The sequence below is a fragment of the Odocoileus virginianus genome, chromosome 14 (genome assembly GCF_023699985.2).
Source record: "Odocoileus virginianus isolate 20LAN1187 ecotype Illinois chromosome 14, Ovbor_1.2, whole genome shotgun sequence".
Lineage (NCBI taxonomy): Eukaryota > Metazoa > Chordata > Mammalia > Artiodactyla > Cervidae > Odocoileus > Odocoileus virginianus.
Window position 1 is genome coordinate 30,957,078 of NC_069687.1, and position 285,846 is coordinate 31,242,923.

Below are 285,846 nucleotides of genomic sequence, written 5' to 3' on the forward strand. Positions count from 1 at the left end.
CTTTCAGTTCAGTTCAGTTCAGTGCAGTCGCTCAGTCGTGTCTGACTCTTTGTGACCCCATAGACTACAGCATGCCAGGCTTCCCTGTCCATCACCAACTCTCAGAGTTTACTCAAACTCATGTCCATTGAGTCAGTGATGCCATCCAACCATCTCATCCTCTGTCGTCCCCTTCTCCTCCCGCCTTCAATCTTTCCCAGCATCAGGGTCTTTTCAGTCAGTTCCTCACATCAAGTGGCCCAAGTATTGGCGTTTCAGCTTCAGCATCAGTCCTTTCAATGAACATTCAGGACTGATTTCCTTTAGGATGGACTGGTTTGATCTCCTTGCTGCCCAAAGGACTCTCAAGAGTCTTCTCCAACACCACAGTTCAAAAGCATCAATTTTTCAGCGCTCAGCTTTCTTTATGGTCCAACTCTCACATCCATACAAGATGACTGGAAAAACCATAGCCTTTACTAGATGGAAGTTTGTCAGCAAAATAATGTCTCTGCTTTTTAATTTGTTGTCTAGGCTCGTCATAGTTTTTCTTCCAAGGAGCAAGGGGCTTTTAATTTCATGGCTGCAGTCACCATCTGCAGTGATTTTGGAGCCCAAGAAAATAAAGTTTATCACTGTTTCCATTGTTTCCTCATCTATTTGCCATGAAGTGATGGGACCAGATGCCCTGATCTTTGTTTTTTTGAATGTTGGGTTTTAAGCCAGTTTTTTCACTCTCCTTTTTCACCTTCACCAAGAGGTTCCTTAGTTTAGTTCCTCTTCACTTACTGCCATAAGGGTGGTGTCATCTGCATATCTGAGGATATTGATATTTCTCCCAGCACCCAATCAGCAATCTAAAACCCAGCTTCTAGGATGCTCACAAGAATCCCTCTCAGAGACTCAGATGTATAGAACAGACTTGTGGACTCTGTGGGAGAAGGTGAGGGTGGGATGTTTCAAGAGAACAGCATTGAAACATGTATATTATCTAGGGTGAAACAGATCACCAGCCCAGGTTGGATGCATGAGACAAGTGCTCGGGCCTGGTGCACTGGGAAGACCCAGAGGGATCGGGTGGAGAGGGAGGTGGGAGGGGGGACCGGAACGGGGAATACATGTAAATCCATGGCTAATTCATTTCAATGTATGACAAAAACCACTGCAATGTTGTAAAGTAATTAGCCTCCAACTAATAAAAATAAATGGAAAATAAATAAATAAATTTAAAAAAAAGACAAAAACAAAAAAAGAATCCCTCTCAGAAAAGATACAACTATCGTGGAAGAATTTGTTTCAGAGAATTTTTAGCAATGTACTCCTCATAGGTTGAGTAGAGTAATTATTTCCACTGTGTTCATTGGAAGAAAATAATCATTTTCCTCCCTGTTGCTCTGTTTACAGGTATACAGGGTAGCAAAATTCTTGGAAAGATTGAAAATATTGCCTTATTAACATTGATTTCCAGGAAAATTTTTTCCATGTGGTCTTTTAAAACAGGGATATTATTTTCCACCAGATGTGTTTAGTATAAGTGGTCAAATAGTGGCATGTTATTTTTCTGTTTTAGTTTCATTTCTAGTTGAAATATTTAGTTGAAATAATCATATCTTTTAAAAGCATAGTTTCGACAGAACCCATTTTCTCCAGAAAGAAGTCTTAGAAGCAGAAAATGTCATCCAAAAATTGTGATGCAGTCATTGCTTATGTACAGGAGTCTATGTTTTGTTCTGATAAAGACAGAAGAAATCTTATGACTTGAAAAAATATATCTAGTTTTGACAGGCATACTTAAGCAATTCAATTGTCTGTGATTTTTTTTCCCACCTTTTTATTTTCCAGGAAAACTTCAGCTTGGTCTTGATTTGTTTGGTTTGAAATTATGTAGCCACACTTTACCCCAGTCAGTCAAAAAAAAAAAAAAAAGATTGTTTCAAGCTGGGCAGAAAAGTACTATAATAGTTGTTTTTACTACCAAGGTTAGGTTTAAATAGCATTCAACAAATCAAAACCAACAAAAAAAAGTGGAAGAAGATTGAAAGAGTTTATTCTCCATCACTTCCGGCCCAGTGCTTCTCAAATATTAACATACATTCAGATTATTTGGGAAACTTACCAATAGAGTCTCAATCAGTGGGTCTTAAATGGGGCTGAAGATTTTGCATTTTCAGAAGCTTTCTGGAGATGACCGTGTCACTGGTTAACTGACCACATTTGGAGCATCAGAGGGGGTAGATTGACACAGCAAGAATTTGATTTGATTGGGATGGAAATATTGGGAAATAGAGTTGGCAGAGACTTGTTCCCTAATTAGATGGACTGCCAGGAGCAACACAGTTTAATGTATTTAAATACCTTAAAGTTTTTTTATTTTAAAAATTTAATTAATGTCTATTAATGGTAAAATATATGGAAATACTCACATATGGAAATATTGTGTGGTTTTATGAGTTTTCATGAAACTAGTTAGGTGAAATATAAAGTATTACATTCCCTCATACTTGCAGTTAAAGGCATGATACAAAATAATTCAACACATTAGTAGAATTAAGAAAGAAAAGCCATTTTCCTGAGAATAAAAACAAAGCTGATAACAATGGCTTTGATTGATATTGAAAATAAGGGCATTTAAATGTTAACATTAATTATAATAAAGTTTGGCAAGTTTTTGAACCAACGACCATAATTTTATAGACTTAGAAATAAGGGTTTTATCTTTATATGTCCTTTCTTTAAAATATATATTCTACAAAGATGCTGTTGTTGTTGTTCAGTTGCTAAGTCGTGTCCAACTCTTTGTGAACCCGAAGACTGCAATACACTAGGCTCATCTGTCCTCCACTATCTCTGGGAATTTATTCAAATTCATGTTCATTGAGTTGATGATGTTATCTAACCATTTCATCCTCTGTCTCCCCCTTCTCCTTTTACCTTCAGTCCTTCCCAGCATCAGGGAAAGCATCATTCTAGAAAGATATAAAAAAAGAGCATAATGAGAGAAACAAAACCAACAAAAAACACCTCAAACACATTATTAACATTTTGATATCTCTTTCCATACTTTAAAATCAACATATGGTTTTTAAAAATTCAAAAATTTTATTTTACTGATAGTTGATTATTTTGCTTAGTACCTCATCACCATTAATGTTTTTCTACATCTTTAGTAGTTTTATAGGTAGTTTTATCTTTAGCAGCTATTTCACAGTTTCTTCAGTAATTCCTATGTAAGTTGCTTTTTACCCCACTATTTTGCAACACCACAATTAGCATTTTAAATGCTCATGTTACACATACTATCCATTTTTTCTTAGGAAAAACTGTTGTGATTGGTGTAAGTAATTGAATTTTTCTAGGGTCCTTGCATGCATCATCTCAGAAAGACAATGACAAATTGTTCTCCTGAAACATACAAAATTTTACTCCCTCCAGTTCACTCCCCTGGAGAAGGAAATGGCAATACACTCCAGTATTCTTGCCTGGAGAATTCCATGGACAGAGAAGCCTGACAGGCTACAGTCCATGGGGTCACAAGAGTCGGACATGACTTAGTGTCTAAACCACCAGTTCACTCACTATGTTGACCTCTGCCAGTTTGCCATTTGATTAATGAGACTTCATGCTGGCAAAGTTACTGTGAAAAAGCCATTCTCATACACAATTAATGGAAGAGTAAATCAGAACAATATTCTTGGAAAACAATTTTTAGCTGAGTGTTAAGGGCCTTGAGAATGCCCATACCCTTTGACCTATTTCTGAGAATTTATCCTAAAGCAACAACTCAAGTATGAAGAAATAATTGTACATGAGAATGTTTACCCATTTATGTTTTTAATAGCAATATCTTGTAAACATAATACTTCTCTTAAAAATAAAGAAATTATGTAAATTATAGCATTGTAGTTGTCGTTCAGTCATTAAGTCATGTCTGACTCTTTGCAAACCCCATGGACTGAAGCATGTGAGACTCCTCTGTCCTCCAACATCCCCTGGAATTCGTTCAGTTCATGTCCATTTGGTCCGTGATGCTTTCTAAACATCTTACTCTCTACCGTCCCCCTTCTTTGCCTTCAATATTTTCCAGCATCAGTGACTTTTCCAATGAGTCAGCAATTTGTATCAGGTGGCCAAAATACTGGAGCTTCAGGTTCAGCATCAGTCCTTCCAATGAATATTCAGGACTGATTCCTTTAGGACTGACTGGCTTGATCTTATTTCAGTCCAGAGGTTGCTGAAAATTTTACACATACAAAGCACTTCACAAATTCTTAGCAGAGATGTCACTTTAAAAGTACAAGTATTCAATTCAAGTGAATCTCCCAACAAAAGCAAATATACATATTTAACTTTTCCCACTGTTCTTTATATTCTACTTTCAAAATTTAATTGTTGAACAATATTTAATTGTTGGACAAAGAGAGTTTGGGGTTTTTGCAGAGTAGGTCAAGCGCAGAATTCCTGAACAGGAACACAGTTATTTCATTTATTTCTTTTAATTTTCATTGCAGTATAGTTGCTTTACAATATTGTGTTCGTTTCCACTGTACAGCAAAGTGAATTAGCTCTATGTATACACCTCCTTTCTCCTGAATTTCCTTCCCATTTAGCTCACCACAAAGCACTGAGTAGAGGTCCCTACCCAAACAGTAGTTACTTATTAGTTATCTTTTATACATGATATTAATAGTGCATATTTGTCAGACCTCATCTCCCAATTCATCCCACCCCACCCTTCTGCCTTTGGCATCCATACGTTTGTTCTCTACATTTGTGTATCTATTTCCCTTTGTAAATAAGATCACCTATACTAAGCATTTTCAGATTCCACATATATGTGTTAATATAGGATATTTATTTCACATTGTTCTTAAAGAGGAACAGAAGACAAGCCACTTCCTAGTATTGCATAAAAAGCCTCAGCATTTCTTTATATACCACTGAGAAGAACTTGTCTTGAAACTTCTGAAAGACTGTGCTCCTCCACTTTGCTCCTAGAAGAAGGGTGCCCATTATAATCATTACCTGGACATTTACTGGATCCTTACTACTGGAAGTGTGCATACTAGAAAGTTAATCTTGCTCTAAAAGTTTACCTGCTATTCTGGAGTTACATGATAAGCTTAAAGATGGTTGAAGGAGGAAACAGACAGAATAGGCTCCATCTTGAAAGCAGGACTCCATCTTGGGCGGGACTGTGGACTTTGAGCTCTATGCCCAGTATCTATGGAAATGTCATACCAACTGGAAAACCAGACCCCCCGGATGGAAGAGCCCCAGGGGTCATACCTAGACTCTCCTGTCACCTAAAAGAATACCCTAATTATCTGTGTAACCGAATAGATTCATAAACTCTATTATGCTTATTGGGGTATGACCACAGGCCTATTGATAATTGTCCACTGTTAACTATCTAGGCTTAAGGCATACAAATCACGGGTTTAAGGCATACAAATCATGGTTTAACTTTGATTCTATCTTTCTTTTCCTTTGTTCAGACTAGTTTCAGAGAATTTGTGTAGGTGGGTTTGGGCACGTACGCTTAGCCTGTATAAGGTTTTCACAAAAAACTGATCCAGGTCCTTGGCTAAGAGGAGACTCTGCTTTGGGCCCACCGGTATAATAAACTGCATTCCACTATCTGCATTGTCCTTTTGGGTCAGTTTCCCAGAATGCGAGCCTACGACATGGTGACTTGATCTTGTATTTGAGTGGAAAAGCAATAGGCACTTTGTGCTTGGAGAATAACTCCTCCTACCTCAACTATATAAAGCTTTGCAGAAATAGAAGAATTTCCATTGCAATCTGGAGTATAGCTATTGTGACATTTTAATTACAGGAAATTAAATTGTGTCTGATGTTAAAATATGAAGTCCATTATTTACTTCTGAATACACAGTGGTTACAAGTATTTGTTTGAAACAATATGTAAATAATTATATGCGCCAAGCTGCTAATTATACATTTAATATACGTTGGCAAGACTCTATTTTTGAACAACATTAATTAAATAAATAGCACATTTAATTAACATTTAACTATTGTATAAAACAATAAGGGTGTTTTCAAAAGCGTTTGGAATACTTAATGAAATTAGAACAGATTTATATAAATGCCAGAGTAAATCAAAGTTTCTTTTTTTCAAACTTAATTAAAATTCCCCTGGAAAAGAAATGTGGCATGACTTTTTTAAAAGTCTCTTCTTTGGACTTCAGAATATTTCAAATATATTTTTTCAGCACATTGGGACAGAATTTGGGAATGATATAGTAAAAGGAAATGGTGTGATGTGCATGGTTTGAATATATGGCATCAAGCAGTGGTGGCAATTTTTTATAACTGGAAGAGTAGATTTGGGGGTTCAGAGGGTTGCGTCTCTTCCCCTGCAGGCCTTCACACCAAGCTCAATCTCTGTGAAACATTTCTCATGAGAGTCTATTGGGAGCAACACTTTTTCCCCCAGCCCCTCCCCTCTCAGTTGGGTTTCCCCACTGGCTCAGTGGCGAAGAATCCATCTGCAAGGCTGGTGACACAGGAGACTGGGGTTGGATCCCTGGGTCAGGAAGATCCCTCGGAGGAGCGCATGGCAACCCGCCCCAGTATTCTTGCCTGGAGAACCCCACGGACAGAGGAGTCTGACAGGCTACAGTCTGTAGGGTCACAGAGAGGCAGACACGACAGAAACAACGAGCACATCTCTGTCATGTAGCCTCTTTGGTTCCTTGGGCTTTGACGACTCGCTGTTGGGACTGTGCACACCCAGTCATTCTAACCCCAGAGGCTGCCATCTGCTTTCCCTACTTAGCTGCCCCTGACCCCCAACCCCGCCATGTTATGTTTGCTTCACAGACTATGCCCTTGTTTTTACCTGGTGTTTAACCTGGCCAGCTCTGGTTTCACTTATTTGCTAACCCAACAAGTGTAGGGAACCCACTGTGGTCCAGGCGCTGTGCTAAACATTTATCAAGTAGCCACAAGGATTATCATCACGATGACAACCCCATGGCAGAGCTGCTATTGTTATTAACCCCATAGTATAGACAAAGAAATTAAATAACTTGAAAGACTAGGATTCAACCTCCCAAGCCTGACTCCAGATGTCTGCTCTGAACCTATACTACAATTCCATCCAGGACTGAAGGACAGGGCAACATGTTCTGATCAGTAATCTTTAAACCATATACACAGATGCCACATATACGACAACCCAAACATTTAAAATACACAAATGCATGGGGCTTTAAGCAAATATTGTCTTTCAAGATAAGCAGTAAGAATACATTATATGGCATTGAAAATCTAGACTCTAGCTTGAGCACTTTCCCATTTATCCTTACTTAATTCTCCATTCATTTTATTTACCCCAGGCTAATGTTATTGTTGTTATTCAGTCGCTCAGTCATGTCTGACTCTTCGTGACCCCATGGACTGCAGCACACCAGGTTTCCATGTCCTTTACCATCTCCCAGAGCTTGCTCAAACTCATGTCCATTGAGTTGGTGATGCCATCCAACCATCTCGTCCTCTGTTATCCACTTCTCTTCCTGCCCTCTATCTTTCGCAGCTACAGGGTCTTTTCAAATAAGTTGACTCTTCGCCTCAGGTGGCCAAAGTATTGGAGCTTCAGCATTAGTCATTCTAATGAAGATTCAGGGTTGTTTCACCCACCTGGCATGTGGGATCCTAGTTCCCCAAACCCGTGTCCCCTGCAGTGGAAGTGTTGAGTCTTAACCACTGGACCACCGGGGAAGTCCCTCATACATGATTTTGAATTAGAGAGTTTATTTGCTGCTTACATTGAGTCTAAACCATTATGGAGGTTGGGAGAGATTTTCCAAGTACTTTAGCTTCTTCTTTGGGGTTAGTTCAGCATCTAAGTGACTTTTCCCTTTTCTCTGGATTTTGGATTCATCTGTTTTCTATTTTTCCTCTTTGCTACCAAAGGAAATACTTACTGTGGTAGTTGTCAAATTTTTGATCTCAGGAACTCTTAAACTTTATAAAGAATTTTTGCTAATGTGGATTCTTATCTATCAATATTTACTACCTTTGAAATTAAAATGCAAATTTAAAGTATTCATATAATATAGATTGGTTATGAACTTGCATGAAAATATATTAAATACATTATATATAATAAAAATATATAAAAATTATATTAGTTTAATTGAAGCATAATTATTTACATAAGTATATAAATATATACTACATTAAAATGATGTATAATATGTTAGTATATAGATAACAAACCCTTGACATATTAACAAAAATAATGTGTTTATGAAACATATATGATCAAAGAAATATTTTGTGGGAAGAGTGGCATTATTTTGTATTTATGCAAATGTTTTCAACCTCTGGTTTGATAGAAGACAGCAAGATTCTCCCGTCTGCTTCCATATTCAAACTGTTGTGACATGACTTGTCATGTGCTCAGTCGCTGAGATGTGTCTGACTCTTTGTGGCCCCACAGATTGTAGCTTGCCAGGCTCCTCTGACTATGGAATTTCCCAGGCAAGAATAGTGGAGCCATTTTGTCATTTCCTAATCCAGGGGATCTTCCAGACCCAGGGATTGAGCCCACCTCTCCTGAACTGGCAGGCAGATTCTTCACCACCGCACCACCTGGGACACCACATTACGTGTCACACAGCTGTGGAAAACCCCACTGTACACTCACGGGAGGACGAGCAAGAAAGAGGAAGCAACATCTTACGTAGAATTACTAGGAAGATCGCTGTGATGCCCCTGAAAGCGTCTCTGACAACACTAGGAGAACCATTGGTTTACAGAGAACAGACATTGGTTTACAAGAGAACAGAGGGGAGAAAAAGTAGGTTCCCTGGTGTGCTCTTCCCAACTGTCAATTTATCCTTTTTACAGCAAGGCCAAAGGGAAGGAGCAAGAAATAGTGAAGGAAGATTTCTCTCCATTGTGAGCGAAAATGCACTGTGAAATCTTCTCTAGCTTTGAAAAAAAATTTTATTCTATTCTTGTAAGAGAAATGAAACAGCCTGCCTTACTATTTTTTCAGACCAGAATCTCCTTAAGTAAGTGAACATGACACTGATTTAACAAAACAATTGTCAGTTGCTTTGCCCTAGGAACACTTAGGAGCAACTTGAAACTTCTATTAATATAGCCTGCCTTGGAAGAGAGTTATACATTTTACTGAAAATGTTGCAAAGAGGGGAAAGTTTGGATTTTAGTGCTGAGAATTTAGTTATGAACTAATTGTGACCACACAAAGGAAATAATAGTACCAAGTGAATTATATTCACTATAAATTTTACACCGCCCATTACCCCACCACCACTGCTGCTACTGGCCATAATAATAATAGGTACTGTGTAACATAACTCACTGTTTCAGTTTCCAGGCTCCCGAGCAGACACTAGTGGTTCACGCGATAACTACACTATGTATGCTGAATATTATATTAGGCAAAGTGTTGCCTCCACAAAGGCCCTGGAAAAGCAGAATCCCAGAAGAGATGTGACTAGGTGTGACTTTTTCTCCAAATTCTTCATTTCACATTAATTAAATAATTAAGGTCCAGAAGAGCAAAGTGAACCACAAGTGACACAATACCTAGTCTTTTCTATGAAAAGAACTACAAAACAGATCTCTAGACCCTAAATAGATAAAATATGTTTCCATTACCTCCTTACACTTAAATAACTCTAATAATTCACAGTCACAGAGACCTTTTTATAGATATGCATGCTTCTAATTTGATCAGATCTATTTTTACAAATACTTTATATCTTAGCACATTAGTTTGTTCTTTAAAAAAAAACTTATTTTTAATTTCCAATTTCTTCAGAAAGTCCTAGACTCATTGATTTCCAAACTTTTTATTTTCTAAGATATTTATTTTAGGCAATAAACTTTCTGGTAAATATTATTTTAGTTACATCTCACAGTTTTTTATATGTAGTTCTTTAAGTGCTGCTCAGTTTCAAATATTTTGTAATTTGTGTTGTGATTTTGTTTCTGATGCATTGATTGGCTCAGATGGTAAAGATTCCATCTGCAATAGAGGAGACCTGGATTCAATCCCTTGATTGGGAAGATCCCCTGGAGGAAGGCATGGCAACCCACTCCAGTATTCTTGCCTGGAGAATCCCCATGGACAGAGGAGCCTGGCGGGCTACAGTCCATGGGATCGTGAAGAGTCAGCAACGACTGAGCAACAAAGCACATGGACGTGGACTGGTTCCTTTCCAAGTACATATTTTGTGGGAAAAGAGTTAATTTTGTTAGTGGTTTTGCTTGTTTTTAATCACCCAAAGTTCATAGTTTACATTAGGGTTCACTTTGTGTGTTGCATTGTCTCTGTTCTCATATTTGCTCAGTCTCGCAGCCCTGTCTGACTCTTTGCGGCTGCATGGGCTGTAACCCACCAAGCTCCTTTGCCCATGGAATTTTCCATGCAAGAACACTGGAGTGGAGTGCCATTTCCTCCTCCAGGGGCTCTTCCCCAACTAGGAATAGAAACCCTATAGTCTCCTGCATGGGCACGAGGAGGGTGCCCACGGATCCACCTTTACCCTAGCGCCACCTGGGAAGGAGTTTTGATAAATACGTAATGTTGTGTAGCCACCATTATATTATCAGTATTTTCACTGCCTCCAAAATCCTCTTATTCTGATGAATAAGTGCTCCATATATTCATCTTTCCCTCTCCTCAAACCCTGGCAACCACTGATCTTTATACTGTCTCCATAGTTCTGCCTGTTCCAAAATGTCCTATAGTTAGACCATATCACGTTTTAGCGCCTTTCATTTGTTTTTATGTTATTTTTTTTATTTCAGTTCTAGCACCACACAGGTTGTATAAATGAAAGTCTGATACATACAACTGTCCTAAAGCTTGGCAGTTTTTTGGTTGTTGGTTTGTTTTTGGATGACTTTGCCCATACCACCAAGTCTCTGAAAGATGAAAAATATGCAAAAATCAAGTTAGTTTTCTCAGCATTTCTCTGAGGTTGTAGGTGAAATCTTTTAGCCGAAAGGGAGTACTTTGAGGCAACTGAATTTACATCAAGGATTCAGATTCTGTTCTTCAATTTTGCAGAAACTTTAGAATGATAAATTTGGTTAAACTAACTTATCTCTGGGTTCTATGTTGCCAATAAGTTTGTAGGTTTGGAGAGGAATGCATAGTCAGTTGGTAAATTCACAAAGAAATAGTGAGGACTTGCAATGATTCATATTACATATAGAAATTCAATTACTTGGCATTTTTTGTTGATAATAATTACATGATTGATGTTTTTAGCAAAAGAAAATTGCCATATCAGATTTTCCATCTTTGGCCTTCTTCCTCATTAGCTATTTCCATAACATGTGTAAGGCATCTGAGAAAAATACCAAGTCAACATCAAGTTGTAATTGGGTTAATTAAAAAAAAAAAAACACAGCTTTTTCTCCATTCAGTTCTTGAATTTTCCCTCTCTTGCCACATGTTGCACGCTTGTCTATAATGGAGAAAGACATATATTACATCATTCATCTTTGAGTTTTTCTGCCCATTCCCTGACAGAAGGTTCTTTTGGCTCGTTACCTTCCCCACACATCATGCAGTAATTCATGATTGTTCAAAGTGAATACCAATTCTGGGAGTCCTAATATTATATTTTGGGCTTACCAGATTGTGCTAGTAGTAAAGAATCTGCCTGCCAATGCAGGAGATGCAAGAGATGTAGGTTTTTGCATCTCTTGGGTTGGGATGATCCCCTGGAGGAGGAAATGGCAACCAGCTCCAGTATTCTTGGCTGGAAAATCCCATAGACAGAGGAACCTGGTGGGCTACAGTCCATGGGGCCACAGGGAGTTGGACACAACTGAGCAGCTAAGCACAATATTATATTTTATTCAGAATTTGTTTGATTTTTCCCTTATATCACATCTCTTGACCCCAGTCTTAATCTTATGTAAATTTTGTAAGGGATAAAAGTTTGTCTGTACTTTTCCTTCTTTCTTTCATCAGTCCCGCCTTCCATTTCCAGGATTACTACCCCTTTCATTATATTCAGCTCATCAACAACTTCCTGGCATCCTGTTTTCTGCTTATCTCTTTCAAGACATTCACATAAAAATACAGTGTAAGTGGAATAAGATATAAAATGTGATCCCTCAAGTTTCCAATGGCCTTTGGGTTAATAGAGGGCTCCTGATTTCTAAAAACTTCAAATACTCAAAGAAAAGCAGTTTTTAGAGTTATGTGATGGAACATTGGACTTGGACTTATATTTTAACAAGCTTTTTACTTAATCTCAGTCTATTCTTCGCTTCCAGATACTCATGCATTTTCAACCTGTACTAGAAATAAGCACGGTGTTTTCTTCTCTTTTCACTTTTTATGCAAGGTTTTATACACACACATATGTAAGTACATATGTGTGTGTAAAAACATATCCAAGAATATAATATGGAAATTGTTAGGAGCTAGCATGAAGAAGCAAAGATAGAATCCATTCTTTGGATGTGACTTCCTGATACAGAATATCTCCATTTTTGACTGCCAAATTATTTAAATTCATATGCACTAGACTTGTCCTCATGAACCTTGTGTCAGAATAAACATTCATTCTTGACTAATGAAATAATGCTATTTTCAAAGCAGTGGAACTTAATATAATTGTTGGTCATCACTTCATCAAAATTCTAGCATACATTACAATCATTAATTTCCTGATGCTATTAAAATCCTGCTTTGTCTTTGACACACCCTAAGTATCTTTAATAGCTATTATTTGGTAAACCAGTAGGAATTTAATATAAAAGAGATCCATCTGGTAAATATATCAAATTAACAGTACTTGAACACAGAGTTCCACTTTTCAAAAACTAATTAGGCATAAAAAATCAATTTCTTAACAAATATGGGTGCATTTTCATTATCATTTCATCACTGTTGACTTCCTCATATTTGAGTGGTTTGGAATAAATAACGTTTTTGAAGACCTGCTATTAACTTGGTGAAATACCGTATATAATAACTAAGTAAGAAAATTGAAGTTAATTTCATGCTTCATTTAAATGTCTGGATCTCTTTGGTCTGACTCTGGCCAGTGTTCTCAGACTTTTGGAGGATTTGACAGTTTAATCACATGCTTAGAACGCATATATAAAATATGGCATGGAAATTGCTAGTAGCCAGAGCAAGTACAGGTCTTACTTAGGATTGGACTTCCAGATGCAATTCAAAATAACATGATTTAAAGCCTCCAGTTTAGTACTGTAAGAATTCAGTTGTCTCCCAAGGGGTGCATAATCTGAAAACCATTTTTTTCTCCTTGGGGATTTGACTTGCTACAGGCAATTGTCTCCTACAATGTGGAATTCTCCAGTAGAATTTGTGACTGAGGTGTCAATAGATTCTATAGAAGACCTTCAAATTCTATGAAAGCTTGTAGTCTTCAAGTAACCTTAAAAATATCCCCCACCCAACATTTAACCCTGTATTCATTCTTTTGGAAGACATAGAAAGATACTTAATACTCCAAAAAGAAAAACAAAAAGAAACTGGCTAAGGCTGAAAAAAGTATCCACAGATAATTTTCCATTAATGTGTACACTCACATACAGTATCTTGTAGCTCTTGAACATTCCAATGTGGAAAGGTTGCAAACACCATGGAGATTAGGGATCCACGTTCAAGAGATACCAAAGTGTCAGGTCCTGGAACAGAGTTTTGACAACTGTAGGTCCAATCTGTAAAGACATTCACAAGTCTCTGATGACATACTGTGGGCTTTTCATAAAGTCTATTCAATATAAAGTATGGTTCTTCATTCTCAAATTTTCTGATTCATATTTCTTTCCTTGGAAAATATTCTTTCTCATGTGAAATAATGGCCAGAAAAGATATGATATTTGTTTTTAGGTTCTTACTTGAAAAAAAAAATGGCAACATTACATTGTTTTTCAAATTTGCTTTTGGAATATTACCAGTTGGTAAAATCCAAGAGTCTGGCAATTGCAATCACACTTGGAGCATAGAGCACACATCCTTCCTTCATTCTAGCTAAATGAAAGGGAATTGTCATTCTGGTTTTATAAACCATTACGAAGAAATTCAGTTTTATGTTATTTCTCTGTCAATTCATATAAGTTCCCTCCATAAAAAAAAGCATACAAAGAAAAAACAAGATAAAAATAAACAAATAATCAAGAGGGCAGTAACTATAATATAGTTATATCTTATTTAATGAAGTGCACATATGACTGAAATTCTGCTATCATATTTCTTTCCTTCTATAGGAAATCCCATATTTCCTATAGAATTAGTACTGTTATTTCCTTTGAATAAAAATATTACATAATTCAATAAACGTTTCTCTAGTAATCTAGGAAAATGATTATGAAATTTTTGATAACATATTTGAAAAGGTACAAATAAAAAATGTGATAAGATGAAGTTTGAAAAAACAATGAGAGCTCAACTGTGTAGAACCTAATGCATCATGATGACAATATAGATTCACAGTGGGAAGAAAAACTAAAAGTAATTTTCTCGATGTGGTTTTTGAAGTCATCAGAGTGAACCTAATCTATAGCACCCCCATTTCTAGTTGTATTACTGTGTAATCAGCCTTTGATGAATGCTTCCTTTCATATCATTTTATAAATATGTCATATTAATTTGATTGATATAGTGTTTTTCAAGTTTTCTACACCTTAAAGAATATTTTTTCTACTTCATCAATTGTTAAAAGTAAAGTTTTAAAGTCTCAACTATAATTGTATATACTCTTTATTTTAATTTTATATAATTTTGATTTTCCTTTAGTTCTGCCAGATTTTGCTTTTATTATTAGGGGTATGACAAATAAGATTGCATATATTTATATGTATATAATTTTATTGGAGTATAGTTGGTTTACAATGTAGTGTTACTTTCAGGCACACAGCAAAGTGAATCAGTTATACGTATAGCTACATTTTTTTGATTCATGTCCCATATAGCTCATTACAGAATATAGGGTCAAGCCCCCTGTGCTATACAGTAGGTCCTTCGTGGTGTTGTTGTTTTACTTACTAAGTCATGTCTGACTCTTCACGGGTCCACCGACTGTAGCCCACCAGACTCCTCTGTCCATGGCCTCTCTCAGGTAAGAATACTGGAGTGGGTTGCCATTTCCTTCTCCAGGGATGTTCCCGACCCAGGGATGGAATCTGTGTCTCCTGCATTGGCAGGCAGATTCTTTACCTCTGAGCCACCAGGGAAACCCACAGTAGGTCCTTATTAGTTATCTATTTTATATATAGTAGTGTATATATATATCAATCCCAATCTTCAAATTATTCTTCCCCTCTTTTCCCCACTGTTAGCTATAAGCTTGTTTTCTACGTCTTTGACTCTGTCTCTGTTTTATAAATTAGTTCATTTGTACCATTTTTTTAAGATCCTACATATTAGCGATATCATGTGACATTTGGCTTTGTCCAACTTACTTCTCTCAATGTGACAATCCCTAAATCCATACATGTTGCTGCAAATGGCATTATTTCATTCTTTTTATGGCTGAGTAATATTCCATTGTATACATGTATCACATCAATACCCACTCCTCTGTTGATGGATATTTAGGTTGCTTCCATGTGTTGGCTATTATAAATAATACTGCAATGAACAACAGGATGCCTATATTTTCAAATTATGGTTTTCTCTGGATATATGCCTGGAATAGGATAGCTGAATTATATCCTAGATCTATATCTAGTTTTTCAAGGAATCTCCCTACTGTTCTCCATAATCATTGTATCAATTTACATCCCTACTAACAGTGTAGGAGAGTTGCCTTTTCTCCACACCCTCTCCAGCATTTATTATTTGTAGATGTTTTGATGATGGCCATTCTGACTGGTGTGGGGTAATACCTCATTGTAGTTTTGACTTACATTTCTCTAATATTTAGTGATGTTGAGCATGTTTTCATGTCCTTTTTGGCCATCTGTATGTCTTCCTTGGAGAAATGTCCATTTAATTTGATCACATTCAGCAAAACTAAAAAGGTTTACTAGTAAAATATAACTTTTTTCTGAGTAAGGAAAAAGTAAAACAGGAATTCACAACCTTAAATTTAAGATACTAAAGGGTGGTTTGGCTTCTCTGAAAACTTCAATATGTAAGAAATTAAAGCATGAATTCTGATAAATGAACTTCGGTTTATCTCAGTCTTAGAACATATGACTCACTTTTTCTCGTAAGGTACCTAGTATTTTGTCTCATTTTGTTTCTTTGTAATTTGATTTTGTTTCAAATCTGATTGCTCTCTAAGATTGAAAATTTAAATGTTTGCTTAAGAAAGCCAATCGATATATAAGACAAATCATGTGGGCCTGGAAAATATGACACATTGAAGGAAAGGTCACATCTGCTTCAATAGAAAAGACTTTAAGAATTTTGAAACAGAATTAAACTTTAACAGCATAACTGCTATTTGCCACAAATAATATGAACCTAAATCAATACCTGTTTGAAAATGTGTTGAGAAAGACTTGTAGAAGATTGCCAAACTGAGTTGTTGGCCAAGTTGTGGGTAGTTGGTAAGAGGTAGGTGTCTTGGAAGGAAGTCGAAAGGAGAGTACTTATTCTGAGCTTTCAGAAGAGAGAAGGAATTAGGGACATGGAGAGAATAGGAGGTTTTGTGAAGGTGGTAACTGATGAGCTGGATCCTCAATTAAGGATGGGCTGAGACAGAAAGTCCCTCTTTTTTTGTTTTTTTTTTTGGCCAAAAGAAGATGCAGAGATGAGAAAAGTGGGATCTAGTGAAGAAATGTGTGCAAGCTGTGCAAAGGGAATTTGTGGCTCCCAATTAAGTCTGCATTCAGGCTACATCGTAAACAGCCTCCAGTGGGGCCTTTATCCTCCAGGACACTGACTCCAAAAATGTCTCCACCCTCATTTCACATTAACACTCCTTCATGAAGTGCCCTCTGATATTTTCTATTCTGTTTTATTCTTCACTCTTTCATTTATAAAGAATTCCAGCATGATCCTTCACAGAAATTACATATTCTTTTAAGAAGTCAAAACGCACAGTCTGTAAATGCTGCTCTAGTTAAATCAATGGAAGTGCCTGAGTTGAAAAATAGAGAAGGAATATGAACGGGACTGGTTGCAGAGAGTGACTAGAGGGGAAGGGACAGGGAAATCTAGCTTGGCTGCTTATTGTGGACACCGGGAAAATATTTGTTGAATTAACTAATATAAAGTGAGCATGGACATTGCAAAACAGGCTGAGGAGAAGGAATGAGAGAATGATCTGAAGGTGATGAGAGAGAAATGAAGAAATGCATGCAACACACACATAAAAGACCACATAAGATTTTCTAAAAATCCTTCAGTATGTATGTACTTATGTATATATAAACACTTAATTAGTCATTAATAAAATCAAAGCAGATTTAGGAAACAAAGGCCTCAAAAACTTCTTGAAATGCTATAAACAAGTCCAAACTATTCAAAACTAAGCCAACTAGCCATGTAATGGAAAATTTTATATAGCTTTAGGAGAAAAGGAAAGAAATGCTTAGCATCTACTGTAAGCCAGACATTAATATGTGCAATTTCTCATTTAATTCTCACAAGTCTGTCAAACAAATATTGATGTCCTTGTTCTACAGATAAGGAACTGAGCCTCAGGGGTTAAGAAGTTTTTCCAAAGTCAAAGAGCCTGTCAGATCATGAGCAGTTATCTGGGGCCAGGTGGTGGTGGTGTTCAGTTGCTCAGTTGTGTCTCTTTGCAACCCCATGGACTGCAGCACAACACCAGGCTTCCCTGTCCTTCACCATCTCCTGGAGTTTGCTCAAACTCATGTCCATCGAGTCGGTGATGCCATCCAACCATCTCATCCTTTGTTGTTCCCTTCTCCTCCTGCTTTCAATCTTTCCCAGCATCAGGATCTTTTTCAATGAGTCAGCTCTTCACTGGGGCCAGGTGTATCTGGTTTCAAATCTTGGGCTTTATTGATAGTGTAAAATTCTATTCTGAAAAAATGCTACACTTCTTTTTTTAAAAAATATACGGTGTATTTCATTTCAGTACACCATAGCACTTTTCAACCCAAAGTGGTGTGGTGTCAAAATAATTCTTTATCATCCATGCTTCACTATTTGCAAAGGAGAAATAAGGATTTATAAAGAATATTTTAAAAAATAAATTTTCAATTAAGTTTTAAACTGGCTGTAATGGTTGCAATTAAATGCAAGCTCCAGATACCCTAAAATTTTCAATTAAAAAACAATCAGGGTGCCATCTCAAGAACAGATGGGAAACTGTCCATTTTTTATAATCATCTCCTCTCCCAACTGATTCCACATGCAGAAACCAAGTCATAAATCATGTTGATGAAAAATAACAGCATGAGCAGTGCTACAAACCTTATCCAGAGCTGAGATTTCAATGGAAATTCAATTGATTGAACAGTAAAATTGGAATACTAAGTAAGCTAGCCATTTCAAGAAAAAACACACAATATAATGCATGTGTTTCAATAATAGCTCTAACTTTTTCATTAATATTTTAATGTCAGATCATTTTCAAGTTGAATAGTTTAGGAACTGAAATGTGCTTTTTTTGGTGGAAAAAAAAATAACTGTGCCTTAATTTTGCAGCATCTCTTCCTCGTTTATCTAAATTCTGTATATAAACTTCTTTTCCAAAATATTGCATTGGCAGATTACGTTGTTTGGAGCTGGGTTCCAGAGACAAACACTACAAATAACTGAAACAAAACAATAAGCAACAACCAAACAGCTCCTCTAGATGGCACAGAAATATTTTGCTCTGATGTGGGAATAATAGCATATATCTATGGACGCCTTATGAGCTCAGACATTTTATTCTGGAGCAGTTGTGGAACTTGATGTGCCTTCATCTACATCGTCCCCCAAAAGCAATTTTCTCAGCAATCTAGAAAACAATAGTTTCTATCTCCTGGGCTCTACAGGCTGAATTTAAAGCTTGGAACTTCTTGATAAATGAGTAACATTAGTCTTCAATTTAAATGTACAGCTGGGATGACTAGCCACAGGAGTGTCTTGGAGGTCATTTCTAGGTAGGTATTCATCTTTTAGAAGCATTTTCAGAGATGACATATTTCTAATGTTTAAAGGTTTACTAGATGCATCCCCCAAGCTAAACAGGCTATTTAGAATATAACCTTTCAAATTTGGATAACTCTAATATGATGCATATCAAGTGTATCAGGCTCCAATTCTGTTGGCAAAAAATCTTCCTCAAAATTCCCATGGTAGTTATACCTACTCTGTTGGGTGTAATAAACTCATCAGATGAGAGATTTCAATGTTAAGTAAAGCCAGCAGTGAAATGGTACTAAGCTTTTTTTTTTCCATTTATTTTTATTAGTTGGAGGCTAATTACTTTACAATATTGTAGTGGTTTTTGCCAAACATTGACATGAATCAGCCATGGATTTACATGTATTCCCCATCCCGATCCCCCCTCCCACGTCCCTCCCCACCCCATCCCTCTGGGTCTTCCCCAGTGCACCAGCCCCGAGCACTTGTCTCATGCATCCAACCTGGGCTGGTGATCTGTTTCACCCTTGATAATATACATGTTTCGATGCTGTTCTCTCACAACATCCCACCCTCACCTTCTCCCACAGAGTCCAAAAGTCTGTTCTGTACATCTGTGTCTCTTTTTCTGTTTTGCATATAGGGTTATCATTACCATCTTTCTAAATTCCATATATATGTGTTAGTATACTGTATTGGTCTTTATCTTTCTGGCTTACTTCACTCTGTATAATGGGCTCCAGTTTCATCCATCTCATTAGAACTGATTCAAATGAATTCTTTTTAATGGCTGAGTAATATTCCACAGTGTATAGGTACTAAACATTTATCCAATCAGGACACACAGATCAATTTCAGATTAATTTTAAGAGAAATTTCACCTATTAGGACATTACTGTCATCATTCTTACAGTTTAAAAGAATTTGATGAATTCAAGCTTTGGAGGAGAAATTACTTATATTTCTGACACACACATATGTACACACACACATATATGTATACTATTATATATGTTGGCTTCCCTGGTGACTCAGATAGTAAAGAATCGCCTGCAATGCAAGAGACCTGGGTTCAATCCCTGGGTTGGCAAGATCCCCTGGAGGAGGGCATGGGAACCCACTCCAGTATCCTTGCCTAGAGTAATCCCCATGGACAGAGGAGCTTGGAGGGCTACAGTCCATGGGGTCGCAAAGAGTCAGACTCAACTGAGTGATTAAGCACATTATATATGTAAATAATTTTTCCATTATTCCATCTAAACTTTTAGAAATTATTAAAGGAGAATTTTTCTTGCTGTTGTTAAAGACCATAAGACTTTATTGAAGGGACTACTGCAATGGGGTTTTGCAATAGTGGATAGAGATAGGGCTCAGTTCTGAATATAATAAGGAAAAGTGGGGATTTACAGCCAAGGAGTGCATTTGAGGTCTTTGGATGGAAAACTTCTAAGAGGAAACATCAGAGTTAAAGACTAAACTGACTAGACAGGATATTTGCAGAAAACAGGCCAGAATGATCAGCTATCAAGGGTCAGGGACAGGGAACTAGATCAGATATGGAGGGTGGTGGATTTTCACTAAACTCACCCAGCAGAATTTTTGCCAAAACTCGACAAAGGAGCCAAGGACAGAGTTCAAGGTAGGACCTCAGGGAGAAGAGGACTCAGAGGAGTCTGACTCAGGTTTGGTCAAGGTGAGAATCTTTCCCAAAATACGATTTAAAATAATACCTGGAAGGAAAAAAAATGATCAGAAAAGAAATTCATTACTCATCTCTCAAAACAATATAAAGATATGAATTACCCTGAATGTTACTTCTGTCACCACCACCAACAAAAATTATTGAAAGTTTGCTACAGGTCAGGACCTCTACCAGTTCTGGGACCAGAAGTTTTATAAGACCTATTCAGTCCCTGCTTGGGTAGTCCATATAATACAGCAATTAAAACCGGCAATTTGTAAGTTAAAGACAAAACTGAGGTCATTGGAGCAGGGGCTCCCATAAGTTTCTTTAGGAGGTAAACAGGAAGGAAAAAAAATCCCCTTCAATCAAGATTCTCTCTTTCGAAGGGTTTCCTTGCCTCTCCTCCTCCACACACCGACCCTGCAAACGTCTCCGGGCTGTTGTGTTAATAGCGCTCCAACGCCTTCCCCCAGCGCGCACCACCGCGCCTGCGCACATCCCGGTCTTACCTACCAGCAGGGGGCAGGCCACGATTTTCTGTCCTCCTGGGCTGAGCCCTGGCACCCCTCTTCTCCCAGCTCCGGCCTGAATACGCTTCCTTAGCAACGGGTCGCCCTTGGCAACAGGAGGACGCAGGCAGGCAGGCGGGCTAGGTTTCCCGCGTGTTCCTGGCACCTGCGTGCGGTGGGAGGCACAGGCCGAACCATGTCGGAGATCCTGTGCCAGTGGCTCAACCAGGAACTGAAGGTGTCCCAGACCGTGAGTGAGTGACACAGCCTGGGCGAGCGGACCGGGGGCGAAGGGGAACGGAGCCTGGGGCGCGGGGAGCTGATGGAGTCTGGCGGGGCAGGCTAGCTGCCGGCTCTGGCTCACCTCAGCCACCGCGGAGCCTCGCGTCTCCACTCTGCCGCTCGGCTCTGAGTATGCCCATCATCACGGTGGTCCCAGCCCCGTGGGTTCTGTCCTACCATGGTTCTGAGGCTTTAGGGAGGGCGCCCTTGCTCCGATGGAGAGAAGAACTTTCTGGACTCTAGTCTAGCCCTGACTTTGCTCCTTTCACACTCTCAGAAGCGTGGTGTCCTGGCAAACCAGCGAAATGTGAATCCTGAAAGCCAGCTACCTCACTACTAGTTGTGTGCCCCTGGACAAGTTACAATACCTTCTCCTCGCAGTGTGTTCCCTCCAATATAAAGGGCTGTGTGTGAAATGAGTTAATGCAGAATATATTAACATTTACAAATTTCAGCAGTTTTAACTCGATATGTACACATTTGCTACTTCTGACCACTTTTCACTCTTCCCAAAGCTGACTTCTTCACTAACCTGACTATCCCAGCCATAAAGTTGTCATCCAAATTTCCTAAATCCCACAACCCCAGACGCAGTTTTTACATGCTGACAACTTTTGTAACAACCAAGTAATTCCAGAATAGCACTATACCCCATTCAACTTCTTTTTGTTGTTTCTTAAACAAGAGTTCATTTTCTAACTGGTATGGTTTTGCTCAAAGCAGGAGGTTTTCAGGCCAAATCATTTCAGTCTGTTTTTCCCAGAAGCATTCTTGCATAATGTCAACTTGCTTCCAGAGGGGCAATAATGCCAACTCAATCTTAAGTCATCCACAGTATTTGCTCAACCAGTAGTATCTCTGCAGCTGTGAAGTGTTTGTTACCAACGTTAGGATCTTTAAATTTGGAGCATTTGCAGTAGCCTTTGGAGAAGGAAATGGCAACCCACTCCAGTTTTCTTGCTTGGAGAATTCCATGAACAGAGGAGCCTGGTGGGCTACAGTCCAGGGGGTCTCAGTCGGACACGAACTGAGCGACCATCACTCACTCACTCCAGTTGCCTTTCTTGAGGCGTAAACCCAGACTTTTTCTTTGCCAAACTGCCACCCACACAGTAAGTTTTTTCCCAGGACTCCATGATCATCCCATGTGTCTCTCTGACTGTTCCTTATCTAAAATATGATGCTTATCTCAGGATGGTATTAGCATTTTTCTTTTCTTATTTCTTTCTCACCATAGGAGCCAAAATGTAGTATCATGGCCTTAAGGTCTACTCTTCTGAAGAAAAGCAGTTACAGATTGCTGAGTTTACTTTGGTTCATTTACTTGATTAATAAAAGTCATGTTCTTTGCTCAAATCCACAAGACTCTGTTGCATATTCAAACAATTTTGAGAAATGTAAATAAAATTTACAAGAAATCTAAAAACAGTAACATGCCATTCTAATTGTAATCAGTTTGGGGAGTTTTGGTTTTGAAAGGAGGAGGAAGAATTACTTCATTCCCTGAAGGTTAAAAGACTGGAGATTTTATTTATTTTTTGGTCCCACCTAGAGGCATGCAGGAACTGAGTCTTTTGACCAGGGATTGAACCCCTTCCCCCTGCGGTAGAGGTGCTGAGTTTTTACCACTGGACCACCAGGGAAGTCCCAAGACTAAAGATTTTTAAAGAATTTAAATAACATAAACTATAAATGGAAATTTTCTGATGTCTGCTTTCCCCAAGTGTAAAGCTGGAAGCTGTTAGCAGAGACAGCTAATATATTCTGCATCCCATTCACTAGCAATACAAATTCATTTCTTGATCCTAACTGCTAAGAGGAGTCAAAAGAGAGAGAGACAATTCCTGAGATTACCTAAATCCATGTTGTAAAAGCCTTTTCAGATTATAGGGAACACACTCAACGGTGTTTACAAACAGACAAGATAGGATCTGTGTGCCTAAGAAGCATGCTGCCAGTTGATTTCTGTCATTAGATAAGCCATTCTGTGGTACCGATACAATGGAAGACTTAAAACAGTTTATAGGAACTCTCTTGGAAGGACCGTAAGTGGATGCAACTTCTGGGGAAAATAACTGGGCAATTTCTGGATAAGCATCCTGTTAAGTGCAAGGATTTGGAGGCCAGACTGTTTAGGTTAAAATCACTTATCACACTTACTAGCTAGTGCTTGTGAGCAATCTATTTACCTAAATTTTATAATACTCAAAATAGGGGTAATAATAATACTTCATCAAGTAGTGTTATGATTAAATGACATAATAAATGCAAAGCATTTAAAACAGTCCCTGACTCACAGTAAATGCTAAATCTTACTTTTTAGAAACTATCATACAAAAATAAAATCACCAATGTGTAAGGACATTTGAACAAAGATATTTATTGCCACATTGATTATAGGGGCAAAAAGAACAAAAATGGAGACAGTATGAATTTGCTTCAATAATAGACTACTTGGGTAAATGATGCTGTATTTATGCTATGGATTATCATGCAGTTGTTAGAACAAATGAGTTAGTTACTCTAACTTTTGACCTAAAATGTGCTCATGTAATTTTGTCAGGTGAAAAACAAAATTAGAACTTACTGGAACCAATATAATATCATTTTGCATGAGGATGTGTGAGAGAAGTGTGGAGAGGCATATACTGGGCTGTTGACATATACATGACTCTTAATCTTATGGTTTGTGTGAGAGAGAGAGGTGTGGAAGCATATATGCCAGTGTATTGGTATTGCTTACCCTGGGAAAGGAGATGATTGCTAGCTTTTCTTTATACATCTGTGTTACTTGATGTTTTGCTTGGATTGCCTTCATAATTTGAAAGTAAAATTCAGTATAGCTTTACAAATGCAAAATCAAAAAAAGAAGATCAAATGTCACATGACAATGTAGGAGAAAAAGAGGCTTAACACCTTAGTTGAAATATAGTAAGCATCTTGAAGTATTGCTGGGACAGGGGAGTACATAAGAGTTATTTTCTCAAATGAAGTTTATACTTGGAATAATAATAATAATAAAAGTTAATCTTTGTTGAGCACTTAAATTCTTATGCCAGACCCTGTGCTAAGCCTTTTACATAGGTTTTCATATTTGAGATTTTAAAAAGTCCTCAGAGGCATTGTCTCCATTGAACACATGTATAAAAGAGGCTGAGAAAGCTTGGTAATTTGTTCTAAGTCACCCATCTAATAAGTCCTAGAACTAGAATTTGGATCTAGATCTTTGACTAGTGCTCTTAGGATGTATTATACATTCGATTTTATGCTTAGGGAATTTACTGTTTAAAAACTTAACCCTCCCAAAGATATTCATTTGAGTTCCTTTTAAGGAGGATTATTGTTCAGTTGAAGTCACAAGAAGTACAGAAATTCAACCAGATGGTTAAATGGTTAAATGGCAATGGTGGAGTTATTAGTATTTGTTTAGAAATAGTTCAGTCCACGTGTTGCTTCCTGAGACAAAGCAAACAGAATGAGAATGCCAAGTGAATGCATTGCTGCCTCGGTGAGACTCAATAATGGTTTAGTCATTAGAGAGGCAGGTAAAGCTGATTGATTTCTGGATTATTCTGAAAGGTAGAAATCAATTTGGATAAAGCATCTCATATTGAATTTTGTGTTGCCTGAACTATCCTGAATATCAGCAGTAAAGAAAATGAATTCCAATGATCCTCCATTAAGAACAGTCTCCCTCCACTTAATGAGGTTTCTGGGAGTCACCAGAGGTTTGAATAGTCTCAACATATGAAGATTCAGATCTATGTTACTAAAGCTAAGGATCTCCAGTGAGTTAAGTTTAACTAGACCATTTGTCCTGGAAAATAATGCTTAGATGTATGTTAATGAAATGTCTTAAAATACTAAAAGTTATTCAATAGAAAATAATTCAAGCAATTATTTTTGTAATAAAAATAAGCAATATAGAATAGTGTTACTAAGAGATTTGCTGTAAAAGTCTTTACAGACTCTCAGTTATTTTCAAACCTAACCATTGTCTCTGTTTTGCAAAATGCTTATGAATTCACTGTAAGAGGAAGTTGGCATCAGAGTGTCATAATTAAACATTCTCCACAAATGCAGAGCATTCAAATTCCATGTATTGTATACATCAGATTCTTTGTACAAATTGATATACAAGCAGTCCATATTCTTTTGGATTCTGGGTGGGGTCATAGTGAGAATTGTATATACGGGTATTACGGGTATTTTTGTTTGAATAGTCTCAGACATTGTTATCACAAGTAACAAAGAATCAATAAATAGAAAACTGAGTTGAAAAATTTAGTATCTCTAAAGTCCTGATTTTCTAGTATCTGAACTAGAAACAGTAATCTTTAGTCACAATTTTATACCCTGAGAGGTAATAATAATAATTACTGTATATTTGGGAAGTGTCAAATGATATTGCAAATGGAAAATATCTACCACAGTGCCTATCATGTATCTAGGTCTAGATAATATTATTTCAATAACTTTTGTGTCTCTCACTTTAGAAGAATACCTGTTATGATGCCTGTCGCATAATAGGCACCTAGTAAATATTTATTATATGAGGATGCATGAGTGAGGCAAAAGTAGGGTAAAGTATTGTTTTTAGTTGAACCTGATGGATTTGTTCATCTCGGGAAGGTCATCCTAGGTACTTTGATCCTCACTTTTGTGATTTCAGAAGCTCTGCTTTATTACTTTAAGCAATTTCTTAGGGATTGTCACATGCTAACAGACATTACATTCTGATGATTTTATAAGCCACAGTACCAATTCATCATGCAGAAAAGGACACCAGCATAACCTATTCTGGTAATGAAAGTGGGGATAACAAAGCAAGGAGGGAAAAACCGTAGCAACCACTCACATCAGTCAGAATAGGGGGGTGACATTTGGTCATTTTTTGTGTTTTGGGCAATACTATTTCACTCTGAGTTCAGACATGTTTATAGAGGGATTTTGTTTTTGTCTTAGTCCATCAGGGTCACTGAGTAACCTTGTCTGGTCTTGGTGTGCTGCGAAATTGATTAAGGTCAGCAGGAGAAGGCCAAAGTCTAGCCGTGAGTGCTGGGCCAGCCTCTAGAAACACCAGGGCCTAATGGGGTCAGGCCAGTGCCCAGCCACCAGCAGCAGCTTTTCTGTCTCTCAGATGAAAGTAAATTTACTTGGTTTTTTAAATGTTGTTGATAACCTGAGCTAGGTCTTCGCTCTTCTAGTAAAGGAGGAACAAAGGCCAGTTAGCATAGAATGTATAGGTCTATAGGCCTTTATCTATGATCCCCACATCCCCAAAAGTCTTTAGTTATTTGGTAGCAAAACTTGACCACAAATGCTCTGAGGCTGTGTTCAGTCATTATTTCTTTTCCTCAAGTGGTTTGCTGTAAAATCAACTACATTTGATTATATGTGCTTCCCCAGACCAGGGAGAGTGTTATAGCTTATTGGACCCAAGAGTAGGTCTGTATCTGACTTTAAGGACAGGGTCAATATTTGCTATCTAAGTTTTAAGTTATCTTTAAATAAAGGTCTTTGTACTATAGTCATTGCATGTGTTCGTGCATGCGTGCGTGCTAAGTCACTTCAGTCGTGTCCAACTGTTTGTGACCCTGTGGACCACAGGCCACCAGTCTTCTCTGTCTGTGGGATTCTCCAGGCAAGAATACTGGAGTGGGTCGCCATGCCCTCCTCCAGGGGATCTTTCTGACCCAGGCTTTAAACCCTTGGCCGTGGCATCTCCTTTATTGGCAGGCGGGTTCTTTAACACTGGCACCACCTGGGAAGTCCCGTACTATAGTCACTGAGGATCTATTACTGAGTTATGAATTGTGTAATTGGTGTAACATCTTGTCTTAAATTAAGAAGCAGTACCTGGTGGCTCAGATGGTAAAGAATCTACCTCCACTACAAGAGACCCAGGTTTGATCCCTGGGTTGGGAAGATCCCTTAGAGAAGGGAATGGCTACTTACTCAAGTGTTCTTGCCTGGAGAATTCCATGAACAGAGGAGCCTAGTGGGCTACAGTCCATTGGGTCACAAAGAATTGGATGTGACTGAGCAACTAAAACTTTCAGTGACTAAGCAACTAAAACTTTCAGTAAAACTTTCAGTAAAAGTGATCACCGAGCACTTACTATAGCCGGGAATTATGCTAAGCACTTTACATTATCTCATTTAATCAATTATCTCATTTAATGAAACCAACTGTCAGGAGGTAGAACCCATCACTGTCCCTCTTTTAAAGAGAAGAAACTGGGGCTGTGTAACTATCCAAAGTCCAGGGTCTTATAAATGGTCCAAGAGTCAAACCAGAGAATATTTCTCTCTTCAGAGCCTGTGCTGACCACATTACCATCTGGAATGTAGAAGGATTATCTTCTTTTGTTTTTTCTCCAGCTGGCTCAGGTGAAAAGCACATAGACCCTTTGTCCTCCGTCCCAGATAATTCACAAAAGCTCACATTAAAGATTTCTGCAATTGAAAGCGTTAGTGAATGGGATCAGACCTGTGGCTTGGAAGACGGGAGGTGTGACTGAGTTGTTACGGAACAACATTTTTCCACATGTAGATCATTTCCAATCTCAGGGAGAAGATTGTTACTGAGCTCCTATGGTTCATTTCTTTCTCACATTCTTCATTGTTCTTTATCCTGGAGTCAATCCACCTTTTCTTTCCCCTAGGTAATTCCAGTCATGAGTGCAAATTAACTTACAGAGGTGGCCATCATTAACTGTAGTATCCTGGAACATTTACTGGGAAGGAAAATTCGATAAACCAAAAATAAAAAAATCTTTTCTTTGTGTTTTCTTTTTTTCCTTACTGTTTTTCTCCCCTCACCTCTCTCCATTTCTCTTCCTCTCTCTTCCTTCTCATACTTTTTAATCTACATATTCCTGGATTATCTGCTTTTTCTTCATCTAATTGCTTGCACATATTCTTTTTTCTCTCCATTTTTTTCTATGTGTTTTCCCTTTGTGGTTTTTTTCTGCTTCCTATAGCTTTGCTCTGATTGTTTTCTTCTGTGTTCCTATAGCACAGGAAAAAAAAAAAAAAAAAAAGAAAAACTGTAAGTGTCTAATGCACACAGATCTGCAGACATGTTTTCAAACTTATTTATAGTAACCTACTTAACAGTGAAATATTGTGTTTGCTCTTCTTTTTTGACCTTTGTAGCCAAAATGCCTCTATTTTATCCATATCAGAATTGTCTTATTAAGAAGTCCTGCCATTTCAAAGGAAGTAGATTATGATTTGATTTTTCTCCTGACCTCTTTGTAGCTATGAGTTTGCTACAGACCATTTGCCTGATAAGTTGGGTGTGATGGACTAGGTTACAGTTATTCCCCAGTTATTCATAGGTTAGCTTTCAGGTCTTCAGTCAACAGGAGCAACAGGCAAAAATGCAAAATCCAGAGAGAGTGGGAGAACGATATCACCAGATATAGTAGCAACTCCTGAATGCAAAGTAATAGTCTTTAGATTTTTAGTAGGACTCTATAGTCTGACAGTGACTATATGTCCAATGGCACTTCAGAAAACCAAGAATAGGGACAGGCTAGAGGGAGAAAAAAGGGAAAGAAGCCGAACAGAGAAAGCAACAGACAGAAGAGGTGCAAGGCACAGCCAGAGCAGCCCAGATGGCACAGCAAGGACAACTGAAAAGCAGGTGGCACAGCTTTGGAGGTCAGCAGTGGTGGGTCCTGAGGGAAGGAGAAGGCAACAGTGATTCAGCAGGAGGACAAGGCACACCTCTGCCTTTAGGGGCAGAAGGGGCTCTTTGGATTTCAGTTGCTGCAAAGACTACTGGTGTATGATGCTGGAAAAGGAAAGGAATATTAGTCGCACAGTCGTGTCTGACTCTCTGCGATCCCATGGACAGTAACCAGCCAGGTCCTCTGTCCATGGTATTCTCCAGGCAAGAGTACTGGAGTGGGTTGCCATTCCCTTCTCCAGGGGATCTTCCTGACCCAGGGATCGAACCCAAGTCTCCTGCATTGCAGGCAGATTCTTTACCAACTGAGCTACTAGGAAAGCCCCATGATGCTGGAAGGCAGAGTCGATAGATTCTAGTGCTAGATAGTTTAGGAGCTCACCCTGAATAAACAGAATCAATGAGGATTGTTGACATCTTTTTAAGCTACTTTATATTGATTTAACCTAAGAACTGGGATATTATTAAAGTATAAAATACTCTGAGAGCAGATACTAGGGAAGCTTTGGGCAAAATTGTGGGCTGGTGTCAGATATGCAGGAGCCTTATGATGATGTAAAGTCTTCTGAGTAAGGTCTCCCCTCACCTCCCTGCAATTGCACACTAAGCACCAGCTCTACGAATTGTGAAATCATTCCAATGTCATTTGCAATTAGCCACCTTGTTAATAATCAAATAGATTAAAAAAGGGTAATTCTGTATGAACAAGTTTGTGATGCTGTGATCAGTTCAGTTCAGTCGCTCAGTCGTGTCCGACTGTTTGCGACCCCATGAATCGCAACATGCCAGGCTTCCCTGTCCATCACCAACTCGGAATTTACCCAAACTCATGTCCATCAAGTCAGTGGTGCCATACAGCCATCTCATCCTCCATCATCCCCTTCTCCTCCTGCCCTGTCTTTCCCAGCATCAGGGTCTTTTCCAGTGAGTCAACGCTTCGCATGAGGTGGCCAAAGTATTGGAGTGTCAGCTTCAGCATCAGTCCTTCCAATGAACACCCAGGACTGATCTCCATTAGGATGGACTGGTTGGATCTCCTTGCAGGGACTCTCAAGAGTCTTCTCCAACACCACAGTTCAAAAGCATCAATTCTTCAGCACTCAGCTTTCTTCACAGTCCAACTCTCACATCCATACATGACCACTGGAAAAACCATAGCCTTGACTAGATGGACCTTTGTTGGCAAAGTAATGTCCTGCTTTTTAATATGCTATCTAGGTTGGCCATAACTTTCCTTCCAAGGTGATACTGTGATAATATATAACATTTTATAGATATTTAGTATTGCAGTTTCCTAAAGGACTATGATAGAAACACACTGAAGATTTTTGGAGGATTTTGAAATCCTTTGAGAGATGATGACTTTGTTGTATGATAATGTATTATGTATCAACTTCGAACATCATTCTTGAATACCATGTAACCCTACATCCTTCATAAGAAAAATATAAGTGACCCCAAACTAAGGACATCTTTAAAGAAAGCAAATTCTATTTTACACTTAATTTTTTTTCCTGCACTCATCAGTATGTGCATACTTTGTGGCAGGCATAGTACCAAGAAATTCTCATACATTGCCTCTAATCTTTAAAATAACTCACCAAGATAGATATAGATAGGATGGGACAGAAATTCAGGAAGGTTAAGCAGCTTGTCAGAGGTTGCACAGCTAGTAAAAGGCAGAGACAAGATTTTAGCATATGTATCTCTAGCTCCAAAACATGTCTTCCTCTGGGCCATCTCCATCATTGCACAGGACACCAACTACACTGGAGTAAACCACAGAACCACCAAGGTAAATCTTCCTTATAATATAGTTTTCAAAAATTTTTTTCTTTATTTAATTTGGGCTATACTGGATCTTCATTGCTTCACAGGCTTTTCTCTGGCTGTGGTGAGCGGGGGCTACTCTAGTTGTGCTATGCAGGCATCTCATTGCAGTGGCTTCTCCTATTGCAGAATACAGGCTGTAGGACATACAGGCTTCAGTAGTTGAGGCCCACGGGCTCAGTAGTTGCATCTCCCAGGCTCTGGAGCACGAGCTCAGTACTTGTGGCTTATGGGCTTAGTTGCTCCGAGAGATGTGGGCTTCCTGGATTAGGGATTGAATCCATGTCTCCTGCATTGGCTAGTGGATTCTTTACCACTGAGGCACCAGGGAAGCCCAAGGAAAATCTTGATTATGTTCAGTAGGCTTTATTTAAGAAGGTGCAGATGATTTTTGTAAAATTTCCATTGCATAAAGGTTAAAATTAAGTTTTGAGGTTTAAAGAAGTTGGATTGTACCTCACTTGGTCAAGAATATGAAAACATCCACAGGTTGTATTGATAATGGAAGTATTAGAGTATAATTTTATGAAATATACTGAAGATTTGTTTTTAGATCTAAGGTTATATATTTTGTTGGTTGTGTTTTGTTTGGTTTGATCAAAAGTTGTCTTTTCTTTCCAAATATCATATGTTATCAAGTACTGATCCACATTTATTCAGGGATCCTTATAAGATACCTACTGTTAAAATTCAGTATTTTCATCTGATTATTAAAAGATACATTTAGAACTGTTTTGATGGCATTCTGAGTTCAGGTTAAATTATGGGATTTTATTCTGTATGTACATACTGAAAATATACAATCTCTGTGTAAAGCATTATATTTACTTTTTTATCTCTGTGTTTTAAAATTCAGGTCCCAAGTCATTTGCAAAGGCATTTTCCAGTGGCTATCTAATTGGAGAAGTTTTGCACAAGTTTGCACTTCAGGATGATTTTGCAGACTTTTCAGAAAGCAGGTTAGTGAGATTAAAAAAGTCAATTCCTTTGGTCTTTGGATGGATTTAGCTTCCAAAGTTAACATTAAAGAATCATTTATCACAAGATTCCTTCCAAACCTAAACCAGGCAAACGCACCATCGACATGAAAATTGCTGCTTCCTCACATATACATATGTCATTTTCCCAGGAGTACGAAGGAGAGAAAGTGACAGGCTGTCACAAGACCTCATCTCTAGATGGGCCCCATTTTAATGTCTTCCGTAATCCTGCACTCCTGTGTTTAATCAGATTTAGGAAACTTTTGCTCCTCATTTCTCCAAAAGTTCTTTCTCCCCATTTCTTTTCATCTCTCTCCTCTTCTTGGGATTCCTATTTTGTGTGTGTTGGTGTACTTGACAGTATCGCACAGATCTCAGGAGCTTTGTTGATTTTTAAAACTAAACTTTTAATTTTAGAACAAATTTAGGTTTACAGAAAAGTTGCAGAGATAGTACAGAGTTCCCATGCTGTTCACATCCAGTTTTCCCTACTGTTGTCATCTTATATTGGTATGGTACATTTTGTACCAAAGATTTGTTATAATTCTTATCTAATGTCTTTTTTGTTCCAATATCTTATCAGGATATCATTTTCTCATATCCTTGTTTTTGATAATCTTTACAGTTTTGAAAAATTAAAAACTGGTCAAGTATTTTGATATTGTTCCTCAGTTGGAATTAGTCTGATGATTAGAATGAGTTTATGTGTTTTGGAATTCTGTTCATTTTTCTTCATTCTTTTTCCTTTTTTGTTACCCCTGTGAATAGTTTCAATTGATCTATCTTTGAATTTACTGCTTCTTTCTTCTGCCAACTCAAATGTCCTGTTGAGCTATTCTAGTGACTTTTTACATCTCAGTTATTATATATATATATTTATATTTTTTTGCTATCAAATTTATTTATTTATTTTTCATTTATTTTTATTAGTTGGAGGCTAATTACTTTACAATATTGTAGTGGTTTTTGTCATATACTTCTTAATTTTAGAATTCCACTTGGTTATTTTTATAATTCCTATCTCCTTATTGATATTCTATTTTTGTTGAGATGTTGTTCTCATACTTTCTTTTATAATTTTTTAAAAAATGAATTATTTTAGTTTTTAACACTTACAATAGCCAACTTAAGGTCTTTGTCTAGTCAATTAAACATCTGGGCTTCCTCAGAGAGTTTCTGCTGACCTTTTCCCCCTAGGTAGGGACAGTATTTCCTGTTTCTCTGTGTGTCTCATAACTGGTGAAAACAGACATCTAGAATAATACCATGAGGTAACTCAGATTGCTCCGCCTTCCCGGGCTTTGTTGTTGTTGCTCTGCTGCTACTTTTTGTCTGTTTAATGACTCTCTTGGACTGATTTTGGAAAATCTGTATTCCCTGTTGTGTATAGCACCTGAAGACTCTGCTTGGTTAGCTTAGTGAACAGAGCCCAGCAAATAAATGGAGATATTTTAAAATATCTTGAACTGATAAATCTTCCTTGGCTGAGATGCTGAGTTTGTTGAGGTATATCTTCAGTGCTTTCACAGTTTACAACTCTGCCTTAGCCTTTACGTCCTGCTTGTACAGAGCTTAAGGTCAGCCAACAGTGAGAGATTTGGGCCTCCTCCTGTCTTTCCTGGGTATCCAAACATTCCTACACATGCATATGGTCCTCTCGATCCCCAGGAATGCATCAGAGCTTCCCAAAGTTCCCAGTGGATATTTCGTTGTTGTCTTCCTCTTAAGTTTTTGGGCAGCTCTTGTTTGCACCAGTGGTATTACTGCCTTAGATGATGGTGGTGGTTCAGTCACTAGGTTGTATCTGACTCTTTTTGAGCCCGTGAACTGTCTGCCAGGTTCCTCTGTCCATGGGATTCTCCAGGCAAGAATACTGGAGCAGGTTGCCATTTTGAAAACCCCATTCCCAGGGTATTAGTAAAAGTCATCAGTGGCAACTGTTTAAGATCACAGCTACCTAAAGCAGTGATTGAGCTCTAAATTATGTTAAATAATGACAGTGTTCTGAGGATAGGACTTCTTGAGGAGTTCCAAACCTGTCTGTCCTCTCAGATGGCTGTTAGGTTGCTGGTTTTTACTGCAAGGCTCCTGATTTTCAAGAGCTGTAAAGAAGGAAATGGGAATAGGGCAAGTTAAAATGACTAAAAGCTCTCTGTTCTTACTGAGATTAAGGATTTTTTCTTGAATAAATTTTCTTTATATTGTTACAAGCCTTTGGCTAATCACTAGAGTTACAAAGAAGTTAATTTTTATGAATTTTGTCAGTTTTATTATTGTATTTTTGGAGGAATAGATTTTTGGAGGTCCTTGCTGTGCCATTCATGACATCCTGGTCAATATTCAGAGTGTTTTAACCTGATATTTCCCACTCAAGTATTTCTTAGTTTTTGGTTCCTTTGGATGTTATATCTCCATTGAGCATTACCTACATTGCAAGAGTTCAAGGAAAAGAAGTCTAGTACCTCCATTCTAGAGGTGAGTCATTCTTTCACAATCCAGATTATGCTAGTTGTGCAGGTAATAATAGTATAATTCAAGAGAAGCCATGGATTGTAAATATATTTTTATACCAAGTTATCCTCTTTTGCTAATCCCTGACAATTTCTTAAGCTTCTAGGGTACTAGGTAACATTCTAATGCATATCCTACTCCCCATGTCTCACATCTCTTCCTCAAGAACAAGGTATACACTGTCCTTCTCTGCTTAGCCCAAGCTGCCTCCTCTGCTTGATCTTCTAGCCCTGTGCCCACTCTGCTTCTACCTAAATTTCCTCCCTTCCAATACAAGCAAGGATCAGCCTCTAAGGTATAAGATTTCCAGGGTAGGTAAGTCAGTGTACATGCCCTTCTTTTCTGTTTTTTGCTTTCTCACGAGTTCTCATGTTCACAGATTGATTTGTGATGATCTCCATGTAACCAGGTTTCCAATCCATTTTTGGTGTCATTGCCTATTATCCCTTCATGAAAGTTTTAAACTTGTCTTGTACAGTTACTTGTTATAACATTGGTCACTTTGTTGTCAGTTTCTTTGTTTGTATCTCTTTCAGTTGCACATTGTACCTTCAAAGGATTTTGTAGTTGTACTATGAGTTATTTCTCTTTGCATCCTCAGGGCTATCATGGGCCTAGCACATGTTTAGCTTTCAGTAAATGTTTTCTGAATTAATGAATGGCTGCATATTCTGATAAGTCCTGCATTAAGCCCCTTGTTTGAACTTCTCCGTAGGCAGATAGAACTCTACACCCACATCTTTAGGTGTGGTTTCCCCCATCAGCTTAAAAAGCTTTGGATATTCCAGTTTCTCTTTCTCAAGGCTTCTATTACAAAATGCTTCCCTTGTGACCTTCATCCACCCTTTCCAGTCATATTTTCTACCAGTCTGTAGCTCTAACATAAGCTACTTTGGTCCACAAATACGTCATGTGTTTTTATTATGCCTTGAACCTTTGTATATTATTCTTTGTTCACTTTCACCCTGAGAAACTCTTCTTCATCCTTAAGATCCAGCTAAAAATCCACCCTTTTCTAAACTCTTTGTTTTCTCCCCAGCAGACTTAATTTCCTTTTACTCTTTGCTTTTTTCTGTTTGTTTCAACAACACTTCAGACATCCCTTTTTTTATTACTTTAGGTTATATTTTTTAATTTACATGTCAGTTCTTATCAGAGTTACTACCACCTGAAGGAGCCCAAACCATATATGATGAGTGAATATAAGAATGTTTGTGCCTTAACTACTTTGCAAAGATGTTCAAAGTTGCAGAGTATGTTTATTCTTTGTGCTCCAGGCATTGTCCCTGACCCACTGCAGGCACACCATCATGTTTCTCTATATGAATAAAAATGACTGACTTCAGAAAGTGTATCTGGTTCTGAATTAGGTATGGAAAACTTAAAAGAACCATACTAATCAGATCATGCATGCAGTATTTCACGTGTACTGAGTTGGCTCTTGTTAGCAAGACCATGGAAGGCCTTTGCATGAAATAGAAACAGGGGCCCACATGGATGGAAGTGAATAGGAAAGCCCTTGTGCAAACAGGTCTTAGTGAATAGGAAAGCCTTTGTGCAGAGAACAGAGAAAAGCCCCATTTTGGATGAAGCTGCCTCATGCGAAGGTCCTGTGCTTGGCAAGCTGAGCCCAGGGTAGATTTCACACCTTTGTCCTGCCTCTGCATAGCTATGTGCCCTGAGTATCATCCTGTGTTGCAGCCCTGCCCTTCATTCACTGCAAAGGATGAACTTTCTGTTTCACTGAGCATCATCACATTTTTAACATAGGGAGATGGACCTATCTTAACAACCAAATACTATCAACCTTTAGTTCCTAGGACAACCCACTGTTTTTCTAGGGCACATGATATTCTAAAGAAGACAAGAATCAGTAAACCATGCATCTGAGCTTTGTATTAGTTTATTCAGTGGGGAAAAGGACCCTTCTTTGTAAAGCCTAGTTTTTAAATAACTGTCTAGTGCCAGAGCTCATGATTTGGAGATTTTTGTGTAATATTTTTAGTTTCTTTAGTCTAAAATGTAAACAGTAAACTAAATCTGCATTGCACATAACTTGAAGTTAACTTGCTTTGGGAATTACTTCATCCTAAGAAGAACTCATCTAACGCTGAAAGAATTCTGTTTTAGGATATCTGTAGTCCAACTCAGAGGGTGAGAAATGAGCAGATTAGTTAAAAAGATAAAAAATAAAGGAGCATGGATACCCCTATTCTAATGACCTTTTGAATTGTATTCCCTTACAAGACAGCATGGAGGTAATCCCTTGGCAGATAAGGACTGCAGGTAGAAAGGGAGAAGGCTTTTCCCAGAACACATTCCTTATCCCCTCGAGGGTCATCATTTACATCATATGCTCTGTCTCCAGAGCAAAAATGTCCCAGTGGTTTCTCTAGGTTTAAAAACAACTGTTGATTATCATGGTATACTGATTGAGCATATATTATAACAAGAGTGGGCTTCCATCCATTTACATGCCAGTTATATTCCCAAAATTTTGGTTGGATATTTAGAATATATATTATTAAAAGCTTCCAGAAAGAAGTACTGTTATACCTGGACACTTCAGCCAGACCATAAAAGCCATTTGGAAGCCTACCGTGTCACTGAACCCTAGTGTTAGCAGGCTACACTGCATTCTGGAGGTTGTGTAAAACAAGGAAGAGAAAGGGTAGTGTGCTTTACTTTCACTGGGCACAGGGCTAAATTTTGATAAAATTTGCAAATGAATAGTGTTTGTTTTTGGATTTTCCCTCCCAAATTATGGTGCCTCTGACCTCTGAAGCCTAGGGTTATGTCGCAGGCAAAACCTCGGAAAGTTGTCCTTCGGGCCATATCTTTGCAAATAAATGTAGTAGAGAAAACATACAAACTCCAAAGATGAGAAGGACATGAAAAGATGAACTATGTTGAAAGATCAAAGTGGGTGTCAGGTGCCCATCCAAGGAATGTGGACACAAGTCATTGACCTGACCATCCTCTTTCACAATCAGACTCTTCAAAACATGGTCTATGTAGCACCCTAATCATTTTAGGCCAATGCTTGTTATCTCAAACTGTAGGTCATTTGTGGGGAACAAATTGCAACACTGGACACGACATGAGAAGACCTAAAAAAATGTTTTACTTTTGTGGTTGATAAGATTGCCTTGTAGCATTCCTTATCTCTTCTCATTCCCTCTAAGATCTGTTTATCTTTTATCTATTTAAAATACTTTATTCATAGTTTGGCCAATGTGGCATGCCACGCTAAGTATGCTTGACCAAATAGAGGAAATAGGACACTGAGTTACGCCGCATGACTGGAAAAGGAACTCAATGTCTTCTGTCAATACGTTTGTTGCTTTGACCTTCATGTGACACTGACTTCTTTATTTATATTTATAAATCATTCCTTTATTTTCCCAACCCCACCTCCCTTGCAGTTAGTAGGCACTTTTAGGCTAGATTTTTAGAAGATTGACAAATACCCCAAAAGTGCATACACATTTTGTGTATATTCATGGATGTGTGTTTTCTTCTCTGGGGAGAAGGTTTCATAGCTCTCATCAGATTTCCCAAGGATAGTATATGTGATTAAAAAAAAAGTTTAGAATCACTGCTTGAGAGCTATCTCTTGAGAAATAATATACTAGAAACAGTATGACAGTATATAAAGTTTGTGTTAAGTGCTATTTACAATAGCTAGGACAGGCAAGCAACGTATATGTCTGTTGACAGATGAATGGATAAATAAGTTGTGATACATACATAAATGGAATATCACTCAGCTATAGAAAGGAATGCATTTGAGTCGATTCTAATGAGGTGGATGAACCTAGAGCCTGTTATACAAAATGGTGGTTTAGTTGCTAAGTTGTGTCCGACTCTTGAGATCCCTTGGACTGTAGCCCGCCAGGCTCCTCTGTCCGTGGTATTCTTCAAGCAAGAATACTGGAGTGGGTTGCTAGTTCCTTCACCAGGGATACAAAGTGAAGTAAGGCAGAAATAGAAAGGCAAATATCATATATTAATGCATATATGTGGAATCTAGACCTAGAGAAGGGAATGGAAGCCTACTCCAGTATTCTTGCCTGGAGAGTTCCATGGACAGAGAAGCCCTGTGGCCTACAGTCCATGAGGTTGCAAAGAGTTGGACATAACTGAGCAACTAACACACACACACACACACACACACACACACCTGTGCACGCACAGAATCTAGAAAGATACTGATGAACCTATCTACAGAGCAGCAATGGAGATGCAGACATAGAGAACACTTTTGGACATAGTAGGGGAGAGAGAAGGTGGGATAATCTGAAACAGCAGCATTGAAGTATATACATTACCATATGTAAAGTGGATAGCCAGTAAGAATTTGCTATATGACACAGGGAACCCAAAGTCGGTGCTCTGTGACAGCCTAGAGGGCTGGGATACAGAGGGAGGTGGGAGGGAGGTTTTAGAGGGAAAGGACATATGTATACCTATGGCTGATTCTTGTTGATGTATGGCAGATACCATCATAATATTGTAAAGTTATTATCCTCCAATTAAAAATAAAATAAAATTTAAAAACTTTAAGTGCTAAGTGATCTCTTTCAGCTTCTGAAACTTCAACAGAGGTCATTGTATCTCCCCCAAATAGTTTTATAGTCTAAAATGAAGTTATGGAGTGAGTAACCCTATAATACTAGAAATTCTGCCAACTCCCTCTGTAAGGTATCCTCTTTTTTTAGGGAGAAGATGGGACTTTGACTTATATTCAAGTATATTCAGTATTTTTTTTTTTACATCAAAGAATGTCACTGATGTTTGAAAGTTAAAGTAAAGAGAAAATGGGCCAGTGGATAAAATTGACATTTGCATCCAGTTTGAACATAAGAGACACACAAAAGTTGAAAATGCATCTAACATCTTTTTGCTTTTATTCTGCTGCTGTATTCATAGGCTTTTTGATGGCCCTTGGTCATTTGAGACCTTTATTGCAACAGTTGCATCAGTTTATCACTACTTATTACACCTGTTTTCCTGCTATGAACTGCTAAAGGGCAGGGTGTCTTATTCATCTTTGTAAGACCTTAATAATTTTATAAACATTTATTAAATAAATAAGTTACTGGTATAGTTGAGAGAGTAAATTAATAATGAATTAATGAGTTCTTCTAAAATGTGAGCCTCATTTGATAATAGATGATTCAACAATACATATATTTTAGAAAGTCTTTAGTGATTTTTGAAGAAGTGATATAAACTGTACAGTAATGATCTCATGACTCATCTAGTTGTATGGCTAATATTGTTTAGCTATTTCTGACAGTGCCTGAGAAGACAATGGTGAGAGTCATCACTTTCAGTCATCACTGAAAGTAAGGTTATTTTCACGTTATACCAATTAAAGAAATGGGTATTTAAAGTGCAGTTTTGTCTTCAGAGTAAAATATTTTTCAAAACTATAGTTAAGTTTTTCCATTTTGAAGAAGGCATTTAGATATGTTTTTGTACTGACTTCCTGTAGAAATTCTAGTATTTAAGTAGAAGAGTGTATGAAATTAATGAGTTTTAGTTTAGCCCATTCAAGAGAAATAAATGCATGGAGCTAGGGCAATAGACAAAATCTCAACTTGTCTGGAGGATTAAGTGGTTTTTGCGAGGACTGATACATTTAAAAGAACATGGTATTTGGTTATGAAAATCCTCTGATATTTGTTATTTGCCTTTAATTCAATGTCTTATTATGTGAAATATTTTAATGCCTAGGATTTCAAGTGCCAAACTTAACAATTTTTCTCGCTTGGAGCCCACCCTTCACCTTTTGGGTGTGCAATTTGATCAGAATGTGGCCCACAATATCATCACAGAGAAGCCTGGGGCTGCCACGAAACTCTTATATCAGCTGTACATTGCTCTCCAGAGGAAAAAGAAAGGTGTTCAGACTGGAGTGGAAATGCCAACCGTACAGCCCCTGATGAGCACAAAAGTTCAAAACATGAAAAGCGAGGCTTTTAGAGATGTAAGTACATAAAGAAAAATTATAAACACATCAGAACACAAAAGCTTGCTGAAGAAACACGGCAATGATGTTGCATTTTCAAAAAAGCCCCTTAGAGCATGTATGTCCCTGATTATGTTATTGGCCCTATTCAGGTTTTATCTTTTCTTTCCATTTATTCATTTTTGATGCCTCCCTCCATCCTCTCCACTAAGCTCCAGTAACTTATCAAATTCTGTTTGTTCCTAATTCCTTGTGCTTCTTAGGCCTGCTCTTTTTCTTCTATACCCCTGTCGAATCCACTCAGATCTCCTGCTGCAACCTATGAATGAATCTAGGCTCCTAAAGTTTAATCAACTGCTAGGAGAATCTGCCCTCAATTCCACTTTTGTTGGCTGCTTCTTCTCAGAAACCTGCTATTCTACAAATACGTTGTGTTGTGTTAGTTGCTCAGTTGTGTCCAACTCTTTGCAACCCCATGGACTGTAGCCTGCCAAGCTCTTCTGTCCGTAGAATTCTCCAGGCAAGAATACTGGAGTGGGTTGCCATTTCCTTCTCCAGAGGAGCTTCTCGACCCAGGGATTGAACCTAGATCTCCTGCATTGCAGGCAGATTCTTTACCATCTGAGCCACCCAGGAAGCTACTCTACAAATATCTTGTCCCTTGATTTAACTAGCATTTAAATTTTTTCACTAAACACGGTCAACCTTTCGGTATCTTTTCATAACCCTCAGCATTGTCTTTCTTCTGTTATTACACTGGCGGCCTGTCATTGAATAGGACTCATTTATTTCTGCTCTTCCCTCTGTCCTACCCAAGCTCACCATTCTCCTCTCTCCTCTTCCCCTAAACTTCCCTCCATCTACTCTGCAACCTTCCCAGTACACATAGACTCTTTCTGGGGAACTCCTAGGGCACAAATAATTCTCACTCTTTGGTGCTAACCACCTCTTGCTGATATTATTTACCTGTCATATGACCTCACAAGAGTTTTAGTTCCTCCAATTCGAAAAATTTGCTTAGTACAATGCTTTGAACATTGAAAATACTCATTAAATGTCCTTTGATTATTATTTTTAATTGAAATATAGTTGCTTTACACTGCTGTGTCAGTCTCTGCTGTCCAGCCAGTGAATCAGCCACATGTATAAATATCTCCCCTCTTATTTGGATTTCTTTCCCATTTAGATCACCACAAAGCACCAAGTAGAATTCTGTGTGCTATACACTAGGTTCATAGTAGTGTATATATGTCAACTGCAATCTCTCAATTCATTCATATGTTGGTTCTCAACGTCCATGTGTCTATTTCTGCTTTGCAAATAAGATCATATTACCATTTTTTGAGATTCCACATATATGCATTAATACATAACATTTTTTTTCCTTTTGATTTACTTCACTCTGTATGACAGTCTCCGGGTCCATTTAAGTCTCTGCAGATGACCCAATTTTGTTCTTTTTTATGACTGAGTAATATTCCATTGTATAAATTGATACATAACACATCTTCTTTATCCATTCCTTTGTTGATGGACATTTTGGTTGCTTCCATGTACTGGCTATTGTAAATAGTGCTGCAGTGAACATTGGAGTTCATGGTTTTCTCTGGGTACATGCCCAGTAGTAGGATTGCTGCATCATATGGTAGTCCTATTTTAATATTTTAAGGAACCTCCATTTTGTTCTCCATAGTGGGTGTACCAATTTACATTCCCACCAACAGTGTAAGAAGGTTTCCTTTTCTCCACGCCCTTTCCAGCATTTATTGTTTTAAGACTTTTTGGTTATGGCACTTCTGACTGTTGTGAGGTGATACTTTTTTATAGTTTTGATTTGCATTTCTCTAATAATTAGTGATGTTGGGAGCCCTCCTAGATACCGTGTCCTGGATTTAATTTTTTCTTCCCATGATTAGGCAGGTCATGAAGGTGGAACTGGGAAAGAATTACATTCATTTTTCATATTGGGGATGCCTTTATTAGCCTTTTAGTATCACCATCCATAATGAAAATAGACACATTCAATCTGCATAATTTAGGGACTCCCAAATTGTGTTTCAATATTATACTTTTCAAAATTAGTTATATTGATACTTCCTTCCTAATATTACCTAGTCCATCAGTTAATGCTGAGTTTAGAAAATTTGAATGGAAAATTCACATATCTGTGTACGTGTGAGTGTATTACATTGTGTATTATTCTGATAAACTGAATAACTAAACTTACATATATATGGAATATTTAGCAACGCTTGAGCAGAAGACGACAAAATGAAATCATGGCCAAAATCCAAGCAGCTATCATACAGATTCCTAAACCCACATCAGATCATACTCTGAAAACACTTGACACCCAAAAATTAATGAAAAAGAAAAAAGAGGCAGAGGTAAGTGATAGTCCTTTAACATTGTGTTGTGTTTATCTTAATGAAAGGATGATCTTTCCCTAAGAGAGAAACTTCCCTGAACTTCCTAATTCCTTTTCAAATTACCTCTGGCATTGTCCCTTCTCATTTAAAAGACATGCACTGCATGCATGTCCAATCTATTTTATTCCATTATTTGAGAATATAGCTTTAGGATATGGATGACAAACTGCTGTTAAATGAGAATACCCGTGTGGACTCTTGTGTGGTGGATTCTGTGATCACGAGCAAACTGTGCCAGGGTGGGTGCTGTTGTGATGGGTCATGACGCCCATGCATACAACAGGGGCCAGTCTAGGTACCCCAGATACCATCTATGTGCCATTCCTACTATTTGCTTTTCCCCAGTACTTCCTCCCCATGTTGCACTGTCTTTCTATGAATCCTAGCAATGTTAAGCAATTTGCTTGCTCTCATTATATTTACATTTAAGACATACTATTGATAAATATATCATATTACTTAACACTTATCAGTCGTTCCTATAGGATACAATCTCATTATATTTCACAGGGGAGCAGTACTGTCTGTGCATTTTGATACTAATTCCTGGAATCTACACTTGATGCTGCTATAATGATTGTTAGTGATATTCTCCCCTTTAACTTAAGAAAACAGCTACCATTTATTCATCATCTGCTATATGTCAGGCTGTGGGTTGGGCATTTCACATTGTCTTTAATTTGTAAACAACTCGCTAAGTAGGGTATTGCTTTCCCCATTTTTTGGATAAGGAAACAGGCTCAGAAAACTGACATGTTTTACCCAAGTTCACAATGCTAATAAAGCATTGGCAGGTCACTCTGATATCCAAATCCATTGCATTTTGTTTTAATTCACACTTAATTTTTAATATTAAAATCCTATAATTAGTGTCTAAAAGTATTATCCACAGAGGCTTTTTTCTGACCCCATTTTAGTAAAAATATTCAGGATGGGGAACACATGTACACCCATGATGGATTCATGTCAATGTATGGCAAAACCACTACAATATTGTAAAGTAATTAGCCTCCAGTCAAAATAAATAAATTTATATTAAAAAAATTTAATTCTTCTGTTTCCTTGAGTTGATTAAAGTTTATGAAAAAGGATTTGCAGTAGGCAGATCAGCTAAAATTAATTTTCCAACAGCAAATTAATAGTATATATAAGAGTGCACAAAAAATGTTTAAAACACCCAAGATAATTTTTGAAGAAATATTTATATCTAAAAAATGCTTCAGTTCAGTTCAGTTCAGTTCAGTTGCTCAGTCGTGTCCGACTCTGCAACCCCATGAACCGCAGCACGCCAGGCCTCCCTGTCCATCACCAACTCCCGGAGTTATTCTCATTTAAAATAACTGTAATTAAAAATGCATGTCCTAACTTTTTTATAATATTTTTTCTTATTAAATGCCTTTTGATGTACTTTCAGAGCTAGCATTGTGAACTGAATTATTCAGATTAGGCAATTTTCACCTTCTTTTAGGTACCTTTAGTCTACACTGAAAGTAACAAATTGGAATGGAAGAATATTCTAGAATATTTAGAAATCCTAACTAGCTTGAATTATTAGTACATATCACTTTTACAAATTTAAATGAAAGTGATAAAAGAAAAAGTTTCAGTATATTTAGAGGTAAAAAATTGATGATGAATTTTCTTTAAAGGATGTGGCCAATGAAATTAAGAAGTTTGAAGCATTAATAAAAAAGGATCTCCAGGCAAAAGAAAGGTGAGATAAAATTAATTTAATAATCAAAAATTTGATTTTTCTTTTAAAAAGTTCATTTTACTTTAACTTTTGAATATTTAGAAACAGTTTGCCTGAAACAGCTATTCCGAGGATGTTTTCACTTTGTAGAGTCTTCATTGAGAGAGTATATTAAGGAAGATAAATGAGATAAAATTCAGATTAGTTGTTCATTAACAATTTTGTAAATATCAAGAAGGTAAGTGGCTATTATGATTTGTGAGGTTAATTTTTTTTTCTATGCTATACTTATCACACATACTATTTAAACATTCACTAACATTTTTTCAAGTTACTATTCATTTACATTTGTCACTGTACTGCCTTTATTAGACTCTAATTGCTCTCCCCTTGCATCCTCAGCATTTAGCACAGGGACCAGCTATAAAGGACTGCCGAATGAGTGTTGACTAACTGTCACTAAGAGAGTTCAGTGATTTCTTTACAGAAAGCCCCTGGTTAATTGGCTTCTTTTGCCTAAAGATAAAGATCATCTCCCCTTTTGTTTCCTATCAGGGGTCACTGACTCATAGAAAACAATTAATGAGGGACTGCACATATAGAAGCAGCTTGAATTCTTCTGCATTTTTTAATGGAAACTATCCAAAGTCTACTCATTTACATTTTATAGAATAGGAAATAAATCTCTGTTAAGGAAGAAAAATAGACACAAATTATATACTTCATATTAATCTTCCATATTAATATTTCTGAGGAAAGGGAATAGAATCAAATGAAGTGGAATAAGATTAAGCTGGAAGAAGAAATGGTGAGGAAGTCAGGTGTGAATGGAAATGAAGCAGAATGAAGAATGTATGTGTTAACTGCCTTTCCTCCTTCCTTCTGTGGAAACTCCTGATGCCCTACTCTAAGCCTGGCTCATGTTTGTCTGTGCTTCCCTGATGCCTAAAATAACCTCAGCCCAAGCCTTCTCTCCCCTGCAGCGGTCACCTGAACCCCACCACGCCCTCCCTGACCTTGGCCCGCGAAACTGCTCCATTTCTTTGAACTCTTTCACTCATCTCACTAGGCTCATGCTCTGGAGTGACAAATGGATGGTGTCTACCAAAATGACCATCTTAAAATATTGAAATACTTTTAGTGAATAGCATTCTCTGCCTTTCTTGGGACCCCTTGATTTCCACAGTTAACAACCAGGATTAACACCAAGCATGCTAGCATCTTCCACTCCCTACATCAGCATCTATTTGGATTAATTAGTGTCATCACCATGTCAGTGATTAAATATTTGAAAGATCACACCCGCACAAACATTCACTGTGATCTTCACTGCCTTCCCAGCCTGTTCTGAATTTAGACCTCTCAGGTAGCTTTGAAACCTGGAAACCAGAGGGGTTGAATTAGATGGGTGTATTCTCTTCCTTGTAACAGAAATCAGAATGTAAGCAGCCAAGGGTATGTGTTGTTGCCCCAAGGTTATCATGGACTGAATCTTCCCTTTCATTCCACTGTCCTGAAATGTAGCTTTTGTCTTTAGAGTTACATTCACAATGTAAATTAGCTTCTAGGCCCCTGAACATTTGGCCCATGTTCCAATATCAGAAAGGAGGATAGGCAAAAAGTGCATGCTAAGTCGCTTCAATCATGTCTGACTCTTTGCAACCCCATGGACTGCACCCCACCAGGCTCCTCTGTCCATGGGATTCTCCAGGCAAGAATACTGGATCGGGTGGCCATGTCCTCCTCCAAGGGATCTTTCTGACCCAGGGATTGAACCCACATCTCATTATGTTTCTTGCATTGGCAGGTGGGTTCTTTACCACTAGCATCACCTGGGAAGCCCCAGGCATAAAGTGGGTATCTCCAATCTAAAATAGTTCTTTATACCAGCCTTCCCAGAATGCCCACATAAAATTTCTGCATACACCTTGTTGGCCAGGATTCAGTTACATGGCCATAATCTAGCAGAATGGGAGACTGGGAATTGTAGTCTTCATCTGAGTTTGTTGTTACCCTGAATAAAACTGGGGCTCTGTTTTGAAGGAAAAGGGAGGGAAATAACTGTGTCTATCTCGAGGCCTTTCTCTGCAGAATCCCCCACTTGGTCTTGCCAGAGACTTACCCCCAGGGCCCATGAGATATGGACACCCTCACTTCTCAGATCAGAAGGATAGGGCCTGGGCCCCTGGAGTCCCTGGACCAGTCACCTCTGATTGTGAGCAACCCCAGTGGTGACTCCAAATCCCTTCCAGTACACATCACAAAGGGCATTTCCTCTGATGGACCCCCAGATAAAAAATGCTGGGAGACACTGGCCTAGAGCAAACTTTAAAAGAAACAAAAAAGTTATGGTACAATATTGCTTTTCTTAATCCCTGTTATTGACCACTACTTCTTTAGTTCATTCTGAATCCTTAGCTTAGAATCAAACATGGTCTGGACTCATCCAGAAATTTCACACTACTTGATGGCAGAAGGCACTAAAATCATCTTTTAAGGTGACCTAAGGAGCAATTTCTGCAGCTGCCCCTTTCAAAGCCTGCTCCCAAAACACTTTCTCATGGATGTCATTTCAAAGTCTGCCGTTTCTTTTGTGAAAGGATGAAATGAATGCTCAGTGAGAGCAATGCAAGAACAACCATTGCTGCTTTTCCCACATGTATACTATTTCTTTATTTTTTAAGACAAATAGTAAATGCCACCCGCTCTTTTGTTCTTTGTTTCTTTTCTGAGGCTGTTGACTGCTGTAGTTTGACATTTGGATTCACAGATTTACTTTAGTTTCCTTCTAACAACTGCTTTTTAAAATATATACACACACACATGAATTTGGCCAAGGTTCCTATCACTAATAATCACACTCATACAATTATTAACTCTATGGAGGCTTAACAGATATAAAGTAAACATAATTATTGCCCTCAAGAAACCCGTATCTCATAAAATGAATATTTATTCAAGAAAATATCATGTAACTTTCTTCAGGCCTTGATTGGCATAACACAGAAGATGGGTGTATGTATGGATGGTTGGATAGACTGATTGACGAACAAAGGAGAATCAATATCTTAAGTATATTGATAGCAGCCAAACAGTGTTGAGAGAGACCTATTAACCCATGCTCAATGTAAGGCAAACTCTTTTAAACGTCACATTTAAGTGAAAATATAATAAGAATTTTGAGGAAGGATCTAAAAAAATTATGCTACATTTCCATAAATTAATATTAATTTCATAAATTAATAGTCATGAATATTGATTATACTGAACTTAGTAAATCGAGTTAAAATTTGTCTTTGATCTTCCTGAGGCTTTGCTAGCTACGTAATTTCTGCTGAATGACTCCCAGCTGACAGAATACAGTCAAAGGTTGAGCACCTGCTGGTAAAATAACCAGAATTTCAGTGTGTAGCTTTTTAAAATCATATTATACTTGTGTAGTGCTTCTTAGCATATGATTTGAAATTTAGCAAACATCATCTACATGTCATTACTGTGAGGCAGAGGTACAGAGAAAAGTAAAATAGTATACTCAGAGTTCAGCTGGAAGCAGCAAATATAGAAATAATGAACTATAATAAAATATGATCTGTGCCATAAATATGTGATTATTAAGTAGAACTAATTATAATTTAAGAATTTTGATTAAACTATGTAAATGAGTTTGATCTTTGATTTAATAAAACTGTGTATACTCAGATTAGGAAAGAACATGTGTGATTATTTGTTAAACATGAAATTAACTGCTTTCATAAAAACACTTTGGTCTATATGAGAATTGATGACTGTTTAATCCCTGAATACCATAATAATGTTTCCCTGTCTTTTGAATAACATTATAAGTCATATTTAAAGCTGAACACTGAAGTTCTAATGTTTGCTTTAATGCTTGTATTAATAAATGAACAGAGCACCTAAGGGTGCTGAGGTCTTCCCCTGTAGTCACAAGTAGCAGTGGATGATTGAGTTGTATTTTAAAATCTAAATAAAAACTGTTGTCCTTAGTGCATCCAAGACGTCTCTAGATACAGCAGGCCAGACAACCACCGATTTGTTAAACACTTATTCAGATGATGACTACATTAAAAAAATCCAAAAGCGCCTTGAAGAAGATGCTTTTGCACGAGAGCAAAGGGAGAAAAGACGGCGGCGACTCTTAATGGATCAGTTAATAGCTCATGAAGCCCAAGAGGTACGATGTTTAGTTGTTGATTGAATAAAAGTGCTTGAAATTTTTACAAAATACAGTCTTTTATACACTCTTATGTATATCTTCTGTATGTATTATGCACTACTCTGAATCAGCGTTTCATCTTCACACCATGATAGCAAATGCATTCAGGAAAAAAAAACTACATAAAACACTTACCAAAGAATCTAAAATCTGGTGATGCTTATACAACATTGTGAATTTACTTAATTGTACACTGAATTGTACACTTGAAAATGGCTGAAATGGTAAATTTTATATTGCATATATTTTACCACAATAAAAAAATACTGAAAAAATAGGAATCTAAAAATTATGGCAACCATGTATATCTATTGTTACTTTTAGAGGAAAAAGGGAACTTTTTATCCCAGGTTTCAGTTCAGTTCAGTTCAGTCGCTCAGTCGTGTCTGACTCTTTGTGACCCCATGAACCGCAGCACACCAGGCCTCCCTGTCCATCACCAACTCCCGGAGTTGACCCAGCCCACGTCCATTGAGTCAGTGGTGCCATCCAACCATCTCATCCTCTGTCATCCCCTTCTCCTCCTGCCCTCAATCTTTCCCAGCATCAGGGTCTTTTCCAATGAGTCAGCTCTTCACATCAGGTGGACAAAGTATTGGAGTTTCAGCTTCAACATCAGTCCTTCCCATGACCACCCAGGACTGATCTCCTTTAGGATGGACTAGTTGGATCTCCTTGCAGTCCAAGGGACTCTCAAGAGTCTTTTCCAACACCACACTTCAAAAAGCATCAATTTTTCCATGCTCAGCTTTCTTTATAGTCCAACTCTCACATCCATACATGACCAGTGGAAAAACCATAACCTTGACTACACGGACCTTTGTTGGCAAAGTAATGTCTCTGCTTTTTAATATGCTGTCTAGGTTGGTCATAACTTTCCTTCCAAGGAGTAAGCGTTTTTTAATTTCATGGCTACAATCACCATCTGCAGTGATTTTGGAGCCCAGAAAAATAAAGTCAGCCACTGTTTCCACTGTTTCCCCATCTATTTGCCATGAAGTGATGGTACCGGATGCCATGATCTTAATTTTCTGAATGTTGACCTTTAAACCAACTTTTTCACTCTCCTCTTTCACTTTCATCAAGAGGCTCTTTAGTTCTTCTTCACTTTCTGCCATAAGGGTGGTGTCATCTGCATATCTGAGGTTACTGAGGTATAATTGACAAATAAAAATTGTATATATTTAAAGTATATAATTGATGTTTTGATATATATATGCATTGTGAAATGATTGCCATAATCAAACTAGTTAGCACACCCATCACCTTAACAAAAAAAAAAAGTTACCATTTTTGTGTGTGTGTTTGGTGAAAATACTTAAGATCTACTTTTTTAAGTTCAACTTTTTTAGATTCCACATTTAGTAAGATTATGTAATATTTGTCTCTCTATGTCTGGCTTATTTTTCTTGGCATAATGTTCTCCAGGTTCAAACATACTATCACATATGATAAGATTTTCTTTTTTTTTAAGAGTGATCACATTCTGTATATGCATGCATGTGCACTAAGTCGCTTCATTCGTATCTGACTCTTTGTGACCCTCTGGACCATAGCCCACAGTGGGTTGTCATGTCCTCCTCCAGGGGATCTTCCCAACCTAGGGATTGAATACAGATGTCTTATGCCTCCTGCATTGGCAGGCAGGTTTTTTACCACTAGCGCCACCTGAAAAGCTCATTCTAGATATAAATATATACATATATACATATATTTATGTGTGTATATATATAATATTTATATATATAAAGAAAATGTGAGATGCATATATATATATTTTCAGTGTATAGATCTTTTGCCTCCTTGGTTGAATCTATTCCTACATATTTTTTTTAATTTTTATGCTATTGTAAATGAGATTTTTTTTTTCATTTCAGATAATTCATTGTTAGTGTGTAGGAATAAAAATTATTTTTATATGTTTATTTTGTGTACCCTGCAATTTTACTGAATTTGTTTTTTGGTTCTAACATTTTTTTTCCATGAAAGTCTTGAGTTTTCTGTATGTAAAAAGCATGTCATCTGCAAACAGAGACATTTTAGTTCCTCCTTTCTGATTTAGATACCTGTTTTTTTCTTTTTCTTTCCAATTTCCTTGGCTAGGATTTCCAGTACCAATAGAAGTGGAGAGAGTGGACATCTTGTCTTATTTTTGATGTTTGAGGAATGGTGAAAATCTAAAAGCTTTTAGCATCATATTTAAGGTGTGATGTTAACTGTGAGCTTATCATATATGAGCTTTATTTTGTTGAGTTACATTGCTTACCTAATTTGTTGAGAATTTTTATCATGAAAGGATACTGAATTTTTTCAAATTTTTTTTCTGTATCAATTGATATTATCAAAAAGGGAGTGTTTACATGAAAACATGGAAAATTCTTTAGTCCTGTCAGTTTGATCTACTCCAGTGGTTCTCAAAGTGTGGCCCTTGGACCAGCATCAACATCGCCAGGAAACTCTTAGGAATGTGAATAATTAGGTCCCACCTCAGACCTTCTGAGTCAGAAACTCAAATCACAGCTCTCTGGCTTGGGGCCCATCATCTGTGTTAACAGTCCCTCCAGGTGATTTGATTCAGCTATGAATTGAGAATCACTGATCAAATCTCACATTGAACACATATTTACTGGATCTCTTCTATGCTCTGGGAACTTGTGCTAGGCCTGGGATACAACAGTGAACAAGAATAACAGGAAACCGTCTCTCGCAGAGCTTGCTGTTTGGGGAGGATCTGTAAGCAACCAACTACGCTGGAGTGTGGAGGTGCAGAGAAAGTGAGGAGAAGGGAGTCCAGCTCTGGCCTGCCTCAGAGCTGGTTTCTAGGAGAGCACAGCAGCATGAGGGAGGGTTGAAGTTAGCCAATTGAAGATGGGGCTGGTTCTGGGTGTAGGGTGAGGAGTTAGTTTCCAGCAGAGGTAGAGAGAGTGGAAGGTCAGGTGTGTCTTCAGAGAGAATGTTGCATGGATGGCTCAGGGCTTTTAGCAAATTAAATGTCATCCGGCAGGAGTCCCCAGAGGCCAAGCCATCATAAGCCTTATCAGCTGTAAAGAGGGAAAAAGGATACTTTATCCTGAGTGCAAAGGGGAACAAGAGTGACAGGGCCCGATTGACATTTAGGAAGGTCAGTCTGGCTTCACTTTTAAAAATAGATGGCAGGAGGGATGACCAAGTTAGAGCTGTTTCTGTAATCCATATAAGGAATTATTCCAGTTTACATTTAGGGTCGTGGCAGTAGTGATGGAAAGAAGTGGCTTCAGGAGCTATTTGAGAAGTAAAATCAATGAGAATAACCGACTCATTAGACATGGAGGAGTGAACAGTGGGATGAGAAGCCAGGTGTCTGGCATGGGCAGCTGAGTTCATGGAGGAGTCATTAGCTATGATACAGAAGGTGGTAAGAAGAACAGACGGGGAGGAAGGTGATTCAGGCTGTGAATGTAAGCAGGACAAATCTCTGTGTCTGAAATATGAAGGACCATTTGAAGGCATTTCTTTTATTCATCTAATTACATCTGGTCTACTCAGTGGTGTTCTGTTAACTGAAGAGAAATCCAGGCTTCATATACATTATGAAGAAGTAATACTGTTTATCCATGGAGCCACTCCTTTCTTAGTGAAAAATTCAAAGAATAACTCTGCCATCTCTTTGTGCTGAAAGGTAATTTCTTACTTTGAATTCACATTTATTAATATTTTTACTCAGCTTGTTAGTCACTCTTTTCATTATATGAATTATAGGTTATGAAAATTAGATGATTAAAACGTAGATTTTAAAATAACTACCTATTTCACGTTTCATTAATGAGCAGTGAGATTTTGAGCACATTTCATTTATATTATAAAACAGCTGTGTGTTGGCTGCTACGTTTTTTCTTTCTACTTTTTTGCTTGTAATTCAGGACTGACATTTACTTAGAAAATGTTACTGAGAAATGTTACTTAGAAAACTGGGTGAATAAATGCTTTCTGGATTCTGTCACTTTCTACCAGAATGTTCACAGCTTCAATTTTTTCAGTCTCTGGCTAGAGATCTGTTCAGGGATCTAGCAACCTAAGGGACACTGAAGAAAGTTGGTTCTCTGACTAATGATATTTCCACTAAAGGAACTCCATCTCTGTGCTGCTTCTTCTCTGTGTTTGGTGAAGCCGCTATCCTCCAAGAGAGCTACTTGGGCATATTTAGAGAATTAAAGCAATGATATGCAACAGAGTTAGCTACTAGCTCCAACTCATGGGAAAGGCAGAGGTCTTGACAGTCAAACTGAGCATGTTTTGGATTGTGTATCTGTATAAATCCTCCCCAAATATAATTATATACAGTTAAAAGAGAAATGTGACTTTTATTATTTTCTGTTTTATTCATTGCAGATGTAGACTAGTTCATGTACATTATGGGTTAAACAGACATCTGTAGGCTTCCCTGAACACCTAAACATAACATATTTTCTTTCTGTGAGAAAATGTGTCCCACATTCTAATGAAATTTTGAGGAAAAGTCTATTTCTAAAAGATGAACTACTTGTACAATGTAACAAAAAAAAATCTTTTCCACTCAACTTTTTAGTACAAGTCCTAATACAGTTGGTGGTTCTTCATACTGAAGTTTTATATATGTAACGTTGACTCAGCCATTCAACAGTAATTTTCCTTTCCTTTTTAATCACAATATATCGTCATTTAAGCAATAGCCAAGACCTGTTTGACCAGTCCAGTTCTTATAAGCATCAGAATGACCAGCTCTCATCTCAACAACCAAATTGCCTTGCCGTATAAACACAGCCAAACATATTCCACATTAATATTCCACATTAAGTATAGAATTCACTTGGAATAATAAATCAAGCTATACTTTTAATAAATATGACTGTGACTGTGCTATCACAGACCACCCCCAAATGTGGTAGGTAACTTGGGCAGGGATCAGCTATGGGTCTGTTGCTGGTATTACCTGTCCTGTCTCAGAGGCTGGCTGAGGCTGGCTGACTTGAGAGAGTTTCATCAGTTCCAACCGAGAAGGCTAGTATCTCTCCATCTATGGTTTCTCATTTTCTAACAGCAGAAAATGTGGTAACAGTGGCAGAGGCCACAGGAGAATTAAGTCAGGTCCTAACTGTTTTGTTTCATTTTATTTTGTGTTCACTAATGTCCCATTGGCCAGTTCAGAGGCCACCCCCTACCCAATTAAGAAGTGGAGAAATAGATTCTGCTTTTTGATGGGAATATCTGCAGGATAGCACTGCAAGGCTATGGATGAAGAAAGCTGAAGAACCTGTGGTCATTTTTACATTCTGCCTCACCTCCACTGGCAACACAGGCAACAAATGATTAATGTTAAAACATCTAGAATGTTAAAACTAGATGAAACAGTTTTCAAAGTTATCCATGATTTTATTTTTTATTTGATATGTTACTAATAGAAAATTATGTTTATTTTCAATTGAACTTTTATTTAATCTACATTTTTATATGGTTCCCAAGTTCAAGTTTTGCTACTTTCCATAGAGTGTTGTTGTTTGTATCTTGATTCTGAAAATATATATAGTATTTCTCCCTTGATCTGAAACAGTGTCGTTAGTGATGCCAGATTTTATTCCTAAACAACTGGATTGAAAGCGAACGAGTTAGTTGCTCAGTTGTGCCTGACTCTTTGTGATCCCATAGATTGCACCCACCAGGTTCCTCTGTCCATGAAATTCTCCAGACGAGAATACTGGAGTGGGTTGCCATTCCCTTCTCCAGGGGATCTTCCCAGCCCAGGGATTGAACCCAGGTCTCCTGCTTTACAGGCAGATGCTTTACCATCTAGTGTTAAATAGACAACTCTAACATGTAGATGTTCTTCCAAGTCATCCCCCTGGAGAAATTTAATTACCTCCTCCTTCCACATGGTGTCTCTGTTTAGACAGACTGATAGAACTTAAAGATGCCTTGGAGACCATCTTCTACCCAAACCCCTCATTTCACCTGTCAAGAAATAATCCCTGAAAATCCAAGTTGCTTGCCCAAGGCCACACAGCCAATCAGTGGTAGAGGTGGAGCTGCAATGGCCAGGGCCTCCAATTGCCAGTTTAATGCTTCTTCCACTGTTAATGCTTATTCCCCTTCTTTCTCTTAAAATAGCCAAGGGACGCGTGCATCTAGTTTCTCTCTCAGGTTACAACCACTCTCGGATTTTCTAAGGTAAACCGAAGGTCATTTCCTCTTAGCCTCTTCTCCAGTCTCCCCATGCTATCATGTAGAAATTGAGACAGCCCTGCTGGGAGCTTATCAGATCTGCCATTCTCAGCCAGACAATATCTGCATTTGTCTTTACCACTAGTATTTATATTGAGTGCATAGAGCAGAATTCCAAGTTTCTGAAAACATGCTTATAATTTGAGAGTTACCCTTTGTTTATAAAACCTTGAAACAATTACCTAAATTATTTTTTATCAGATTTTAAAGGAAGTAATCATTCATTTAAGATGACTGAGTTGCAAGACTATATGCTTCTGGATACCAAAATTATACAGCCCTTGGTGGAAATTTTCATTTTTATAGCTTGAATTTTTTTGCCACATTTGACGTGAAATCAAATGGCAAAACTGATGCAGGTTCATACTATGCCTTACACATGATGTGTAGGCTTCTCAGCTCAGTGGGCTGAGCAAAAGTGGACGTGGCCTTGACAAATGACTGGCTTTTGCAATGGTGTTTCCAGGAGGCTTATCGGGAGGAGCAGTTGATCAACCGGCTGATGCGACAGTCCCAGCAGGAGCGCAGGATCGCTGTGCAGCTCATGCACGTTCGGCACGAAAAGGAAGTTTTATGGCAAAACAGAATTTTCAGAGAAAAGCAATATGAGGAAAGACGGCTTAAAGACCTCCAGGATGCTCTTGATCGAGAAGCGGTAAACGATACCTCCCTTAGAAGGATTGTTTGGTTCTAAGGTTTCTTTTGATCCTTTCTACCATGTCAAGGTAACAGGGCTGCATTTAGGTGCCAGTCATTTCATGAGTCAGTTTTTTATATGATCTCTCTATTATCTCCCTGTTTTTACTTTTGTACAGCTGCGCCAATGGCGCACATAGCATCTGCATACTATACTGTTGTCCTTCAGTCTTGATTCTTCAGATATTTCACACTCACCACCAGGTCTTGTGCCCACGTCTCTCTGGTCTTTTTGGTTGTCTGAAGGTCTCCAGTAGATTCCTCAACAACTGCTCATGGGAACACTGTTCCCTGAGTGCTTGTGTATTGATAACAATATGTGCCTTTTATACAAGTCAGTTTTGCCCTGTGTAAAAATCCTTAGTTCACATTTTCTTCCCTTGACTATCTTAAACACTTTATTCCATTTTCTTCAGGTATAAAGTGTTGCTGTCCAAAAAAAAAAAAAAAAAAAGATAATCTAAGTTTCATCTCCTTGAGTCATTTACTGTTGTTTTTTAGATGTATAGAGGACTTTCTTTTTCTTTAAACTCCACTAAGTTTACTGGGATGTTATTAGTGTTCATTATTTTAGGTGAATACTGTTCTCAGGAAATGGGAGTATTTTCAAGCTGTCTCCTTTTTATAAGACACCATGAGTCTTTAATAAGCAATACCTTGCTTTCTAGTAAAACAAGATTTCCCAGGCCCATATTGTAGTCTTTTTTCCTCAGAACTAGAATAAGCCATTTTTACAGGGGACCCTGGTTCATTGTAGTTGAGAACGGTTACAGAAGCCACAGTGTGGGTGCCATGTATGCTCTTGGCCAACATGATATCATTGTGTTAAGGTCCTCTATAGCTCTGAAAGTCAAAGTATCAATCTTTTAGTTATTTGATATATTAGCATCTTTCTTATTTTTATATGTACAGTTTCAATAACCAAAATAGATTTATATTATCGATGGATTTATATGGATCACTTCTCATCTTTTTCCTATTGGGGTTGTTTCAAATTTATACAATCCATTAATTTGGATTTGATTGAAGAAGTATAAAACTCACATGGGAAGCATTTTAGATAGCTTGTCTTTACTGTCATAAAATATTCATAAAACCAGGCTGTGCAGAAGAGAAAACCTTACAGAAAATACGAAGGGAATGCTTTATGTATAAATCAATATAAATATGCTTTATAAACCATGCTGATCATGGTTTTCACTGTGATATTTCATGAAAATGAATTGCAATTTTGAGAAATACCATTTGGAAAGTACTATATTCCCAAGAGTCAGGAAACTGACCAGTGCTTTTGCCTTTGTAGAACAGATATAGCCAAAACATTTGAAGGAGGGCGGGGAGCCACACCCCCTGTGTTAGACCTGCGTAATCTCAAGTGTCTTCAAGGGGTGAATTATTTGGAGGATTGTTTCATTTCTCTTCTTTGACGAGAGTAAACTTGAATGGATTCAGTGGCATTTGCTTACATGAGAAATAAGTGCCTATTTACTAAATATGTTTTTTCACAAGCCTAGTTAATTCCGTGAAGAATAGCAAAGTCCTAGTCTCTTGGAACAGGACTGCTCTCACTGTGATGAGCAGCATGACCTGTTCTCTCTTTACCTAGCTTGAACTCATTTCAGAGGATTGAGACACTCGGTCTGCCAGAGCCTCAGAGGTCAGAACTGTGAGGCCCTGAATCCCCTGAAAAAAAAAAAAAATCATATCCCTTTCTCTTCCATGATTCTTTTTTCCCAAAGCTGAGGCATCTGCCTCCCCAGCACCCTTCCCTCTGAGATAACTTGTTTTCACAGTTTGAATGTATTACCTCCTGCAGTAGGGGTGGCTGGTGCCTAAGTAGGGAGTGAGGAGGAAAGGGAGAAAGAGAGAGAATGTCATGTTTCTCACCATCAGGAGGTGGTTTTGCTTTTAAGTTAAGTATGCTGATCTCTTTTTTGAAGGCAATTGGGCATCAATTCTATTTTAATTAAAACAGTTCCTAAAAAAGCAAACAAAAAACCAGTTCCTGATTTCAAATTTCAGTGCCACCTGCTATTATTAGCAATAATTCATTGCAATAATGTTTACCACTTGTGAGTATTCACTTTGAGTCCAGCATTGAGTTGTGTTCATCTCATGCATTGTCATTCTCACAGCGTCATTGGCAGTGGACCCTGCTTGTATCTACATATCACACGTCAGGAAAATGAAACTTAGAAAGCTCGAAGTTGCCCAGCTTGGTGGAGAAGCCAGAGCACAGTGGCTCTCAGAGTCTAGGCTCATCACCACTGAGATTTACTGCCTCCCACAGATTTCCTTTCTCCTTTTCCTTCTTTCTTTATTTAGGGCTGCAACCCGCTTTGCTGTGATGGGACCGGAAATTGTGGTGGGTTTAGCATGGGGGAGGAGAAAGGGGTAGAAATAGCAGACTCTGAGGCTTAAAAAGAAGGAAGGAAGGCCTGGAAGGAAAGAGAGAGTGAAGAGGGAGGGAGGGAGGAGAACTGAAAGGAATCTGCTTTGTTCCTGCAGAAGGAATTCCTGGGCTCCCAAGGTTTGCGTTCCATGGCATCCTAAATATTCCACATGCCTTCCAGGCTCTTCATAGTATCAGTAAAGCCACCTCACAACCTGTTTCACTGGCTCTCTCCATAAAGTCTCACCTGACTGCTCCTAGACTCTCAGATTTCTCTTCCCTTCACACTTTGAGAAGCATGCCTTAAGCATACTTACACGCTTAAACCAGGTGCTTTCTCCATGACAACAGGGGCTACGAAGCAATACAGCAACAATAATAAGTACTAGTGTAATTCCTAAACCTGCCAAATGTTCAGGATCTACGTTACAGGTCACCTAAGCTAACTCCTTTCCCAGCAAAAATAAAGCAAACTCACAAAATAAAGCAGCAATAACAAAACAAATGAAGCTTCCCTTGAAGTCAGTGGACAGGTGCAGCCCATTGTCGTGTATTTTGCCCCTTGTGACTAAGGTGTTTGCTCTCACAGTTAATTTCTGTTCATGCCGAGTCTTTGTACCATCCCAGCCTCATAGTGAAGAGATGGAGATGTAGGAGGTTTCAGTTTGGCCCAGGTCCTGTAGCTAGTGGGACTTTCCGGGTGGTGCAGTGATAAAGATCTGCCTGCCAAAGCAGGAGATTCCGAAGGCGTGGCTTCAATTCCTGGGTTGAGAAGATCACTTGGAGTAGGAAATGACAACCCACTCCAATATTCTGGCCTGGAAAATCCCATGGACAGAGAAGCCTGGCGGGCTACAGTCCAGCAACTGAGCACATATGCCATGCCTGCAGCTAGGACTTGATTCCTGTACAAACTGAGGCTTGAATTCAACCACAGCTTCTCTAGGCCCACATTAACCACCATTGTACATTCATTGGGTTACCTTGCAGGAGGCAGGTCTTGTTTCTGGAGCATGTCAGCACATGATTGAATTTCTCAAGGAGTTGGTATAACTATTTGAAAACATTTGGTTGTGCCAAGTTTGGCCTTTTACTTGGTGTAAGGCAAGGGTTCCCTAAACAAAATAAGAGTGCAAACCAAGCAGAGGGTGATGCCAAACCGTTTAAATATTTTCTTACGTTCTATATAAATACATGTCTTTATGAATTTATCAATTTATTAAGGCTATAACAGCAGAAGGCTTCATTGTCTAAACACATTTAACATTTGTTGGCAAATGTGTGATATTCTCAAGCCAGTATAATCAGGGGATTTCCAAAATATTTTCTAAGTATAAATCAGTATTCCAGAAGTCTCCTGCTAAAAGACATAGGGCATTAGCCAGAGTAGATACGTCAGATTCATTAGTCTTTTGAGATGGGCACGAAGCAGCCAGCCATGCTTGGTGCCCTGCACAACCTACCTGTTTCTCTGTGACCCCCAAATCTCTTTGCAGCCCATGAACTCAACTTCTTAAATACTTCAGATCCAATTTATCGTTAATCCATGCAGCACACTTTTCTCTGCACTAAGTTTTGCTGATAACATAAGCTGAGGGTGAACTATTTCTAATATTGTCTTTACCATCCTATTTAGTTCTTAATGTATTAAGGAGAAAGTGCTCTCTTATGATTTATCTTTTTTCTGATATAAAAGAAGGCTTCATTCTATTTAGAGATTTTTTTTTTTTTAGCTATTGAAATGATGACATTATTTTTACCTGAATTACTGTCTAGTTATGGTGATTTATGGGAGAGGAGTTTTGGGGAGAATGGATACATGTATATGTATGACTGAGTCCCTTTGCTGTTCATCTGAAACTGTCACAACATTGTTAATTGGCTACACCCCAATACAAAATCAAATCTTTAAAATATATGTCTTTTTCTTCTCAGGCTTTAGCCAGACAAGCCAAGATTGATTTTGAAGAACAAGCCCTCAGAGATAAGGAAATTCATGAGCAGATTGCCGTAGAAAGAGCTCAAGCTCGTTACAAAAAGCATTACTCAATATGTGCAGAAATTTTGGATCAAATACTTGATTTGTCCACTAAGGTGGCAGACTATCGATTGTTGACAAATAAGTAAGTGTTGTTTTTTTATAGTTAATACAATAGAGACACCACAGAAAATGAAAAAAGGTTAAGATTGTGGCACTAAATTGGTGAGTAAATAGAGACAGTGATTATTCTTGGAAGACTAAGAAGTGGGGTCCAGAATACCTTGATTACAGACTTATTTCACCCAGTGACTAGCCTGATTTAATTTGTAGTTATGTCTTTTAACATTTAAAACTTGTGTCTAAGTTCTCTATGATTTACAAGATAACTATAATAATTTATTTAAAATATTAGGAACTTCCTAGAAGACTGGAATTACTTAAAGTTTTTTGTTTTACTAATCAAAATCACTTTTCATTGCACATTCTTTCTAAAAGGAGTCAACCTATTTGGAAGGAAACATTTAACAGTACATGAAATATTAAGAATACACTGTATGCCAAAATCAGAACAAAGGATAGGACTTCCCGGTTTTCTAGTGGTTAGGATTCTGGGCTTTCACTGGCGTGACCTGGATTAAATCCCTGATTGGCGAACTGAGATCCTGCAAGCCATTTAGCACTGCCAGATAAAGTAGAAAGTTAAATACAAGGAATACATTGAAACATAGTTATACAGGTGTCAGTAGATATGCCAATTCCTGCAACTGAGCTGCAAATTTTATCTGCGCTTCCAGGTAGAAAAAGTAAAAAGGGCAACACAGGTTGTCATATGATGTCTAATTCCCATTTCTAGCTCTTTACAGAATACATCACTCTTCTTGGTTCTCAGTTTAGATGCAATGAGTAGTGTAGTGGATCTGTAGAGAATGATCTCAGCAACAACTTTTAAGCAAATATGACATCTGGCTTCAGAGACCTATTTCTTGAGACGTCCTTTGCTGGAAGCTGAAGGGGAGTGATATCACTGCAGATCTCAGCGAAAGCAAAAGGATAAGGCACTCCACTCAAGTCTGTACACTTTTAATGTTATCCAGACTGAGATCTTCTTGAAAACCCACAGTGAAAAGAATGAAGGCCCCATGATATTCAGGGTCAACAGAAGATGGGGAGACAATCCCATCACCTCTGGCCTTGACAGGAACTTTTTCCACTGCTCTCACCCTGACAGCCATGTTTCTGACTTCAGTTCAGTTCAGTCTCTCTTCATCTGACTCTTTGCGACCCCATGGACTGCAGCACGCCAGGCCTCCCTGTCCATCACAAACTCTGGGAGCTTGCTCAAACTCATGTCCATTGAGTCAGTGATGCCATCCAACCATCTCATCCTTTGTCGTCCCCTTCTCCTCCTGCCTTTGAGCTTTCCCAGCATCAGGGTCTTTTCCAGTGAGTCAGTTCTTCCCATCAGGTGGCCAAAGTATTCAAGCATCAGCATTGGTCCTTCCAATGAATATTCAGGACCGATTTCCTTTAGGATTGACTGATTTAATCTCCTCGCAGTCAAAGGGACTCTCAAGAGTTTTCTCCAACCCCACAGTTCAAAAGTATGTTTCTGACATAATACTGTATAAAAACTACTAAATGAAATAACATGATGATGAGGACATTTTGAAGATAAAACTATAAGGGTACAAGATTGAGAAAAGAAAAATAAGACTAAAAATGGAAATGAATTAAGGAGTAAATGTTTTAAAATACTTTTTCCTATTAATATAAATTGAAAATTTTGAAATTAGAATAAAATTGTGAAGAAGTAATCTACAAAAGGGTTAAAAAGGAAAGGTGATACAATGCATTATAATGATAAAAAATAGAGTAATAAGATAAAAAATAGAGTAATATAATAAAAAATAGAATATAGTAGATTTAAATATAAAAACATAAAAAGATAATTCAGAGTGGGGGAAGTTCAGCTTGATTTCTGTAAGTTAAAAGCTCATAATTCAAAATTAAAACATAAACAGAAATCTCGTTCTACTGTGGGAAAATGGAGCGGATGCCCCTTTCCTTATTCCCCCTACTAAGTACAGTGAAAAACCCTGGACATTGTGAATGTAACATGCATAAGAAGGCTCTGAAGATGGAAGGAAGGAGTGGGACTGGCTGATGACCTCAGGACTCTGTGATGAGCTTCCTCAGTTCTTTCTCTTTTTGCCTCACACATCCCAGATCAGAACTGAATATTCTGGAAACAGAGATACTAATGGTGTAGACAAAAAATAACCCCAACAAGAACCTGCTGTCTCTAGTCGGTTAAGGATCAGCCTAGCAAGATGGAAAACTTTCAGACGATAACCAGTCTTTTCCAACTATCACATGCAAGAAAAATGTAGCCCCACTTCCACCTTGGCCAGCAAAGGCAAGGAAGGAGCCTGTCTTCCACCCTCACAAGACTGTAACAAAGGACCCCATCACCCCCACCAGGGTACCAGCCCAGAGGCCAGGTAGGAAGCATGGACTTGCGCCCCCACCAGGCAGGACCGACCACTGCTCCCTCCCCACGAGGGTCATGTTAGAGGAGCCAAGGGAGGTAGGTCAGGACCTTCACCATCGCCAGGTGGTCACAAGGCCACCCGCACTGTGGTAGAGACCTTGTAGGGGGGCAGAACTGCCACCTCCTTCATCAGCAACAAGGATGTGCTTCCCTCTGGTAATGAGGAGGTCCACATGGGGACTTCTGCCCACACCTGTCAGTAGCATGATGGCCCCTTCTCCTTCCCTTGCTCAAGCAATATCAGGAAAAAACAGCTAGGACAGAAGGTTTATACATGATCCAGAGTGTCACAGCATAATCTAAAAATATGCAGACTTCAATTAAAAAAGAAGCCATGCATCATTCCAAAAACCAGGGAGAACTCAAACTTAATGTAAAAATGAAATATATAAAATGAAATTTCCAGAGATATTAATAGCATAAGTTTTTAAAGGTCCTTTACTTTGAAATTTTGTGTCTAAAAAAGGCAACATAGAAATGCTTATATACAGGTTGAATTGTTCCCCTGCCCCAGAAAGCTATATTAAAAGTTCTACCAGTCCCATACCTCAGAATGTAACATTGTTTGGAAATAGTCATCACTGATTATTTAAGATCGGGTGATACCCATAGAAGGTGGGGCCTTCGTTAAAGATGCCTGGTATCCTTATAAGAAATAGAAAAGATGCACATAAAGAGAACACCTTGTGATCACATTAGGAGAGAGTCACACAGTAGCCAGTCGGAGAATGCCAGAGGTCCCCTGACACCTGCCTGGTAGAGCCTGGAAAGGAGACTCTGAGAAAAGTCTCAGACTTTTCTCACACGCCTGTTCCATGAACACCTCTGTTGGGGGAGGCTGTGGAGATAGTCTCAGCCATGCTGGCTGGGGGCCAACATGAAAGGGGCTAGACGGTAAGCACCTGTCCTAGGGGCAGCATTGAGTTTTCTTTTCACCCATAGAAGGATTATTTCTGTGTCAAATAGGTGACCTAAAAATCCCCTTACAGAGCACAAACTTAACTAGTAAGGTGAGGACTTCCTGTGTGTATTGTTTTTGACTATTATTTTACAGAGTCATATACTAGTCTGACTTCTGTTACTCTCTAAATCTTGCTTTGTGAAAATTAATATTGAGAGAACATTGATTATATGAAGTCATTTTTATTTTAATGAAATATACACAAGATTTTAAAATTCCAGAAGTATTAATATCAAACTTTGAAGGGATCATTTGCTTTGAAATTTTAAGTGTCTTTTACTTGCAAGTGAATACAGTGTTTACGCGTATATGTTAAGATCTTTTTAATCTCTACTACTGACCATCAAGATAACATTATTCTCTCTGTACTTTCCTAAAAAGATGTTATCAACATTTTTTTTTCCAAGAGCACAGGGATATTCTTGGTATTAGCCTTCTTACATGAACTGACTTTTGTTAAGACTTCTTAACAAAATTATCAATATTCAGATAAGAGACTATTAATTCAGTAATTGCCACATTAAGTCTTTGACAATATATAAGTTGTTAATCATTTACTTCAACACAGGAGCCCATGCCATTTTAATAATTTTTATGCTAGAATTTTTCTATGCCTGAGTATATTAATTTATAAACTTCATATCTCTGTAATCTCTAATAAATATAAATATTTTATTAATGGAAAACAAAAATATATATTTGAAATTTGCATTTACTGAAAACTACTGTTGGGGAGAAACATAACATACATAATATAAAATTTATCATTTTAACCTTTTTAAAGTGACTTTCAACCCTTTTAAAGTTCACTAGCATAGTGTACAGTCACACTATTGTGCAACCATTCCCACCATCCATCTCCAGAAATTTTTCATCATCCCAAACTGAAGTGTTGTACCCATTACACAATAACTCCCCATTCCCCTCCCCTCCAGCCCCTTGTAGCCTCTGTTCTGTTCTCTGTTTCTATGAATCTATTTCAGGTACCTCATATAAGTAAAATCATATTTGTCCTTTTGTATCTGGCTTATTTCATTTAGCATGATGTCTTCAAGGTTTATGCATGTTGTAGCATGTCTCAGGATGAAATAACAGCTTCTTCGGTTGTAATTTCAAGCTCCAGTCCCACTATTTTTAGAGAAATGCATCTGAGTTATGTTAGACTCTTTCCTTCCTTTGCACATTTTGTTCCTCTTGGAACTATTTTTTGATTACTCTGTCCTGACTACCTCCAAGTCATTTATCTGACTTAAATAGAAAAAGTACTGAGAAAGAATTGCAAAGGTTACAAGATGTTCAGTGACAATAAAAGCCACCATACATTAGATTTTTTCATTACAAATTACTTGCAAATATGCAAATTAGCTGTCACATTAAAGGGACCTTGGAAAATATTCAATCTATTTTGCATAAGAGGACGCTGATATTGGAACAGTTAAATGATATTCAAAGTTTGCACAGCCATTTAGTATCACAGCTGGAAATCAAAGAACCTAAGTTTTATGATTAGCGGTCATTATTTTTAGATAGAGTGTGCTTTTAGTTCATAGTCAAAGCAAGTTTGGAGAACCAATGGCTTTAGGCAACATTCATTCATTCATACTACTAAGTTTCAGCTATTTTACTGGCTGTTAAGAATGTCATAATAAGTGGAACCTCTGGCCTCAAATAGCAGAGCCTGGGGAATGAACATGGTAATAGAAAGACTAAGATTTAAGATTTATCTTAACCTTTTTTTCCAACCTTTTTTTTTCCCTTTGTTGCTGTAGCCTGATCCCATATAAGTTGATGCATGATTGGAAGGAGCTGTTTTTTCATGGAAAACCCATATATGAGCAAGCCTCTCTTAGACATTTACCAACTAAGCTCTCTGCAGAACACCTTGTAGAACTGGAGAAAAGAAATTTGCTAGATAACAATGATTATGAAGAATATAAGGTACCTATCAATGTGGAATAATTAAAAAGAATGCAACATAATAAATGCCATTGCTTTAGCATTAATTTTGTGGTATTATTTCTTTTCATCTCTATTAAATAAAATGGGGTGTTTTGTGTTCCATTTTGCCTTAGTTTAATTTGTATTTATAGTAATAACTTAAATGCCTAGCCTATTCATAATCCATTATCTGTTACTTCCAGTAACATTGGAGAGCGGTCGGAAATAAAATTAAGCATAATGCAATAGGTGGATTTCAGAATTTTGAAGTTTTTAATTTATTCATTAGCAGTTTTCTTTGTGTGGCCTTTGCTTCAAAACCCCTGGTTAAATGTGTTTTCCTAGTAACTTATCTACATAGCCTGTTGCTTTTAGAGGAAAATAAAAGGGGAGAAGATCTGAGTTTTGGAGTGACATAGATGCATTTTTATTCAATAATTTGATTCAGTTTTTTTTTTTTTTTAAAGTATGGGTGCCAGCTGTGCGCCCTATATGCAAAAAAAAAAAAGAGACTCAGATGTATAGAACAGACTTGTGGACTCTGTGGGAGAAGGCGAGGGTGGGATGTTTCAAGAGAACAGCATCGAAACATGTATATCTAGGGTGAAACAGATCACCAGCCCAGGTTGGATGCATGAGACAAGTGCTCAGGCCTGGTGCACTGGGAAGACCCAGGGGGATGGGGTGGAGAGGGAGGTGGGAGGGGGGACCGGGATGGGGAATACATGTAAATCCATGGCTAATTCATTTCAATGTATGACAAAAACCACTGCAATGTTGTAAAGTAATTAGCCTCCAACTAATAAAAATAAATGGAAAAAAAAAATAGAGTATGGGTGCCAGCTGTGCTGAAAGACCATTGGGATAAACCAGGCTGAGGTCTCATTATTGGCACTACCAACTGCTAACTATGAGGCCTTAAGTGCTAAGAGTCTTGATTTCATATCTGACATATGAAATGGGGATAACAATATGACTACCTTATTGTGTTGTTGTGAAACTTATTTAAGATAATATGTGTTAAACACTTAGCCAAGTGCAATACATGTTGATGCAAATAATATGTACTAATTTCTTTCCTGACCACCTTGCCTTCCGTGTCCCACTTCATCTCACCTTTAGCAGGAAAGATGTGAAATGAATAGCTATGGGATAGAAGTTCTGGGTAGATCATCAGCAATGGAATGGTAAATGAGGCTTTTTATTCTTAGAAATATGATTGAATGAGTTTAAAAGGGTAGTAAGTGCAATATGAAAAAAAGATAATTTGACCCAATCATTTTCTGATATTTAGCAAATACTCAGTTTATTGAAAGAAGGCACAAACAAAATGAATGAGTGACAATAAACAGGGAAAAATGTAAAATAGCACTAATGTGAAAATATTAAAAGATAAGCTTTTTATAAAAAGATAAGTAAAGAAAGTGAGATTTTGTTGTTGTTACAAGAAACTAAATGTATATCATATTTTAATTGGATGACTCTATATATACATCTCACTAAAATAATTGTTTATTAAGGATTGACCGAAATCTTATAGGATATATGTTCATGTTTATTTGAATGGTCATAGAATATTCTAGATCTAGTATGTCAACCTAACGTACAATGCTGTCCAGTAAAATTCTTTGACATTGTCAACCTATGTGAAGATATTTCTTTCCATTGTAGATTCAAAGTCATTTTATTTGACAGATTTTGCTGACTCATGAAATATTTGTTTCTGAATTATTTCTTAACCAGATCTATCTTGTTGCTTTCATAAATCAGGAGACCTGGTAGTCTAAAGCTTAGCAAAGACATGTCTTTTTAACTTTTTTTCTTGTTTGGGAAATTGTTACCACAGGAACATGCTTGTCTTAGCCACATCCTGAAGCAGCTGGTACGTTTCTTTTGCAGCAAATTATAAACATTTTTTAGGAGTATGTGAACGTCTGGTAATGCAATGTATTTTGTTTCTGGATTTTGCTGTTGTCCTGGAAGTGAATATTAGCTTAGGATATCTGATATCTGTTTATATGCTGTGTTCCTTTTGACTTTGTGATAGAAACTATACCATATACAGGTGTTAATGGGTATACTATAAACAGTCCTTTATTATTCCCTATTATTAGAACTTTCATTTCTTCAGATACTTGTTAAATGTTTTGCATTTAAGTAAAAAATAAATGTTTCAAGTTTGAAAATACATTATCTGGCTTAAATCAGTTCAGTTCAGCCACTCAGTTGTGTCTGACTCTTTGTGACCCCATGGACTGCAGCACTCCAGGCTTCCCTGTCCATCACCAACTCCCAGAGCTTGCTCAAACTCATGTGAATCAAGTCAGTGATGCCATCCAATCATCTTATCCTCTGGCTAAAATAGTCTTTCACAAGAGACAGGGGATCCCCACATGTGGCTTAATAAACATGGAGCAGTTTTAGCAAAGTGCTGACTTTGCTCAGAATTTTTAATCCTTCAGGCAAACACACAGCTTAAAAATTGATCTTCAAAAAGTTTACATTCTTAGCATATTTTATTAATGCCTATATGCACCATCCATCCATCCAATACTTTGGCCACCTGATGCGAGGAGCCAACTTATTGGAAAAGACCCTGAGGCTGGGAAAGATGGAGTGCAGGAGGAGAAGGGGTGACAGAGGATGAGATGGTTGGATGGCATCACCACCTCAATGGATATGAGTTTGAGCAAACTCTGGGAGATTGTGAAGGGCAGGGAAGTCTGCTGTGCTACAGTCCATGAGGTTTCAAAGAATCAGACACGACTAACAACTGAACAGCAATATCTACCATCTGTATAGAACTGATGCTTCCTGGTTTTGAGATCACACTTTTAAAACTTGGTTAGAGGAAGCTACATGTTTAAAAATTTTTAAATATTTCACCTAGAAACTGACATAAAAACAATTTTTTGCTTATGTCCATGTCATATATAGCCACCAAAAATTTGACTCCTTTTTCCTCACATTATTTCCCAATCATCATACTCTCTTTGTAGAATGGCTACATGTGAGAGAACTCTGGACCAGGAATGGTGTGGCCAAAAATATTTATCTCTCCTAAGAGGGAGGCAGAAACCTCCTCATGGATCCATACCCTACTGGGATTTCCAAGCAACCACTACAGGATAAGAAAGAGTTGTTTAGTGGAGAGTGGGGAGGAGTTCAAAATCCTATGGACCATGAACCACAGGCTAAGCCAAGAGCCCAACTGCTCCAGTTCAACTGACAGCATGGCCCCCACACAGTAGCCACTGGGTCTCAGTTATTCAGGGGACTCCTGTTGGTAAACCCCAGACTCCCCCAAATGCAAATCCCTTCTATGCTTCTTACTGGCAAATGACCCACAGGTCCATAGTATTTCATTTTAACGTAAGCTGCTTATTAGCAATTAGCTACTGAATGAGTTTGAGTTGCTATAACTGGGTATTCAAACTAAATTTAGCTCATGGCCATGGTTTCCTGCTGATGCAGATATTTCTAAGAAGTCCCTACCACAAAGCACTTGGCAATTTGAGGGCTCTATTGTGCATGCCCACGAGTAAGGTGTCATTGGAATTCCTACAATTTGGAGGGAGGATGTTTTGTGTCCAGCACATCATCCGTGTTGTCTGATGCTGGTCATAGTTTTTCATTGCTGTTATTTTTGTTTTCAATGAAAATCGCTATTTAATGATCTCTTGAGTTTGCTGTAGTTGTTAGGTTAACCCTACAATGTGTGTTGTAATGAATGTTTTTATCAGCAACACTTTGACTCATGATTTTACATTAACTAGACTTTAAGATGTAGCTGTATATATTAGGGTTTAACATTCATACTCTTGTCACTACTGCAGATGTATCCCCAGATTTATTTATACAATAGCACTTATTATCACTGGATTTTTTTTTCCACTAGAAAATATGGTTGTGGAACTAAATGAGCCATGGCGGGGTGGGGGGGGGGGGGTCCTATCTTCCTATATAAGTCCAATCTGACTTATTTAACCCAAAGGCACTATCCAAATACTAACTACTTCTTACTCTCTAACTCCGGCCTTTGTTGTTGATCCAGTGGCTCTTTCGATTTGACATTTGACAGTAGACTCTCCAGCCTAGCTCTTGCGTGGCTCTCTGACTTCCCAGTGAACAACCCAAATTTTTATGGTTCAGTATTTAATCAGGCTTCCCTGATACTCGGTAAAGAATCCGCCTGCAATGCAGGAGAGCCCAGTTCAGTTCCTGGGTTGGGAAGATCCGCTGGAAAAGGGACAGGCTGCCCACTCCAGCACTCTTAGGCCTCCCTTGTGTCTCAGCTAGTAAAGAATCCACCTGCAATGATGGAGACCTGGGTTCAGTCCCTCGGTTGGGAAGATCCCCTAGAGAAGGGAAAGGCTACCCACTCCAGTATTCTGGCCTGCAGAATTCCATGAACTGTATAGTCTATGGGGTCACAAAGAGTCGAACCCAACTGAGCAAATTTGTTCCCTTTGGGCTGAATGTGTTTGAAGCCTGTGTTACTCAGGAGGTGTTGTTGGATAACCAACTGAAGCAAAGTGATAGATTTTAGTACATGAGTCTTAAGGTCATGTGAAAAGATCTTTTTTTTTTTTTAATTGTATTTGCTGTGTTGTTTGAGTGTGTGTTTAAAGATATCCATTGTATTAGCTCAGGCTACCAAAAGAAAATATGGTAGACATGGTGGCTTCAACAATAGGAATTTATTTCTCATAGTTCTGGAAAATCCAAGACCAAAGTCCCAACTGATTTGATTTACCAGTGAGAACTCTCTTTCTGAATTTCTCATGGCCACTTTCTTGTCATGTCCTCACATAGAGGAGACAGGTAGAGAACTTTGATCTCTCTTCTTCTTCTTCTTCTTGTAAAAAGTGAAAGTGAAAAGTCATTCAGCCATGTCTGACTCTTTGCTACCCCATGGACTGTAGCCCACCAGGCTCCTCCATCCATGGAATTGAAGAGTACTGGAGTGGGTTGCCATTTCCTTCTCCAGGGGATCTTCCCGACCCAGGGATTGAACCCAAGTCTCCCACATTGCAGGCAGATGCTTTACCAGGACCTGAGCCACCAGGGAATCCTTAAAAGGTCCTTCTTCTTAAAAGGACCCTAATCCTGTCATGGAGCCTCCACCTTTATAACCTCATCTAACCCTAACTGCCACCCAAAGGCCCCACCTCCAAATACCATCACAGTGGAGAGACACAACATATGAATTTTGAGGAGACAAGATTTAGTCCATTACATATGTGTTTATTCAAGACACTTATAAAATGTCTCAAAGTGCAAACCTACTAGTCAAGTAAGGAATCCCTAGTTTCAAATGAAATTGTTTCATGTCCTCTTTTGTGCCCTTCTGGGAAAGAAGTCTTAACTTAATGACTTACCTTCTGACTATGAATTTATGATGGTTTATCTTTTAGTTTCAGACATGTAAGAATATATGTGACTGTTAAGTAGGTAGAGTAAGCAGTTGCTTATATGATGGGAGTGGAGATTTTCTGCTGGGGTATTCTGCCAGCCATTGTACCTGATGCCCCATATTATCATGTGCGCTGAAGACAAGGATGGGTGCATCAGAGGAACCTGCTAAAATACAAACATTTCCCAAAATAGATAACCAGAATCATGATCCGCTTCTAAAATAGGAGCCAAGAATGTTTGCTCTATGCATTTCATAGCTGTAATGTTCTTCTGTCTTTGCTTAGATTTTTGCCTCCAGCTCCCTAAGTGAAGTGTAAGTTGCTCAGTCCTGTCTGACTCCTTGCAACCCATGAGTCTGTACAGTCCATGGAATTCTCTAAGCCAGAATACTGGAGTGGGTAGCCTTTCCCTTCTCCAGTGGATCTTCCCGACCCAGGAATCAAACCTGGGTCTCCTGCATTGCAAGCAGATTCTTTACCAACTGAGCTATCAGGGAAGCCCAACTCCCTAAATTTCTCCTCAAATGGTAAGGCTTTCTAGGCTAGGCCTCATCGTGTAGCTGTGTCCTGGTAAAATCACCTTTACGCCCTAGAATACTCATCAATGGCCATCAAGTTTACTGATACTAACTCACAAAGCACAAAATCATTGTATTAGTTTTCAAAGGTATACCTATATAAGGCTTAGGCCCAGGAATGCCTTCTGACTATTGTGGCCCAAGAATTTCGGATGACTGGAGTAGGCTTTGCAGAAGTCTGGCTCTGTGCCTGTGGGGTATGTGTCTTATGTAATGGAAGGGTAGCCTGGGTCACTGGTAGAGTATTTAGCTTCAAATTACTAGAATTGAAGACAATAAGTTCCTAACCATGTTAGGAACAGTTAAATTAAGGTATCAAGATCAAGGCATTAGACCAGAATGGAGAAATGATTTGCAAAATTAAAGAATTAGTACCTAAATAGAAAGTGGAATAGAAAGAGGAGTAAGAAGGACATAGCCAGAAGGAAGAGCCTTGGGTGACTGCTATGAATGAGACTAATAGTGAAGTTCACCATTCATTGTTATTTGCTCTAGATCGTATAGAATAGGGAGAATCTAATTCTGCCCCAGGCTCCTTCTCATCTAGAACCAGCCAAGATAAGGTGTTAAAAATCTTCCCTGGGCTTCCTGATTTTCTCGTTCATCCTTTGCCTATTTTGACAACTATAGGATCCAGCTTCCATACCACAAGTCTAACTTCTCTTCAATCAACTGCTCAGACTTCCCGTCTAGTATTTTAGAGATAGCTCTATGGATCTGGTAGATAAATATGGCAAGAAGACAGTGGTGTTAGTAACCTCAAAAAACTTTAATGGATCCAGGAAAGTCTTTGACTTTTGGTGTTGGGCTGAGAACTAGAGAAACCTCCATCCAAATGATGCCTTACTTTACCACTCCCATCCAGTACCAGGGTCTGTCAGCCATATCCTTGAGTACACTGACCCCACAGTAGTCTTTCATACATTGGTCAATGCCATTCCTAAGACATTTTGGAGTGTTGTATACCTCTTTAATGGCTCAGATGATAAAGAATCTGCTTGCAGTGCAGAGAACTGGAGTTTGGTCTGGGTTAGGAAGATTCCCTGGAGAAGGGAATGGCAACCCACTCTAGTATTCATGCCTGGGAAATTCCATGGACAGAAGAGCCTGGCAGGCTACAGTCCATGGAGTCGCAAACAGTCAGACACACCTAAGCGACTAGCACTTTCACTTTCATACCTCTTTGAGATATCAACATTTAGTAGTGAAACAAGAAAATAGAGTGACAGTGGTCATTATTATGAGAGAAGGTATGCTATTTGGAAAAATCGTGTGAATTTTGCAGTGACAAGATTAGAACAAGTCATAGTGTCTTCTGACCAAGCCTGTCTGACTGTCCCTGGCTGGGCAATGGCAACAGATGGGTGAATTCCAATGAAGGGGCCTCTGGAAAAGTTCTTTCTATGGTCTGCAAGATGATAGATACTAGAAAAAAAAAAAAGTGATCTGGAGGGAGACTGCCACCTCCCTGATGATGAACAGAGCATAGTGTGAACATCTAAGGAATAAAGATTACTATTTTCATGAGGATAGTCACCACCACCAGAATTGGAAAGGTGGCACAAGGAAAGATCTGATATAAAGTCCATTGTGATGCTGTCCCAAGGGCACTTGGACATCAGGAGAAATGCGGTAACCTTATTCTTATTTTGTTTTAGACTCAGGCAACTGAGCTTTGAAAAGTGCTGGGCTACCTACACAGCTTCTGCAACTCCCAGGGTGCCACATTCAATGCCTTGGAGGGCCATGTGGCTTGCTGGGACATAGAATGAACCAGTAATGGGAGCCTGTCATTTCGGGGCAAATAAGGTGTTCTTTCTCATGATCTCAGTGGGTCACTTTGCGTATGTGGAGTCAGACTGCTGAGCAGAATCTCCTGCCCGCTGTTCACATCTGATTTGTCCTTGGGTTTCAGTAGCACTGAAATGTGTTTGAAACAGGGGATTTCTTAGAGTGGCTTCATCTCAGTTACCCCCGGTAATCAAACCTGAAGACAAAGTATCAGCCCAGTGATTCCAGCTGCATGGCTTACACGTAATTGGTAGCTCAGAGTTTTAGAAAAAGAAGCCTGCTGTGGCTCACAACTGCTGAGCTTGCTGAATTTCTAAACTTGTCAGAAGCTAGTTATTGGGTTGCATAGGGAGGTGTCATGTGGGCTTGTAGGCTTTGACAGTGGTCTTTGTCACTTTGTTAGTGACTGACCATAGCCAATTTGAATTTTCCTCCTTCCCTCCCATCTACAGCCATGTCACCCTAAACACACTTGATCTCATCTGAATTTTCCTCCAAAAATAACCACAAGGTACATGGATGTTGTTGTCCTGGGTCTTTTGTGACAGGCTAGAAGTAAACATGTCTGTTTCCATAGTATAATATCAGGAAAGATTGGGGAAGACTGCCTCTGGGACAGAAGTGAGCAGGCTTCTGAGTGAAAGCCATTATAGGATCAGAACCAGTTCTTCATATTTCCTGATGAGCTAGAATTAACCATGGGATCAATTGATAGAAAGGCGCTGGCTATTCACAGTGCTACTTCTAGCCAGAACAGTCTTCAGCTGAGCAGAGCAGGTGAAGCTGTGATAACATCTGCTTTTCCTTCGTTACCATGGGCAACACTTGCACTTCCTGGCCACAGATAAGATGTGGTCCAGACTGAGCAATCTAGCTTAGAGGGATGTGGTGGCATGCCTTCTCCCCGGAGTTGCACCTACAATGCCAACATCAGTGAGAGCTGCCCAGCACCATGCCCCTGCCTCATCTGGAAGTCAACGGCCAGTCTATCTGGCAGAAAGGCGTAGCCAGACATCTGACCATACTCTAACCTGACTGGAAGTCAGGTGACCTTAGAAAGGCTGCCAGTCTCACTTAGCAGAGCCAGCTCATCTTTTCATGTTGTTCTGAGTTCTTCTTGGAACTGGGTCTTGGTACAGAGCCCATTCCATGACAGCTCTTGGAAGAGGGGTCAGGATTGAGCTGCCCATCACCTAACTGGACCTCTTTCCTTCCTCCTTGTTAGAGGCAGAAGAGCACAGCCTCCATTTTTCCATCAATCTTCCCAATCTTTGATAGGAACCTGCCTCTCAAACATGTCCCACACAGTAGTCAAGCCCTGTAGAGTTGCCAGTTTACATGAGCTGAATTTCCTATCTGGCAGAATATCCAACCAACCCTTTCTTCTTCTGAGAACCGTGGGTGGTTCTAAGGAACTTTATAAAGCCTGAATTACAAACATAAGCAGTTCCTCCAGATTCCCTCAGGGTTTGGGGGTGGTTGGAGGAGAAAGTCTGGGAAAGCAAGGCAAAGGACAGAGGCTCCAAAACCACCAGGTTGTATGTTAGTCCTTCCCTGTGGAATTTGGTGTCTTCCTGAGTGCCAAATCCTCCAAGCACAGTAACTGGAATGCAGCTACTAGACGTTCCATGTTGCAATAATAATAGATGTGTTTCTATGATATCTGATTCCCTCTGGTAGGAGACGGACAGACCTGAACAGAGAAGGTCAGCTATGAGAACTAGCTCCAGGGCTCATTGAGTTCTCAGAGCTGGAACAAAGGTGGTCAAGATAATTTACCTGATGTAGCCAGAAACAGGAAGAGAAAAGGTGGGATCAAGCCAAGGCCTTTGAGCAGGCCAGTGATCAAAGCTGAGATTGGGTAAGAACCAGACTAGAGAATAGAAACGAAGCCAGCAGATTGGAAGCTAGGCAGAACTGGAACAGGCCAGGACTCAGACAAAAGGCTTGGAAGTTAATTGCCACAAACAGAGCTAGAATTTCTGCAGCTTATTTTTATTATCTGCCAGTCATGTGGTATACCCTGGGTCAATGTAATCTGTGAGACCTAAGACAAATATCCAGTTAGGAAAATGAAACTAACCAGATCATAATAACTTGCCATAGAGCAGACCTTACCTATTCATTCATTCAGTCAGGCTGCTCCTTACCCCCTCAGCACCCTGTAAAAATCTCTGGCAGAACTTCTTACAAAGTCCCATTTTATAAATTCTTTATAATTTAGTACACTTTAACTGAGATGCTTCCTGCTGCCATGAAAAAGGATGCCTTGGTTTAATGGAGAAGCTCTTTGAAAATCATACTACAAGCTGTTCTAGACTGCTTCCAGGCTTAGCTAGTTTCATACATTGTGGATTCTTCTTAACTTCCATCTGTGAGGGTGACTCTTGCTGATCGTATCCTAGATTTTAGGTTGGCTTGTGTCTGTCTTATTTGGAGAACTAAGTCATCCTTGTACAACCTTGTACTTAATCAAAATTAATAAGATGCAATATCCATGTATTCACTCATTTATTTTGTTCACTTATATTGAGCCTATACTACCAATTGATTGATTCATTCTTTCATTCAATAAATATTGAATGCCTATTAGGTTCCAGCAGGGTTCTGAAAATTGGGAATAAAAAAAAAGAACCTTCAAAAACAAAGTCTCTTTTGCTCATTGCCATTGCCTTAAACTAGTCATCTTTATTCTGGCCTAATTTCCCTCTTTTTTCATTTTCCTTTTCCCTCATCATGTTCTTATTCCAACCTGACACATCTCCCTTTACTTACCCTTTATCTTTAGTCTTACTAGGAATTTCACAACTGTATTTTTAAGGTGATGCTGTAAAATATGTTCTACCAAATCCTCAATCTGTCCATCTCCACTGGTCAGGCTTCAGTCCTATGCCTGACCTAAGCCTTCAGTTCTCTTCATAGTCAACATTCTATCCCATTGTGTCTGACCACATTCTGCAACTAACCAGTGAGGGAAGACGGTTTTATTCTGACCCCTTTGTGAGGAAGCATGCCTTTCTGATCACAGTGCACTTCTTGTTGGGCAAAAATGTAGCTACTGTCTCCCTTAAGGGTATTACCATGTGTGCTTCCAGCAGCAACAAGAGAACTTCTGTTAATAGTTAAGCATTCAGAATCAGGGGTCACACAAGCCTTTCACTCAACCTTTACAACAACCCTGTGAAATAGATATTATTATCATACAAAGATGAAGGAATTGACAAGAGTATAAAGCACTGAGTGCTCAGTCATTCAGTGATTTTTGACTCTTTATAACGACATGGACTGTAGCCCATGAGGCTCCTCTGTCCATGGGGTTGCCCAGGCAAGAATATTGGAGTGGGTTGCCATGCCTCCTCCAGGGGATCTTCCAGAACCAGGGATTGAATTACATCTCTTTCATCTCTTGCATTAGCAAGTGGATTCTTTACCACTGCGCCACCTAGGAAGTCCTCATAAGTTATTAATAAGTGCTTTAATATCTTTGGTTAGGCAACAAACCCATATTTCTTTCCTTTTTAAGTACATATTTTTATCTGTACAGTTCTTTTTAAGCTTCAACTTTAGAACCATTTGTGATATCCTGAAGGAAAAATAAATAAATAGCACTAACAGTTTTGTTTCATTACATTAAATCAGATTAATTTGGAGAAGAATTCAGTGGCTTATAATTTTGGACTTTTTTGAATTTCCCTTTATTCAAGTCATTTTTCTTACACTCGTCAGTAGAAATGCGAGACAATGCTTAGGTTATATATTTCTCATCAATTCTGGTGATTTTTGTCAAAGTTTCTAATTGCAGTAAAAAAAGTTGACCTATGCTAAGTAAGCAGAAAAAATATCCAAAATATGTTCGGTAGTTCAGTGACTCTGCAGGTTAAATTCAAGAACCATGCTCAAGGTTAAACTTCCAAGGAAAATTATCAGAACCATCACAGCAAGATCTGATGAGAAGACTGTCACCAGCACAGAGCACTGGAAATTCAGGTTGCAGCAGCTACCTCTGCACCAGGAGCTCAACTGCTAATTCTAGCAGCGCTACTACTTTTTCTTTTCTTTTTTTTAAAGTTTGTTGATTTGCAATATTGATTTACAATTGTTGGTTTACAGGGGTGTGTTAACTTCTGCTGTCCAGCAAAATGATTTAGTTATATGTGCATTCCTTTTCATATTCTTTTCCATTATGCTTTATCACAGCTATTGATTATAGTTTCCTGTGCTATACAATAGGACCTTATTAGTTATCCATCCTGTATATACTAGTTTGCATCTGCTAAGTCTGCTAACCCTAAACTGCCAGTCCTTCCCTCCCTCCCTTGCCTCCCCCTGCAACCACAAGTCTGTTCTCTGTGTCTGTGAATCTGTTTTGTAGATATGTTAATTTTCTACTTCTTTCTTTATCTTATTTGCGTTGGCTAGAGCTTCCAGAATAATGTGACTATTACTGTAAATGATGAACATCTTTTCCTTATTCCGACTTTTAATAGAAAAATGTGTTGTTCACTTTGGCTCACCATTATATATTGGTAAGATATGTAAAAAGTGTTAGGCCAATCATCTTCAATTTGTAACATACTAAGAAATTTGTTTAATTTTTTTTCTCATCAGAAATGAATTTTGAATTTATCAGATGCTTCTTGGTCAAAATGATCATATGCTTGTATTTTAACCTATTAATGTGATATATGATAGGTTTTATCATTTTTAACCTTCCTTATATTCATGAAGTAACACTTATTCAGTCATGTAGTATAAAGGTTTTGAGCGTATGTTCTGCAGTCTGTCTGCCTGAGTCCTTACTAAGCTCTGCCATTACTGTTGTGACTATGAACTTCCCAGGAGGCACTATAGGTAAAGAACCTGCCTGCTAATGCAGGAGACATAAGAGATTCAGGTTTCATCCCTGAGTCAAGAAAATCCCCTGAAGAAGGGAATGGCAACCCACTGCAGTACTCTTGCCTAGAAAAATCCCATGGACAAGGATCCTGGTGGGCCACAGTCCATGGGGCACAGAGTCAGACATGACTGAGCATATTGCAGGCAGACGCTTTATCCTCTGAGCTACCAGGGAAGCCCCATGAGCACACACACACATAGACAAATATAACTTAGTTTCTATAATTCTCAGGGTTTTCTTCTGCAAAGCTGGCAAGATAATTATACTTATGTAAGAGTTGTGTGAGAATCATTAGAAATAATTCATGAAAACAGCAGTATATGGGATATACTGAATGTGTAGTAAATGTCAACTAATATAATTGTTTTGTCTTAATATAGGCTGATTTTTGTCAGTATTTTATGAATGATTCTTGCAGTATATTTCCAAATGAGATTTGTTTGTTATTTTCTTTTTTGAATGCTGTTTTTGTCAATGGTCTTTGACACCTTTTTTAGTACCAGTGTTACATTAGTCTCACCAAGCAAACTGGAAAGCTATCTTCTGCCATACTTCAGAAGACTTTAAATAGCATTTAAATATCTGTTTGAGAAAAATTTTCTTTTTTTTTTTTTGTTAGCAGTGTTATCAAGTTTCCTAGATACAGTTCTTCAATAATGTTTTTCTTTCTTTCATGCCTTTAATATTTATAAATATTTCTTTTAAATTAATTTTAATCATTTGTACTTTCTTAAAATATCATTTTATCACACATTAATAAATTAAAATTTATCATAGTAGAGTTGTATATAATATTTTCTTAAGGATTTTTAAGTCTCCTAAAAATCTGTTGTTACTGCCTTTCCTATGTTACAAAATTGATACTTGCTATACTTCACCTTTGTGCATAACTGGTAGCAATTTCATTATGATTAAACTGAATAAGTTCTAGAATTATATCAATAAAAATATCTTAATAGTATTACTCTCTAATTTATCATCTCCATTATCATGAGTTTCTTCCTCCATGTTCTTTTCTGGTTATTTTGAAACTTTTTTTTTCCTATTTTCAACCTTAGTTCATTTATTTTCCTTCTTTTTATTTTAGATCAAAGCATTTTAAGCTAAGGGACTATGAGTTTTCCTCTAACTACAGCTTGATTTTGTCTCATATTTTAAAATAAATCTATTATTTTAATATTTTTCTCAATCTATTATTTACAGATATTTACAGTTTTAATTTTTCATTAAGAATAATTCAAAAAGGCAATGTTTAATTATTAAAAATAAAATTTATTTCTAGTTTTTAGTGCACAGAAGTCAGAGAATGTGAACTATATAGTTGTTTTGTCTTTGTTTTGCTTTTCCTCTAATTGTTTGATCATTTAAGCCAGAAGCTTAAAGAGACTGGAACACAAATATAGGAAACAACATATTGGTCATGAAAATTTTCTTTTATCTATCTTTAAAATATTTAAAAATAAGTTTAGTATTTGCATACAGTAGCCACATAACTCTTACTGTCTTTTATCTATCTACTGATAGCATCAATTTAAGTGTCTAATACTCAACTTACATTACAATTTTTCTCAGCTCAATATGTCTACTTTCATAAAGTGTTAAGTATTTTAGAATTTATTTTTTATTTCTATATGGGAAGCTTATTTTTCACTAATATGAAAGTATTATGTTATTATTCATTTATGTAATATAACTATTTAAAATATCAATTCACTTTTGTTTGTTATAATTTGTATTTACTTTCAATTTCCTATATGCTTAAATTCCACTTTTAAGAATATTTCTGTTTTGTTTTCTTATTATTTTTATAGAACATGGTTGGAGAATGGGCCTTACCTGAAGAAATGGTAGAAAACGTACCACCCTCCAACAATTGCATATTGGGCCATGTGATTCACAGACTAATTGAAAGTTCTCTTCCTCCTCAAGTTGAACCTACAGAACCTGAGTTACCTTCATTTGCTATAAAAGGATGCTTGTTGGGGAAAACCTTTAGTGGAAAAACTACTGCTCTAAAGGCTCTAGAAAAAAGTAAAATTTATTTTCTTTTTTTTTTCCTTTATTGATTTCTATTTACAGTGAATATAGCTGCAAATGGCTCTGTCTGTAGAAAACATACATGAAAATCTGCTAATATATTGGGAAGTTCTAGCATTAAGAATATTGTAATAAAGTGATCACATAACTTATTGTCCGAGGCAGACACTTTTAAGAGTATAGAGTCATGAATCAGAACTGTCCTAAGGAAACCTAGATCTATGAGCTTGCTATATAATGATGATGTATAGTATAAAGGGAAATAATATCTTAAACCTTTCATCGTAGAGTTTACTTACTTTAACAATAGATGAAATAGGAAAATAACAACTTGTCACAAATAGAAAAGATATAGACTTAAAATTGTAAATGTTTTAATCCTTCACATCAATTGAGTTCTTTCTCTTTCATGAACTTTTGGCTTTTTTTCTAGAAGTTCTTCCAATTAGAAGTGAAATCACAGATTTCCATCTATTTAATAGTTTTTCTTTGATAATACTTACCTATTACTGTTGTTAATAAGTGAGTATTATCAAAGAAAAGCTAATTAAATAGAATATGCCAACAAATTTGGAACTCAGCAATGGGCATGGGACTGGAAAAGGTCAGTTTTCATTCCAATCCCAAAGAAAGGCAGTGCCAAAGAATGTTCAAACTACCTCACAATTGCACTTATTTCACATGCTAGCAAAGTAATGCTCAAAATTTTACAAGCTAGGCTTCAACAGTACGTGAACCAAGAACTTCCAGATGTTCAACCTGGATTTAGAAAAGGCAGATGAACCAGAGATCAAATTGGCAATATCCATTGGATCATAGAAAAAGCAAGAGAATTCCAGAAAAACATTTACTTCTGCTTCATTGACTGTACTAAAGCCTTTGACTGTGTGGATCACAACAAACTGTGGAAAAATCTTCAAGAGACGTGAATACCAGACCACCTTACCTGCCTCCTGAGAAATCTGTATGCAGGTCAAGAAGCAACAGTTAGAACCAGACATGGAACAATGAACTGGTTCCAAATTGGGAAAGGAGTATGTCAAGGCTGTATATTGTCACCCTGCTTATTTAACTTATATGCAGAGTACATCATGTGAAATGCTGGGCTGGATGAAGTACAAGCTGGAATCGAGATTGCTGGGAGAAATATCAATAACCTCAGATATGCAGATGACACCACCCCTATGGTAGAAAGTAAAGAGGAGCTAAAGAGCCTCTTGATGAAAGTAAAAGAGGAGAGTTAAAAACGTAGCTTAAAGCTCAACATTCAAAAAACTAAGATTATGACATCTGGTCCCATCACCTCATGGCAAATAAATGGGGAAACAATGGAAACAGTGACAGACTTTATTTTCTTGGGCTCCAAAATCACTGCAGATGGTGACTGCAGCCTTAAAATTTAAAGACACTTGCTTTTAAAAGAAAAGCCATGACAAACCTAGACAGCATATTAAAAAAGCAGATATCACTTTACCGACAGAGGTCTGTATAGTCAATGCTATGATTTTTCCAGTAGTCATGTATGGATATGAGAGGTGGACCATAAAGAAAACTGAGCGTGGAAGAATTGATGCTTTTGAACTGTGGTGTTGGAAAAGACTCTTGAGAGTCCCTTGGACTGCAGGGAGATCAAACCAGTCAATCCTAATAGAAATCAGTCCTGGATATTCATTGGAAGGACTGATGCTGAAGCTGAAGCTCCAATATTTTGGCCACCTGATGCAAAGAGCTGACTCATTGGAAAAGACCCTGATGCTGGGAAGGATTGAAGGTGGGAGGAGAAGAGAAAGACAGAGGATGAGCTGGTTGGATGGCATCATCAACTCAATGGGTATGAGTTTGAGCAAGCTCCAGTCGACAGTGAAGGACAGGGAAGCCTGGCATGCTGCAGTCCATGGGGTCGCAAAGAGTCGGACATGTCTGAACAGCTGAACAACAATTACTGTTTTTACTGGAAAATTCAAAATTTTTACTAAGATCAGTCTGTATTAAGACTGTAGGTCATTATTGAGATGTTAAATAGACCTGTTTAAAGCCTGACAAAAGTTCGATGAGATACTGCTCCACACCCAATAAGATGAGTATAATTTTTTAGGAAATGGAAAATATGTGTTGGTCAGGATATATAGAAGTTGGAACTCTCATACATTGCTTTTGAGAATGTTAAAATGTTGTAACCACCATGGAAAATAGTTGGTGATTCCTCAGTAAGTTAACTAATTACTATATGACCACAGCAATTCCGCCACTGGTATATATACTCTAAAGAGCTGAAAACAGGTGGTCCAAAAAAAAAAAAAAAAAAATTCCATGTACAGAATATTCATAGCAGCATTATTAATGATAGAGAAAAGATGGAAACAACCCAAATGTTCATCACCAATGAATCATGAACAAAATGTGTTATATCCATACTCTGGAATACTACTCAGTCATAAAAGGAGTGAAGTACTCTTATGTGCTACAACATGGATGGACTTTGAAAACATCATACTAAGTGAAAGAAGTCAGATACAAAAGACCACATATTGTTTGATTCCTTGGATATAAAACGTCTAGAATAGGCAAATCTCCAGACAGAAAGCAATTTGTTCTTGGGGGCAAGGGTAGGGAGATAGGAAGTGACTGCTTCATTCATGCAGGCTTTCCTTTGGGGTGATCAAAATCTTCTGGAAAAAAGATATCAGTAATGATTAAACAACATGGTAAATGACTGTAATATTGAATTGTATCTTTTAGAATGGTTAAAATGGGTCATTTTACGTCATGTGAATTTTTGTTGTTGTTTAGTTGCCGAGTTGTGTCCAACTCTTTTGCAATCCCATGGACTGTAGCCTGCCAGTTTTCTCTGTCCATAGGATTTTTCAGGCAAGATTACTGGAGTGGGTTGCCATTTCTTCTCCAGGGGATCTTCCCAACTCAGAAATCGAACCGAGATCTCCTGAGTCTCCTGCATTGGCAGACAGACTCTTTACCACTGAGCCACCAGAGAAGCCCCATGTGAATTTTACCACAGTATTAAAAAAAAATCTCGACCCAAAAAACATTTCTGCTGCCGCTGCTGCTAAGTCACTTCAGTCGTGTCCGACTCTGTGCAACCCCATAGATGGCACATTTCTAGGAGACCCTAAAGAGAATGTTTTAAGTTTGAAGTCAGCACTGAAGAACAATGATTCAATTTCCTAAGTGAAAAGCTATTCATAAAATAATCTTTTATATTTTAGGCTTTCCTATTCAGGTTCTTTCTATCGACACTCTTGTTCAAGAAGCTATCCAAGCATTTCATGACAATGAAAGTGTCAGTGGGGCCCAAGGACTTCAGAAAGCACCTGAAGAAAAGGCTTTACCAGTTACGCAAAAGAGTGGTAAAGAAACCCAGGCAAGTGTGGCTTTAGTTTTCATCTCTGCACCTTATACATTAGAGATTTCCAGCTGGATAGCATCTAAGAGATCTTCTAGACCAGAGATGGCAGAGTTTTCTGTAAAGGTCCAGATGGTAAATATTTTAAGTTTTATGGGCCCAGAGGCAACATCAAGGATATATTACATGGGTACTTACATAACAAGAGAGAAAATTTCAACCCCCATCTCTACTCGTCTAATACACACATACAAACACACACATATCATTACCTAGGTGGACCATCCAGTATGGTGGGCTAGACTTGAGCTCAGTTACCATCAACTCAGGGATTCTTCTGAAGAAAGAGCCACTGGTTGGTAAGGGGATTCATTCAGTCGCTAAGTCATGTCCAACTCTTTGCAACCCCGTGAACTACAACATGCCAGGTTCCTCTGTACTCTACTGTTTCCTGGAGTTTTCCCAAATTCATGTTCATTTGTAATGTAAAGGGGTGGAAGGCTCAATTGCAAGGGCTTGGGGAGGGGTGAGACATCAGTGTTTGGGGAAAGTTCACAAAGTCATCAGCTCTCAGAGTAGAATTGCACTACTGAAAGCTTGGCAGTGGCCAGCAGCAAGTCACCATCTTGTAGATGCAGCCAGTGCCAGTCCTGGCAGCAGGCAGCAGCAGCCAAGGAAGGTGTTGGAGAGGAACAGACAGACGGCAAGGGGGACGCCTTGCAGTGCTATCCCCTGGAGTGATGCTCATGGACCATGTATAAACAACCAGCCTATTCTGGCCCAGGGATCATAGTTTGCAGACCTCTGATCTAGACTAGTAGATCTCAGTTTTGAGGGGTGGCTGGTAGGGGAAGATCTCCTATGGTTTACTTGCATTACTGTTTCCATCAGTGTTGCATTTTGCTTATTATGTAAAGATTCCAGGGCAGGAACTTGGAGAGTATGGCCCCATGTTGAGAATTATAATGTGGTCTTATTGTTATTTTCCATTCGCTAAGTCATGTCTGACTTTTTGTGACCACATGGACTGCAACATGCCAGGCTTCCCAGTCCTTCACCATCTCCCAGAGTTTGCTCAAACTCATGTCCATTGAGTTGATGATGCCATCCAACCATCTCATCCTCTGTTATCCCCTTCTCCTCCAGCCTTCAATCTTTCCCAGCATTGGTCTTTTCCAATGAGTTGGCTCTTTGCCATCAGGTGGCCAAACTATTGGAGCTTCAGTTTCAGCATCAGGCCTTTCAGTGAATATTCAGACTTGATTTCCTTTAGGATTAACTGGTTTGAACTCCTTGCTGTCCACGGGAGTCTCAAGAGTCTTCTCCAGCACCAGATATAGTCTAATCTGCTCTTTTAAAGGGAAACAGTAGCAGTTCTAAGCATGAATTGATTCATTTCCCATCAGAGGCTTGTTGATGGTTAGGCTTTGACTGGAATCCCAGATTCTAAATCCAGTATTCTTAAAAAAAAAAAATAAATAAATCCAATATTCTTTTCCCTACCTTATGCTGTCTCTGAAATTGAATAAATTAACAGAGACTCTAATCCAGGTCATTTGCATGAGCTGCAAGGAAAATACCATTTAACCATGATTCTGAAAATAACTGGGAGGGTTTTTCTTCATTGCAGGCTGCCTCTTCTTCTGTGTTGTGGTACTCAGTATTCTAATTGATGAGGTAATAGATAATGTACATATTTTTTCTTTATTTCCATATGGCTATGACTGACCCCTCTAGGTCTGATCTTTCTAAGGTGGTTTTCCACAAACTCTATCTCTTTAACTCAGCTCCCATTATCCTTTCCAAATGGCAGTTGTGTATTTTACATAGAAGCTGAAGGCCAGCTGAAAGACAGATTATACCATGGGTTACTATGTGTTTCTCTAAGTACAATTATCATCAAATTCTGTTCATTTCCAGAACTCATTCAGTTCTTCCTAATATCATTAATGTTTTAGATTAATGAGTTTATGGTTGTAAACTTTACTTATAGAAGTAAAAGCAAGAATGTTACTAAAATGTGACAATGTTAAAATCTCTCCCGTGTGTGCAGGCATGTACTTCCTCCCCAGAGGATGTGGAAGATGTATCTTTAGCTGAAGCACTACCAGAAAGAGAAGATAAAACCAGATTTGGTAAGTAAGATATCAAAACAAATCATCCATCATTTACATAAGTGAGACTAATAGTAGGAGTACATGGATGTGAGCACAAACCAACTTTCAGGACAAGAGAGGAGAGATGGGGAGGGTTACACGATTGTCTAAGTGTTCACAGGACAGACAGAACAAGATCAACACAGCTGTCCCTAACCACTGTCTGCCGCTGGCGATAAAGAGATGACAATTTCAAAGGAATCTTCTCACATCCCTTCAAGTAGTTGCTCAGTTTTGTTGTGGTTTTGAAAACAGCCAGGCTAAATCATCGTCACTCTTCCTGGCTTTGCAGGGAGACAGTAGTTAACTGTTTCTTCTCACCTATGCAGGCGGGCGTGTACCACTGTGCTGTCTGCACGCAGCTGCTTTTGTTCACTGTGGTGAGGGAGGCTGTGGCTCTGTCTCATCCACCCACCTCAGCAGTGGTTCCTCAGATACTTTAAAAGTTAACGTTTATTCTCAGCCTTGTGCAAAGCAAATAGAACCAAGCTTCTCAAACCCAGCAAAACATTATCTTCTTGGAATCTGGGCTTCAGTCCTTCAGATCCTTGGTAAAATCGTTGAAGGAAAACAGTTTTAAATCTTGAATATGTTTTCTATTTGTGCTAGTTAAGGCTTTGCCATATTTAATCGTTGCATAAAATTTGGTTCTTCCTGTACCATCACCATTGGAGAAGGAAATGGCAACCCACTCCAGTATTCTTGCCTGGAGAATCCCATGGACAGAGGAACCTGGTTGTCTATCGTACATGGGGTCGCAAAGAGTTGGACACGACTGAGCGACTAAGCACAGTACCATCACCATAATAGCCATCAACCTTGGACAACATGCATGTTTATTATGAGCAGGCAATCCTGCCAGAGAGGCCAAGGTTCCTGTCTTTTAAAAGAATATAAGCTGTCCCTTGTTTCATTTATTTGTTTCTTACAGGATAAGTCTAATTGATTTTTAAACTATCATAAAGTATTTTATGACATTCTATTGTGAAACTCCAGTAAATTATAAAAAGACTCTGAAAACTAATTTTTTACATAGAATTGAAATAAAAAACTCTCTGACTTCTAGAATTTTCCGCCTTCAGACATGTTTATTACCTATAATTTGATAACCCAGGAAAGTAATGTGAACGTGAAAACCACTTAGTTGTGTCCAACTCCTTATGACCTTGTGGACTGTGGCCTGCCAGGCTCCTCTGTCTGTGGGATTCTCCAGGGAAGAATACAGGAAAGTAAAATTAACTAATTATATTTTTGGCTTGTTTTCCAAGAAGAGAAATGGTACTAAAGTATTTCTAATGATTTTGTTATGAGTGAGCCACACTGGAAGAAAACAAGTAGAAAACATGGAGCCACACAGTGGCCGGGATTTAATGTTGTGAAATGAAGGTAAATGCCATGCTGGGCTGCCACTTTCACTTCCTTCCTCTGCGTATCTCAGACACAGCTGAATCCAATAACCCACAGGTCCAAAACCACAGATGGTCAAATACTAACATGGCTGTTAGTTGTCAGTACCGGAGTATGTTCTTATCACTTTTCCCATTGCTAGATACCGATGCCAGAAAAACAGCAAAAGCTGAAGAAGTCGTAGCAAGTGATAGTTTCTCTGAAGTAAGTACTATAATCTAATTTTGGCTACTAGTATATTGAAATGTGTTGTGAGTCATAGCCTTTTCATAGCGTTTTCATCTTCATGTGAAATAGCAATGTGCTCCTCTTTGACTTAAACCTGATGATGAAATACTAAACCTGGGTTTATTTGATATTTTTTATATCTTTAATATAGTTTGTATCTAAAGCAGTGGAAATTGCTTTCAGTTTTTCCAGGTAAGAAAACACATTTTAGACTTATAATAAATTTATATTGATGTGTTTTTCTTTACCACTTAATTTGTTATTTTTATTTCCTTTCACAATATCTTTATCTTTAAATTTTTTCCAGGATTTATCCTTAGACTTATTGGTGACTCTGCAGAATTTTTCATTAATCCCTGAAAAAATGTTTACAATTTGCAACTATTGCTTTTAATGAAAACTAATATTTCCATATATAGGATTGCTTTACTGTATATGGAAATATAATGGTCAAATAGAATGGTCAGGTTAATCAAGTGGGATTTTATTAAATATAATTAGAGTAAATAAAATTATATTTTTAAATTTATTGTTTTGTTCCCCAAGGAAATCAATTTTATAATATTTTAGATTTCAAAACTGCTTTAAGATAGAAAAAGTTTTGGAAGAATATATACCAAGCTATAAACATGATGCCATATAGGGAGAAAAATGAGTTTAGAGAAAATGATCAAAAGGGACTAATAATTTTTTCTCTGTATTTTTGAAATATAAATTAGCATAAAGGCTAAATATGTTTTTATATTACATTTATTGAGTTATGAATCTCCTGCATTCCATATTCAATTCAGTTCTAAGGGCATACTTTGTTCCATGCATTGTTGTAATCTGAGGGGGGAGTGACAAAAAAATCAGTGAACAAAAGTGACAGGGCTCCCAAGCTTTAAGGAGTTTACAGTCTAAAAGAGAGGGACCATAAACTCATATGTAAATGAATTTATATGAACCAGCAGATGGTGATGATGTCATCTGAAAAGAAAAAGTAGAGTAAGGGAGATGGCTTTGAGAGCGCGCGGTTTAAACAGATTGAAAGAAGATTGACAGAATCAACCACTGGCCCTGGGGAACCATTTCAGGCCGCCAGAAGAGCTGGATGATGGCCTTGAGGCAGAAAGGTGCCTGTGCAGCAAGGGAGGGGAAGAGAAGGGAGGCGGTTAGAGAGATGAGCGGGAACAGAGAGGAATCAGGTCAGCCAGGGTCATGGAGGCCACGATGAGGACATTGAGAGTAAGGGGAGCCTTTGCAGGGTTTAAATAGAGACTTCCCCCATGGCTCAGCAGGTAAAGAATCTGCCTGCAATGCAGGAGACACAAGAGACACGAATTCAGTCCCTAGGTTGGGAAGATTTCCTGGAATAGGAAATGGCAGCCCATTCCAGTATTCTTGCCTGGGAAATCCCATGGACAGAGGAGCCTGGTGGGCCAGAGTCCATGCGGTTGCAAAGAATTGAGCACATAGTATCATTTGACTCATAAAATGCTCACTCTAGTGGCTGAGTTCAGAATAAACGCTGGGGATGTTCTGTTCATATAACAATATAAATGCTGGAAGAAATAGAAAAGCTAATTATCTGAGGGCCAAAATCAGGCATCAGAAAAGTAAACAGTATTATTCAGCCATAGAAAAGAATGAAATAATGCCATTTGCAACAACATGGAAAGACCTAGAGATTGTCATAATAGGTGAGGTAAGTCAGAGAAAGACAAATATTATATTCTATCAAATGAATTTATTTATAAAACAGAAACAACTTGCAGACTTAGAAAACATGCTTATGACTACCAGAGAGGAAGATAGGGGAAGGATAATGTGGGAGTATGGGATTAACAGATGTATGCTACTATATATAAAGTAAACAACAAAATTTACTGTGTAAAATAGAGAACTATATTTAATACCTTATAATAAACTATAACAGAAAAGGCAGAAATATATCAGATTTCACCATTGATAGGAGAGAACTTCAGTGGGCAAAAGTCAGGCTTACACAGGTTACCCCAGAAGGCATGCTCCCTCTTCATGGCATGAGTGACTAGAACTCAAGCCGAAAGCCCCAATCTCTTTGATTTAACATATTAGAGGATGAAATCCGGGGACACCAGAGCAGCTAAGAATTAAAGAGGAAGATCTTGAAAAGGGGGGAGCTAGAGGAGGAGCTCCCAAATCTGTAAATACATTTTCCTTAACTGCTTGCTGGATTCCAGAATTGTACTAAAGGATCAGTGTCTTCACCAGAGGACACGACCATTTAATTTTTTTTCCCCTCCAGATATTTAGAATCTGACTTTTAAATGAACTCTTCCTTACCATTCCTTGTTTATTTTCACAGCTCACTGTGCGTGCTCAGCTTGGTGCAAAATCAGAAAGGCTACTAAAGAAAGGAAAGAGCATATCTGATATATTGCTAGTCAGCATCATGGTAAATGCCATTAAGTATGTATCTATGTACCACACTTTCTTTCTTATGTCTATTTAATATATTAGTAGGTAGAACTTTATCAAGAATAATTTGAAGTCATTTTAATTTTTAATATCTAATTATTCATACAGAAAGGAAAAGATGTATTTTGTGATTTTCATGCCTGTATTTCACTTTCCTCCCTTTTTTAAACTTGACTTCACTCACCCAGATGGGAATTCAAGTTAGGTTCTATTCTCTTTTTTTTGGCTGTGCTGGGTCTTCCTTGTGATTCTTGGTCTTAGTTACCCCAGGGTACGTGAGATCTTAGTTCCCTGACCAGGGATGGAACCCATATGTCCTGCATTGGAAGGCAGATTCTCAACCACTGGACCACCAGGGAAGTCCCAAGTTCTGTTCTGTATGGGGAATTCAAGGAGAAATTAGACAGTTGGAAAAGCCATGGGACAGGTTTGGGAGAGGAGAAACCTTCACTATATGGCCTTGGGCCAAAATGCTTCCTCATTTTGTGTTTCTGGAGGAGAGAGTGACCCCAGGGGTCCAAAGACCGGGCAGCACAGGGTAGGAAGGCAGGGAGAAATTAGAGGTTGCACAGGCAAGGAATAGCATATGCATAGCACAGAGGTGATGTGTGATAGGGTAAAGAAAAAATTTTAATAGACTATAATTTTGTGATTCCTCCTTTCTAAGAAAAAAAGATTCTCATCAGCCCTCCTTTACAATTGGGAAAAGAGGGAAATTTTAAAAAGCCATAGGGGCTCGATTAATTAATTCATGCAGTAAAGAAATGAGGCAGAGCAGGATGGAAAAAGAAATAAAAAAGGCTCTTGTGAAAGACCTTTGCAGAGCATCGAGTGGGTGAGGGGTTGGGGGCTCTGCTGCTTGAGAAACATTATGACCAAGAGAATGAGGACAGGAGGCTTTGGAGAATTTTTCTTGGGCGTCTGCAATGGACTCTCCCTTTCAAGTTTCCTTAAGAGGCTTCATTCAAGGTTTAAGTTGCCTCTCAGTGGTGATATATCTTGGGCTGACTGCTTTTTTGAAGAAACTCGGCCACAGGGATGCTATTCTCAAAGCTGGAAGGGATCTCATCCTAACAGTTGCAGCCTTTTTCAAAAACGGAATAAAACATGTTTTAGCCATGGCATTCATCATTCAAAGAAAATTGCGCATGCAGAGCATCAGCTCTAAAATGGATCTTAGCTTTGGTTTCCATGGAGTTGGAGTGTCTACACCCCACCCTCAGAACTCTGCTACCTTCCCACTATCACCATCCCCTCTGCCCCTGAGACATGTTCAGAGAACTGCCATCAGCCTGAGAGCCTTCCAATTAGTCCAAGTGCATCCTTCTTCGATGAGGAAAGGCAGGCACGTGGCAGTTCAGCTGGGCAGTTCAGTCACATGTCTGGTTAGTGGCATAGCCAAAGCGGAAGTCTCTTCATTCCCTGTCATCTGGTGTCTTCATACTACAGCCTGACAAGCATGGCCTTGGCCTCCTCCTCCCCTTGAAGTAGCTCCTGAGTCAGGATGTGGGAGAAGGTTCCTCAGATCTGGTAAAGTGCTCAAGAAGTTTCTTCTCCTCAGACTGAGGCCAGTGAATTAAAAATCCCATTCTCTGCAGAATGCTTACCATGCTCTGGAAAAGCTATAAAAGCAAAATGCAGGCTTTCCTTGCCCTTCATAGCCTAATAGGAGTAATAGAAGCAGTGACCTGAAGGCAGCTTAATACTGTGGAAAGATCACTAGATTTGGGGTCACTTGCAGTTTTGTGACTTTGAACAAGTAATTAATTAAACCTCTTTGAACTTGAGTTTTGCCATTCCTTCCTTGCCACAGTCAGAAGGATCATACACAGATACCAAAGCATACTTCCAAACCTTTAGAAAGGGAATTCTAAGTGTTTAAATGAGTTTTAATGGAGAAAGAAATGAAATTATAATTTTTCATCCAAAAGTCAAAGTCTATTTTTTAAATTAATTTATTTATTATTTTACTTTACAATATTGTATTGGTTTTGCCATTAATTTTACATAATTTAAGGATTTTGCAAGAGCAAAGTTGAAGTTGTTTTCCAATTTAAAGAACTAAAATAATAGTTTTTGGAGCACCTATTCTCTTTAGAGGATATGACACTGAATGCAAAAACTGAAGAAATGATCCTTACATTTCAGCAACTTAGAATTTAATTGAGATAAAGAAGACTCACTTAAATTTTTCTAAGTCAAAGAATGTAAGAGCTAACCAATTGTGTGATGAAGTGAATGAGAGTCCAAAGGAGTTCAGATCAGGCTGTTATGACTCCACGCTGGATTGGGTGGGGTAGGAAGAACCTTCCAGATTGGCGATGTGAGTTTCCACCATATGCTAAATTCTGTGCTGAGTTCTTAAAATGTGTCATTTCAGTTCATCCTCACCAGCATCCTGTAAGGTATGTTATGTTATCCTGCTGTATAAATGAGGAAATTGAGGTTCTAAAGAGGAACAGCCTATGAACGCAACTAGAAAGTACTATTTATATTCATGTAACAGCAAGGAGATTGGTGTGTTCAAAGTGAATGGTTCAAAGTTGTGAGAGAGAAGTTATAGGGGAGCAGGTTGTGGCTAGCTCATTTTAAACACCACATTGTGGCTTCTGGAATAGATTTGGAGGGCAGCAGGGACCCACAGAAGGATTTTGAGTAAGGCAGCGTTTGTGGTACAATAGGAAGCCTAATTTTGACTGGGTGTGCGTGCTAAGTCGCTTCAGTCATGTCTGACTCTTTGCGACCAGGCAAGATTACTGGAGTAGATTGCCATGCCCTCCTCCAGGTGACCTTCCCAACCCAGGAATGGAACCCAAGTCTCCTGTGGCTCCTGCATTGGCAGGCAGATTCTTTACCATCAGCGCCACCAGGAAGCCCAATTTTGGCTGTAAAGAAGTAAAATTTATGCAGAAAGAGGTTACTGTGGAGTTGAAAGAAAGATAAAGGCAAGATTCATTGTGTTATTATTTCTAAAGGGATTTGTGTCTATCAAACTATTAATTATTTGTCCTTTGTTTAATTTAGCCAAATACCTATACATAAAGGCTGGATCCTGGATGGCTTTCCAATGACATTAAACCAAGCAGAGCTTCTGGAGGAAGCACTCACAGGCTACAACAGAAACCTCATAGAACTGCAGGGAAAGAAATCACAAACATCCACATTAGCTGTTGACCCTACAGCTTCCAAAGAAGTGCCTCGTCTCCCTTCTGCATTTGATTTTGTCATGTTATTAGACATTTCAGATAATTCCTCACTGAATCGCATGAATGACATGATGGGTAAGCTGGACACCTTTCTAAAAATGTCGTTTTATGTATTCAGAGTTCTTTATTTTTCTTTGAAATGGTGAATATTCCCATCTACAACTGTAAGTGGATAATAAAGAATCCATTTCAGACTTCCAAAGAATTACCTAACACAGCTTAGTTGCCTCCTGCTCTGTCTGTATTCAGCACTCTAGCCCAAATCTGAAGCTAGTAGAGAATTCCATGGTGACTGCAAGCATCTCATTCAACCCTTCCATCAGCTTGGCAGCTCACCTGACCCTGAGGTGCCCTCTTTGAGACTTGCATGAATCAAGGAGCTTCTCATGGCTACTTAGTATATCTTGGTGTGTTACTCTAGTGAAGTTCATGAACCACACTAGGGCTACAAACAAGGATTGCTAACATCCTTCCCTTGGATTGTGTATTAACTGAGGAGCAGTTATCAGTTGACTGGAGTCCTTACATCATGAGGTCAAATAGTCTTGCCAAGATTCATGGTTTAACTACTTTTCATTGTTGAGATGAAAATATCACTTTATTCCATAAATTAAGTAGTTATGAGTAAAAGCACCAATTCTTAGCTTTGTAAGTTATTAGGCATTTGACCTTTGGAAAGCTAATTCTTTCTTTCTTCTTAACCTCCATCTCACAATATATATAATAGAATGGCTCATTGCATTATTACTGTATAATTAAAGGAAAACTGTTTCATTACTCACAACACTTCTGACACCAAAGGTGTATGGGTTTTCCATACCACCCAGTTCTTCAGTTCTTAATAAACACCAAGTGGGTGTCCTAGAATTTAATTCAATCCTGTCAGTAACTTCCCAGAGTTATCACTGATTTTCAGTTGGCTCAGTCCCACACGACTTCTTCCCACTTCAGATGTCTGCCTCAATGCAGTGGATCCCCAGGTTATCCATGCTTCTGTCTGACTTGACTATAAATTAGAGGTTTCCATGACCACGCCTCAGGTCTGATAGATTATCTATAATTATCTGTGATGACTCACAGAATACAGGGAAGCACTCTGCTTACTATTACTGTTTTATTGCAAAGACTGACATAGAAGATACAAATGAACAGCCAGTTGAAGAGGCACACAGGGCAGAGTCTGAAGGAATTCCAAGCTCAGGCCCCTCCCCCGTGGAGTCTGGTGTGTAGCACACTCCTGGCACATGGATGCATTCACAAACCCACGAGCTCTCTGAACACCTTCTTTAGAGTTTTTATGGGAGTTCCATTATGTAGGTATGATTGACTATATAATTGAGCATTGGTGATCAGTCTCTAGCCTCTTCCCAACCCTAGAGACCTGGGGGTAGGACTGAAAGTTCTAGCTCTGTGGTCAGTTGGTTGCTCAGGCAGAAGGGCTCCACCCTCCCAAGAGTCACCTCTTTGGCATAAACTCAGATAAGGTTGAAAGAGGCTTATTATGAAAAATAATGATAATATAAAAACCCTCCTCTTACCACTATAGGAAATTACAAGGGTTTTCAAAGCTCTGTGTCAGGAGACAAAGACCAAATATATATTTCTTATTGTCTCATATATATTAAATGAGATAAATGTTAAACACTTAGTATAGAATCTGGTACATGCATCAGGAACAATAGTGGCAGGACATCAGGAAACACATCAGGAAAAATAGTGGAAGACTTTGAAATGAACAAAATATTATTGGATATTCTTTCAATAGAAGACTGAGTATTGTCTATGGGACCCCTTGGAGTATTTGGTTTCTTAGGATTCTGTACCTTTCATTGGCTTAACTCATCTCTTCTATAACCATAAATTGTAGAAAATTGATAGTAATTCAAATGATTCTTATCTATGGACATACAAATGAATTTTATTCAATTAAGATAATTTCTGTATGCTAAAAAAGATAATTTCAAGTATGACATTGTTCTATATACATAGTAACCAGTTTTTTCATAGTTGAAATAGATGAAATAGTTTTTTCATCTATTATCATCTATTTTATCATTCCTGTCTGTGAATATGTCTCTTATTCAGATTTTCATTTGAACTAGTTGTAATGTCTTGCTGATTCCCTCATTAATTAAAGAATTAGATGATGTTATTATACATTATATATGTACAATATGTTTGCTGTTACAACTAATATAATGACATTTGTGGCTTAAGAGAGACTTAGGGAATCATTTCCTCCTATATTTATAGGTGGACATTTAAAGCATGAGCACTTGACTCTTCCTTATTTTGAATTTGTATAATTTTGAGATCTTCCTTTCACTGTATTTAAATAAAAGGACAAAACCATTAGATACTACTTCAGCTCTTGAGCACAGTACTTTACACTGAATGCTATCCATCAAATTTCAAAAGGGAAAATTTACTTCTCTCCATACAAGCAAGTAGGGACTATACTGACAGTAGTGATGATTGTTCAGCTAACTTCCTATTCTTGTTGAAGGATATCTGAGGATTGGTGAAGAATATTTCCAATCCATGACTGTTTATTGGCAGAACAGGGCCCACAGCTCAAAGCAATCCAACTTGCTTTCAAGATATGATAAGGGTTGATGATGTTTATGTCTTGATATCAGTGCTATTTATGCTATTTTCAGTTTGGGAAGCCACTGAGCTGTATATTCATGTATGCATTCTTTTTGGAAGGTGTGGTTCAATAAGCAGTTTGAAAATTTAAAAAGAAATTCAGAACTTGGAGTGAGATAACTGGAATCAAATGCTTTTTCTTTCATTTATAAACTATGCCATTTGGGGCCAATTTCAGAATCACAATCCTACTTTACAAGTTTTGTTGTGGATATAAAATAATGTAATATAGTCTTCCCTTAGTATTCACAGGGGATTAATTCCAGACCCCTTTTGGATACGAAGAGGAGGGCATGGCAACCCACTCCAGTATTCCTGCCTGGAGAATTCCCATGGACAGAGGAGTATGGCAGGCTACAGTCCATGGGGTCACAAACAGATACAACTGAGCAACCAAAATCCAAGGATGCACAAGTTCCTTATATAAAATGATATGATATTTGTATATAACCTGTGCACATCCTCCTGTATACATTAAATCATCTCTAGATTACTTATAATACCTAATATAATGTGACTGCTATATAAATACTTGCCAGCACCTGGAAGAATCAAGTTTTGCTTTGGGGCCCTTTCTGGGCTTATTTCCCCAAATATTTTCAATCTGTGGTTGGTTGACTCCACTGATACGGAGGGCTGACTGTATGTGTAAAAACGTTTAAGAACTGTGTGCTAAACTTTACGTATAAATCAAGTAAGACAAAGACTGAAACATTTCCATTGAATTGATGTCTTTGATAACCAGAAGGGGAGCTGTTTCAATGGAGTGGGAGACGGGGAAGGATGGATTGCTACGGAACGGAATGTGAATGGGGGTGAGGAGGTGGACAGTGTGAGTTAAGATACCTCTCAAGAAACTTGTCTCTGAACAAAAGGAAAGAACTATGGAAACAGAATATTTTTAGCATTATTGTTTTAGTATTCCTTTTCTCTCTCCCTCTCTGTCTCTCTTTCTTATCTCTGTCTCCCTCTCCCTCCCACCCTGTTTTAGGAAAGGGTACACTTATATGAAAGAGCTCAGCTGATTTTTGAGCCAGAGAGTCAGTGAGGTTACAAGTCAAAAAGAGAGATGGATATCATCTAAGGCTGATGCAGCAGAAGGATATAAACTGAAGTTGTCAGATGAGGGAGAGAAGTTGAAATGTTCAACTGTGCAATTCAGGTTTGCTAAAATAATAGTCAAGTCAGGATAATGCTTGTCAATTTGGGGAAAACGTACAAATTTAGGGGGATGGGTCATAGAGATTCATCAACCAAAGTGGAGTGCTGGCAGGACAAATGATAAGGGTATAGATCATTACTGTTGTAGAGATGGGGCCATTCCAGAGGTGGAGCCCTTCAAGATGATCAAAAAATCCAAGATGTGGCCATGTTAGTGAAGTGGAGAGAAGAGGAGGGGGCCAAAGCCTGGGTGCAGTTTGGGAAGAGAAGAATGCTGATACATGTTCTGAAGTCCTTGACAAAAATGAGCTAGTGACCATAGGATGGTTGATGATAGTTCCCACAGTCTTCTTCCATCACTCATTGTCATCAGCGTCTTTGAGTTTTCTGAATAACCTAAAAGCATATTCTGTTTTCTGAACTAATTTCCTCTTTTTCTATCATGAATATAGATGGAGAACAATTGACTGCTGTATCCTATGAGGGGCCTTCATCTTTTTGAGCACTATTAATTTCCTCTTCAGTGTTCTCTTGCATTAACTGAGTAATCTAATTCCTTTTAATCTAGTTCAAGGCTTTCTTTCCCTCTTCATGATTTTCCATTCATTCTAAATTCATAAGTATTCTGGACATTGTTCCTTAATCCTAGCTAGGACTCAATCAGAGGAGCTGGAATTGGTTTTGACTTCAGTCTCCTGTGGTATGTTCCTTTCTGTCTCTTCTACAGGGAAAAGCCATAAAGTCTAGAAAGATAAATTACTGTCTTCTAATATAATATTGACAAATAACTTACATATTTGACTTTATGGTTACCCTGTTATTTCATTCTTAATTTTTACATCATGGTGTTGATTTTCTAATTGTTTCCTTGTTTATTATTTATGACAAACATCATTTTTCAGTACCTTCTCTTCATGGTCAATCCCAAGATGCTCTACCTTGAAACTAGAGCTCCTCTTTAATGTTGTATTTTACCTCCTTCTCCTAGTTTCTAAGGGAAATTTGAATTCTGACCCCCAAACTATACTTTACTTTTTCAGTATTTTGTTAAACATTTTAATTAATATTGAACCAAAGAGGAGGACCATATTCATTTGGCTTTTTTGTATCAGTATATTTTGGCAGCGCTACTGCAACTTTGATTGGTGTAGCAGATTGTCTAATTAAGTAATTTCAATATCATAGCTGAAGCATTTTCAAGTGACGCTCCTCATGAAGATATCAATCAGCGTGTAGCGGCTAAAAACAAAGGTACGGATGAGGACCAGAATTTAAGAGATCAAATACAGCACAGGTTAGTTTAAAACTCATTGTCTTCTTGCTTCTTGCCCTGTGAACAAACTGGCAACTAATCACTTTAGAATCATTAGATCTAGGGGGAAAATGTATTTCCTAGCGTTCACTGTTTTATAGGTAAAACAAAACTAAGTAGCTTTGATATTGAGTGAAATATTTCTGTGCTAGCTTTTATATTCAGAGTATAAGTCATCATAGTCACAGAAAAAAAGAATTAAATCAAGCAACATTTCCCTTTATGGCTACATGAACTTACAAGTTCATTAGAGAGAATCCTAATTCAGCTCTCTTTCAACAAATGCCAATAAAGATCTTGGAATTTGAAAGATCTAGGCATCAGATTATAGAGTGTAGTTCTAAAACTAAACTGAAGTTATGCTTAATAAGCATTCTTTTGGATGTATGCAGTTTGCTCATTGGAAAAGAAAAATTAAACAAAATTAAACAATGTTTTGAAAACTTGAGAACTCTGAAAACATGAGTTGAGGCAACAAAGAGGAATTTGACTCATGAGGCCTATCTACTCTCAGAGGACAAAACTCATTCCAAGAGTATGTTTGAGTAAAGCAAATTCCCGTGGACAGAGGAGTCTGGCAGGCTACAGTCCACTGGGTCACAAGAGTCATACATGACCTAGTGACTGACGAAACCACCACCACCACCAACACTTCCTCAAGGGTCTCTTGAACTTCTCTGTCTGTGAAAGAGTAGATAACCTATGTGGCTCAGGCTAGAGCTGCCAGCAGAAGGGTACTCAGTCTACTATGAGTACAGGTGATGGTTCCTTAGAACTTCATTTAGAAAACTAAACCCACATCAGAGTTTTCCTGAAATGGTAGAATTTCCAAATCTTCTCTGACTGTCTCCTATACCTCAAAACATACGGCTAGTTGGCATTAACTGATGTCTTCTTTAAAGTGGATGTATTTCATTGCCTGTAGACTTCTTAAAGTTGCCTTTTTCAGATATGATGGCAGCTGGTTTTTTCATCATGTACATCAGATAAATCATGCTTAATGTTACTCCAACATTTCAATCAGTATATGATATTCATATGTGATATATATGATATATTCAATATGTGATATTCACATATTCAGTATGTGATATTCATGTAATTCATGATATTATATTCATATAATATTTGGGTTTTGCAGAATTGTAGGCTTCCTTGACAACTGGCCTTCATTGGAGCAGTGGTTTACAGAGCCAGAAAACATTTTGATAAAAATCAATGCTGAAGTAGATAAACAGTCATTGTGCCAAAAAGTAAAGGAAATGTTTATGACTGAAATAATGAAAAAAGAAAATAAAGGTAATTACAATTCTTTTATAATTTTGAGTTTATGTAGCAAAAATGTAATGTGTGGTTTTGATGAGCTTAGGAAGAAATGAAATGTTACCCTTTTGTTTATCAGTCATCCCTGACTACACTGACAACTGTAATTTCTTGGTATAATAAAAAGTGGTCAAAATTAACAATATCACAAAGGTTCTAAAACTGCCTTGGTAGAATGCTTTCTCCTATCCCCAGATTTGTGACCTAACTTCTATGATTTATCAGTGAACTGACACCAAAATAGTGCATAAGTGTAAGCCACAGTCACCTTGGAAACCCAGGAGTTCACACTTAGAAAGACAAGCTTCCACATCTAAATTCCCACTCCCCCAAAACATCCATGTGAAACTTTCATACAAAGCAAATATATTATAAATAGGCTTAACATGTTATTTTGACTGTCAGAAATTAGGCTGAGAGGAGGAAGGTAACCTCTAGAGTTCAGACTGAAAAGCAAAAACAAATTGAATCTAGGTTGTAGCTTCAACGAGACTGACCCAGATTTTCCTGGGAGTGTCCAGGAGTCTCCAGCAGAGGCGTGGGTCAGTGGTGGCCTGATGCTGGGTTGGGGGCAATGAGTGTAGCAGTACATGCATGGAATCTTTTAAAGGAGGTCACCATTATCTTCATTACCTCCACCATAGTTTGGCCCCAGGTAAATAGCAGGAAGGGAACACATCTCCACCCATCAACAGAAAATTGGATTAATGATTTACTGAGCATGGCCCCGCCCATCAACAAGACCCCATTTCACCCTCAGTCTCTCCCATGAGGAAGCTTCCATAAGCCTCATATCCTTCTCCATCAAAAGGCAGACAGACTGAAAACCACAATGACAGAAAACTAACCAACTGATCACATGGACCACAGTCTTGTCTAACTCAATGAAACTATGAGCCATGCCATGTAGGGCCACCCAAGACAAATGGGTCATGGTGGAGAGTTCTGACAAAAAGTGGTCCACAGAGAAGGGAATGGCAAACCACTTCAGTATCCTTGCCTTGAGAACCCCATGAACAGTATGAAAAAGCAAAAAGATAGGACACTGAAAGACGAACTCCCCAGGTCAGTACATGCCCAATATGCTACTGGAGATCAGTGGAGAAATAACTCCAGAGAGAATGAAGAGACGGAGCCAAAGCAAAAACAACACCCAGTTGTGAATGTGACTGGTGATGGAAACAAGGTCTGATGCTATAAAGAGCAATATTGCATGGGAACCGGGAATGTTATGTCCATGAATCAAGGGAAATTGGAAGTGGTCAAACAGGAGATGGCAAGAGTGAATGTTGACATTTTAGGAATCAATGAACTAAAATGGACTGGAATGGGTGAATTTAAATCAGATGATCATTATATCTACTACTGTGGGCAAGAATCCCTTAGAAGAAATGGAGTAGCCATCATAGTCAAAAAAGATTCAGAAATGCAGTACTTGGATGCCATCTCAAAAATGACAGAATGATCTCTGTTTGTTTCCAAAGCAAACCATTTAATATCACAGTAATCCAAGTCTCTGCCCCAACCAGTAATGCTGAAGAAGCTGAAGTTCATCAGTTCTATGAAGACCTACAAGACCTTCTAGAACTAATACCCCAAAAAATGTCCTTTTCATTATACGGGACTGGAATGCTAAAGTAGGAACTCAAGAAACATCTGGAATAACAGGCAACTTTGGCCTTGGTGTACAGAATGAAGCAGGGCAAAGGCTAACAGAGTTTTGCCAAGAGAACACAGTGGTCATAGCAAACACCGTCTTCCAACAAAACAAGAGAAAACTCTACACGTGGACATCACCAGATGGTCAATGCCAAAATCAGATTGATTATAGTCTTTGCAGCCAAAGATGGAGAAGCTCTATACAGTCAGCAAAAACAAGACCGGGACCTGACTGTGGCTCCGATCATGAACTCCTTATTGCAAAATTCAGACTTAAATTGTAGAAAGTAGGGAAAACCACTAGACCATTCAGGTATGACCTAAATCAAATCCCTTACAATTATACAGTGGAAGTGAGAAATAGATTCAAGGGATTAGATCTGATAGACAGAGTGCCTGATGAACTATGGACAGAGGTTCATGACATTGTACAGGAGACAGGGATCAAGACCATCCCCAAGAAAAAGAAATGCAAAGAAGCAAAATGGCTGTCTGAGGAGGCCTTACAAATAGCTGTGAAAAGAAGAGAAGTGAAAAGCAAAGGATAAAAGGAAAGATATACCCATTTGAATGCAAAGTTCCAAAGAATAGTAAGGAGAGATAAGAAAGCCTTCCTCAGTGATCAGTGCAAAGAAATAGAGGAGAACAACAGAATGGGAAAGACTAAAGATCTCTTCAAGAAAATTACAGATACCAAAGGGACATTTCATGCAAAGATGGGCTCAATAAAGGACAGAAATGGTATAGACCTAACAGAAGCAGAAGATATTAAGAAGAGGTGACAAGAATACACAGAAGAACTATATAAAAAAGATCTTCACGAACCAGATAATCACCATGGTGTGATCACTCACCTAGAGCCAGACATCCTGGAATGCAAAGTCACATGGGCCTTGGGAAGCATCACTATGAACAAAGCTAGTGGAGGTGATGCAATTCCAGATGAACTATTTCAAATTTTAAAAGATGATGCTGTGAAAGTGCTGCTCTCAATATGCCAGCAAATTTGGAAAACTCAGCAGTGACCACAGGACTGGAAAAGGTCAGTTTTTGTTCCAATCCCAAAGAAAGGCAATGCCAAAGAATTTTCAAACTACCACACAACTGCACTCATCTCACACGCTAGTAAAGTAATGCTCAAAATTCTCCAAGCCAGGCTTCAACAGTACGTAAACCGTGAACTTCCAGATGTTCAAACTGGTTTTAGAAAAGGTAGAGGAACCAGAAGTCAAATTGCCAACATCCAATGGATTATTGAAAAAGCAAGAGAGTTCCAGAAAAACATCTATTTCTGCTTTATTGACTATGCCAAAACCTTTGACTGTGTGGATCATAACAAACTGTGGAAAATTCTGAAAGAGATGGGATTGTCAGACCACCTGAACTGCCTCTTGAGAAATCTGTATGCAGGTCAGGAAGCAACAGTTAGAACTGGACCTGGAACAACACACTGGTTCCAAATCAGGAAAGGGTGTATATTGTCACCGTGCTTATTTAACTTATATGCACAGTACATCATGCTAAACACTGGGCTGGATGAAGCACAAAGTGAAATCAAGATTGCCAGAAGAAATATCAATAACCTCAGATGTGCAGATGACACCACCCTTATGGCAGAAAGCAAAGAAAAACTAAAGGGACTTTTGATGAAAGTGAAAGAGGAGAGTGAAAAATTTGGCTTTAAGCTCAACATTCAGAAAACTAAGATCATGGCATCTGGTCCTATCACTTCATGGCAAATAGATGGGGAAACAGTGGAAACAGTTTTTATTTGGAGGGGGGACATACTTTATTTTTTTGGGCTCCAAAATCACTGCAGATGGTGACTGCAGCCATGAAATTAAAAGACGCTTACTCCTTGGAAGAAAAGTTATGACCAACCTAGACAGCATATTAAGAAGCAGAGGCATTACTTTGCCAACACAGTTTCATCTAGTCAAGGCTATGGTTTTTCCAGTAGTCATGTATGGATGTGACAGTTGAACTATAAAGAAAGCTGAGCACTGAAGAATTGATGCTTTTGACCTGTGGTTTTGGAGAAGACTCTTGAGAGTCCCTTGGACTGCAAGGAGATAGAACCAGTCTGTCTTAAAGGAAATCAGTCCTGAATATTCATTGGAAGGACTGATGCTGAAGCTGAAACTCCAATACTTTGGCCACCTGATGTGAAGAGCTGACTCATTTGAAAAGACCCTGATCCTGGGAAAGATTGAAAACGAGAGGAGAAGGGGACAACAGAGGGTGAGATGGTTGGATGGCATCAAACTCATCATGAGTTTGAGTAGGCTCCAGGAGTTTGTGATGGACAGTGAGGCCTGGCGTGCTGCAGTCCATGGGGTTGCAAAGAGTCAGACATGACTGAGCAACTGAACTGTAGCTTCAAACATCTACAGATTTGAATCAGTGTTTGTGCCGGCTATCAGACTCACTCCAGCATTCTCCTAAAGATTTTCTATCTCGGTCACTTATCATGTGAACAGTCTCCACTGCCACTTATCTAAGATTTACGTTCCAATCCATTAATTATTTTTAACAAATATTTGTCATCAGAGTAATAAACATTCACCTAGTCCAGTGCTCTGTACTAAACATCCCAATTAAGTTAAAAACAAAAAATAAAAGGAGATGGTACTTCTATGAATAATGTGCTGTTTTAAAATAATCATATACTATTAAGTGGGAAAAATCAGGTTATATTTAAATTGTCCCTTTTTTGTTTTTAAAAGTATATCTATTATTAAATTTGAGCTTGCCAGGCGGCTCAGTGGTATAGAATCTCTCTATGCAGGAGACATGGGTTCTGTCCCTGGGTTGGGAAGATTCCCTGGCAGCAACCCCCTCCAGTATTCCTGCTTGGCAAATCCCATGGACAGAGGAGCCTGGTGGGCTACAGTCCATGGGGTCGTGACAGAATCAGACATGACTAAGGGATTAAAACAACAGCAACAATTATTAAATGTATGTGCACAGAAAATAGTGACAGTATATGCTAATAAAAAAACAAAATTCAACCCAGTAAATCTGAAGCTCTAACTGGCTTTATTCAACTATTCCTGACCAAACAGTATCCCATCTAACAACTAGAAGACACTCTGAAGGGAAGTAAAAAGTAGAAGTTTTCATAGACACGAGGGTGGAACAGGGAAGTCTTTAGCAAAAGAAGAAAAAAATAGTTATTTTGGGCCAGGACATCTTTTGGGGGAAGGGAACTGCAGGGGTCTTTGCCATGCAGATTGACTCCTCTTCTTTGATAAAGAAGGGAGGTGATATAGAGAGGGCCCACATGACAGATCATCTCATTGGTGCCAACCAGAAAATTCCAAACTGATTGATTAAAATTATACTTCTGAGGAAGGTAGAAACTGCAGCTGAGGCAGGTAGCAGAGGTTTGGTATCATGGACTTTATTTATTTAGCACAAGTGATGCCATTTTGGGCTTATGGTTTTCTCTTTAACAATAATACAGTCTTTGATGGGGGGGAAGAAGGAGGACGAAGAGAATTAACAAAAAATTTCTCTTTCAGCTTATTTATCTACACTGTTGAAATTTTAAAGGCAATAATTGTATATTACTTTCATAATTCAGAAAAGATATTAATTTCCAGTTTGAAAAAAAAATCCAATAAAACAAATCCTCCTCATCTTGCCAGGTTGAAAAGAATGATCTGAGGGCAATGGGAGAAATAGCCATACAAGGGTGCAGGTATTCACTGCCATCGGCACAGGGGTGAAGTTGTGGCCATTCCAGGGTGGAGCACCGGGAAGTCAGGGAGGGTGGGAAGGGCACGCTGGGTAAGGTAACCCTGAATCCAGAAGGGCAAAGGGCCGTAACAGTTATAGGACCCTAGACAATCTAGAAATGCCCCCTCAGGACCCCAGCGCGGTCTCCTCTGCCTGGAACGCACACTCCCTCAATCTCTTCAAGTCTTTGCTCAATTGCCACCTTCTCAGTGGGTCTATCCTGCAAAGCATGCCATTTAAACAAACTGTAAAAGCTGCCCCACAGCACTCATGATGTCCTTCCCTCTGCTCTACATATTTTCTCTAGAGCACTTACCACCTTCCAGCTTCTTACGTGACTTACTTTATTCATCATGTTTATGGTTTGCAAGCTTCACAAGGCAGTGATTTTTCCCTTTTGTTTTACTTTCATATCTCTGGCAGCCACAACTGTGCCTAGCATTGTTTGTATTACTATTATTATTATTTACAGTATTGCTGTAATTTTACCTATTAACGGTATTGGCACGCGTGCATGCTCAGTCCCTTCAGTCGTGTCCAACTCTTTGAAAAACCTATGGACCATAGCTTACCAGGCTCCTCTGTCCGTGGGATTCTCCTGGCAAGAATACTGACTGGGTTGCCATGCCCTCCTCCAGGTGAGCTTCCCTACCCAGGGACTGAACCTGTGTCTGTTATGTCTCCTACATTGGCAGATGGGTTCTTTACCACCAGTGCCACCTGGGAAGCCCACAGTATCGGCATAGTTTTATCTTACTGTTGTAAGGCTTCCTTTCCTTCAGGGCACAACTGAGATTGAATAACTAGCTAGTGCATGAATGGATGAATTCTGTTAAGCCTTATTTGAGTACTGAGCACCATTCTAAATGCTTTATATGTATTTACCCCTAGAAGTTGGTGCTGCATGCATTTCTTTTCACTTCTATGTCCTCCCGACCCCCACCTCTTCTGTTATATTGCTCTTCATCTTCTCTTTAGGCTTTTTTCACCTCGTTTAGCCACTAGAAAATTTGATGTAATTCTTTACTTTCCTCTCCCAGTATATTAGCTAATTCTAGATTGTTAGTTTTATAGTCGGCATCCTCTCAGCAAATCTTCTACCTACTATAGATACACACACACACACACACACACACACACACACACGTCATCACCACCTCCATCAGAGGCAGGGGTAATGGTATTTCTAACCAGACAGAGATGACTTCAAATGTCAGCTTTAAGGACTGGATAATTTAAAACATGAATTTAGCCTTAATTCAGAGGGTAATGAAAGCAATTTTATATTAAGTTAGGTTCACGTGAAATAGTTCACGTGAAATAGTAGGTGTCTGGAGTTGCTAATAAAGATCCATTCTTATCATCCTGCTTGAAGTGAAAAAGAAATTAGAAGAAAAGGAAGCTGAGAGAAAAGAAGAAGTTTCCCTGACTGAGAAGACGTCCCCGCCGCCTCCTCCCCCTCCCGCTCCAGAACCGGAAAAAGAGAAGGAAGTCCACCTTCCCCAGGAGCGGTCCAAAACTCCTGCTGCAAAAGGAAAGCAAGCATCAGGTGACTGACAGAGTGATTGCTACCCCTGTCTACCAGTTTCTCATTTTCACTTAGAAAGGAATTGTAAATGATAGTACCAGTCCATTTATCTATCAGTAGATTCAGGCTTTCAACACTGCCAGTCACGTGAAAGGAAGCTCTCTGCTCAGATGAAGTGGGGAGGCAGCAGTAGCCGAGAGCCCAGCTGTCCCAAAGCGCAAGTACCTGACAATGTGGGATCCCTCCGTGCGGGCGCCCTCATGCCCAGATCTACTGGTTAGAATCAGACCACGGAGGAGAGAAGGGGAGGCACAGAGAGGATAACCATAGGGAGCGTGGAGCAGGTCAAGGGGACAGACTTCTGTTTGCTGGAGCGGTAGAGTTTATGAAGAGGGAGACCTCCGTACCAAAATGAGAACATAACCAGTTGCCCACAAGAACAAGGAAACAAATCAACAGCATCCATTAGAGACTAGAATATATATGTAACTGTTATTCTTTTGTGCTATGCAATTATAAAAGGCCAGAAACAAGCTCCCGACATCTCAGTAAACTTGTATCTTTATAACATAGAGCCTACATGGATAGTTTATATAGAGAATGTTTTTTAGCTTAAGTTCTTTCTGTATCCTTAACCACTATGGACCATGAAGTGGTAGAATATATAATGACAAAAGTGAAATGCTCAACTGTTGAAATGTATGATACTGGGAGCATGACAGGATCGACTTAGTGCTGTGTATATGAAGCAAATGTGACTTTAGTTTCTGGTTTCGGCTTTGTAAGTGGTCAGCTGTGCAGTGACACAAGTCTACCTAGGTTTGCTTGTTATTGTGTCATGATTGCATTTTTAAAGGCTATAATCTTTCTTCATGGAAATCAGAGATGGGTCTGATTTTTCAAAATTAAGTTTACTTATATTAAACAAATAAATTTGAAACCTTTAATAACATTTATTATGGTCTGCTAAAGATCATTATATTCCACAAAATGGGACTTAACTAAAGACAAAATACACAAAAATGTTTTTATCATATGAACAATAAAGCACAAAGCATTTAATTAAACATACATACTTTTTCCCTTTAAAAAACAAAACAGAGGTCTGGAGGACTAATGGAAACCTTAAAAATGCTATTTAACTGGGAAAGACAATTTCCACAGAGGCTCAAGGGAGCCTGGCATTGTCCACCCAGGCCTCAAACCCAAGACCATGGCCCTCCCTCCCTTTCTTCACCTCAGCCTCATGGCCAGGAGTATCTATGTACTGGAGCCAGTCCCTGAAACCAATCTCTAGCAGTCTTCTAAGTTTCTGAAGTTTGCTTGTGAATTTAAAATTGTATAGTTGAATACTGTGCATTTGGAGGAATAATAAAGCTGTTGTTGCTTCAAAGAGTGCTTGTATCTGTCTCCTTCTTCCAGCAAGGGCAGGGCTACTGCCTGAGCTTTTAAAATGCACAGAAGGGTTCACCATCAGAGGCCTAATTACTGCCTTCCAACCGCAAGGCATCACTGTGAGATCTCAGTGCTAGTAGACACTGATGGGGCCACAGTGCAGGGCACACTGCCCTTACAGCTCGAGGGAGGTGGGATAAGTGGTTTTATGGAGGGAAGTTCCCAGTGGGTTTATTTATATTTATATTAAAAAATTTAGTGTTTTTCAAAAGAACACATTTTCAGAACTGAAAGCCAGAGGCTTCTGAACAAGCCCAAAGCAAACATCCAATTTCAGTTTTCTTTAAAAGTTGAGAGGAAAAGAGAAATGATTTACTAAAAAATAAAAAGCCAATGTGGAAATGGGGTAAAGAAGGAAGCATTGTACACTGAATACTAAAGGTCATTTTGCTCAAATACAGTTCTACAATGGAAACAGAGACTATTTTGGGGGGGCTCCAAAATCACTGCAGATGGTGACTGCAGCCAAGAAATTAAAAGACACTTGCTCCTTGGAAGAAAAGCTGTGACCAACCTAGATAGCATATTAAAAAGCAGAGACATTACTTTGTCAACAAAGGTCTGTCTAGTCAAAGCTATGGTTTTTCCAGTAGACATGTATGGATGTGAGAGTTGGACTATAAAGAAAACTGAGTGCCTAAAAATTGATGCTTTTGAACTGTGGTGGTGGAGAAGACTCTTGAGAGTCCCTTGGACTGCAAAGAGATAGAACCAGTCCATCCTAAAGGAAATCAGTCCTGAATATTCATTGGAAGGACTGATGCTGAAGCTGAAACTCCAATACTTTGGGCCGCTGACTCATTGGAAAAGAACTTCATGCTGGGAAAGATTGAAGGCAGGAGGAGAAGGGGATGATAGTGGATGAGATGGTTGGATGGCATCACCAACTCAATGGACATGAGTTTGAGTAAGTTCCGGGAGTTGGTGATGGTCAGGAAAGCCTGGCGTGCTGCAGTCCATGGGGGGTCCCAAAGAGTTGGACACGACTGAGTGACTGAACTGAACTGAACTGACAGCTTTACACTGTTTATGGGTTTGTTGACCTGAAATGAATAGAGCGTCAGATATTTCTCCAGTGAAGATGGGTTTATTCAGAATTAGCAGGGAATGATAATGCAGGGTCTGCAACTATGGCAAGCCCTATATAAGGGGGAAAAGGAAGTTGGAAGGTCCATAGTACCCCATGAGTCCACGGCTTTTCATTGGCTGACTCCGTGTCAGGAAAGAAGAGGAGTCTGTCTTCCTCCTATTGGGTAATACTATCCTCTTAGGACCAAAGATCTCCCCCTTTTGGTTTCTCAACTCTGTTTAATTGCGATTTCTGTTTATTAATTTTTTACAGTTCTGCATTTTTTATCTTCTTCAAGTATCCTTGAGATTAAATTTTTAAAACTTCACAATTTTGCTCCATTAGAGAGTTTATTATCAAGTCCACTATCAAATGTCAGAATGTAATTTAAAACTAAAGTTCTGAGTGTGACAAAGCATGGTAGTGCTATCCATGCTGCTAAGAGTATATTTGGAGATTTCAGAATACATTTTGGAAATAATTTTTTCAAATAGGCAGAATTCATGCTACTCCCAGCAGAAATTAGACTTGCTCACAATATTTTATAAGTTCAGCATCTTAGGTGTCCCTATTTTCACCCCCTTTTCTGTTGCCTTCTGCTAAAGTTTAGAGCTAAAAAGTTGGTTACCCAGAGTATTGTTATTAAAGGTACTAAGAGGTTATCTAGACTTTTTTTTATTAACCTTACCTCTTAAAAAAAAAACCTAATTCACACCTTTGGATTTATTTATTTATGAATGAGTTGGTGTTTAACTATTTAACTATTTGGATGTTTAAAAGTCCTTTTATAGAGATTAACAAAAGAGGTTGTCTTATTTCTATGGAATCTTTGTTTTTGGAGCTAAGATATTTAAACATAAGTGATATGTTATGCATTTACACATTCTTATAACTGTCACTTCTAAACACGGAGAATAGGTCAGACAAACTCTATCACAGACATTTAAATTGCCCCATATGTGCATCCTTACGATGAGGGGGAACAAACTGTAACCCAAGACAAATGGAGAAAGATGACTGAACTTGTTTGGTGAATTATGTGGGATGTAGTGATTTTTTCAAAAACCAAATTATTATTTGGGAAATCTTATTGACCTCCAGGTCACCAGTTTCCCATTTCCCCCTTTCCAGCATGTCTTTTAATTAGATTCCAGGGAATCCAATGTATATATTCCCAAACCATACTTTGTATTACAAGTTAACAGTCAAGGCACAATGGAATGTAAAAGTCACAAGGCAACCAAGTATGGGGTCAAGAGAACTTCGAGAATGTGCCATATCAAAATAATGTGTTTATTTAACTCTCCTTCAAAGTGTTTTGGCATAATTCTTATTATAGATCCAGTCATCTTATTGTATAACCATCATTTCAGTGAACTATATCCAAATACTAATAGAGCCATCTGCTTCAAATGTACTTGTGACTAACTTTTAAAATTCTGCATGTATGTTGCATTAAAGAGTTTATAATCAAACTCACTGACAAACCTAGACAGTGTGTTAAAAAGCAAAGACATCACTTTGCTGACAAAGGTCTGTATGGTTAAGTCTATAGTCTTTCCAGTGGTCACGTACTGTTGTGAGAGGTGGACCATAAAGAAGGCAGAGCACCGAAGAATTGATGCTTTCGAACTGTGGTGCTGGACAAGACTGTTGAGAGTCCCTTGAACGGCAAGGCGATCAAATCAGTCAATCTTAAAGGAAATCAACCCTGAAGGATTGATGCTGAAGTTGAAGCTCCAGTACTTTGGCCACTTGATGGGAAGAGCTGACTTATTGGAAAAGACCCTGATGCTGGGAAAGATTGAAGGCAGAAGGAGAAGGAGGTGACAGAGGATGAGATGGTTGGATGGCATCACCAACAGAATGGACATGAATTTGGACAAACTCTGGGAAATGGTGAGGGACAGGGAGGCCTGGCGTGCTGCAGTCCATGGGGTCAAAAATAGTCAGATGTGACTTAGCAACTGAAAAGCAAATTCACTACTAAATGCTAATGTTAAACTTAGGACTCAACTTCTCAATGTCACAAAATAGAATAGTCCTATCAGGGTTGTCATTCAAGAATTTTCAATCCATAGTCCAACTTCAGATTAACTTTAACTCACAGTAAAGGTCTGAGCCATTTTAGGCAGTTCACAGATATAGCTGTTTTGAGAAATCACATTTGATTGCTTACAAATCATAACCCAGCTATCAAAAAAAAATCATAAGTGATATTTATGTGTTAAATTTTGTTTAGAACCCCCGCATGGTAATCGAGAACCTCTTCAGGAAGGAAAAGGGAAGAAAAGTGAAACTTCACTCAAAAGAAAAGGTACAGATTAAGATAAATATGATTAAATATAATTCTGCATTTTATAACTCTCAATGAAAATAGTGATATTTATGTAGTAATGTATGTTGAACCCTTCTTTCAGGCATTTGTCAATTATAAACCCTTGCCAAAGAAAACCTCAGTCTTTCTGTAGCCTGGCTCTTAGCAAAGGTCCTGCTGAGGAAAATGATGCTTGTGAGGAATAATTTAGAGGATATGCAAGAGTACTGGAGTGAGGCACCATTACCTTCTCTGATATCTAAGATACAGAATATTCAATCATCATAAATATTCTAAGTGTTATCCTTAGGCTAAGTTATGCCATCAGAAAACTACATACTGAACCATATTTTCTTGGAAAGATTCCATGAAATTGCTTTTACTGAAAAGTTCTTTGACATAAAGTCCTCAACACAGCAGCAGTGGAGATAGTTTCATTATACTACTAATAACCTGGTATTTCATTTTCTGAAGGGATAGCATGCCCATTACATCATTCAGTGGCCTCTGTGTAAAATCCTAGGTGGGAAATTTCATTCAGAAGAATATTTCTGGATAATATTTCTTCCTCTACATGGCTAAATAATTAGTACCTCTAAATGATAGCACTGCCTTTTCTATATTGGCTGTCTAGAAATTCAGAACCAAATTAGCGTCTAAGATTTTAGTTTCTAAGCAAAAATCTGTATCCTGGAGTCTGCTTTCTAATTCCTCTACTTGCCTTGCCCTTCTAATTTAGGTTGTATTTTTCCTGATCTAGTTTCATTTATTTTCTATCTTAACTGTTTCTGTGAAATAAGGGGAATAAAATTTTGTAAATAATTGATAGTTGGCAGGAGAAATACCAGGCTCCTAAAAGCATATTAGTTACATTGTATGTTGAACCCACTGGGCTTCCCAGGTGGCTCAGTAATAGAGAATCCTCCTGCCAATGCAGGAGACAGGTTCGATCCCTGGATTGGGAAGATCCCGGGGAAAAGAAAACGGCAACCCACTCCAGTATTCTTGCCTGGGAAATCCCATGGACAAGAGAAGCCTGCTGGACTACAGTCCATGGGGTTGCAAAAGAGTCAATCATGACTTAATGACTAAACAACAATAGTGTTGAAGCTGCTGCATATGTGCCTGATCAGTCTTTTTTTTGTTTTTCCTTTATTTTTTATTAGTTGGAGGCTAATTACTTTACAATATTGTAGTGGTTTTCACCAGTCTTTAAGCTGTGTCTGACTCTTTGAACTCCATGGACTGTAACCCAACAGGCTTCTTTGTCCATGGAGTTTCTCAGGCAAGACTACTTGAGTGAGTTACCATTTTCTTCTTCAGTTAATCTTCTCAGCCTAGGGATCGAACCCACATCTCATGCATTGGCAGGTGAATTCTTTACCACTGAGCCACCAGGAAAGCCCTGGAGCTGCTACAGCAACAAATTAAAGATGGAAATGCAGTTATGGATACATGCAGTTGACTTCTGCAGAGTACATGCTCAGGGGGTTGTCATGAAGTATGTGCCACTGCTTAATTTTTCATTACAGACTGCCAGTGCAATAGCAGCCCAAAAATGTGCAATGTTCACAAAATGATGGGCTTAAAAGCATCTCTATTTTGGCATTCAAAAATGCATATCCATAATTCTCAAAGAATCTCACCCTTTTCTGATTATATAACCTGATAGGTTTATGTAACTAGTCATTGTTGAGTTACCATTGGTAAGATTAAAAATTTAGCTAGAGTTTTGGCTATAATTTATGATATGCTTTCTCTCACCTGTTTACAAATAGGAAAATAGTTTTCACTTTTACATTACGAATCCCTTACTTTCTCATTGTGATCAGCAAAAGCAAATGAAAGATCTGCACAGAATCATCAAAAATAGAAATGAAATATACTTATGCATTGTTGTGGTTTTAGTCACTCAGTCGTGTCCAGCTTTTTGTGATCCCAAGGACTGCAGCACACCAGGCTTCCCTGTCCTTCACTATCTCCCAGGGTTTGCTCAAACTCATGCCCATTGAGTCAGTGATGCTATCTAACCATCTTATCCTCTGTCATCCCCTTCTCTTCCTGCCCTCATTGCCAGCATCAGGGTCTTTTCCAATGAGTGGGCTCTTCATATCAAGTGGCCAAAGTACTGGGGCCTCAGCTTCAGTATCAGTCCTTCCAATGAGTATTCAGGGTCGATTTCCTGGTTTGATCTCCTTGCAGTCCAAGGGACTCTCAGGAGTCTTCTCCAGCACCACAGTTTGAAAGCATCAGTTTTTAGGTCATCAGCCTTCCTGACGGTCCAACTCTCACATCCATACATGACTACTGGAAAAGCCATGGCTTTGACTGTGTAGACCTTTGTCAGCTGTTGGTGAAGTGATGTCTCTGCTCTTTAATATGCTGTCTTGGTTTGTCATAACTTTCCTTCCAAGGAGCAAGAGTCTTTTAATTTCATGACTGCAGTCACCATCCACAGTCATCTTGGAACCCAAGAAAATAAAATCTGTCACTGTTTCCACTTTTTTCCTTCTATTTGCCATCAAGTGATAGAACCAGATGCCAGTATCCTAGTTTTTTTAATGTTGAGTTTTAAGGTAGCTTTTTCATTCTCCTCTTTCTCCCTCATCAAAAGATACTTTAGCTCCTCTTCGCTTTCTGTCGTTAGAGTGGTATCATCTGCATATCTGAGGTTATTGATAATTCTCCTGGCAGTCTTGATTCTAGCTTGTAATTCATCCAGCCCAGCATTTTGCATGATGTACTCTGCATATAGGTTAAATAAGCAGGGTGACATTATACAACCTTGACATACTTCTTTCCCAATTTTGAATCAGCCCTTTGTTACACGTCTGGTTCTAACTGTTGCTTCTTGACCTGCATACAGGTTTCTCTGGAGACAGGTAAGGTGCACTGGTTTTCCCATCTCTTTAAGAATTTTCCACAGTTTGTTGTGATCCACACCGTCAAAGGCTTTAGTGTAGTCAATGAAGCAGTAGATGTTTTTCTGGAATTCCTTTGTTTTCTCTATGATCTAATGAACGTTGGCAATTGATTTCTGGTTCCTCTGCCTTTTCTAAACTCAGCTTGTACATCTGGAAGTTCTCTGTTCACATACTGCTGAAGCCTAGCTTGAAGGATCTTGAGCATTACCTTGCTAGTGTGTGAGATGAGCACAGCTGTATGGTAGCTTGAACATTCTTCGACATTGCTCTTCTTTGGAAGTAAAATGAAAACTTACCTTTTCCAGTCCTGTCCAAATCATCAAGTTAGACCTAATAATGCACATGCTTTGAGAGCATCTTTAGGTAAAAGTATATTCACACGAACCATAAGCAAATACAACTTCACCCAGCAAAATATATACTCATTTAAATCATGCAGTTAGCTCAGTTTAAGTAAATTCAAGAACTCTTTTTTTTTCTTTTATTTTACCAGTCTGTTTCTGTTTCCATAAACATAGTTTCTACTGTATTGAATAGTATTTGAAATAGATGAACTCTTGATCAAGATTTAGAAGTCTTTCTTCCACGTAGAAATACTGTTGTTTTGGCATGTATAATGGGATTTACTTCATTAAGAGGAAGTCTTAGTAATCTTAATTCTTTATATTTGGAACTAATACCTTTGGGAGGTGAATACTATTAATTGGTTATCTGTTTACTTCACAAGCTATTTGATACCAATTAATTAAATTAAAAGCATGGCTTGAGGAGCTACCTCCTTTTTCCTTCCTTCAAACTTATCCTTGTTTCCTGTTGTTGGCATCTTTGACTCATCTTTACTTTTCTCTGCATATTAGATCAATCCCTACCCTTCTCCCTGCTAATCTTGACACTGAAATGCCATTTGCAATTGTACTTATGGTATTCTTAAAGAATTTATTATCTTCAACCATTTGTCTTGGCCCTATTTTATTCCTTCATAAAATAAGGACTTTTCTACTCTGTGACCTTACCTAGGAGGTATTACATAAGGGCTAATTGAAGAGTTTTCCTTAATCAACCAGTTTCAGAAAAATATTGTGTTACACCAAGTTAAAATATATTTACTCTCCACTGAGACAGATGTTGATAATAGATGTGTATGTCCTATGATCATCTATATCTAAGGCAGTGGGAGGCACACTATGTAATATCCCAGACATGTGACTGCAGAACTCTCTCAGAGGAGTATCTGCTGGGACTAAAAAGTGAAAGTGTTTGTTGCTCAGACATGTCTGCCTCTTTGAGACCCCATAGACTGTAGCCCACCAAGCTCCTTTGTCAAAGGATTCTCCAGGCAAGAATACTGGAATGGGTTGCCATTTCCTTCTCCAGAGGATCTTCCCAACCCAGGGAATCGGACCTGGGTCTCTGGTATTGCAGGCAGATTCTTTACCATCTGAGCCACCAGGGAAGCCCCTGTTGGGACTAGAGTTCTATAAATAAATGCTTGGAAACCTCATCCTCTTTAGTTCTTCAGCCTGCCCATGTATTAGTATTGGGACTGTTCCAGTGCTAGCCTTCTGATTTAACTTATAGTTTAGGTGCTACCAAGCCACTTAGCCATAAATATTTTGTCAATGTTATAAACATTAATGACATTTAATTGTAAGGATATGGAAGAACAGAGTAAAAAAGATGAAAGTGAAATGGAATTGAAATCCCTAGATCATCTATATGCCAGGCACTATGCAAGATCATTTTTATGTATAATCTCCCTAAATCCTCATAACCACCTGTGAAGTAGCAATGATCATTTCCCACTTCAAAGATGAGGAAATTGAGAGTCAAAATAAATAAGGTAATATTTTGTTAGGAATGATTAATCTGAGAGAAGGGGAAGTCAGAGCCTCTTCACACTTTGGTGAATGCAATCTATACTCCATATTAACTCTCCACAGTGTTCTCAGAACTTCCTTGGATTTTGCCTTAACACCATCATCTAATTTAAATGAATTAAATAATATTATCTGTGCTCTATTATCTAGCCTTTCAATTAATTGATTTCTCAGACTGTAACTTTTAATAGATTTTTCACCACAAGCAGAAAAATTAAATTGTAACAATTATAATGCAATGTAAATAGAACAGTCTTAAAATCAATTTATGAGTCAAGTAAATAGTATTAAAAGGACAACTCTAAAACTTGCAGATTTCTAAATATCAGCCTAATGAACACTTCTGAACATGATTTACATCAATGGACTCTAAAGGCAATCAAATATGATAGTCAAATGCATGGACCCTGGAGTCAGCCTGCCTGGACTGAGATTTTAGCTCTGCCTGTTTACCATCTAAATGGCATCCAGGTGACTAAGGGCAGACAACTTGACCTTAGCTTGTCTCAGTTCCCTTGTGTGTAAAATGAGGTCGTAAAAGTACTTCCCTGTGGCTATTACAAGGAATAAGTAAATATACAAAACAACAGGATCCTGCTCAGAGTACATGGGACTAAATAAACGTGGGATATAATTATTGATTCCAGATCAGGTTATTAGAGACTATGGGCAGAAAGGCAAATCCTTTGCAAAGTTGACTTAAGGAGTTCCCAGTGTTTATCACTGATTATAATTATACTAAAATCAGATCCTATCTGTTCAGTTCAGTCGCTCAGTTGTGTCAAACTCTTTGCAACCTCATGAATAGCAGCATGCCAGACCTCCCTGTCCATCACCAATCAGGAGCTTACTCAAACTCATGTCCATCAAGTCGGTGATGCCATCTAGCCATCTCATCTCTCGTCCCCTTCTCCTCCTGCCCCCAACCCCTCCCAGCATCAGGGTCTTTTCCAGTGAGTCGGCTCTTCGCATGAGGTGGCCAAAGTATTAGAGTTTCAGCTTCAGCATCAGTCTTTCCAATGAACACCCAGGACTGATCTCCTTTAGGATGGACTGGTTGGATCTCCTTGCAGTCCAAGGGACTCTCAAGAGTCTTCTCCAACACCACAGTTCAAAAGCATCAATTTTGCAGCCCTCAGCCCTCTTCACAGTCCAACTCTCACATCTATACATGACCACTGGAAAAACCATAGCCTTGACTAGATGGACCTTTGTTGGCAAACTAATGTCTCTGCTTTTTAATATGCTATCTAGGTTGGTCATAACTTTCCTTCCAAGGAGTAAACGTCTTTTAATTTCATGGCTGCATTCACCATCTGCAGTGATTTTGGAGCCCAAAACTATAAAGTCTGACACTGTTTCCACTGTTTCCCCATCTATTTCCCATGAAGTAATGGGCCCAGATGCCTATAAGTGATCCCAAATAACCAGTCCTCATCACTTTATAGTAGTCTACATTCCACACCTCCAGCTCCACACAATATGCCAGCAAATCTGGAAAACTCAGCAGCGGCCACAGGACCAGTGGTCAGTTTTCATTACAATCCCAAAGAAAGGCAATGCCAAAGAATGTTTGAACTACCACACAGTTGCACTCATCTCACACGCTAGTAAAGTAATGCTGAAAATTCCCCAAGCCAGGATTCAACAGTATGTGAACTGTGAACTTCCAGATGTTCAAGCTGGATTTAGAAAAGGCAGAGGAACCAGAGATCAAATTGCCAACATCTGCTGGATCATCAAAAAGCAAGAGAGTTCCAGAAAAACATCTATTTCTGCTTTATTGACTATGACAAAACCTTTGACTGTGTGGATCACAATAAACTGTGGAAAATTCTGAAAGAGATAGGAATACCAGATCACCTGACCTGCCTCCTGAGAAACCTGTATGCAGGTCAAGAAGCAACAGTTAGAACTGGACCTGGAACAACACACTAGTTCCAAATCGGGAAAGGAGTACGTCAGGGCTGTATATTGTCACCCTGTTTATTTAACTCATATGCAGAGTACATCATGAGAAATGCTGGGCTGGATGAAGCACAAAGTGGAATCGAGATTGCCAGGAGAATTATCAATAACCTCAGATATGTGGATGACGCCACCCTTATGGCAGAAAGCAAAGAACTAAAGAGCCTCTTAATGAAAGTGAAAGAGGAGAATGAAAAAGTTGGCTTAAAGCTCAACATTTAGAAAACTCAGATCATGGCATCTGGTCCCATCACTTCATGGAAAATAGATGGGGAAACGATGGAAACAGTGAGAGACTTTATTTTGGAGGTGGCGGGGAGAGGTCCAAAATCACTGCACATGGTAACTACGGCCATGAAATTAAAAGATGCTTGCTGCTTGGAAGAACAGCTATAACCAACCTAGACAGACTATTAAAAAGCATAGATATTACTTTGCAGACAAAGGTCCATCTAGCCAAGGCTATGGTTTTTCCAGTAGTCATGTGTGGATGTGAGAGTTGGACTATAAAGAAAGCTGAGCACCAAAGAATTAATGCTTTTGAACTGTGGTGTTGGAAAAGACTCTTGAGAGTCCCTTGGAGATCAAAGGGAGATCAAACCAGTCCATCCTAAAGGAAATCAGCCCCGAATATTCATTGGAAGGACTGATGCTGACGCTGAAACTCCAATACTTTGACCACCTCATGCGAAGAGTTGACTCATTGGAAAAGACCCTGATGCTGGGAAAGATTGAAGGCAGGAGGAGAAGGGGATGACAGAGGATGAGATGGTTGGATGACAGCACCAATGCAATGGACATGAATTTGAGTAATCTCCCGGAGCTGGTGATGGACAGGGAAGCCTGGTGTGCTACAGTCCATGGGATCTCAAAGAGTCAGACATGACTGTCTGAGCGGCTAAACTGAACTGAACTGAGCTCCACACGGAGTAACAACATGAATTCTAGGACAAGGAGAGAAAACTCTTCCGAAATAGCTTCTCAGTAGTGATTTAGAGAATAAGCTGGTTCATGTTCCATATCTGGATCCTTACCTATCACTGACACCCTTCTCTTCCTGGCCACGTTGCTTCAGAGCTAAAATTTTCATTTATCCAAGGCATCCTGAGTCTCCACTTCAGTTGCCAATGTTTGCAGCCCAGGCAACTATTAACACTATCTGTTAACAATGAAATGTTTTCTTGCTGAAGCAAAACAATAAGGAAGCTGTCACTGTTAACCAATCTTCTGGTTTCTACCCAGTGAGGTTCTTAATTAAATCAGATTCTACTAGGGCATGTTTTAAGACTGAAAGGTAATAAAAATGCCTTTCTTTAAAAAAAAATTCAGACTTTTTACATCTTCTCCTCCTTCCTACAATCTTAACTCATTGAATAGTGCCAACTTAATGTGAAAGTGTTCCAGTTTTTTCAGATTCCTTTCTTCAATTGATCAAGTGTTTTTCTCACCTTTCCTGAGCTCCTAGTATGTTATTATCATTGCTCAAATCTGTTGCTCTGCTGTTTCAACTTTGACTATTTATTTACAGATAAAATCATTAAATAAATCCCATGTTCATGCTATAAAATTTTGTTTTTCTTTTATACCTCATTTTATCTACTTGTTCTCACTCCATGGGCTTCTGCATGATACAACTAGATTCTAATAACTGGACTAAAAACTACTAAAATCTACCTTTCCCATGTGCTAAGAACAGATTTCCCTTCAAACGCTTCATGCAAGAAGAATGGCTACCTTCAGGACTCAATAATTCAACTTCCAATGAAAGCAAACATCTTAGAAACCTTCACATGGTCACATGAGTAATACTTTAAAAGGGCTGCCTTTTTGTTTTGTTTTGTTTTTGTTTTTATTTATTTATTTTTATTAGTTGGAGGCTAATTACTTCACAATATTGTAGTGGTTTGTAAATTTGAGATGTTGATAGATTTTGTTCAAATGTGATATCTATTTTCACTCACTATGCCAATAGATAAATTTTAATTCATTCACATCTTTTGCTCTTAGCATTTTGATTGTTTAAAACAATTAGATAAAATCTAAATAAGATCAAAGCACAGTGGTTCAAAAAATACTTCCTAGCTTTCTTAGTTTTCACTGAATGATCATGATATGTAAGAAAAGAAGAAAAAGAAACTCATTCCAATCTCATAGTTACAAAGTTATCCTTAGAAATTCTCCTTAGAGAAATTCATCTTAAAGTAGTGATAGTGTTATCACATATTTTACCAGAAACTCAGGTCAGAGAATAAAAAAATTATCATATAGAAAAATGTCTCAAATTATGAGAATTTTTGGTTATTACCTGAATAAAGATGTTCTTAAATTTTTATAATTTGAAATAAAATCTAGATACAACTTTAAACTTGTAGATAGCCGTACTGTTTTTAGCACTGAACTGTCCACAGTACATAATTGATAATTTCTCCTCTACTTATAATCCATATATTTTTAACTAGTATAAAAATGGAAGATGTATTTACTTTCCTAAACAGCACTTCATAAATAATATTCACTAAAGAAATATATTTTGAGGAAAGAAAGTGCTGCAAATTCTATAGGCATCTATAAACTGCGTCTAAAATCTTAACAACGAATCTGAAAGTAAGTTAAATTTAAACTGAATGAGTTCCTAAATTATAACTTTGATCCTTTAAGGAAATATAGGTGCTTTCTGAGTTAAGGTAGTTTCTTCAGTCACAAGATCTTTCAGACCACATGGGTACCTCTTCATTGGCCTGAAATCCCCCTTGATGTTCTCAGATAGTGCATGCCCTTTCTGGATTCTGAGCTAAAATGAGGCCTTTCTTTCTGCTCCTCCAACCTCCTTTTCTTCCTCCTTCTCTTCCTTCCCCTCTCTTTCCCTTCTCACTCTTACTCTCCCCTCCCCTCCCTCTCCCCACCACCTTATGCCTTAATTCAGCCAGGCTTTTGGCACAGGGGTTGCCTTCATCCATACAACCTGACTGTAGTAAGAAATATAGTTTCCCTGATTAGAAACCCTCTGTCTGATCCAGGGAATATGGAACTATTCAAGAGCTACAATACCCCTTCTTCTCCCCTCCCTCCCTCACTGACTCCGGCTGACTCACAATAGCATCCTTTCTCCCTGCAGTTTCTCCTGGGTTTCAGTAAACACCAAGAGCACTGCTCCTGTTGTGACTATCCTCTTTCTTTTTCAAATTGATAGTTCAATTTGCCAGTTTTTTGCAATAGTAAATTGCACTTTTCTCTGGAGTCTAAACTTTGTAAAAAAAAAAAACAAAAAAAAAACCATATGTTCATTGTGGAAGCAAGGACAGAGATGAAAATGAAATATCAAGTTGCTTTCCATAGCTAACTGGACAAGAGAAGTATAGTATTGCTTAAAATAAATAAATAACCTCCTGTTGGTATCATTGGTACAATTAGGGGCTGTAGAGAATGAGGTTTTTTTTTAATTTTTGATTTGATAAGGCTGCCCAAATTTGCTTAAAGAGTAGTTAATGAATTGCTTGAAGCTCATAGCAATCATAAGTTTAATCCTCCATCAGAATCTGTCCCCATCCATATCCTTGTAATGGCATGATTTAATATGCATATTGAAGGTTCTCCTAGAGGAAAATCGCTAGGAGGGAAGACTCCACTCAAGAAATCACCTGCCGAGTCTACAGATGTTTCACCGGTCCCAGTAGTGCCAGCCCCAGCGAAGCCCGGATCAGAGGAGTGGGTGTATGTAAATGAACCAATTCCTGAGGTATGGCAGTTTAGACTCAAACTAGTAGAATCTCTTCTTTCTCCTCTTTATAGTAAGATTCACATCATTATTTGCACCATCCAAAGTGCCTTTCTTGGCTGATAATATATGTATTTATCAAAAAGCAGAGATGATTGTTTGAGGATACTCAGTGAACCACATTCCATATTTTTCTCTGCACCCTCAAGTTTCTGAGTCCTGCTTTGAGCGGCTGGTGAGTGACACAATCAGGAGAGTAAATGGTCTCCGTGAGGACCAATTTTCTCCCCAAGGACGAGCATAGATGCAATTTTCTGGAAGGACAGCTTCCCCAGAACACAGACCCAGCAAATTACAGCCCTCCAACCCAGCTCTCATGCCCACATCATAATGCTTTCATTTGAAGTTTAACCCCTGAATTTTTAGAAATAGAAGGAAAATTTTGAAGCTAACTCAACTCATAAGTGGGTAGGGAGCTGCCTGGCCTGACCTCCTTAATAAATGGGTACCCTAGTGTCTGGCACAGAGAAGGCATCCCACTCCAGTTCTCTTGCCTGGAAAATCCCATGGACGGAAGAGCCTGGTAGGCTGTGGTCCATGGGTTCGCTAAGAGTCGGACACGACTGAGCAACTGCACTTTCACTTTTCACTTTCATGCATTGGAGGAGGAAATGGCAACCCACTCCAGTGTTCTTGCCTGGAGAATCCCAGGGACGGGGGAGCCTGGTGGGCTGCCTTCCAGGGGGTGGCACAGAGTCGGACACGACTGAAGTGACTTAGCAGCAGCAGTGTCCAGCAAAGGGATGTCCAGCTGAGCCCTGGAGCTTCATTTGGTTCTTCATTCTCTGATAGCTGCAAAGCCCAGTTGCCACCTTGGCAAACTGGGCTGCTTTTTAAATGATTATTACTAATTTTTACTGGAGTATAGTTGCTATGCAATACTCTATTAGTTTCTGCTGTATAGCAAAGTGAATCAGCTGTGTGTTTACATAGATCCCCTCTTTTTTGGGATTTCCTTCCCATTTAGGTCACCACAGAACACTGAGTAGATGGGCTGCTTTAATAGATAAGTCATCTTGGGAAAATCACACAGAATGACCTTTCAAGACTTTTTGAAAGCCTTAGTCCCTGTCTTCTTAATTTCAGTCCTCCATGGTTTTCGACTCTTGTGAACTCTCAGCCCTGACAATCTGTGCCAGACACTTGAGACCCAGTCATGAGTTGTAGTTATTATTGAGCATTCCTAGGGAAATGTCTTCTTTATCTCCCCAATTAAATAATAAACCCTTTGGAGGAGGGTAGAAGGATGTGAAATAATTCACTGCATTTAATACAGAGCCAAATACAGTGACGACTATGTTAGAGATTCTTCATAAAGCTCTGAAGAGTTAATTAATTAGCCTTGATGGGGAGATTAGAACAGGAAATATTAGAAGATGAAAACTTTATATGATATCAATATAGATGTGTATAATTCACTCAGCCAAATAGTAGCTACTTTGAAAACTAAATATATTCAAAAACTGTCATAGAAGCAGTATTCAGAAGTGGTTGATGGGAAGGAGATAAGATTAAAATGATATTATTGGGCAGGAGTTGGACAGTGAGAGATGAATATAGTGAAATCTAATCCTTAACTCCAAACCTTGATGCCCTTGAGAGAAATAAATTCATAGAGGACAAGAGGGAACTAAAAGACAGGAGTACAAAATAAACATTTACACTGAGATAAGACGCAAGCTTCCCTTGTATTAGATCTTCTAGTCAGGATCCTGGCAGAAAGCAGATGATAATTTAAAGACAACTGAACAAAGGCTGATTTATATATATATATATATGTAAGTGCTATGTCACTTCAATCATACCTCTTTCATGACCTTATGGGTTGCAGCCCACCAGGCTCCTCTGTCCATGGAATTTTGCAAACAAGAATACTTGAGTGGCTTGCCATGCCCTACTCCAGGGGATCTTCCTGACCCAAGGATCAAACCCTCATCACCTGCATCGCAGGTGGGCTTTTCACCCATTGAGCCACCCGAAAGCCTGTATATATGTTTGTGTGTGTGTGTATATATATATGTGTGTGTGTGTGTGTGTGTGTGTATGAAAGAAAAAGTGAAAGTGAAAGTCATGTCTGACTCTTTGCAACCCCATGGACTATACAGTCCATGGAATTCTGCAGGCCAGAACTCTGGAGTGGGTAGCCATTCCCTTCTCCAGGGGATCTTCCCAACCCAGGGATCGAACCCAGGTCTCCCACATTTCAGGCGAATTCTTTACCAGTTTAGCCACCAGGGAAGCCCAAGTATTCTGGAGTGGATACCCTGTCTCTTCTTCAGGGGATCTTCCTGACCCAGGAATCAAACTGAGGTTTCCTGCATTGCAGGTGGATTCTTTACCAACTGAGCTACCAGGGAAGCTCATGTGTGTGTGTGTGTGTGTGTGTGTGTGTGTGTGTGTTCAATAAATAAGGAAATCTATAAGGGTTAGATTGTTATCCCCAGTGGGAGCTATTATTGCTCCTGGGCCTGAGAAGGTGAGGCCTGGGAACGCAGGTGAAGACCTCAAGAAGACCTGTACAGAGAGAGAACCACCTGCCAGGGACTGTGGCCTTCCCAGAGGATGCAGCCCCTGCAGCGACCAGCAGGGAGGAGCAGGGAAACATTTAACCAGGACTCATGTCCTTCCTGTTTTCATGGTCCCTGCCCGGGAGGAGGGAGGCAAGGGAGTTTCCGGAAGTAATTTACGTGAGTCGGCCTCCCAGGGCACCAAGCAGGGCAAAGCGTGAAGGATGGGGAGTCAGTCTGTAGGGACGATGGAAGGATACACAGCCCAGACCTCCAGTTACCTAAGTGAAACCAGGGACAGTACTCCTTCTGCTGTGACCAGAAGTAGCCTAGAACCTGGAAACAAAGCAGGCCACTTCCACTCTAAGCTTCTCACATGTGAGCTGCAAGGCTTACCTGCAAACAGAGAGGAGAGACAGATGCCCAGTTAAAAAATTTGAGTTTTAGATAATCAATGAAATAGATATATATGTGCATAATCATATATATATATATATATGTATATATGTTCATCCTATACTTTATCAGGTAAACCTAGTTCCAAGCCTTCCAGGGACCCCAGATGTACTTCGATAGGCATGTGGAAAGACACAGAGACAGAAAGTTGTTGCTTCCACATCTGGTTCTTGCAGGTGGAGGCAGCAACCAAGTTCGAGGGGAACCTGGGTCCTTCCCCCTTTGCCAGCCACAAGGAAGGTGCAGAGAAAACCAAGGAGGCAGTGGAGTGAGGGGTCTTTGCTTTCTAGCTTCTCAAGCTTGGAGGATACTTGCCTTGGCTACCCAATTTCCTATTATGCTTCAGTCAATGAAGAGAAGACTAATTGGAAAGGATAGGTCTTAGCATCTAGTCATAGCGTATAACCTCAAGTCCCTAGACCCAGAAAAATCACATCCCAGAGAATTAAAGAAACTACAGATAGACATTATCAATAACTCACAGAAATCACAGAAGATACAGTATAATCTGGAAGATCAGATATGGGCAAAGGCCTAAATATTGAAGGTGGATGAGATTTAATAGCATGTCTTCCCACATTGCAGGCAGATACTTTATCATCTGAGCCACAAGGAAAGCCCAAGACCAGTGATCCAGAGATGAATCCTTGACAAAATGTAAAAGAAAATTATTAAACACATGCTTTCTGAACACTTATAACATACAAAATAATCACACAAAGCTCAGATAGGTTCATTAAGCCTGAGTCCTGCTGAACTGGCCCTTTCCTTTTCTCTGATAGCAAGGTTGGGTTGGTGGGTCAGGGAAGGACCATAAACATAGTATATTTTGGTTTCAAAATAGTATTTGACAATTTCTTATGAAGTTTTTGTAGATAAATGAGAGCAGTGAGCAGGATATTCAACGAGGTCCATTCCTGGGTGGTAACTCTCCAAGCACTGAGTGTTAATGTCTTGAAGTCACTAGGAGGGAGTTTTGGTGTATGCATGCATGAGTGCATGCTCAGTCATGTCCGACTCTTTTGTGACCCTATGGACTATAGCCTGCCAGGCTCCTCTGTCCATGGGACTTTCCAGGCAAGAATACTGGAGTGGGATGCCATTTCTTCCTTCAGAGGATCTTCCCGACCCAGAGACAGAACCCACATCTCCTGTATCGGTAGGTGGATTCTTTACCACTGAGTCACCTGGGAATTCTGAGGCTTAGTAGTGGGCTTATGTAAAATGGTCTTAAGCACCACTCCGGATACCATATCTTTTAAGAGAGATTATTTTTAAAAAGTGGAAACCAGAAGGGAATCTATGTAGGCGAAAGGTATTAAAATGATATGAGAGAAGCATTGAAAGAACTGTAAATATTTAATTTAGATAAATGAAATACTAAAGTATGGTTGAACATAGAATCATACATGGAGGGAGAGATAAATCAGAAGTTTGAGTTGAACACACACACACTATTATATATAAGATAGATAACCATAAAAGGCCTACTGTATAGCACAGGGAACTCTACTCAATATTCTTTGATAACCTATTTGAAAAAAGACTCTAAAGCAGAATGAAAATACGTATATGTATAACTGAATCACTTTGCTATACATGTGAAACTAACACAACATTGTAAATCAACTATACCCCAATAAAATATTGAAAGTGTTAGTCGCTCAATCATGTCTGATTCTGCGACTCCATGGACTGTACCCCTCCAGGCTTCTCTGCCCATGGGATTCTCCAGGCAAGAATACTGGAGTGGGTAGACATTCCCTTCTCCAGGGGATCTTCCTAACCGAGGAGTTGAACCCCGGTCTCCTGCATTACATGCAGATTCTTTGCCACCTGAGCCACCTGGAAAGCCCCAATAAAATATTAATAAAATTAAATTAAATAGAATTAGATGGAGCCATCCAGTCTCCTAAAAATTTAACTGATGATAAATTGGGTTTAATTGAGTCTACTTACACCAATATCAACGTTTGTTGAGCACCTGTTATTTGCAAATGTTCTATCAGATGCCAGGAATACAAAAATAAGCAAGTTTCATCCTGAATGACTGCCTACATCTCCTCTCTCACATCTTCAAATATTTAACAGGCTGTCACAGGGAAGACAGTATGAATGTGGCCTGTCCTCTGAAAGGCACAGCTAGGGCTTATAAGTAGAAACTACAGGAAGGTGAATAACATAGGAAGAACTTTCCAATAACACAAGTTGTGTAACCCTGGATGGGGGTTGCTTTGAAATCAATGAGGTCCACAGGAAGATTGGATAATCTATCCCTGGATCTCTTATCGTTTCTCAGTTGGAGAGGAAATTAGCCCAAATGACCTCCAAGGTCCCTATGTGTGTGTTCCCTGACTACTAAATGCACAGCCAATAGGGAAAAACTACTACAGAAAGTTTGTACTAAATATAATAAATATCTTCAATTTTATTTCTTGTTGCATTATCTCTTGGTTTTGATGGTTGATTTGCATCATTAAAAATAGCATAAAAGAAACTTTCTGAGTTTCATGGTACACTTTACAGCAAATGTGAAACCTCAAAGGGGAATTCAGAGAAATAACTCATCAATCACTGTGACATGAGCCCTTAGGTGTTCTCCAACCTAGGCAAGATAAGATGTCTGTGATCATTCAATTCATTCATTTGATAAATATTTCTTGAGCACCTAACATGCCCCAGATGCTATGCTAATTATGGGAAAAACTGTTCAGTGGTGAATAAGATAACCATTCTTCCTGGTTTTATGAGATTGCTGTTCTAGAGGTGAATACAGGCAAATAACATAAGCAGTTACAACTAATGCCATCAGTGCTCTGAAGGGAGAAGAACAGGGTGCTCAAGTGGGACATCCGAACTTCAGAGGATGAAGGATGACCCTGTACACTTGTGGGTTCAGGGAAGGATTTCTGGAAACAAACATGTCTGAGCTGAGATACGAAGAATGGTTTGAAATAGGAATTAGCTGGGGGAGGAGCCAGAAGTTGCACAGAGATGCTTTAAGTAGCCACAGTTGCATCTTTTTAAAAAATATTTATTTATTATCTGCGCTTGCTCTCATTTGCTGCATGCTGGATCTTTTAGTTACCACATGTGAAATCTAGTTCCCTCACCAGGGATCGAACCCAGGCCCCCTGCATTGGGAGTGTGGCGTCATAGCCTCTGGATCACCAGGGAAGTCCCAGCGCAGTTGCATCTTGATCTCCCACTTAGTAGTGCCCTTTGACTCGATTATGCAGAAGCATTTTCCCTTTGAAATTATGATTTTTATGCTTTGTCATTTAACAGGAAATACCATCATTTTTAGTACCATACTGGAAACTGATAGAAAGTTCCTATATAAATTCCATCAAAACAGTACTCAGGCAGCTGAGAGAAGGCCAGCATACCGTATTTGCTCACTTATATGATATTAGGTAAGTAAAGTTCCCACAGTTCCAGTCGTGTAGTTTACGGCGAGGACATGTAAGCTCTGTCTCATTCTGCCAATGCCTTACAGAACAGGCTTCCAGCAGTTTCTGAGGCGTCCAGACCACAAGCAAGACTTCGTGTCTCAGTGGCAGGCAGATTTCAACTCCCTTCCTGACGACCTGTGGGATGATGAGGAAACAAAGGCTGAGCTACACCAAAGAGTGAATGTAAGGGGATCTGTGACTCACGGGGCCCAGGTCTCCACACTCTCGAACCTTCCACTGCAAAAGCCTCACTTACCCCCTCCTTACTTTCGTGAGGTGTGAGCATGAGGAGGGAAATGGTTTGAACACCAACCTGCCGACTTTCAAGAGCAGTGGCTCTTCGGCACTTTGAGTTCAGAGTGAGAATCCAGTGGTCCATGCTTCTGGAAGGAGGGGCCAAGGCCAGGGATCTAAGATCATTCCAGCCTCTATTAATTTTGTACACTCTTAACCACTTTGTCAGGTCACGTAAGCCTGTCCAAGCCTGGTATTAAGTATGTGCCTGTCTTGGATGCAGTTAAATGGTTGGTTGATGTCAATGAGAAGGGGAATGAGGGAACATTCCAGAAAGCCTGAAGTATTGCCTCTATTGAATAGATCCCTTGAGGGAAGCTACCAAATCTAACACATTTTTGTATCTCCAGCAAGCACAGTGCCTGGTACTTGGTCGACAGGCAGATTTTCATAAATTCATAAATGGAGTATACATTTAAGTATATATTTGTATATATTACCCTGATGCTTTAGAAAAGATCCTCTGATGTTTAAGAAGCCTGATTTCGATTTCTTACCATTTCCTGTCTCTTAGCTTTTCCTGTCAGGGGAATTCTTTCCCTTGACACAACTGAAGCCTGCCAGGCTCCTCTGTCCATGGGCTTTCCCAGGCAAGAATACTGAAGCAGGTTGCCATTCCCTTCTCCAGGGGATCTTCCCAACCCAGGAAACAAACTGAGTCTCCTGCATTGTAGGAAGATTCTTTACCATCTGGGCCACCAGGAAAGCCCTAACTATAGGCTACTAGTGGTCAAATCTGATTGTAGTCTCAATGTGTATTTGTACAACAACAACAACAACAAATTGCCAAGCTCTACCCCATGACCCATTCACCTGCTCTGTGAATATTTATTGAACATCTACCAGGGTCTCAGCACTGTTCCAGGGGCTAGGGATTGACAGTGGGAAAAAAGCCTGTGATGTCAGGATGTTTATATTCTGGGGGCCAGAATGCAAAGAATAAGCAATAAGCACATAAATGTACAGTGAGTATGTCACTGGTAAGAGCTATGTGAAGGACAGAGAGCATAGAGGAAAAAACACTGATGTACTATTTAGTATCCAGTGATTGCGTAAAGGCCCACTCTGAGAAGGTGATATTTGAGCAAACTCAGGAAACGAGACAGTAAATGAGTCAGGCAGATCTGGGGAGAAAGAGTGTATTAGGCAGAGAGAAAAGCAAAGGCACTAAAGGAGGAGGATGCTTGGTATGTTTAAGAGGCATTGGGAAACCAACTGGGGAGCTATTGAAGTTAAGTGAAGACATGATGGTAACTTGGATGAGCAGCGTGCTGGTAGGTTCTATCAAGAAGGTATTGAATTAACAAATGCCCCAGTACTGAAGCATTTTACCTGTTCTTAATCCTAAAACATATCTGCCTTTTCTGTTTCCTACCTATTCCCAAAGCCAGCCCTCCTATCAACTCTTGCCCCAGATCAATTAGATGATGGCTAGTAGAATGAGAAGGTTTTTAGACTTAAAATATCTTATGAGCATTTTTCCCCTAATTCATGAAGTACCATTTGTTTATTGTACACAAATTAGTTGTGTAATTAAACAAAAATTTAAAATGACAAATCCATAATCCTATTTGCCAGTAGTTAACCTCTTTATTCAGGGTAACAGTCCTTGTTCTTGGCTTATTTCATTTCAATCCTAAGAAGTTAATGATGAGGCTCTGCTATTGTGTTATCCTCATCTTACCATTAGAAAACCAAACTGTGGAGATACAGTACTTGCTAAGGCCTCCAAGTGAATCAGAAACAGAATGAGAACTAGAAACAAGGCCCCTGCTTCCTCTGCTCTCTTTTTAAAAATGTATAAATGTGTGGGGAGTACAAGCCAGTCCTCACTGAATATCTGATAGAGCATTTGTGGAAAGACCCCAGAGACACCCAGATCAGCTCTAAATAATAGTGTATTCTTCTGCCGTTAGCACACAGCTATAAAAATGGCGGTGATCTTTTCATTTCACATGAAGCCCCCACAAGATAACAAACCAAAATGCTAAGTGTGCCATAAACGCAGCATCACAGAAATAAAACTCTCTGTGGATACTGGAATAAAGCTTCTTGCTCTTGAATTCCTGACTTCACCACGTTGAAACTATCGGCCAGTGATTTAACCACTCTGGGCATCCAATTTCTCATCAGGAACTTCTCTGTTGGTTATTGTGGGGATGAATGAGGTAGTCAATGTCAGGCCCTAAACACAATGCCTATAGAAATTTGCAGTCCTGGGTTCCAGTCCTAGATAGATATTTTTGAACTTTCTGAGGAATGATGTTAAGTCTATTAGCTATAAATTAAATAAAGGGCCAAGGTAAAGTTCAAAGAACTAGAAAGGCCTGAGAATGAAGCAGAATATAGAGTTGGGAAAAGGAAGAAAACCTAATAAGTAATTCAAAATTTTATGCTTTGACATGTTTTGTATAATTTCATCTTCACAATAACCCTTCCAAATAGTCATACTTAGCCCCAAACTATATGCAAGGAATAATAAAAAGTGGATAATTTCATCCTACAAAAAAATAAATAAATAAATAAACACAATGCCTAATGCACAGTTAATATTCAATAAATTACTAATGTTATGAAAACTGTCAAGTTTTATTGGACTATATATATTTTCTTAATGGGATTTTTATTAAATAGATATTTTACTGCTATGAATTTCTATGATAGTGTTTATAATTGAGAAATTATTATATGCTGAATACTGTGCTAAGTGCTTTATGCATGCTAAGTCACTTCAACCATATCCAACTCTTTGCGACTACAACTCTTTGTAGCCCTGCAGACTCCTCTGTCCATGGAATTCTCCAGGCAAGAATACTGGAGTGAGTTGCCATAGCCTCCTCCAGGGATCTCCCCAACCCAGGGATCAGAGTGCTTTATAGGCTTAGGCTGACTATAGCACATCCAAAGGGTAAACAGTATCCCCATTTCACAGGTCAAGTAACTGAGCCCTAATCTAGTGGTACATCTTACTCAAGCCCACAGACTCATATCCTGACTCCACCACTTGCTCATAGGGTGACTTTAGGAAAAAAAAAACAACACCTCTCTGTGGCTGACTCAGATCCTCACCTGCAAAAGGAAGATAATAAGAGTACCTAAGTTTGCTGGGAGGCATTCAAAGAGTCAATATAAGTTCACTGACTTCTTTTCTGACGCAGTGACACACACAGAAAGGTATTATCGTCATTATTGCTCAGGATCTAGTGAATGGCAGAGATGGGATCTTTAAAGGACTTTATTTTACTGCTAGCTCTGTAGTACAAAGCTTATCTTCAAACAGCCCCATTATGTGTCAAACACCATTTCTTGGTGAATGACATGTTCCACCCATGATTCATTAACAAGCCTATGTGTGCCCTTGGACTCCACAGAGCTTCAGATTTCTTCCACCAACAATACACCATTTCCTCCAAAATTCCCTGAGAGGTCTTGTTTCAATCAAACAAGTCTTGTGAGGAAGGAGTAGAACACAGAAAGCTTAGCCCCCATGAAGAAAGTGAACTGCAGTGGGTTTGGACATGGGTACAGGGTATGCTGAGGGGGACCTTAGAAAGTGAGGACCTGACAGAGTAGAAGCAAAATAAATATTTGTTGAGCGAAAGGATAAAATACATAAATGCATTAGATCTAAATCTGCTTCAGGCACATTTTTAAGACAGACAAAGGATTTTAGTTTCATTACACGGAGGTCCTCCAAGCTGCGATTCTGAAGCCTCACAGTGTTGCTTCTCTGTGTTCAGGATTTACGGGAACGCCTGTGGGACATTTGCGATGCCCGCAAGGAAGAAGCAGAGCAGGAGCGTCTGGACATCATTAATGAGAGCTGGTTGCAGGACTCGATGGAAGTCGCCATGAACCATTTTTTCTCACTGATGCAGGTAAGAGTGGCTGGTCAGAATGACACAGACTCTGCCCTCTATGGCCATAGTCCTCCTGTTAACCACCCCTCTGGGAATGTAAGGGGCTGTTTGGAGCTTATTTCACTCAGAGCACCAGACCCAGTCTTGAGCCCCAACTTGCTTAGGAATTCAGCTGAAATAAACCATTTCAAGCAAACACCAGAGCTGGGAACATCTCAAGCAACACTTCACCAGTTGTTTCCAGGTAGCCTGGAGCTGTGGAGGGGACAACAGAGATGGTGTCTGTCCTGGGTCACTACCTCACCAGCTCCCTGCAGTGGACACCTGAAGCCTTGCCACAGAACATGGGAAAATCAGTCTCAGTGGACACTTGATTCCTGAAAAACATTTGTGTCCAGATTGGCAACACAGACCATTCATCAGAACAACCTGATTAACTTGCTTTTGCAGCCCATTGAAATAATGAATCGTGCTGGACCAGCTAAAGAGGCAGACGTTGATTTTTATCCCAAGAAATTCATCAACAATAGGGGAGAGAGCACAGACCAAGTCTGGAGACCCAGCTCTCCCAAGAAGAAGGGCTGGAATGTTTCTAAGAGCTGGAGTGGGGTGAAGTGTCATGGGCAACCTGTGTTTCTCAACTGGCCTCACCTAAAGGAAAAGTAAACTTTTCTCCTCTCTTCTTGATGCAAGTAGTTCTACAGCTTGGAGCAAGATGTCTTCCTAAGTCAGGCTCTTCTCCTCCCAGAGGACAGGGACTTAAGGCTGCTTCTTTCACCTCATATGCTTCCGTCTCAAAGAGATGGTTCCCAGGTCCTTGACAGAGACAATTCTGGTTCCTAGAACCCGAAGAAAGATTTGAAGAGATTTACATCTCAAATTGACAGAGAATGGGCTTACAAAGACAAGTTTCCTAAAGTAAATACTCTCAGACAAGGAAGATCAGGAGCCTGGAGTTAGGGAGAAACCTGTCTATAATCTCTTCACACTGAGGGGAATATGAAGGGTATCTTGGTAATCAAGCTGAGTCTACAGGAGTATTCTTTCCTAAGAAATGGCAGTGAGGATACAGTGGAAAAGGGTACCTTACAGGTCTTGAACTGGTTAGTTTACAAAATTTATTGCCAGAAATGAGGATAGTTAGCTGAGGCTTGCCAGACCTGTGCACAGGAGGTGTCCAGTACATCCTTGTGACTTTGACGGCGAGGACTCCCAGCACTCCAGGAGACAATCGCGGACCACTGGAGGCAGAAGCCTAAGAGACAGAAGCTGCCTTACTGATTGCCGGCTCTGGGATCAGGAGAGAGCTGCAAGACATGGATTGTGCTGAGTCTGAAGGCGAGACACCCAGCAGCCTGAACCCGCTGGGGTGACGCCCCTGGGGTGCCACTTTGGGTCAACGGAGATTGAATGTTGGTAAAGGTGTGTCAAAAGCTTAGGGTAGAAATAACAGAAATCCAATAGTGAAGGGAAAGGGATTAGAGAATATTTGTAAATCATTCACAGATGTCCAAGCAATATGCACCTCCTGTGAAAATGGCATACCTCTTACACCCCACAATACCTGCCTTTCAGACTGTCCCTGAGACACAGAATCTACATCTAAAACCAACGAGGGGGGAGAAAAAGAGGGTAAAGGAAAGGACAGCAAACAAAGGCTAATATGTATTAAATTCTTAATCTGTATGTGCCAGACATGGTTCTAAGGATTCTTCATGTGCAATACATTAAACCTTCACAGGAACCCTAGGCTGTACATTCTATCTTAATGCTCATTTCACAGATGAGGAAACCGAGGCAAACATAGATGAAGTAATTTGACCAATGCCACATGCCAATCGAGAGAGAACTGGGATTTGGACTCAGGGAGTCTAACTCCTGTGCGAGTACCTCTGACCACTGGTTTGTCATCAGTGTTTCCATGGTTAAAGGCTAGTCAATAGAACAGAAAAGGCCTTAAATTGACATGAATTGACAGAATCCTATAAAAAAGAGAAAAATACAAAGCTGTAAACTACAGGAGAGTAGTAGATTTCAGTTCAGTAAGTGAAAAGAAGAGTCTAATGATTGGAACTGTCCATCAAATAACAGACTTTGCAGGCCCTTGAACTGCTGGTCCAGGAGCCCATAAGCAGGATTTTCTGCATATTTGTGAAGGGGAGAAAAATCTTTGTGAAAGTTTTCGAGGGTTTATGGCTAGATAAGTGTTTCCCAAGGTGGATTCTGTGGAACACTGCTACAAGATGTTTCACAAAACAAGGACTTGATGATTCCAAAGATTTGGGGAAAGGCTATGTACTCTACCCTTCCTTCTTGCTGGGACATTAACAAAAATACTGACATATTATTATTATCAAGATGCCCTGCAATATAGAAACTCTGAGTGTGCTAACCCAGGATTTCTGAAACTGATGTTGTGAAGTTTTTCTTTGTTTTATCCCCACCGTGGTGCTCATTAACAGTCTATAAGACAAGATTCACATGGCAAATAGATGGGGAAAGAATGGAAACAGTGAGAGACTTTATTTGGGGGGGGGGGGGGCTCCAAAATCACTGCACATGGTAACTACGGCCATGAAATTAAAAGACGCTTGCTGCTTGGAAGAACAGCTATAACCAACCTAGACAGCCTGTTAAAAAGCAGAGACATTACTTTGCCGACAAAGATCTGTCTAGTCAAAGCTATGATTTTTCCAGTAGTCATGTATGGATGTGAGAGTTGGACTATAAAGAAAGCTGAGCACTGAAGAATTGATGATTATGAACTGTGGTGTTGGAGAAGACTCTTGAGAGTCCTTGGACTGCAAGGAGATCCAACCAGTCCATCCTAAAGGAAATCAGTCCTGAATATTCATTGGAAGGACTGATGCTGAAGCTGAAACTCCAATACTTCGGCCACCTGTTACAAAGAACTGACTCATTGGAAAAGAACCTGATGCTGGGAAAGATTGAAGGTGGAAGGAAAAGGGGACAACAGAGGATGAGATGGTTAAATGGCATCACCAACTCGATGGACATGAGTTTGAGCAAGCTCCAGGAGTTGGTGACGGACAGGGAAGCCTGGGGTACACAGGGTTGCAAAGAGTCGGACATGACTGAGCAACTGAACTGAACTGAAGACAAGGTTTGTACAAAACAAATTTTAGAAAATGCTATGCTAGATGATTTCTAAGATTGCTTTCAAAGCTGAGATTCTATGAAGACAGAAGCAATGAGAAAGAATTATTTACTAGCTATCACAAGTGTGAAAACAATCTTAATTCTGCTTATATGGGTATTGTGGATGTATAATGGCATCTTATTTGTAGTTAGCTGTATAATGAGTCAAATTCTGTCCCCCTAAAATAAATTAATATTTTATATAAAATATTATAACAGGGTTAGTCTGAGGCATGGATACCAACACTGTCTGAAATACCAATTATATAAAATAGGACCTACTAATCTTAATCATAATTAAAGAGTTCACTTCTCTAAGTTAAGGAGGAAATAATTTCCTGATTTCTAAATATATTTACCAAATAATGCTAATTTGGTAAGCATTATTAAACCAAAGTGCTTTTAGTTTAATAACTTAACAATTTTTATAGCCTCACAATACTTCAGTTCCCCAAATTTATTTGTCAATATCCAATTTTTACAAATTGGGTTCATTAATACATTTGCATGCCACACACTGTAAATGTGGTATCATGAAGATTCTCTTGAGTATCAGTTTAGTTTAGTTCAGTTGCTCAATCGTGTCCGACTCTTTGTGACCTTGTGGACTGCAGCACACCAGGTTTCCCTGTCCATCAACGAATCCCAGAGCTTGCTCAAACTCACATCCATTGAGTCAGTGATGCCATCCAACCATCTCATCCTCTGTTATCCCCTTCTCCTCCTGCCTTCAATCTTTCCCAGCATCATGGTCTTTTCCAATGAGTCACCAGCCAAAGTATTGGAGTTTCAGCTTCAGCATCAGTGCTTCCAATGAATATTCAGGACTGATTTCCTTTAGGATGGACTGGTTTGATCTTCTTGCTGTCCAAGTTATTCTCAAGAGTCTTCTCCAACACCACAGGTCAAAGTCATCAATTCTTTGGCACTCAGCTTTCTTTATAGTCCAACTCTCACATCCATACATGACCTCTGGAAAAACCATAGCTTTAACTAGACAGACCTTTGTCAGCAAAGTAATGTCTCTGCTTTTTAGTATGCTGTCTGGTTGGTCATAGCTTTTCTTCATATCTTATCTTAAGATAATATATAAATGGTAATTTTATTTACAGTATAGAATTAACCAAAGGAATTTCTTCCTATTTCAATTATTTATCTAGAAAAGATTAATACTGCAGAGAGCAGCTTTTCAGGGTCAATTTGGTTTATCCTTTCCTGTATCAAAAACAAATCTATTGAAACTATCCTTGTCTTTTGTTGTAGACTACAATGCAAAGCAGACATTTATTTTTTCCAAACTCAATATGACAGTACAAGACTGTTCCTTGATATTTTATTACATAAATGACAAATTGCTTGCTTGCTGAATATAGGAACCCCTTTATAAATATACTGCCATGCTCCTCTGTCCATGGGACTCTCCATGCAAAAATACTGGAGTGGGTAGCCATTCCCTTCTCCAGGGGATCTTCCCTGCCCAGGGATCGATCCAGAGCTTCTCACATTGCAGGCAGACTTTTTACATCTGAGCCATCAGGGAAGCGCCTATAAATATCCTGAGTTAGGTTAAGCAAAGGGCTTTGAACACCAGGTGAGTTTTGTTCTTTTTAGAAAAGATACTTTCAATAATTAACTAGCTGTTGTGGAATAAATCTGCATAAGAGCTTCCATCTTGAGAGTCCCTTGGACTGCAAGGAGATCAAACCTGTCAATCCTAATGGAAATCAGTCCTGAATATTTATTGGAAGGAATGATGCTGAAGCTGAAGCTCCAATGCTTTGGCCACCTGATGCGAAGAACTGACTCATTGAAAAAGACCTTGATTCTGGGAAAGAGTGAAGGCAGGAGGAGAACGGGATGACAGAGGATGAAATGGTTGGATGGCCTCACTGACTCGATGGACATGAGTTTGAGCAAGCTCCAGGAGTTGGTGATGGACAGGGAAACCTGGCATGCTGCAGTCCATGGGGTCACAAATAGTCAGATGTGACTGAGCAACTGAACTGAACTGAACTTGTTTAAGTGACCCTACTAACAAAAGCAAAGAATGGAGGTCATGGTTACACCACCAGAGAGAAGCACCGATATGCCAACTGATCTGGCATCTAATAGGAGAGCAGGTTGGAAAACTCATGGTCTGTGTAACTGACAGTGTGCAGGATCTCACTGCACATACGTGTCACAATTGCCACAAACGGAAACAACCTGCTGGGAGGGAGTCAGTCATGAATAACTGGTGCTCCTCTGTGCTTCTCCATTTCCTGTCCCTCAAGATGCCTACTGGCAAAGTTAGCAGAGGCATTTTATTTTGAGCTTGGAGGAGTGACCTCTCTTTCTGTTCATGTTGATCAGAAATGGAAACTGAGAAAAATATTCATTATCACTTCACCTCACCATTTGTTAGTTCTCCATAGCTACATTTCATCTTACAGGACCAAAACCTAGTCTTATTTTGTGTTTCAGTTCTTTCATAGCAGTATATATATTTATATTATGTATTTTATGTGTACTTTTAGTATTTCCCAAGTCAACTAATGTGTTATGTATGATGAAACACACTCAAATGTTTGTTAATGTATTGATTGGTTGAATATAGGGCACAAAGAATTCCTAATGTCAAAATAATGACTAATATGCACTATTTCAGACATCATACTATCTTTTGTAACATTATTAAGAGGCATTGGAATGTCATCTTGTTAAGTGGACTTATATTCAATAAGTAAAGAGAATGCAAACTCACCAACTTTCTTTAATTTTTATGAAATCTTACATAAACATTTAAAACCACTTCTCTTAGTTTCTAGAAAGCTGATTTCAACCTACTGTTTTTAAATAGTGTTTACAGAGCTTATATGGAAAATATGTGCAGATTATCTTGTTCTCTCTTGGGTATTAACATTCATATTTGCTATTAAAGGCAGAAATGAACCGTTTCCAAGATACGAAGAGATTCCTACAAGATTATTACAGGGCCATGGAATGTAAAATTCCAGTGGATGACACTAAAAGATTCACTCAAGTCCCACTGGTCCAACTGGATAGTAAAGATATTTTGGAAAGCCAATTTAGGTAAGGCAGACTATCATGTTGCACTGTAATTAGTCTGAAGATAAAGCTTTGTGATTTTAAATTGAATACCACTATAAAACCACACTCCTGTATCTGCTAATCCAAAATCCAAAAAAAAAGGTCTGAAAACTGAATTATTTCTTTTCTAACTTTGACAAAGACTATTGATATGCATTATTTATTCTACTTACCTACTCATTGATTACTCATTTTTGCTGCAGAGATATAATGTGTTTTGTTATGGAGTGCTTCCACCATGCTGCTGGGAGTAGTAGTGAATATATAGTGTATACAAATTCTGAATTCTGAAACACTGTTGACCACAAGGCTTTCTGGTAAGGGATCATGACCTCTACCACTTTTATGAAAGGTCCCATGCTGTTCTGTGTGTATGGATGTGTCTTTGTGTGACATCATGTAAATGAAGCTTCAAGGCATTATGTGTCTTCTTTTACAGTACAGGAAACTGAGAAACAGTAAAGACTCAAACTTATGTGGTTATGTCTTTGTGAGACTGAAACTTCTTAGTGAACTAACATCAGATTCCCACCAGCATGAAAATAAACTTGGTGTTAAGGGTAGAATAAAAATTACATTTTAAGGCAATTACTAGTTATATGTAAATAAATTAAAACAATATATTTGGGAAAGTCACCCACAACTCTCTTAAGCTTTGGTTTCATTATCTGTAAAAGTAGGGTGGTTATGAAGACCGCAGAAAATGAAATCCTCAGAACATATAGCACCATGTCTGAGAGTCAGAAAACTTAAGACCTAGTCCCAGTGACTCTCAATAAGTAGTAACTATTATCTTTACTGCATAATATAACAACGAACGATTCTTCCCCACATGCACTGTTTTAATTGTGAGTATCACTTGTTTTACCCTCCCTTATGCCGTCAAGAATTTGAAATGGCCTGAGCACAACAGGATTCCACAGTGATCTGAGGCCCATTTCTCTGTAGACTTCTTCCATCTAATCCCATCATGTCCCTGTCAGGACCACGCATAAGCAAGAAAACACAAAAAGGAAAATCTGTACCCTCTTTTTGACACAAACACAAGATAAATGTTTTAACTCAGCCAGTGCTGAAAGAGGACATTGCAATTAAAAACAATAAGAAAATTTCCAAAGTGATATGAACCATCAAGAGTCATCAAAAGAGGCCAAGGTTCCGTGTCCCCAGGGACAGTTCATTCTGTTCTTAGCACAAAATAGCAAGTCAGGCCTAATGGGGAAGCTGTTAATGTTGGGTAGTAGAATGAGACGGGCAAAAGAACAGCCAGTTCTTATTTTCTGCAAAACAACTCTGCACCAGTGTCAACCTCAAATCACTGCTGTAAGTATCTCCTGGAACTCTCAGCCAATGGATGTGCCAGCCAACCAGTCAACCAGTCTCACATGGGTAGGGAGATGAGCACAGCGTCAAGCATTTTCACATAGTTTGTCAATTTTATTCCTCCAACAGCCTAATAGTAATAATAATGGTATTAACTAATAACAAATAATGTACAGAAATAATAGCAATAATAATATTATTATATTTGTATTCTTCCAAGAAGAATGGAGCCTCAGAAAGTCAAGTGACATGCCCCAGTTCATATTTACTGAAATATCTACTGATAGTGAGAGAACTGGCTAGACCAGAGTTTTTCTCAGTAGATGAATTCTAAACCCAGATTCCTTTTTTAAATGATATGCCGCCACTGCAGTCCTCCAAAGCAAGGTGTTCAGAAATGCCTGTTGCCCCATCTTAAATGTCTAGAGATAATCACACAAACATTACCTTAATTGGCTAGACACATGAATCTAATATGTCTCAGTGACTGAGACTGAGCATTACTTGATTATTAAAGTGTCAACTGGCCTTGTGGGTAGGTGGGTACTGAGTCATAAACACATGGCCTCCATAGGTACCGTATACTGTCAAAATTCCAAACATTGTGATAATCAAAGAGCCAGCTTCAGAAATCCTCGTCTGATGCTTCAAAATATGTCCAAGCCAGTGATTTGCAAAAATTCACAGCCAGCTTTCTGCATCACTGCTCCATTCCCCAGCAACTTGAGTCTGCCAAGCTAAACGCATGCTCTTCTCAAGTTTTAGCCAAGGCATCCTGGGAGCTCCTTTCTGCCCAAGCTGAAAGCCCCTCCTGTGTTCTATCACTGAGCGGGATCCCAGTCACAGTAAGCATTCGGATCTGTGGATCACTGCCTGCAGTTAGCCTCTGAGATCCTGGGATCCTTCAGGGATTGGACATTACCAGGGGCAGCTCTAAAATCTCTACACAGGGGCAGCAGCAATATGGTTGAGAGCAAGGGGAAAGCTTCACTCTGCGTTCTCACAGCACTTTGCAAAACAGTTCATCATCCATTCTCAAGGTGGGGGAAGGGCTGCTGGTGCTTTCAAACCTCAGTGAGACACCCCTTGCAGACCTCACATCTATTATAATATATCCCGCTTTTAACTGTTCATTTCCAGAAGCCAAGTGCTAATCATATTAAAGAAAGTGAAGTCGCTCAGTCGTGTCCAACTCTTTGCGACCCCATGGACTGTAGCCTACTAGGCTCCTCCATCTATGGGATTTTCCAGGCAAGAATACTGGAGTGGGTTGCCATTTCCTTCTCCAAGAGATCTTCCCAACCCAGGGATTGAACCTGGGTCTCCCGCATTGTAGGCAGATGCTTTACCATCTGAGCCACCAGGGAAGCAATCTCAAATCTATTTGGTTCACTTTTTCATTCCTTATTGGACGTTTATATCCCAGATAAATTCCAAAATTGAATTTCTTCATAAAACTGCCTTTCTCATAATTGCCAAGAATTAGTCCTAAAGATTATGTTTTAGCATTGCTTGTCTCTAGTTTCCTCTTGTCAATAAGAGTCTCTGGTTCATAAAAATCTGAATACAGCGTTTCATAGTCTTTTCTCCATCAGAAGGGTTCTTCTTAGACCAAGAGAACAAAATTTACTGAGAAGCATGACCACAAAAATAGAATTCTGTTAAAGTCTTTATATTTCTTTTCTGTTGATTTTCCCAAGAATTCCCCTGGTTCCTCGAAGATCCATTTCTCCAGAGTCAGCTTTATCCAAGCCCAAAACAAAAAGCATCCTGAAGGGCAAGATTGATTACACGCTGGAAAGTGTAGAGTTAAACTTTGAGGCCGATGAGAAGATGGTGATGGATGTGTGGCAGCAGTCTTCTTTGGCAATATCTCACATGGTAAGCAATGCTGGTTATTACATTTTATTTTAGTAACACCCATTCATTGAATTCCAAAGTTGGTAATATGCTAAGAATAGAAAATTTACACAATGTTCATAGTATACATTTATATCTCCCAGAAGTTTGTTTGTTTGTTTTTCCTAGAAGAAATAAGAGAAACAGAGAGGTCAACTTTGCCATTTAAGAATGGGACCCAGTAGGGCCAGATTTTTAAAGTCAAGAATTCAGCCTACACTTTCTTTAAGTCTTAGTACTTCCTTCATTACCAACCAATTGGTTGTCTGTTTCCTGAAGCCCAAACCTTCTGTGATCATATGCTCTTCCCATCCTTGTAGCAGTTATTGTCTCTCCTACTCTTGACTCTTAGTGTCTAGGTTATTGTTTATAATTTTTATCTCATTAATGTTTTCCTGAATACTTAACAATTCTAAAACTTTCTGTATCTGCTACATGTAGCATAATGCCCACATCTAACAAAATATTGAGTCCTCAGAACATTCTTGAGATGCTTCTGCTGCTATGCTCGTAACACTGATGTTCATATAAGTGATGATGGCAGTGGCAATGAGCTGTAGTCTGCAAAAACCACAACTACCAAGCATCAGAGAGTAGGAAACCAGATCTAAAAGTTCTAAGAAGAGAAGTTGATTAATTATTATTCTTCATTTAATTGAACATAAACATAATTTACAAGTCTTATGCATCCTACTAAAATTACCTAGGAAAATAAGTTTTAAAATATTAGATTCTTAGAGAGTATCATACAGCACCAAGAGCCCTGGCCATACCTCTTGGGTAAGCTGTGTGATCTCAGGAAAATCACTTAACCTCTCTGAGTCTTCAGGTCCTTATCTGTAACATGGAGACATTCTACCTAGCCTTTCTTGAATGACTGAAAAGATCCAATGAAATAATGAATATGAAAGTTTTTTGGAAACTAAATATAATAGATCATTATATTAAGAAATTTGTTTAAAACTGTACCACTTTGTTTGCAGACTTTTGAAAACCATACAAAAAGCATAGGAGGAAGGATTGTTTTGTAATTAATATTCCCAATAATTACATTTGAATCCTGATTTTATGACTTAACCCAGGTCTCCTCCATTGCAGGCAGATTCTTTACCAGCTAAGCTACAAGGGAAGCCCAAGAATACTGGAGTGGGTAGCCTATCCCTTCCCCAGTGGACCTTCCCGACCCAGGAATTGAACCGGGGTCTCCTGCATTGCAGGTGGATTCTTTACCAAGTGAGTTATTAGGGAAGCCCTTTATATTTCTAGTAGACTTCCAGATGATTTTGACACTAAATGACCTTAAGAGAACTTTCTCTGCTGGCTCAGACCATAAAGAATCCACCTGCAATGCAGAAGACCTAGGTTCTATCGCTGGGTTGGGAAGATCCCCTGGAGAAGGGAATGGCTATGCACTCCAGTATTGTTTCCTGGAGGTTTCCATGGGTGGAGGAGTCTGAACGCCTACAGTCCATGGGGTCACAACAAGTCACACATGACTGAGCAACTAACACACACAAGAGAACTTTGAGTTTCAAATAAGAAAAGCTTGATTCAATAACGTGATGCAGGGAGAACAGGACCAGATGAGATCAGGGCAATTGAAATGATAGCACTTTAGCCTGGGCTTTTTCTGTACACAGCAGCTTTACCAAGCGCTATCCACTTAGTATGTTATGTTAATTTTTAACAGAACTTTCTTCTAATTAGCAGGTATGCAATGATTTCAAAGAAACAAGTCATGTTTAACACCCACTATATAAAAGCATTATTTCTACAATTCTTCAGCCTTACAAGCTAGATTACTAGGTATACTGTGAATTATGTTAATTTTTGAAAGAGACCCAGAGGTGTTTGAGGGAAGTGGCCTAGAAAAATGCAGGTAATGATAATCACCATCACCATTATCACAAAGCTGTTTACAGAGGAGAAAAATCCAATTTTAAAGGAAATTACTAACTTACTGTGCCTTGCAAGAACGGATTCAAAAATGAATTGCTTGCAATTTAGGGAAGAATGTTAACAGTTTTACCAAGAATTTGAAAGTACAGTATATATCATGAAATTCATTTTTATCAAAAGAGCATCTGATTAAAAAAACACATGCACACACACCAAAAAAACTTCCTTACTCTTTGAAACCTTTCTGTATCCCTCCGAGGTTCTGCTAATACCGAAAGAGCTGTGGGTGTGTGTGTGTGCTCAGTCACTCAGTTGTGTCCAACTCTTCAGAATCCCATGGACTGTAGCCCACCAGGCTTCTCTGTCTATGGAATTTTCCAGGCAAGAATGCTGGAGCAAGTTTCCTTTTCCTATTCCAGGGGATCTTCCTGACCCAGGGATTGAACCCACATCTCTTGCGGCTCCTGCATTAGCAGATGGATTCTTGACCACTGCGCCAGAAGCTATGGATATATTCTGTAGCATATGGTTATTTTTTAAAAAATCCTATCAATCAATAAGCCTTTCCTGGACATCTTCTATGAATATTAACATAGATGCTAAAAGCAATGGAGATAACTAAGACGCAGGGCTGGCTTAGCTCTTGAGAGCTCTCCGCCCATTTCAAGATTGCAGATGAGAATTAACAGTCATAGAACAGTTGAAGGCTTCTCTGGAGGCTTAGATAGTAAAAAGTCTGCCTGCAATGTGGGAGACCCAGTTTTGATCCCTGGGTCAAGAAGATTCCCTGGAGAAGGAAATGGCAACCCACTCCAGTATTCTTGCTTGGAAAATCCCACGGACAGAGAAGCCTGGCAGGCTACAGTTATGGGGTTGCAAAGAGTCAGGCACAACTGAGTGAACAACACGCAGAACAGCTGAGGACAGTTACATGCTGAGCCACGGTGGTAAAGCATGGTGGGACTCTGCGGCAGGGATCTGGAGAGCACAGGAATTGGCTGGTCTGTGTTGCCCACAGGACAGCAAACTTCTTTGAAGGTAAACATTAGATTGTGCCTTTTTCATCTTTCTGTTCACCTCTATCCAACTCCCCCTTTCTCCTTCAGGCCCCTAACCCAATTCTCCCCAGAAATATCATCAGACTTGGACACAGGAAGGACATTAATAAATAAACAAACTCTGTAGACCTCCATTTCCTCACCAGTTGCCTTACTGAGATTTTTAAGTTTTCAGCCATTTGTTGCTACTGCCCCCTTGGTGTGTGTGTTTTCTTTCTCCCTTTTGGAGAAATGCCCATAAATGCCCTTCACCTCTCCAGTAGCCATTGGGCAAATTTTAGCAGGTCTAATCTTTCTTTTTAATTTATTTTATTTTTAATTTTTATTTTACCTTGGATCATAGTTGATTAACAATCTTGTGTCAGTTTCAGGTGTGCGGCAAAGTTATACATATATACATTTCTATTCTTTTCCATTGGTTTCCCTGGTGGCTTGGATGGTAACAATCTGCCTACAATGTGAGAGACCTGGGTTTGATCCCTGGGTCGGGAATATCCCCTGGAGAAGGGAATGGCTACCCACTCCAGTATTCTTGCCTGAAGAATTACATGGACAGAGGAGCCTGGGAGCCTATAGTTCATGGGGTCACAAAGAGTCAGACATAACTGAGCTACTAACCCATACAGTTTTTCAAATTCAATCCCACTCCTGGGCATATATCCAGAAGATAACATGGTTTGAAAGTTGCGGTCTTTCTAACTGCAGGCACAGCCGCAGCTGCACAAGCCCCAAGACAAGGTTTTCCTGCAGGGAAAGGGAGGGGTCCCAGCTGCAGCTCACCCCACCCCATTCATCAGCTGTTGTGTTGTGACCACACAGTTAATCTCTGATACCAGGAAATCTGTGAGAGCGAAAGGAGGACAGTACAGATAGGGAGAGAAGCTCAAAGTCTCCCAGGGAGAGGAAGTTAAGAACCAGCAATGTGGTTAGCTGGGGGACAGGCCGTCCTCCATGAACACTGTACATTCCTGGAGTGATGTCTAGTGTTAGAATAGAATGTGAGCCCAGGATTCAAGTGTCCATGAGCCCAGTTAATACAGGGCATGGACTCCCAAAACTTGACTGAAGAACAAGACAGATTCTCACTATGTACAAAGCACAGACATATATAAAGTACATAGGCAGGTACACTTCTGCAGTATTCAGATTTCATGGAGGGGAATGTAATTAGGAGAAACGGACTTAAAAACAATCAATAACGAAAAACGAACAACAACCAAAAACGATTGAGAAACACTGATTTAGGGGAATGCCCAAGATTGAAATCCAAGAGATAACAGGAACTTGAAAGAATCAGTTCAGTTCAGTTCAGTCACTCAGTCATGTCCAGTTCTTTGTGATTCCATTGTCTGCAGCATGCCAGGCTTCTTTGTCCATCACCAACTCTCAGAGCTTGTTCAAACTCACATCCATCAAGTCGGTGATGCCATCCAACCATCTCAGCCTTTGTTGTCCCCTTCTCCTGCCTTCAATCTCTCCCAGCATCATTGTCTTTTCCAGTGAGTCTGTTCTTCGCATCAGGGGGCCAGAGGATTGGAGTTTCAGCTTCAGCATCAGTCCTTCCACTGAATATTCAGGACTGATTTCCTTTAGGATGGACTGATTGGATCTCCTTGCAGTCCAAGGGACTCTCAAGAGTCTTCTCCAACACAACAGTTCAAAAGCATCAATTTTTCAGCACTCAGCTTTCTTTATAGTCCAACTCTCACATCTATATATGACTACTGGAGAAACCATAGCTTTGATTAGATGGACCTTCATTTTGCAAAGTAATGTCTCTGCTTTTTAATATGCTGTCTTGGTTGGCCATAGCTTTTCTTCCAAGGAGCAAGTGTCTTTTAATTTCATGGTTATAGTCACCATCTGCAGTGATTTTGGAGCCCAAAAAATAAAGTCTGTCACTGTTTCCATTGTTTTCCCACAATTTGCCATGAAGTGATGGGATCGGATGCCATGATCTTCGTTTTATGAAGGTTAAGTTTTAAGCCAACTTTGTCACTTTCCTCTTTCACTTTCATCAAGAGGCTCTTTAGTTCTTCTTCACTTTCTTCCATAGGGGTGGTGTCATTTGCATATCTGAGGTTATTGATATTTCTCCCAGCAATCTTGATTCCAGCTTATACTTTATCCAGCTTGGCATTCCCTGTAATGTACTCTGCCTATATGTTAAATAACTTGGAAGAATAGTGAGCATTCAATCCATAGGTCTGAGATTGAGAAAGAAATGCTTGTATGACTATGAAGCTTTCCAGGTTTGGAGGCAGCAATGAGGAAACAGAAAGACACATGGCAGGCAGGGCTTGAGAAAGTGAGTGGCTGCCCCACAGAGGGCCCCAGGAAGCCACATCTCAGGACAGAGACCGGTTTCCATTTAAGTGAAACATCAAAGTGTGTTCTGTAAAGACTCAGTACATGGCATGGTTGTTTCAGTAAAAAGAGGTTTCAGTGACATTGGGTGATGACTCAATCCACATAGCTATCATCTTTCATAAAAGGTGCACTAACTGAAGTATTGCTCTCATACAACCAGGTGGCTGCTGAAATTCATCAGAGGCTCATGGAAGAAGAAAAAGAAAACCAGCCAGCAGACACAAAAGAAAAACCTCCTCAGGCGGCTGCAAATAAAAAAGTGAAAAAGGAGCCTCCACCACCACCACCACAACCCAAGAAAAAAAAAGAGGACAAAAAAGGAAAAGGTATTCACAGCTTTAACATTCAGAACCATGGATGCTTAACCTCTCCTTGGTGAAAAATAAGCACTTAACAGGCACATGAGCCTCTGAGTTACTAGAATGCTGTTCATTAGGTTTTATTTAGAGACTTGGGCTTCTGTAAGCTCGAATGTTAGTTGGCAAACATTCTCCATGCCAGCCCCTTCTAAGTTGTCTATCCACATAACCAAGTGTATTTAGGGTGAAATAAATCTCAAAGACCGTGTAAAACATGTGAAAAGAACCCCAAGAGGACCCTGTGCAGTCTGAAAAGTATGTGCAAGAGGACTGACAGTAGCTGCCTTTATCAAGAGAGGGTTACAAGCAACAGGTGGTAGTTTAGTCACTCAGTCGTGTCCAACTCATTTTTCGACTCCATGGACCATCGTAGCCCACCAGGCTCCTCTGTCCATGGAATTTACCAGGCAAGAATATTGGAGTGGATTGCCATTTCCTTCTCCAGGGGATCTTCCCAACCCAGGGATGGAACCAGCATCTCTTACATCTCCTGTATTGCAGGTGATTCTTTACTGCTGAGCCACCAGGTAAGCCTAAAAGCTAATTCTGTGTGTGTAAATTTCAGGCTTGAAGTGAAAGTGAGAAAGTGTTAGTCACTCAGTCATGCCCGACTCTTGTGACCATATGGACTGTAGCCCACTAGGCTCCTTCCATGCCCTTAGGTTTAATTCAGATCTCAGGTTTAACTTAATCTCCTGGAGGCCTCCTCCTGCCTAAAACCCTTTAAGATAGAGTAAAAAGAGGAAAGAAAACTTAAGTTCGGAGACACCTCCAATAACTTTGGGGATGAGCTCCTCCACAGATATACTCTGCCCTCTGAATGTTCCCGCTTGTACATTTCTGAAGTGACTTGAGGCAAGAGAGGAAGAGAGGGAAGCATATGAGCAGAAGTCCCTCCACTGATCGGTTGCTCCTGATGTGTTTGTTAGGTCCCCACCATGCAGAACACAATTAAGATGGGTCCGAGGGACACAGTAGTGAACTTACATAAAAAGTCAGAACCATGGTCCCTGCCCTGACAGAACTCTAGTCCAAGGCAGAGACAGACATGTGACCAACCATTATTCTTTACGCAGAAGTACAGGTCCCTGGGGTCGCTATGGGGTTGCAGAGTTGGACATGACTGAGTCACTGAACTGAACTGAACAGGTCCCTGGAGAGCAATCACCTCACTCTATCTGAGGCAGTAGGAAGTGCTTCCTGGGTGGAGTCCATCCAGGTATCTAGGGTGGGAGTTGCAACGAAACCCTGAGGATGGGAGAGGCGTGAGGTGATGGCGCCTGGAGCAGAGGAAAGAGTGGCACTACAATTAAGAACTTGTGACCCTCATTTGTCTCAAATGGTGAACATAAAGGAAATAATCAGCATTTGAAGGAAATGATTCAATTTACTTTAATGGAATAGTTAGTTGGGTCCAATTTCCTAATTTTACAAATGCTAATACAGAAACCCAGAGAGATTAAGGGCTCTTTCATCTGTAACTTATACTTACATTCCACTACTGCAAATAAGATGCAACACATCTAATTATGATTTCTTTGTTAGTATTTGTCTTCTTCCCAAAATTTGAACCCCTTGACATCAGACCTTCAAGAAAGATTTATTGAACTAAGTAGAATTATATAACCTGGGTTTGCAGCTAGAATCACACTGCCATTTCTTATGGGTTCATTCTCAGGCAAACACTAACAAATCCTTATTTTCTAATTCTCATAGACTATCTCTGAAGTACTTGTAGTTAAGTACTAGTTAAAAAATAATGAAGTAGGTGGGGCAGTCCTAAGATGGTGGAGGAATAGGACGGGAAACCACTTTCTCCCCCTGAAATTCATTGAAAGATCATTTGAATGCTGAGCAAATTCCACAAAACAACTTCTGAACGCTGGCAGAGGACACCAGACACCCTGAAAGGCAGCCCATTGTCTTTGAAAAGAAATGTTTTATAATCGGTGTAGTATAGATGGAGACGTCTTGAGGCTACTGTAAGAAAAAGACTGAAAAGCAGAGGCAGGAGGCTTAAATCCAAAACTTGGGAACACCAGAAAACTCCTGACTCCAGGGAACATTAATCAACAAGAGCTCATCCAAAAGCCTCCATCCTACACTGAAACCAAGTTCCACTCAAGAGCCAACAAGTTTCAGAGCAAGACATACCAAGCTAATTCTCCAACAACACAGGAATATAACCCTAAACATTAAAATACAGGCAGCAAAAAGTCACACCAAACCCATAGACACCTCAAAACTCACTACTGGACACTTCATTGCACTCCAGAGAGAAGGGATCCAGCTCCACCCATCAGAACACCGACACAAGCTTCCCTAACCAGAAAACCTTGACCAGCCACTCATCCAACCCCACCCACAGGGAGGAACCTCCACAATAAAGAGGAACCACAAACTTCCAGCATACAGAAAGGCCACCCCAAACACAGCAATCTAAACAACATGAAAAAGCAGAGAATATTCATCAGGTAAAGGAACATGATAAATGCCCACCAAACCAAACAAAAGAGGAAGAGATAGGGAGTCTACCTAAAAAAGAATTCAAAATAATGATAGTAAAAATGATCCAAAATCTTGAAAACAAAATGGAGTTACAGATAAATAGTCTGGAGACAAGGATTGAGAAAATGCAAGAAATGTTTAAGAAGGACCTAGAAGAAATAAAAGAGTCAATCAATAATGAATAACACAATAACTGAGATCACAAACACTCTGGAGGGAACCAACAGTAGAATAACTGAGGCAGAAGATAGGATAAGTGAGGTGAAAGATAGAATGGTGGAAATAAATGAAGCAGAGAGGAAAAAAGAAACAAGAATTAAAAGAAATGATGACAACCTCAGAGACCTCTAGGACAATGTCAAACACCCCAACATTCGAATCATAGGAGTCCCAGAAGAAGAAAGCCAAAAGAAAGGCCATGAGAAAACACTTGAGGAGATAATAGTTGAAAACTTCCCTAAATTGGGGAAGGAAATAGCCAACCAAGTCCAAGAAATCCAGAGAGTCCCAAACAGGGACAAACCCAAGGTGAAACAACCCAAGATACATATTAATCAAATTAATGAAGATCAAACACAAAGAACAAATATTAAAAGCAGCAAGGGAAAAACAACAAATAATACACAAGGGCATTCCCATAAGGATAACAGCTGATCTTCCAATAGAAACTCTTCAGGCCAGAAGGGAATGGCAGGACATACTAAAAGTGATGAAAGAGAAAAATCTACAACTCAGATTACTGTACCCAGCAAGGATCTCATTCAAATATGAAGGAGAAATCAAAAGTTTTACAGACAAGCAAAAGCTGAGAGAATTCAGCACCACCAAACCAGTTCTTCAACAAATGCTAAAGGATCTTCTCTAGACAGGAAATACAGAAAAGGTGTATAAACTCAAACCCAAAACAACAAAGTAAATGGCAACAGGATCATACTTATCAATAATTACCTTAAATGTAAATGAGTTGAATGCCCCAACCAAAAGACAAAGACTGACTGAATGGATACAAAAACAAGACCCCTATATATGCTGTCTACAAGAGACCCACCTCTAACAAGGGACACATACAGACTGAAAGTGAAGATCTGGAAAAAGATATTTCACACAAATGGAGACCAAGAGAAAGCAGGAGTAGCAATACTCATATCAGATAAAATGGATTTTGAAATAAAGGCTGTGAAAAGAGACAAAGAAGGACACTACATAATGATCAAAGGATCAATCCAAGAAGAAGATATAACAATTATAAATATATATGCACCCAACATAGGAGCACCAAAATGTGTAAGGCAAATGCTAGCAAGTATGAAAGGGGAAATTAGCAGTAACACAATAATAGAGGGAGACTCTAATACCCCACTCACACCTATGGATAGATCAACTAAACAGAAAATTAGCAAGGAAACACAAACTTTAAATGATACAATGGACCAGTTAGACCTAATTGATATCTATAGGACATTTCACCTCAAAACAATGAATTTCACCTTTCTCTCAAGTGCACACGGAACCTTCTCCAGGATAGATCACATCCTGGGCCATATATCAGGCCTTGGTAAGTTCAAAAAAATTGAAATCTTTCCAAGCATCTTTTCTGATCACACTGTGGTAAGATTAGATGTCAAATACAGGGGAAAAAAAACTATTAAATATACAAACATATAGAGTCTAAACAACATGCTTCTGAATAACAAACAAATCACAGAAGAAATCAAAATATGCATAGAAATGAATGAAAATGAAAACACAACAACCCAACACCTATGGGATTCAGTAAAAGCAGTGCTAAGGGGAAGGTTCATAGCAATACAAGCTTAACTCAAGAAACAAGAGAAAAATCAAATAAATAACCTAACCCTACACCTAAAACAACTAGAAAAAGAAGAAATGAAGAACCCCAGGGTTAGTAGAAGGAAAGAAATCATAAAAATTAGGGCAGAAATAAATGGGAGAACAAACAAACAAACAAAGGAGACTGTAGCAAAAATCAGCAAAGCTAAAAGCTGATTCTTTGAGAAGATAAATAAAATAAATAAACCATTAGCCAGACTCATCAAGAAAAAAAGGGAGAAGAATCAAATCAACAAAATTAGAAATGAAAATGGAGAAATCACAACAGACAACACAGAAATGCAAAGGATCATAAGAGACTACTATCAGCAACTATGTGCCAATAAAATGGACAACCTGGAAGAAATGGGCAAATTCTTAGAAAAGTGTAACTTTCCAAAACTGAACCAGGAAGAAATAGAAAATCTTAACAGATCCATCACAACACATAAATCAAAACTGTAATCAGAAATCTTCCAGCAAACAAAAGCCCAGGACCAGACAGCTTCACAGCTGAATTCTACCAAACATTTAGAGAAAAATTAACACTTATCCTACTCAAACTCTTCCAGAAAACTGCAGAGGAAGGTAAACTTCCAAACTCATTCTATGAGGCCACCATCACCCTAACTAATACCAAAACCAGACAAAGGTGCCACAAAAAAAGAAAACTACAGGCCAATATCACTGATGAACATAGATGCAAAAATCCTTAACAAAATTCTAGCAAAGAGAATCCAACAACATATTAAAAAGATCATACATGATCCAAGAGGGCTTTATCCCAGGGATGCAAGGATTCTTTAATATCCACAAATCAATCAATGTGATACACCACATTAACAAATTGAAAGATAAAACTAATGGTTATCTCAATAAATGCAGAGAAAGCCTTTGACAAAATTCAACATCCATTTATGATAAAAACCCTCCAGAAAGCAGGAATAGAAGGAACATACCTCAACATAATAAAAGCCATATATGATAAACCCACAGCAAGCATTATCCTCAATGGTGAAAAATTGAAAGCATTTTCCCTAAATTCAGGAACAAGACAAGGGTGCCCACTCTCAACACTGCTATTCAACACAGTTTTGGAAGTTTTAGCCATAGCAATCAGAGAAGAAAAAGAAATAAAAGGAATCCAGATTGGAAAATAAGAAGTAAAACTCTCACTGTTTGCAGATGACATGATCCTCTATATAGAAAACCCTAAAGACTCCACCACAAAATTTCTAGAGCTAATCAACGAATATAGTAAAGTTGCAGGATATAAAATTAACACACAGGAATCCCTTGCATTCCTATACACTAACAATGAGAAAACAGAAAGAAAAATTAAGGAAACAATTCCATTCACCATTGCAACAAAAAGAATAAAATACTTAGGAATAAATCTACCTAAAGAAACAAAAGACCTATATATAGAAAACTATAAAACACTGATGAAAGAAATCAAAGATGACACAAATAGATGGAGAAATATACCATGTTCATGAATCAGAAGAATCAATATAGTGAAAATGAGTATACCACCCAAAGCAAGCTATAGATTCAATGCAATCCCTATCAAGCTACCAATGGTATTTTTCACAGAACTAGAACAAATAATTTCACATTTTGTATGGAAATACAAAAAACTTTGAATAGCCAAAGCAGTCTTGAGAAAATGGAACTGAAGGAGTCAACCTGCCTGACTTCAGGCTATACTACAAAGCCACAGTCATCAAGACAGTATGGTACTGGCACAAAGACAGAAATATAGATCAACGGAACAAAATAGAAAGCCCAGAGGTAAATCCACACACCTATGGACACCTTATCTTTGACAAAGGAGGCAAGAATATACAGTGGAGAAAAGACAATCTCTTTAACAAGTGGTGCTGGGAAAACTGGTCAACCACTTGTAAGAATGAAACCAGAACACTTTCTAGCACCTTACACAAAAATAAACTCAAAATGGATTAAAGATCTAAATGTAAGAGCAGAAACTATAAAACTCCTAGAGGAAAACATAGGCAAAACACTCTCCAACATAAATCACAGCAGGATCCTCTATGACCCACCTACCAGAATAATAGAAGTAAAAGCAAAAACAAACAAATGGGACCTAATCAAACTTAAAAGCTTTTGCACAACAAAGGAAGCTATAAGCGAGGTGAAAAGACAGCCTTCAGAATGGGAGAAAATAATAGCAAACTAAGCAACTGACAAAGAATTAATCTCAAAAATATACAAGCAACTCCTGCAGCTCAATTCCAGAATAATAAATGACCCAATCAAAAAATAGGCCAAAGAAATAAACAGACATTTCTCCAAAGACATAAAGATGGCTAACAAATACATGAAAAGAGGCTCAACATCAATCATTATCAGAGAAATGCAAATCAAAACCACAATGAGGTACCATCTCACACCGGTCAGAATGGCTGCTATCAAAAAGTCTACAAACAATGAATACTGGAGAGTGTGTGAAGAAAAGGGAGCCCTCTTACACTGTTGGTGGGAATGCAAACTTGTACAGTCATTTTGGAGAATAGTGTGGAGATTCCTTAAAAAACTGGCAATAGAACTGCCATACGACCCAGCAATTCCACTGCTGGGCATACACATGGAGGAAACCAGAATTGAAAGAGACACGTGTACCCCAATGTTCATTGCAGCACTATTTACAATAGCTAGGACATGGAAGCAACCTAGATGTCCATTGGCAGATGAATGGATAAGAAAGCTGTGGTACATATAGTACTCAGCCATTAAAAAGAATGCATTTGAATCAGTTCTAATGAGGTGGATGAAACTGGAGTCTACTATACAGAGTGAAGTAAGTCAGAAAGAAAAACACCAATACATTATACTAACGCATATATATGGAATTTAGAAAGATGGTAACGATGACCCTATATGCAAGACAGCAAAAGAGACACAGATGTAAAGTACAGTCTTTTGGACTCTGTGGGAGAAGGCGAGGGTGGGATGATTTGAGAGAATAGCATTGAAACATGTATATTGTCATACGTGAAACAGATCACCAGTCCAGGTTCGATGCATGAGACAGGGTGCTCAGGGCTGGTGCACTGGGATGACCCTGAGGGATGGGATGGGGAGGGAGGTGGGAGGGGGGCTCAGGATGAGGAATACATGTACTGATTCATGTCATTGTATGGCAAAAAACACTACAATATTGTAATTAGCCTCCAATTGAAATAAATTAATTAATTTTTTAAAAATGAAGTGAATTACAGACTTTTGACCATAGGGTACATTTCCACGTATCTGCATGAGGCTGTTCTCTGGTCTTTCTTAATGAGGACCTGGGGAACACTGACCAGTGCAAATATCCTTTGAAGACTGTTGTTTCTCCAGGTGGCCAGCACAATCTTGGGGTTTGCTAATTTCTGTCCCCAAACTCTAAATTGCACCCTCTTTGGAGTCTGTGACCATGTCCGCACTAGCTGCATATCTCATTTTTCCATGATGCTCCATGAATGGGGCATTTTTATATGTGTCCAGCCAGATACCACATGGAGAATTCTCAAGGAAGGAGTATTAATGTTTCATCACTCACACTGTCTGGCCCGGGGTCTCTCTTTCCCAAATCACTAGAAATGTATAGCTTTACACACTCCACTTTGTACGCATTTTGTCCAAGTCCCTGTGTGTATACTTGCCCATTAGCAGATATCTCAGCGTGATTCATTACCCTTTCAGGTAAATCCCCACCTATGGCAGAAGCTGCTCCTGTAGTAGTGCCGGCAGAAGAGACTGAGGAAGTGGAAGTAAAAAACGAACTGAAGCTCAAAATAAAGGAAGAGCATCTTGCCGCCCTGCAATTTGAAGGTAGCAATTGGAAAGAACTGAGATGATATTTTGAGTAGAAGATAGACCAGCAGGCATGCAGCCCTTGGCTGGCTTTGTGTCTGTGAGGCACAAGCAAACTGACTGAAAGGCATAGCATTCAGTTGGCTGTTTTCATGCAACCATATGAAGACTAGATCTGACTATTGTATGATTGTCTGCTGGGATCTCAAAAAGGGAGTTTGGGAAGAGGTTAGAAGAGCATCAGCAGTAATTAAAATCTCAAAAAAAAAAAAAAAAACAGAAGCAATATTTTAGAGTTGGTGTGCTCTTATAGGCTGAAAGAAGGCTTAAGGCTATGCTTCTATAATATAATAAGAATAATTTAGGCATCTCATTAGGCAAGTAAACCCTGAGTAAAGGTTAACCAGTACTGAAAGGGAGCTCTTGGGAGCAGACCCCATGGAAGAATTAGTGATGGATCAATAACATTCAAGGGCCTCGTTCTCAATGGAGAGCAACAATTTTGTATGATGTAATCTCCTCCTGGCTCTTCCAGGTGTCTTAAAATACCATTCAAAACAAAATTTGAAAATATCAAGAAATTGAACCAAAGTATCCTCATTGGAAAGAAGCCTGGTCAATATACTAAATGTCAAATCTGTAAAAATGCAGCGTTGGATATGCTGGGACCCATTAACTACTCAGTGACGATTAGCTACTAAAGATACTTTCCATCCCTTGATTCTCTCCTTTTCTCCCCTCTCTTCATCCTCCTACCACCTGGTTTTTTATTTCCAAGAGTAAAATCCGAAGGATGTTGAATACAGAAAGTCAAGACACATGTTTGTCCCATTGCCTGTTCCCACATCTGCTTTCAGTAGCTAGGTATACGTCATCCTTCAGTTCATTCCATACATGGTTCCTAGTGTGGCTGAATTCACACATTTACACAGTAAAGGTTTTCTGAGTTTCTACTATATGCCAGTCCTACAGTAGGTGAGAAAAATATACACATATATACACAAACACAAAGCATCAAAAGAAAAAAATATACAGAGGAACAGAACTGCAAATGATCACTTATAATATGTTGTGATATTGGAGCCTGGTGGACAAGACAAAGGGCATGAGCAGGAAGTCAAGAAAGACTTCCGAGCAATTGAATTCATGCTTGAGCTGAACAAGAAGAATGTTAGAAGTATGTGCAGGGGACGATGGGGGCACAGACTGGGGAGGGGAGCTAGGTGACCCACCGATGGGGAGTAGCTGTGGAGTCTGAGGCACATTCTGGAAACAAGGGATCTGGGAGGTGGAGGGTCACGTAGGCCCTGCCCAGAAAGTTCCATTTCCTGTATGGCAACTGGGAGCTAGTAAAGAATTCTGGGCAGAAAGTGCCTGGAAGCATGTGTGCAGGTGAGACGGGTCACTCTGGGGCAGGTGGATTTGGGTTTGAGGTGGGGAAGGGAACTTGGAAAAAGCAGGATGGAGGTAGTTGCTGTAGTGGAGGCGAGACATAAATCAGTGTCAAAACATGGCAATGGAAAAAAGCAAAGAAGAAAGATTGGACAGATAGTTTAGAGGGAAATCACAGACCTCACTGTGTGCCCAGAATGTCAATGGGCCCTGGGACCATAGGCTTCACCCTCCTCTCACCTGTGCTGAAGGACATGGTGTCACCTTCCCAAGGTTCTAAGAAGAGAGATCAAGAGACTTAATTAGCCTCCCCCTTTTTGAAATTCAGAAATTATCTATTTCTGTTTTCCCATTCCAATTTATCAAATGGTATATGACAAAGTGCAATTAATATAAAATTGAATTATAATTTTGGTTTAAGTAAACTGTCAAATGACTCTACCACATGCTGTTTTGTTTCCAAGGTGGATAGGTTATTGATTATCCATGTTGGTATATCAAAGATGTGCCAAATGTTCCACGAACTAAAGCATAATTGGTTCAAAATTGAATTTGGTTCATCAGAAAGTTCATGCCACATAATACATTAAAAACATCTTTATTTCTCTTTTTTAAATAGAGATAGCTACACAGTTCCGACTTGAACTGATAAAGGTAAAGGCATTGGCTTTCCTGGAAGAGTTAGTAATAAAGGCGGTCGATGTATATAGACTCATGGAAAAGTGGCTCGGTGAGAGGTACTTGAATGAAATGGCCAGGTAAAGAACTGCATGACATTTTAAGTATTTTTAATATTTACTTTGCTAATCCCTGAAGATCAGAATTGACCAAAAAAAATGTTAAATGTTTACAAATGTGAATTACATTTATAAATAGAATTTTGACCTTTTAGGAAATCACCTATACACTGGTGTTGCTTCTTTTTAACCACAGTTAAGTCATGTATCAAAGGGCACTACTGCACATTATTTATGATAGTTTGGTTTTCCCACTGCCCCATGAGGACCTTAGTGTACGAGGTAAGCATATAAGCAATTTAAAATTATTCTTTAGACATGATATAATGTTTCATATCTTTCTAATACCAGGCTTCTTATTAGTCAGGGCCAGTGAGCAGGAGATGGAGAAGGCATTTACAGAAATGGTTACCCCATTAGGCTGATTCCCTTGTGACAGCCAGTTTACTTTTCTGTTAGATTCTAAAGGTTTTCTAGATCCTCATTTCTAGTGAGGAACAGAACTGTAGTCTAGAGCGGAAACAGACCTGTGACTGCTCATTGTTCTTTATGGGCAGGTACAGGTCCTTAGAGAACATCTCATCCTCTTAATTCTCCCCTGGAAGGTGTAAGAAAGCAGCTCAGCAGAGCAGAAATGCCCTCAACAGTCAGGAGACCAAGAGATGGGGACTCTCTCCTTGTCCACAAATTACAGCATGCCTAATCACTTCCGACCCCACAAGCCTCATCTGTAAAAGAAAACACTCAAACCAGGTTCTTCTAGAGGTTTCTGCTAGATTCTGGGCCATACCACAGTTTGCAATAAACATTTACTGATAAGTTGGAAGTCACAGCATACATAGAATACAAACAGCAAGTGTACTTAGAAACAACATGGGCCAGCTAGAAGATGGTTGTTATGGTTTGTTTTCTCCAGTTCTTGCCTCACTGTGAAAGTTCTGTTGTAAAATCCTCAGCTTCATTGTTTGTATCTAAGTTGTTGCTCTCTCTCTCTCACACACACACACACGTACACACACACACACACACACACATACCCCTCAGCCTGGTCACCTCATTGCCATAATGCTTAAAATAATTAGACAGTTACTCATAGAACAGTGATGTACAGTCCTGATCTCTGCCTGCCACTTACAAATGAAAGTGTACCTTCTTCATTCTTAGGGTTCACAGCACCCATCCTTGTGGTCACTAAGTGTAAATGCTTATTTTTATCAGATGGATACATATTTCTCAGATGGATTGTGTGTGTATGTCTCTCTCTGATACCTGAATATGGCCACAAGAAATGAAAACCTGGTGCTCTTCAGCTATGCTCTTGGTTTTGGTTCTTGCAAAAATCCTCCAGTGACAAGAAAAAATGAATAGGTAGACCTGCCGGATCTCTTTCAACTTCGAATCCCACTTTTCATTCTCCTGGTATTTCTCCTTACCCTACCCTCCTTTTGAGGTTACTCTTCATAACCTTCCACTAGATGGCGCACTTATTTTGATATCCTGGTTCCGGCTCGGTCTCTGCATGCATTTGGTGTCCCTCCTCACCCAGTGCCCCTTCTCTGCCCCAACCTACAAACACCATCAAGCAGATGGTGAACTATATCAGTTCAGTTCAGTTCAGTCTCTCAGTCGTGTCCGACTCTGCAACCCCATGAATCGCAGCACACCAGGCCTCCCTGTCCATCACCAACTCCCAGATTTTACTCAAACTCATGCCCATCGAGTCGGTGATGCCATCTAGCCATCTCATCCTCTCTCGTCTCCTTCTCCACCTGCCCCCAATCCCTCCCAGCATCAGGGTCTTTTCCAATGAGTCAACTCTTCGCATGAGGTGACCAAAGTATTGGAGTTTCAGCTTCAACATCAGTCCTTCCAATGAACACCCAGGACTGATCTCCTTTAGGATGGACTGGCTGGATCTCCTTGCAGTCCAAGGGACTCTCAAGAGTCTTCTCCAACACCACAGTTCAAAAGCATCAATTTTTCTGCGCTCAGTTTTCTTCACAGTCCAATTCTCACATCCATACATGACTACTGGAAATACCATAGCCTTGACTAGACAGACCTTTGCTGGCAAAGTAATGTCTCTGCTTTTTAATATGCTATCTTGGTTGGTCATAACTTCCCTTCCAAGAAGTAAGCGTCTTTTAATTTCATGGCTGCAATCACCATCTGCAGTGATTTTGGAGCCCAAAAAAGTAAAGTCTGACACTGCTTCCACTGTATGGGCACTCACAAATACAGGGTGCTGTAATTAAATTCATGATTGTCTTTTGAAAGAAAATGACTAATACGATTTTTTTGTTTGTTTGTTTCTAGTATACAAATATTCCTGAGTTATATAAAAGCAGATTAAATATACACTTTTCCGCCATGTTCAATCTTTATTGTAAGATATAAGATTCTTTCTGTATTATAGTGATATTTTAGTTATTGTATAAAACTTCTCTGGCCTTTAAAGTAGCCTTTAGTTAGACTTATAACTATAATCCCTAGGAAAGCCTAAATCCATGCTCTATGTGATTTCACATTAATAACCATAAGGTATGGAGTTATGTGTTTTGGGCTCCCTTGCAAAGATGAGGAAATTGGAGAGCTTAAGTCACTAACTCGAGGACCTAGGGCTGGAGACGGTGTACAATGAGAGCTCAGCTTCCGGGGCTCTTTCCAGCACACCACAGTCGCTCCAAACCTGCTTATACCATGTGATTTAGCTGGGAATTACTATTCACCAGGCTTCCCAGGTGACTCAGTGTTAAAGAACCTGCCTGCAATGCAGGAGATGTGGGTTCAATCCCTAGGTCAGAAAGATTCCCTGGAAAAGGTAATGGCAACCCATGTCAGTATTCTTGCCTGGAGAATCCCATGAACAGAGGAGCCTGGTGGGCTACAGTTCATGGTGTCACAAAAGTCAGACACAACTAAACAATACCAACGACGTTATTCTCCATAAACATAGGAAAGCAATTTCAATGGGCTATCTCGTCAGAGTCCATTCTGTCAAATGGGTCTTAGATAATATCAAACTCCTTTATATAAAGTTGGAGAAAAGCCATTTTTCTTGAAATCCATTATCAACTTTAATTCATTTTACATACAACTTGTCCTGATTCCAAATAAATGTGTTACTAATAGTCATATTTTATAGGTTTTTCTGTCATATAACCTTATTCTGGCCCATATTTAGAATGAAATATATCTCTTGACATAATCTTGCCTAATACCAATAAAATCATTTTTTTGTTCAGTTTTTTATAAAATGTGAAACTATTAGCCCTGTAATGAGCATGTATTTTATTTCTAATCTATATTTATTTATTTTTACTGCCTTTGTACAAATGGACTTGAGGATAAATTAGAATTTTTAAACATGCAGATTGAATTTTCTAACTTAGCTATATTTTCTAATGTGTTAACTCTGTGTATGTCTAAGAAGAAAACACTATTAATCTGATAGTATTTTCAATGGGGATAACCCTATTCATGTTTCCACTTTCAGTGTGGAAAAACTAACTGGGGTAGCTCGCTATCACATTGAAACATCAACCAAAATTCAGAATGAACTTTATTTAGACCAAGAAGACTTCTTCATTAATGGCGATATGAAAGTCTTTCCAGACCCACCTCCTCCGGTACGCCCTCCACCTGTGGAAAAGGAGGAAAACAGCACTCTGACCATCGAGCAGCTTGACAGCCTCCGGGGTCAGTTCTTAGATACAGCGCCCAAAGGTAGGAAAAGTGATTATTGTGAAGAGGACAGAAAAAAAAAAAGATTGAGGTTAACCAGGAAGGCAATCACCTGTCCACAAGTAAAACAGCCTTCTGGGGTCGTGTGGTGCTGAAACAAGCCCTTGCTTCATTCTAGTTTATCTAGTATTTGCTTCATACAACATAGATCTGAATTAAACAGAGCAAAACACTGTCTAACACTGGCAGTACGGCGACCCTCATCCCTGGTAATTCTCTCCTGCTCTCACTGCCCCTGGCTAATTTGGCAAACTTGAGCATTACTCCATCTGGCAGTTGAGAGACAGGCTTTGTGCATCCTTCAAGTTTAAGTATCGTTGGGAATTTACTGGGATTATGAGCTATGTTTCTATCTCCCCAGCTAGTCTAGGGAGGAAGACCAAGGAGTAGAGAATTTCCCATTTATGTATGCCTTTTCCTTCAATGTTTTGTAGACCAAGAGCAGAACCTTTGTTAACACATACTTGCCTAATCAATTGATTAATTAATCTGTTCACATGTAAGTGTACACATTATTTTCTGCACACAAATTCTTGATTTCCTTCACATTTTATTATTATGACTCTACAGCACCTACACAGGCTTTTTTAAAAAAAGTTTTGGGTGTTTCTACGTATAGATATTCAGCAGTGAGTGCCATCAATTGACAGCACACGTAATTCCGACAGAACATGGAGGGTCATCATCTGCATTTTACGGGTCAGGATACTGAGTGGTGGAGCAGTTGAGAACTTGCCTATGGTCATATATCCTTCAGGACACTTCAGGTTCAAAGGTCTTGTCCCTTCTCACTGAACTAAGTTGCATCACATAAAGAGGTTTGTCTTCCAACATCTCCTACTTACTGTAAAATCATTTGCTTTTCCCTAGAGAATAGTCAGCTGACCTTTGTCCATTACTAACACAATGTCACTTTCATAATGGTTGTACTTCACTTATATATATTTTTTAAGTTCAGTATTTCCAGAAAACCACATCTCATTAGTCAAGAGAGTATTGCTCTACTTTAAGCCTAAAGACTTCCTTGCTAAGCTCAGTGGGTGAAATAGGTGTAACCACTGTATCCCTGGGTAGTCCCCTACCCTGGGAAGTGTCACCTCATCTAATTAGCTTGAGTGGGTCTTCACCTCCAGGATATAAGGGCATAGTAACTCAGGTTTGCAGCATTTGAGTAGGTGGCAGAAGGCCCAAAAATATGGCCATCAGCAGCTACAGGAAAAAAAAAATCTCAATTTTATACAGCCAGCACATGAAATTCCTTCAGTCCTTATCAAGCAGATCCCAGCCTCTTTGCCATTGTGTGGGCTTATGATGTCTTTTTATTACATATTTCCTTCTTCAAAGTTGCTTTTGCTTTTCATTTTATCCAGACTATTGTTTATCTATAAAATAAGACAGAGCTATAAAAATTCAAATATGAAATATAATTTGCTTTAATCCTAAATGAGGGTGACTGGAAGCAGGTCAAAATTTAAAGCTTTGGGGGACATTTGAGTAGGTGGAAAATTATCAACCACTCATAGTCCCTTTCAGAAGAGACTTTATATTTATGATGATAGCCATAATACATTCTTGGATCCAAACTCAAAATCAAGAGTCTGAATTTCAACTAAAAGTTTAAAAATAAATTACAGGGACTTCCCTAGTGGTCCAGTGGCTAAGACTCTGCACTTTCACCACAGGGGGCGCTGGTTCAAATCCCTGGTCCACTCCTGCTGCAAGGAGTGGCCAACATGTAAAAAAAAATAAATAAATTACAAATATCAGTTATAACTTGACATGTGTATGTCTTAGATTAACTCTAGAAACCGGATTAAAAGATATCAACTGATTCACTGTCTATTTTCAGAGTATGGTAGGAAGAGGAAGGAAGGGAGAAGAAAGAAAGGGAGGTAGAGGAAGAAGGAGATAGTTACATATAATATATATATTTTTAAAGTAGATGTAAAAGGAAAACCACTTGCCCTAGGGACTCAGAGCATAATTTGAGAAGGCATCCAAAGAAGAAGAAAATATAAACTTCTGTTTAGGTTCTTTCCAAAACAAAATCTGAATTTGATAAACAAAAAACAAAAAAAAAGTGCTCAACAAAGCAAACAAGGGAGAATCAGTGTGCAAAGAGGTTGGTCAGGAAAACTGTGCAGAAAGACAGCTTGGAGGGAGGAACTGAAAGAAGTAAAGAGTGACTAGACTAGATGGCAAGGATACAGAGGGTATTTAAAATTGGGGGAACAGTCACCAGAAACCATGGAGCTATGAGACTTGAGTACAGATGCTCATGGAAAGGTCAGGGACTTCTCTGCTTCTCCTTCACCAGTTGTGTGAACTGCAGGGAAACAGATACAGAGATCAACTCTTTCTGTGACACCACCTGCACCCACCTGTGGTGGAGAATTATCCAGATTTAAGAATAACAGTTGTAGTTGACACAGAATTGACAAAGCTATATAATACTGTGGGATTTGGAGATCTAGGTTCAAAATGAGTTATGGTCTATAAGCAAAAAGTTTAAACCCTTTCTTTGTTATTAGCTCAGTCATACTATTTGAAAAAATGTATGTTGCATATGGCACTTTTTAAGTTCATGTGAAATACTTAGCACAGAGTCGGGTGGTCTGTCAACAGAAATAATTTTCATGGTTGTCATTTTGCTCATGTATAAAAGGTAATACAAAATAATAATCATTCTATTTCCTGCATCCCAGAGTCACAGAATTAGAGGTTCTCTGATGACATCTTAGAAGTTAATTACCACTCACCCTTTCTCCTAGTTCCTTTGGCCCCCAAAACATCCTCTGACTTAAAGTCTTTCTTCTTCGATTCTTGTGATTATTAATGGATACACATCGATCTGTCTTTTACATGAAGTTTTTGTCGTATTTTTTTCAAGAATTAGAAAATCTTTTAGGATACCTCTCATGGTACTTACCCTAAAAATCTATAGTTTAAAAAGACCATCTTAATTGAAGTGATAACCATTTTGAAAATATAGAGCAACTGGCTGAAAGTAGTACCTTTCTAAATGTGGAATCCTACAAAACTTCCTGCTTGAATTTGAAAATTGCTGTTATATCTAAGCCAAGAAATGTGAGCATTTTCTTATACTATTTCACATAGTCCAATGCAACCTATGATATCTAAGATGCCAGCATCAAGCTCACTAAAATTAATTAAAATATGAATAGATTAATCTTTTCTAGGAAAAAAACATACATATTTGCATGTAACAATCATTATGTTACTAGGGCTGTAGTAAGAGTATTTTAGCAAATTTACAAGGGCTATCAATGTCATTAAGTTACACTTTGTTACTTTTAATTATGCTATATAAATAAAATTATTGAGTGAAATGGATAATCTTTCATTAAAACAAGTGACTGAATAAATACTTGTGAATAACTAGTATCAAAATATTAATAGAACTAAAGCTTAAAGAGTTTTTGCTGAGTACTGGTTTTCCACATGAAAATTAAGTCATTAAGATAGTGCTTACTGAAGATAACGGAAAATTGAAAATGTGTCATATACTGTCATGCTGTTAATCAGCCCTTCTTTCCTCATCAAATTCTGCATGTGGCATATTTCTATACCTCCTTTGATAAAGGCAGTAATTAGACATAAAATACCATTTGTTGATTGTCACAAATATGCCAGGGAAAAAAGATCTTATATGTGATAATCATACAAAATTATGCAAAATGTAATTAAAGGACTTGTCATGCTAGCATTTATTGCCACCCAACAAAGATCTATACTTAAAATTTTAGGAGCAGCTTAAGTCAGCAAGAGAGCCTGAATCATCAGGACCTTCTTTCCACTGCCTGTCCCAGGAATCATTCCCATGAGCATACTCCCAGCACAGAATGAATTTTGTGGGTATTTTCTGAATTATGACAGTAGTCAATATTGGAATGGTGTCAGCCCCTACTCGAGCATCTCCACTTCTTACCCATGGCTGGATGAGGAAGAAGACCCATCCGTGGGTAAGAAGGGTCAGACAGCTCTTTCCAACTCCCCCTCTTGTCAAATGACTGTAATATGATCTTGAGCAAATTATTTAACCTCTTTTAGTCACAGTTTCCTCATCTGAAAAATGGGTATTTCACTGTTATGAGCATTAAAGTAACTAATGTTTGTAAAGTGCTTTAAAAGTGTCTGGCACATTGAATGTGCAATTCAGATGTGATATAAGCCATTATCACTTATTTATATAATTACAGTAATGTTATATTCTTATGTAATATATAACATGATGCAATATGGATACAAACTCTGCTGGTTATCCAGAATGTGAGCTCGGTATCCTGAAGGTGCACATGCCCTAAGAGGTACCTGCAGAGCTTTCCCAGTGGTCCACCGGGTAAAGGATACATATTCAATGCAAGAGACACAGGAGACGCAGGTTCAATCCCCCAGATCCCCTGGAGAAGGGTATGGCAATCCACTCCAGATTTCTTGCCTGGAGAATCTCATGGACAGAGGAGCCTGGCAGGCTGCAGTCCACTGGGTCACAGAATCAGACACGACTAAGTGACTGAACACATAGGACCACAGTGTTATCTTAGAATGATTCCAGAAAGAAAAAAGAAAATTCACAACACCGGGTGGAACTGAACCATGAGGTATGCAGCTCCCTGGGGACTGTAAGCCTCCAAACCAAAAACACTCAGCTCTGTACGGAGTGAGCTCTGGGTAGGTACATATTGTCCAAACATCAAGTGCCAAGCATATCAGGAAGAGAGTCTTTCTCCAATGCAAGCAATTTGGAGTCTGTTGAAGCTAGAACACTTTAACAGTGTTCCAATGTCCCCACTTAAGCCATAAGGACTCCTTTTCTTTGTAAGCTCATCAGTACTCGATGTAATATCTTACAGAGATTCAGTTCATAGTTATTTTGATTTCTGCTCAGAGGCTATCCAGAGAAAACACAATTCAGCAAATTCTGTACCCTCAACTCCTTCTTCAAGAGAGGCAGTGCTTAGTTTTTCAAGGCCTGCAACTTTGTTCTAAAAAATGACAAGTGTTCCTCTCAACCCCCTCTTGGAGACCCTTGGATTCAGTGACTGATCTCAGAGACAGGGCACAAATTCAGGAAGTCTAGGCTGTAGTGGCCAAGCTATATCACCCAGCTCCGTGGTTTTTACAAGAATCCAAGGAGGAAGTAGTTGTTGCCCCTGTGTGGGTCAGCAAAGAGTGTAGTCCACGGGAAACTTCTGAACAGAAGCTTACAGGAAGAGAAGCCGTGGCAGAGTCTTCTAGGCACAGAAGAAAATGGAATCAACACTGAGATTTTGAAGTTGCATGACCTATTTAGGGAATGGGCAATAGACCAGCCAGGAAATAAGGGCCACAAAGAGCTTGTGGTCAAGCTGTGAAATCTTAAGATTGTGTGATCAGTCACTCAGTCATGTCCGGCTCTTTGCAACCACAGGGGCCATAGCCCATCAGGGATTTCCTAGGCAAGAATACTGGAGTGGGTTGTCATTTTATCCTCCAGGGGATCTTCCCAACCCAGAGATTGAACCCTCATTTCCTGCATTGGCAGGCGGATTCTTTCCAACTGCGCCACCTGGGAAGCCCACGTGAAGCCTCAGGCCGCCCCCAAAGGCCACACTGGAGAGAATTATCGAAGACATTTAGAGCCAAAGGATGTGGAGATTGGATTGGAGGGAGGATAAGACTGTATCTGAGAGCAGCAGACACTACTGTCTCTCTTGAAAGCCTCAACTACCCTAGAGGCACAGTTAGGGTACCTGGTGATTCCCTGAAAGAAGTAACTAGACAGTTGTATGGGTTTTCCCAGGCTCAGGTCTTTGAGAAAATTCTAGAACTATGACACCATACTTTGCAGATAAGTAAGCTCCCTATTTTGATCTGAAAAGTAAATTAGTCTGACATTTACTCAAATCAAGAAATACAGAAAAATTTCTTAGAAAAGTGGAGAAGAAAATGGCTACCCACTCCAGTATTCTTGCCTGAAAAAATCCACGGACAGAGGAGCCTAGTGGGCTACAGTCCCTGGGGTCGCAAAGAATCAGAGACGACTGAACGACTAACACTTTCACGCTTCTTAGAAAAGGCAGAAGAAAGGATTGATGTTATTAATAAGAATATCTAAACAGGTGGCAAATCCTAGGGATTAAGGCAGGAAGGAGTGTGGCACTCAGGAGCCCTATGTTTCTCTCAGCCTGGAAACTCCTTCCGCTTGCTCAGAGTCACATCACAGAAACAGTAGTAAATCTAGAAGCCTTTGGACCTGGTAGAATAGTCTGTGGGTATCTCAGGTATCTCTTCAAGGGGAATGTAGTCTCATGAAACCATAGAATTTACATGAGGCCAGTGAAAAAGTGTGTGCTTAGAATTCAAGATAGCATTTCTGTAGAATCTGGCCAGAAAGCTAAAGATGTAAAAACTAGCTAAATTAGTAGAGAAAGTTGAAAGTCTTTTCATTCAACAACCAGAGTCTGCTTTTTTCCATGCAGCTGTTCCTGTATTCACCAACTCTCACGTGTTAGAGCAGGCACCCAGCATGGTGCTGAGGGTCTAGTGTGGGAAGCTTAAAAGTTACCCAACTTGCGGGTAAGACAGTGGAGGCAGTGGGTCCCAGCTATAAGGAGGCTAGGTTTAAATGAAAAATGGAAAATTTAGGATCTAAAAATAAATAAGGATTTGTTTTAACAACAACAACTGCAAAAGGATTGGTTAAAAGGCAAAATATAAATTAGAAGCCAATAAAGTAAGAGGCAGAAGCAGATTGACATGAGTGCAAAGGTTTTCAATTTAAAGATGTTAAGAGACATGAGATCCAAAAGATCAATTAGAAAAGATTTATTTTCTTGAACATCTCCTTAGTGCTCAGCAGTCATCTGGCATGTGACAAAGCACAGAAGGGTGGTTCTGTCTGTTAAAGAGGGAATGTCTGGGACCCTAAAGCCTTAAAGACACCAAGTGTGTGTGTCAACATGAGTCGTTTTAATATCAAGTCACACAAGCACATGTTCCAGGTTTCATTGTGCTGTGAAATAGGACAATGTCATCTCATGACCGGGAGTTTCACAGAAGTTGTAGGAGAAGAGAGAGATGTTGGTCTAGGCTCTCTGCCTTTAGGAAGAAACGTGTTTTAGGAGTTTTGTGTGATTTTAATTATTTTGTCCTTCTGTCCAGATAAATACATATTCCTCTGTCTGGCAGATAAATGAGTGTCAGAAATTAGACCTTAAGGGAAAGGAAAAAGATGAGGCACAGCTTCTTTGCAAAATAATCTAGGAAGGATGCCCTCCCCCCCTTTTTTTATAGACCTAAATGTAAAATCTAAACTGTATAACTTCTTTTAGTATCAGTAAATTTTTTAAATTTATTTTTGATTGGAGGATAATAGCTCCATAGTGTTGTGTTGGTTTCTGCTGTACAACAAGGTGATAAGTATACACATATCCCCTCTCTCTTGAGCCTCCCTTCCACACCCACCTCCCCTCCACTCAACCCACCTCTAGGTCATCACAGAGCACTCAACTGAGCTCCCTGTGCTATACAACAGCTTCCCACTAGGACACCCTATTTGTAGCAGCCAACCAATGCCAGCGAAAGTGGGGCCGAGGCGGGAGGGGAGAGGTGTCCAAAGCAAACCCTGCCGAGGCAAGGCCCTCCGTGTCCTGTGATTCTCCTGTTTTCACCCAGAGAAGGCAATGACAACAAAAGACCCTGCCCCTCTCCTGCCTAGAGAAACAGATTCTGGGGAGAAGGAGACCATAGCACCCTTTGCCCACAGGAGAAACCTGTAATACGAAATGTATAACAGAGGGGGGCTAAGTAAGACCACCTGCTAGCGAACCCCAACTCCACCATGGATGGCCACTGTGACACTGGACACATTAATTACCCTCTCTGTGTCTTAGGTTTTTTAATCCACAAACTGGCTATCAGTACTAGTAACTGACCCACTTTCTTAACCATGCAAAATAGGGATACTGGGTGATGACAAGTAAATGATACAAAACACTTGGAGCACTACCCAAATTGCCTGGTAAGTGGTAAGCCCTCCCTAGGATTGTTCTAGAAATAATAAGTTCAGAGTGGGGGACAGGAATTAAAATTGCCAGTGGGCATCGGAAATCACTTAAAATAACAACATGGAGTTATTTTAAAGGCAGGGATCCTCCAGACGATGTGAGTGGATTCACCAAGAAACAGAAAAGGCCTCGGAAGCTTGACCATTACCTCCCAAAGAGGAACAATCAATTTTTGAAAATTTGGCTTAAAAAATACCCTTGGCTTGTATACGATGAGATACTAAATCTTATGTTCTGCGGCCTGTGTCGTAAACATGGAGTGACATCAAAGGGAAATCAGGTGAGTTTTTTTTATGGCACGGATAACTTCAGGACTGAATTTCTCAACGCGCATCATCTGAGCGAGGCTCACGCCAAGGCGTCCCTCATGGAAGCCACGAGCGGTTCTCCAGGGAGCAGAGCGACCACGGAGCTGATGGTGAGGACCATGAGCAAGGTGATCCTCGGCAGGGTGGAAAACCTGTTCCGGTCCTGCCACGCCATCGCCAAGACCGGACGTCCCCTCAAAGACTTCCTCTGGATGTGTTCGCTGGACGATATGAAGGGCGTTGATATCGGCCCCGTGTTCAGAACCAGTAAATCTGCCAGAACTTTTACCTACTTTATTGCTGAAGTGGAACGGAGAACTCTAAGAGAGAAGTTAGAAAAAAGTCAGTTCTTCTCCGTCCTCAGTGATGGGATCGCAGACAGTTCCGTTGAGGAAGCTGAACTCGTGTATGTGCAGTTTGCACGCGCAGGGAGAGTGCACTGCCAAATCGTCGGGGTACAGACCGTGGAGAAGAAGGAGCCCTGGGCGATAAAACGTGCCATCGAGAAAACTCTAGAGAGAAATCTTCAACTTCGACTGTCGAACCAAGACTGGGCAAAGAAACTGGTGGGTTTCGGAAGTGGTGGAGCTCCGGGTTCAGAGGAAGAAAACGGCAGTGAGGTGGCCCTGCTCTTAAGGGAAATCCAGCCAGGTGTGCTGTCTGTATACTGCTTTGCCCATCACCTCGAACTATCTTACCAGGCGGTGTTCCAGAGCGTTCCCCTCTACAACCATGTGAAAGACCTTCTTCACAGCATGTGCCGCTTCTATCACGATTCTCCTGCTCACAGGAGTGCTCTGGTCACTGCTTTCAAGGGCCTCCACCTTCGACCTGTGATGCCCTCTCAAGTCAGAGGCCGGAAGTGGCTTCAGGGATTGCAGGCAGCCCTCCAGAACTTTCTCAAGGGATATCCAGCAATTGTCCAGCAGCTGCATTCAGTAAGTAATTTTGAAATATGGTACTATTTCAGATTTTCAGGATTAAAAAAAAAAACTTTTATTGAGCAATTTGAGATAATTTTGAGAAAGATAAAGCACTGTTTTATTCCCAACCTATGTCCCAGGCAGAAGAAAGCAGAAGTGACAGCAATCATCAGAAAGCCAAAGAACTCCTGGAGTCTCTCCTCCAGGCAGATGTTGTCAAATTTGTCCACTTCTTGGTGGATGTCGTCAATGTCCTTAGCATACTGTCCCACGTCAATCAGAACAGAAATTCCTCAATTGCTGATATATTTGCCACCTTAGAGTCAACACTGGAAATGCTCCGAATTTACCAGACAAGGTGAGGAGTCTGGGATGATCTGAGAGTCTATCAAAACCAGACAGCTGGACTTGGGAAACCATTTGCCAGAGGCTTTTGCGTGTAATCATCTCTTGGGGCATTTTTCCCCCCTCCCAGACCAGGGCCGAAAGAACGTGGGGTGGATTCAGTCACACACTTTCATGGTAACTGCCTGGAAGGAAAGGGAAACATTTCTGATGTGAGAAACACGGTTTTAACACATCTTATCAAGAGGCTGCGAAGCTGTTTCAGAGATGCCAACCAAGATGTGGTGAAGGCAACCACGATTGGAAGCTTTAAACTGTGGCCGGCAAAAATAAATCAAGGTAACCCATGAGCACTGACTCTGATTCTGTTGTTCTTTAAGTCTGTACACGTGTCTGTCAGATATGTGACTTTTTCTTTGGCATATCGATTGCAGAATTTGGAGAAAAAGAGGTGGCCATCCTGATTGCACATTATGAACCAGTATTAGAGGCAGCCAAGGTGAAAATTGACCAAGTAGACACAGAATGGAGCATGATGAAATTGGAGATCTACTCGAGGTAAGCATAAGTAACCTAGTTGATTTATAAATATTGGGGTAAAACTTAGGAGTCTCCATCTTTCACGTTTTTTCATTTTTTTCTCCTAGATTTCAGAACATTCGCAAACTCACCTGGGATTTTGTGAATTCTGTTTATTTACACAAGTATCCAAATATCCTGACACTCATTGACCTTGTGCTGAGCCTGCCTGCAAGTTCAGCTGAGGCAGGACGCGGCTTTAGTCAGATGAAGCGCACCAGGGCCCAAATGCATGCCAGGGTCGAGGCTGACAGCATGACGGATCTCCTGATAATTCAGTTGAATTCTCCAGACATTAACAACTTTGACCCTAGGAAAGCCATTCATTTATGGAATACAAGAACACCATCCTCAACTGATGACACAAGACCTAACTCAGATTGCTCATCAAACTCAGAAAGCCTTGGTGAAAGTGACTAGCAATGTGATAAATATTGACCTCATCATTGATCCTAGCAAAAAGAACTGTTTTCAAAAACCTGAAATTTAAAAGTCACCAGTCCTCACATCAAACACTAAAGGCATTTGGCATCATCCAGACATATAAAGCAAAAATCCGAAGATTGGTTTTCCTATAACCTTCTAATTCTAGTTCTATATTCACACATTCTTTCACACTCTTTGGGTGAAGTGTATACCTAAGCAATGGTACTATCTTGACATCATCTTTCTGAGAGTTATTGCTAAGGGTAACCAGACTATAATTATGATCAAGAGTGTCTTTAGGCCTGGCTTACAATTAACTGTTTTTCCTGGATAATTCTAATGGATGGCTACATTAGATAAGTAACTTAGGGCCAAATGGAAAGAACTTTTTTTTAATCTGTAAACAAAAGGTGTAAGCTTATCTATTTCCATTACTGCATTATATGTGAAGGTCATATTATTATATGCCTTGGTCATTTAAGAAACAAGGCCAAAGATCAAAATAGTTTTTGCATTTCACACTAAAGTCTGCAGATAAATAAACCCTATGTGAACTGAAAGTATTTTCTTAGAACACTTTGCTTGTGCCATAGGTATTAGAGACAGTGGAACTATTTTACAAATCTACCAGAAATTTTAAATACTTGGAGCCTCTTCATGGTTTCAATTGAGTTTATTTCTGGTTTCATTTAAGGAACATGAATGATTTATTTCTAACTTATCTGAAAACCAATGTAGTATCACATACAAAGCTCATTTTACCAAAACTTCCACTACCTGGGAAAGTTATTCTCATTTCTATAAAATTGGATATTCAGGTTTGGTCAAAAAGGATGGAGAATTTGTTTCTGAACAACTTGCTGAATGGCCAGTCACATCGAAGAAAGACATATTCTACTCTTGCTACACAGGAAATTACCTTCCAGATCTGAACCTTGTGCATTTTATTTGAACCACTGAAATTTTAAAATGATTACTACATTTCCCCAAAGGTTAGAGGAAATAATAAAGTTCATGTTGGACTTGAGAAATGCTAAAAACTTAGATATAGGAAGAAAAATGTGAGACTCTACACCTGTTTCACTCTTTTTATTCCTAAACAAAGAAGAATAGCTGTATACTCTGGACCTGACAGTTAACCGAATACATGTAGGAGTGTCTCCTGGCTCTAGAAGGTACCTCTGCAATGGAAGTTAGACATATTTTAAGCAGATACACTTATTTTTGCTTTCCTACTTCTTTTTTAATGCATGTGCATGCAATTTGAAACGAGCAACAGACTAAGCAAACATCTCATAGTAAAGTAGATTCATGTGTAAGAGCAAAAGCCTTTGAAATATTAGTGACCTTTTATAAAATATATCAGAATGTTTGAGCCAATTAGATAACTAAATTAGCACTTCCAGCCCAGTAATTTAGTAATTCAAGTATCCCTAAATTTAACCCAAACAAATATATTCTGATCTAAAAAAAGCAAAATGAGGATAAATGTGTTATTTTGATCACAGTGGTGATATGCATGCGTTTGAAACACCTTTATCCCATATTTGCAAAATGTTGTATTGTAGTACCTACTGCATAGCAGGAATATTACTGTAAATAATAATAGTATTCATTTTAATAATATAAATAATAATAGGAATAATGGACTATTTTTTAACTCAACCTATTCTGAATAAAAAGTCAAAGAAGACTCCAAACCAAAATACAAAGTCCCAGTATTTTACCCAGTCTATTACTAAGCCAAAAAAGACTTGTTGACTTAGACAAGAAACAACCATGAAAAAGAATCAGGAAATTGATTAATATTTTTGTATTTTCAGAATGTTTAATGTTTCTCTAAAGGTTGCAGTTTTAAATAAAATGAATAAAATTACAAATATTTATTATTTATTCCATTTTTAGCAAAGGAAACAGTTCATATAATAACACCAAAAAATATTTCTCCTTGTATTGTAGGTATAATAGGAAATAAAGCATTTGCTGACATTCTGCTGGATTTGGTAACCCTGAACCTTGGGACAAACAGCTTTCCTAGTAGTTGGATGCACCTCACTCAACCTGAAGTAAGCTTCAATTTTGTTTGGGTTTCAAGCCTTGAGAATTCTCTTCTTTGATGGATACGTCAATAGTTTTAAAATAACCAACCCATGCATGGTATCTGACATTTAGCCGAACGTGAAATCACTCAGGCGTGTCCGACTCTTTGTGACCCGATGGATTGTAACCTACCAGGCTTCTCCGTCCAGGGGATTTTCCAGGCAAGAATACTGGAGTGGGTTGTCATTTCCTTCTCCAGGGGATCTTCCCGATCCAGGGGTCGAACCCCGGTCTCCCACCTTGTAGGCAGCCAGTAAACTTGAATGAACAAATGAAAGAACTTCAAGTTAAGACATGTAGTATGTTCATACACAGTATTCGAAAATGAGTGATGATGCTGACAGTCAGTGAAACCTTACAGAGACTGTGAGGGTCAGCCAATGAGTTTGTTTCTATTACTACCGGATGGAGTGATCCTAACAAGTAACAGTAGGTGATTCAGGCTTGCTTTCATCATATTCTGCTCCTTAAGAAAACAAGATGGTTAAAGAATATTTCCCTACAAGCTGTTGAGCCCTCCCACATTCATATCATCTTTATTCCTCCTCTGTTGGAAAGGTACAAAGTGTACTGTGGTCACAAGCGTTAATTCCTTGTGTGCGTGCGTGTGTACTAAGTCACTTCAATCATGTCCAACTCTTTGTGACCCCATGGACTGCAGCCTGTGAGGCTCCTCTGTCCGTGGGATTCTCCAGGCAAGAATGCTGGAGTGGGGTGCCATGCCCTCTTCCAGGGGATCTTCCCAACCCAGGGATCAGATCCACATCTCTTGCGTCTCCTGCATTGGCAGGTGGTTTCTTTACCACTAATGCCACCTGGGAAATCCAGTTCCTTGTGTAACAGTAAGCAAAACCTACAAATGTCAAGGAAGCAAAAATGGAAACACTCTCTAGGTTCTGTCTGGCATGGATTGCTTGGTAGAATCTGAGGGAGCAAATCAGCTCTGACTGTATTAACCAAGCTGAAAATCTTACTTCCTTCACCAGAACCTCTCACTATGAAAAGCATGCAGGTGGAATGTCACAAGAGAATCATGCAAATATCCCAATGGCATTTCCTGTTTTCTTCTAGTTGCAGGAGTTGGCATCTTTGTTGGTAACAAACTCGGAATCCGTGGACTGGCGGAAATTCTTGTTAGTAGCCGCGCTGCCTTGGCCCATCCCCCTGGAGGAGGAGCTCCTGGAGACCCTGCAGAGGTTCAAGGCCCTGGATGTGGAGCAGCTGGGCACCATCACTTATGAACAGTATAAGCAGGTCACTCCCGGCCCCTGGCGGCACTAATCCTATCAGAGTACTTTTGACCTAAGAAGTGTATTACTCCCTAATCTCACCATGCCAGATCTCATGGCCCATGTTTAGGATCCCAAAGGCAGCACAGGTACTGCCCAGGTCCTAGGCAGAAGTCTGCTCCCACCTACCCCTACCTCACCCCTTGGGAAAGGGAGGGTCTGAAAAAGTCCAAACTGCTTGCAGAGCTAAGGGCTCTTAAGGAAATCACAGGAAACATCATTGTCCTCCTCCCACCTTCTTAACCTTGACTTTTCATTAGACTCGCCTGCAGAGATTTTAATCAGCCCAATGCCCAATACCCAATACTCTGTGAGTGGCAACAACAGTTACAGTGAACACAGACAGGGAAAGGGTAGGTTTTTGTCTGTTTTTTTTTTCCTTTGGTCTTGAGCATGCTGAATGATGAGATGGTTTTTGACAAGTTGACTTTGAAATGTCTGTGGGAAATGCAGGCAGAAAATGTCCCATCTGACATGGCAGATGCAGAAGTCAGTCACTCTCATCTAGGCAAATGTTGAAGTTATGAATGGACGAGATCACCCAAGGAAAGTGTGTAAAGTGATGGGTAATCCAGTACCATGTTACCTGGCCAATGGATTTGCAGATAGGATGTAACTGTGACCCTCACCAGAAAAATTTGGAGAGAGTACAGAATCTAGATTGCAGAGGATTGATGGAATAAATGGTTCTTTAGAAGTGAAAATAAGACAGTCGATTCATCTTTTGAGAAGTTTGAGTAAGAAGAGAGTGAGTTAGAATGAAATACCGTAACTAAGAAGGGCGTAAATGACTTATTTTGTGTCTGCTGATGGAATTTAAGGTTTCCCTAAAGTGGCAAAGAATCTGCCTACCAATGTAAGAGACACAGGGTTCAATCCCTGAATCAGGAAGATCCCCTGGAGAAAGAAATGGCAACCCACTCCAGTATTCTTGCCTGGAAATCCCATGGACAGAGGAGCCTAGCAGGTTACAGTTCATGGGATTGCAAAAGAGTCAGACACGGCTGAGCAACTGAACAACAAAGAAATTTATCTTAATGCCCACCACTTCACATAGCTGGTAGACACGAAAGGTTCATAAGGTGCTGATTTTGAATCAGGGTGATAATCTCTCAGTGCCTGTATCTCCTGTGTATTTCACCACTGAAAGATCACATCTCTTCCTGCTTCTCTTTTCTTCCTCAATTAATGGATGATGTGCTCATAGACAACCCTGACATTCCCACACTCAGACAGCTGAGCCAGAGGAAACAGCACTGACACATTGAAGAGTTTCTTCAAGGCTGATGAAGAAAGACGTATAAACTGACTGGGCTGACTCACTTCCCAAGTAGAACAATTTGTGAATTCTTTCACTGTTCTAGACCTGGACTTACAACTTCTAAAGATGATTTTGTGTAAAAACACAAACAGTAGAGCAAAACTTGTTGGCTTAAGATTTTAGCAAGTGTGCAGTCACAAAAGTACCAACCTTCACTCTTTGCAGTATGTGCCAATAAACACAGGATATCAATTTAAACATCTTTTTGCACAAACATGAGATGAACATAGGTGTTGGTAAATTGTACCAACAAGTGCTGAGCAAAACCAGAAAGCTCCTTCACCAAAGGTGCGAATTTCTTAGAGAAAGTTGACTGCTGCATGAAACAGAAACTCAAATATACGTATCAGATCACCAGCTGGGTTTGGGGAGCGGTTGATTTCTGAGCTCTTCCCTCTCCCCTGGCTCACCCAGTGCCCACTCCTCAGAAAGCCCATGACAAAGAAGCCACTGGAGAGGCCTCCTTGACCTCCCCACATGACTTCCAGATTCCCAGCGCTTGCCAGATCACACCACAATACAGAGTTCTTTTATGGGAATGTCAGAACAGCACCTTCAGCAATATGTTATGATTTGTGGAAAATGTCACCTTAGAATAGCCAAATAGTACAATTGCATTGCTGAAATGAAGTTCTCTGGGGGATAGGGGGAAGAGGCTCTCTACTCTGCTTTTTATTTTGTTTTGTTTTGTTTTTTTCTTTTCTTGACTAATTGCACATTCACCGCAACCACCACTTGAGAATGTGTTGACTTCCCCAGCTTCTAAAATGGAATAAGACACAGGGTTTGTGAAGCTGCTCTGACTGCGTACCTGGGCTGAGCCACGTGAGCGTGAAAGTGCCTTGCCTCTGCTCCCAGCCCCCGGGCAGCCGTGACACGCTGGCCTCTGTCGTGTGTGGGTGTCTAGTCATGTGCTGAATGCTTTGATGGCGAACTCTCTCGACTCACCTTCTGTCAGTGAGAATGCATGTTATCACAGGCTTAGTGAGTCAGATGTTCTGGGGTCCAAACTGCACAGCACTTAATCTCTAAGGAAAAGTGAACCCCAAATTCCTTGGCCATATTTTAGCAAGAAAGTACAAAGGGACATTTCCACATTTCAAGGAGAAAGCCCCTGATTATCCAGTGGGGCAGGATGTGGTTGACTGAACCCTGCCTGATCAATTTAAACCCAGCCCTACAGTTCACGTGTACCATTTCCCACGGCAAAATTTTCTTGGTTGACTTTTTAAAAAGTTCAAGTTGTTCTCTAATTAGATTCTCTTGTTGTGTGAAACACTTTGAAATAGCTTCCTAATTTTTAAAATACATCTATTATATATATATATGTATATATATATATATACACAAATATATACAAATATATATATATATATATTTGTATGTGACTGAATGAATTCTTGGTTTTAAGAATCAGGGGAAATTCCTGTGTGTTGAAACAACTGGATGTGGAATTGACAGTAGAGAAATTGGGGATGAAAATGAATCCTTCTTTTAACATTTCCTCTTTACTGCTAGTTTTCAGCAATTTGATTATTGTGTCCTTCAGTGTGGTTTTCTTCACATTTATTTGCTTGGGGTTCACTGAGCTTCTTGAATCTGTGAGTTTGTAGTTTTTGTCAAATTTGGAAATTTTTCAGAAGTTTTTTTTTTTTTCATACTCCCCCCACTACCATTTTCAAAATCCAATCACATGTGTGTCCCAAAGTTGCTGATCCTGGATTCTTTTTTTTTTTTTTTCTTTTTTCAATTTTTTTCTCTCTGATTCTATTTTGTATTCATTTCTACTCCTCCATTTTTCCCATTCACTGATCATTTCCTCTGTAGCACCAAATCTGTGATTAATACAATCCAGTGTGTTTTTATTGGAAATATCCTTTTATTTCTTGAAGTTTAAGTTGGGTCTTTTTTATATCCTTCATTTCTCTCTTCATCATATGCATTTTTCCCTCTATCTCCTTGAACAAATGAAATTTATTTAGAAGAGCTAAATGAACATCCTTGTCTGTTCATTCTATCATCTGTGTATTGCTGTGTTTGTTCCTATTGATTGATGTTTCTTCTGACTATGGATTATATTTTCTGGCTTTTTTGAATGACTTTGTATGGAATGCCACATGTTACAAATTTTATATGACTGAGCACCCAATTTTATATGCCTTTAAGTATTGTTGGGCATGCAATAATGTTATTTGCAATCAGTTTTATCCTTTCAAGATTACATTAAGATTGGTAAGGGTGGGTCCAGAACAGCCTTTTATCATAGGGCTAATTGGGCCCTGGTTTCCCAGGTGGCTCAATGGTAAAGAATCTGCCTGCCAAACCTGCAGGAGACACAGGTTTGATCCCTAGCTTGGGAAGATCCCCGGAGGATGGTATGGCTACTCACTCCAGTATTCTTGCCTGGAGAATCCCATTGACAGAGGAGCCTGGCAGGCTCTATAGTCCATGGGGTCACAGAAGAGTCAGACACGACTGAGCAGCTAAATAACAACAATCTGACCTCACTACTTGGCCAATATCTTCCTGGGGACACTACCCAATACCTTGTGCATCAGAAGGTCCTTCCCTGCCTGGTAGTCACATTTTCCCTGGTGGTAATATCGTCCCAGCCCTATATAAGTTTTAGAAATTGTTAAGCTTACTCCCTTCCTGTGATTCTTTCTCCCAATTCTGGTATTTTCCATACACATCTGCACAAGTCAGCTCTCAACCAAGACTTAAGGAGATCTTTCTGTACGTCTTTAGGGCTCACCTTCCCTTTCAGTGCACCCTAGTGTTTTGCCCTAAATTCTATTAATAATCATCATAGTGGTTAGTTGTTAATGGCTCAGTCATCTCTGACTCTGCAGCCCCATGGACTGTAGCCTGCCAGGGTACTCTGTCCATGGAATTCTCCAGGCAATAATACTGGAGTGGGTTGCCATTCCCTTCTCCCAGGGGTCTTCCCAACCCAGGTCTCTTGCATTGCAGGCAGATTCTTTACTGTCTGAGACACCAGGGAAGCCCAATAGTCATGATGGTGGTGGTCGTTTGGTGGCTTAGTCGCTAAATCGTGTCTGACTCTTGTGACCCCATGGACTGTAGCCCGCCAGGTTCCTCTGTCCATAGGATTCTCCAGGCAAGAATACTGGAGTGGGTTGCCATTTCCTTCTCCAGGGGATCTTCCCAACCTAGGGATTGAACCCAGGTCTCTTACACTCAGGCAACTTCTTTACCAACTAAGCTACCAGTGAAGCTGCCCTTCCCTCAAATCCAAGTCTATGTTCTCAGCCCAGCAGGATATCCTGGTTTGATTCGGATTCCTCCCCTGGTGCTCTAGCCTGAGCCATAGTTGGGCTCCTCATTGTTCTCCTTATTTCAGGAATCACCGTCCTAAAAAAAAAAAAAAAAGGAATCACTGTCCTGTGTTGCCTATTGTCCAATGTCTGAAATAATTATGTTACATATATATAACATATATATATATATATATATATATATATGTCATTTTTCTTATTTTTTTAGGCAGGAGGGTAATTCTGAGCTTTGTCACTCCATCGTGTCCCAAAGCATGACTCTTACCTGTGCTCCTCATCTCTCTATTCTTCATGGAATGGTGAAGGTGAAAGTGTTAGTTACTCAATCATGTCTGACTCTTTTTGACCCCGTGGACTGTAGCCCGCCAGGCTCCTCTGTCCATGGAATTCTCCAAGCAAGAATACTGAAGTGGATTGCCATGCCCTTCTCCAGGGGATCTTCCTGACCCAGGGATTGAACTCAATTCTCCCACATTACAGGCAGTTCCTTTACCATCTAAGCCACCAGGGAAGCGCCCATGGAGTGATACTTACTGTCAACAGTTTAGCCACTGGGCAAAGCAAAGCACTTACATTCAGAACTTGAGCCCATGCTGGACCCTCGCTTCTCCTGGATCTTCTCCCTCACGCGCTTATTCATGGCCAGAATCTCCCACCCAGCACTCCTCTGTTCTAAATGAAAACTCAGTCTCCACCTCTGAAGGCTGCATCCTCTTATAAGCTACCCAGTGCCACTCCAGCCTTCTTTCCAAGCACAGGTAATTTTCGGAAAGAAAGAAGGCACAGAGCATAGGCCAGAGTCATGTTAGACCTGCCAGTGGTTCTTGGCAGTAGGCAGTGCCAAGGGTAGGTTGTCAGTGTGGAAGACAGCAAGGGAGCAAGACCTAGGAACAAAAGGAAGTACTTGCCATATGTTTAAGCTTGGCAAGACACATTCTTCGAACCCAAGGAATTAATACCTGATGTTTAATAGCACATATGAATGAGGCCACCCAAAATATACTGAATGCCCAAATGTGTGATATAAACACATCAAACAGGAGTTTAAAGGAGAGAACAGAGAGGACCTCTCTGAGAAGGTGTAATTTAAGCTGGGTCTGGTGAGATAACCAGGTTGACATTGGTGGACAGGTAATCACCTGGAGGAGGAATGATGTGAGCAAGACAGCAAGAGAAGGAAATGGTTCTGAGTAGAGGCTGACATGGCAAGAATCAAGTTTAGGGAAAATTGATATGGTCGAATGGTCTGAGTTGAAACAAACAAGAGGGAGACTGGAAATGAAGACAGCTTGAAGGCTGCTGGAGCAGTTAATGATGGAGGCAATAGGGCTCTACACCAGCATGGGAGCAGTGGGATGGGGGAAAAGGAGAGAGGGGCAAGGCATCCCCAAGATGGCAATCAAGGGGTTTGGTCCTTAGTGTCAGACATGGGCTGAGGACAAGTGCTCTGTCTTTTCAAAATCGGTCCTTGAGCTCTTGAGTCAGTCAGTCACTCAGTCAGCCAAGATTTCCAACACCAACAACACGCCCCAGCAGGACACTAAGCTCCAAGACAAATACAAACATGGACAGGACTCGTGCAACGTGATGGGGGACACAGACACCAGTAGAGTATGCTTAGTCGCTCAGTTGTGTCCAACTCTTTGCAACCCCATGGACTGTAGCTTTCCAGGCTCCTCTGTTCATGGGATTCTCCAGGCAAGAATACTGGAGTGGGTTGCCATGCCCTCCTCCAGGGGATCTTCCCCACCCAGAGATCAAACCCAAGTCTCCTGCATTGCAGGTGAATTCTTTACTGTCTGAGCCATGATACTGCTGTGCAATCCACATCCAGGGTGAGGACCTTCAAACTTCATTGCACATTCCAACAGCTACAGTATAGTCATAGTGTAGCTGGCACCCTGGCCTGTGGGTTTTCATTTATAAATCATTCATGTGTACTATTGCACTAATGCATTCTATACATTATCAGTTTTTTTAAATAATTACAAAACAATGAGATCTCATATACGTGAATGGAATTTCTAGAATTTACTTCAGCACTCCCATGGTTTCTGCCCCTTACTTTGTGGACCTCTGCTCTAGACACCTTACAAAGACCAATTCAACCTTTGTGGCTCTGAGAGCAGCAACTACATCTCAGCATAACTTTAATGATTCTCATTTTTGTTTTTTTTGTGTAGGCTGGCCTGTGGTTTACAGGAGATGAAGATATCAAAATTCCAGAAAATCTTCTTGAACCCCTGCCATTCAATAGGCAGGAGCATCTTATAGAGGTAATGACTGAGGTATTTTTTTAAAAAGTGTATGTATGTAGCACCATATCACGGTAACATTGATCAATTTCTTGTGTAATTAGTCTTAGACTCCATCCCCATTCCCTGTTCCTTTAATGTATTCCCAAAGTGCATAGTTTAATATTCACCCAGGTGGCACTAATGATTAAGAATCTGCCTGCCAATGCAGGAGACACAGGAGACTCAGGTTCAATCCCTGGGTTGGGAAGATCCCCTGTAGAAGGAAATGCCCAACCCATGCTAGTATTCTTACCTGGAAAATTCCATGGACAGAGGAGCTTGGGGGCTACAGTCCGTGGGGTCACAAAGAGCCAAACAAGACTGAGCAACTGAGTACAAGGCGGCAGTATAGAGGAGTCTGGAGAGGAGGCAGAGGTCAAAATCTTAATCAGTCCTCCTGTTAACTCCCTGTGTGATCTTGGACAATATTCTTAAGCTCCCTGGGCTTCACTTTTCTCATCTAGCAAATCAGCTGTTACTGAGCACATTCTTCAATTCCTTATAATTATAAAAGCTTTGGATAAGAACTGCCTTTTACCAATGTATGCCTTTGTTCATTTCTCTTTGATTTTGACTAATTCATGTTACATTCCAAGAGTTTGCATACCCATCAGATTATTGCTATCATCAAAAATATCATCATCATTTTTGGGTTGGTCAAAAAATTCATTTGGGCTTTTCATATCATGTTATGGAAAAACCTGAATGAACACTTTGGCCATTAACTTCTATCATTAACTTGTATCCCTGAGGCCACAATAGTATATAAGATCTTAAAATCTGAAAACTATTCTGACTTCAGTATAAATGTTAAAAATATGAAACTATATCCAACACAATCAAGTTCGATAAGATATGAGAAACATTGAGTGGTAGATTTAGACAGGACAGTAAGCTATGTGTATTGATTAATCAATTCAGCCAGCCATTAGTGTAATTACAATGCAAAATTGAACATGATTTGTTGTAACATGAAAGTGAGCAATTCTCTTCCACTGGACGCATATTTCAAACATATCTGCTAGATGCTAGCAGGAGAACAGGTGAAGGAAAGGGGTCAGGGAGTTACCAAAAAAGTTCAAAACATGAGGCTGGCAGTTGTGGGGCAGCTTTTTGTTTTGGTTGTTGTTGATTGTTTTATAACTGGAGGACTGAATTCAATTCTCCTGTAAAGCTTTGGAAAGCGTATCTATATATAAATAGGTTCTTCATTCCGTGGGAAGAGGCTAGTAGTCTAAATAAGATGTCAAGTACAAAGCATTTTCCTTTTCTGCGAGAAATTGTTAGAAATGTCCATCACAGCAGAGCCTTTCAGTTGCTCACGGAGCTGCTGAAAGCAGGAGGCAGCCTATGCTGGTCAGCCCTGAGGACTGCAAGGCAGAGAAGCCAGAGAGGCCTCTGGGTGCCAAGGAGGGGTATGGCTGCTGCCCAAACTGCTGGAACAAAGTGTGCGGGGGAGGGTAGAGGCAGGACCACAAAGTCTGAGGAAAGATGAGGCAGATTCATTGGAGAAGACCCTGATAATGGGAAAAATTGTGGGCAGGAGGAAAAAGGGGCAAAGAGAATAAAATGGTTAAAGAGCATCACGGACTCAATCGACAATGAGTCTGAGCAAACTTTTTGAAGGACAGGGAAGCCTGGCATGCTGCAGTCCATGGGGTCGCAAAGAATCGGACGTGACTTAGCAGGTGAACAATAATGGGGCAAAGGACGGCTGACAGATGTGTGTGAGAGTGTGTGTGTAGTGTCCATAAGACAGAAGGGAGTGGAATTTTCCATGCCTCTCTGTCCCACAGACTTGATGCTCTACATTTCATAAATCTCAATACCCTTCAACTGGGACTGAAAGCACAGATTGCCATGGCTGACAAAGCTGTGAGGTCTTGATGGAGTTACCCAACCTCTCTGTGCTGTGGTTTTATTTTCATCCTTTGCTGCTGGGGTTGTTGTACAGCATGAGTTCATATGTGTGGTCCTTTTAGAACAGTGATCAGCACACAGTAAGCCCTATGTAAGTGTCAGCTAAACAGAAGCTAACCACGCTAACCCTACATGGTGAAACAACGCTTAATAAGAAGTTGCACAAAGGGAAAACATAAAACAATATAATAAGTTTACTTTTTGGCCATTACCAAAGCAGTAAAGACCAAATTGGGGGAAAACACCCCATAAAGAGGAATTCTAAGCGTCAGGATCCCTGGGCTCTATTCCAATTCTGCCAGGAATCACTGTAGGACTTTGAACTATAGGTTCTTTCTGCCAGAGCCTCTGCATCTTCTTAAGAGGGCTTAAGAAGAGGGCTTGGCCTACAGTCTAGGGCCACACCAAGCTCTCCTGCTTTGTCACCTGTATTCTCTATGATCCAGGACTGGCAGGGTTCCTGGAGATAGGTCTTATCACTGTCCATAAGTTCGGATGAGTCCCAGGCACTGGGTAAAACATCTCTTTACATCCAAAAAAGGATCCCTGAGACACGTCTGTGTTGCAGTCACATCATTGTCTCCTGACAGTGACAGTGCATTTCCTTATAACTGATGAGGTTCAGCCATGTCCTGGCTTCCCAGCTGGCCACACAATACCAAATGTTTTAAAAAATCTATAGGGATATCCTGAGAAAAGTCAATTTAATTCATCATACTCAAATTCACACATTTTTTGGTCATGATCTCTTCTCCACATCTTCCATAATGAGAAGCTGATGATCTCACTGAAGCTGATGGCTAACCACAGTGAGCTCTATGTCTTGTTTTTGCTGACTGTATACAGCTTCTCCTTCTTCAGCTACAAAGAATGTAATCAATCTGTTTTTGGTATTGACCATCGGATGATGTCCATATGTAGAGTTGTCTCTTGGGTTGTTGAAAGAGGGTGTTTGCTATGACCAGTGCATTCTCCTGGCAAAACTCTGTTAGCCTTTGGCCTACTTCATTTTGTACTCCAAGGCCAAACTTACCTGTTACTACAAGTATCTCTTGACTTTCTATTTTTGTATTCCAATCCGCTCTGATGAAAAAGACATCTTTTTTTAATGTTACTTCTAGAAGGTCTTGTAGGTCTTCGTAGAATCCAGTCAACTTCAGCTTCTTCAGCATCAGTGGTTGGGGCAGTAGACTTGGATTACTGTGATGTTGAATGGTTTGGCTTGGGAATGAACCAAGATCATTCTGTCATTTTTGAGATTGCACCCAAGTACTGCCTCTGGGACTCTTTTGTTGATTATGAGGGCAGTTCCATTTCTTCTAAGGGATTCTTGCCCACAGTAGTAGATATAATGATCATCTGAATTAAATTCATCCATTCCCATCCATTTTAGTTCCCTGACTCCTAAAATGTCAATGTTCACTCTTGCCATCTCTGTTCTGCCACTCTTGCCACTTCCAATTTACCTTGGAATTTATAATTGACCTAACATTCCAGTTTCCTATGCAATATTGTTCTTTACCACATCATTTTTTTTTCACCACCTAACACATCCACAGCTGGGCATCATATCCACTTTGGTTCAGCCTCTTCACTCTTTCTGAAGCTATTTCTCCTCTCTTCCCCAGAAGCATTTTGGACAACTGCCGACCTGGGGGTTCTTTTTCTGGTGTCATTTCTTTTGCCTTTTCCTACTGTTTATGGGGTTCAGAAATACTGAAGTAGTCTTCCATTTCACCCTCCAGTGGACCTTGGACTATTACCATTTGTTGAAGCCAGGCTTGTGTTTTGAAATACTATCTATTTGCTAACAAATCCCAAGAGTCTATTTCAACCCCAAATCTCTCTCCCAAACATTAGACTCCTAAACATAGCTGCTTATTGGACATCTCCACTTGGATGTTCTAGTAGACATTTCAGACTTACTGCATCCAAGTCTAAGTCCCTGATCTCCCATCTCCATCACCCTGCTGCCCTGTCTTCACCTAGAGACCTCTCCATCTTGGTCAGTAGACGTTATGACCTTCCTGTTGGTCAAGCCAAAACCCTAGAAGTCATCCCCAGTTCTTTTCCTTTTTTTTTCCCCCCAAAATCTCACATCCAATTCTTTTTGGAAGCCTTAGTAGTTCTACCTTCAAAACACAGGGTTGATTGGTTCCAGGACTGGCTACTGGCAGAATTATCTTGTAGGACTGAGAACTGCAGCTCCGAGAGGCTACCTGTTGTTCCCTGCCAGATGGCCTTTTTACAGTTTGAGATTTGCTTCTTCACCAGCAGGAGAGCATCTCATTGGCTTCAAATCTCTAATTTCTTCCTTAAGACCTTCCTTAAAAAGAGTCCTTTTTAAAACACCTCTCACATGATTAAATCAGGGCCCAAGTTTGGGGTCTCTTTTGATTAACTCAAAACCCACTGATTAAGTACCTTAATTGTCTGCAGAATCTCTTTGCCTTTACTCCTGGGAATGACTTTCTCATCACATTTAAAATCCCTTACACTCAAGGGGAAGGGATTATACAAGATATGTATTCAAGGGGGTACTCCAGCGGGGCTGGAAGCTTCAAAGCCCTCTTAGAATTCTTCCCATAACAACATTTTAAATGATCTTAAGAATATAGCGGGCCTTACCTTTTTCACATGTCTCATCCACTGATTTAAAATCAAGCCTGTGTAATTAGAGAAGGAGTTCACATATCAGTTTACTTTATTTTTTCACATCTTCCTTCAATATATCATATTCAGCCTCTTTGTTAATAGAAATAATGTGTTGCACCTACATAGCATTTTCAAGAGCATTTCAGTGGAAATAATACTAAAAATCAAGGATTCATATGAAAGAAATGGAAGATAAGCATGAAAGGACAACGCTGTAGTTATCTATTGGTGTCAACACCCTTCTACCCCATGTCCTGCTGGAAATCCCTGAGGACTTCCAATGACAAGTGGGAAGAGGAAATAAATACAAGGTCCTGAAGGAACCCAAAAGCTGGATCATGACTCTTGAAAAATCTAAGGCTGCCTGACCATCTGAGCCCGGCTCTGTGCCTGCTTACAGCAAATATTCAGTAAACTTCTGAATGATTGAGCTTGCAGAGTCCATTGACCTCAAAAATTCTTTTCTGCATCATAGCAAAACTTTAGTTTATGCTATGAAGTTTAGTTTGTGCTATCCTTTAGACTTTAGTATCTTCCTATTAAAGTTATTTTTAATTAAATTTGTATTAGATTTGTCAAATATCAGGAATTTATTTTTCCAATTCGTCATGGATGTCTAATTGAATTTGCTAATAGTTGTAAAGATTGCTAGTAATAAGGAAGGACACGATGTGTAAAACAGATAGCTAGTGGGAATCTGCTGTGTAGTATAAGGAACTCAGCTTGGTGCTCTGTGATGACCTAGAAGACTGGGGTGGAGGGGTGGGAGGGAGGCTCAAGAGAGAGGGCATACAGCTGACTCACACTGATGTACGGAAGAAACCAACACAAAGTTGTAAAGCAGTTATACTCCAATTAAATTTTTTTTTTGAAGAATGATATGCTGTCTCTAGATCTAGATACTTGCTTCTCAAAGTGTAGGTCAGAACCAGCAGTTTTGGAATCACCTAGGAGCTTGCTAAACATGAAGAAACTTAGGCCATCTACTAAACATCCAGAAAAGAAAGAAAGAAAATGTGAACGTCGCTCGGTTGTGGCCGACTCTTTGCGACCCAGGCCAGAATACTGGAGTGGGTGGCCTTTCCCTTCTCCAGGGGATCTTCCCAACCCAGGGATCAAACCCAGGTCTCCCACATTGCAGGGAGATTCCTTCTCAACTGAGTCAGAAGGGAAGCCCAAGAATACTGGAGTGGGTAGCCTATCCTTTCTCCAGGGTATCTTCCTGATCCAGGAATCGAATGGGGGTCTCCTGCAAACATCCAGAACCATCTACTTAATTAGAGTATACATTTTTTAAAGGTTACTAAACACACATGTTTGAGAAGAGCCAGTTGCCTCCCAGAACAGAAGTCCCTAGGTATTTAGGTGTGGCCTCTGTGTCCCAAGGTTTGGCCTGGGCTTTGCTGGGCCCCAGAGGATGATATTAGATCCCCAAGCACCAACTCTTTACACTGTCAAATGCATGAGACAATGCATCTAGAACTGACTGGAAGCTCAGTCATTCAGGATGTGGGACAGACCTGCTGAAGAAGCTGGTATTCAGTGATGAGCACACTCTTCCTCTGAGAGTCCTCACTGGAAGGAGTCACATTACATCAACAGATTAGGGAGTTTGGAGTCAAGTGGCTGAAACAAAGAGGCTAGTGGCTAGAGTCCCAGTGGCTTTGGGCATCATTCCCTTCCCTCTCCCCACTTCCCACCAGAAGCTTCATGATTGGGAATCAGGGCCAGTATGTCAGGATGGAGTTGAGGATGGACAGAAGGGTCCTTGCTCTCTTTTTCTACCTAATATGCACCACTTTAATTAGTACATGCATCTTGTCTGTCTCTTTTCAAGCCCAGGGACTGTAGCTCACCAGGCTCCTCTATCCATGGGATTCTCCAGGCAAAAATACTGGAGTGGGTTGCCATTTCCTACTCCAGGGGATCTTCCTGACCCAGGGATCAAACCTTCATCTCTTGTGTCTCCTGTATTGCAGGCTTGATATGTATACACACACACACACATATATACACACATACACACACATGAATATTTGTCTTCCTCTTTCTGACGTACTTCATTCCGTCTAATAAGCTCTAGGTTCACCCGCCTCATTAGAACATCAGAATTTTTAGAGCCTTACTTTTTTTTTTAATATTTAGCTCACTTTTCAGTTAATACCATTCATTACATGTTAGTTTTAGTAATTCAGTCCTCAGAAAATGACCTTATTCCAAAACTCCTGGAGAGATTCTTCATTGCCTGTTCATCCACTGTCTACCTGACAGTTTGCATTTTCTCTCTGGCTGAAATTCTTTTTTGTGTGACAGTTTTTCTTTAGGTTGTTTGCTGACTGCGAGAAGGATCCACCCCAGCTTGACTACACACAGATGCTGCTTTATTTTGCTTGCCATCCAGACAGTACAGAAGGGGTCTACAGGGCCCTCAGCGTGGCTATTGGGACTCATGTCTTCCAGCCAATTGAAATGCCTAATCCTGTTGCAGAAAAGGTAATTGTGTTCCAGAAATAGACTAGCGTTGGGGTCTGGAGGGGATCCCAGAAGATCCTGAACTTTTCCTCACACAATGCTTTTACTAGGTCTTGGATAGACTTGGCCGTACTCAGCTGGATTAAGAACTTGAGGTCAATTCTCCAAAAAAAAAAAAAAAAAAAATGCTTTGGTAGTAAAATCCAAAATTTGCTCAAAGTTTCTCAGTGGAACCAAAATTTCTCTGTCAGGGACAGTCTTTATTTTGCATGAAGTGCTAATCCTGATAAATGAGAACAAACTGGGTATTAATCCAGGCTGTTTGTCACACTGTGTGGAAATTCTATGTAAAACAAGTTCAACCTTCGAACATATACCACAGATTTGTAACTCTTGATAGGGTTTCAGACCCAAACTTGGCCACCTAAGATGCATGGGCAATCTTTGTGTCACCTGCCTCCAGGGACAGAAAACCTTAATGTCCAGTAAAACCTCACATCCCACCATAGATTTATAAAGGGTTAACATTCCCTGGCTTTTGTGGGGGTGATGGGGCAGATAGAAAAGTCTCAGAACAGGGTACTAACAGGGTGCTAACTTATGAGGTGCCCACTGGTCTGACTATTTAGCCTGCAGTAGACCTTGTGAGGTGAGCTGTGACCCTCATGGTGGAACGCTTTCCTCTGTTCTTTGTGGACACGGAGGGCAGAGGGATACTATGCGTCCAGACTCCTCAAATATCCCAGCCACAGTTCTTTTCCTATCTTTTTTTTTTTTTTTTTTTTTTGGTGGGAAGAAAAGTTTGCTTTATTTCAGATGCCGGCAACTGCGAGGGGTGGGGGTGTATGGCGGACATCTGTCTAAAGTCTGACTTCCCCTGTGACAAGCAAGGAGTGGGAGCTTTTATAGACAGAGTCTGGGGAGGGCGGTTACATGCAGAAACAGCATAGTCATCTCTAAGAGTCATCTTCAAATTGGTCTTCACTGGTCTGACTAACATCATCTTGGTTATGCTGGGTTCTCTGAGTAAAAATGGGAAGCTCCTGTGATAGCTTTCACATCCCAAAAGACATAAACCCTCTCATCTCCAAATGTCAGCCCTGAGCAGATGGCCAGGAGGATGTCCTACCCCTTCTATCAGGACCTAGGTGAGGCTGGACTATTGTCTAGGAAGCTGACAGCTCAGGGCTCTTCACCCCAGTGCTCTGTCAATGAAGCATTAACACTGACTCAACAACACCAAGTCAGCAGCGAATTATTGTCATTCCCACTCGAGAATGCTGTCTTCCTAGACCACAGAAGGACCGCTTACATTTTCCCAAATAAATGACAAGCCAGATGCCATCTGACTTCACTTGGGACTGCTTTTGCCACTTTCCCAGGGCTTCCCAGGTGGTGCTAATGATACAGAACCTGTCTGCCAATGCAGGAGACATAAGAGACAGAGATGCTGCGGGTTTGATCCCTGGGTTGATCCCATGGAGGAGGAAATGGCAACCCACTCCAGTGTTTTTATCTGCGAAATCCCATGGACAGAGAAGCCTGGCAGGCTACAGTCCATGGGGTTGCAAAGAGTTGGACACAACTGAAATGACAGCACGCACACACACAGGGGTGTTTCTGCATCTCTGTATGGATTGGGCCTGCTTCTCCCGTCTCTGGCGTGGATCATGACCTACCTGAGGTCTCTGCGGAATGTCTGTCCTCTAGGAGACCTTCCCTGACCTGGAGTGGTGGCCGCACCCTGCCTGTGTTCCCATGCACTTCCCCCCTCACGGTAACCCTCACAGATAACTGCTTTACATGGTCAGCTTCCACTCTGGGCTCTGGGCCCCAGGTGGTCAGGGAAGGGCCATCTGTCTTGTTCTGCATCCCCAAACCTGCATTCCTGAACCTGAATTGCTGCTACAGAGCTCAGTAAAGACATTTCACTGAGTGGGACAATCAATTAACTCATTATTAGCTTTGTGAATTATACCCTTTGTGTAGTCCTGTGATCTGCAAGGGTTACAAATCCAGTTGCCCATATCCATACAGGGCTTCCCTGGTGGCTCAGACTGTAAGAATCTCCCTGCAATGCAGGAGACTCAGGTTCAGTTCCTAGGTCAGGAAGTCCCCTGGAGGAGGAAATGGCTACCCACTCCAGTATTCTTGCCTGGAAGATCTCATGGACAGAGGATACAGCTGAGTGACTGACACTTTCACTTTCACTATACAAGAAAGAATGGGAGGACGAGGGAATGATGGCCCAAACACAGAGGGAACACAGAACAAAAGACAGGTTAGCATGGGGCATTACTGATCCGAAGAGGGGTCTTTGCCTTCTTTTTTGCCCCCTCTGTGTCTTTGCTCTTGCTGTTACCTCCACCTAGAGCATCTGCCAGCTCATCCTGAAAGGTTCAAGGCCTCTCCAATATCCAAGGCCTATTTCCTACACCAGCTCATTCATGAAGCTCCCCCTGACACCCTGAGCGCTCCCTCACCTGAGCCCCAATTTTATCCAGATCCTCTCTGGCAAGACTGAGAATCATCCCAGGCATTTACCTAATTACGTATCCAGCACCTTGGTGATGTGGGAACTACCCTAGACCTGGGAATAAAGCAAGTAAAGTGAAGACTTAATCAAATGGTGATAAATGCCACAGGTGAAAAAGAAGATAGGGAAAAATGCAGGAGTCTGGGAAGGAGTTGCAGTGTTAAATAGTGCCATCACAGAAGGTGTCTCTGTGAAAAGACATATAAGCAAAGGCCCAGAGAGGTAAGGGAGAGAGCCTTGCAGATAGACCTCTGGAGGAAGAGCGTTTAAATGAAGACCGCAGTGGATGCGAAAGACCTCACATGGGGCCGTGCCTGGAGTATCCCAAAGAACCGCAAGTCAGCACTTGCAGAGCGCTGAGCTGGAGGAGGGCAGCAGGAAAGAGCAGTGATGGGGAGAGGACTCCGAGGGCCCCTGGCGGGACCTTGGCTTTGGCTGTGCCGAGAGAGGAGATGAGAAGGCGCTGAGGCAGGGTCATTTCATGCCCATTGAGAGCAGACTGCAGGGAGCACGGGAGGGAGGAGGACTAGTGACGCACGCAGGGGGTGGTTTATCTATTGACTCCTCCTGTGCACTGGAGACAGCTTGTTACCCTCTTTGCATCCTCTAAAGTAGCAGGCGCTCAGCAACGCACATAACAAGTTCTCCAGGAGTGTTGGTAAAAGGGAAGAAAGAGCGGAAGAGAGAAGGAAGGGGTGGACCCCCGTCTCTGAGGCAGAGAGGAGGAGAGCAGACGTTCCAGACGCAGAGGCAGTGGCAGGCTCGGAGGCTGCACTGCTGCTAAGTCACTTCAGTCGTGTCCGACTCTGCGACCCCGTGGACGGCAGTCCACCAGGCTCCTCCGTCCCTGGGGTTCTCCAGGCAAGAACACTGGAGTGCCATTTCCTTCTCCCGGAGGCTGCAGTGAGTCACCAGAAAAAAAAACAGGAAAAGGCAGCCTGTGCTAGAACGGTTGCCATAGCAACAGACAGCTGTCTGGGTGGGTAGCAGCCAGGCCAGCTAGCACCAGCACTGTAAGAGGCTGCATCCCTTCTGGCCTTGACCCCTGAGCTAGTGCTCGCCCAGGAAGCAGCTCCCTGGGTTGCTTCTCTCAAGAGCTCTTTTAAATTCCAAGGACACTGGGCAAGAATTCTCCCACAACCACTGCACAGCAGCAAAGAAGCCAGGGTAGGGGCAGGTCTGTCACATGCCACACACACAAGCCTGCTCCTGGCTGGGAGTGAAGCATAGGAGCTTTTGATATACAGGACCCACCGCCTCCCCCATTCTTGCCTCCTCCTAGCTCTCACCATCCGGGCTCCAATTATCCTGCTGCCTCCCTGTGCCCTTTCAACTGTGTTCTAGTTTCCTGGGCAACCTGATCCCAGGAAGTTAAAATGAACCTGCTCAGAAACAATACCTCTAACAGGTCTGTGTTTACTCCCAAGGCATTTAATCAGATCTCGGTTTTTGCTTTCCAAATAAACAACTGGAAATCTCCCATTTGTTTCATTCTTCCTCACTCTCTTCTTCCTTACATGCTGGTTTATTCATTGTGGCACAGACCTCCTGTTTAAATTCACAGCTTCTTTGGGTAATTTAAAAGAAGTTCAAGGGCCAAGCACTCATGAGCAGGCACTAGTCAACGTGAAACATCAAAGAAGTTGATGTTTGTTCATCCTGGTCTATGGGATTCGGGGTTATGATATTGGAATTTTGAGAGTCTTGTTAAGGCATCTTGACAGGTGGGTTGAGGCCTTGGGGTTCAAATAACTTAAATGTTCCTCCCATTCTGCTCTTTGATGCTTTGTTCACATTAGTCCCGAGGACTGAACTTCTGTTCTGCCTCTAAGATGTGGGGAACTAAACAGACTGAATGGTAGAAATGCACACTCAGGCACCATTCTGAGGAAGTATTGCTGGGAATCTTCAAGGGCTGCCTCTGAGGGTGTCTCTGAGAGACAAAGTGTTTGTCAGCCTTACAGTCTGCCTGCTGCTTAGAAGATAATGTGATTCACACAGAGTTTTGACGCCATTAATAATTGCTCATTCAAAAGCCCTGGCTTTTCTCCAAACTGGCATGCCTGGTTTTGTCCATACATCCATATCCACAATTGCCGCCTGTTGGAGAGTGCCCCACTCCTGCGCACACCCTTCTGTCCCGCCAGGAGGCTGATTTGGTTCCTTGGGCCCTGATCTCGGCCTCCCTTCCCACTGAACCACTAAGTCTATTCTCTCCAACCCCCTAGAGAACAAAACTAGCAAATGCTTATAAAGCATCCTCTGACCTAGTAAAACCTAATGACATAATACCATTTGAATGACATTCTTCATTCAAATCTTTAACTCATTATCTTTTGGCCAAAACAAAAAATCCATTTATCCCATGAAGATAATATCAAGTCTTTGAGTAGTTGGGCCCTCTCTAGTTCCGGAAATGGTGAAGAGAATGGTGAAAGCTCTTGCTCTTTAATTTTGGTATCGTCTGCTCATCCAGCCCAGCTCATCACGCGCTCACCCGCAGGTTCTGTCTGAATAGAAATTCACTCATTCTTCATTCTATCAGCAAGATGTTCTATGTCTCAATGGTGTTCTTTTCACCACACTCAATGTTCTATCACTCTGGGGAATTATTGATGGGAAGCCAGTGTGATGATTCCCAAGCTTCCTAGGTAGAGACAAAAAAGTCGGTTTCACGTTTCTGCCAAGTAGATCAATATTGTAATTGTTTAAAATGGATAAGAGGCTAACTGGATAGGTAGGTAGGTAGATAAACAAGAAGGACTAGATAGATAGATATATTCAATTCCAAAAACTTCAAGATTAGATTAAATTTCCAAGTTAGCAAAGGATACAGAAACTCAAGCAAGGTGACCACACAGAACTAGGGCAAATGCAACCTTCTCCATTGCACCACCCTCCACCCCTGCACATCCTTCAGAGGGGCTTACGATGACCAGAGGCTTAATTCTGTGCCATAGTATAGTCCTTTTACACTTGGGACTTCAGTGGCTATTTGGAAAGAACTTTTGTGATCCATGCCCTTAATGCTTCTACTGAATTGAGTATTTACAAGCAATGGCACCCTCTTCTAATTTTAAGCCTAAATTAGCATTTTTCCTTCCTCAGAATAAAAGAGAACCAGCCCTCAGGTGTTCTATGATGTTGGGCCAGTCAACATTCTGAAAACGCTCATTTTTGTATGGCAAATCATTGAATATCTATTACCTCATGGTCAGAAACACACACACACATTTATTACTATAAATATTATAAATGCAAATCTACCGTAGAGAACTTGCAAAGTACAAAATAAAGTGAAAAGTAAATCACCTGTTTGAGCAATCAGAGGTAACTGCTGTCAGTTCTTTAATGTATCGGTTTCTCTTCTTTTTCTTTAATAAGTATTAGATATATAAGGAAATGTGGACCCTGGTGTATTTATTATTTGTGTTTTGTTCCCTTTTTGCACTTATCCTATGATTGTTTTTTCACTGTCATTTGGTATCCTTCTAAGCTAAAATGCTTTCAGCAGCATAGCATTCCATCACAGACCAATGCTATCATTGGTGTCACCATTTCCTGTTGTCGGAATCATAGGTTTTTTATTTTTGCTGTAAGTAACACAGAATAAACATCCATATACAAAATATTTGGTGCACCTGAATATTTCTTTAGAATCAGTTCCTAGATCAGTAATTACTGGGTCAAAAGGTAGGCATATTTTTCAGGCTTTTGATACATAAGAAACTACATCAGAAACAATTTACTTTTTCCCATGCTAAGAATGCCAGCGTCTAAGTTCATGGCTCTTGGCCAAGTTTCAAAGAGCAACAATATGAATCCCAGTCTGTCTGTATTCAAGCAGTTTTCTGTTTTACCTTCTGAATGCTTCATTGAGTTTAATATCCAGTATCCAAACAAAGGCTGTCAACATTTCTCAGAATCTATCAAACTTGAGAAATTAACCTGCCACAAGCTCTAGACTGCAGGCAGTTTCCAAAGCAAATCCTGTCAAAAACCTAGATTCATGTGTAAAAGTTTGACAGAAGTCACACAATTCATTTCAGTGTTCTTTTACTGAGTAATACAGTGTATCTGGGGCTTCCCAGGTGACACTAGCGGTAAAGAACCTGCCTGCAGGAGAGACGGGGTTTCTGGAGAAGTTGGATGGAGAAGATCGCCTAGAGAAGGAAATGGCAGCCCACTCCAGTATTCTTGCCTGGAAAATCCCATGGACAGAGGAGCCTGGCGGGCTGCAGTCCATAGGGTCGCCAAGAATGGGACATGACTGAGGGGACTTAGGGTGCATAAGTGTATGCATAAATGTGTGCATATGCATATGAGTGCATACAGTGTATCTGGAAGAGTGATAAGCAAAAGCATGTATGAAAGTAAATAAAACTCACCCCACTCTAAGGCCTCTGTCAAGTACCAGCAGAATTGGTCTAGACTTTTGACATGATTTCCAGTGCAGCCGGCGTATTCTACTTCTTTTCTTTTTATTCTTTTTACTTTATTATTTTTTATTGAAGTATAATTGATCTACAATGCTGTGTTAGTTTCAGGTGTAGAGCAAAGTGATTCAATTATACATATATATATATTTTTCAGATTCGTTTCCTTCATAGGTTATTACAAAGTATTGAGTTTACAGTAGGACATTGGTTATCTATTTTATAGGTGTATTCATGTGTATATGTTAATTACAAACTCCTAATTTACCCCTCCCCCACCCTTCCCAGTTGGTAACCACTTTTGCTGCTTCTTGCTGTTGTTTCTGAGTTGGCGAAGGAAGAAAGACTTGTCTTATTGTCTGCATATTCTATCTTTAGACTTTGTTTAGCTAGTCTGTGGTTGTTGCTCAGTCACTAAGCTGTGTTCAGCTCTCTGCAACCTCATGGACTGCAGCACACCAGTAGGCATTACCATCTCAGGGCATAAAAAGTTCGGGACGAAATTGGTGTTTTCTAAATATCTCTATTACTGGAAAGACTTCATCTTCTCTTTATTTAATTGCACAGACCTCTTCCTTTACTGATATGAGTCCCATTGAGGAATATCCTGAACTCGAGGACAATTTTATGAGTGAGGAAAGGGAATTACAAGAGGACGGGGAGGAAAAGGAAGAAGAACTCCCTGAAAATGCGAATACTGAAATGATTTCCATGCAAACATTACTCCGAGTGTTCCGAGGAGGAAATGAAGTACTGGACGCTAACAGATTTGCCAGCCACCAAAAGATAGAGAACATTTATTTAGAGGTTGGTTGGGTTCTTTCATTAAAGGGACAACCTATACCCAAGAAAATTTCCGTCAATTTTGAGTGTATGGTCATAGAATTTCTCCTGAAATGTCTCAACATGTAGAAATTATGATGATTCCTTTAGGAAATAAAATCATTTTTAACAGCATCAGGATCATAGATTTAATTAAACTTATTTTTTTTTTCTTTTTAAGAACTTCATAAAAGTGTTTCAGGACCTAGGTTCCAAGAACCTCGAGCCAGTTGAAGTTGCTATTCTTCTGAAGCATCCTTTTATTCAAGACCTGATTTCAAGTTATTCAGACTATAAGATCCCTGTGAGTATTACCCAAAGATCCTAATACAGTCTTTTTTAAAATTGTCATTACAATTTTATTTTATTTTTATTGGAGGATAATTGCTTTATAAATGTTGCATTGTTGTATATATATTAAATATATGTGCATATATATATGTATATCCCTTCACTTGTGAGCCTCCCTCCCCCATTGCATCCCACTCCTCTAAGTCATCAGACAGCACCAGGCTGGGCTGTCTGTTATATAATAGCTTCCCACTGGTTATCTATTTTACACATGATAGTGTACATATGTCAATGCTACTTTCTCAATTTATCCTACCCTCTTCTTCCCCCGCTGTGTCCACAAGTCCATTCTCTGTGTCTGCGTCTCCATTTCTTCCCTGTAAATAGGTTCATCAGGACTGTTCCTCTTCATTGTCTTAACGTGGTTGAATTCAGGTTCAGGGCTTGGTGGGATAACACAAACGTGGAGGAAGAGAGGGAGGGAAGAAGCTGGACTAGGCTTGACCAGGGTCTCGGGAAGCTAAGCTGGTAACAGCATCAGGCCAAAAAGGCCAGCCCTCAATACCACAAGGGCAGTGAGTTCAGGCAGAGTAGAAGTGACTATTAGTACACCATACCAGTACATGGGTACCATGCTAGTTAGCACTATCAGTATATGGGTAACATGATTAGTACCACCAATAGGACCGCCAGTACTAGGGATAATACCATAGAGCTGCCCCACCAGGACTCTGAGGCCTTGAGTCTACCACAGAAGGCTGGAGGTAGATGGCAGTAAAAGCTGAATGGGTGGCTATATTCGTGTTCTGCGTTACTCCAGCCATCGAATGACCCTGGCCTATGATTGAAGAGCATGGGGAATAGAATCTCCCTGCCCAAGAGGACAAAGGAGACCCTGATCCCCAGCCAAGCGCTGATTTATTCACCAAACTCTCATCACGATACACATTGTTGCTGTAACTTGTGCAGTGGCCACACTTCTGAAAGAAAGGATAAGGGTTCCATCAGAGAAACTGTTCAGGACACTGAGGACTCAGAGGAGCTGGACCAAGTCAGCAGAATAAAGGAAGGAAGAGAGGAAGAGCTGGGGCTCAGAGCTCACACCATCACCTCGCACATCAACCACACATGCTGAATGTGCATCTACCTGGCAAGTGCTGGGTCCCCAACAGCAAGGGCTACGGAAGGCTGGGGGTGACCACCTCTCAGAATGTGGCAGTTTGCTACAACTTTCTCACAATCCTCACACACTTAGTAGTATGCAGTCTCCCTATTTGGCTCCTGCTAATTGTTTACTGGACTACAGAGGGTTAGCCGAGTTTTCGATAAAAGCACTTTCACTTTGATAAGATGCAAGTGATCTAAAGCTGAGCGCTGAAGAATTGATGCTTTTGAACTGTGGTATTGGAGAAGACTCTTGAGAGTCCCTTGGTCTGCAAGGAGATCAAACCAATCAATCTTAAAGGAAATCAGTCCTGAATATTCATTGGAAAGACTGATGCTAAAGCTGAATTCTCCAATACTTTGGCCACCTGATGCGAAGAGCTGACTCATCAGAAAAGATCCTGATGCTGGGAAAGATTGAAGACAGGAGGAGAAGGGGTTGACAGGATGAGATGGCTGGATGGCATCACCAACTTGATGGACATGAGTTTGAGCAAGCTCCGGGAGTTGGTGATGGACAGGGAAGCCTGGTGTACTGCAGTCCATGGAGTCGCAAAGAGTTGGACACGACTGAGCAACTGAACTGAACTGAACTGAAGTGTTTCCTTATCTCTAACCGTTGTTGTTGTTGTTGTTGCTTAGTTGCTCAGTTGTGTCCTACTCTTTTGCGACCCCACGAACTGTAGCCCGCCAGGCTCCTCTGTCCATGGGATTTCCCAGACAGGAATACTAGAGTGGGTTTGTCAGAGGATCTTCCCAACCCAGGGATCAAACCCGAGTGTCTCTTGCATTGGCAGATGGTTTCTTCACCACTGAGCCACCAGGGAAGCCCTCTTAATCATATCACATCATCATATCTCTACATTTAACCATCTTCTTTGTAAAATTATTTGTCTCTTTATTTAAACAGGCCCAAGATACTTGAATATGTGGTCGGCAACATTCCAAGTAATTGTACTCATACATCCCACAAACATTTACTCTTCACAGTGAAACCCATATGTCACAGGTCCCTTTTCAGTATCTTACACTCCTACTTTCACTCATAAAGACCAGCTTTCTTCCCCACTTAGGATGAGAATGAGATAGATCAGTGTCACCCTGGAATTAGTGGGAACAGCACACATCGGAACTAGACAAAGGGGTGGAGAGAGGTGGGTGGGTGGATGCATGGTGGTCACAGGCAGAATAGGGGGCAGTCTGCCAATTGTGGGGTCTCCCTGCCTTTGCTCTCCTCTGGGCAACCATCATTCTGTGTGAGGTGGGTTCCAGAAGCCCATCTCTTTAGACTGCATTTCATCCTACACATTCTGTTCCACATTTCAGGGCACAATCTCCCTATTTTAAACCAGCAAAATAATTTTCAAATCCTTAGAATAATGTGCAGTAGGGTTTACCTTATCTTACCAACAACAACTAGGACCCTAAAATGATGCCACCATCACTTCCTCCTATTATGGGAGAACTCCCTGCAAAGTCAGGGCGATTTGGGGAACATTTTTATCCTGGCCAGAATGTCTAACTATTACTGACTTTTGCAGAGACGATTCTATCTGGCATGTTCCTGAAGAAAAAACTCCGTCAACAGATGACTGACTGCCTTCGAAGGTCAACCCCCTGAAGATGGACTCTGATCCTCAGGGAAAGTTGGAGTCAGCAGGGTTCTTGTCACTTCACGCATTTCTCTGATTTAGGAAGGAGTTTTATCAGCGTGCACCCCAGCTGAACCCTAGCGCAGGACCGACTCTGGCATGGCAGAACATCTGACATTCTGAGTTGCTGCCCACTATATTCCAGGAGCACCTTGATGCTTTGATGACCAAAAAGATCTCTGCACGTTCCCCAAATCCTGCTTGGTGCACAGACCCCTCGGGTTGAGAGCACCCCCCCACCCCCACCCCGCAGCTGGAGCTTGTTCTGACCTCCAGCTTCAGAGCATGAATGTCACCTGACACCCTAATAGTAGAAAGAGAGCTTGTCAGTCTGTCTAGCCGTCCGATGGTTCGTTCCTTCATTGCCAGAGTACTTCTGCCAAGTCAGCTTCTTCAGCCCTCCACCATCCTGGTCCCTCATCTCTCCTCCCTGTCATTACTCCACCCTGGAATCTGACGAGAGGACATTGAACCACCTGTTAGAATCTAGTCAGAGCACCATTCCGACAAGAGTTGAGCCTTTGACCTGAAAAAACTAAATGTGATGCTTGAAAAGGAAAGAGGTTCCCTTCCAGTAAGATGCTCTATTCTCATTTTTGCTAAGCAAATAAAGAAAAAGAAGAAAGGAAAAGAAAAAAAATCTCTGAAGACTCAGTTACTAACACTCTCATCCTGTCATCAATTTTTTTGCTCCAGATATCCATGTGCAAGTAAATAGATCACATTTTTAAAATGAACTTTAACCACAGTGATGTTGTTTGAAGATCTTTCAAGATAAGTAGAGCAAAAACTAGAGTGTGGTTTTTCGGGTTAAAATGTTGTTTGCTGTTATAAACAGTGGGAAGTAAAGGTTGTCACCCAACAGCTCTGTGTTTACAAGATTCATGTTTGGAACTAGCAAACATTTAAAAATACATATGAAAAAGGCCAGTTTGGGTAATCATTTTGATACGTGTTATTTTTTGCTCCTGTGGAGAGGTGGCCTGGCTTTGTGGTTAGGAGAGCAGACTCAGGAGCCATGTTGATTGGGTTCATAGCTACTAACTGTGTGACCTTGGGCAAGTGACCCCATGATGCCTTGGTTTCCCCATCTGTAAAATAGGGTTAATTCTCAAACATGCGTCTCAAGGTCCTTGTACAGATTAAATGACTTAATCCATACAAAGTGTTTAGCTCCATTCTTGGCAGATGGAAAGCCCTCACTACGGAGTAGGGGCTTCCCTGGTGGCTCAGATGGTAACGAATCTGCCTGCAATGCAGGAGACCTGGTTTGATTCCTGGGTCAGGAAGATCCCCTGGATCACTCCAGTATTCTTGCCTGGAGAATCCCATGGACAGAGGAGCCTGGCAGACTATAGCCCATGGGGTCACAAAGAGTCAGACACGACTGAGCGACTAACACTACATAGTAATTATTACTACTATTATTATTACTGCTGGCCTGTTGGTGGTTCCGGTGCATAAGGAATATTTCTGAATAGTGCAACATTTACACAGATGAACTAAAAGCTGGCGTTTCATCTGCCGGACTCAGTGTCTGTTCTCTGGAACGAAAGGAGACTTTCACTGGAGAGTGTCATGATGACAGGGGGTCCGAACCAAAGTCCCAGGAATCCACATGTGGTCAATTCCAACTCAGAAGATCCATGTTTTGCTTTGGATTTTATAGTTATTCAACTCAAGCTCATTTATTTAACTTCTTTCATAGATTTTTATAGAGAGAGGTTATTTTCAAGGAAGGTTCCTAAATTCTTAAGAAAATGCTTTGCTTAAATGTAACAAGATCATTGAGGACACCGTCAGTGGGTGGTTAGTGAAGAAAGTCAGTTTCCTCCGATAAGTAGATTTACAAGTGTAAGTGGACGTTGGATTTTCTGCACCCAACTCACCAAATGTAGTTTCTTGTGATGCACACATATGCTGCATAAATGTGAGTCTCTTTTAACAAAACCTGTACATCCAGCAGATAGCCTTAATATTAAGGGTTCCATTCACTAGGAGATAAAAATAAATCTCTCAGTGTTAAAGTCAGAATGTCACAGGAGAATTTCTTAGAAACAAATGAGTCAGGACCTGATTACATGAGGGCAAAGTACCTATAAATATAAATGTAACTGGAAGGGACACAGTCTTCAAGGTATCTAACCTTAAGATATACTCCAACCACCTCCATTATGTTTATAACAAAATACAGTGGCTGCTTCAGCGCTTTGTGTTTTCAAGGCACCCATGCCAAACATTTCTAGACTCTCTCAACCTTTTCCCCACTAACTGTTACTTAAAATTATGGCCCTTGATTTCAGCTATAAATCTAGCCAGGACTGATTGAAATATCTCGAGCTTATAATTTTCCCCCATGCTATGGTCAACTCACAGGTCAACTCATTCCTTAATCCCCAAGTAAATGGTCACTAGTCAGCAATAGCTATTAGAAATAATATTCTCTGCAAAGAAGACCTGTCAGTAAGTACTGTGGAGGGTCGGACCAGAAAGGTCAATGGCAAGCAGCTGTTCTTTTTCACTTAACTTGCCCAAGATTGCCCTTCAGCTGTGGGAGATCTATATTTTCAAAGAACAAACTCCTTCAAGAAAATGATTCACGATGTTTCCTGGCAATGACTGACACAGCCATGTGGGTGTCACACAGCAGGGCTCTGTTCAGATGCTGAACTAACTCATGTTTTCATGAGGAAAGTGACTGCAGTCAAATAGAAACTTTTGGAACTCAGCTCTGAAGTAAAGAAACTTATATTCTTAAAGAGTTCTCTAAAAAAAAAACCTGGAAACTGAGTAAATGTAATTTTACGTTTTCCCCTTATGCTAGTACCCCTTCTATTAATACATTGTGATAATATCTTAAATTTATTTTATAAGCATCTGTGATTTAAAATGTAGCCTAGTTGGATATTTTAAGTGGACAAAAAACAGATCATTCTATTCCTAATATTAAAAAAAAAAAACAGAAAGGAGATAATTCCCCGCCTCAAAATAATCTGCTGTTCTAAAATTCTACAAATCTGTAAACATGATTAATTTAGCACTAGAATTTTCCCTTAATAGAAGGTGAATATTGTTTTTTATTGATTAATAGGGAAATAATGTTTTGCCTTTCCTGTTTTGTGCCAAACTCTGTGTAATTGCCGGAGAAGGAAATGGCAGCCCACTCCAGTATTTTTGCCTGGAGAATTCCATGGACAGAGGAGCCTGGTGGGCTGCAGTCCCGGAGATCACAAAGGAGTCAGACATGACTTAGCAACTAAACAAGAACTGTGTAATTGCTTTTACAAATGTTATCTAATTAATCTAATATGACAACTCTATTATTAGATCTTATTAGATGGGGGAATGAAGTCTCTGAGAGCTTTGATCTCTGTCCACTGGCAAAATTAATAAGTTGCAAGGCAGGATTCACACTAAATAGAGAACAATTTTCTCAAAGGAGAAAACAAAAACTCACTGTTTAATCACTGCCACATATTGAAGCCCATATTATTAATAATCATTACTTCTAATTCATTTACTGAGTTGTAACTTCTCTTTGAATCTCTTCTCTTAGGATGTTAAGATAATTCTCCAAAGGAGTGAGCATGTACAAGGAAGTGATGAAGAGAGGTCTCCTTCAAGACTTACAGAGGAAAAGAAATGAAGGCAACAGGGGTGGCAATGAATCTTCCAAACAACCCATGTAAACATGGTGTTTGTTGCATACATTGTCATTGTAAATGAAGAGACGGCCCCTCCCAGCCTCTGAGGGGCACTGTAAAGGGAATCTTCCTTACTTAACTCAAAGAATATTCTGTAATAAACCTTAAACTTCTGAGCCAAAATCCAAAGTAAGAAGGAATGCATTTTGAAGTGATTCTGAAAACAGAAGACAGCAAAACAATATTCTGAAAAATAAGCAAGCACATATGTCATGATGTGTCCCTGTGAGAAGTATCTGCATTGGGCAGATACATTAAAAATTCCCCCAAAGCTAAAATCAGGGCAGCAGGGCTTCATACAGTTTGTATTAATAGTTCCTGCTCTGTAAAATCCCAAGGTGTGTCTCACCAGTCAAGGAGAAGGCTTTTTTTTGTCTCAGCTGCGGGTATAGTCATGATCCTATTATCTATTCGTAATCCTTTATTAATAGAATATGTGTCTTGTAGAGATTGATGTACAATGATAGCTCTTGTGTAAATTAGTGAATCTAATTCAGTGATACTTATCTCAAGAAAGTGCTTTTGTTTTGTTGTATTTTTTAGCTTTTTATTTTATTACTATATAGCCATTAACAGTGTTGTGACAGATTCAGGTGGACAGCAAAGGGACTCAGCCATATATACACATGTATCTATTATCCGCCAAAGTCCCTTCCTATCCAGGCTGCCACATCGAGCAGTGTTCCCTGTGCCATCCAGTAGGACCATGTTGGTTATCCATTTTAAGCATAGCAGTGTGCACATGTCCATCCCAAACTCCCCAACTATCCCTTCCCCGCTGGCAACCGTAAGTGCGTTCTCTAAATCTGCAAGTCTGTTTCTGTTTTGTAAATAAGTTCATTTGTATCATTTCTTTTAGATTTCACATGTAAGGGATGTCATGCAGTATTTCTCCTTCTCTGCTTGACTGACTTCACTCCATGTGACAACCTCTAGGGCCATCCATATTGCTGCAAAGTGAACAATAATGTTCTTTTCAGTGGCTGTGCCTCTTTGAAACCCTTCTGGGTCCCCTCACTGGCTACTTCTTCTGAGAATCTTTGCTGGACCTCACACACACCTCTTCTATTCAGCCCCTAAGAGTTGAAGGCCCCAGCACTCAGCTTCCTCTATCCACAGTCAATTCCTGGAAGACTCATCCTTCTCCAAGACTTTGTGAGGCCAAAGTTGAAATTTCTATTCCCATCTTCTTTCCCCGAAATCCAAACTTCTCTCTTGCTGTGGACTTGATTACCACCTGGATGGCTTATCATCATCACAGACTCAACACAGCCAAGCCAAGGAGAGCCACCCCATTGCTCTAACCTTCTAGTAGAGCCCTATGTCATGCAGAGGTTCATCCAGGTCCTCACCTGGATCTTACCCCTTGCAGCCTCTCTGATCTCATTTCCCACTCTTCTCCCCACAGCTCACTCTTCATAAGCAACAAGTACACATTGTTTATTTTGGAACACAGCGGACACATGCCTGCCTCAGGACCTTTGCACTTGCTTTTCTCTCTGCCTGGAGTGATTTTCTCCCAGATATCTTCATGGCTTATCCCCAGTTTCCTTCAGGCCTTTGTCCAAATGACACTATGTCAGTAAGGCCTTCCCTCAACACATAATACAAAATAGAAATAACCTACCATCCCCATACATCTCAAACCCACTTTTATTTTTTTTTCTGTTGTGCTTATCAACAACTGACAAATTGTATGTTTACTCTTGTTTGTCTATCACTCCACTAGGTTTAAGTTCCATGATATCAGGGATGTTGTGAATTTTCTTTATTGCTGTGCTCCCAAACCTAAGACTAAAAGCATAGCCAACTTTAAGTTTCATTAGAATACACTTGTGCAAAATGTGTAGGCAGATCACATTTTGATTGGTCACTAAAACAATGAGTGATCCAATGATGATTTCAATTAACAGTGAGAATGGTATTCTATTTCTGGAGAGTGACACATTGCCTAAATCTGCTTCTTGTCAGTTCCATTCCCAGAACCCTTGCCTTCAGGATTATGGGGGTGGGGTGGTGACACAGAAGCTTGGGAGGTGGAGAGGAAACCCAGCTAAAGGTTTCACAATTTAAATTTAGTTGGTCCAAATGTAGTTCTAGTTATTCTAGAGAAGGAAATGGAAGAGTATCTGCAAATAGGATTCAAATAAATAACATATTGTGATAAGGACACAGGCAGTCAACTAGTCCACTTTTTATTAATGATTAAACTAGACAAGGCAACATTATATTGCAATGGAAAGAAATGAAAAGTAGAGACAATGGCTCTGTAGCAATTCCTTATTTATTTCCTTTTAATTTCTTGCTGTAATAATGTTCTTGCACAGTGTAAAGGAGGAAATGGCAGAATTTCCCTCCTGAGGCCCATTATCTAATCTAAACAGTGGGAGAGCAACCCCCACAAAGTTCTCCCAGGTGGGTATTTGCCACCATGTGAGACTCCGATCATCATCAGGATTGAGCGGACTTCATCCCCAGGAAGGGGATGGATGAAAACAGAGGACCATCCAGACTTCCTGGGGACTATCCATCCCCAGTAAGATGGATGTAAACAGAGCTCTTGCATTGTGCAGATTCCAGAGCAGGCAAGGGCAGAACTTCATGCTCAAACCAGAGGCTGCACGGGATTCCGCCAGAGAAAGAAAGAATGTTCTAGGAGTTCATCTCCCTGGGGGCCTTTCAGGTCTCATAATTCTAGTGAATGCCCAGCTGTCTTCAAACCATCTGGTATCGCTTTTGCCTTCCACATCACCATGTCCCCCAGCTATTGCTTTCCTGGGATGTCTCTGATCTGGGTTGCTCTCTTCTGGATACACCACTATGGCATCCCTCTTAATGCACCTGAGTGTCAAAGCCATTGTGTATGGATGTGCGCATGCATGCACGCACACACACACACACACACACACACACACTCTCACATACACACACACACCAGGAGTCTGTGATGACCAAAAGAAACTGATGACTTATATTAAATTTACAAGTAACTAAACTTCTAAGTCCTTGTTTCATGTGCTTTAGTTTAACCACCTTTTCACCTATCTTAACAGAGCCCACATTAAAGAAAAAAAAACTGAAGTACAGGTATTTTCACATAACCCTATTGAATTCATCTCTAACATATGCTCTTGTATTCTGTTGTCAAGATGTTAGAAGACAGTTTCCAATGTAGTCCTACCATATAGTACAAGGATTTTGTCCACTTAAAAGGTGACATAACGTGTCCTGGTCTCGGGACCCTGAGGCAGGAAGGCTCTTCACTCTCCTTCCTGGGAAATTCATGGTTTTATTTCTGCCCTGGTGTTTTGTCTGCCCTCTCCCATGACAGAACCTGTGCTCCCCTGCAAGTCCTCATCTAATTCAAAACTAAAGAGTTCATTTGATTTTAAATCTCCCAAAGGAGGCTCTCCATTTCAGGACTCTGGACATTCAACCCAAACACCAGTCTTGAAAAGCCAGCCTTCAAGAAGCCATCTGTCACATGATAAACAGCTGAGCCAACCTTTCTACCAGGCAACGGTTCTTATGCATATCACTGCACTTTTGCTGTAAGTTAGATGACAAAATCCAGGGATCACCCATTTTCAAACTGTCTAAAAAAATAATGTTATAGTATTTCCTATGAAAAGGAAGGGAAGCTGATGCAGTTCTCTTCTAAAATAAATATTGCACTAGTGATGTCTCAGTGAAGGGATCAGCTGGATAAAAGATGGTAAAGGAAACAGAATGACTGTTAACCTATGGTACAATCATAAAATGCCCCCTTCACCACTTCCATTGGTTTCCACACATCTAACATGAATGACGGCAGAGAAGCTGGGAAAGTCCATTACTTGACCATAGTTTCTCTTCTCTTTCTTCCCCTGATTGAATAGCTTCCTCTTTCTTGCCTAGCTGTCCATGTCCACTTGTTTCAAAGATCCATTTCCTTCTCTTTACAAAAATTGGTATTTTAGATTAATTTATGGGAAAAACATGAAAGGGGGCTACCATTTCTTACAAATTGTAGGTCAAGGAGGTATCGGCATAGACTGCTAAAATAGCTACTTCCAAGATCATTTCCTGCCACAATAAGACTGACCTCGTTGGATGTTCATGCCACCCAGGCCCACCTTCTCTCCACCCTCATCCAACTCACCCACCAAACTGTCACCCTCTTCAGTGTCTACATTTATACTATCTCCTCTTTTTTGGCACTAAATAATACTCTGTCCTCCAACTCTAGCTTCTATGAGATGAATCTGAATCTTTTCCCAGTTGCTCTCCTCTGAATAACAATGTGGCGTTTTACAGGATTCTCTATGATATCTTCATGATATCCTCGGGAACAAGGTAAACAAATAAGGACTGAATGACAAGTGAATGTGTAATTGTGGGGTGAGTTTAGTGAACACAGAAGATTCATAGCATGAATTATTCATTTTCCCTCTCCCTCGGTGGACTAGGACTAGTTAGATATAGGAGAAACTGACCATGTCTCTCTTACTCACTTCTGTGATACAAACCATCAACAAAGAAATCCAAAGAGAGAGAGAATTCAGATTAATTATAATTGTGGTTGACACAGTGAATAAATTTGAGTTAAATAATGCTTAATAAGCTTCCTTGATGGTTCAGTGGGTGAAGAATCTGCCTAAAATACAGGAGATGTGAGTTTGATCTCTGGGTCAGGAAGCTTCCCTGGAGAAGAAATGGCAACCCACTCCAGTATTCTTGCTTGAAAAATCCCATGGACAGAGTAGCCTAGCAAGCTATAGTCCAAAGGGTTGCAAAGAATTATACATGACTGAGCATACACACAGACATACATGCTTAATAAGAAAAAGAGGAACCAATAACAAAGTTAGAAGAATAATAATGGTAACAATAGATAATAATAGCTAATATTATTGAAAATGTTCTGTGAGTCAGGCACAGTGATGAGTGCTTTAAAGGCATTATCTCATTTAGTCTCATAACTGTGAAGTAAGTACTCTTAAGATGTACATTTGTACATAATGAAAATGACAACTAGAGAGATCATATAACTTTCCCAAAGTCACAAGCTTGTAAACTATAGACATAGATTAGGAACCCAATATGAACTCCCAAAGCCACTGTCTTACCTAGTTTGCTCAACTGGAGTACAAATATCCAATTACACAAGCCCAGGATGGAGGAAGTATGACTTATCAGTGTTTAAAAATAAAAAGCAGAAGGTTTTCAGTCAAAGTAAATTGAATCTAATTGGCTGTATGATGAGTCCCCAGAATAATCTGGTGTCCACAGAGCATCAGAGGTAGGAAGGCAGGTGCTGATTTTCCTCTGATCAGAGCTGGTTAGACCTCACCTGCAATTCTGTGTGCAGTTTGTAGCCACACACTTGAATATATGCACCATTTATTTATGCAGAGGAACTGATACATATGCTCAGAAGGGAGGAAATTCAAAGCCCTGTAGCTTTAGCCTTGAGTAGAAAAGCTTCCAATGTAAGGGACAAAGGAGCCATCTCCAAACTATATGAAAAGCTGTCCAGATGAAGTAGCTTTTCTGTGGTCCCCAGGGATGAACAAGTACTAGTCGCAGATTTCAGCTGACCATGAGAAACTACAAGCTCCCTATTACAAGAAGTGCTGACCATGAAGGGTACAAGGGTACCATGAAGTGGGGAAGTTGGCAGCTACGGCAGGAACTTAGAATTTGACCCCTTTGACCTACCCTGACTGCAATTCTCTTTCTACTCCTCAATTTCTCTTTCTATTTCTCAGCTCTACTACTCCAACTTCCATCTCCCAGAAAGATGACTCCCATTCTCAGAGCTGGTACTCCATCCTTCCCTTCTCAACCTCCTCCCCCTACCTATCACTTCTTACAAGCATCTCTCACATCTCTCCTTTCCTTTCAGTGCCCACTCACCACCCTATTTCAAAATCCCTCCAAATCCTTCTTCTAGACTCTGGAAATAGCACTCATTTGACCCCCTATTTTCATATCTTCTCCCAAAGCCTCCATCGTTCAATCCAAACCCAGCCTCTACATTATTCCCAAACTAACCTTTCTGAATCTTTACTGAAGCATGTGTCATTTTTGCTTAAAAACTTTCCCCCTGACTCCTTACTATCAAATAAATTCCACATTTCTTAGGATGCTATTTAGAGTCTGATTCTATCTCTCTATGCTTATCATCTTTTTCTACTCAATTTTACACAGCTTCCCTTAACATAATTTCTCATACTTATTAGTATGAGACAATAAATATTAGATACTCAATAAATATGAAATGGATTAATGAATGAAGAGGAATGTCTCCTTTAACAGAAATTCTAGCAAGTGGAGAGTAACTTTTTACAGTAAAGATATTCCCATAATCTTGCTTGGGCGCGTGCTCAGTCGTATATGAGTCTTTGCGACCCCATGGACGGTAGCCCACCAGGCTCCTCTCTCCATGGGATTCTCCAGGCAAAAATACTTGACTAGGTTGCCATTTCCTCCTCCAGGGTATCCTCTGGACCCAGGGACCGAATTCACATCTCTTGGACCTTCTGCATTGGCAGGTGGATTCTTGACCATTGTGCCACCTAGGAAGCCCTCCTATAGTCTTATATGTCCCATATTCTAGATCTGTGGAGAGAACCGATTTCATCTTGTCAGTATTATTTGTGTGGGGGGGGGGTAGGGGGGTGGGGGGTGGGTGTGTGTATGTGAAAGGGTCGCTTTCCTCTTCTTCAAGTGGCCCCCTACAGCTCTGCAGGAGGGAGACTACTTGACATCAGGGTATATCTGCTAGAGGCCTAATGACTCTGGAAACTAATGAGAACCAGGACTTCTATTATAATCAGCTCCTTTTAGCACTGGGAGCCTAGTCGAACCCAAGCACATCAGCCCATCAACCCCCTCCCCACCCCCCATCTGCACTCCTTCAGGCCCCTCCCCCATTCCTACTCCTTTTTTTCTCTAAACAGAAGATTTCCTAAATCTGCTTCCAACACCTTTTGCACCTTAATTCTGTCTCCTCTTCTACTTTGCTGGCAAACTGGACTTACTAACAAATGTACATTGCCTGTTGGAACAGGTCCTTCTGCCTCCAAAGTTTTCTCCGCACAGACGTAGAGCATCCTCCATTGCTCAAGGCGTCACCAGAGATTCTGTCGCGCCAGGGCTAAACAAATCTACAAGCACACTCCCTGTCAGATTCTTTTCAGAAGGACAGAGTGAAATCTTGTTTTCGGGTGAGCGTCAAAACAAATCTGGAAAGAGATGCCACTAGCGTCTTGTGGCCACAGTTCAAAGCCCCAGAAGGGCCTCAAGGGGCTCAAAAGCAGCACCCCAAGCTCTTGGGCTCCAAGCACAGGCAGTTGTGTCTTTGCTCACTTCATGCTAACCGCAGGGAGACAGCAACACAGCACCGTCTGAAGCAGCTTCACCTGGCTGTGCCCCCACAAACCAGGCTGAAACCACAGCATCCTTGCGCTCTGCGTAGGGCAAACCGAGCCATGCCCTCGCACGGGCGAGGGCTGAGTCGTCTCCCACCCGTGTCGCCACCGTTTGAGCCCCTTTCATGGTAAACCTCCTGTAAATCAAGGAGAGGCTTTGCCACCAGTCTCCTTGCATAAATGTCTGCAGGAAGAATGCCCCGAATAGGAAGCCATCTCCTAGCTTCTCACTCTCCAGAAGAACTTCATGTCTCCTTTCTGAATGGAGTGACTCTAAATATATGCTACTCTCATTTCTTTCAGAGGGTGACTTCCTCCAAGCTGATTAACCATGTTTCTGAATATTGCATTTTCCTAATGTAGGTGGGAAAGACAGCAAGCTGATGGTAATAAGTACTTCTTGGGTATTTGACATGTGCCAGCCACTCTTGTAAGCACTTTCTAAGAATTAATTCAATTCTCATCTATAGGTAACCTTATAAAATAGATATGTACCTATCCTCATTATAAAGCAGGTGAAATAAGGGACAAAGAGGGTAAGGAGCTCACCGAACTCGCATTGCTAAGTGAGAGGCTAGGATTCCTATCTGGGAGGGAAGGAATCTGTTTTCAGGGTCTTTGCCCTTGACCCTTGGACCACACCACTTCTCTGCCATGTGTGGGTCAGGAAGAGGCAACACAAGGTATGAACACAGGTGTCAAATTCCCAGTGGTCCCCTCAGCTAAGGACTCATCTCTTCAACCCTCTGCCCTTTGAGCATCGCCTCCCTACAGACAGAACTTGGCCATCAGGGCTTATGAAATGTGACACCATTGACCTGGATACCTGATTTTTTTGTGGCCACCTGACTTGTCTTACCTGTGTTCGAATTTTCTCTGTCCTTCCCCGCCCCACCATTTAGATTCCATATATCTGATCACAGTATCTTTCTATCTGACACTTGGCCTGGCCTTGTGTGTTCCACTCATCAGCTAGCCCCACGGCTCAGCAAGAGGGTGAAAACCCTCTGTCCTGGCAAACACTGAGAGAGGAGGGACAGGTCAATTCAGTTCAGTCACTCAGTCGTGTCCAACTCTTTGTGACTCCATGGACTGCAGCACGCAAAGCTTCCCTGTCCATCACCAACTCCCAGAGCTTGCTCAAACTCACGTCCATCCAGTCGGTGACGCCATCCAGCTACCATCAGAGTGACAGGTAGATCCCCCAAACACACCTCCCAAGCTAAACTCTCCACTGCAGAGGAGTCATGATAAGCCAAGATTCTTCTGTCAGCCTAGTCGCTTATTAAACAGCCCAAGGAAGGAGTGAGGGCTTTAAGGGAACTTCTCCAATTTTTTCTACTATGTGTTTATGAGACGATTTCACATGACAATGCAGGGTGGAACCACAAATGCCAGAGGGACTTGGCAGGTATTTTAAAAATGTATCAGCAGAATTTTTTTAAAGTGGCTTATTAAAAAAATAAAAATAAAGTGGCTTCTTAGTCTACCTTTAACGTTCCCGCTTTTCAAAGACAGTCCAGGAGAGATTTTACTTGACTCTTAATTCTACTGCAAGAAAACAGCACAAGTACTATGATAAACATCAGCTAAGTCTCATCCTCAGTGCTGGAGAGTCCACGGGACCCAGTGCGGACTGTCACACCCTAACTGCCTGCAACCACATGGCAGCTGGCTGTGCCATGGGAAGGCAGGAACTCTGATCCTCATGCAAAATCTTTTGCGTTGTAAATATTGACAGTTAATTCAAATAATTTAAAACGTGGTGTGGGCCAATTTTGTATAAGCTGAATGGTTACACCCGTGGGCCATGTGTGTGGTCCGTGGCCTCAGTTTTCCACCATCAGGTTTTCTAGAGGCAGTCTCTCCAAGCACATCAGAGGGTTGGTTGTGGCAGCAAGAATGGAGGTTGCTGCCAAACTCAGTGCTTCACAGTTTCCATTAAACCCTGCACAGAGGGCCACCACTAACTCGTGACAGCACCTTCATCACACTCCACCAGGCCCCATGCAGGAGACGTCCCTTCCTGCAGCCGGATACAGCTTCATGGCAGGCCCAGTTCAGGGCTGATGGAGCCCAGCCCCCATTCTCCTCTCAGCTGGTTGCATTTTCACAGTGTACAAACTACCCAACCGTACACAGCTGCCTTGACACAGTCTCAGCCAGCTTGTGTGGCCACTCCAACCATGTGGATGAAAAGATAAAATAATCTGAAGGAGGAAGACAGTAAGTGGCCAAGGTTTTCCAGCTGGTCCTTCTGCAAGTCCTGAGCTACCAGACATTTGACCCTTTGGGAAGCTAGGAGTGCATGGCTAGACCAAGATCAGAGGTACAACCCTCTCTGCAGCCCATCTTCTTGTCGCCTGCATCTCCTGTCCATGCTAGACATGGAATGGTGGAAGAGAAACATGCATGAGACAGATGAGGCTGAGCCTTGAAGAGACCTGGAGGTGGTGAACTAGGGCAGGTCTGAGAAGAAGCACACAAAGCCTCCAGCCATCTTACCCAGCATTTGCCCACAAGTTCCTTTGATTAGGGGGTGGTTTAGCCATGCACCTCTTACCTAACTCTCAACTTCACCTGCAAGACTGAATCTAGATGGAAGAACCAACACCGCTTCCTGTCGCCACCCCTCCCCCTATGTCTAGGAACAGGCAAGGCCACTGAAGTGGTGATTACTACAACGCAGGTATCAATTGTGATCACACTATCGCTCCGGAAACCACAGCTTGTGGGTCTCTCCCGAAACTGGCTGCAGACTCACTTTGTAAGGCGCCCCCTTCTTTTCACAGAAATTCCCAAAGACAGAAGAGCAGGGTCGGGAGATGTATTCTCCATGCCCACCATGTCACCCTGTCCCCTTTTATTGCCACCACCTTCACTCTTTGGGGAAATCAAATAATACTGTATAAAAATAAAACATATCCTTTGAAAAGCTCATTATGAATTTTAGGGGTGCTGTGGGCAAAGGTACTCCCCCGTTCTCCTCCCATCCTCTGGTTCATCACCTCCTTCCCAGCGCCCACGCATCCACCCACCAACACCAAACATCCCCACCGCTGAGCTGAACACACAGCAGCAGCTCTGAAGCTTCGTGGGCCCAGAGAAGAGCACAGCCTCCTCTCCCTGAGCTTCTCTATGAGGCAGTGAGGCAGTTCTCTCCCACACAGGATGGAGCATCTCCACTTCCATGCTAGAGAGGGCAAGAGAAGTGGCTGAAGAGTAGGAAGAGCTGGCCTTGCCGTGGAGCCAATGACTGAACAGCTGGATGGCCCCCTACCCCAAAAACTCCTAGAGAATTGAGTAGGTGGCATCTGTTTGGCCATGGAACCCTCTTATATAGATGCCAAATCCCAGAAAGGTCCTGGCAATAAACCATTGTTTCTCATGAACCTGGAGTTTCCACTGAGGATATAGCAGGAACCCCAACATAAACTTGGGTTTCTGGGAGGCAGAAACCCATTGGCAGAAGATAAAATCCTAAGACAACAATGTACGTGGAACATAGAAAGAGCTAGAGAAGCTAGATTCAATAACAGTGAAATGGCCATGAACTCAAGACAGAGGGAACTGTAAGGACATCTAAAAGGGCTGTTTCACAAGAACCCTGGGACACAGGGCCTCTAAGGGAGACTAACACTAAAAGAAGATTAAGTTCTTTGCTCCCACCCAGAAGAAAATCCTGCAGCCTCAACCCCTTCCACTCTCCACACTCGCAAGGGCTCCAGTGTCCCAGATGCATCTGGAGACAGATGCCCACTAAGAGAAAGGAGATACAGTAAGTCCCCTACCTATGAACCTTCAAGTTGCGAATTTTCAAAGATGCAAACTTTCAAAGATTCGAACATGTGTGCCAGTCCCTGTAGGTCAGCTGTTGTACTGTATGACTGTACTTTTAAAGGTACTGTACTTCAAGATTAAAAATGTTTTCTTTATTTTTTGTGTTTGTTTTCCTTGTATGTATTGTTTGTGTGAAAAGTATTATAAACTTATTACAGTACAGAAGTATATAGCCAATTGTGTTAGTTGGGTAACCGGGCTAACTTACCAACAAATTGGACTTATGAATGCACTCTCAGAACAGAACTTGTGCATGTGTAGGGGACTTACTGTGAAAGTTAAAGTCACTCAGTCGTGTCCAACTCTTTGTGACCCCACAGACTACAGTCCATGGAATTCTCCAGGTCATAATACTAGAGTGGGTAGCCTTTCCCTTCTCCAGGGGATCTTCCCAACCCAGGGATCGAACCCAGGTCTCCCACATTACAGGCAGATTCTTTACCAGCTAAGCCACAAGGGAAGCCCAAGAAGACTGGAGTGGGTAGCCTTTCCCTTCTCCAGCAGATCTTCCCAACCCAGCAATTGAACCAGGGTCTCCTGCATTGCAGGTAGATTCTTTACCAACTGAGCTATGAGGAAAGCCTTCTGAACTTACTGTCTGCAGAAAAAAATAAAAGAAAGAAATTCCTGACGAGTAGTGATGCTCAGAGGAAGGGGCCAAAGTCAGTGAAAGTTAAGAAATGGAAAATTTTTGATGGCTCACCTGGTTTACTTGTGAGCATATGTAAAAACCACCATCACCCTCCCAAAAGTTCTCCAAAATACCTGGGTAACATTTTTCAGGAGACTGGTGGTCCTGAGAGAGTAGGTGGATTCAAGGGCCAGAGAACTTTGAATTACCATGCTTATTATAAAGCCAGTTAGACCCACAAGGTGGCGACATCTGGAGAACATCTGGAGAAGATTCATATATTTTAACCTTCAGAGTCTGTTTAACACTTCCATATATTTTCACTGTAGCCTATATGAAACATTTCCCAAAAACACATTGCACTATATACAATGGATCATTGAGGAAAAAGGGGATTCTTGTCATAAGAAGATTCCAGGAACCAAGAGGGCAGTGAGGATGGTCCATTTCTAACCTCCCAAGGTGAAGCTGCCTCCCATTCTCCTTGAAACCTGCGGCCATCCTGGTGTCAGCAGATCCAGTGTGAACTCTGAAACTGAGATGTTCCAAACCAGTTTGCCAGCTCTTAATTTACAAGAAACCCAACAATTCTTGTATTTCAAGAAGTTAAATCAGTCACAACACTTTAAGTGCAATTTTCTCTTGTTGGGGAATTGTATACTATTGCAACATGAACACTGGGATGATGATCACACTTCAGACTATGGGGATGTTACAGAAAAAGTTCAAAGGTGCCCCCATGACACTGACTCACTCTGTCTTCCCTGTCGAGGTTTCCCTTGTCAGATAAACCCCCACTGACATCATTACATTTTCATATCCTCAAAGAGCAAGTTGTGTGGCTTGGAAAGTTTTTCTCTTCCACCGTGCTGTTAAACTGGAGGCCGCTAACAAGACAAAGGCAGCAGGAGGTTGTGAGGAATAAACGTGGAACCACTGGGCAACCATCTCCCTGGAGATTTGTGGGTAGAAAGTAAGCGTTACATTTGTAAGAAAGTGTTCTTAAATATTCTTCATTTAGATCATACATGCACATGGAAACGTTCAAAGCTTATGAGACTATATGGTGATGAACAAGTTTCCATCTCAGTTCTCTGTGCCAGTCCCACAATGCTCCACCCAAGAGTCAATTACCACTACCAATTTCTTAGTTCTCCTTCCAGAGAAGATATTTCAGCAATACAACCCCTGTCAATTTAACACAGATTGCGAGTGATTAAAAACAGAAATTTTCAAATGGTCAAGTATATATGAATCACCCAGGCATCCTAATAAAATGCAGATTCTGACTGAGTCAGACTTGAGTAGGGCTAAGATTCTGTACTTCTAACAAGTTTTGAGGTGATGCCAAGGCTGCTGGTCCTTGGATCACACATTGAGTAGCAAGTATTTAAAACATTATACTGACTCTAATACATCCTGGTAGAAACATGAATTACTCTTTGTAAAGTGATCTGACAACATTTATTAAAATTAGAAGTATTAGAAGTCTTCAACCCAACAATGCCATTCTGAGGCTCTAGCCAAGAAGGAATAAATTATAAGATAGGAGTCTCTGATATATTTAGAACATGGTCTTCTTGTCTTAATTACTTCAAAATGACTTTCTTATGAATGTTCAAGAAGCTTTTCTTAGCTCGCTGGTGATTACATGGTACTTTCCAGTTTGGTTGCTTCCAGAAGAAAAAAAGAAAACATCAGAGTGAAGATTGATACATCAATAATGACCAGAGAGAATGTGATTTGGGATTCCCAAAATCAATAGCTCCGAAGGGTAGACTCCATAACTGATTAAATCCCGTTGAAGTTTTCACCAAGCAGTATCATTAGGTTCTCTTCACAGAGCACAAAAGTTGTCACCTATCTCTAACTGTGCTTTTTTCAAAGTTTGTTTTCCCCCAAAGAAATAAACACCGAATTAGCAGCATCTATCCCACATCATGGCACAGAATGTGGGGCAGATTACCAAAGCATGTGAAGTGCATCTAATTTCAGGTCTTTTTATCCTCAGAGTTAAGAAACATTATTTTTTCCTCCCCACCACTTACCCACATCTGAGTGCAATCAGACAGACACCTAAAACAAGCGTACGGCAGATCAGCTAGAAAAAAAAATACGGCCACACTTGCATTTTGTTTTGAAGATTTTCAGATAATATCAAAGATTGTTTCCAAGCCACAGTCCTGGTTTTAGAATCCAGGGCAATGCTTTAACCGTTTCAGAAATGAAGCAATGTATAGATTTCTAGTCCCTTCATCCTTCCAAAATGCAGAACACATTTTAATTCCATTTCAATGGCAAAACCATTAAATCTGGACTTCTCTGGTGGTCCAGTGGTTAAGAATCTACCTTCCAATGCAAGGGACATGGGTTCCATCCCCAGTCATCGAAGTAAGATACCTCATGCCCTGGGGCAACTAAGCCCATGTGCAACAATTACTGAGACTGTGCTGCAGCAAAGATTCAGTCCGGCTAAAATAAGCAAAACATTTTTTTAAATAAAAAACCATTAGACCTAAACAAACATGTAATCTGATATATTCAGTTATTAGCACCCCAAATGTTTATTTTTACAGCAAATTGAAAAGTACTAAGGCATCTAGACCAGACATCTAAAACATCTGCTATCTGCTTCCTTATTTTTCTGAGAAGTTAGGACAAAGATAGTCTTCGTTGTCTCATTTTTCTTGTCACCTGCATTAACTTTTCTCACAGTAGTGCTGATGGGTAGCATACTGTTTACTTACAGATTGCTAAGGCAAATCCTCGAAAGTTGATGTTCTGAGGGCTTCAGATACCTACCATTGGTAAACATTTAGTCTTCCTTGGCAAATACCCTTGGGGCCTTCCCTCCATCCATGGGAAATATCATGCAGACAAAGAGTCCCCAAGCTTGTCTGAATGAGATGATGGGGGCCATCGGCAAGGCAACTAGAAGAACCAGAGCCTCTGACTCATTATAACTTTCCCTTCCAGCCACAGACTGAACTACCCCCATGCAGTAAGGATCTGGGACCACCCCTTCCAACAGAGCATTAGCCTTGATAGATTAAGAAGGCACCAGGGAGACAAAGTCCCACTCTGACTCTTCCCCATCACCTTAAGAACATTAAAGTCAATTGGGAAGTCGGAGTTCTAGATCTGTTGCTAGTTCCTGGAAATGCAGTCCAACAGTATTTCAGGGGAAAATAAGGTGATCCATGGGTTGAGAGGGACAACTCCTGATAAGACATAAGATTTGGTGCATATGAGTCATGTGCTTTTACAAGTTGAGTGCACCTTGTCTTACAACTTCATGGCATGGTACATAGTAATTTGTATGAATTAATATGGCATCCTCTCTGAATTAAGGACAAGAATAAGAAATATGATACTCTCCAAGCAGTACCATTCTATAGTTCACAAATATTAAAGACAAACATTTACAGTAACTGGGGGGACAAAAGTGCTTCCTGATCAAAGGACAGTTTTTAAAAGATTAACGTTTTTCCCCACAAGTTAACATCTATGAAATTGGCATGAACCTTCTAAATAATGTCATCTAGATTTGGTGAATTGCAATAATTAATTCCAAATTCACATATGAATGTTTTTGATTCTAAAGCAATTGTAAATATTTGTAAAATTCGTGGTTCTCCTAATTATACCATCTCAGGATTTTTGGTTTTTTCTTTTAAAAATATTAACCTAGGAAATATTTTATTTATTGATAGCACCTCATTAAACATCCTTCTAGCTTACATAATTGACCAACATTTTGAAATATTTGGTGCCACACTAAAGATATTTTCCTTTAAAGGTAATTTTTCTGTTACTATGGTTGTCTCTCTCTTTCCATCTTGGCTTGAAGTATTACTGGCCAGGTCATTCTACCCAAATTCATTGACTGGATTACAACTCATGCTGCATCACTGTAGAAGAAGAGCTATATAACTCTAACTTTATTCTTCCTTGTTTTCAAACATTACATAGATTTTTGTTGTGGGAGCTGAGCTCCTGCTTATACAAGTAGCATTGTGCTCAGCAGGACCCTGGCCTGACCTACTTTGATGGGAGTGGGTCGTACCTGTGCATTTCACTTATCGTCACTGGCTGACCTCTTTCCAATTATATAAGGCTTCTCGGGAACACTTACAAGGCACATGGATTAAAATCATTATGGAATTTCCTCTTCAATCAGAAGAGAAAGAAGTAAAATGACAGAAAATGCTACTATCAAAGCCTCTTCTACTTGGTTATTCAGATGTCAACATCTTTTCTGTTCTTTTTTTTTCCTTCCTTGTGTATTCTTAATGATTCATTAAGAATTATCCTTAGGAACCAAATTGCTCCTGTAGACAGCTTTTACCTCCTCTTAATTGACCAGTTTAATTCATCTTTCTGGAAGGATGACTCATAGCAGAACAAATTTATTTAATCCAAGTATTAAAAAGCTGCTTACAGGACTTGATCAAATTATCTGGCAGTGTTTTTGTTTTTTGGGTTTTTTTTTAGTATCATGTCAGATATTACCTGAATATCACTATTTTGATCCTGAACACTGCAGCACATAAAATATTCTCTACTTAGGCCACTTGGAAATACAACTCAAAATGGTACTAGAATAAGCTTTTGGAGGGTCTAGTGTTTGTAAATTCTAGAATTACCCAGATAAATCATCCATCCATTCATTTTGTTATTTTACATGCATTTTGGGTGTTCCCTTATTGGGGAAAATGTTTCTAACACCTATAAACCACAAGCAGAGTGTCAGATTAAACAAACTCTTTGTTCCCGCAGTTTGTTCAAGAACAATTTGTATCCGTAAGCAAAACTTGGCATCAATGTGGTTCTGACCCAAACTGCTGACTTAAGAGAGATGCTGGTTAACGGCTGAAAAGGTAATGAGTCTACGAAATAAACAGTTTAGGATTAACTGGGCTTCAAAAACCAAGCAGCCGCAAAGTGTGGAGAATCATTTTCATTTCAACTCAAAATTGGCTCAGGATTTTTATTGTTTTCATTGCTTGGTAAACAAGATCAAATCCATATCTTTGAACTCAGGCTCACAGCATGCCACTACTTCAAATCAACTGCTGGTACATCACAAAAATAAAAGCCGATGTGTCAAGATAGAACTGTTGTCTAAACTACGTAAACAGGAAAACCTAAAGTCTCTAAAACTTCCTACCTGAACACCTTTTGTTGTTGTTCAGCAATCGTGTTGGTAAATCAAGATGCTGCCAGCAATGGTTGAGATTTTGCTTTTTTAATGTAGCAACTTAGTAACTCATACCAAGATAATAGACATTCCAAGACAGGAATAGTTGTAGCCAATCAGACAAGACAATTGTGTGTTATCAGCAAAAAAAAGAAAAGCAGGAAAGGGACAAAGAGAAAGAAAGAGGAGCAAAAATATGTTTATGATTATGACTTGCTTTTATTGATTGAAATAAGAATGAGAGGGCATACTGAACTGGGTTGATTAGCAAATTTCTTTTTAAACTCAAAGTCAATCCATTTATTTTATTATTAAAGTCTTCATATAAAAAACTACTTTTTCCCTGAAAAAAAAAAACGGAAAAATTATTCTTTTCTATTTATTTCATTGAAATAATATCAACATATGCATTTGCCCTCATGGAAGGTACAGGAGTATTTTTTCAGATTATAGCAAATATGGTAGGACTTTCAAGAGACTCAGTGCTAATGGGCATTTACCGACATTCCAAATCCCATTCTGTGATCTTAATCCAGGCAGAAGAATTTGTAGAAACATTAGAAAACCATTCAGAGAGCTAATGGAGATGTGCCTGTGTGCATGCTCAGTCGCTCACTCATGTCCAGCTGTTTGGGACCCCATGGACTGTAGCCTGCCAGGCTCCTCTGTCCATGGGATTCTCTCCAGACATGAATACTGGGATGGATTGCCATTTCTTCCTCCAGGAGATCTTCCTGACCCAGGGATCAAATCCATGTCTCCTGAGGCTCCTGCATTGGACGGTAGGTTTTTTTAACCACTAAGCCACTAGGGAAGCCCTAATGCAGATGACTCAGCAATAAAAATACAAAGGATTTAAGATTTTTTTCATATGTGTGAAGGCTCATCTGAAAATCAATGAGTAGCAATTCTTGATGTTTACTGACCTCAGCAAAACAAAATGAGCCTAAACTACTGCATGAAGGAATGACCTTAACGTTCAAGAGCTTTCATTACTCAGGGAACTTTTCAGAAGGAAATAAACTGAAGATTTCTAATGAAGTTCCATATGGATACAATTCTGGGACTCCTGCTTCACAACAAAAACTACAAATATTCACCAATGCATTTGTCTTGTCAATATTTATTGAGTACCAGTCTTGTACCAGATACTATGATGGTACTATGGAAATGGATGTGGCATCAAGCTTTTTTTCAGAAACTTCCCACTTACTGAAGGACACTGACAAATAAACAAGTCATTACTCCCCATTACCATGAGCACTTAGGAGGCAATGGGAATGTAACAGAGGGACAATTAAAGAGTGTTTTTGCCCAGTACAAAAGGATTGTCTAGCATTGGAGTCAAAGAAGCTTATGGAGTCTATTTTTCTGAGATAGAATTCAGTTTTCTCTTACTGGGATGGTTTTCAGAATCTTCCTAGGTCTAAACTAACTTTTAGAGTTGGTTCATTCCAAGGTATACCACATCTCTAAGTTGTGTACTTTGGGACATATTAGTGTAGCACTGAAGAGAATAGGTTTGAAATCATACAGATTTGCATTCTCCTAAAAATAGCAGTGTGGTCCTGGGAGGTTATTTAACATCTCAAAGTCCCAGTCCCCTGCTAAATAAGGCTATAAAAATGAAATGAAATCAAATAAGGTGCTTAGCACATACTAGTAATGATCCTGCTGATGACAATGAAGATGATATAGGAAAGTGAACCTGGTGCATAGGCACATGTTAATTTGGCTCTCATTGCCATTTGCAAGCCTGCTAAGAGTTACCCTTCCTCACTGCACTGTCGCTGATCAGGGAATTGCTTTTTGATTGGTAGCTTTCCTGCTATGAGCTGTATTTCTCTCTCCTGCCTGGAGTTCTTTCCACTCACTTTTCAGAACTTTCAGACTTCTCTTTTGATAAAAGTCCTCATGATTCTCCACCCTCAATTAGAGTCTTAGTGATCCCTGTCTGCTAGCATTCATAAAGGATTTTTACTTTGCATCACAGTCAACCCCTTAAATACTTCATAAACAAACACTTCTTGTAATTGCAAAACATCTACCTAGAAAGTTGAGGGAAAGGAGTAGTTGCACCAGTTTCTTTTTTCAATGTTAATCACAGAAAGACTGAAAGTGATGCCTTATGACTAAACTTTTGAAGAAACGATACTATTCAAGCTGAATGGAGTTGGTGGTTAGCATTAAGTACATACTTCCTACATTCTTTTTCACTAATTAAATTTTTTATTAAATTTTCCAAGTGAAGAAATTTAAAGTTTCCAAATAACTATAACTTTGAACATAGTGAAATAAACTCTTGGATCCCATTTCTCTGTAAATGAGAAAAACAGTGATGAATTATCACATTGATGACCAAAAAGGAGAAAATGTTCTGCGCAACAGTGAACAAAAATTGATGGGAACACTAAAGGGGAAAAAATTCTATTTACATTCATAAAAACCAACAGTATGACAATACAAAAACATCTTTATTTTGCCAATTGAGAAGCAAATAAAAACTCATATAAGAAGAAAAGACAAATGTAGGAAATACTTGTCTACCATGAAGTGTTGAAATAAATGTGGACCATCGTGAAGACTGCTTAATCCATACCCTCCTTCTGTCAAAGATATTTTCTAAAATCATTCCAGACACTGAGCAACTTTGTTCCTTCTTCCCCGGCTACCCGTCTCCTCCAACATTGTGGGGTCAGATTCACTAGGAGACAATGCTTAAATGTTGCATCTGTTATCAAAGGCAAATTTGTGTACCTGACACACAGAAGGGCTAAACAAACTGAAATGTTAGAGGTTAGAGCAGAGGAAGGTTTATTGCAGGGTCAAGCAAAGAGAATGGGTGGCTTGTGCTCAAAAAACCTGAAGTCTGATGGTTTTAGGGGAAGAATTTGTATAGGAAAAATTTGAGGTGAGAGCTGCATGGGACATGACTTTCTTTTGATTTGTTGGTGGTAAAATAACAGAGAGGTGTTCCAGAAATCTCAACCATCAGCTTTCTGGTTCCAACCAGTCTAGGGTCTCAGCATGTAATTACTATCCTCCACCTAGGTAAGGGCCTTAGTTCCTATAGATATGATTTGGATATATTCAAAGATATACTGTTCCTATAGCTATACTTTGGATACATTCAAAGATATACTGCTCCTGTAGATATACTTTGGATACATCAAGGATATACTGTTATACGTATTCCTTGAGAAGGAATCAGGACTCTGCTTTTTTCTTTTTTTTTTCTTGACTGTTCCTCCCTCGTTTTTGCACCCCCTCACTACGCTAATTAGAAGCTGTTTGAATCTGCCCTTTGGAACTCAGCAAAATTCTCAGAGGCTAAAAGAGACTATTTCCTACAAACAAGAAATGAGACAAGGAAAGGATTTGTACCCAAAAGGTACCCCTAGTGTCCTGTTCAGTTTCAAAAAAAATAGAGAGTAGAATCACTTAAAACCCATAATCTAAACTTTTTTTTAGTTAAATTAATATGTATCCATTTACCAATATCTTGATATAAAGACTATAAGTTTTTTTATTCTTTTGTATATGTCCTCTTACTGAAACAGGAGGGAAGAGGACAGAGCACAGCTTTTAAAAGTTTGACACACCCATTGAGGATACAACATAAACTGGTTAGAACCAACCAGGTCCAAGATTGCAGGAGATTCTACTTCCAGTGGACCCCTGAGACTCATTACACACGCATTGTAATACTTTACTGTGCTAAATGACACACACCCCCCATCACCATGACAGTTCCAAGGCTACCTATGAAAGTCCAAAAAGTGGGTGGTGGCCCAGTTCCTGGAAATCCCTACCTCTTCTCAGAAATAGTTGGGATAATTCTCCCACTCATTAGCCTATGAAATTACCCAGTCCATAAAAAGTAACCACCCATATTTGGGGGCCTCTCACTTTCTGAGATGGCCCACACTCTGTCTATGGAGTGTGTTTCTTCCAAGGCTGTCTTGCCTTTTGAGACAGACCACATTCTGTCTGCGGAATGTGTATCTCTCTAAATAAATCTACTTCTTACCTATCACTTTATCTCTAGCTGAATTCTCTCTGTGATGAGACATAAAGAATTTGAGCTTCCTTAAGTCCTGAGACCAGGTATGTGACTTCAATTAAAAGACAGTGGGTTCAAGAGCCAATCTGAGTTGTGCAGTTTCACTACTGGAGTTCAGTGTTGTTTTCCACGACGCACCCAAGGCTTCATCCAATAATTTCGAGTTTATATTTCTTTTAGATGGACTAATACACTAATGTTACTTGTGAAACTGAGTGAAGAATATGGTTAAATGTTTATGAATTTTCCTTGAGATCATTATTAGTTGTCTCACACCTAATTTGACCGAAATATTTCAGTGCAGTGGATGAATAAAGTTCTTTTTCAAATAATCCAAATGTGTCTTCCTAGAAGTAACTGTTCATATATTACATTAATAGTTCATCAGTTTATGTAACATTCTAACTAATCTGTGTAATTACAGCAAGGACATCTGACACAAACAAGGTGGCAGACAAATACAATTTATCTTCAGTAAATGAACAGCTCTGCTGATCAAAGTAGAGTTTCTGGAGTGGTCAGTGTGCCCCCAGTATGTGTTTATAGAGGAGTGTATGGATTTACAGTACGTGTTTGCAAAGACCATTGGTTAATCTGAATCGTCAGTTATGGGAAGCACCTGTTATACAAGGTTGTTATTACAGTCGGTTCCCTCTCTTTGCACACAGCCTAGGACAGAACGTATTAAACACTCCAGTCAAAAGAAGAGCAGACAGCTTAGTCTTACCTTGTTGGATCAGTTTATCAGATTATTGATACTGCTGTGCCTCCTGAGTTTCATGTTGAATAACAAGATGCAAAAGAAGGCAGATGGGAAGATGTAGGCAGTGTCAAAGCTTCAACTAGACAAGAAGGGAGTCCAAAGAATGGAGGCACAGGATAAATAAATTACAGGAATAAATCTCCCCTCTTTAAGACCTTAGATTGTCTCTCCTGAGTGCTCACTGCCCCCCTCTGTTTCTCCCTTACTATTGCTAATAACAAAAGTGCTAGAGAATTCAAAAGTTCAGATGTATCTTCTGATTTCTTTCTGTAAGGTGTTCACGTTTTTTCTGTAACTCTACGGCAATGACTTTGGAGATCATCTACTTCCTTGTTTTTCAGTCAAAAGCTCTTAAGAGTGAAATTTTCTCTTCACGTTGTAAAAGGAGTTCCAGTATATCAAAAAAACTAACAGGTGACCTGTACTAATTACAGAGGAAGCAGGTGGTGCTGACGCTATACTCTTCCCAGGTCTGCTGAGGACCTCCACAGAGGCGTAGAGCTCTGTGAAAGCCATCAGATACTTTCATAACTTTGTTCCTGCCAGCCAGTCTAAACCTAGTGGCACTGCATACACACACACTCACACACCACAGTAAAAGTGAAGTAAGTCAGACAGAGAAAGACAAATCATATGAAGGATGTCATATGGTATCATTTATATGCAGAATCTTTTTTTAAAAAGTGATACAAATGAATTTATCTACAAAAGAGAAAAAGACTCACAGTCTTCGAGAATGAACTTATGGTTATCAGTGGGGGATGGTGGGGGGAGGGATAGACTGGGAGTTTGAGATCGACATGTACACATTGCTATATGTAAAACAGATAACCCAACAAGGATCCACTGTATAGCACAGGGAACTCTGCACAATATTCTGTAATAATCTAAGTGGCAAAATAATTTGAAAAAAGAATAGAAAAAATAAATTTTACTGAAGATTTATTAGGAATTTGGAGCAGAGCTATTATATGCTACAAAATGCCATAGCATAGCCTAAGATTCTCAATTAATCCAAAGGTTTCTGCCATATGGTGGTTGTCACATCAGCTCAATGTGTCTCTGTCTGTCCTTCATCACTCATTCCCTTCTCTTCTCTCACTGCTTAAGTTCTCCACATCCATGCCCATGTTTTCTCCTATGCACACCGCAGCCATTTATTTTTCAAAGGAAAACAGAGCAAGTCAGCTGTCTACAAATACTAATACCTGGTTCTCAGCCGCATGGGATCACCATGCCTGTGACCAAGCCCCTGGAGAACCAGTCACCGTTCTCTCAACCACACACTAATCCTGTCCAATTTCTCAGGCCCAAAGAGAACACGTCAGGGGCCTATCAGTCCAGTATGCTTTCCAGCACACTTGTGGCCACCATGAAATAAAATGCAGTTTGAAAGAAGAGAGGCCCCTATTCTCCATGAACATCTGTGAGCTTTATCACTTAATGTGAAAAGAGAGATTTTCAGTCATTCTCACTGGAGTCCCAATCACATCATCTTAACTATGACTCATCTCTTCCTGTATTTGTGCTGTGATTCTAGCTAATCAGACTAGAATATTAAACTATGACTCTCTTGTTAGTAATACTTTACCTAGTCAATATGAGAATGGAACTTTACAGAATATCCTCTCCCCTTTTCTCCTCTCAACTATTCTCTTAACATATATACATATGGTAAATTAGAAAAACATTTGACAAGATCAACAAAATTTACACAGACTTTTAAATAGACCAGGAAAAATTCAAATTACTAAATCAGGAATGAAATCAGAGACATCACTATTGATCTTACAACAATGAAAAGAATCATAAGGGGAATGCCATTAACAACTGTATGCCAATAAATTAGATAATGTAGATGGTGGACAAATTCCTAGAAAGATGCAAAATACCAAAACTGACTCAAGAAGAAATAGAAAATCTGAATAACCCCATATAAGAGATTGAATTAGTAATTTTAAAACTTCACACAGTGAAAAGCCCAGTCTTAAATGGTAAACTTAAGTCTTCACTGATAAATTCCACCAAACATTTAAAGATTTAATGCTAACTCCTCACAAACTATTCCCCCAAAACAGAAGAGGATGGAAGATTTTTCAATTTATTCTATGATGCCAGTATTACCCTATACCAAAACCAAACAAACACATTGCAAAAAAACTACAATGTTTTGTATGAATATGTATGCAAAATTCCTTAGCAAAATACTAGCAAACTTTAATCCAGCCCCATAACTGGGCCATGATCAAGGAATGCAAGTTTGGTTTAACATCTAAAAATTAATAAAAATAATAAATCATATTAGTAAAATGAAAGACAAAACACGCATAATCACCTCAACAACTTTTTTTAAAAAAGCATTTGACAAAGCACAACTTGCTTTCATGATAAAAATACTCAACAAAGTAGCAATCAGAAGAAAATTACTCAACCTGATAAAGATTATTTATGAAAAAGCTGTAATTAAGGCCATGTTTAATGATGTAAGACTGAAAGCTTTCTATCTATAGTTGGGAACAAAACAAGGATGGCCACTCTCTTCAGTTCTATTCAGCATTGTACTAGAGATTTTAACAGAGGCAATTAGTAAAACAAAAGAAATAACAGCATTCCAGACTAGAAAGATAAAAGTAAAACCAACCATATATCAATGATATGATTTTGTATTATCAAATCTTTAGAAGTCCACAAGAAAAAAATTAACTATAATGGCTAATGAGTTCAAAGAGATTGCAGGATATTCAATCAACATTCTGAAAGCAATTATATTTTTACAATTAAGCAATTAACAATATGAAAAGGAAATTAAGCAGATGAGTCTTTGATGTACAAGACCATCAAAGACATTAAGATATTTTGGAATAAAAATAAGAACAACAACAACCAAAAAAAAGAGTGTAAGACTTTTGAACTGAAAACTACAGAGAAGAGTAAGAAAAAAAAACAAAACTGAGTTACAAAAATAAACATCTCTTGAATATCAAAGCATTCTTTGTGACTCCACGTGGATACAAAGACAAGTTGCAGTAGAATCAGCACAACATACAATGCTTAGCGGAACTCATCAGGAATCTCTTGCTTGACAGAAGGTCTCACTGAACCAAAACAACTTCAGGTAACATCCAAAATCGTTTTCTTGCAGCAGTTAAAAGAGTTCCACCTTGATTTGCTGAAGCCAGTTCTTTAGACAAGCATTTAAACTTAGACTTCCTTTATTTTACTTCTCTCTAGTAAGAAAGGATCCATGTAAACAGTCTCCTAAACACATCGTGTCCCACTTCCAGTTTTGAAATTCTACGGTTCAGCTGCAATGATTCATTTGGGATTTTCTCTTTTCCCTGCTCTTCTTCTATGGCTGACTTTTAGTTTTGTCTGGGGTTCGACATTGATAGTGTTGGATTGTCATGTCATCAGAGGAGTAGCCCTTGAGCCCATGGTCCTCCAAAAGTGTCTTTCCCCTTTCTGGAATCTTCTAGAATGTGTTATTTTACCCAGATATCATGCAGATTATCTCCCCCAGTGGCATCTGCAGAGGTGTCTGAGATCCTACCTGGTCCCCAACATTTCCATGCTTATGAAATCTCTTGACAATAGTCCCTAACCCCAGAGCATCTCAGTGTCATATCCACATAGCTGTCCGAAACAGAGAAATCTCAGACTTCCTGGGCCTTTGGGACACACAGAGACTCTGAGATAAGCTCAAGCCTCTCTGCATTGGCACCCTTGGCACCCATCTCTACTCTCTTCCCCAGCACCCTGATGGTTTAGGGAAACCTATGGGTGGTCCAAATTCCAGCATCCAAGTGAGAATTGAAGCATAGGTTCCCTCTACTCTTACATCCCCCAAGCTTGCTTCTCCTTCTCCTCGGACTTATTGCCCAGTGCAGGGAGGTGCTGGGATTCTAGACTTCTTCTCATAAGTGTTCATCAGCATGCAACTCTCTATTCTGGTCTTTTTTCCTCCCCCTTTCCAGTTAGAGTCCCTTTATTTAGTTGAGAGAGAGAGAAGTGGATTGGCTTAGGATGAGGGAGGGAAGGGAGAAGTGTCTTGCCTGACAAACAATTGTTGCAAATCTTTCTTGTCTTATGGAATGTGGCTTATGAAATGGAAAACCAGGAATTTAAGGTCTCTGTTTTCTAGTATCACAATTTTCACTTGGGGCAATAGAGAACTGTGGGAGGAAGGGCTAAAAGTTAATTGGGAAAATGTTCATTGCAGCACTATTGACAATAACCAAGACATCAACAGATGAATGGATAAAGAACATCTGGTACATATATACCTTGGAATATTAATCAAACATTAAAAAGAATGAAATGATGCCATTTGCTGCAACATGGGTGGACCTGGAGATTGTCATACTGAGTAAAGTCAGACAGAGAGGAAGAAATATTGTGTGACATCCCTTACATGCAGAATCGAAAAAGAAATGATGCAAATGAAATAATCTGCAAAACAGAAACAGACTCACAGACTTAGAGAACAAACTTATGGTTGTCAGGGAAGAATGGGGGGATGAGACAGTTAGGGAGCTGGGGATCAACATGTAAACACTGATATATTTTAAATGGATAACCAAAAAGTTCCCACTGTATGGCACAGAGATCTCTGCTCAAGGTCATGTGGCAGCCTGGATTGGGGGAGAATGTATACATGTATATGTATGACTGAGTCCCTTTGCTGTCCACCTGAATCTATCAAAACATTGTTAATCAGTTATACTCAAATATAAATTAAAAAGCTTTTTTTTAAGTTAATGGGGAAGAGACACATGGTTTAACATTTTACAGTATCATTTGCCACATTTGTTACCTTCTTGACTAAAGCAGATGGTGAGAAAAACTTATATGCATGGAATAGTTGTGTGACAGGCAGGGTACCATGTGCTTCAACAACAGAGCAACCCTCAGAATCAGATACTATGGTCCCATTTTGCAGATTAGGCAAGTGCAGGTGGACAGAACTGCCAGGGACAGAATCAGAACCCAAGTATGATTCCGAGCATGTGAACTATTTACTAGAACTCGGAGATTTTTAAATTTTAAGCAGTGGAACTCCTTTATTTTTCAAACAAGATCCTACACAGAGAACTATACTATGAAACAGTCTTTTGTGCAGGAGGAAGGTTACCATTCTGTCTCAGAGCACTCTGACATTATTTTTTTCAGTTCTTCAAGTGTAGGTTCATGGTGAGGATAGAAGAGGGAGACTTTCTTTTCTTCTTGTATTGTAGAATGGTTCCATTTCAATGCTGTGTTCGTTTCTGCTTACAGCAAAGAGAATCAGCTGTATGTATACATATATTCCCTCTTTTTTTTATTTCTTTCCCAGTTAGGTCACCACAGAGCACTGAATGGCATTTCCTGTGCAGACAGTAGGGTCTCATTAGTTATTTATTTTATTCATTGTAATGTATACATGTCAATCCCAGTCTCCCAATTCATCCCACCCCTCTTTCCTCCTTGGTATCCATACATTTGTTTTCCATATCTGTGTCTCTATTTTTGCTTTGCAAGTAAGTTCATCTATACCATTTTTCTAGATTCCACATAAATGTATTAATATTTCTCTTTCTGACTTACCTCACTCTGTATGAGAGTCTCTAGGTCCATCCACATCTCTGCAAATGACACAATTTCATTCCTTTTTGTGGCTGATTAATATTCCATTGTACATGTACATTATCTTCTTTACCCATTCCTCTGTTGATGAATATTTAGGTTGCTTCCATGTCCTATCTATTGTAAATGGTGCTGCAATGAACATTGGGGTGCAAGTATTTTTTTGAATTATGGTTTTCTCTGCTATATGCTCAGAAGTAGAATGGCTGAATCATATGGTTGCTCTATTTTTAGTTTTTTATGGAACCTCCATACTGTTCTCCATAGTGGCTGTATCCATTTATATTCCAACCAACACTGTAAAAGGGTTCCCTTTACTAAAGGGGGATTCTCTTTTCCCTATTTCTAGTCTCTTTTCAATGTCCAAGGTTGTACTTTTCTTCTTCTTGGGACTTTGCAACTTCCTGAAACTTTTTTGGGAGAAAAATCAGACCACCTGCTGTGTTGAAGTAAACTCTTCATTGGACCCATGGGAACGACAGATGGCAGAGCTCCGAGTTATGTGGTGTGCGGAGACCCCAGAGTGGAGAGATGGAGGTCTGGCGCTCCTGGTAAGGAGGCTCTAGATAAAGGTGGACACTTTGCAGCCCTGGGTCCCATCACTTGCCATCTGATCCCCTCTAGATGCTCCCTCTTGGCCTAGGAATCTGCCCCCTTTTCCCATCCTCTCTCCATTCACTTCTCTCCAGCATGAATCCTTTTCTAGTCTGAGGGATGGATGGAATAGTCTTGTAGAGGGCAGAGAAGTTGATAATCCTTTCTTTTGTCACCCCACTTATACCATTCTTCTCTTTAATTACCTCCAAGTCTCCAGATTTTTGAAATTCAAATACCTGGAAGAGATTTTTCTCACCAATGGTTTCAACTGGCATCTTTCTTCCTCAAGTCAAGTGTTCAGAGTGCCTGGCTCTTGCACGAGAAGTGGAGGATGAGAGGAAGAAAAAAAAGGAAGTAAAACTCATGGGCAGGGGTAGGGAGGGACAGTGATTAATAGTTCTGAAACACCAGCAGACTGGAGCTAGACCCACAGCATACTGGCTCAGCCTCCTCCCCTTCCCTCCCACAAATTCTGGTGGTTCCTAAGTCCTTTATGAAGGACACGCTGCAAATGTGGGCACAAAACACCGCTCACAATGACCTGGCATGTTACTTAAAATAGATTCTTTTTTGGGGGGGAAGGCACTCTAAAATGATCAGTGTAGGCAAAATTCAGATTCCCATAAAGAACTGGCAAAGCTAAGAGCCCTTTGAGTGAAAAAACAAGTACAAAATACGCACTGATATAAACTAGTTCCCTGCCTGCCCCTGCTACTTTATTATTCTACATTTAACAGAGAGGAATTCCCTCCCTTTTGCTTCCGGCAGAGAAGAGAGTTTAGCTAAGAAAGCACAGGACTTGAGCAGGGTTGGGGAACACTTTATGCTGCTTGTAGAGAGGAAGACAGTTGCTTTGGAAATGGCACGGGCAGAAGTTAAAAAGGAGAAAATAGTGAGAAGCTTCCCCAGGAGCAAGGCTGACCTCCCTCCAGTCATGGGGCTGGAATAAGAAAGGGCTGTCTTCTGCCATTTCTCCGGAGTAGGGAAGGTAGGACCAGCACACGCACTCAACGCGTGAGTTGCACTCTTGTCCCTACCTCCCTTCACCTGCCAAGATGGAGGGGGAAGAACCAGCCAAGATCCTGCAGGATATCAGTACACAGAAACCCAAATCAAAAGTCTCAGACATGGCTGCCCAGTCTCTCACAGTCCAGGGTCCCCGTGATGACAGGTCAACTGCTTCAGTATGGAGATCCCCTCTGGGTCACTGTGGGGGAATTTAAAGTTTTGTATCACTCACACCTTCGAGATTCTAAAAAAAGAAAAGACCTTTTGCCACTTCAAGTTTTAGGAGATTCATGGAGTACACAGATTTGGAACTTTTGTTTTAGACTTCTGATTCTCTTTGGAGTCTCTCGGGATCCAAAATTGGAAATTAGAGAAAATGGCCCTGATATAAGCCTTAAAGTTCTATTTCCCTAGAGACCAAGTGCAAACTCTGCCCTGTCCAGATCTAAATCCACTCATCTGATAGGTCATTTAGAATCCTTTAATCCCAAGATGGGATGCCTACCCCACGTCCCACAGGTGGAGAAAGATACTACTACATGTGTTCTTCCTCCAGCACAATTTTGCAAAACTACTAAATGTACAGCTCTTGCACAGGTGACTTGTTCTCCCCAAGAGTCATTCTCTTCCTCTTCGCTTTACTAATAGAATCTCCAGTTTTACTCGAGGACATAGTTATACCTTTGCAGACTACATGTTCCCTTTTCTCTTGAAGCTAAAGATGAAAGTGTGTTGGCCCCTCAGTTGTGTCTGATTCTTTGCGACCCCATGGACTATAGCCCACCAGACTCCTTTGTCCATGGGATTCTCCAGACAAGAGTACTGGAGTGGGTTGCCATACCTTCCTCCAGGGAATCTTCCCAGCCCAGAGATTGATCCCAGGTCTCCTGCAGCTCTTGTATTGCAGGCAGCTTCATTACCACTTAGCCACCAGGGACACCCCTTGAAAATTTGGCCAAGGGTCAAATCATCTGGGGACTGTGCTGCTTGTCATGAAAATTCCATGAGCAGTGTCAGTCAGGGTCACTTTTCATTCGGACTTTGCCTACTCCACTAGCAGCTCTTGGAGGTGCCGGGATCTAAAAGAATAGGCAAAGCGTGGGGATGTAGAATTGAGGACTCTTGCTAATTCTTCCGGTTGGCTGAGTTTAGAGGCAGGTATGGCTGTCAGCACAGCAGTCCTTCCAAAAGTGTTCTGTGGGGTGGTAGGAGCTCTTCCCAAGGCAAAGAAATCTATGCAAGGTCACAGCCTAGGATAGTGTCAATCCAGATTCTTCTCCAAAACACAGCAGAGGTGCTGTGCCTGACAGCTGTGAGTAGGAGCATGCCATGGACCATCTCAGGAAGGGCCTGGGAGAAACCAGAGGCTGTAGGTAGACCCACAACTTGGCAGCTGCCCATGGAAGCTCTGGAGCCTATAGCCGTAGCCAGACAGTGTCCCACATTCCTGAAGGCTCAACACTCTTGTTCACACTTCTATTGAAATTTGGGTACCTCCTGCTATCAAAACTATTTCTGACAGAAACATCTTTAGCAAAGTGTGACCAACTGGAACTCCAATATTTCCTTTTTGTTGCTTCCGAAGACAGAGACTAAAGTCTTATAGAGATACAACAGCTCTGGCATATCATCTCTGCCCAGAAAGAACACAAGCGACAGCAAGGCATGAGGCTGAAGACATGGGGTAAGGAGGAAAGGGAAATGAAAGAAGAGCCACAACAAGGAAAATACTGTGCTCCTGGAAATGAAACTTCACGGCGCTGGGACTCCCCCTTAGAAGCCTGGGGCCTGACTCAGCACACACTGGTAAATGCTAAAGAGGACTTGCTCAGGACTAGAGCAAAGTGAGACTTCCCCACAGCCATCTTCGCCTACTTGATACATTTTGGGTGTTTTCCTTTCTCTCTTCTCATAGTGCTCGGGACTCCCCAGTCACTCCACTGAGCTGGCCTGGATGTCTCTTTTCTGGCAGAAGGCAGGGCCCATTGTTGCTTTCTACCTTACGGATAAAATCTGATCATTAATCAAAGAAGGTAAGTGACAGTGAGAGGGGGAGGTTAATACAGACCTCAGAGAATGTCTTTTGGGACTTGCTGAGTATTTTTTCAACAACAGATTTTAGCCAGTATATCTCTATAGCAACATACTATCTATTATTACTATTGTTGCTGTTATTTCACTTTGTTGTCCTTTAATAGTCAATCTCAAGATGAATGACTTTTACATTTTTCTCATTTGGGACAAATTATTAAGTGTTTAAGGGGCTATTTTATAGGCTTCATTTAAAAACTGATTCAGAGAAATACTTTTGGTCTTCAAACAGTTGTTTCCCAAGGGTATTGAAACAGGCAATACATTGATGTCTGTCCCACTAACTCTAAAACTTCTGTAAAAGATGGAAATAAAATTTCTGTTCATAAAAGAAGAGCTGAGATAGTGAAGATTAACAAGAAGTTAAGATCTCAGCCTGAATTTTCCCAGGAGCATCTTTATCGTTATTAATCAGGGGAAAAGAGAAAGCGTGGGATTTCCTAAAGGAACTTGTATGAAGTGAACAAACACCAAACAATCCAAGAGTGCACTCCCCTCCAACTGGAATACAGATTTCAAATCTTGCTAGAAGGTCAATGCTCTGAGCTCTTTAGGACTCTATCCAGTTATACACAAAGGGCATGTTACTTACTACAATGTGAAAATATAAGAAAATCTTATTTGTGTGCTTTGTCAGTTTCACAAAATGGTCTGAACGATCACAAAAAAAGGAAGAAAGGAGAGACAGGATCAACTGATCCTAGGAGTCTTACAAAGTCACTCTATTCTGCTTGTATTTGAGAAGAAAATAACACACCTTTGCTATGATTCACCACATCATAGGGGACTCAAGAAGCTAGAGGAAGACAACATAAGAAGGAAGAGAAAGGAAGCAATGAGAAGAAATGATGAGAGACGAGAAGGAGAAAATGTCAGCTCCAGTCAAGCTGCCCCATCAAAGGACTGCTTGCTCAGATCCTGATTCCATGGTCAGAGGCTCTGGTGCCCTGAGCATCTTTTCGCTTTTGCTGTTCTCATCGCTCCACTTCTCCCATAGCCTATAATGACAAGAAATTCAGTGAATGTCTCTGTTTAGGTGGTGGGTGGAGCAAGGGATTTTCTAAGTTTCTTAGAAACTTAGCTTTTCCAACTTTCCAGAGGAGCAGTGAGATCTGGGTAAAGAAAGTAGAGAAGGTACCGTTGCTCCCCCAGAATGTCTAGAGGGACAAGTGAAGCCTCTCATTTCTTTGAGCTCCCCACATTTAATATAGGTTTCTCTCTGAGGTCCTTCAACATCTCCCGCCCCACCCGAAGAGAGTTAAGTATACCCGTGGAAATCCCCTGAGCCAGCTAGCACATGCTGTACCAAAATATTGTGTCTTGACTTTGTTCTTTTACATCTTCACAACTAAAGGAAAGAGATACAATCAAAATGATAGTCCACTTGAATGATAAACAAGAGAACTTAAAGAGACACGAGCCAATTACTCACCTGTGGAGTGACAGTCTGTGAGCAGTTCACGAGGTCTATGTTGCTGGATGGCTATGATTTGTGATTTCTCTTTGAACACTTAGTTCATGGAAATTTATAATTGCAGCTTTCTTGAAAGGATGTTCAGCTCAACATGCAAAACACACCAATTTCTGTAAATCAGGCTTATGATTGTCTAACTGAGCATTCAAAGAAAAATCAGAAGTGAGAACACAAATTATCATTTGATGCACAAAATTGTCACCATTTATTTATGTTACTCTTCATGGAAGATGTGTGGAAAATGCCAAAAGAAGGCGTCAGCAGATGGAGGAGGTGGATTGCGTCCCATTCAGCTGGCTTCTTGCTTTGAAATATTCCTTGAATTTGTAGTCCAGTATATGACGTTATGAACAGGGCACCCCATGTCTGACACTGGATCTACGTCAACTCTGAAGAGGGGCTCCCAAGGACTAGCACAAATGCCCCAACTCTTCTTTTCACCTCTTACGAGATTGTCACAGTGCCTGTAACACTGTGCTTAGTTGCTCAGTCTTGTCCGACTCTTTGGGACTCCATAGACTGTAGCCCACCAGGCTCCTCTGTCCATGGGGATTCTCCAGGCAAGAATACTGGAGTGAGATGCCATGCCCTTCTCCAGGGGATCTTCCCAACCCAGGGATCAAACCCAGGTCTCCTGCATTGCAGGCAGAGTCTTTACCAACTGAGCCACCAGGAAAACTCACCTGTAACAATAAGACAAGCTAGCCCATGTGGCTTACCTGTTTTACCCTGGGGCAAGGGATGTTATTCATCTTGGTTACTATAACCATTCTTGGGGCTTCCCTGATGGCTCAGAAAGTAAAGAATCTGTCTCAATGTGGGAGGCCTGGGTTCAATTTCTAGGTTGAGAAGAGCCCCTGGAGGAGACAATGACCACTCCAGTATTCTTGCCTGCAAAATCCCATTGACAGAAGAGCCTGGCGGGCTATAGTCCATGGGGGTCTCAAAGAGTCCAATATGACTGAGTGACTAACACTTTCCCACTTTCCCATAGTATTCTTACAGGTCCATAGGACTGATGCTACCCAATAACAGTGAATTGAACAGAAGTTTATAAATCACTGTCCACTCAGCATCTCTGTAATTGTCACCCTATATTCACAGTCTTGCGGATTTTTCTAAAAAAATGGTGAGTCAAGAGAGTGGTGTTTCATAGCCAGAATCCAGGTTAGATTATCCATGACAAGATGTGAGCAAAACTGTGTTGATGACAGAACTGCTATTTACCTATGACTTTGAACACAAATGATGTGGAAGAACATCCAACAATTACTAAGAAGTCATCCAGGCTTGGGCTTCCCCAGTGACTCAGCAGTAAAGAATCTTCCTGCAACATAGGAGTTGTGGTTTCAATCCTTGGGTCAGTCAGGAAGATCCCCTGGAGCAGGGCATGGCAACCCTCTCTAGTATTCTTGCCTGGAGATGTCCATGGACAGAGGAGCCTGGCAGGCTACAGTCCATAGCAAAGAGGTGCATATTGAAGTGACTTAGCATGCATGCAGCCAAGCTTGACAAATATCACTGTTTTAGCCATGAGGCTGTGTTGAGGACAATTTTTATGGACAAACTAGTTTAAGGAGAGTCTGAATGACCTCTGTCGTTTTCTCAGAATTCTGTCCTGTGTACGTCAGTACCAGTGTGGCATGCGTGTAACTTATGTTCTTGAAAAGTTGTGTGGCAATCAGATTTTCACAAATGGAAACCTATTTTAAATACACAGAGAAAACTATTTAATCCATTAAACAAAGGGTGGCAGATTTTTTCTGTAAAAAGCCAGATAGTGAAGATTTCACACATTGTGTGACGTACAGTTTCTGCCTCAGTAACTTTACTGTGATGATACAATCACAAAGCAACCATGTTTCAACACAACTTTACTTACAAGACCAAAGTGTATGTTAGTCGTTCAGTCATGTCTAACTCTTTGTGACCCCATGGACGGCAGCCCACCAGGCTTCTCTGTCCATGGAATTCTCCAGGCAAAAATACTGGAGTGGCTTGCCATTCCCTTCTTCAGGGGATCTTTCCAACTCGGGGATCGGACCCAGGTCTCCTGCATAGCAGGCTGATTCTTCACCATCTGAGCCACCAGGGAAGCCCATTACAAGAACAGGTATTGGGCCAAATTTGGCTCCTGGGCCCTAGCTTGCCAACTTCTACATTAAACAAATAATTCTCAAGTGCCTACTACGGTGGATGAGGCATAAGTAACCACCAGGGATACACAAAAAAAAACACAACAGAAGAGTGACTGTGCTTGTGGAACTCTACCATGTATGTTCAGAGACGGGAGGTAGATAATTTAAAATATACCTGCAGTAAATGACTTAAGTGCACAATCTTCTTTTACAGCAACACTCACTCAGACAAGCAATTGATAAAGTTTGTCTGTTTAGATTTTTGTCTCATGATTCTTTTAAAGTGGATCTAAGCTACTTCAAGCCTAGATTTGAATCCACCACCTCCATCTGAAATAAGGCCAGTACATTTGGGGGCAGCCAGGGATGCCAAAGAGGTACCAGCCTCTGAAAGGCTCCATCCCTTCTTTTCCTCTGCTTCTGCTTACAGCAGCAATACTTTTACTCACACTTCCTGTTTCTGGCACTTGCCTTCTTTTCTTCTGTTTAGACTTCCCCCCTACTTCCCCCCTGTGGTTAAACAAGTATAAAGTCCTAAAGCTATAGACTTAAGTTGCTCGCGCTCTCTCTCTCTCATTCATTCCTATGCATACGCTCACGCGCTTGGTGTCTCCTCTATTTCTCTCTCAGAATGACACTTCTAAGTACTGCTTTGGGTATGCTTTTCTATTTACTTCATGCCGTTTCTGGAGAAAGTGGCTATGCGGAGAATGGTGAGTCATTTCTGATTTTTCTTCAGGATTTCAGATGATCCCTAGCATCTATTTCACTTGCTCAGATCCATAATAGACTGGAGTGGGGCACTGGGTTAAATATAAGCGAGTTTGAGGACTTACCAGGTAGTTAACCCTTTTGCCTGTTCTAACCACCAGGACAGGGGGCCTGGGGCCAACACTGCAAGTGGTCCCTAAAGGCTTAGGATTGTCAAGGGATGCACTTGACTCTCCCAATGTGAATCTTAAATATTTGTTGGTGCCTCTGATCTTACAAAAAGAACACCCATAGAGACATAATGGTTATGCTTGTTAGAGAACCCTCAAGGTAACTTTACCTTGCCAAGAAAAGAAGCTCATTTTGTTTTGCTTTAGCTTTTAAGAGGCTCCAAAAACATCACTTTCAAGATAAAATAATATCCAGAAACAACCACTTTGTCTGCACTTAACCTTTGCTGTTTTCTCAACACCTACTCCAGTATCTAGAACATAGTAGACATTTAACAAATATTTGAAAATTTCCTCAAAATACTTTAGTTTTGGTGTGATCATGTGGTATTCTTAGTGAATAACTGAGTAGGGGTAAGATCTGAATGAGTTCTCTTTAATATATTTAACTGTATCCAGGCCAACAAATTTATCATCAGATAACAATTTTCCTTAGTATCCTTAAATACTCAGTACCTAGAGGCAGATGCTGTCTACTTTGTAAACATATTGTAATTACAACTGAAATTATGCAAATGTGAAGTGGCCCAGAGGAGCCACCTGGAAACTTGGACCACCAAATTGTTCCTGAAAATTAAGTACTTTCACTTTAAGATTTAAAAAGTATTTGCCTAGTGAAGATATCAAGCACATCAGCCTAATGACTCAGCTTAGATAGCTGAAGTCATGTAATCACTAAGGATGGAAATCCCTAGCATATTTTCGTTAATGGAATTGTCAGAGGGTTGACATTTTTCATAGCGTGACTGTGAATGTGTGGGGGATGATAATTAATTCATGGTAAATGTTGTCTTGTGTCTGTACAGATAGATGCTTGGCAGGTAACACATAAATCTTCCCCTTTGGAATATAATATATCCCTTCTGCTTCCCCACTCCCCGCAGTGGTCATTTTATTTTAAAAACAAATTAAGGATTCTAATTGAAAGCTGAGTTTTCACTTCAACTTTTTAAATTTCAGGGTATTTTTTAAAGAGATCTGTAACGACCCATCCACATGATTACATTAAAATACTTCTCGGTTTGAGGTGTCAGGAATTCAAAATAATCAACTGCTCTTTGTTAAAGATAAGTTAGTTCTCTGATAAGCATAAGAATAATCAAGAGAAGAAGATACTTTTTAAAAATCCAAATAATTTATATTTTTAATCAACTAAGCCCTTCCAGTAGGAAAACTTCTAAACCACATTCTCTTGTCTATAATACATATTTCAAAAATTCTAATTTTTATAGTGAGAATTTTTAAAAACTCACTGTTCATAAGCTCTGTGTAATTTCAAATCTGTAGTCATAATAATACCTTTGACAAAACACTCTTTTTCAAAGGAGCCCCCAAAGGTTTCATGTATATCCTTCGAATTAGAATTCTTTTTTTTAACTTTTATTTCTCAAAAAATGTGATAATAGTTTTAGCTAGCCCTTATTGAGTGTTTTCTGTGTACGAAGCAATATCTTTGTATTCAGTGGTTCCTCATAATAACACGAATTTAAATATCAGAAGCCTGAAGCTTAGAGAGGACCTGATGCAGGATCCCAGCTGCACAGTGGAGCAGCCAGGATTTAAGTCCACATCTGTGCAGCTCTGGTGCTGGAGGTCTTAACCAGTGTGTATATGACTCTTAACTAAGTTGAGGGCAGATATGACATTCTCTTTGTAAAATGCCACTCAATTTTGCAGGTTATTGAGGGGACTTTTCTTGTTTACAAAGCAACTTTGGCTCAGAGTCAATGAGCTCAGAACCTGTTAAAGAAATGAGCTATTTCTCAAAACACAGCCATTTTAACTGTATGACCACTACTTTCTTCTCTTTCATGGAAATATCATTAATTTACAATGTGTGTTAGTTTCAAGTATATAGCAAAGTGATTCAGTTATACATATATAGAGAGAGACACACACACATATGTATATTTTTTTTCAGATTCTTTTCCATTATAGATTATTACAAGATATTGAGTATAGTTCCTGGGCTTTACAGTAGGGTTTTATTATTTGCCTATGTTATATATAGTAGTATGCATATGTTAATCCCACACTCCTAATTTATCTGCCTCCCCCACCTTCCACTGTTCCCTCTGGTAAATTAAGTAAGTTTGTTTACTATGTCTGTGAATCTATTTTTATTTTGTAAATAATTTCATTTGTATCATTTTTTTAGATTCTACATATAAGCAATATCATATGATATTTATTTTTCTCTATCTGGCTTACTTATATTAGTATGATAGTCTCTAACTCCATCCATGTTGCTGCAAATGGTATTATTTCACTCTTTTTCATGGCTGAGTAATATTCCAGTGTGTGTGTGTGTGTGTGTGTGTGTGTGTGTAGTATATATGCTACTGCTGCTAAGTCGCTCCAGTCATGTCCGACTCTGTGTGACCCCATAGACAGAAGCTCACCAGGCTCCCCCATCCCTGGGATTCTCCAGGCAAGAACACTGGAGTGGGTTACCATTTTCTTCTCCATTATAGTATTAGTGTATATATATATATATATATATATATATATATATATATACATACATACATACATACATACATACATACATGTTCTTTATCAATTCAACTGTCAATGGACCTTTAGGTTGTTTTCATGTCTTGGCTATTGTAAGTGATCACTGCTGATAAGAATATACAGCAAATTATACAGGATTGCTTTGTTCTGTTGATACCCAGAATCTACTAAAGTCTGCTCTCTCTGGCTTAAGTTATATGTTAAAGAGCTTTGGAGACAAAGTTGATCCACAAGTGTCTGAATCCAAATAGTAATGTAGGTTCTGTTGTACCAGATTGGTGGACGTGCCAGCAATTAGGGGACTGGATCTCACTCTATAAGATTAAGAGCAAATATATTTTGACATGGGAGCCCCAAATAGTGGGCTGCCCCTCATTATTTAAAACTGCCATTAAAAAGAGAGCCATATCCAGCTGAAATACAGTTCGCTTCAGTTACCCAGTCCTGTCCAACTCTTTGTGACCCCGTGGTCTGCAGCACACCAGACTTCCCCATCCCTCAACATCTCCCGGAGCTTGCTCAAACTCATGTCCTTTAAGTCGGTGATACCATCTAACCATCTCATCCTCTGTCGTCCCCTTCTCCTCCTGCCTTCAATCTTTCCCAGCATCAGGAGCCTTTGCTGGTGGCAGAATTGTGAGTTTGATGGATTCTAGGTATAGTCAGAAAAAGCAGTGCCTGCCTCTCTTACCTTGGTGTGGCTTTTCAAGATTTGTTGCTTTGACTGAACTGACCTTTCTCACAACTGGTTGGTCCACTCACAACCAGCTTTACTAATTCTCCCAAATAACAACTGGCTTGTTGAAGTAAAGAGGGTTCTGTCTGTAATCCCACGGCCTTCAGGACACTCAGTTGGGATGTAATTTTCAGTATATTCTTTCTCCTGTTTAAGGCCTGTGCTGTGCTGTGTTGTGTTTAGTCGCTCAGTCATGTCCGACTTTTTTGTGACCCCACGGACTATAGCCCGCCAGCCTCCTCTGTCCATGGGGATTCTTCAGGCAAGAATACTGGAGTGGGTTCCTCCCAACCCCTAGAGCTTCAATTTTCTAGTATCAGTGGCCAAAGTAATTTCAGTATCAATAGACCTTGAAGCAGTCATAGCTCACACTCGATCTCTCCGAGAATGGCTTTGGTTACTCTGGATTTTCTCAGATCCCAGTTGGAGTATCTTTGATGACACATTTTTCTTTATTAAATACTATTAAATATACACACAAAATATATATTTAATCTTAGGGGCCTCAATCCATCTTAAAAAATCAAATGCTATCTCTAAAAGACAGTACTTTTCAAAAGCAATGGCATAAAAATTCTGGTTTCCCACATGCTTCTAGAATTTTGCTCATATTCATAAAACACAATATCTCTAAAGGTAGGATATACAAGCACAGAAGTAGTATCTTTAAGATTCATGGGAAGCTCCACCAGGTCTGAGTCCTGTGATGTAATTTTTTCTGATCCTGTTTGCCTCAGTTAGTAGCTTAAGACAAGTGGCCTTAAATATATATTCATACAATGGGAAAAATCAATGGAGATTTTAGGTGGGATACCTGTTTAGGTAAGGGAAAGCTACTATTTTAAGAAGTGAACTTCTAACTGCAAGATAGCTATCATCTTCTTTCATTCATTCAAAAAAATTTCTTGGGAGGCAATAAAGGAAGATTAGTAATAAAGTACAAGACTAGATTAGGTGGCACATGAATAATAGAGTATCTCATTTAAATGTATAAACTAACAAAAGAAATACTCATTATACAAAAGAAAGGATGCACTCAGTGCCTCATTCTAGATCTCCAATGCTCTTACCCAATAGCAGAGATATTTATAAATCTTTGGAGACTATTTATTAATTGTGATGACTTTTTTCTATTAGAAAAAAATCTGTGCTCATTGTTTTATTTGAGTTTTGTCATTTCGTTTGCTTTTATTTTTGTTTTTTTGAAGTCCTGTTTCTTGTCTTTGCCCTTGGGCTTTCCATCTTTAGACAAACAATCACCACTCCTTCATGTCTGCCATGAAAGGCTGCCATTTCAGCAACATTAGTCCAGATTGCACAAGGAGGCACTTATTGGCTCCATTAACATCTGTAGGTTTGTTCCTTGCCAGGAGATTTTGACGACGCAGAACTGGATGACTACGCATTCTCATGCTACAGTCAGCTGGAAGTGGACGGACCCCAGCACTTGCTGACCTGCACGTTTGATGACTCGGACGTCAACAGCACCAACCTGGAATTTGAAATATGGTGAGGAATGGTGCCGTCAGTGGGTGCTTATAAATCCTCCGTCTCTCTTTCGTATACTGCACAGCAACAGCTGCAAAGGAGAGTGTGGGGGCTAATTATCAAATATTAAAATTGAGTAAATTCCAAAAACTTCCTCAAACTCGTCTTTCACCAAGAGACTCAAGCAAAGAAACACTCGGGAGCTCATCTTTCAGGTCCTCACTGCTGCAGCCAAATGATGGTGTGGATGTGGCAGGTCCCACATCCCTCCTGACTTCATGGCAGAATTAAATTCTGATTGTCTCCTCCCCTGAAGGCTCTTTGCCCAACGTGGAACAAGCTAGTGTCTTCAAGCCACACTCAGGGCAGGTGCCTGGTTTCTGATCCTAACATGAGCACTTAACTGGCTTTTTAACCTAGAGTAAATTGTGTAACTTATCTGTTCCTTTGTTTCTTCACCTGTTAAATACCACCTCATAGGGAGATGTGAGATTAAATAATTTAATACTTCAATTATTTAATTGGATGATAACATCTAGTATGTAATAAGTAATGAAAAAAAGGCATTAAGTCAAAACTCTGGGAATCTAGACCCAACTGCCACCCAGCCAGTTGCCAATACCAGTTTTCTAAAAATCCACAGGAAGAAATTGACTCTGGGTTTCATGGAGCCACTAAGAAAGGTAAAAAGAAAGAGAAAGTCTCTTAGCTGATTTGAAAGTTTAGTAAAGAGCTCAGAGAACTTATTTTCTCCCTCTTCCACAAATCATCTCTTGTTGCCAGGAGTTACTATCTCTGATGACTTGAAAAAAAAATACTCTGTCATGAAATTCTGACTTGTGGCTATTTCCAAATTCGTATCAGATAACCTAATTTTAGTTAGTTGTGTAGTAAGGAAAATGAGTCAAAATCTACCAGTAGTAAAAGAGGGCTTCTTATATTCCATAGACAGCCAATCTCCCACAATACTTGGTCTTGACAAGCCTTGAATCCCATGTCTTATGTTAATTTCCTGCCTCTGTGCATTCAATGTCTCCTGCTAAGGTCTTTGGATAAATATGACCTTGGACTTGAATGCCACAGTGTGTTCTCAGTCTGCCTCTGTCAGTTCACTTCTATCACATGCTTTCCAGGAATAACATACATCTAGAGAAGAAGAACCGACAATGTCCAGAGTCTGTGCAACAAGTAGACTCCACTAAAGCTGCTGAACAACTCATTCAAAAGACGCACATTATTTTTGTGGGCAAAACCCCCTCTGACACAGAGGTCTGCTTTGCCTCTCCAGCCAGCTGGGTGGTAAACGGCAGTGGTTTTAATTGGGGAGGCAGAGGTTGACCTTCTGTCCACTTTCACTCATAACAGTACCTGACCACTTCCTTGGCCACTTGAACACACTTCCCCACTTCCTCTCACGAGTCTCTTGATTTCTCCTGTCGTATTTTAACTTGTCCGTAGCCTCCATTTGGGTTGTTAGGTTGGATTCAGGTATTTCCATTGGAAAGGGATTATTTTAAGACATGTTTTCTGTGTTAAAAAGTAAGTATGAAGCCCTTAGTAGGCTAAGATGCTTCTAGAGGGCAGTCATCTTCACAAAGTTAGCCACACCTTGAGGGGAAGATTCGTGCAACTCCTGGGTTCTGAGCAGCGGTGTAGCTCAAGTTAAGTGTGTGTTAAGTCATTTCAGTCATGTCTGACTCTTTGTGACTCTATGGACTATAGCCAACAAAGCTCCTTCTGGGATTCTCCAGACAAGAATACTAGAGAGGGTTGCCATGCCCTCCTCCAGGGGATCTTCTAGACCCAGGGATTGAACCTGCATCTCTTATGTCTCCTGCATTGGCAGGAGGGTTCTTTACCACTTAGGGCCACCTGGGGGGCTGTAACTCAGGTTAAATCCCCTTAAACAGTGTTGAATTTGTTGCTAAGTTTGGATTTCTTTCCCCCAAAATTGCTTTATGCGAGCTTTTTTTTTTTCCTGTGAATATAAATTTATAAGGAAAGAAATTGGAAATCACTGAAAACTGAGTTCTGCTGGTCTTTACACAGGTGGGGTTTTTGATGGAAACCAGATGTTTCCCAGAGGGCTCACCAGGGTCATTTTCCAGCAAGCACTTACCACCTGCCTGATCTGGCCACCAGACTCCCAGGCTTAGAAACCAATAATTTAGGGTTCAACATGCGGATCCATCTCTCGGGGATGGACTTGGATTAGCCAAAATCACAGAGGCGAATGACCAGCACGCCAAGTGACGACTTCACATGGATAAATGCAACTCTTCCAGTGAACCAAATATTCATCCCGCGCTCAAGTCTTTGAGGGGAGGTGACAGAGAGGGCAGTAGATCGTGCATCAGTATAAATCCACTCTCACTGGGGCACCTAGAAATTTTTTGTTCACCAGCACCCTGACCGGCTCCCAGGTACTAGCAGTGACAAAGCTGAAGCTCCAGAAACAGGCAGGGAGGTTGTTATCTCAATAATCAATATAACCAATAACCCCAGTAACTAGCTTTGTGACCTGAGAATCACATTTAAAGTCTGATCATAACAACTGCTCACACTGAGGTAGAAGGATTAGTGTCTGGCTTATGGTCGGTGCCTGTAAATGATATTTAATTTTGTGTCATGGGATTTTCATTTAAAAATGTGATCCAAAGGTTCAGTAAATATAGAAGCAAAACAAAGGAAATCTGTTTGCTGATTTTATTGATAAAACCAGTTATTTGATTCAGATCTCAAAGTGGTTAATTTTCTTTTTTGATTTAGTTGCTAACATTTAAAAATCTAGGTATCTCTTTGAAAATCAGATTTGGTAATACTGGGCCCAAACAGCAAAAATTAACTGAACAGAATTCTGATGGCTTCCATAGATGGAGAATTAAATCTCAGTCATGAAGTTAGCCCACTGTTCTCATTTTCATTACCCACGTGGACACCATAGGCATGTAAATTTGGGCCCCTGCTTTTTAGCTGTTTGCATAATTTTCACAGGCAGCTCTCAGAAGATAATTGCATTTCCTTTATTTCCGCATTGGTGGAGGCACCACAGTCACTCCCACATGCCACCTACAGATACCACTTCAAATATGTCATTTTTTTTTTCATCAATTACCACCAACATCACAGGTTGCATCCAGCCCAGCTTACCTCATGTTCCTGACTTAACCAGCAATATCTGTTAAGCGTTGTTAATCAAGCCCTTTCTAAGCCATACTAACTTTTGAGAAGATTCTGTCTTTTAGGACCAAATGAGGAATAACATTTGCGGTTTGTTTTTAGTATTTCCATGTAAATACCTGCTTGCACCAACAAGAGAAATGTGTTTATCACACTAAACTACACACGTTTGTAGGAGATTGAGGAAAGTGGCACTGAGGTGAAGAATTCTGTGGTCCCCAGCAGTCTCTATTTTCAGAAAAAAGGAATTTGTGTAAGTAGCTTAGGGTTGATGTCCTCCACGGGACCAATTTTGCTAGCCTATGGGTCTACTTAGGTGCCTGTAGTGATCTTTTCTCCCCACCAAAATACCCTAAAACAGTTGTATCCAATAGAAATATAATATGACCCACAAATGTGGGAGTGATATATGTAATTTAAGCTGTCTAGTAGCCACATTTAAAAAAAATAGGTGAAAATTAGTTTTAATAATGTCTTATTTAATGTAATATTGCCAAAATATTATCATTTCAACCTACATGAACAAAAAATATGAACAGTATGAATATAAATATTCATGAGGTATTTTGAATATCTACATCTTCAAAATCTGGTATTTCATATTTGGAGCACCTCTCAATTTAAACAAGCCATATTTCAAAGATTCAAAATCCACACATGGGGCTGTGGCCATTGTGTTGGGGAGTGTAGTCCTAGAACATTCCTAATCCTCACAATACACACTTAGCACCAAGTAAGTTGTTTTAATTTAATTAAGCGAATTGAAATTAATTGGATTGACTAGAGTTGAGCCACTCATGGGAGACCCCGAGTTTCCTCTGATCACCTGAAGCCAGGGTCAGGGGCATGAAACGAGGCTGTCTCTTCTAGACCACAGTCGTCTCTTAGTCTCCTATCACGGCTTCCCCTCCACAGAGAGCAGGTCCTAGAGCTCAGGGCCCTTAAAGGGTGCCCATCCTTGTAAGGCAGCCATATGGTGATGCTTCATTGTTGTTGCTCATTGCTCACATTTCTTGAAAAGCAAGAATGAATTGAGAATATCATTTTAGATTCTTCTCAAATGTCCAACAGTACTGGAACATTCCTATACACTAAGGATCTGCAATTGAATATTCCACACATGTCTGCTAGAGAACTCAGGAATGATCCTGGAAAGGGCTTATATGTGCACATGCAGAGAAACGTGTACACACATCCAATTTCATCGCAGAAAACCAACACACATTCTACACTGTGGGGGTAGCAAATGACCTTTGGAGAATATACTCTCCATAATTTTTTTCTCTAAAAAAAATCTGATTAATGAGAAGAATTCTCTTCACAGAAGCCAACCATTTTCTACCACAATCCTCACTTCCAATTTGACCCAGTTTACTTCTTTTTAGTACTCTGTGGCTGGATTTAAATGGTATATAGGGAAAACAAACTGGTAACCATGGTTACCACAAGGGATGTGAATCAAACTGGGGGTTGAAGGAAAGAAGAGAAATGAGTAATTTTCCTTTTACTCTGCATTGTTTATTTTTACAGTGAGAATACATACTTGGCTTTGCTTCTTTAATTTTTATGTCATTTGTTAATTTCATTTTACTTTCTTTTTTGATTACAGTTCATTTGGGGGGTAAAGTTTACCTATGGTAAAATGTAAAAATACTAAATGAGTTTTGAGAAACATATATGACATGTTGCCATCACCTCAGTTGAGATGCAGAAAATTCCTTTCACCCTAGAAGGATACATCATGTCCCCTTTCAATGTCTAATCTCCTGTGAGAAATCAGTTTTGAATTCTATCACCCTTGGTTTTGCTGGTTTCTGATAGTTCTTATAAATGAAATAATACACTGCTCCCTCTTTTCTGTCTGACTTCTTTCACAAAACAAAATGTTTTTGAGATTTATCCATGTTTATGCTCATCTCATAGCTCATCTTACCACTTGCTGAGTATTAATTCCACTGTTCAAATATACCATAGATTTTTTTTAAGAAATTTTACTCTTGTCCTCATCCATCTTTATAAATCATTGATCAAGGTTAGATGGTGAGATTTTATTTCTTTACCTATATATACAAGTTAAACAAATATCTCTCTATAAATAGCAGGGAGGAAGGGTTGAGGAGAGGGATAGTTAGAAAGTTTGGGATTGATGTACACACTGCTATATTTTTTTTCCATTCATTTTTATTAGTTGGAGGCTAATTACTTTATAATATTGTAGTGGTTTTGTCATACATTGGCATGAATCAGCCATGGATTTACATGTATTCCCCATCCCTATCCCCACTCCCACACACTGCTATATTTTAAATGGATAACCAACAAGGACCTACTGTATGGCACAGGGAACTCTGTTCGATATTATTTAACAACCTAAGTGTGAAACAATTTGAAAAAGAATAGATACATGTATGTTGTTGTGGTTTTTATTGTTGTTGTTTAGCTTCTAAATCCTGTCTGACTCCGAGACTCCTCTGTCCATGAGATTTCCCAGGCAAGAATACTAAAGTGGGTTGCAATGACTTCCTCCAGAGGATCATCCTGACCCAGTAATCGAATCCGTGTCTCTTACATTGACAGGCAGATTCTTTACTGCTAAGCCACTGGAAGGCCCTAGATACATGTATGTGTATAACCAAATCACTTCGTTGTATACCTGAAACCAACACATCGTTAATCAACTGTACTCCAACAAATTTATCACAAATTTTTAATCCTTTTGTTTTTTAATGGACATCTGAGTTTTCTCAAGTTTGAGATTATTCTTTTTTAAAGTTATCACTAACATTCTTTCACAAATCAGTTTAATATAAATTTTCACTTTTTTAAAGTAAAAATCTTGGAGTGGAATTACTGTATCACTGGGGTAGGTGTATTTTTACCTTTATAAGAAACTGCCCAACAAGTTTTCCAAAGTGGTCATATCATTCTACTCTCCTGCTCTCAATGTATGAGAACTGCACATTATTCCCAATATTTGAGATTGAAATAGTATCTCATTATTTTATTTACATTTTGCAAGACAAATAATGTTGACCACCTTTTCATGTACTGTTGGCCATTTGTATGTATTCTTTTGGCAAGTAACTGTTAGACTTTTGTCTTTTTTCATTCTTTGTCCTTTGGGTGTGAGTTCTTCATATGCTCTATATACAATTATGATGTTAGATATATGTACTACAACTATTTCCTGCTATTTCATTTTATTAATGAATTGCTATCAATGAATCTGCTATTGTCATTTCATTAATGGCATATTTTAATAAGCAAAAGATTTTCATTTGATGCAGCCCAATTTGTTTTATTTTTCTTTTTTATATTTAGTGTTTTTGTGTCATATTTGTGCCTACCCTCAAAGTTAGGAAGATATTTTCTCATGTTTTCTTCTAAACAGTTCACAATTTTAGTCTTTATATTTAGAACTATACTCCATACCCAATTAATTTTTGTGAAATTGAGGTCCATATTTTCCACATATTTGTTCAATTGTTCCAGGACTATTTGCTGAAGAAATTTGTTTCCACTGAATTCATTGGGTGCATGTATTTAAAATCAATAAACCTTATATGTGTGGGTCTATTTCAGAACATTTTATTATCCTTTGATCAATATTTCTATCCTTGTGACAGTGTTAAGCTGTCTTGATGATCATAATCTTATAGTAAGTTTGAAATCAAGTCTCTGAGTCCTTCATCTTTGTTCTACTTTTTTTCAGTGTTGTTTGGCTATTCTGAGTTCTTTGTGTTTCCACATAAGTTTTAGAATAAGCTTGCCAATTTTTAAAAAATCCTGCTGAGGTTTTGATTAAAATTATATATACCAATTTGGGGAAAACTTTCATCTTTTCAGCACTCAATTTGCTAATCCATGAATATAGTTCTCTGTTTAGATTTCCTCTAATAGCTCTCAGGAATGTTTTGTAATTTCCTTTGGAAATGCCTTAAACATCCTTTGTTAATTTTATTTCTAAGCATTTTATGTTTTATTGCTACCATAAGTGGAGCTGTTATTTTTTAAAATTATTTTCCAATTTTTGGACACTAGTCTATAGAAATAAGATTGACTTTTGTAAACTGACCTTAATGAAATCACTATATTCGTTCCTGTAATTGTGTTGGAATATCCTTATAGTTTTCCATGTAAACAAACATGTCTGAAAATTAACAAAATTTCATTTTCTTTCTTTCCAAACTGATGAGTTTTATTTGTTTCTCTTGCCTTATGCAATGGTTAGAACCTCCAGTATACTGCTGAATAAAAGTAGGAAAAATAGATATTCCTGCTTTGTCCTTATCTTAGGAGAAAACTGTTAACTAGTTCACCACCAAGCATGTTCTTAACCATAGACTTTTCGTTAAGTACCCCTTATCAGGTTGAGGTGTCTACTGAGATTTTAGTTGTAAATGGATGTTGAATTTTGTCATAAGCTTTTTCCACATCAATTGAGATGATCAGATGCTCCATGTTTTTTATTTTGTTCATGTGGTGAATCATATTGATTGATCTTTGATTGTTAACCCTACCTTGATTTCCTGCAATGCATCCTACTTTATCATTATGTGTTAGCATCAATATATTAACATTTAATTGAGGAATATTAATTTATAAATTTCTTTTCTGTAATATCTTTGCCAGCTTTTGGTACCAGACTTGAATTAACTTCACTAAAACAAGTTGGGAAAGGTTCATTTCTCCCTAATTTTCTGAGAGAATTTGTGTAAGATTGGCACTTATGATAGAATTCACCAGTTTTATCTGGACATAAAATTGTCTTTGTAGGAAAATTTATTAATAATCAATTTAACTTCTTTGAAAGAAATGGAACTATTGAAACATTCTATGTCTTCCTTACTTACACATTTGGGCACTATTTCTTTTTATATTAAGTGTTGCAATATTCAACCATTTCCTATCAGAGTTTAGAGCTAATGTACTATTTCATGCGAAACATAAGGAACTTGGAACAACACAATTGTACTTAGCACATTCTAGCCTCTGTACTACTGTCATATATTTCATATCTATGTATATTGCTAATTTCGCAATAATATTACATTATTTGTTTTTAAAAAATCTTTTTCTTTTTTCTGGTCACACTGTGTGGCAAGCAGGATCTTAGTTCCCTGACCAGGGATTGAACCTGTCCCTCTGGCATTGGGAGCACAGAGTATTAACCACTGGACTGCCAAGGAAGTCCTGAACAATCTTTATCTCTAAAGAATTTATGAAAAGAAAATATGTGGTGTTTTTTATATTTATTATGGTACACCTAATTGCTTCCTGTAGATCTGAAATTACACCTAGTATTATTTCCCTTTGGTCTAAAGAACTTCCTAAAACAAATAATGTAAATTTTTGTATAGCTAAAAATATCCTTATTTTGCCTTCATTATTGAAGAATATTTTATACTATAAGGATTCAAAGCAGACAATTGTTCCCCTTTCAGAGTCTTAAATATATTATTCCAATGTCTTCTGGGTCACAAAATTTCTGATGAGAAGTGATCTACTTCTCTGCATGCTTTCAAGATTTATTTGCCTTTGCTTTTCAGCCATTTGACCATGATGTACCTAGGTATGGTTTCCTTTGAACTTACTCTGCTTGAATTGGCTGAGTTTTTTAAGCCCAGAAGTTGGTATGCTTTCCGACATATTGGAAATTTGGGAATATTATTTCTTTAAGTATTTTTCAGCCAAATTCTTTCTTTTTGTTCTGAAACTCTAACTGCATATTTATTTGTCCCCTTGATATTGTCCCACAGGTCAACAAGACTTTGTTTCTGTTGTTTCAGACTGAATAATTTCTATTGATCTATCTTCAACTTCACCAACCTTTGCTTCTGCCATCTTCTATCCACTATTAAGGCCATCCTTTACATTTATACTTGTCAGTTATAGTATTTTCATTTTGTTCTCTTTTCTAGTTTCCACTTCTCCACTTAAGTTATAAATTTGTTTAATAATTATGATAGCATTTTTTGTTTAGCCCTTAAGCATATTTACAAAAGCTGCTGAAAAGTTCTTTTCCGCTGGTTCCGATATCCGAGTCATCTTAGGGTCAGTTTCCATTGACTGCTTTTTGATTTGACTATGTGTCATGATTTTCTTTTTCTGCTTTTTTGCAACAGCTTTTGAATGTAGGAAGAGTGCTTTTGAAAATAGGGTGGTTTATTTATTTACTGGGTTTTGATAACTTCCTCTGCTGCTGCTGCTAAGTCAATTCAGTCATGTCCGACTCTGTGCGACCCCATAGACGGCAGCCCACCAGGCTCCCCCATCCCTGGGATTTCTCCAGGAAAGAATACTGGAGTGGGTTGCCATTTCCTTCTCCAATGCATGAAAGTGAAGTCTCTCAGTTGTGTCCGACTCTTCGCGACCCCATGGACCGCAGCCTACTAGGCTCCTCCTTCCATGGGATTTTCCAGGCAAGAGTACTGGAGTGGTTTGCCATTGCCTTCTCCCTAATTTCCTCTGGCAAGCATTAATTTTAACTCTGTTACTCAGTTAACTTAGCTGGATTAATCTCCAAATTTTTCTTTTCAGGCAGCACCAAAAATATGTTTAGTTCTTTCTAGAACTATCTAGCTATTTTCACAGTTTCCTTGGAGCTTCCTCCACATTAGCATAATTAAGGGGACATATAATAATTTAAGCAGAGTTTATGTATAGACCCGGTGTCTTCTATCTCTAAAGCTTCTTCATTTCTAGGCTCTTCCCCCTTAAAAATACCCAGCCATTCCAGCCAAATGAAATTCTATCCTCTAACTTAAGACAGTAAAACTGTGGCCTTCTATTAGATTCTAAACGCCCACCACAAAGTAGCCTTAGATAAAACAAAACAAACAACATAGAAAGAAAGATCTAATTCACGCTTTTCTAAAGAATTAAATTCCCTTTAGTTTCTGCCTACTTTTGATTATTCTCCAATAGTATTTAAAGAGTATTTTCAAAAATATCTTGTTCAAAGTTTATTGTAGTTTTTTTGTCAAAGGTTAGTGTGATATAAGCTATTCTGGAAGTAAAACATATTAAAAAAATAACTTTTTGTATTGAGATCTAGCTGATTAATAAACAGTGATAGCTTCAGGTGAAGAGCAAATGGACTTAGTCTTACATACATGTGTATTCATTTTCCCCAAACTCCACTCCCATCCAGGCTGCCACGTGACATTGAGCAGAGTTCCACATGCTATACTGTAAGTCCTTGTTGGTTATCTGTTTTTAATACAGCAGGGGATGCATGTAGGCTTCCCTGATGGCTCAGTAGTAAAGAATTTGCCTGCAGTGTAGGAGACAGGAGATGTGGGTCCCATCCCTGGAGGAATTTTTTGAAAGAGTACAATTTGGAGCTTTCGATGGAGTTGCATTGTAGGCAACATTCTCTTTTCTTGCATTTCCTGTAAGTCTGATGTTTTAGGGAATAGGAGGTCACAGAAGTGACAGAATTCAGTTCCTGGAGCATTTAATCCAAGAAGTGTGGGGAGAAGAGTTGATTTAACAGTCTGTTGATTAATTAACAGTGAAACTCAGCCAAAATTACCCATAAAAATTCCAAAATTACCTATTAAGTGTATTTTTTTTTAATATTTTCCTATATGTGGGGTAGGTGGGGGGCAGGGGTTGTTTTTCCCAGGTGGATCAGACAGTAAAGATTCTGCCTGCAATGTGGGAGACTTGGGTTCAATCCCTGGGTTGAGAAGATTCCCTGGAGGAGGAAATGGCAACCTACTCCAGTATTCTTGCCTGGATAATCCCATGGACAGAGGAGCCTGGCTGGCTACAGTCTATGGGGTTGCAAAGTGTTGGACATGACTGAGCGATTTACACACACACATATTTTATTTTATGACTGTGCTGGGTTTTAGTTGTGATGTGCAGCCTCAGTAGTTTTGGCACATGGGTCCAGCTGCCCCAAGGCATGTGAGAGCCTATTACTAGTTCCTCAGAGACTGAATCTGCATACCTGGCATTGGAAGAAACTCTTAACCACTGGACCATCAGGGAAATCCCTGTAGTGTATATAACTTTTTGTATATAATCCTTTAGATTAATTTAAACTTATTTGTCAATATTTATTTACAGGCTTTTTCTTTTTCAATATATTTCTGCAGAACATCAAAAAATAAAAAGAAAGAAATTAGCTTCCCACCTAAACAAAGTATTTATCTTCTAGTAATCAAGTCTAAAAGTTAAGAATATTTCATTATTTTCATGTACTTGTTTGACTATTTCAGGTTCACTTACATCTAGAGCTTGAGTAAATCAGCACATTAGGATGGCAGCAAAAAGCTATTTTACTTTAATTTTCTCTCTCTCAAGGAACATATTAAAAAGCAGAGACATTATTTTGCCAACAAAGGTCCGTCTAGTCAAGGCTATGGTTTTTCCAGTAGTCATGTATGGCTGCGAGAGTTGAACCATAAAGAAACCTGAGCACCAAAGAATTGATGCTTTTGAACTGTGGTGTTGGAGAAGACTCTTGAGAGTCCCTTGGACAGCAAGGAGATCCAACCAGTCCATCCGAAAGGAAATCAGTCCTGAATATTCATTGGAAGGACTGATGCTAAAGCTGAAACTCCAATACTTTGGCCGCCTGATGTGAAGAACTGACTCATTTGAAAAGACCCGGATGCTGGGAAAGATTGAAGGCAGGAAGAGAAGGGGATGACAGAGGATGAGGGGGTTGAATGGCATCATTGACTCAATGGACATGAGTTTGAGTAAACTCCGGGAGTTGGTGATGGACAGGGAGGCCTGGCATGCTGCAGCGCATGGCGTCACAAAGAGTCGGATACGACTGAGCAACTGAACTGAATGGAGCTGAACTCTCGAATGTGGATCTACTCTATGGACAAATTTAAAGCCACACAACTGAAACGTAGATATGACGCTATTTCACTCTATACAATAATACTTGAATTAAGACAAATTCCTTTTTTTTTTTTTTACAGTGGGGCACTTTTGGATGTAGATTGCCTGAATTTTAATAAACTGCAAGAGAGGTATTTCCTCAAGACAAAGAAATTCTTACTGATTGGAGACAGTAAAATATGCGTGAAGCTTGAAAAAAAGAACATGACTTGCAGAAAAATGAACATAGTCAAGATAGGTAAGAAGTTGTATATGGGGATATGTTGTCATTTTTCTGATATTGGAAGACAGATAGTGTCTAAAGTTTTGAGATGTTAAAAGTGGACAAATCATGAAAACTTTACAATAGAAAAGATCAAATTCTCTAAGGCACATAAATTTTTAAGAGAAATGAAAGTTTGAAGCTGATGTTATTAATTCTTACTGTGAGAGAACTCTGAGGGTCTTCAAATTCAGCTATGAAAGAGGGTGACTGGCGCTTACAGCCTGCAGGAGCGTTCATCTGTTTGAAGTGTCTAGCTGGAACTGGGCCTCCAGTACTTTACCTACTCACATCCTTTTCTACCTCACATTACCTTTTCCTGAATTCCTTGTAATCTTCTCCCATAAGCCTACTATATTCTGAATGTGTTTAACTAAATTACCAAGTTTTTTTTAAAGTAAATGTACCTTTAAAAAAAAAACTTTTTATTTTTCATTGGAGTATTGCTGATTAACAATGTTTTGATAGTTTCCGGTGAACAGTGAAGGGATACAGCCATACATATAAATATGCCTTCGTATTAGCTTTCTCCAGAGGAAACTGAAACAATAGGATAGAGAGAGAGAGAAGAGAGATGAGAAAAAGAAATTTATTTTAAGGAATCAACCATCATGATTGTAGGAGCTGGAAGGTCTAAAGCCTATAGGGTGACCAAGAAGGCTAAAAATTCAGGCAAGAGTGGATATTCCAGAGGGTAGGAAAGAGTCAAAATTCCAGAGGGCAGACCAGGCAGCCCTGAAACTCAAGCAGTGATTCTATGTTACATTCTTAGGACAGAATTGCTTCTTCTTCAGGGAATCTCAGTCTTTGCCTTTAAAGCCTTCATCTGATTGAATAAGGGCTACCAGATGTTAGAGAGTAATCGATTTTACTCAGTTTAATGATTTAAATGTTAGTTATGTCTTTAACGGGGCTTCCAAGGTGGCACGTGGTAAAGAATCCACCTGCCAAGCAGGAGACAGGGGTTCAATTCCTGGGTCGGGGAAGATTCCCCAGAGAAGGAAGTGGCGGCCCACTCTAGTATTATTGCCTGGGAAATCCCATGGACAGGGTGCCATTTCCTTCTCCAGGGGATCTTCCTGACCTACGGATCGTACTCATGCCTACTTCATTGGCAGGCAGACTCTTTACTACAAAACCACCTGGAAGCCCTGTTATGTCAGTATTAATTACCAATTCACCATTCAGTTACCAAACAAATAAATCAATCTGATAGATTGGGAATATAGACACAAAAAGTTTTTTCCCATTACTTACAGATTTATGACACTGAGGTGACTAATGTTCTTCTTCAAAACCTCAGAGATACCCTGGTGGAGGGGAAATGTCTAAGCCAGTTTTGATATGTTGGTGCAATGGAACCCTAACTTCTTGTATCCATTCTGCCTATTTCGATTGACAAGTGAAACAACACAGGTAGGGGGAAACTATTCAAAGTGATTGAAGGGTGCATTTTTTTTTTTGGCTGGTTTTAAATACTACGGCTCTCTCTCTCCCTATTTGCAATCCCTCCCTTCACCCTTCTAAAAGAAAATTGAAGGTAAGAGAATAATACTCATTAGAGACAACAAAGAGAAACTTAGAGCCTAGTTCTCAGCTTTGTACCACTAAGATGAAAGACGGTAAAGAGTAAACACAGACGCTTCATGTGTGAACAAGCATCTTGTGAAGAAGCAGAGGTAGAGTAGAAAAGAGGCTATAGACACAACCAGTGTGAATGCCTCGGGTGTGTGGCACGACTGGGTGTCTCTGAGTACGGGACACAAGCAAGATGCCTTTTGATCATTTGGGGGCTCGGCCTCTATGGATGGATGTTCGGTTTGTGCACAGGGCACTATATCTAAAGGTTCACCATTTACACTGCAAATCCATGTTCAGTCCCGGAGAGCAGGCAGAGAGGGCAGACACTCTGTCCTGTGCCAGAGTCCTGGAACCCCAGAGGAGATCCCCTTCCTACAGAAACTCACCCAGTTCACAGGACTCACAGGTCTCTTAGAGCTAGAGCCTGTGAACACTGAGGGCCCACTCCCAGGCTCCTGGTGGCAACCTGTACCCTGGGAAGCCCCCAAATTTCATATACCCAGTGTTTTTAGAAGCTCACATTCCGTACTACCCAGCAAACAGCAAACCTGATCTGTTGCCTCCTCTGAGGGGCCAGGGGAGAGACAGGGTGTGCACCCCATTGGTAGCATGGATCTGTGAAGGGGTGGTATGAGCACCTCGGGGTTTCAGAAAGCACAGCTGGGCAAGGATGAGTGGTGGTGAAGACATGTCTCCCAGTAGCATCTTCTTCTGGTTCCTAATGTGACATCTCATTACTAAAACTGTCATTTAACTAAACTGAAATTGGATGCTTCTGATTACTCCCCAGAGCCCAGCTCCCCAGAAGCCACCTGCCCTGTTACTTATACTCCCTTCTCTAGGTGTAAGCCCCCAGTAAAGTCTGGAGGGGCAGTTTTCTATTTCTCCCCTTTTCTTGTCAAGGTAAACTGATATCATAGTTCAGGTTGTGTCAAGAATAAATAAAGTTTTTTTAATGTTGCTTGAGGGATGAACACCTTTTTCTAATTTGCTCAGATGCATCTTTGAGGCTAGAAGCATACCTGTGTGGGAGAGCCTGAGGAAGCCAGTAGAAGAGTGAGGCACAGAAATGAAAGCTAAATGAAGGAGAGCAAGTTCATTTGTATCCATTTTTTTTAGATTCCACATATAAGTGCTATCACGTATTTGTCCTTCTCTGACTTCCTTCGTTTAGTATGATCATCTCCAGGTCCATCTGTGTTGCTGCAAATGGCATTATTTCACTCTTTTTAATGGCTGAGTAATATTCCATTGTATATATATATCACATCTTTATCCATTCATCTGTCAATGGACATTTAGATTGCTTCCATGTCTTGGCTATTGTAAACAGTGCTGCAATGAACACTGTATGTATCCTTTCAAACCATGCTTTTCTCTGGATGTACACCCAGGAGTGGGATTGCTGGTTCATATGGTAGCTCTATTTTTAGTGATCATTGACTCAAGATGGTATAAGTAAATTTGACACTGAGTATGTGTATAATCAACATTGGTCTGTTCTTCCCTCAATTCTCCCATTACTGAGAGGCCTTGGGAGATAGGAATGAGGCAAGGAATTCAGTATCAGAGGTTTTGTTGAGAATGTGAGTCTTAATCGCTGTCTTGAATGGCAAGAAGGAACTGGCTTGGCTGGTGTCAGAGGGTTGACAGTCTTCTCTGTTGGTCTGTTTCTCTACATCCACGACCTCTCCTCCTGCTTCCCTTGGGGGTATCTTGCCTTTTTATAGTACCTCTGAGGGTAAGAAAGGGTAAACTTCCCCTTGCACAAGATATCCAAGGGTAAAGACAGAACCACTTCCTCTTTTTCAGTACCTCTAGGGGAATCAAGGATGGAAACACTTAGGCAACCACCACTACAAGCAAGTGATTATGACAAGGGGGTTAAACTTCAACATGTGAGCTCATTTAATGGGTCAGTAAGTCAATCTTAAAGCCCAGCTCACATAGCCTGAAATCCAGCTCAATCTACTGAGTGAAATTTTGATGAACACACATTCTCTCATGAACAATAGCTTTAGGTTAGATTTTAACCTATGCAACCCCCAAGCTCTGTCTGAAATCAGCCATGGAAACAAGTAGCTGTCCCATCCCTAGACAACTAACTTCCCAGGCATTAGTGAAAGACCAGCAAAGAGGTCAAAAGGCAGGGAAGCCCCAAGTCAAGGGTGGGAGGTAGCCTGACACACATGGACTGCTAGGATTTCAGTACCTTTCTCCGAATTTGTTCAACCTGAAATATTACCTCTCCCTCCAACAGCATTTCATATCAATGCCTGTGATCCTAGGCAGGTATGCAGGAGGAAGAAGCCAGATAGGAGCTTAGAGCTAATGCAAACAAGACTGAAGGAGCGGGCAACCTGCAGTCACACTGAAAGTTATGAGCCAGAGCTGGGGTGCAAACACCCAGCTTCCATATAGCTGAGATTAGGCCCCCAGTTTTATTGGAACAATGTATAAGGTCCCAGTTTTACTGGAATAATGAATACTCAAAGTTCAAATACTCCTGCTTTGGGGTAGTTGGTTACAAGTTGTCTAGTACTCAAAAGGAGAAGAGAATGTGTTTTTGTGTAAAATCAGTACCAGCAACTGTAACTAATAAGCCCTAAAACAGATTTCTCCAATACCGTGAGTTTGTTTCTTGCTGATGTGAGAGCCAAAATGGGTGTTTCTAACCTGTGGGAGGTGCTCCTTCAAGCAACATTCAGGATTCCTTCATCCTGTGGCTCTCCACTCTCTTCCACCTATGACGCCAAGTAGCGGAAGGAGATCCAGCAGGTAGTCATGCGTGTGGGGGCTCTGGGTCAGGATGGGAGATGGTACACATCACTTCCACCCACATCCTTCACAAGACCACACCCAGGACTCCCAGCTGCCAGGGAGTCATGCTTTGAACCAGGAAGAATAAGAAATGTTTTTTACTGATCCAAGAAAGGAATGTGATTTTCAGAGTAGATGAACTTTAAAAATTATAATTGTTTCCTTGATTACCCTATAGAATGACCTCATTTCTTTTTCCTTTCCAGTTAAACCTGAGGCTCCTTTTGACGTCAGAGTTGTCTATCGTGAGGGAGCAAATGACTTTGTGGTGACATTTAATACATCACACTTGCAGAAGAAGTATGTGAAAGTATTAATACATGAGGTAGCTTACCGTCAGGAAAAAAAAGAAAATAATTGGATGGTATGTAGGTCAACTATATTTATGCATTGTAAAATTTATGCAGATGTGTATAAAAGTATCTTAATAAGTAAGTTATATGTATAGATTAAAGTATATAAAAACTATAAAATATATAAAACTATAAAATGGAAACTTCTTAATGCTATGTATTTTATAATCTCAGAAGTATATTTACCTGAGAAATGTCCCTAGAAATTTTATGCTTGAAATGAACCTTTTATTTAAAAAATCTCCCCAAAGTGTAAAAGGTTTAGGCTTCACAAAACCTGGATCTTCTCTGGCGCATTCTTGTCCTAGCTCTCATTTTTTTCCTTGCCCTATTTTTTGTCTTTATAATTTTCTTAATGACATATATTAACCATTATAGATTGAGATCAAATTCATCCTCTCTATCTGGGAGCCTGAAAAAGAATCACATTTAGCACAACTCTCACAGGCAAACCAGGCAAAATAAAAGACAGAAAGAAAATCACCAAGTTGTAGCCACGATCTGGTTTGATGGAGTTGTGGAAACAGCCTGAAGTAAATAGGAGAGGAGATGCAATATGTCCTTCAATTTTTCTCAAGGCTGAGTTCTTAAGTCCTTGAAGTAACAGCTTAATTTTCATCCTTATAAGCTGGATGGTCATTTAGACTCCATGAGTCGCTGCAGTTGGAATGGTCTGACTGGCTCCACAATCTGTATTGAGGAGAAAATGGAAGAGAATTAGGTCTCAGGGCTTTGGGTTCTTCTGAAGTCACTGGCTTAACTTTCATCCTTTTTGTACCACACTAACAGAAGACAAATGACAGCTGCTTTCTCAGGGGGAAAGAGATCCTACTTATCCATACTATTTTCTTTTCTCAGGCCACGATCAGTCTTTTGTGTTTGCAATTTGCTGCTATAAACTACTTACATAGGTGTAATGCCCACCCCAGACCTCCTTCTATCTCCACTGACACATACACACACAAACTAGTAGGTGCCCTTGAGCCCATCCTCTTCTGGGGTTTATCTGAAAATTGCATCAGTGGGAAAGCAGAGAAAGGAATAATTTTGAATAAATGGTACCAGGACAATCAGTTAACTGGGAAAAATTAAGCTTAATGCTTAACTTGCCCCATATAACAAAAAAATTAAAATAGAAGATGATTTAAAGAAATTATGTAAAAGTGAAACCCCAAACAAGCTAAAAAATTTACAGATAAATGTTTATATAATCCTAAGATGAAGAAGAACATTCTAAGCATAAAAACAGTAAAAGAAAGCACAACCTGGAAACATGTAACTACATAAAATAGATGTTTATAAATGTCAGCATCTGCAATAATCAAAATCGTAAAGCAAATTAGAAATTAGGCTTAAATTACCACACATACAACTGACAGATGGTTAATCTTCTTAAAATATAAAGATATCTTATAAAATATTAAGAAAAGGACAAATAAGGTGATAGAAAAACTAGTAAGGAAGTTGGAAATGTCTCACGAAATAGGGAATATACAATTTAAATCAGTATAATAAAACTAACAATCTGATAAATACAAATGTAAATAACAATGGGTATTACTTTGTCCCCATCAAATTGATAGAGCACTTTTTCCTCTTAAGGATGATAGGCGGTGTTGAAAAGACTGTGTCTCTGTATTGTTTTTCACGATGAAAAATGACATGTCTCCAGAGGAAAACGATTCTTGCTCACTAATCTTACCATTCCCTTTCATCTCTCCTTGGGATGTGAAAGGGAGAGAAAGAAAAAGAAGATACTGGAGTGTAGAAAGTAAGGTGGGAACCTGGGAGTGACTGATGCCCGAGTGGAAGAGCCCAGCTCACCTGAATCAAGATAGAGACCCACTGCCTCACTGCCCTCCTTGACCACCGGCAGCATCGTTGGTGAGCTCACACGCTCACTCTGCCCTAGTTCTGCTGCTGACACCACCACTTCAGAGCCCCTTTGCCTAACTAATGTGAGACAGCCTCAAGAGAGTGCCCACATGACCAAAGACACTCAGCTCGAAATGATTTGGGAATCCTGGCTAGCGCCTCTTTTTCCACCTTAAAAATGTAGTGCCTTTTTTTGCTCCTCAGCGTGTGAATTTAACTAGCACCAAGCTGACACTCCTACAGAGAAAACTACAACCCAATGCCATGTATGAGATTAAAGTTCGGTCCATCCCTTACGCCAACTATTTTGAAGGCTTCTGGAGTGAATGGAGTCCAAGTTTCCACTTCAGAACTCCGGAGACCAATGGCACAGGTGAGAAGTGACTAGAACTTGTTCCCCCTGGTACTTTATCTGTCAAAGCGTGTGAGTGACAGTGAGAGGCAGAAACACGAAGAGAACCCGCAAGTTAGGGCTCCCAGAGGGTATTCTTACACTTCCTTTGAAAAATGACCTGCCATCTTTGCCCCTTTGTGAAGAATGTAGACAGAGGGGGAGTAGGACTGTTAGTAGCTGTTTGGCTGACACAGGCTGTCAGGACTCGACTGTCCTAGGAGCTCCTGGGAGCCTCTTGTTCTAAACAAAAACACCACCAATGCCTCTAGTTTTACCAGTTCAGACTGGGATCCCGACGCTCCATTTCTCTAAGGCCCTTCTAGGGAATACCTTTGCAGATGGCAGATGGGTAGGCTGATGTGGTTTTCCCATCCCTCCTTTTCTAGAAGAATGAAGATATCCCAGGGGTCTAAGAATTTGAGAACATCCAGAAGAACCAAAGAAACACAGCTCAGGCAGACCACTGGGAACCCAACACACTCCCCCATATACCTTCCATTTAGGGGATGAGCAGAGCCACTCTGCTCTACCAGCCTCCTCTCGTCACCCTGGGAATTGCTGAGGCCACTGTAGGGAAGAGCATCCCCTCATTATGCCCTGCCTGTAGCTTCTTTCTCGTGGTGGCGGGACTCAGGCAGGGGGTGCTGCTATCTTTAATGCTGAGCCCCTTTTAAATTTCAGGTAACAGGTGTTCTGGACCTAGTCACCTAAGTCAGTGCTGAAACTGTGTACAAGCCCCTGTATCCTTGTCTTTTGAAGTAAAAAGCTGACTCAAGAGTTAACAACTGGCACATGCAAAGATGTATAAACATAAAATAGCTGTGGGGCTGGGATGTGCATGAATGCTCAGTCGTGTCCCACTCTTTGTGAACCTATGGACTGTAGCCTGCCAGGCTCCTCTGTCCATAGGATTTTCCAGTCAGGAATACTAGAGTGGGCAGCCATTTCCTCCTCAGGGAATCCTCCCAACCCAGGGATTGAACCCATGTTTCCTGCGTTGGCAGGCAGATTCTTTACCACTGAGCCACCTGGGAAGCCACTGACTGGTGAACTGGAAACAGTTTAGGTTACAAATCTGCCCCCAGCAGAATTAGCATCTCAGTTTCCTGAAAGATGCAGATAAAGACCTGATACACATTCCCAAGTTGTTTTTAACAGGAAACAGACCTCCACCAGACGAAAACTGCCAAACTCCAGAACATAGATCCTAGACTGATTGGAACCAGAAGGCTGGTAATGCTGACTCCCCATTACCTCATCACCAACCAATCAGAAGAATGTCCACAAGCTGATCATGCTCTGCTCTTTGAATACTATAAGACTTCTCATTCCCCCGTCCAAGGCAGGTCACATAGTCTTGAGGGCATTAGCCCACTGTGACCCTCTTTGCCTGGCAAAACAATAAAATCTATCTTTTGTAATTCACCCAAAACACTGTCTCCATGTTTCTATTCAGGACCAGTAAACAGAGGCTGAGTTTCGGCAACAGTGCCACTTACTGAAGCTAAAATTCCCCCATAAAAGCTAGTACATCATCCTCTTTACTGAAAAGCAAACTTTCAAGAAATATTAAATGTACTCAAGTTATTCAATAAACTCAAAGCATCCTGAAAGTCTCCCCCATCACATGCTTAACGACTACTAACCAAGATCTGTCCTTGCCTTCCAGGGGAGACGGATCCTGTGTTACTAACTATCAGCATTCTGAGCTTCTTCTCTGTGGCTCTGATGGTCACTCTGGCCTGTGTGTTATGGAAAAAAAGGTAAATTTCGTTTACTGATCAAGAGAGTGGTTACGGTTATTTGCGATTCCAGACAGAACTCTAATCCTATTTATGGATAAGAAAACTACAAAGAGAAATAAGGTATTTCAGGAATTACAGTGCCCATGCTCATCCTCAGGCACGGATGAATTTCCATAGTTAATTTCACAAGAGGTAAAAATATATAAACTGAACACAAGGCAAGCCCTCCCCTCAAACCTTCCACTAAAGTGTCCTAAGAGACTAACAGCCATCCCTCCAGAAAGCTTCTGCAAGTGAAGGCACCCTGGGAAATGCAGATGTTTTTGAAGTCTTCAGCACACAAACTCAAGGCCCTTTTGCCTTCTGCCCCATGAGAAGGCCATGCTTATTTCATCATTTAGACACGACCCGTCAGGCTATTAATGTTTTAGCAAGATGTCCTCAAAGTGTCACACATCCCCAAGATACTTCAGTTTGGAAAGTACCAACCTAAAGCAATTTCCCTGAGCAACTTAGAAAATATGTCTCTCTTCCACCAAAATCAGCACAGAGGAGTTGCTTCCAGTGAAGAGAAGAGTAAAATGACAATGCCTATTCTGAGAAGTAGATGAGCAGATCATATTTTACTTTCATTGCTACACCATTGCCAAGCCTCATTGTCCCTTTTCTCTGGGGCTCCTTCCCAGGGGTATTTCATTGTTGTCTTGTTCACAGAATAGATCACTGACCACGGTCTCTGGTCCAACCTCTCCATGGACCAATGGGACACTGAGGCCCAGAGAAAGCAGGTCACTTGTCCAAGGTCATCCACATAGTGTGGCAGAGCCAAGGGAAAAAATCTGCTCTTCTGACTGCTAGCTCAGAATAAGTGGGAAGATCTATGTGTCTGCTCCTTACTCCTTCATCTCATCGTCAATGTCTTCTTATTTCAGAATTAAGCCTATCATATGGCCCAGTCTCCCTGATCATAAGAAGACTCTGGAACAACTGTGCAAGAAACCAAAAAAAGTGAGTGCTTCTGATACTTCTTTCACTCTGTCAAAGGCATCCCAATTGCCAAGAATGACACTGTAGGATGCAGACAGGCTGAACCTCAAGTGCTGGTCTTTTGTGCATCACATAACTAGGGTCCCTCAGATGATGCCAGCAGCAGGTTTCTGGAAGTAGGAAACTAAAATGAAATACAAGTCTCAGAATTTCCTGGGCTCCCCCCAGGGATGGAGGTCATGGCAAGTGGTCACTTTAGACACTGAAATGTCACAGCACCTTCAGAGGCAAAGAGTCAGCTAGAACATGGGTAATTCTCTGACATTCCCTATAAACCCTTGTCAGAAAGTTCTTTAGCTCTTTTCCTGAACAGATCATTTGGTGATGTGTCTGTCTGGTGCAGTCTTAATGTCTTCCCTCTTTTTTTGATGCAGAATTTGAATGTGAGTTTCAATCCTGAAAGTTTCCTGGACTGCCAGATTCATAAGGTGGATGGCATTCAAGCTAGAGATGAAGCAGAAGGCTTCCTGCAAGACCCTTTTTCTCCGCAGCTAGAGGAGAGTGAGAAGCAGAGGCTCAGAGGCGGGATGCAGGGTCCCAGCTGGCCTTCCGAGCAAGCAGGCATTACCCCTAAAGTTTTCAGAGGAGAGTCACCATTCAGATGCCTGGCTGGGAATGCCAGTGTGTGTGACGCCCCTGGGCTCCCCTCCTCCAGGTCTCCTAATGGCAGGGAAGGTGGCAAGAGCAGACCTCTAGTGTACCAGGACCTGCTGCTTGGACCTGGAACTACAAACAGCTCCCTGCGCCCTCCATTTCCATTCCAACCCGGAATCCTGACATTGAACCCTGTTGCCCCGGGTCAGCCCATCCTCACTTCCTTGGGATCAAGTCAAGAAGAAGCCTATGTCACCATGTCCAGCTTCTACCAAAACCAGTGAGTTGTAAGAAACCCAAGATCAGAACCATTATGGTGAATGAAGATGACTGAGTCCTACTCTCCCCCACAGCACAAAAAAACAAATTGAACGTGGTCCTTCTGCATGGTCAAGGATTCTGAAGCAGCACTTCTGGGGCAGGAGGCAGGAGATAGGGGCATTCTGTTTCAGGCAATGCCATGATTCATTTATTTCAGAAAGGAAAAAAGGGAAAGAGGGAAAGGAAGGGTGGAGGAAATGACAGAGGGCTGGGGAGGACATAAAGGGAGCAAGGGAAGAAAGAGGGAAAGGAGAACAGGGCGTTGGATACCATGACCAGGACTCACTATGTACACAGCGTTGTGCTGCGTGCTCTGCACGTCTTGTCTCGCTGCATCCTCACAGTAATCCTGGGAGGTGGGCTCAACTGGCATTATTCCCCGTGTCACAGATGATGAAACTGTGGTTTAAATTAATCTGTCCATGTTCCCCACCCAGCAAGAGGTAGAATCAAGTTTTGCTGCCCAAGAGTCTAGCTGGAGTCTCTTCCAAGTCACATGCCTTCCTCAGTCAGGGACTGTCCTACTCTCCAGTGCCAAACTTCACCTAGATCCTGGTCACTCTATAATGTAGTTGTTTCCAACCTTTTTGGCACCAGAAACCAGATTCATGGAAGACAATTTTTCCAAGGATGATGCGGTGGGGGTGGGAATGGTTTCAGGATGGTTCAAGTGCATCGCATTTATTTTGCACTTTATTTTTGTTATGATCACATCAGCTCCACTTTAGGCATTAAATTATGGAGGTTGGGGACCCCTGGTATAATGAATTGTCTAAACTGGGTCACTTTTGCAGGTGAAAAGGAAAGTTATAAGTTAGCACTCCAGGACAATAATTGTAAACTGAAATGTCCCAGGAAAATGGGGATCTATGTTCAGTGGAACTAAAAGAACTACAAGGAAGATGGTGGGGAGGAATGGTCTCATGATGTATAAAAGCACCACAACCAGCCATGTCTACAAAAAGCTACAAAGCCCATTTTATTCCATTTTTCTTAACAAGTGCTTAAAGGAGAATCAACTAGAAGCCCAGAATTTCTATTGTTACTTACTGTTAGGACCCTCTTGCTCCTGCCACCCAATGACCTCCCTTGATAATGGAAGAACCTCTTACCGACTCTGGACACTGATATATTCGAGCAATGAGCCAAAGCAAACTCTCCTCTGTGTGTAGAGACTCCCCAACCCAAATACATCTGCTGTCCCCAATTTCTACAAGTATGAATGCTGCCAAAAACTTCAGGGAGAAGGAATTACAAGCCCATGTTGCACGTGAGCCAATTGTGGCCATGTTCTTGAAGGTTTAGAGAATATATGATGTGTGTCTTCTTGCATTTCTTGGTCCAGATAAACAATTAGAGACTGTCTCAAGCCAAGTCAAGACAGCATAGCACTCTCAGCTCAGGGGAGTGCAGTTGATCCCTTTCCACAGATCCCCAGACCACCCCCAACACAACCCTGACTCTGGGTGTACATAGACCAAGAAGGACACCGGTCTAAGGTCAATGTTGTTCTTTAGGAGTTGGTCCTTGTTGTTCTTGTTGTTGTTGTTTACATTTTGCATTTTTTCTTTGTTCTGTTTTTAGTTTGTTTGGGTAGGAGACTAAGTTTTTTATTTTTTTTAATTTTCGTGTTGGTTTTATTTTGTGATGTCTCTGAAGGGAGTTTTAAATAGTGGACTAATAGACCTTATCTTTGGCTTAGATGCCTAATGATAATCAGATCCGTGCAGAGTTGTGCCTTCCAAGGCCTTTTCTCTGAATCAGTAGTCATGACTATGGTCCCATAATCCCTTAGATTTGCTCAGTGCTTTTGTGATTTTTCAAAGCACTTCCATAGCATTATCCATTTAGTTTTCTTGGTATGTATTTATGGAAATCTTGCTCTGTGCCAGCCACAGTGGTAGTCTGGGTCTAAGACAAACAAGATTGGGACCCTTCCCTTAAATATCTAATAAAAGGTAGCTTTCAAAATGAGTGGTTATAATAACACAAAATGCTATAATGGAGACATGTTTAAAGTACCCTGTTGGAAGACAGTCAGGGAAAATGCCACAAAAAGGGGTGCCCATCTGTGTGGAGGAAAAGCAGAATCTGCCTGGCATGTGAGCAGGAGACATTTGCCAACAGGTGGATGTGGGGTCTTTACCTTCTGTAGAAATGTGAACCAAGTCTCAAGGAACAGGTTACCACAGGAAACCTCACAAGCCTCTTGCACCTTAGTCACAGAGGTCCTATTTACTTATTATCATTATCTTTGCCTTATGTGAAAACTGGGACATGGACAGGACAGGTAAGTTACTCAACCTTACATGTCAAGTCAGGACTGGAAGGTGTAACTTTGTATCCCTCATGTAAATAAATCATCTCTCAAAGAAAGAAAGGGATAGGTCTCAAGGAAGATCAAATTCCCTCCAGCTTTAAAATCTGTTTTAATGTTGTTTGACGCAGATTATCATTTGAATTCAGTGTGTGAATGTCTGTTACCAGAGATGTGTAAAATCTATGTATCATACTCTTATAATCATAACTGCTGCTAATGCTTGATTATGTACTCAGGGACTGTGTATAATGTAAGATGACAAGTTTGTTCTGACCAACCCCCTTTGGGATTTCATTAAAACAGAAAAACTCCTGGTCAGAGACAGTGTATAAACCAGAGATGCAAACTGTTTGTTCTTATAGCATGAAATGAAAATTGATAATTAGGCAGCAAAATTGGTCAATTAAACAACCATATCTGAAGCTAGAAAACCTTAGCTTATTCGACAGACATTTTACCTTCATTTGATTTTCAGGGGAATTGGCTTCAGAAAAGTCAGGCATGGACTGTTTCGAGAGACTACAAGACTTGGACCAGGAAGATGGTGAGCATATGAGATCAGACAGCTAGAATGATGCAGATCGGATGGCATTTCTGCCAGTCCAGTGGTTTTTCTTTGAAGGTATTCTTTAACATATCCATTGTTCACTACACTGAAAGTCTCTGATTTGACTGTGTACTTTCCACATGCATTACAAACATTCTGCAGAGCTGCTAAGTATATTACATATATCCAATGTGTATTACAATCATATATTTAATTAAATGCTACAGAACTCTCTGTGACTGCCCTTGTCTTCTTGAAATAGGAATAGAAGGCTAACTAGAATGGGCCACACTTCTCCTCAGCCACTGGAGACATATCAGAGTCATTTGCTGTCTTTTTACGACCTGGGGTTTTCATAGGAAACTTTTTTTCATCAGTTAAGTCATTCATTTGTAAATTAACGAATTAGCAGTTTGTTGAGCATGTGCTATGCATTACTTTGCCCTAGGCTGAATTCTGGGGTTACAGAGATAAGATGGGATATTTCCAGCTCATAATCACACAGGGACAAAGACTCAGAGCAACAATGTTGTACCAGAGCAATGAGTCAAAATATAAATCATGAAGCTTAGTTTTAAGCTATAGAAGCTAACTCTGGCTAAGCAGAAAAGGAATCAATCCTAAAGGAAATCAACCCTGAATATTAATTGGAAGGACTGATGCTGAAGCTGAAGTTCCAATACTTTGACCACTAAGAGCCAACTCAGTGGAAAAGACCCTGATGCTGGGAAAGATTGAGGGTAAGAGGAGAAGGGGGCAACAGAAGTTGAGATGGATGGATGGTATCATGGACTCAATGGACATGAGTTTGAGCAAACTCTGGGAGATGGCAAAGGACAGGGACATCTGACATGCTGCAGTCCATGGGGTCACAAAGAATCAGACACAAATGAGCCACTGAACAGCAACAACCAAGAAGTAGCGTGAAGTCAGCGCAAAGTAGAAAAGTATCAGCTAACAGAACCTGGAGCAGAAGGAGGGCATTTCCCAGCAGCGGAACAGCTTGTTCAACAGTGATGGAGCTGAGGCAGCCTCTGAACCATCTAGGGAGTTACAAATACAGGAGACGCTGTCTTCTTATCTGTCTCAGTTGGGAAGAGCAGGGTGTTGGCAGTTACTTCTGTAAGTTAGACACAGGACGCTTTCATGAAAAATAATACATAGCTACCTTGAACATCTTATTTAAAACATATGAGTGCATGCCCATTCATCCCTTTTCATTACAAGGCCAAGGCTATTCCTCTGGGTCATTGATTGTAGTTCCACATTGTCTTTCTTAAGTGACACATGCCAGTAGCACCTCATCTACTCCTTCTAGTTTTGCTTTCTTTAAAATGGAAAAAGATTTTCAAACACTTTCCAAGATACTAAGTGTAGATACATAGGTTTTTAAGGAGTCTCTCCACTCCAGTCTTTTTTTTTTTTTTCACTCCAGTCTTTTACCATCACTTTTCCTACCCTGTTTGCTAGCAATAATCTTTCACCATGACTTCAGTGAGTCTTTTCAAACCATTTGAGGTAGTTCTCCAGGATCAACAGCCGTCTTTCCATGCATACTTACATTTCCCCAGCTTGCATCCTGCAATTACAGTATAAAGTCCAACAGGCCTAAACGAGCTTGGAAACACAACTGACTTGGGTGAGTTTATATCTTACTTGTTGGGCCTGCCAGCACCCAAGTTCCAATATGTGAGTCAAAGTATCTCAAAGAGAGAGTGGAGTATGCCAGTTCACTCAGCACATGGTTCAATGGAAGCTGTCTTTGGGCATCTCCTTAACTTAGCATCCTTGGTCCAAAGAATATGCTGAGTGATGGATGAGATGGCACTTGGTATTACTGGTGGGACCAGTGGTCAAGCATTTGGCAAGCCAGTCTAAGATTTTGATATAGTGTATGGAGGAAAATTCTTCAAGAGACAGGAATATCAGACCACCTTACCTGCCTCCTGAGAAATCTGTATGCAGGTCAAGAAGCAACAGTTAGAACTGGACGTGGAACAACAGACTGGTTCCAAATCAGGAAAGGAGTATGTCAAGGCTGTGTATTGTCACCCTGCTTATTTCACTTATATGCAGAGTACATCATGCGAAATAGCAGGCTGGGTGAAGCACAAGCTGGAATCAAGATTGCTGGGAGAAATATCAGTAACCTCAGATATGCAGATGACACCACTCTTACAGCAGAAAGTGAAGAAGAACTAAAGAGCCTTTTGATGAAAGTGAAAGAGGAGAGTGAAAAAGTTGGCTTAAAACTCAACATTTAGAAAACTGAGATCGTGGCATCTGGCTCTATTTCTTCATGGCAAATAGATGGGGAAACAATGACAGACTGTGTTTTCTTGGGCTCCAAAATCACTGCAGATGGTGACTGCAGCCATGAAATTAAAAGATGCTTCCTCCTTGTAAGAAAAGCTATGACCAACCCACACAGCATATTAAAAAGCAGAGACGTTACTTTGCCAAAGGTCTGTCCAGGCAAACATACGGTTTTTCCAGTAGTCATGTATGGATGTGAAAGTTGAACTATAAAGAAAACTGAACATCGAAGAATTGATGCTTTTGAACTATGGTGTTGTAGAAGACTCTTGAGAATCCTTTAGACTGCAAGGAGATCAAACCAGTCAATCCTAATGGAAATCAGTCCTGAATATTCATCAGTCCTGAAGGACAGATACTGAAGCTGAAGCTCCAATCCTTTGGTCATCTGATGTGAAGAACTGACTCATTAGAAAAGACCCTAATGCTGGGAAAGATTGAAAGCAGGAGGAGAAGGGGACAATAGAAGATGAAATGGTTGGATGGCATCACCAACTCAATGGACCTGAGTCTGAGCAAGCTCCAGGAGTTTGTGATGGACAGGAAGGCCTGGCATGCTGCAGTCCATGGAATCACAAAGAGTCGGACACAACCAAGTGACTGAACTGAACTGAACTGAACTGATGGGGGAAGAGGATACTTGGGAGGATTTTAATTAGACATAAGACACAATAAATATCATATATGTGTCAGAGTTTATGAAGGAAACTTACAGCACTTTATATTTACCCCTATAGTCACCACACTGATTTGTTTTTGCCTGTCTTGTCTGATGGGCTTCCCTGGTGGCTCAGTAGTAAAGAATCCACCTGCCAACGCAGGAGATGTAGGGGTCAGGAAGATCTCCTAGAGAAGAAAATGGCAATCTAATCCAGTATTCTTGCCTGGGAAATCCCATGGACAGAGGAGCTTAGCAGGCTACAGTCCATGGCGTCACAGAAGAGTTGGACACAACTGGCCAACTAAACAACAATTTTTCTGATGCCCCTACTGTCAGGGTACCCCTTCTGAGTACCCTGACAGGACTGTGACTTACTTGGGGTTTCTTGTGTGCTGCTAAACACAGTGTCTAAAATCTATAAGGCACTCAATCATAAATCTAGAGACAATCATAAACATATTGAATGAATCAATGTTAGTGAATGATGTTGTATTAGTCAAGGTAATTCCTCATCACCATTCAAGACAGAAGAAAGCCAACTTAGGCAGAGGCAAGCACAGCATCCCTGAGAGAAGAGCCCATCTGGGCAGCCACGTGCAAGCAGTCAGTTTTCCCTTCCACGGTTACCTCCCCAGCTGCACTCTTAACCACTGTAACCACAGAAGTGGAGAAACAAGAGGGTGGGGTGAGGAGGGGAAGAATTTTCCAAAGCTTCCTTTCTTTGATGAATATCTACATTTAATTTTGTTTGTTCATTTATTTAGCGTATTTTAGATCCATATTTGAAGTCTAACTCAGCTTCTAAATTTTAATAACTTGTGGTATTTGTGTGGGATTTGTATACAGCTTGCAATGAGGCAGTTTTTCAGACAGATGTGTGATGCGTAAAACCTAGTGGGTCCAAGAGACATGTTAACGCTGCTCAAGACACTGGTGAAATGAGACGCAAACAACTTGCAAAGCCACAGAGGTTTGAAAAATAAAGTTTCAGTGCTTAACATTTGAGTTTTAATCTGGTGGATTCCTAAACCGTAAATCATGAGGGCCAACGCCTTTCTACTCTGGGTAAAGATTACTCATTAAGGAGGAGAAAAGAACTTGCAGAGACTTTTTCTTTTAATAACAAATTAGTTGCTGCAAAGTTGCTGCACTAGTCATTAGATAAAATGCGAAATAATCAGAAAACATTTTGGTATGAAGCTAAAAACACTGTTACCCACTGAAAACACTGAAATATTACTTTATATCCTATGAAATAGTTTAATTAGATAGGGATTTAATACATGCTTCAGCAAAATACTGGTGAATATGCTATGCTGTAAAATCCCTTTTTTAACATATCAATCAACTTTTATGAATTATGGTATGAAACTGCCAAAGTAGATCTGAGTGGCATTTAGGATTTTTTTAAACATAAAGCTTTAGTAAAATAAGAGTAGAACATAAACTAGGATCATGCTCAGTGGTAAAATATTAAAAGTTATACTCCATTGAATTTAGAGATAACACAAAGGAAATTCCATTGTCATCACATTTAACAGTGTCCTACATATTCTGGGAAATGCAGGCAGACAAGGAAAAAAGTAAGAAGTGTAAATATTACACAGAAGGAAATGAAATGATCAGTATTGGCAGATGAAATGATTGCATATTTGGAAACACAAGTGAATCAAATTTTAAAAATAAAAGGTCTTTGATTACAATATTTTCATATGCTGAATTACTTCATTAAATATTTATTAATACTTCATTACTAAAATGACTCTTGCCTCTTCCCTACAATTTAAGAAACATAGAAATATATTGTATAACATGTACAAAACTTTGCTCCCCAATATCCCACTCCTAAGAAATAATCATATTTAATAACTGATGTCTAGCCTTCCCTTCCACAACATGTGTGTGTATGTTATTCCAAATATCATATAGAAAAATACATGTTGAGGGGGAGCCCACGTGACTCTGCTGGTCTGTCCTAGTGAAAAAAAATCTCACAATACTGCCAAACAGAGTCCTTACAAATCTGTGTTTTTCTTTATTTATTTGGCAGCAACCTATGCCAATGTACTCCATCACTAAACAAACCTTCACTTCAAGTCCTCCACTGAATCTCAGTCCTTCTCATTCTCAGAAGATGATCATGCCATTACTTTAAGAAAATCAAGTCATAACTTGGGTTTCCTCTTTGTCTACTATTTCTATCTACAAAACTCCCAAATCCCCATAAACCTCTATCAACTCTTTCCCTCATCAAAAATGAGCTGTCACTCCCTCGGTAGAAGACAATATCACCATTAATGTCCTTTACCTCAGTCCTTCCTTCATCTCCAGAAACTTGCTCCTTCATTCATCCAATCTCTCCTATACATCTGCCTTTTTTATTAATTATTTGGCTCTTTCACCTTCAAGATTTTTCTATCATCCAGACCTACACCTCGAACTTTAGAATTTTGCCTTCTATATTGAACTTTCATAAGTAAATATATCATATTTCTTTTGCTCAAGGCTTAATTCCCAGCCTCTAGAGCAGTATTTGCTAAATAAGTATTTATTGACTGAATGAATGAATAACTATCCAAATGCCTGTTGTATTTCTCCCTTAAATACCCATAGCTTTCTCAAAAGTGAACTTCTCACTTACTCCCTTTGTCACCTCTCAATGTTGGCAAATTAAATGTCCATCAGTAGAGGAATGGATATAGATGTGGTACATATATACAATGGAATACTACACAGAGATAATAAGAATGAAATAAGGCCATTTGGGCCCTCCCTGGTGTCTCAGACTGTAAAGAATCTGTAATCAGGAGACCTGGGTTCGATCCCTGGGTTGGGAAGTTCCCCAGGAACAGCTACCCACTCTAGTATTCTTGCCTGGAGAATCCCATAGACAGAGGAGCCTTGAAGGCTACAATCCATGGGGTCACAAAGAGTCAGACACAACTGAGCAACTAACACATACACAATGCCATTTGCAGCAACACAGATGGATCTAGAGATTGTCATACTGAGTTAAGTCAGACAAAGAAAGACAAAAAAAATCAGGTGATATCTCTTGTATGTGGACTATGACAAATGGCCCAAATGCATTTATTTATAAAAGATATAGAGTCACAGTTGTAGAAAACAAAGCTATGATTACCAAGAAGGAAAAGAGGAAGAAAGATAAATTGGGAGATTGGGACTGGCATACACCTGCTGCTATATATAAAACAGATAACTAATAAGAACCTACTATATAGCCCAGGGAACTCTACACAGTATTCTGTAATGGCCTCTATGGGAAAAGAATCTAAAAAGGAATGGCAATGTGTACTGATATATGTATAACTGTTTCACTTTGCTGTATTGTAGAAACTAACACAAAATTGTAAATCAACCCTTGTTTTTGTTGTTCAGTTGCTAAGTTGTGTCTGACTCTGTGACCCCATGGACTGTAGCCCTCCAGCTTCCTCTATCCACGGGATTCTCCAGGCAATGATACTGGAGTGGGTTGCCATTTCCTTCTCCACGTAAAACAACTATACCCCAATAAATACTAATTTTTTAAAAGTTGTCATTTCCTAAGTATGATAGATAAGCCACTGAGATTCACTCTGTATAAGAGACCCTGAAAAGAGAGACAGCAGACATCTCAGGAATAACCCGTGTGATCTGAGTTACACCCTCCCCCACTACATACCAGGCTAAAGAACCACAGAACAGCTTAAGGTGGGAATCCCAAGAAAGACTTGAGTTACCTCCAGCCAGAAGTGTATTTGAGACAGAACCGTGTTTGTCTCCTGCAGAGGTATGGGTCAGCAGTTGACTGCCTCAGGGGCAGGGGCTCTGGGTGCAGCAGACCTGGGTATGGCATAAGACCTCTTGGAGAAGGTTGCCATTAATCCCACCATGGAACCACCAGAACTTACATAGGACTGGGGAAACAGACTCTTGGAAGGCACAAACAGAACCTTGTGCACACCAGGATCCAGGAGAAAGGAACAGTGACCCCACAAGAGACTGACCCAGACTTTCCTGTGTGTGTCCAGGACTCTCTGGCAGAGGCATGGGTTGGTGGTGGCCTGCTGTAGGGTTAGGGGCACTTAGTATAGCAGTACATGCATGTGATCTTTTGAAGGAGGTACCCATTATCTTCACCATAGTTTGGCTTCAGGTCAAACAACAGGGAGGGAACATAGCCCCACCCATCAACAGAAAATTAAAGATTTACTGAGTAGGGACCCACCCATCATAACAAGACCCAGTTTTCCCCTCAGTCAGTCTCTCCCATCAGGAAGCTTCCATAAGCCTCTTATCCTTCACCATCAGAGGGCAGACAGACTGAAAAACCACAATCACATAAAACTAACCAGTCTGATCACCTGGACCACAGCCTTGTCTAACTCAATGAAACTATGAGCCATGCCATGTAGGGTCACGCAAGACAGACGGGTCATGGTAGAGAGTTCTGACAAAATGTGGTCTACTGGAGAAGGGAATGACAAACCACTTCAGTATTCTTGCCTTGAGAACCCCATAAACAGTATGAAAAGGCAAAAAGATAGGACTCTGAAAGATAACTCCTGAGGTCATTAGGTGCCCAATATGCTACTGGAGATCAGAGGAGAAATAACTTCAGAAAGAATGAAGAGATAGAGTCAAAGCAAAAAACAACACCCAGTTGTGGATGTGACTGGTGATGGAAGTAAAGTCCAATGCTATAAAGAGCAATATTGCATAGGAACCTGCAAAGTGAGGTCCATGAATCAAGGCAAATTGGAAGTGGTCAAACAGGAGATGACAAGAGTAAACATCGACATTTTAGGAATCAGTGACCTAAAATGGACTGGGATGGGTGGATTTAACTCAGATAACCATTATATATACTACTGTGGGCAAGAATCTCTTAGAAGAAATGGAGTAGGCATCATAGTCAACAAAAGAGTCTGAAATGCAATACTTCGATGCAATCTCAAAACAACAGAATGATCTCTGTTCACCTACAAAGCAAACCATTCATTATCATAGTAAACCAAGTCTATGCCCTGACCAGTAATGTTGAAGAAGCTGAATGGTTCTGTGAAGACCTACAAGACCTTCTAGAACTAACACCCAAAAAAGATGTCCTTTTCATTATAGGGGACTGGAATGCAAAAGTAGAAGTCAAGAAATACCTGGAGTAACAGGCAAATTTGGGCTTGGAGTACTGAATGAAGCACAGCAAAGGCTAATAGAGTTTTGCCAAGAGAATGCACTGGTCATAGCAAACACCCTCTTCCAACAACACAAGAGAAGACTCTACACATGGACATCACCAGATGGTCAAATTCCAAAATCAGATTGATTATATTCTTTGCAGCCAAAGATGGAGAAGCTCTAGACAGTCAACAAAAACAAGACCAGGAGATGACTGTGGCTCAGATCACAAACTCCTTATTGCCAAATTTAGACTTAAATTGAAGAAAGTAAGGAAAACCACTAAATCATTCAGGTATGACCTAAATCAAATCCCTTATCAAATCCACTTAAGTGGAAGTAACAAATAGATTCAAGGGATTAGATCTGATAGAGTGTCTGAAGAACTATAGACAGAGGTTCATGACATTGTGCAGGAGTCAGGGATCAAGATCATCCCCAAGAAAAAGAAATGCAAAAAGGCAAAATGGTTGTATGAGAAGGCCTTACAAATAGCTGTGAAAAGAAGTGAAAGGCAAAGGAGAAAAGGAAAGATATATCCATTTGAATGCAGAGTTCCAAAGAATAGCAAGGAGAGATAAGAAAGGCTTCCTAAGTGATCAATGCAAAGAGACAGGAAAACAATAGAACAGGAAAGACTAGGGATCTCTTCCAGAAAACTAAGGATACCAAGGGAACATTTCATGCAAAGATGGGCTCAATAAAGGACAGAAATGGTATGGAACTAACAGAAGCAGAAGATATTAAGAAGAGGTGGCAAGAATACACAGGAGAACTTTACAAAAAAGATCGTCATGACCCAGATAATCACAGTGGTGTCATCACTTGCCTAGAGCCAGACATCCTGGAATGTGAAGTCAAGTGGGCCTTAGGAAGCATCATTATGAACAAAGCTAGTGGAGGTGATGGAATTTCAGTTGAGCTATTTCAAATTCTAAAACATGATGCTGCAAAAGTGTTGCACTCAATATGCCAGGAAATTTGGAAAACTCAGCACTGGCCACAGGACTGGAAAAGGTCAGGTTTCATTCCAATCCCAAAGAAAGGCAATGCCCAAAAGTGCTCAAACTACCATACAATTGCACTCATATCACATGCTAGCAAAGTAGTGCTGAAAATTCTCCAAGCCAGGCTTCAACAGTATGTGAACCATGAACTTCCAAATGTTCAAGCTGGATTTAGAAAAAGCAGAGGAACCAGAGATCAAATTGCCAACATATGTTGGATCATTAAAAAAGCAAGAGAGTTCCAGATAAACATCTACTTCTGCTTTATTGACTATGCCAAAGCCTTTGACTGTGTGGGTCACAGCAAACTGTGGAAAATTCTTAAAGAGATGGGAATACCAGACTATCTGACCTGCCTCTTGAGAAATCTGTATGCAGGTTAGGAAGCAACAATTAGAACTGAACATGGAACAACAGACTGGTTCCAAATAGGAAAAGGAGTACATCAAGGCTGTATATTGTCACCCTGCTTATTTAACTTATATGCAGATTACATCATGAGAAATGCTGGGCTGGATGAAGCACAAGCTAGAATCAAGATTGCTAGAAGAAATATCAATAACCTCAGATACACAGATGACACCACCCTTATGGCAGAAAGTGAAGAAGAACTAAAAAGCCTCTTGATGAAAGTGAAAGAGGAGAGTGAAAAAGTTGGTTTAAAACTCAACATTCAGAAAACTGAGATCATGGCATCTGGTCCCATCACGTCATGGCAAATAGATGGGAAAACAATGGAAACAGACTTTATTTTCTTGGGCTCCAAAATCAATGCAGATGGTGACTGCAGTCATGAAATTAAAAGACGCTTCCTCCTTGGAAGAAAAGTTATGACTAACCTAGACAGCATATTAAAAGCAGAGGCATTACTTTGCCAACAAAGGTCCATCTAGTCAAAACTATGGTTTTTCCAGTAGTCATGTATGGATGTGAGAGCTGGACGTAAAGAAAGCTGAGCATCGAAAAATTGATGCCTTGAATTGTGGTGTTGGAGAAGATTCTTGAGAGTCCCTTGGACAGAAAGGAGATCCAACCAGTCCATCCTAAAAGAAATCAGTCCTGAATATTCATTAGAAGGACTGATGCTAAAGCTGAAACTCCAATCCTTTGGCCACCTGATGTGAAGAACTGACTCATTTGAAAAGACCCTGATGCTGGGAAAGATTGAAGGCGGGAGGAGAAGGGGACGACTGAGGATGAGATGGTTCGATGGCATCACCAACTCAATGGACATGAGTTTGAGTAAACTCCAGGAGTTTTTGACAAACAGGGAGGCCTGGCATGTTGCAGTCCATGGGTTCGAAAAGAGTCAGACAAGACTAAGTGACTGGACTGAACTCCAGCCAGCTTGAATGGGGCAGTGCACCAAGTCTGAATGAATCTCTACTAGAGAAAATAATATTTCTTATAGATCCAACTAGTAGACTATGATGTAAAGATACATATATCCTTTACAAAAGAGGCATAGAAAAGGAAAGAGCAAGTCAATCTTACTAGAAGATTGAGGAAAGCTTTATAAAAGCTTTCAACTTTTGAATTGAACCTTGAAATATGAGACAGTTTAGCAAATAATGACTTAACTTGTCACTTAGATTGCAACCCCACAGGATGTAGTATAATCCACTCCTGGTACTAACTACCCAGAGATAAAGTTATACTGCGCTTACTCACTCAGTCATGTCCAACTCTTTGTGACCCCATGGACTGTAGCCCACCAGGCTCCTCTGTCCATGGGGATTCTCCAGGCAAGAACACTGGAGTGGGTTGTCATGTGCTTCTCTAGGGGATCTTCCCAACCCAAGGATTGAACCCAGGTCTCCCTCATTGTAGGAAGATTCTTCTCCAACAAGAATCTTCTTCTTTCAGATATTTTCTTAGTTCAGGGATCCCCAGGCTACTTCTACTTCTGTATTAGTCAAGATTCTCCAGAGAAACAGAACTAATTGTGTATGTGTGTGTGTGTGTGTGTGTGTGTGTGTGTGTGTGTGTGTAGAGAGAGAGAGAGTGACAGAGATACAGATAAAAAGAGAGAGAGGACTTCTTTTAAGAAATTGGTTTACATGATTGTGAGGACCAGCACTTCTGAAACCTGTAGGGCAAGCTGGCAGACTTCCAGCAGATAAGAGTTGATATTGCATCTTGAGTCTGAATTCTGAAGGGCAGGCCAGGTCACCGGGAAACTCAGGCAGGATTTCTATATTACAGTCTTGAATTTATAGCCATTCAGTTAGAAATTAAAGTTCCCACAGCACCCTCAGATTCAGTAATTCCCTAGAATGACTCATAGAACTCAGGAAAGCACTTTACTTACAATTAGTTTTATTATTAAAGATACAAATCAGGAGAACCAGCCAAATGAAGATACATTGGGTGAAATCTGAGGGGAAATTCAGGGAGGGACTCTTTGCTCTTCTCCTGGAATCAAAGTGTATCATCCCCCAGCACATCAATTTGTTCACCAACCAGGAAGTGCTACCGAACCTCAGTGTTCAAAGGTTTATATTGGGACTCCTTGGGTGGACCTGCTTGATTCACTGTCCATGGAACTAAATTCAATCTCCAGAACACTTCCTCTCCTCAGAGGTTGGGATGCCCCAAAGTTTCCACTCTTTAATGGTGTGGTTAGTCTTTCTGGTGACCAGTCCTTCTCCTGAAACTGTCTAGGTGCTCACCCCTTGTCATCTCCTCCCCATGATGTATCAAATCACATCATTTGGTTACTCTGATGAAATATCTCCAGATAAAATCATTATCTTCTGATTTAACTTTTCCCTCTAAGATGAAACAATAAAGTACCTTATTTCTATTGTTGGTTCACTGGGGCTACAGTAAATTACACTCCAAGTAATAGAAATAGAATAGCCCTGAGAGCAACATAAAATGACTGGTATTTTATACACAGTGAATTAGAACAGAGGTATATAACAGCAGCCTAAAGAGAAAAAAATCACCCTCAAGCAGGCAAGGCAGGCCAGATCCTGAGTTACTGAATTGACATGTTTCATTAACACATCCAAAGTGAAGTGTATGTCTCTCCTATGGGCTGTTAGTCAGCTATGACAAGTCAGAAAAAAGGCAAGTCAGAGAAGGCATGTTTGTTAGCCCCTCCATAGACTGGTCTCTGGAGGGTCTCACTAGAAAATAAATGCAATAAATTGTCAGTCTAACTTCATTAAATATTTTAATCTTCATGCCCTATGTTCTGATTCCAGTGACTAAAGAACTTCATGATTAGAGATCTGTTTCAAGGGCAAAACTTTTCTCATTTTCCAACATGAATAACTTGGTTCCAGTATGTGTGATGGGACATAGCTGCACCTACCCACAGAAATCCCTTACATAGATAATGTAGCTGAAAATGAGATGGAAAATTCCTAGGTCTTGTATCACAGGGGCAGATAAAGGATGAGTCACATCGGTGTTGTGATGCCATGAATATCAAAACCTGAAAAGGGGCCAAGAGGTCCAGATGACAGGACTTGCTGATTAGAAAATGATTACTTTATATGGGGGCACCATCTTTATAGCAGAAAGTGAAGAGGAACTAAAGAGCCTCTTGATGAAAGTGAAAGAGGAGAGTGAAAAAGCTAGCTTAAAACTCAACGTTCGAAAACCTGAGATCGTGGCATCTGGTCGCATCACTTCATGGAAAATAGATGAGGAAAAAAAGGAAACAGAGACAGACTTATTTTGGGGGGCTCCAAAATCACTGCAGATGGTGACTATAGCCATGAAATTAAAAGACACTTGCTCCTTGGAAGAAAAGCTATGACCAACCTAGACAGCATATTAAAAAGCAGAGACATTACTTTGTCAACAAAGGTTTGCCTAGTCAAAGCTATGGTTTTTCCAGTAGTCATGTATGGATGTGAGAGTTGGACTATAAAGAAAGCTAAGCACTGAAGAATTGATGCTTTTGAACTGTGGTGTCGGAGAAAACTCTTGAGAGTCCCTTGGACTGTAAGATAACCAAACTAGTCAATCCTAAAGGAAATCAATCCTGAATATTCACTGGAAGGACTGATGCTAAAGCTGAAACTCCAATACTTTGGTCACTTGATACAAAGAACTGACTCATTGGAAAAGACCCTGATACTGGGAAAGACTGAAGGCGGGAGGAGAAGGGGACAACAGAGGATGAGATGGTTGGCTGGCATCATCAATTCAATGGATATCAGTTTGAGTAAGCTCTGGCAGTTGGTGATGGACAGGGAAGCCTGGCGTGCTGCAGCCCATGGGTTCGCAAAGGGTCAGACAAGACTGAACAACTGAACTGAACTGAAGCTTATATGGTTGTAGAGGTTGTTTTCTTCATTGCCATTATGCCTAAGGATAGACAGACCTCCATTCTACCTCCACCCTGGGAGATATCTTACTCTATATTGGTTCCCAGACAATGAAACAAGCCTCTGTAAGGAAATGGAAAGCAATGAGGCTCCTATTTCAAAGGTTGCTCAAAAATCTAGTTGTCCATCAAAATTTGGACTTTTCTGAAATTAGATAAATTTTCACTGGTGGAACTGCCTGGGACTACTCTTCCCAGCCTCCTTTGCATTTAGGTGTAACTGCAAGGCTCTTTATCATCAAATGGAGTGCAAGCAGAAGCGACTTGTGTCACTTCCAGACCAAAGCTTTTCAGAAAGCTCTTCAGCTTTCTCCATACCTCTTCCCCTTCAGCAGTGTGGGTATCATTGATGATGAAACCCTAGAGAGCAGCAGAACCACAACATGGAGGAGTCCTGCAACCCAAAACCCCTGCATGGAGGGGAGCTGGTCACCGACCATGAACAGCAGATACATAGTACTGCTTCAGGAATGAAAAATAATTATATATTTTATGTTTGAGCTTTTGTTTTTTGTTTTGTTATATTTTTAGTTAATTCTTATTGGAGTATAGTTGCTTTGCAAGGTTGTATTCGTTTCTGCTGTGCAGAAAAGTGAATCTGGTGTACAGATACATACATCTTCTCCTTTTTAGATTATTTTCCTGTATATGTCATTACAGAGTATTGCATAGAGTTCCCTAAAGCAATAAAGTAGGTCCTTGTTAGTTATATGTTTTAAATATAGTAGTGTGTGTATATCAAACCCAATCTCCTAATTTATCCCTCCTCTCTACCCTTTTGGTTACCATGAGGTTTTTTTTTCCTACATCTGTGACTCTATTTACGTCTTATAAAAAAGTTCATCTGAGGTTTTGAAAATGTGTAGGTTTATTTATTATAGCAGCTACTATTACCCGAACATACCACATAAATATCCTCTTGCACTGCTTTGTCATATCTGAGAATACACTGCTAAAGGCAACCTGAGAGCAAAGCTATTATTCTCTCATCCTCAAACCCAGATGAGGTCTTCTGTTGTGGTCTAAGCAAACGTAAGAATTGCATTCTCCATAGTCGATGAAGGATTTGGATTCCAGTTTTAGCATCAGTTGCTATGAACTTGCTCAGTGGAGGTCTCTCTTAAGAGATAAACCTACCCTTGGTGGCCTGGCGCCCTCCGATCTTTGAGCCTGGAAGGCTGCAGGCCTAGGTCTTGGACTATGAGAAATTATCCAGTTGAAATGCCACCGCACAAGTGTTACTTCTCTCCTACACGTAACTGGGAAGCACTTGCTTTCTTTGGCACTTTCTTCAGATTTTCACACCTTTAAAGTCATGAAAGAGGATGGCCCAGCAGTCAAAAACCATAAATTAGCATGGCCAACAAGGTGGGCAAATAGTAAGCCAAATGCACTGAAAGTAACCAAGCTGGTATCTCTTTCCCCTCACTGCTCAAAGTTTTACCCAGAGACCAGAGGCATCAACATCACAGGGAAGCTTGTTAGAAAGCCTGAATTTCAGTCCTCACCTCAGACTTCTGAATCTGAACTAGCAAATTAACAAGATCCCAGTGACCTGTAGGCTCATTAAGGCTTGAGAAGCCCAGCTTTAGCCTTCTGTCTCTTCTTCCACCCACACTTCTTCTTTTCCAAAATGAAGGACCTAT

General features: G+C 39.9%; 2 protein-coding genes, 2 long non-coding RNA genes and 1 other non-coding gene across 13 annotated transcripts; 2 read left to right on the forward strand and 3 right to left on the reverse strand.

Moving 5' to 3' along the window:
• Nucleotides 1-1,873: 1,873 nt before the first annotated feature.
• LOC110133582 (uncharacterized) lies at nt 1,874-21,331 on the reverse strand. Of its 3 annotated transcripts, XR_011491190.1 has the most exons (5): nt 21,231-21,316; nt 20,621-20,763; nt 13,567-13,698; nt 9,341-9,444; nt 1,874-2,945 (listed from the first exon to the last, which is right to left on the reverse strand). It is a non-coding gene; the product is annotated as an uncharacterized lncRNA (long non-coding RNA). The 3 variants fall into 3 exon arrangements; XR_011491188.1 differs by lacking the exons at nt 1,874-2,945; nt 9,341-9,444 and adding an exon at nt 9,451-11,459 and having other exon boundaries at nt 21,231-21,331; XR_011491189.1 differs by lacking the exons at nt 1,874-2,945; nt 9,341-9,444 and adding an exon at nt 9,451-11,459 and having other exon boundaries at nt 21,227-21,316.
• Nucleotides 21,330-204,385, forward strand: SPEF2 (sperm flagellar 2). Of its 5 annotated transcripts, none has more exons than XM_070476575.1 (36): nt 21,332-21,480; nt 31,894-31,996; nt 40,271-40,523; nt 42,752-42,892; nt 44,584-44,648; nt 48,633-48,819; nt 55,562-55,750; nt 60,119-60,306; nt 65,446-65,614; nt 80,109-80,328; nt 83,559-83,713; nt 85,749-85,830; nt 87,401-87,462; nt 89,816-89,919; nt 92,953-93,209; nt 98,130-98,238; nt 99,398-99,555; nt 106,355-106,528; nt 111,274-111,348; nt 121,705-121,853; nt 128,144-128,271; nt 128,355-128,493; nt 132,345-132,482; nt 138,544-138,695; nt 141,737-141,917; nt 147,423-147,588; nt 155,671-155,799; nt 157,793-157,931; nt 161,407-161,636; nt 174,264-174,370; nt 175,476-175,658; nt 182,497-182,589; nt 189,499-189,678; nt 197,197-197,436; nt 197,633-197,755; nt 204,115-204,385. In XM_070476575.1, exons 1-36 carry the CDS (start codon nt 21,423-21,425, stop codon nt 204,202-204,204), a joined length of 5,316 nt encoding a protein of 1,771 aa, XP_070332676.1. In that variant the 5' UTR covers nt 21,332-21,422; the 3' UTR covers nt 204,205-204,385. The 5 variants fall into 5 exon arrangements, with proteins under 5 accessions (XP_070332672.1, XP_070332676.1, XP_070332673.1 ...); XM_070476572.1 differs by lacking the exon at nt 21,332-21,480 and adding an exon at nt 29,769-31,002; XM_070476573.1 differs by lacking the exons at nt 21,332-21,480; nt 204,115-204,385 and adding exons at nt 29,770-31,002; nt 200,448-201,422.
• Nucleotides 27,696-46,824, reverse strand: LOC110133584 (uncharacterized). Its single transcript, XR_002312815.2, has 3 exons — nt 46,750-46,824; nt 34,054-34,119; nt 27,696-28,523 (listed from the first exon to the last, which is right to left on the reverse strand). It is a non-coding gene; the product is annotated as an uncharacterized lncRNA (long non-coding RNA).
• On the reverse strand, nt 141,332-141,403 carry TRNAC-ACA (transfer RNA cysteine (anticodon ACA)). Its single transcript has one exon. It is a non-coding gene; the product is annotated as a tRNA-Cys (tRNA).
• Nucleotides 204,386-239,641: 35,256 nt separating the features above from the next.
• On the forward strand, nt 239,642-270,932 carry IL7R (interleukin 7 receptor). Of its 3 annotated transcripts, none has more exons than XM_020911343.2 (8): nt 239,644-239,817; nt 244,669-244,807; nt 256,915-257,072; nt 261,704-261,861; nt 263,930-264,098; nt 265,789-265,882; nt 266,797-266,872; nt 267,286-270,932. In XM_020911343.2, the coding sequence occupies exons 1-8, from the start codon at nt 239,736-239,738 to the stop codon at nt 267,787-267,789; spliced, it is 1,380 nt and encodes a 459-aa protein (XP_020767002.2). In that variant the 5' UTR covers nt 239,644-239,735; the 3' UTR covers nt 267,790-270,932. The 3 variants fall into 3 exon arrangements, with proteins under 3 accessions (XP_070332679.1, XP_020767002.2, XP_070332678.1); XM_070476577.1 differs by having other exon boundaries at nt 239,666-239,817; nt 244,653-244,807; XM_070476578.1 differs by lacking the exons at nt 265,789-265,882; nt 267,286-270,932 and having other exon boundaries at nt 239,642-239,817; nt 266,797-266,876.
• Nucleotides 270,933-285,846: the final 14,914 nt, after the last annotated feature.

Coding starts and splice junctions, on each gene's coding strand:
- SPEF2 (XM_070476571.1), top strand. CDS start 21,423: ATGTCGGAGATCCTGTGCCAGTGGCTCAACCAGGAACTGAAGGTGTCC. Junction 21,481..31,893: donor GAAGGTGTCCCAGACCGTGA/GTGAGTGACACA, acceptor TTTAAAATTCAG/GTCCCAAGTCATTTGCAAAG. Junction 121,854..128,143: donor TAAATGAACCAATTCCTGAG/GTATGGCAGTTT, acceptor GTCATTTAACAG/GAAATACCATCATTTTTAGT.
- IL7R (XM_020911343.2), top strand. CDS start 239,736: ATGACACTTCTAAGTACTGCTTTGGGTATGCTTTTCTATTTACTTCAT. Junction 239,818..244,668: donor AAGTGGCTATGCGGAGAATG/GTGAGTCATTTC, acceptor GTTCCTTGCCAG/GAGATTTTGACGACGCAGAA. Junction 257,073..261,703: donor AATGAACATAGTCAAGATAG/GTAAGAAGTTGT, acceptor TTTCCTTTCCAG/TTAAACCTGAGGCTCCTTTT.